Below are 251,896 nucleotides of genomic sequence, written 5' to 3'. Positions count from 1 at the left end.
CACTTCTCCTGACTCTTTCTTTCCTGCTTACGTCCAGCTGCATTTAGGGAGCTAAATGTGAAATTTATCTATAAGCAGAGATCAGTTCATTTGTAGCTGCGTCTTCTGTGTTTGACTTGCTGATAATTGTCTGGGGAGTCCCACAGGCAAGGGAGGAAACGCACACCTGTCTTCACACCGCAAACTGTTGGAGTAGGCGAGCTTGAATAATCTATACGGGAACGAACAAAACATTAATTTCCTGCTCGACCCATCAGTTCAGGCGAACAGCCATGTGTCGGTCGTTCTGCAGTAGCGATGGTTTCGCTCCATTTTTTGATATTAGTTGAAATGTCACGTGTTCCTAAGTCTGCTTGGTCATGATACCGATTGTTCACCGACGTTGGTGGTTTGTGCATAAATGGTGTCCTGCACATATATATATAAAAAAATTAAGAGACCACTTAACGACCAATTTCTATGATTTTGGTGTCTATATGGATATGTTTGCATAAAATGAACATTGTTTTTTTTTTTATTCTGTGAATTACTGACATGTCCAAGCAAAAATTTTGTATTTCTTTGCAGAAGATGAGAAATGTTTAACGATACATATATATATATATTTATATATCTATATATATATATATATATATATATATATATATATATATATATATATATATATATATATATATTTATTTATTCTTTTCTTCCACCTACTGCTTTGTGTTGGTCTTTCACAGGAAATCCGATGACACATAACGCAATGTCATAATGTGGAAAACCTTTTAGAAATACCTTTACAAAGCATTTTACAAACCACTCTTAGTCCTGCACAGAAACATGCACGAAGCTTCCCCTTTGTTTACCATGTCAACAGCTAGTATTTAGTTGTTGTTGTTTTTTTTGCTGAAAGCTTGTCATAACAGGGCAGATAACACGTGAAAGATGGCTGCGAAGAGACGAAGACACAGAGGGTCCGTTAATGGGAGGGTGTGATGTGTGGTGGGTCGCTCGGGTTGGATGTTCGGCTTGTGGAGCAGCGACAGCCTGAAGACACCGGCGTCATCTCCCTCTCGTGAGTGACGGCTGTGGGAAGAATGGAGAGAGAACGAAGGCTGGAGACGGGAGGTGGTGTGGCACATGGCCTGTTAACATTGCAATGAGCCCCTCGTTGACCTGCTAACGAAATTTAGCTGTTGCTGACACGGGAGACAATGCTTAGTCACGGCGCTCATTTCTATTCACACTGCTGTAACTTATGCTCCGGAGGTCCCGGGCTGCTGGGAGGAACACGTTTCGCTGCTGTTGAAAACGAGCTGACACGAATCCCGTTGCATAACGTGGCTCGATGCGCCTGTGGCTGCGGCCTATGGCGGAGAAAAACTGATGCTGATGTTGGGGAGACGAAAGACAACTACAGCTAGTGGATGACGGGCGGAGAGAGAAAGTATATGCAGAACGGCAGACTATGAAGCAAAGTCGCAGAAAAAAAGTGTAGCCTTGAATCTTCCCGGCCTTGTCAAATCATGTAACTACATCTGGCAGGAAAAATTCATAAAAAAGCATCAATCAGTTTAAAATTTCTGGTTCTTTCACCTCGCGAGTAAACACGCCTGAAATTTGAACTTTGATACTTTAGACACAGTCCTTTCTGGCTGACTGATCAGTGCAGCGTCGTGACATGAACACACGATTTATCGAGTGGTAAGGAGTTGGTTCAATAAGCACAGCAAGAGTTCAAATGATCAACTATCCGGTGATGCAGGATTTTACCAAGGTGTTTCCCCAGCTCCTCCATTCTATGAATAACAAATACATGAAGAGTTTTTCATCGTCGGCTGAATGTCTCAGCCAAAATTCATGGTTTCACTCTCCATTTAAAGAGTGTGCAAGTTCTTGACAAATGGAAGTTTATGAACCAGCACAATGTTGAAATTTGTATCAAACACAAGCATGAGACAAGCAGGATCATAAAAAGTTCTGAAAAAAAATCTTCCCAACTTTAAAGATGTCAAGGATTCAAAGATTGTCATATGAAAGCAAAACCAACAACAATCTTTTTTTTTGTCAGAGACCAAAACATTGTGCAAAACATAACAGATTTAAAAATTGGAGTTGGCTTATAAGATAGTTATGTTAAAGGCGGCTCTATTTCAAACTTTTCCCCAGGTTAAATTCGTAGCATGACGTTCTCTTTTCTTCAGCCTCTTAATCACCTTTCCCAAAATATTTTTCCATAAGTCCAGTCAAACCTTTACGTTTCTCTTCTCATTTTCCTGCGCACCAGACTTTACTCAAACAGCATGAAAGACTTTAAAGTCAGAAGCTGCATCACTGCATCAGCAGCTTCTGACCTTAAAGTCAGAAGCTGCAATTCAAAGAAACTAGGCAGAAAATAAAACCAAAAAAGTTTGAGGTGGCATAATTCTTACACATTTTTCACAAATTATTTGTGCTTTAGATATTCAGTTAGAACAACTCTTTCAAAATGTTAGTACAGGTGTTTTGTACGTCGTCAAAACAGATGGAAATCTGCCGTCAGAAAACCTTACTACGACCTTGATGGGATTGTAAAGGTTCCAGTTGATTTTTAATGGTAGTTGTATGAGCTTAAGACTCAAAATACACCGTTTAAGTCCGATTTTTCACACACTGATCAGATTTCTGCCTGACACACAGGGGAGGACTCGACTGTACATCAACGTGAGAGTGTGCACTGAAAACCCCGCCTGCATAAACTCAAGCCGGTCTGACAGTGAAATCTAAGCTTCTAGAACAAGATCACAGTTTCACTCTTTCATTTGTTTCTGTTCTTCTAAACTTATACCAAGGGAAAGTGCACAATCTTTTTGGAAAATAAAATATTTCAGTTCGTATTTTCTCCCAAAGTTTTACTTTGCCAATGTGATTCACTTCCTGTTTCACTCATGACACTCCCATCAAACTGCTTCGTCGGCCCGAAGAAAACTGGCATCAGGTCGATCTTGGTAAGATAGTCGGAGGAGCATCTGCAGAGAATCGGTGGTGGTCGTTGGCTTTAATGTTTCTGAATTGCTGCGTAGATCACCCGGTCCGGTTTTCCGTCGGATTGGACGCCGAGACGGATCCAGCGTGAAGGGGCCTTAGTCCCTACTTTAAAAATGTATGTCTTCCTCATAAAAGGTTATATTAAAAAAAAAAATCCACTCAACTATTAGTGGGTGTACATCTTGCTGTTGTGATTTACATTTCTGCACATGTACATGCCAGCTTTTGCAGAGGCTTTAACCTGTACACCTGCGCGCTTCTACAACTCCGGCTGCTTTGCTTCTTTGCTTCCCATCACCATGTGGCATTTTGCCACTGCGAGCGCTGAGGCAGAGAGAAATATTGACGGGCTCTGGGTGGCACATGTAGGCGAGGTCAACCAAAGACCAGCCGAGTTTTACATGCAGGCTCATTCCTGCAGGAAATGTCAGAAAGAGTCCCCCGGGAAGCAAGAACGTAGAAGAAACGTATATGTGGTATATGTATATGTTTCCTAAACTCTGTCATGACAGATTTATAGCATCGAACATGTACATAAAAAAGTAGGTTAAGTTTGAGAGCGGAAGCCAACAGTTCAAATTCATTTCTATCCAAAGCAAGAATTTGGAAAATCAATTGTTCACACTCGCGGTGGGAGAAATCGACTTTTTGGTGCTGCAGTGATAGTGATAAAAATGATAAAAGATAAATCATCATTGCTTCTTTATTAGCTAACTGTATGGCTGGGACTGCGTGGCACAGCATTCATAGCACCGCAAACACAAATGCTGTTCTTGAAAAACATTCCTATTTGAAATAATTGAAATAATAATTTAAATCATTAATCAGCATTTAGTCAAATATTAAAGAAAGCATTGTTTCTTATTGCTCTCATTAAACAGAAAGTGGAGAAGGAAAGATAACATTTCCGATGTTTTTGGGGGTTTTTACGTTAATTGGAATTTATCGAGATAATGCTACATCGCTATTTTTTATCATGATAAGAAATTTATCACGATGATGGATAAACAAAGAGATAAAATGTCTAACCCTATGTTGTACTATGGAAATGACAAAAATGAAATATTGTTCCTTCCTCTCTGTTTAGTACTTTTAGATGAAAGCATTTGTCATCTGCAGTCTTTTATCTGCGGTTTGGCCCGTTGGTAAACCTCAATGTAGGAACTCTACGTGCAGAACACGTGGAGGCCCTGCAGGCGCGTGCTTCTGCAACAGCGCAGAACTAATGTGGGCAGCATACGTAGAGGTTCTTCATTATGCATGCGCAACCTTTGTGCAAAACAGAGAGAGAGGGAAACGTTCGGTGTTTGATTGCGGTAACGTTTTGTCCTCAGCTTGACTGGGTGAGGGGACAGAGCGGAGCGAAAACAAGGGGGAAGCAAGGGAGAGGCTGGCGGTACGTGCAATCACAAACATTTAATAGATTCATGCCATTTGTTTTTGCTGCATTGCAGCAGAAGTTCCCTCATGGTGTACTCTCTGCAAAGGAGGGAGAGTTCAAAAAAAAAAAAAACACGCTAAAAAAACATGGCTGTTGAAAGAGTGAATTAAAGAGGTTTTATTCTCACACGGTGACGACTGAACTGGATTTATCGTTTTGCTCCTACTTCTGCTTGAATGTAAATATTGATGAAATGCTCTTCTTAGTTCTTTCCATTTTGTGGCGGACAAAAAAAAAAGTCTCATAACCACACAACTTTATCTTCCATAGACTCGTATCATAAGTCCACTGTTAATTTATTGAAAGCACTAATACCTCACATGTTCCAAGGGATTTCTATGTCTTCATCCAGATAAATCAGTATATTAGCCCTCTGCACTAACACAGACATCCATCCAAAAACCATTCATCTAATCTGGAGGAATTTCTGTCTGCTTCCCTGTGATCCACAAAGATTTTCCCGACACTTCGTTCTCCCTGCACGCTAAATCAGCCGTCTCCTGGTCCTGATGTTGGGTCAGTGTATCAACAAAACCTCAGGAGGATGTCAAAAGCTTTGTGCTGCCTGATATTTTAGCTGCGGTTCTTCTTCACATGTTGTTCAAGGCGGAAGCCGGTGTTCCTTTCTGGTATGGAACCGGGACAGACATTCCTTCCTGTGTGTTGGTGAAAACAAGAGCAGCATCCAAAGATACTATGTCATCACTGCCATCCCTTTGCAAGGCACTGACATTGTTGGCAGCTTTCACAGAGCTCTTCAAAGCACACTTCATCTTCAGGGTCGGCTACTATGGAGTGAAAATAGTCTCAGAGTATCTGTGCGTGTGTAAAAACATCTGTGCGTGTGTGATACTGGATTTGTGAACCTTAAAAATAAAATCAGCCTTCTTCTACGCCTACAAATGTTGAAAAATTGTGTGTGTGTGTGTGCAAAACTGCATTAATGCCCAGATCCAAATACAAGTGCACGAGTATTTTTAAGACTTATGTCACGCTTCGACAGAATACATCCCAAAACGTTTTGTTACAGCAAAGATTGCATCAAATGTTACTCAAAATGTTTGTCGTGGTCGCCTGATTTGCCTTTCTTTCACTTGTCAAGCCAGCTCCACATTGCTTAGTATTTCCCACGCATTTGATAAATGATATTGTAACAGGATATTCGATGTGATTCATTGGGCCTGCAGCCTTCAGATTTCATGCTCCGGCCGACCAGCGTTCATCCGTCATCTGTACATTTTTAACGGCCTGTGCGCCTGAGGCCGGCTCTGTTTGGCCAAGACCGCCGCGTAATACGAAGATCAATGATCGGCGAGGCGAGAGGGAGCACTGAATCACGGGGGCTCGTGTGGGATGAGAATTCGTCTGTGGGATCAATGGGCTATAAACAGTTTCGGTGACAACGGCGTCAGCTTCCCTCGGCGTCAGCTTCCCTCGGCTCCACAAGTAAAATAAATACACCCAATTAAGCACCAGGAGGAATGCTGACTCAGAGTCGCTCAGCAAAACAAATTAAAACCGAGCAACAGATAATGTTTGGAGCAGCTCTGAACAAATCAAACGCTACTGATCAAAATCAATACTGGCGTGTTGCTGAGCGCAGTGCTTCCTCATTGTGTCACCTCAGCTGCTCTAACGGTGTAACAACTCTGGATTTAGCTGTGATTTTAGTGTATGATCATCCAATGCACCTGATCACACATGACATTAATCCAAACTTTGCTTTAAGCAAAGTTCCAGTTCTTAAAAACGATGTACAGTAACAAGTTTTTTTTTCTTTTTTTTTTACATATTCCAGCTGTTATTAATTTATGGACTTTGAAATCAGGTAGAAATAGAGGTACGACAGTTTGTTCACCAAGAATCTGTCATATAAATATTTGGCATGCCTCTTATTAAAATGAGCTTTTAACAAATTCTGGACCTTCCAGAATTTGTTATTAAGCCACACAAGATCAGTTTCTGTAATGTAGTCATCATGTTTGCTTCACACGGAAAAGGTCTCTGGTTCCAAACCAGACACAGTTTTTCCAGGTTATATTTATCGCAGGGTGGGATACCTGCTATAAACTCTCTGCATCTCTAACAGTGCTGCTGAGCCAGTCACAGGATGGTGGAATGATGGAGTTCAGAGGTCACGCAGGGGAGGGGGGGATTCGGACCGAGTCGGTATGCATTTAGTCCTGCGTCCTCACCTGACTCAACTCTGACCTCCCCTTGCTGCAGTCTCAGTGACTCTGCTGGTCTCAGCTCCGTCCTGTCTCTGTTGTCACGGCGGCGCCTGGACGCTCTCCGTCACGATTCCTACCAGCTGGAGGAATCTTGATAATAAAACCTTTGAATCGTGAATAGAACTTTTCCTATTCCGTTTGGAATAGGAAAAAACTTACCAGGAAGATCAGCAGTGGTTGCAGAGGACGGAGGAAATACAGACATATTAATGACTTACTCTGATTAAATGCATTTCTCTTAGGTGTAATTCCTATTGCTAAAAATTAAATGTCCAAAAAGTGAGCGTTTCTCTCACCCGATGCATCGTCCACAGACGAGGCTGAGGATTTTTTCAGCTCCTGATAAATAACTTCTAAGTTTACGTAAAAATAATGTTTGTTTTAGCCACATAAAGAGCAGCAAACAACAAGATTTCCAAATACAGTTCAGAGTAGTTTGATGTAAAAACATTTTGCTAGATAACTACTCAGGAGGAAAAAGATCACATATCATTCACCAGACAAGAGGCGTGTGCCTGGCATCCCTCGTAGGTCAACCTTTCGCAGAGCTCGGCAAAAAAACCCCCAACAACAACAACAACAACAAAAAAGAAACAATCCTCGATCTGATCAGAAAGGGAGAAGCTACTGATGTGTCGTCTATTTTTGACTGCAGCCTTCTTCTCCAAAGCATCACACTGCGAGTGCACTAAGCCACGGGCCTACAACAGAATAAGCGTTATTTGATGGCCTGAGCCATCAAATATTTGACAACGCCGTCTCGGGAAGCCTGGCAGCAGTCACATCTACTCAGAACAAGCATTCGTTTTCCGTTCAGCACATTCCCAGTTGTAGTGCGGGGTCAGGTTTCAGAAGAAAAGGCTAATGTCGTACTATTTAAAGCATCACATTTCTGCAGCAGTCGGTCGGCGGGAGTCGCTCCAAAATAGATTAACTCCCCGGTTCGTGGCCCGTGATGTTTAGCGTCTGACTTGTGGGTTAATAGCATTTATTAATAGAGGTGACTCATTAAAACGGTGTCTGTTTTTCACCCGGATTAATAAACCAAACTGCGGTCCCCCCAAAGATAGGGGGCTGGGGGGGACAAATTCCCCAGTGAGTCTCCTCTGCAGATTATCGCCGTTTCCCATCATGCCTGCAGGGTTAGCTGAGAGGCAGCGAGCGATTAGTCATCGGTTTCTGGGAATTCATGACAGCCCCTCATTTTCGCATCAGCTCAGTGATGGTGCGAACGCACACTCTGAATGTGCTCTGTTTTAATCGGCCACGCACGAACATGCTAGAACATTTGGAACGACTCCGCACTCACCAGACGTCCATTAGAGGCCTTAAACGTCCTCTTGAATCGTTCTTTCTTTCTTCCCCCCCCCTCTCTGCAATGTTCATAGTTGAGCTGCGGAGTGTTGCATTTAGCATCAAATCTGAGCTCGGGAGACAGCTGGGACACAAAAGGCCAGCGTTCAGAGTGTGGGAGGATTAAAATGGTACCGCAAGCATGTAAGTAATGAAGTACCATAATGGAATTATGGGAGATTTTTGTTGTTAATTCAGGCCATTACTAAATGGTCCCACCTACATTCTTTCAGCTGATGGGCCCTGGCCCTGACTCAGGCACCGCACACTCATCTGGACTCCCAAAAATAACTGACGGTCTCAGCACGCTCCCAAAGAATTCACTGATGCCCACAACAACACTTGTGGACAGTGGAAGCCGTCCTGCCATGAAGGTAAAATTGGACTCTGCACCATAAAGTGAACCATTCGGCGGGAAACGCTGTTCACTTCAAAATGTTTTGTATGCCACACCCAGCTCACAAGGTCGCCAGTCAGCACTAAATACTCCTACGACGTGCGGCACGACTGCTGACGGTGGAGAAGAAATGATCAAACTTGTTAGCGTCCATTTGGATCATGGGAAACGAAGGAATTTGTCACGAGAAATGTAAGTAAATGGTGTCAAGCATCCGCTGACAGTGTGCGAGAAGTCAGCAGCTGCACTTTCATCGCGAATGTTCGCAAAACTTTGTCGATATTCCACTCATGTCAAGAAAACACAATTTCGCAATTGCGGTGCTTTCGTTAAATAAGAAACAATTAAAATCACACACAAATACGTTTGTTCACGCATTAAGACATTAAAAAATATGCTGCACCGTCATCCTCCAACTACTTCCTGTCACCTTTTCTTTTTTGTGGCTTCTGCCAGTAGCAACATCCGGTTATTGAACATGAGTTTTGCAAAATTTCCAAATGGCCAAAAAAACAAAAACAACAAAAAATAAATACGCCATCCTAAAGCGGCAGGATGATGAATGAGAGTTTTTCGGAATTGTTGGTTTTCCATCAAGAAAATTTATTTTCGAAATGTCGAAATGTGCAGTTATATGGTCAATAGAAACGCAGCTTGTGCGGCTCACAGAGTACAAACAGTAAACCCGAGTATGAGGGAGCCTCAACACGACTGGAGTTGGACAGTCTGGCAGTAAGTGGGAGTTCCACTGGTCCTCTTAGGCAGCGACTTAATGAGCTGACAAGCTATAAGAGAAGAGGAATGACTCTTCCCTTAAAGGAATCGCGACAAACTGTTTATAAATTATATTAGGAGGATTAAAGAAGTAGGAGTTTATGCAGTGATGTAAGGGTTTTAGATACACTAGCATATTAAGGCCTGAGTCATATATATAATGATATTATCACCAAATGAAAGCATCTATTAATGGCTTTGACATCGGTTGCAATGTTGAATCCTAGCCAAGCCCACAGGTGACAACAAACCTTCGCTAAGAGCTCCAGACAGCTTGTCTGCAGAGCATCCCACCTCCCACACCGGGGTCTCTTTATTTGATCTATCTACTGTCATGACTCAGCTCGGGTCCTGTTTACTCAACCAACGCTTCTGTTTGTTTCTCCCAGACAGGTCTGCTGCTCAGTCATCGCCAATTTAATTAGAGCTGTTCAGGGTTAGGGGGGAAAAAACAATAACACGGCGCTGTGTCATAACACCAGACTGTGAAATCCTCTTATTGTCCTTTCTCTCGGCCCGCTCCGCTCCGCTTTCAGCTCTGCTCAGTGCCAAAGCAGGGAGATTACGGTCCGGGTAGGCCTGTATGCGAGACGCCGCTCGCACGTATATTTGGATATTCCCAAGCGGAGCTCTCTGAGGGGGGTCGGTGTGCCGCAATGGCACAATATTCCACACGGTCAAAACATTTAGTTCTGCTCTTTCACGGTTCCACAGTCCAGCACTGAACTGCAGAGGAGTGTGTATTGTCAGTGTGAGTCGAGCGTGTGTTTCACTTTTCATTCGTATTGATCTGCAAAAGGGGAGGAAATAGCGAGGCTTGGCCTGAAAGCGAAGAGCTGGATGATGCTGTGCTGTTCTGTTCGTATTTTGCTGTGGATGGATGCTACTCTACTGCAGCTGGCTTAAAGGGATGGTTCATCACTGTTGAGATTAGCGTCTGTTCAGAGGTTTTGAAGAAGACCTGTTAAGGCAAAATTCACATTTCTGACATTTTTATACTTCCTCTGCCACTTCTAAAAATTTAACCCCCCCCCAACAAAACTTTCTTCTTTTTTTTTTGGCAATAATCGGTTAATCATTCAAATTTCAGAAACAAGCGCTTTACATCATAGAAACACAAAAATAAAAAGTTATCAACAATTGAAACATTTCATTTTACCAATTGCCGTCATAACATATCAAAGTGTTGGTTAGAGTTTCATTTATTATGGTGCAGAAGTAAACAGCTGTGTTTTTATTTAAAGGAGCTCAGGATTTCAGCTGTCTTGTAGTTTTCTGGAAATTTGTTTCAGATTTGTGGCATGTAGAAGCTGAATGCTGCTTCTCCATGTTTGGTCCTCGTTCTGGGGATGCAGGGTGGAACCAGAACCAGAAGACCTGAGAGGTCTGCAAGGTTGATACAACAACAGCAGATCTTTTGTGTATTGCGGTAATTTTTTGGTGTCTGGAAGTTGTGGTTTTTCAAAAACCTCCTGATAAGATCTAAGCATCGTCTCCCTTTTCAGAAACCGTTGGAATTTTTCCAATAACGCAAAGTGCAACGGAATTATGGTACTGCAAATTTGGTGATATCATCGTCGATACGTTTGGTCTGGTAGGGTTAAGTCACAATCAACAGGCACCCTGGTGTTACCTAGCAACCAAAGTTTCGTCCAGCCCGTTTGGTCAGATGGGTCTACCGCAGCATGCGCAATGGCTGCTGGAAAAGACAAGCGTTTTGCTCTTGACTTACCATCAAGAAGTTTTCTTTTTGGTTGTGCATGAAGGTCCACTTCTGCTTCTCAAAGACAAGACGTCTTTGATGAGATGTTCTAGGAGGGAATCTCAAGTATTCACAGTTTCCAAACCCTCGCAAACACCGGGTGTCTCCTGTGTTCATACAGGCAAATAAGATATGAACTGCTCATCATTTTGAACAGAACCAACCTGGAGTTATCGTTTTAACAGGAGAGCTTTTCCTTTTGCTTATATAAGCGAAGCTGCACTGAAAACACTGTTGACAACATAAAAGAAGCCTTTTGACAGCAGTAGACACATTAAGACCCCAGAGTGTACTTGTTGAGGATGAAGCGGTTGTTTTCCTCTCACACAGAATAAGGAAAAGAAAAAAAAATAAATCCAACCTTTATTTTTTTTATCTGATGAAAGAATGCCGGGGCATTTTCTCTGCATTGCTCATTTTTCGACATTATTTTTCTTTTTAACCTTTGAGATCCAGAAAAGATATAAAATAATATTCCATCGCCTCTTGCATGGTGTTGAAATATTGAGGCCAAGTCATCTGATGCCCATTTCTTCTTATTGGTTTCCAAAAGTAATGTCGGTAATAATAGGCTAGTGTGTTTATTTTTTACACCACGGACCCATGAAGAGGGGCCATAAAAGAAAAGGTCTATTTTGTTATTTGGACTCTTCTCTCCTGTCTGATGAAATAAATTATTTGTCTTAGCCTTTCATTGTAGCCAAAAGGAGGAAATGGAAAAATCATAACCTCACTTCTTCTCTGCTTGTTATCACTGTGATTTATGTCTGGATGAAGTTGGTATGAATACTCTTACATGAGAATATTGTGCAGAAAAATAAGAAGCAGTTAAAAAAAAAAAAGCTATTACAAAAAATATTTGACGCACATTTTTGTTCATTTTTGTCAAGATGTTTGCATTCTTGATTGATTACTTTGCTTCATTTTCTTTAGAAATGACAGGTGAGCCTCTTAATTGAAAGATTTGTGATACTCTAGATACTTTTAAAGGCAGCGGAAGAGTTGAAACGTGGAAAGATCAAAGGAAATTTGTGTATTTGAACGGCCCAGTCAAAGTCACAGGCTTAAAAAGCTGTGGTAAGATTGAGCAAAGAACAAAACAAAAATCTGACATTTTGTTCGTAGTTTGAAATGATGTGAAGAGATTCACTAAAAAAAACACATCAGGTGATCCAACTGGGGGAAAAAAAAAACCCGTTATTTTGTTACAAGTAGTCAAATTAAAGTTATCCAGATAAATATATTCAGCATAAACAAATGTAAATAAAGTAAGATTGACGAACTTAATTCAATTTCATGTCACAAATTCACTACATTTTATGTTAGAACTCCACACTGTTTTAGTCAACTTTTTGCAAGACACTGTAACCTGTGAGACGGAGCCAAGGCAACACCAGGAAGTAAAAAAAAATTAGGAAACCCCTGCCTTCATTGGAGTCTCTGAAGTCATCTCTGTTTCTAAAGGTTTTTTTATGCTACACACACACACACACACACACACACACACACACGCACACACACGCACACGCACACACACACACACACACACACACACACACACACACACACACACACACACACACACACACACACACACACACACACACACACAGAGAGAGAGAGGCAGTAGCGCCAAACAAATCTACAATGGTGTTTGAGATAAAAGGAGACAGATGATGCATGTTTTATCCTGGGGAAAGCCTAAAATTTCAGCTGGGAAAATTATGCCAGTCAAAACCCCAGCCCCCAAAAAACTACTGCCTGATTTACCACCCAGTGGATGTAATTCCTAATAGGAATTACCTTAGCTAAAAGAAACCCCCCCTTTTTTTTTTTTTTGCCAACGTGTACGAACAACACAAACAGGAGAGATCATTTTCTATAACGACACACATTTTCTATTGTCTGGCAGCAGAATGAGAGGTGGATTCATGCTGCTGCCTTAGTTCCCTCATTTGCTTTTCAGACGGATGCAACGACAAATGTTGCTCAGGTAACGCTTGTCACTTCTCGTGGAAGGAATTTCAGAATCTGTAATGACCTGCCTGGTAGGCTTCGGAGCTCGTCATGAACAGCATTGTCTTGAGCTTTGAAAACGCCGGTGTTTTCTTCAGCCCTGCGACAGGGACAGCGTAAATAACCAGCTCGGCTCACACAGTTCAGACTCTAGTCGGTGGCGGATTGGCGTTAGATTGCTGTTGTTTTGCGGTTGCTAAACGAAATTGCGCTACGCTAAAAAAAAAAAAGCATTCGCAACCCGTCCGCTTTTACCATCTTGTCATGTTCTGACCAAAAAATTCAGACAATGTAATTGGAGTTTTATGCATGACATCAGAGCAGAGCTAAATTCTGATTTAATGAAGTGATTTAAAGGGACAGTATTGTTTTTCCAGCCGTATAACATTATTTTATTGCACAATCAAGTAACTATAGCTCTGGAAACCACTGCCGTACTATCAGTTCTCTGGTTTGACTTTTTGGACTACTTGATCTGGCCTTGATTTAACCTTTGAGGTGGTGGGCTAACCCCCTCCCCCACCCCAGCTTTTTGCATAGATTAATATTATTAACATCTGTTTTTCAGGCTGCAGCAGTTGTTCAATCTATTTTTGAATTCCCCTAACACAGAGCGCAAATAAGTTCCTCGGCAACAAACTGGAAATAATGTCCCACTCATGTTGGATGCGTGTATGTCAATGGCTCATTATTCTGTAATTCTGAAATGTGACGGTTATGTAATAACGCATATGTGCCGTTCCCTCCCCCATCGTGCTTCAAGTGAACTGTTACTAAAACCAGAGCATTACCGGCTCACGTAATCAATAAGGACAGATGAAATACCAGGAAGTGGGGCGGGGAATGTTTTCCAATTAAAAGGGGGGGGGAAAAAATAATAAAAAGATCTATTTTGAAGGTGTAAAAGAGAAAGGTGATAATAATAAACCAACCAACCAACCAGTCTGTGTCGACATGCTCAACACTGGAAAACTGTTTGTAAATAATTTCTCCCAGAATTGACAGACGATGCCTGTTTAAGAGGCAGATGGAATGCGCAACGGCAGAATTGAATTATTTTTGGAGAGGCGTCCCCCTTTTTCCTCGTTTCATTCTGATTAGTGACTCCGCCGTCTGCCAGCTGAGGCACCCGTCCCGCAGAAACAAAATGCCACCCCAAGCTCCATTCGCCGACAGGAAAGCCCGACTGTTTCCATTTAGAAATGATTAGGACCTGGAAGCGGTTGGGAGTGTGAAGAGGGGGTGAGGGAGGGGTCTCCAACATCCCACTGCTCAAATGCTCAATGACAAACAACAACAAAAAACAACGCACTCAACAACATGTACCTCTTCATCCCCATGTCATTCCGATTAATTATAATGAAATCTCAAAGAAAGATTCTGGTCATTCTTTCAATATTTGTTGTTCATCGCAAAATGTACAGCAGAACAAGAATATCCCACTTTTTCAGGTACAGTGAATGCAGCAGAATTTCAAGTTCCACTTAAGAGGAAATAAAGCTAAATGGTGTCACTGAAGACAGAACAACTCAAACTATTTTTCTCTGTAGATTTAAATGACTCACCAAACAAGCGAATTTCAAGCCTTTTTATATAGCCTTTGTTTTTTTTCTTTTTCAATAAATTCTCGAATTAATGTTTTTTTTTTCTAGCAAACTAGCTGAAAATGATCAACCAGTACAATTCTGGCAAGTCATGAAGTATGAAAAGTATTCATACTTTTTCACACGGGAGCCGCAAAACTTTGATGTTATATTTAGATTTAAGAAGAAAAGTAGGTTACCATTTTAAAGCGGAAGGAAAAATAAGACGAGGTTTTTAACCAATGGCAATATAAAAAAAAAGAGAATGATTTTTGGAGGCAAATTAAAGTCCAATTCCACCATTTTGCCTGGCTTAATGACCACAGATCTTGTTATCTTTTTATTCAAACACTATACACTTTCAAAAGAAAGAATTTGATTAAGGTTTGTGTTATGTTAGACACATCGAAGTGCGTTTAATGGTGAAAATAACAGAACACACAAAGAACATCATCACTCTAATGAAAACTGCCAGAATATACCCACACATAACAGGAACAATATATACCTACAGCAAATATGCCTACAGTAACGGAAACTGTCTTAATACAATAAAATATGTTAAAAGTACAAAGAAAGTATTACAACAGGGAAGATTTAAATAGTTAAATATTGCATATAAATAAATAAATAAACAGATTTTACTTCAAGTTGCACCAAGCTGCTGCTGCTTCATTCAGCTGATAACACACGCCCAACCACCACGGCTGCTAAATGTGACAAATGCCACATTGTGACAGAAGGAAACCAGGACCAACAACAGAACCATGTTAAATAACCAGAGGCAGCAACATCACACCTTTTGAACGTTGAAACCAAAACAGAACCCTGACAACATCATTTGGTGAAACGACAGCCTCCGGGTCTCCGTATCTATTTGTATGGATGCGTGTAGTGGAGCTGTTTGGTCTTGGCCCATTTTGAAAGTCCAACCCTGATTGGCCGCGTGCACGTTCTCAAAGGCTCCAGCCTCCTGGGTAGCTCTGGTGGTCCTGCACACAAAGGGAGTGCTGGGGTTGAACTTTGTGTACATAGTGTTCCTGCTGTTTTTAAAGCAGCTGGAACACAACTAACAGGGGATCAAAATTGAAACACTTGTTCCAGTTTCATCTGGTATGGTTTGTTTTTACGCTACGCTGTGTAAAACGAACCAAACTCTTTGGAAAAACCTGTTCCCCCACTTTGCCTGTGGTGCACCAAGAACTGATGAAGGAAACAACACGAAAACCTCAGAAGAAGACACAGAGAGCAACTTCCTTCTTCATGAAATGTAAACAAAAATGGAGTGGCGTCAGATTTTAGTGCTTGTAGGATTTCACCTTTGTGTTTGGCGAAAGACCACAAACCATTTCTCACAGTAGTACCAGACTCCTATGTTTGTTTTGGTTATATTTACCCAGAATGCCCTGTCCTGTAGTCCGTTTCCTGCTTTTGTAGCAGTGTCCGGTTTGTTTGGTGTTCACATGTGCATTAAAACCGCACCACAATTGACTTCAACTGAACCGACCTACGTTTTTAAGAGCACCAGAGTTATGGTGCATTCGCACCAAAATTGTTACGTGCTTCAAAAACGTGTCCAAAGCTTCGAGTTGGATGCGTTTGCACTTTGAATGCAGACACTTGACATTTTGCTCCACACCTAGCATTTCACGCGTTTGGTTTTTGTTCAAAGTCTATGTAGAGGCGGGTAGAAGGCGTGTCAGATGCATCAGCCCTAGCCATTTTCTCCCGCTGGACGCTGTGGGCGCTTCAAATGCCTACACATAGACTTTGAACGTAAACCAGACCCGTCTGACACTTTTGGTGTGAACGTACCATTAGCTATTTTGGTTAGCATCAGTTCAATAGCGCATTTCCACCCAACCAGAGTGTGTAGGCAAATGGACTGAAGTTGGATTAAAGCGGACTAAAGAGGGTTGCTGTGAATGTTTGTTGGAACATTTTCTTATCTAGTGTGAAATCTGCATTCAATTTGAAAAGATTTTCAAACTTCACTTTGAGGATTTGAAATATTTAAAGGCAGCTTTACTTTGAGCAGATGCCGTCAGACTGGTAATGAAGAAGAGGATTTGTTTCAACTACATTTCCTACTTGTCTGCTGTTAATGGGGGGATTTTCTTATATAAAACCTTAATCTATGTTGTTTCAACAGGGTTTTGATGCACCTATTTGTAATGAAGATGTGATATTTTTCTATACCTGCCAATTTCATTTTGACAACTTTTCTCTCTGATGTGAAAATCTCCCACACCTCCCTGTGAGAAGTCATCCTGGTTTTGGCAGATATATAAATGGCATGAGTCACAGCTTAAAAATGAAACTCACTGTGCCTCAGCTGCTCCAAGTCAGGCAGACGCGTGAAGGATGGAGACCAAACTTTAACTTTCTGCTCTGCCTTCTGGGACTCTGAAAACAACATGATCACAAGTCAGGGCTGGTCAAAGTTTACATTTGAACATGTTTAGGTTTGTTTGTTTTTTTCAAACTTTTCATAAATTTACAGAGTTTTCACTGATTTTGAGCCTGTTAGTATAGAGTTAAAGACCTCTATGTCAGGGGTTAAACATAGAATCTTATAATTAGGCGATTGGATGGATGGATGGATGGATGGATGGATGGATGGATGGATGGATGGATGGTGGATGGATGGATGGATGGATGGATGGTGGATGGATGGATGGATGGATGGATGGATGGAAAATATATTACAAGCAATATCTGGAAATTTTCAGTTTTTATAAATTTTGTACACGAGTCAGAAAACTCACGTGTACATGTCTAAATCTAACCTTTGCTCTTCTCTGTGATGTCCATCGACGGTTCCTGCTCCAGGTTTCTGTTGAGAGGTACTTCCTGTTCGCCATTGCTCCTGATAACCGGACTGGAAACGGCTGGATTGAGTCCACACATCACCAGACCGTGGCCTTCAATAGCTTTATCTAAAAATGGACACAAGACAGCTGACCTCTCTGGAGTCCAATAAATAATCACAGTATGACTGAATCTAAATGTTATTCTATGGCTCAGATTGTTGACATATTATTTACTCTTCCTACATAAATCCAGATCCACTGCATTCTCCTTCCTCTCCTGTTTCTGGTATGTGATATATTACACACACCAGCCTCTGGTTTGTTTTACCACTGGAACCACGAACAGCAAATATTATCGTTTTTCTTGTAGAGTTTAAATATTGCCACATTATATATGATGGGGCAATAGCTAAAGAGTGTTCTTCATATAGATATTAAAATATATATCATCTAACCTGGTGAAAGTCTTCACATCACATTAAGCTGTTATGTCATGTCATGTTTACATAACATGTCATAAATATGCATATGTCAGTCTTATGTATTTGCTGGTCCTATGCACACTCCTTCAAATAAAGCATTACCCAGGCTTTGTTCCAGGACTGTCCAAGATTTCTCTCTACCCAACTTTCCATAATCTACGACCAGCTTCCCTGTTGCCTGTGTTGGCCTTATCGCAGTAAAATATATTGATAAGATCCAAGGGAATGCAAGGGATGGTACAATGTACAAAGATATTCAATAAAATAATAATAACAAAACTACAAAATCACTTATTTTTCAACACAGCTACCTGTTGATGTGTGCACGTAGCATTCCAGTCCAGGGGCACTCAGCACTTTGGCACAGTGGTCCTCTGAGGACTCGGGTAAATCAGGCGAGGGTGGCCTTGTGAATTCGCTTCTACTGATATCAAAGAACAAGTTGAGCTCCTGTAAGACCCTGCCGAACTGTTCCTTCATCTCAACGTCCAAACTAGTGCTTAGATCACAAGAGGGTCCATCAGAGTCAGCAGGAGCAGCAGAAGACGCTGGCTGTGGGTTCAGTTCATCATATGAGCAGTTAGAGGAATCATTGGTTGATTCGCAGTTCAGCTCTTTCTCCATGTATGGGGTGAAGTTTGGGACTTCATTAGAACTGGAATCACTGGAGACCAATTCGTTCTCTGTGTTCTTCTTCTTATCTTCAAGTGTCTTCTCTTTGATTTCACTTCCTGACACTGGTATGAGGTGTTGCTGTTCTTCCTGGGGTGTGTTCAGGAGCTCTGTGGCACCATCATCGTCATCTGGAAAGAGTTTGATCTTTTCAAACGTGTCAAACCCGCCGAGTGCATCCTTGTTGGGAGCGAAGGTCGATGGGAAATATCTGACGCCATGGAGAGCGTTTTGAGATGGGCACGGAACGACTGCGTCAGTCGTAGGAGGAACTGTGCAGAGCGTGGACACATCAGGCATGTGTTGATCGTGAGCGAAGCAACTAAGACTTTGTTCTGGATCTTCTCCGTTATAAAAACTCAACCTGTTCTCTGCCCATTCACTAACATCCTGAATGGAAGACTCTTCCCTAATCTCGTCTTCAAACTCACTTTTCTTCTGCATGTGCTCCCCAGTTTTCTGTTCATCTATGTTTATTTCCTTCTGGTTTTGTTCTTTGCCTTCAGTCGTCACATAGTTTAAGCAAATATTGGCCGCAAAAGCTTCACCGAGCTCATTTTCTTGTTCGTCGTCAATACTATTGAGATTGCTGCCGTGTTTTTGTGTTTCTTCTTTTTTCTGGTAACTGTTGCTGTCTCGTTGTTCATTTTGCCGCTTCGATTCTAAATTCCTAAATTCATTGGTTTCTGTTGGAGAATGACTTTGTCTGATCCCAGCAACCTCTTCCACTTCATCAGTTTTGCCATGTGAGTATTCCAGCTCAGGCATCTCCATGTGGTTAGGACTGAAAGCAACTTTCAGCTGACTTCCCGTCGTATCGCAGTTCTCTCCAGTTCCATCATCTTCAGCAAATGCATGACTGGACTTGCCCTCATTGTCGGTCTGGTCTTGCATCAAGTTGCTTGTGCCAATCATATTTTCATCTCTCTGAAGCTGCTCTGTCTGGTCTGGAATTGAATCCAGTGACGGTCTGACTTCAGAACAAAATGGAGAAGTTGCTTCAGTGTTGCAGACTTCAACTAACGGAGATAATTCTCCACCTGCAGCGCCGTCTGAGTTGCAGAGCAGTTTTTCAACCTCGTCAATTTCACTCCAGATTACAGGGTCAATTACACAGAATGCGTCGGCCTCATTATCTTCTTTGGCATCCTCCTGACTGATTCTAACAGCTGCTGGAATCTCTGCCTCTACCACATAGTTGTGCTCCTTGAAACTCACATTTTCAGCTGATATTGTTGTGCCTGACACAAACTCACAGCGAGAAATCAATCCCTCACAAGATTTGACAAAGGTTTTGCTCCCTTGACCTTTTGATCCTACGTCTGAGACATTTTCAGGAATCCAATGGTCAGATTTCTGACAATGATCCACTTCAACATTTGAGCAGAGTGGGAGAGCATCTTGGGAGGAGGATGTGGGACTCCTCAGAGGTGCCTCCTCTCTCTTCAAATCACCCTCTACAGCATCCGCCAGTTGGCTGAAAGCATGACAGAAATCTGTGTCAGCCGCCTGATGTGAACAGAAGGTGACTGCCTGGATGAGACTGGGCTGAGTTTGAGCCCAAGTCCCAAGATTCCCATCATTCCCGTCATTCTGTAGACAGACGCCTGGATTTTCACCCTCGAGCGACTTCTCTAGCTGTTTACAGTCGGGAAGACTGGGTGTGCTGTTGCTGGCGGGACTTAGGTCGTCTGTTTCGGTAACAAAAGACTTCTCCTCTCTCTCGACACTTACACACACCTCATTTGACTCTGAAGTCACATGAGTAGCAGGAGTAAGGTCTGATGGAAGGCCTGTGGGGTTTTCATCATGATGCTGCCCACTCTCTGCTGTTATCAGGCTGCCGGTCTCCTGGAGGTTATTCGTCGATAGGCTGCTAATCGCGTCCCGAGACGTCCGAAGCTGTGAAGAGTCGAACCCGCTGTTCCGGTGGAGGTCTTCTGTCGCAGCGCAGTCTGTTCTTGCTCGTTTTGGAGAGGGCGGGGAAGTGGGCTCTTTTTGCAGACTGATTTCTAGGGGGACTGTTTCCATTTTCTTCCAGTAAGAATACCTAAAAAAATCCAAACAGATAAGCAACATTAACATGGACCTCAAGTTAGTCTACAGTCAGCATCATTTAAATACATAAATGATATAACCTTCCGTCTCCTTTTTCCTCCCTCCCAGTTTTTTGGTAGTTTTCCTTCAACAGAGTCCTTACAGTGACACAAATCAGTCGTATTAATATGTTTTTTATTTTTAACTTTTCCTTACACAAGGCAAAAAAGAAAAAAACCTGTTACTGAAAAGAATACTATTTTCTTCCAATGAAAATGTACATCATGATATGTATCAGACCAAAATAATAAAATGCTGTTAAACAACTGAGGTGAACTGTTTACTTCAACCTTAATGTTATATGATAAATGTATTGACCAAAGGTGGTTGTAGAAAGCGTTGACAGCAACAATTGCACCACCTGTGATTTTTAATAGAATTATAGTATCTTGACTTCAAAGGTTATTTCTGATTTTAAAATAATTTCACTCATCTTTGCTCACATAGTCATGGTAAAAAAAAAAAGAAAAGTAAATAGAGAGAGTAAGAGAGGCAACATCCTGGTCAGATTTTTGGGGTATCAGGAAGATTTGGGCTGAACTTTATTGTCATACAGTTTTCAATTAGACATTTCTTTCAATATAGACACATTAATATACCTTTGTTTAAATCCTAGAATAGACAGAATACTGTTTTTCACACTACGATACCTTTTTGTTTTGATTTAGTTTTCCCCTTTGGATCAATAAAGTATATAAAAAAGCACTGCATAAGTCTAATCTATTCATAATACTTCAGAGCAAAAGAGCTTTTAAAAAAAATTAGCTATCAATTTTAGCAAACGTCACAAGGAAACTCTGGCTTCGTGCTAAACTAAATTATATTTTTAATAAATGGCTAGTTTACATTTGAAGTAGTGCTAATTTTGTGCCCTTTATTGGGCAGTGAGACAGTTCAAATTACTCACCCACTAAATGAGCAGTTTAATCTTGTCGCTAACCCCCAGTTAGCATCATGGCTAACGCGCTTTGCTGTCAGTGGCGGGAAAGTGTTGCGGCTGCTAAAGAAACAACCGCTGCATAATAAGTAGGCGCTGCTCGTCCGCCATTACTTTGACCCCGTTTCTAGCACAAGCGGCGCGTGACGGCTAAGAAAATATGCTTATGTGGGGTAGAGAAAGGGCGAGTTCACAGTTAGTTCTTGTTCGGTGCTGTTGACAGCCTGTTTCCCGCTGTGTGCGGAGCCCATCAGGCTGATAACAAACACACACACACACACGTACGCACACACACGTACACTAATACACGCGCGCGCGCTCTGAGCGTCTGTCTCCTCCTCTCTGTGCATCAGAAGCACTTCGTGTTCAGCAGCATCTTTCTGCGGATCTGCGCCCCGTACTTTCTGACTCTCCTCCTCCAAACAGTGGGACGAATAGCAAAATTGGGGGGAAAAGAAGAAGAAGAAACAGACATTAAAGCCGTGAGCTTCTTGTTTCGCGGTAGGAGCATTTCATACGTCTGAGGCGCTTGTTTTGTTCCCCCCCCCCCTCCCCTCAACCCCCTCGTCCTCGGAGGGATTTTTGAGACCGCCGGACTTCTCATCGTTGACTTCACGCTCTCATAAGGTAAGAAATCGAGCGCTTTGCGTTTCTCGCATTTTCCTCCTCAAATTATTCCGAGTGCTTCAAGTATGACACGATGCAACGCGGTGCGTCATCCTTTCTAAATTTCCTGAGTGATTGATTTATGGAGCACATAATTGGCAAATAAGCACGCATCCACGTTTTATCAGTAAAAACCGCCATATTATACTTATTATACTTAAATCTGGAGGACACTTTTCGTGCAGACGTCAAAATAAGCATGACATGTCTTGTTTGCGTTACTCTTGCAGCCCAAGCGCGCGCACAAACACACGCGCACGGGAGTATTTTTGAATCAGCATCCAAAGTGAACAGGAACAGGTAATAAGCACAGAGGTGCTTAAAAATGTGTGGATTCTCTTGGTTTATAATTGGCACTTGCGTGGGGTGGCTTGGCGTCACATGGCACTGGATGGGGTGTGATGTGTGCTTGTGGAGCTGGTTTGTCACTGATGTTGCAATTGTGTGTGTGTGTGTGTATGTGTGTGTGTGAAAGAGAAACACAGAGAGATAGAGAGGCATGGGTGGAGGGAAGGGGGTGTCTCCTCAACCCACCCTCAGTAGGAAGCTACACCAAGACAAAAAGGCCTTCAGAATATTACAGACTATCAAATTTGCTTGGAGTAAAACCTCAGACTGGTTCGTTGACATCTGATGTCGGCTCTCTCTCTGTCTCTCTCTCTCTCTATACCAGCACTCTGCCCTCCTCTCAAGGTCAGCCCCTGTTGGCAAATGATGGGAAATGGGGTGGTGTTATGTAATGGCCCACTGCCCCAGCTCTGGGGCCACTCTGCTGGCTGTAAAGCCTCTCCTCTTTTACGCTGCAGATATGTCGTCGTCAGTCTTGCACCTGTCGCCTTATTCGTCCCATCTGCTTTCCCTCCAGAAAGGGTTCAAAAGGACCTGAACCCTCCAGTGACTCAGGTTTAGAGTCAGTTAGGGGTGTGAACGGTAACCGCAAGGTGCTGAAAAGTGAACCAGTGCGCCTCGTCACCCCAGCTTTCCCCCCCTCCCCTCGGCATCCCTGTCCCTCCCGGGCCTGGCCTCATACTCAGGTCTCGTCCTGAAGCGGGCTCACTGGCATTTGCTGATGATGCACCAGGTAGTTCTGTTTGTTTCCTTCGTCTCTTTCCTGTGGCACTTGTGAGTAAGTGGCGCAGAACATCACAAACGCATAGATCGAGACAACAGACACTCTGGCCGGGGTGTGTTCTCTGTTATTCAACAGGAGCGTCATGCCTCTGCATTTCTCTCGGAACACACCCATCCCCACCTTCACTGCCTCCCGCCTCTACCTCCCAGTTACTTTTGCATCACTTTTTCTTCCACCGCACGTACCCAGTAGTGAGAGTGCATCAGAAAATGCTTGGCGGAATGTGAAGAGGGAGTTTAGTCATCGTCGCATTTGCATGCAGCGCGTAGGGAGTTCAGTCATATAACATTTACAGGCTGTTTTCATCCCAGTGCTGGTTGATTGCATCACAAGGGTGGCGGTGAACAGTAACAAGCCAGATGGGTGACTGACAGGGGTCGTAGGAAGCTTGGAAGAATAGCAATCAGCCGAGGTGCCAAATGGGAATGACAAGCAGCCCTATATGAAAGATAAACGTCATCCATTTGATGGATGTGGACGAAGATGAGGTTTTAAAGATCCCGTGAACCTTTTTCACATTTTGTCACATTATAGCCACTAAGCTCAATGAAGACAAAATAACACATCATGATCATCACTGGTTCTCAATTGGATTTAGATCTGGACTTGGACTGGGCCGTTCTAACACATGAATATACTTTAATCTAAATCATTGCATTCTTGCTCTTGCTTTACGTCATGCTTTGTGGTATTTTCCTCGCATGTCTTTTGCAACCTCTATCAAGTCTTCTTTCAGGATTGTTCTAAATTTGGCTCCATCCAGCTTCCCTTTAACTCTGCGTTAAAGGGAAGCTTTAACGCAGAGTTAAAAAAGGTGAAACACTTGGTTTGAATCCCCTTGCAAAGAAGTGAAAAAATACATACATAAGACTAATTCAAATCAAACTTCCTGAGACAAATCCCTGTCTAAAGAGTGAAAAATAAGTACTTCAGCAGCACGGAAAATCTGATGCCGGGTCTATCGGCTGCACACTGATGCAGCACAGATGCGAAACCGTCTCTGATGCTTGTTTGTTGAGCGAGTGACAAGAGTATTGCTCACATTACGATGCAGCGTGAGCGCTTTGTGAGGACATTGCGAACGTGATGCCACATGGCACCACACCAGAAATCACAAGTCTGAATATCCGACTAAAAACGCAAGAGTTCTGCAAGAGGTCCACCTTATCTCATGGCCGTTCTTGTGATCCCTTAAAAGTAGATGTAAATTTTCCTACTGACGGGTGATTTGGGGACAGGCCTCCATGTACAAGTACAAAGAGAGACACACACAGTGTCATGATGGCAATGAACTATGTCATTTGTTCACATCTCTCTTCGGACGTGTGCACACATCCCGCTGCTGCTGCTTTCTTCATCCTGGACCTATTTTGAAACAAAGTGGTGTCTTGCACCTTCCTGTCAGAGGGCATTGCATTTGCACATTCCCTGAAGCACTGACATTTGCTTCCGAGATCACAGACTGACTAAACAAAGGCAAAGAGTAGAGTTCAATCCACACTCGTATTTGTGCAGTTCCAATGGTCTGGAGATATGGATGTAGACAAATATATTGTCACCAAATCTAAATGTGAGTTCATCCATTGTATTCTGATTACTTTCAAAGATGAGGTCTAGGAGGAAAACCCGCATTTCCCTCCGTCTAGTGACATCCACCAACTCAATAAGACATCCCAACGCGTTCTCAAATCAAATACATAGAAACCCTGTTTCTGGGTTTCCATCGGGGTCTCTTCTTAGCGGGACATACCCTTAATCTCCAAAGGTAGATTCCCAGAAGGCGTCCTTGTTGAATGCCTGAACTACCTTAACGGATTTCTCTCAACAGCCTTCATTGTTTTTGGGAAATGACAAACTTCGACATAACTTTCTCAATATTGCAAAAATGTTTTTTTGCTTGTTTGAGGTGGTTTTTGGCTTTTCTTAATGTGCTTCAGGGACATGGAATCACAGTTGCCATTTACGTTCTGTTGTAGTGAGCATTTAAATCATGTGACTCACCAGCTATTTCCATTGTTGGTGTGCATTAGATTTGCATTTCTTTCCATACATCTTCTACAGCATGTAACATCGTCAGTACTGGTTGGCATGACAACAGTTACAATTGATAGCAGCACATTCTTGAAAACTTCTCTCTATTTTTCTGAGACGTGTGCTCCATAGTAGGCTACAACTTCTATTTCCTGTAATTACAGCCATGTGTAGCTTCAACAGTTGATGAAAGTACGCTTTGCATAGCCTGCTTGATTCGCTTCAAACCAGTAAATGAAAACATGGCTAATTTGCAATATTTTAAAAGTTCACTCAAAACATCCATGGCAATTGGACGGTAACAGCTAATACAGAGACTCCACCCTATCTGTAAGGTGGAGAGATAGCCAACTTACAATGGAAGCTCATTTGTTGTACCAGGATGTCATTCTTTATGCCATGATCCTTATCTTGTGACCACAGATGAGGGTCAGAAAGTAGACGGACCGGTAAATTCCAAGTTAACAGACAAAACACTTTGTGCAATCCCCTTTTGCGAATATCATAGCATCCTCTAGGAAGAGTCTCAATAGATTAGTGGTCACCAATGTTGTGGTTGGACTCGCACTGGGGTAGTTGTGATGTCTTAAGAACCTGTTTGCTATTTGAAGAATCATGTTGTGCCATGCTTTCTTCACAAGAACCTTCAGAAGAGAATCGGGGACACATCATGACAGGTCCTCCACCATATTTAACAATGGGCATGAATAACTTTTCCACATATTCTACATGAAATTCACATTAAACCTGGCTGTAGTGTTGTTGCAGAATAAAACACTTGCTAGTGTCATCTCATGGTTCCCATTAAAACCCCAATAGAGTTTGAGAAATGTTTACGTTTGTGAAGGTAGAATAGATAGAGGTTATTCCGGCCTGTGGATGGCATGTTATTGGTATTATAGAGACTTGGATACACTCTTTTCCTCCTTCAATAGAGGCCAGTGGCAAAAGGAAATGGGTTGCTGTGGGTGGGAGGTAAAACATTATGGATTTCTAGATGAATATTCCAAGACATGGGGCAGTGTGTGGAGTAGCAGTAGAGGTTATTGTTCTCCTTGGTTCCATTAAAACCCAAGTATTTTCTCATCCCATGAGGTTTCCATACCTTTTGTTTTAACCTGGTAAACCTTGGTAGAAAGGTGTGCCTTTTATGCCATCATGCAGACATTTGAGATACTATTAAAAATCTGTAAAAGTGGTCACTGAAAGAATGAATTTGCCTCTTCAACAATCCCAGAGCTCCAATTCAGGTGATTTTCACAGAGAAACCGCAGCTAATGGATCGCAGGGTCAGTTATGAATGAGAAAATTGTACAACTTCCTCTGCTTTTTGATTAGCAACTGAATGCACTTAGGATGCTCAGGGGGATTGCATTAACACAAAGTTTCTTTGGCGGCACTAAAAAGCTGCACTTTTTAGAGGTGCAGGGTTTTTTATCTGTCTTTGAATCCGGGCACGTTTGTGTGTTTTTCTTGCGTAATCTGTGCTTTAACTGCCAGATGCATTGCATTCCCACGTAAAGGTCTTCTTCAAAAAGGTCACATCTTGCCGAAGGACACAGCAGCATGCAGAGGGGGCTCAGATACCTCCATACGGACCTGGGGCCTCATGCATAAAGCCTGCGTGTGCACAAAAAATATGCAGCTCTGCACATGATATTTTCCATATTTTAAGGCAGCAATGTCTGAAAATGAACTTTGTGTCAAAATTTGCGTAAATCTACGTACACTTTTTTACTGGCATGAAAATGTGCGCCAGCCACGCAAACTTTCTCTGTGAACAATATCAAACTACAAATTCTCCTAAATACGCTGAAATCTGACTACATTCGGTAAGTGTAGCACAGCGCTTCGGCTCTGATATTGCCAGTGGAAGGATTCAAAGGGAGCGGTTGCTCAGAGATCATATTGATCTGCTGGGAAATGTTGATGATGGTTTATTAGTGTTTAGATCGCTCAGACTGATCATCCTGGAGCTCTGAGGGTAACTTAAAGATGGAGTCGTACGGTACCAGCGCCGGTCCAGCTGCAGTTATCCTTCTGCTGAGCCGTCCCCTTTGTGAATGCACCTTATGGGCAGAAACCATTTCTGATCTGTAAATGTACAACTTCTGCACATGATTCTACTATTTGGAATTGGAATAAACGTCCACAGTCCCACTCAAATGACTCTGACACGCTGTCTGTCTTTAAATCCCTGCTGGACGCGCTACTGTTCTAACAGGCATTTGCATGATCTCTTTATTTATTTATTATTTTGATTTTTTTTCTTTAAAATGTATTACTTTTGTTTTTGTGAGGTGACTTTGTGCCCTGAAAATACAGATTTTTTTATTATTATAAATACTTATACTGCTGCAAACAAGGACATTGCTATGGTTACTGCTTCACATGGTGGCAGGCTACCAGCAGCTGAGCTCAAATGTATAACAAAACAACATTTGTTACACCAGTATTATACCATTAGATCAATTACCAAATTGATTTGTCACCAAAATCACTCTGTCCCTCTAAAATTTTTCAGAAAATGTAAAAAATGTATCGAAGCATACCTTTTGCTGAATACCGTGATATATGTTGAGCAGAATATCGGGTATCATATTGTGAGGTTAAAGTGTCACTACGGCCCTAATATACATATAATTTTCAAATCGAAACACAGTACCGAACTGGTACTCTTGTCTATTATGAGCGGATTGTTCTCCCTTTAAACTCCAGATTTATATTAATTTTATGGCGGCACAAAACACAAACTTGTAAAGGCTCTTGAAATAACTTGTCACCAAAAAGCTACTGATTTTATCTCTCCAGCGGAGTTAAATTTCACGCCTCCATTTGCTGTGCTTGTGAAAAGGGAGGCTGTTTGGAATGGTGCCTGGATGACAACATCCAGGCACCAGAAGAAACTAGCAGGCAGGATGTAAAAGTCGGCCGAAGAGCATTTCCAAAGCGATGTCGTAGGAGAAGCGGAGTCAACGCTTGATCAATAAAGGATCCTGGACACCTTGAAAGCGCCTGAGCGAAATGATTAATATCTCTCAGTAACAGGTCTGCTGTTTGGCAGCCAACTTCTGAGTGGGCTGTTGTAGCATCTCTGCAAGGTAGAGTCTTATTTAGGAAAAAAACGAAATTGTCCACAATATATGAAACGACTTGCTATTCTTTACAGCACAATATAATGCCGCTATTGACTTAATCTACTCTTTCTCAGATGTGAAGGTGGTTTGCAACAATAAGTGTTAAAACAAGCCTGATAATTACTTTTCTTTTTTGAAACTGCCCTTCAAAAAATGATTAAAATTTTTTGAAGGGCAGTTTTGTTTACGGACACTTAATAATCTGTTTCATTTATGGTTTTGGTCATTTCCAATTTACGTGTATTTTTTCTGGTTATTTAAAATATCTCCTAGTCTGAAGTATTTTTCTCAAAGTTAAAGTTTGATTTTTGAAAGAGCAAACTTCCATTATTATGACATCATCGTTGTACTACTAGAAAAAGAAGGTCTCAAAATAACAATATTATCGTTTATCATAATCGTTTCTGGGACAATTTATCGTCCAACAAATGACAAGCCGATTCTGGCGGTTCATTGCTGCAGCACATCTTTACCACCATGCGGACAGATAACTGGCACCATCCATTAAGTGTTGGTCTTATCACACAGAAGGAGGTCTGGAGGAGCGTCTCAGCAGAGATGGAGAGCGGGGATGTTCCAAAACTCTCACCGTATTTTGCAAATTTATGATAATTAGGGGTTGGGTAATGATCTAATGAAGGCCATAAAGTGGCAGGATGAGCACCGGGCGGATTGGAGCTGAGGCAGCTGCGTGCAGCCGGCAGCAGAAGGAGGAATGAAGGAAGATAAACTGAGACACACTAGAGTTTTTCTGCAGCTTCACAATGGGGACGCGCTATTTCAAAAGGTTGCTATTAAATCCGTTTGAACGGGTTCCATCCGCAGAGGGAGATATGTTGGACAAATAACTAGCTTTAAACTAAACTGGGAAATGAGAACATGCCGTATTCTAAAAGTGTTCACACCCCTGACGTTTTGTTTTTGTCTTTGCAACCATAAAGTATTAATTGTGAAGTTGAAGGAAAATGCTTTTGGACCTTTTTTTTGCACCAATATGTCACTATCATTATATTACTAGAAAATAGTCTCAAAACTGCCTATGTATGGCAAGACTTGAAAGGAGGCTTTTTGTTCAGTCTGAATATTAAATGAAAATCATATTTTAAGTTATACTAAATTGTGTTGCTGTTGCACATAGAATCTGAACGAAACCATTTGCCAAAATGTGCTCAGGTGGTGTGAATGCTTTGGCACATAACAGAAACTCTGCTTCGAACCAGTTCAAATAAGGTACGACTATGAACAAATGAGGACCAGCAGCTGCTCACAGGCAGAAGCAGAAACTGAATGCTGTGATGCAGGAACGCCCAATTCACACCTTGTGACATTCAGCCATTCTGCCTCATAACGCACTTCATTTGTTTAAAGCGTATTTTTAGCGCTCTCAAGAAATCTCTGCCTCCAGCTTTCATGAATCGCTCTCCCCAAAACCTCGTATAGTAGCACAGACTGTTAGCTCTTGGTTTTACTCAACATTTGAATAATGCCTAACCTAAACCCTTTCTCTGTGTGTGTGTCTGTGTTTTTCTTAGGGCCTTCCCTTCTTCATTTTGTTTTTGCTTTCCAGGAAAAAACAAAATGGGGAAACAGAACAGCAAGCTGACCCCTGAGGTGATGGAGGACCTGGTGAAGAACACGGAGTTCAACGAGCACGAGCTGAAGCAGTGGTACAAGGGATTCCTGAAGGACTGCCCCACCGGCCGGCTAAACCTGGACGAGTTCCAGCAGCTCTACGTCAAGGTGCGGCCCCGCTCCGTCCATCACAACTCGCTTTGTCCATGTCCGTTATGCACTCGCAGCAGGAGTGCCAAATTTGCGTTGCGTTTTAAACCCAGAGGCAGGAAAGCAAAAAAAATGTTTTGAAGAAGGGAAAAGATTTGACAGGAATCTTGGTCTAGACAAGCAGTTCCTCAAGGAATGTCAAACTGGTTTGAGTGTCAGAGATAAGAGAGTTGTGGCGATGATAAGACGCAGTAGATGAATTGCGTGTTGAATCGAAAGGCTTGTAGTTGCAGGATTTCGTTTATAGCAGCAGAAGACTGCAAGCAGCTGAAGTAGGACGGCTGAGATGGCTTTTATGAAGATGAGGAGCGAAAAGGACGAAAGAGACTGAGTGATGGAGCTGGAAACTCTGACCACAACTTGTCTAAACTCAGACTCAAACATGCTGCGCCATCATCCTCCTACCACTTCCTGTTGTCTTCTTCGTCTTTTCTGCCAGTAGTAACATCCGGTTGTTGTTACATGACTCGCGCAGTACGAAAAAGGTGTTGCTGCTACTGTTTTTGGGAAATCTACAAATTTTAATATGATTGAAAAACCATGTCATGCAAGCGCAAAACATTTTTACTGAAAAATTATTTTTTATTGCTTTGTTTCCAGTTCTGAAATTGTGCAATTTTATGGTTGATAGAAACGCAGCTTAGTTTAGACCATATAATTATGCTAATTTTAATTACAAAAATAATTTTGCTTAATAGGTACATGCTAGTTTATAAAAAACACATTTTCCGAGTAAAAGTTTTTGAGCTAGGATGAGAGGGTTTTTCAGTCATATCAATTTTAGTGTATTTTGCAAAACCGGAACAGAAATGCTTTATTCACATCTTACGAGTCACGTGATCAACAACCAGATGATGCTGGTGGAAACGATGAAGAAGACGATGACAGGAAGCGGTTGGAGGATGACGGCGCGGCATGTTTTTGACATATTGCGCGAACAAACTTATTTATGTGTGATTGAAACACAGCGATGGCCAACTTGGGTTTGTTCGAAATTAGCTGAATATTGACAACGGAATATGTAACGGGAGCACAGCCTTCGTCGAAGAATGGCTTTGATAGATTAAACGTAAGCATTAGTTTGCAAATATTGCAAATATTATTGGATTTTTTTTGCAATAATTCAATACATAAGAATTGGTATTGTGACAGGCCTTGTGACAAGCAGGAAGACTGCTCCTCTGCTAGTACAGAATAAATTATAAAATGGCCGCTGATTGTATTGTTTGCAGTGATTTAGACAGCTACTGAAGTTAATTTCTTTAACAAATTATGAGTAGTTGCAGGAGTTGCTTTTTTAGAACCATTTGCTCTCACATTAAAGCTTTAAACACTTTCATAACGTGTTTTTGCACAGCTGGTTTTTGGAAGTGTTAGTTAGGGTCACATGAATCACCACAGCAACAAGTGTTATCACTCTTCATGCATGCCTGCTTTTAACCTCCCCCCCCTCTCTTTCTCTCTCCATGCTTACACTCTCCCCTTCCTGTATCTGGGCAGAAATCCAACAGAGAGTCTGAAATCAGAGGCACTTGAACGATCATGCTCCCATGCTAATATGCATCCCACTGTATCTTATTACCTCTGATGAAGCGGTGGGAAATTATTCTGCGGTTTATTCATTTATACACACAAAAGGAGAAGAATCCTATTCACAAAGAGGACATAGGAATTAGACCAAAACACTTAGGAAAGTGTAATAGATTAGACAAAAATTATCAATATTCTTATTTTTGTGACGCAAGAGTCAATATGCCTGCACCAGAAATTGATTTGATTGATAAAATAAGGCTCTTAGATTTCCCAGTTTGCAACCTCCTGGCTTCCTAAAGGGTTGCTAAACCCATGAAAGACAAGACAACTTAAACATGTAGTCTGAAAAGAGCTTTAAAACTGCAACTTTTTATAAAAAGTATGTTTTTTTTTTTTCTAAAACTGTCACCATGTCTGTCACGACGTGGTGACAGTCTGATCAGACCCAGATGAGCTCCTCCGCCTCCTCACTGAGCTGCTGTTGCCATCTGAGGAAACGCATCGCTCCTGACCAAAAACAACCAATCAGAGGCAGGAGGAGGGTCTTGGCGCTGTCAATTAAGCTTGTGTACTCACTGACGTTGGAGAAGCAACTCAGGAAAACCGTTCAAGGACGATTTTGTTTACAGGGACTTCAAAATTTATTTTGTTGTTTATTTATTTTGTATATTCAACACATCTTCTGGTTCCAGTGTTGAATGTTTATTAGAATTTAAAGTGTATAGATCTTTGAGAAGATGCCAATGTCATCATATGACTTGAAAATGTTAACAAAACCACAATATTATCAATAACGTCTGGGACAATTTATTGTCCAGCAAAAGTTAGTCTGTAAGTCCAGTAAGGAAAACACCCAGAATCAGCCTTTTTTTATGTGTTTGTTTTTTGTTTGTTTTTTTAGCATCTTGAGCTTTATGTTTGAACTTCCGAGTCCTCAAGGAAGAAAGCACTCACAGTAGTTGAAGAATGGGCATTAATCTTTCATCAGTGGGGCTGGGAAATGCATCGTTGCCGAAGGGGGGTGGGGGGTGTCTACCATTGCATAACACACACTTATGCATCCAGGTCGGCTCTGCTAAATGGCAATTTTTTTTTAACCCTAACCCTAACTTTCTACATCAGCTCACTACCAGTCATGAAGAAAACTGTCAATAAGTCAAAGTCATTATTAGAAGATGTCTCAGTCAACCTGTGTTTACTTTATAAGCATGATGAATAACACGTTTAGCGAACTGCGAATCCTTTTCAATTCTATTCAAATAGGATCAATGGAAGAAAAGTCACAAAAGAAGCAACACAGTTCAAACCTGGAGAGGGCTGGGGGTTACCGCCTGCTTTTTGATTGCAGCTCATTTTGATGTTTCTAGACAACAATATATCAGTGATCGGGCTTTTTAATATCTGAATAGCCAACAAATGGAAGAGGAAGAAGTTTGCCTGCGACCTCACATCAGTGGGACAGATTGTTCCTGTGAAGAGCGACTGTGTGTGTGGAGTTGGGAATGCAAGGGGTGGGAGTGGGGGGGGTCATATGTTTAGTGGGTGGGCGATGGAGACGGAATCACATCGGCAGAAAGTGAGAAGCAGAAAAAGGGGCAGAGGTGAGAAAAACTAAGCAAGTGAAGGAAAGTGTGGTTAAATTATTTATTAGTCATTAGAGCCACTGGAGTCAGAGAGGAGAGTGATGGCAAATGTAGAAATGAAGGCAAAGACACTTCCTGGATAAATATTTACAGCCCATCTACTGGTGACCAGAAGAAGAAAATTTCTGGACTTGATATCAAAAAAAATTTTTTTTTTCCTACTAATTTTTGACTTTTCACATTGAGAAATTTCCCAATGTTTTTACAGAAATTTCTGTGTTTTTCTTTTTTTAACAAATATCCAAATTTTTAAGCTGAGAAATGTCCAAGTTTTCGCCAGGCAGGGTGATAAACACAGTGCTACTTCCAGCCAGCGGACTACCTGCAGTAAATGTAACTGTTTTGGGGATAAAAATAAAGCGGTAAAAGCAGGTGCAGCATGTCAGCTGGAAGTAATGGCCCTCTGTCTGAGAGCTTCCTTTGATGCGGTGCAACAAAACGTCACGTTTAGGCCTCAGTAGCTCCATGTGTTCCTTCATATTCAGCACTTTAAAACAGAAATTCCATTTATTTTATGCATGCTGCCGATAAAGTTCACAAATGACAGAAAGAACTCAAGCTGAGGCCCAGAACAAAAAGAAAAACATGAGCACTTCAGAAAACCAGCAGTTAAAACACCCATTAGTTTGGTCAATTAAATGGAAATAGCATATTTAAATGCAAATTTCGTGGTTCAGAAGTCAGTACTCAGCTTTAATTTTCCACTTAGAACATTTCAATATTTCAGTATGCCCGGCATAATTACCTAAAAGGTTGGCCATTAGAAAAATAATGATATGAAAAGTGCATTCCTCTTTAAACAGATAGTGGTGGAAACTAGAATGGAGGCCGAGGTGATGGACGAAGGGAAGCTGTAGCTCTAAACCGCCATTCATCAAAGCGTCTTGGATCAATGGCCTGTGGAGGGCGAGCCCACTATGAAGCAGTTTGTCCTCGTTAGGCTTTATGGGACTTTGATGATTCTGTTTTACCACATGCTCAAAATCTGACATGAGTTTTCCATACATTGCCTTGAAGAATTTCAAAATACCTTGTTTATGTTCCTCTTTATCTTGGAAGCCACCTTGCATATTGCGCAGTGGTAGGACTCGGTGCACATTTCTCATGGAGTCTCTAACTGATGAACTGAAGTTAGTCGCAGCTTAACTGAAAACTGTGCATCGACAAAACAAACGTTTTCAATTCCAAAACCCTTTTCGCTGCGATGTTGTTGAAGGTGATGGCGCACGTTGCTGCTGACATAAACACAACAGTTGATCAATAATAACAGGGATCAGAAATATTCAGGAAAAAATATGCATCTTGGGAAAATGGAATGCCTAGTCACAGTGCTATTTAACATGCTAATGGCTGGCTTTTGCAAAGCAGCCTAAGCAGGAGAGCTATTTATTTTCCTTTGTACTGATTGGTTGTGTCTCCCAAGAGGAGAAATAAGAAAGACTGTAAACATTAGCTTGTATGTTTAGTGATTCCACTGTGCGTATGGATGCAGACTACGGTATATTTTCTGTATGGACTATTAAAAAAAGGCAATTATGAGCGTTTTTAGAACAGGTCTCAGAAGTTACGTAACAGTTGTTTGTAAATAGCTAAAAGAACTCTGGGGTCGGGCTAAACTCCAACACCAGTCAATTAAACAAACTTAACATGGATTCTAGTCAAAACAGCACATGTAACTCAAGCAGAAATTGGATAATAGTTGTGCCTCTGGCCAACAGAAAGATGTTTGTCATGTTGTTACCCCAGCTGTCAGTTTTGGGGCTGCTTATCACTTATAGTTTAACACTGGTTAGCAAAATGTCTTAAGTTGTTTTTACTTTTGTTAGAGAATCCAGTCGCCAGTTTCACTGACATCATTAACTGAATCTAACCTCCAAAATCTAAAGGTTAAAGTTTGCACAAAACGTTTGGTACGACGGTCGCTGCTCACCATTCCTGACCACACAGACTCCAAATCATTAAAATAACCTGTTGCGCTTTCTGTTTCCCCTGTGGATTCCCACATTTAGCTGTGTGGCTGGGCTCAGACATGAAAATGGCAGTTAGCCTTCTGAACTAATTCACGCACACACCTTGCGAAACTTCGCCCTGAAACGCAAGCCTCCCTTTGAGCACTGACGCCTGAGAAGCTGCAGGTGATTGAGGTATATCCACGTCGCGATTGTTGGGTTTTAAGGGTTTTACTCGAAAACGGAATGACTTTTGTTCCCCTGCGCTGCTGAAAAGGCGATGGCTGTAGCCCTAAGCCCTAAGTAAACACATGCGCTGGCCTGAATAAAGATGCATGGATAGATTCCGCTCCGATGCAGATCACCTGCCGCGCCCAGAGGCTTTTCGTTGTCTACAGGTGCGGTGTGAGCGCCCATCTCTCTGCGCGCCTGCCTCCCGAGTGTGAGACTCCCCGTGGCCCGCAGACAGACTGACAGACAGCTCACAGGAAGGTAAATGGAGCGACAGAGGGACACTGACATCATCTGGCCAACAGCCACGTTTCTGCAAGGAAACATATGGGGCCTAATCACAGGAGACAAAGGGACAGACAAAAAAGACTGAGATGCTACCTCACACTGACATGGAACATTAATTATGAAAGAGGACTCGTTTGGAGACCCTTTGTGCATCATTAGGACAGATGTGGCAGAAGGTGTAGCGGGCCCCTGGGGGATCCGTTCAGTTTTACGGGAAGTAGAACTTTTTAAGCATCCTCTTATTTGCTTACTGCGTCACTAGACGCACAGATTATAGCTAAATAACATCCATGCTGCAAGATTGATGTGAATATTTAAAGGCACTGATGCACTGGGTGTCACTAATGGAATGTGCAATGAACAGAGACGAGGCGTGCATTGTGGGAAATTGGACTCATCAGCCTCAGATGGCATCAGGTGATCTGGAGTTTATATCATTTTGAAGGTGTTTTGCTCAAACTCCAGACTTGGTAAAAGCAGACATAGGCAAGGGGTTGATGAGTTCAGCTGAAATAATTCTTGGAAATTATTGCTATTCATTTTCGAAGATTGCAGATAGCACACAAAACACATACCTGCAGATTCCTTAATATTGTTCTACTTTTTGTCTTTAATTTTTTTTTAAAATTAGAACTGTTTATCACACTGTTATTATGAACACAAATCTAAATAAAAAGGTCCAAGAGAAAGTATTTTTTCTTCATCTAATTTTTTCCTTATTAGACTTTGAGCTAATCAAGAAAGAGTTCATTTTCAAAAAAAAAAAAAACAGGAAACATGTAATGATGAGCTAGCACTAGCTGGAAAGATTGATAGCTCACTAAAAAGCTAACAACATAGAGAGATAGCAAGATAGATAGATAGATGTGAGCCAAATTAGCTCTAATACTTTCACTGAATTTTCTTTTGGAATATCAGAATAAATGGGCTTCAGGGGTTTGTGCATACCTGAGATTTTACATTTTTGTTACAAAATGTATATTTTACTTCTGAACCATTTGTGTTGGCCCATGCGACACAATCTCATTAAAATGCTCTGCAGTTTGTAGTTGTGGGGTGGTAAAATGTGAAAAGGTGGAATAGATATCGTAATAAAGGATGTTGGGCTATTATAATGCAGCAGCGTTTAAAAGGGAGCCTCTGAAAGCCTCGATTATAAACATTCTTCCTCTGATTTGCCCCTCCTTACATTTTCCCTCTTTCATTTCCGCACTCTGCCTCGTCTCTTTTTCCTCTTCTACCCAAGAAAGCTCATGGCTGGCATGCTCTAAAAATAGCTTTTGTCATCTCTGAAGCTGATGCCATTCTCCATCGTTGCCACAACTCAGGCACCCACCCACACACACACACACACACACACACACACACACACACACACACACACACACACACACACACACACACACACACACACACACACACACACACACACACACACTCAGAAGAGCAACTCTTCTGCACAAGCGTACCAATAAAGCATCAAGCCTGCCTCTGTTGCTGTTTGAACTTGCAAAAAACCAAAGGAGACAAATTGAATACATTCTGGGCTAAATAGGAATTTGCAATGTTTACAGAGTACACAAGGAGGAGAATCTGAATCAGAAGTCTGTCATTTTCCCATGATGAACATTCTCCGGCCTCTCAGACTGGATAACGGGTGTTAATTATTGAGCACCGCTGAGTTAGAGGCTGTGGATGAGATGGCCTCAAAATGGGCTGCAACAGTAAACAGGGACACTCAAATACAACCAGAGACAGACAAAGAGAGAGTTACAGCGAGAAGACAGGATTGAAACGTTGAGACAAGGAGGAAGGCAAAAGGCCAGATGGTTGGATTTATCAAAACTAATAGCGTTGAACCCTGTCGCGCTCCGCGGCCTCTTGGAAGTGCCTCCCTGTGGGCTGCAACGGCGATTCAATTATTCAGCAAGTTTCAGGCAGGCTCACTTGTGTTGTGTGAGTGCGTTCAGACGGACAAACTTTTTAGGTTTCGTTCTCAGGGGAAATGGCAATGTTAGCACATTCGGTTGTCCGTCATGACTAAGCAGAGAGAAGAGCTATTAGTTGCATGAAGCGGGCGTGGGATCCCGGGTTGCCGTTGGTGGTAATAAGAATGATTTTGAAGCGTTTAGCATCCATTCTGGTCAGCCATCCTGGACCCTATGAGAGCAGGACCTCTCAGCTTGTGTTAGTGGAGACAGTAAGAATGAATCTTGTTATAATATCTCACCATTGAGAAATGAATCAAAATATGCCACATTGTGCGGAAAAAGTATTTTCTGTTGCTACAAACTTTTGCTTTTTGGGCACAAAATGTCTCAGATGTCCTCGCAATTTTTCAGCTTCTTCCACCCGGTGTGCACATAAATAAGGCTTTTAAACTTTGAAGTTAACATTCTCTGCTTGAGTTCAACACCTCACAATCCTGCATTGCATCACAATCTAATGCTTCCGTCTTCATCTTTAATCATTTGTTTCTCAGCTCAGTATAAAGACGAGCTTTCCACGGGCTGCTCCATTGGAATGAGCCGTGATAATTGCATGTAGTACCTCCCACAGTTTTGCTAAGCCTTGAGCGCCATTTAAGTTTGAAGGTGTGGGTGATTAATCTGTTCAGATCTCACTTTTTCCTCCTCCACCTTTGCGGATTGCGTTGTCCGTTTGTGTCACAACAGAGTGAGTTGCGACCGATGTCCTTTCTCTAATGGGGGATTTCCTGCGGGTCGACATCCTTATCCATGCTTTCCAAATGCAACTCCCTGCTTTAATTCAAAGAAATGTTGTTTACTGTTCTTAGCATGTTCTTATCATCTATTCTCACCGTGATTGGTGAGAATAAATGTTTTTCTTAGGTCATTTTAGAAAGGCTTTTAAATATGAAGGATAGTAGCCTGGTTACCTATACAGTTCTGCCCAATTCTCAACTCCCTTTACTTCTTTTCTGCCATTGAAGTTGATTTCTTCATCTAATTTTTTCCTGGTGGAAATTCTAGCAATTTCCACCAGGCGAGTGTGTAAAGAAGGAGAAGTTGTGAAGGATGACAACAATTTTCTGTGGTGTTTCAGAATCATAGTCTACCTGTGGCTTTAGCAGTGGCAGCAGAGGAAGTGAGTGAAGCCGTTCTGGCCGCATCGGCTAAGCTTCCGAATATCAAATTAGCATTAAAAGCCGTCTGGTTCGGCTCAGCATGTCTGTCTTCACAGCGGAGGATGGTTTTTGACTGACAGCCATCCTCTGTCAACAACCATCCTTCCCAATAAACTTATGAAGTTTACCAGCAATTTCCGGTAAGCTTCTGGCCCATTATGTGTATCACAGCCAAACATTAGCAATTGGTTAAATTTAAAACTTCAACAGCATCCATGCCTCCAGCCAGAAATAACTTCTCAATACCCTGGAGTCCAGATCCTCTGGACGAAGCAAAGCATAACAGGGGCTGGTTTTCACTAGGCTAGAGGGACAGGATGTGATGTCATCTCCATATCTTGATGGCATGTGCTCCTGGTAAGACACAATGGGAACATACAAACATTTGCATGCAGACTTATAGATGAAACCTCTCCAATGCATGCAGAGACACAGAAAGGATTGAGCAGTCATGATTAATAAATCCATGCCAAAGAGATCCGATGAGTCATGTGAAATGAAGGCACAACGTGAGTAACGAACCATCGTGTGGACTCCCCGACAAACAGAGGCTGCGTGTTGTGTTTTGTCCTGTGGTATTTCCTCACCGTCTCCCTCCTCTCACCTGCCTACCCTCATCTCTTTCTTCCATTCCTTCTCTCTTTATTTCTTTGTCTCTTCCTTTCTTCTGCCTCTCTTTTGGCCCAGGCTATGCCGGAGGGGCTCGCGGGCCTGATATCAGCTTTTTAAATAGGCCGTTTCAAACCGTGCGAGCTGCTGCCGCATTTATCTGCCAAGCGCTCAAGAGACAAGCCGTTCCGGACACACCGCTGGTGAGGGGAGATAAGCAAGCTGCTCGTCCTCTGTTGTTCTGCCTCGCTTTGATTTGCGTCACTAAGACAGAGGGGCAGTCCTCAGGTCTACCTGCCAAAGCCGACAGCCCAGCCGTGATTCGTTTTCTGCTTGCTGTCATCTTTGGCATCTTTCTTTCTTATTGATTTACATCTCAGTCTGAAGTGAGAACAACTAGAAATAAGCTCTGATGGAGTTGATTATTTTAAATCCATTTTTAGCACTAAATATAAAGTTCTGTATCAGAATAAACAGTTCTCCACATTACCCCGTATACAAATTAGTTGTATTTACTTCTCCGTCGCTTATTCTCTCCCGCTTTCCCGCAGCTGCTCTCCTTCCCATCCCCACTCATGGAGTGAGATTTCATACTCAACGGTGCCATCTGCTGGGGATTTGTCATTTGCGCTATTCACACATGGTTATTGCCAGCAGATGGGCGTTTTGTAACCACAGATGACCGGGGTCAAAGTGGGGGCCAGGCCAAATTCCTCTTAAATCTCAAGCTGAGTGACCAGCAGCATTTCAGGAATCAGTGGTTCAGGCTCAATCCCATGTGCCGCAGTACGGCACTGATGTCCAGGCGCATATCTCCAGGCACTGCAAGCAAATAGTTGGTTATTATTTTTGGGGGGACTCTTTGTGCAGAATTTGATGTTAGAAGTGGGACTTTGTATTTGCTATGTTTGACAAGTGGAAACTTTTCTTTATCAAATAATATCTAAGAGGAAAAACTCTCTAAATCCAAACATTCCTTCATATCAGATTTCAGTGTCTTAGAAAAGGGAGCCTGGTTGCTTATGAAATTTTAATTTGCAGAGATCCATAAGAGTGTGAGGTACAGTTTCAGTCTGAGTCAGCGTGAAAGGCAATGTACGTATTTCACATTTGAACTCGCACTTCAACATTTTGCACATGTTCACACTAATGTAGGACAACAAAATGCAGAGACACAATACAGCTGCCACTGCCAAGGACTGATGCAGCCAGGCACCCCCCTGACCAGAAACAAACCCCACAATGTTTAATTATTTATAGTAAATTAATGCTTAAAGGAGCTTTTCCACCAAACTTGTTCTTTTCGCTTCAGACCTCTGATCTCTGACTATGAAAAAAGCAGCGCGACTCCAGCACCAGTTTCCTGTTGGACCTTTTTCTCTGCTGCTAGCTGTGGGCTAGTCAAACTTTGAAGCTTTCTTTCTTTCAAGAGAAACAAAAAGAAAAATGGTAAAAGCTAATTTAAGGAATTGTTTACAAAGGTTTGTACGTCAAATTTACTGTGGTTCCAGAAACGCACAAATCCAAAGTATTCCGCCAGGAAACTTTTCTGTTGTAGAACGGCTATCTACAAAAAAAAAAAGAGAACAGAAAAAGAAGAAGAAATGAATGTATTAACATATTGCTTTTCCCAGCAGGGACAACAATGCATTCTCAAGTGGGTATGTCTGAAACCTTCTTCTGTTTGGATATATCCAAAACATCGGTATTGTCTCAAGTGTGTCTTGTTGAAATGAGAGAAAAAAACACTTACACGAGCTCCTTCCTCCAGGGCGCAGCAGGAACGTCTGGATGAGTTTCCTACCTCACTCAATCTTAAGTGTGTAGAGTTACTATTTTTATGTATTCAACAATTATTCCCTGCCGGAAACCGCAATGGATTGAGTAGTAAAGGGCAAAGACCTGAATGGTGCAATTATCTCCTCTCAATACTGTGTCGTTTCTCTCGTTTTGTTTTCTTTACATGCTCTGAATGATGTGCGATGGACTTTCCTCTCACTGTGCGCGTTTTACTGTGCACTGTTTAAAAAGAGTACAACATTCCTATCAATTAGAAATTTACTCACGGACAAAAAATGGCTAAGTTCTTTGTCTCTGAGTTTGGTGCTTGGTGATAATCACATCATGACAAACACCCAGGCGAAAGTAACAAGAGGATGATTAAAAATGTATTTTCCAGGGCAAAAGGGGATTTGTGAGTGTGTGTGTGTGTCTGTGTGTGTGTACCAGTGCAGACCCCACAGGCTTGAAAGTAGCCACTGCTACAGATTTGCGCTGGCTCAATTTCTGACGTTTTTTGGCTCGTCATTGCGGGTTTATGTAAGAGCTGACGCAGACAGACACTGTAAATGTGTCCTTGCCATGGATTATACGCATTTTCCCTCTCCCGTTCTCAACCCCCCCAGCCTGCCCTCCCGCCGTGCCCCTGCATTCTGCTCAATAAAGCAGCATCTACAGAGTGCTCTTGACGAAGCAGTGTAAACACCCATATGCACAGGCAGCTCGCCCTGTCAGGAACAGCTCTGTATTTCTGCTAACAGACTGCGTTTCATCTGACAATATTGGAAAAAGGGTCCATGAAACATAAGGCGTTATTTACACCGCTCTCTGCCTTCACGGTGGGAATATGTCAGACGTGAAGTTCAACCTGCGGATGCTTGCTTCGAGGAAGAATGGTGCCACTGCTTTGTCTTGTAGGAGTTGAATATTAAACTTTGCCTCGATGTATTTTATTTGGATTTTATGTGTGAAGCATTTTTGTGAAATGGAAAGAAACACTTCTTTTGCCAATGCAGCTAAAAAAAAAGTATCCTTCACTTTGTCTTCCTCTTTTACTCTAAAATTTATGAATAAAGCCCAGGTAAAACAATTACCATATTTTCTGGATCATAAGTCATGTTGGAGTATAAAACGTTTTCACATTAGGACGGGGTAGTTTTTCAGCCGTATCAAAATTGGTGTATCATAACACTGCAATGGAAACACATGTCACATCATTTTGATTTATATACAGCAATAGGAGCACGCTAGTGTCACTGCAGTGCCTCAATAAGACGTCGGTCTCCTCTGAAGGCCAATCGTATTGCTAGGTATTCCATCACCACCAGGATTTTTAATGAGTCCTCATGTAAACAAACTCGTTCACCTGTGATTTGAATTGAATTTCGTATCTAAAGGAAACACCACAGTTATGAAATTGTATTTTTCGACATTAGCAGGATATCAAAACAAAGGTGTTGCGCGCATTAGTAATGCGTTTGCTCGAAAGGCAGCCAATCTCTGGCTTTTCTTCAAAAATCTATTTCTCATTGAAAAGCGTCAAGACGAAAGCTTGCCACTGTGATTTGGAATCATATTCAGTCTGAATGACCTTGATATATTCTACAAAGAAAGTGTAGAAACATGTCTTTAGATGTGGAAACACAGGCTCACAAGACTTGGAACAGTACTTTCAGAGGAGCATGATTCTACAAAGTATTGACTCAGTTGGTTGAATACAAATGCATGCAACAATTTTTATTTGTGAAAAAAAAAGGAGGAAAATTGGAAGAGTTTAATTTTTCTCCCAGTTCTAACACATGTGCTTTGTGCTGAACTACCACAAGCAATCTCAGGAAAACAGAACGATATCTGTGGTTGCACTGTGACAAAATGTTATGGGTATACCTATTTAGCAATAGCATATTGGTTTTCCTTTTATGTTTTTGTGGCCAGTAAACAGTTAATGGCAGACAGCCTGTTTCCTATTTGGCACCGTTCCTGCAACCATTTATCCGCTGGCCGAATGATATTGAACCATCCATTTAGTTTGGAAAGATAGAGGCCATGCCATGTGTGGTGCTTGTCTGACCGTGTGTCTGCACACACTCGTGGTGTCTGCACGCACATGGAGGCAGCAGGTGGAACGACATGGACAGGGACAGAATAGAGGCTCAATCTGTGAACCTCAATCAGGAGCGTGGAATTGACATGGCGGCAGTCCAGAAAAGACATTATAGGACACTGACTGCATGGGTGATCACATATAAGGTCGCCCTGTTTGGCTGTCTGGCAGCTTGTTGAGCTTCTGGCCTGCCAACTTTGTCATATAAAGCAACAAAAGCATTTATTTTTATGTATTAATATTTTGCTTTTTTTGTACTTCCTTGTCTTTACATCTTAATATTACATTTATATCATCAGATCATCTTCTCGTAAGAGTGGTTAAAATCATTTGTATTTTTCATCAATTTAGAAAAGTAATTTGATGTAAGACTTTTGTGTGCTTTTGGTTAAAAGTACAATATATGCTGAAGCTAATGACATGATCAGGACATCTTTTGTCTTAAAGTTCTTTACATTATATTGGAATTGTGGTGCTACTAGTGGCAGCATCCTGGAGTAGCGAGGCTACATTAGCTTTGATTTGATCTTTTATGTTTTTTAGTTGACTCGTTGCATGCCTGGTTTTGAATCCTGAGCAGCTGGAAGTTTTTTTTTCTTCTCTTACTTTTTTGTTTCAGACAGTTGTGATAATTCATAACCGTGGCAACAAGGTAATCTTTTAATCTCGACAGATGAACAGAGTTGAAAAAGCTGATGAGCACGAGACGCCCCAGGTTGACCAGTTGAACATCGGCGACCCCTCATGTCAAAGTTCTGACTCAGAAAGTTGGAGGCTTGTCCTCAGCTCTGATCTGAAAAACAAGTATGGCTGCCACTGTAATTAAAGCGAGTGTTATCAGAAAGCTATTTCCTTCTGATGGTTTAAATCTCATTGGATCAGGTACATGGTACTGTGGAGCTCAAATCAGAACATTTGCTAAAGGGATTGAATCTTCTAGATGTGGAGAAACACTTTCAGTTTGTCAGGCTGACTATAGTCAATTAGCAAATCACAGCTGTTCTGCGAATTAAAACTGGATCACAGTTTTACTTTGCAGTTTTGAAACTTTGAGATTGAACTTTTAAGGTCACCCCATTTCTCAAAACAAGACATCAAGACATTTGAATTCATTAAAATTCAAATGTCTTGATGTTGGAGATACTCCTAAAAACGTCCGTGCTTTTAAGGTTAAAAAGCTGATACTTCAATGAATGCCGGCACTGATACCAGGTCTTTATGTACTTATAGAACAAGTAAAGATTTTACTTGTCAAAGTGTTACTGGGAGTAACAAATAAGGATTTTACTTGATCCCTATTTTTTGGGGACGCCCCCAAAAAATAGGGGGTCGAGAATGCTGGCTGTGTCCCAGAAGTCTTTTCCCAATGGGGCATTCCCAAATCAACTCAGTGACTCTCAACTTCTTTTTTATCTCAACATACCAGTTCAAGGAACACTGATGCTATTCCACCCTACCATCCCATTTCCACTAGATACCAAGATCCCGAAAACCTCTGATGAAGGGGAAAGACTGAACCCCAACCTGAGCTTTGTTCCAGTTGAGAATCTTTGGCTCATTTTCTACCCTTTGTAAACCAGCTGTTCAGAGATGCCATCAAGAGAAATACCTCATCCTTAGAAAGTGCAGGAAATGCTAAGTGTACCGTTACATAACCGATCGATCTGATACTCAACATAATACAATCACCAAAGTGCCTCATATTTGTCAGTGGGTGGGATGTTGCCTATAAATATTCATAAATAAGAGAGAGAGAGAGAACCAAAGGGAGTCATAACAAGGACTTGAAATAACTCATCGCTTTCAGAGTCACAAATAACTCTTTTGGTTCTTAGATAACAGTAATCCAGTTAAATACAGTTCCCAAACTGAAACAGCATCTCTTGAGTAGGAAATATGCCCTCCTCACTTAGATCACAACCCACGCACTCATCTCTTGAAGCCTTTAAGCCATCACTAAGTCAGCTCAAGTGTTTAGCTCCACTTTCAAATGCAGATTTGGGAGGGTAGACTATGGGGATGGGCGTGAAAGAATTGGCTTTTACGCTGATATGTTTTAATCAACCCCTGAGTCATTTGTCGCCATGATGGAGTTGAGGGTTTAGGCTGTAGTGGTAATCTAATCCATGGGAAGACTTGTGTCCCCTGCCTGTACCCTCCTTTCTCCACCCACGATGGCTTTTGGATCAGTGCCGACTTGCAGGCTGACTATAAAGGCTTTAATGTTCCAGTTAACTGCAGTTTGTTTTGGGGTGTGTGAGAGTGTGTGGAGATTGGACGTTAAAGCAAATATTAGTTTCACAGAATATGTTTTGTCTACCCTCTCAATGACTCACACAAACATGCTGGATGACATTAGCCATTGCTACACCCTGCTCCCTTGCATCTGGCAGTCTTGTTCCCTCCTAGAGTGGACAGAAGCGGTCTGGCATTTAGCCTGTCCTTTGATGACCTGATCCAAACCACCACATTAAGCAGCCATGAAAGAAAATAGGGGCGAGATGAGTAGAGGACAGAGATGTTCTGGAAGCATAAACGACCCAATATCCCCGTCTGTTCATTTGCAACTACATCAGTTTAGGCGGTAAAGGGAAGTCGCGTGTCATGTAGCGTTTTTGTCTTTGTACTGTCCCTTTCCAATCCTTTCTACGTCTTTCCGTAGTTGTCCAGCCATTTGCTCCTCCTGGACGGGGATAATGAACCGATGTAGGGTCCGTACAAACGATTGCGCCTATCGGAACGAAGCCACATTGCTTTTCTTCAGGGAGTGTCTCGTGCATTCTGGTGGCTTCCCACTCAGTCCAAAGGGGTTTTCTTGCTAAGATTAGTTTGGTCTTATTAGAGCGAACTTGGATCAGAGAGCCGCGAAGCTTCCTCTAATTCTTGCTCCGTCACACTCGCTTTAGTTGGCTCCTCCGTCATTTCTTCAGTGCCCTCTCTCCTCATCACTTTGCCATCCAGCACTTCCTCCCCCACATTTTCCCTCCCCTACTGATGGTTTGGTTTGCTGCAGTGGCAGCACGTTACATGGATAATTCGCCCATCTGCAACGGGCGGCGTTTCATTGAAGATGAGCGGTTTTGAATCTGTTTGAAAGTGCCTAAGCCCCTTCAGCCTTGTCTTCCTCGCTTCTCTGGGACTCTTTCGTCTGACTGTCTTCAGTTATCTCCCACCCTCCATACTTCTCTGCTAGTGTGCCATTTCTGCCCTCACTCCTCAACCCGCCTGTTGTGGCACCACGCAATCTGTCGATGCTGTTGTTGTTACTTTGGGGAGAAGAGATGGAAGTATCGTCTTTGCCTTTTTTTTTCTGTGATGGGACTACTACAAACATAGGGAAGGACATAGTGTGGCATAGTGATTTGGAACCTATTGTTGTTTTTTTCCCCAAACAATAAAGGCGGTAATGGCTGGTAAATCTACTTCTCCAGTCATTGGCACACAAGAAACCAATTAGTGAACACAATATTTACTATTTACTTGTTGAGAAAACATTTGTACAATAGCTTCACAACAACTCACCTATTGAGTTGCTTCTGTGTTTGTTCACATATTGCCAAGATCATTTTGAAAAGTAATTCAAAATTAGGCCTGTCACAATTACAAATTCTCCTGAGCAATAAATAGTCCCAGAAGCTATTGCGATAAACGATAATATTGTTGTTTTGATGCCATAAATGTCATAATAATGCAAAAACACATCCTGAAAGATCAATAAACTTTAATTTCTAATGAACATTTAACACTGGTGTTAAATGTTCATTAGATGTTAAGATGTTTTAAATATTCCAAATAAATAAACAACAAAAAAACTGAAACAACAAATACAGTTAACTACAAAGTCTTTGTAAAGAAAATCGTCCTTCAGAAAAATTGGGTAGTTGAGACCAAAGCACCAGACTGAAGACTTTTGTCATCCAGTTTTTGGCAAAAAGAGAAAAGCAGAATAATAATAAATAATGCAAATGGGCATTAGCAATCAGGAAGTAGCAGCACAAAAAAAATAATAATTAAAAATTTTGCCTGTTGAAACATATCTCTCTTCATATTTTCTGTCTTCTCCTGATGAAGCAGCCGACCCTGATTGGTTTGCGTAAGACCCGTGAGTTCAGCCTCAGTCGGCTCAGATTGCCCAGTCACTGTTTTTCTCACTGGAGAGGTCAAGTGTTAGGTTATATCTAATGAATCGCTCAGCTTCACAGCGTTTATAGTTAACAGCAGTTGAACTGGAGCTCAGGGCTCTTTCACAAAGTCACTGTATTAACCTCTGACCCCATGTTCTGACATGCACTGATTGCACGGATAGCAGCACAAAGAGGAAGCCTAGTTTTTTTTCTTTTTGCCGGCACTGAAATACGCTGAGCAGATCTACATTACGTAACTTGAAAAATTCAACTTGACTTTACACTTATCGCCACGAGCAAACTGGAAGTCAGTACAAACCATTTAAAGAGACGGCAGCGTAGGCGGTACATGACTACAAAGATTTCACTCATCCAGAATATGTTCTCAGTCATATATAAATGCAGAACTGTTTGGGAAAAATATAAGATGCTTGTACCAAATATGTGAAAAATGTGTATATATTTTTTTTCTGTTTCGTTACCAGTTCTTCCCTTACGGCGACGCGTCCAAGTTCGCCCAGCACGCTTTCAGGACCTTCGACAAGAACGGCGACGGCACCATCGACTTCAGAGAGTTCATCTGCGCGCTGTCCATCACATCGCGAGGGAGCTTCGAGCAGAAGCTCAACTGGGCCTTCAACATGTACGACCTGGACGGAGACGGCAAAATCACACGGGTGGAGATGCTGGAGATCATCGAGGTATCGCCGCACGAAAGAACTAAACGCATCTTAAACTGAGTTCACGCACCGTCTGTTCTGGTCAGGACATTGGTGCGCTACAGGATCTGGTGATGTTTTTGCCCCAAATGGTTGAATCTGGAAGAAAACGGAAGTGACAAATTATAACTGCAAATCCAAGCAACACGAAACATGAAGTCAGTCTGGAAAACATGGTAATGTTTTCAGGCTGTCCATGCAGATATTGGAATCGGAGTTGAAACGATAAATTAGATTAACTGTGATGAATTGTCTGTTGAATCAATCGTCAACAAATTGGATTGATTAACTATTTGCTGAACGAACAAAGTCAGAGCGGTAATTACGCCAAAACTGTAAATAAAAAAAAAAAACATATCTTCTTTATTTGTATGCTATTGAAATATGTCTTTAATAAGTCTTTAATAGATCATAAAAAAGAGGAGTAAATTTTTTCCCAAGAAACTCAAACATTTTCAGATTAATCTTAGAAATGATCTCGAATAAAACAAGGACATTTCTGAGCTCCAAAGATCAAACATTTGTTCTGAAAAAACAAAAAAACTCTGAAATTGTGAGATAAATCTAAGACGTTTTCTTTAATAATGTTTTTTTTTTATTTCTCTGTTTCAAAAGTCGAAATTTTTTTCTAGAATGTTTCTGAGATTAGTCTCAAAATTTCTGAGACTTCGGGTGGAAATTTACTCCTCTTTACTCCCTAATAGGCTGCCGTACAGTAATGACTGAGTGAATTAAATAAAACAATGAACGGGCTTCAAATCAACCAGATGTGTAAAATAATTTAAACCTCCCTGTTTCTTCCGCCTCGGGCTGAACGGCTTGTGTTATTATCCACATGGGCTCACCAACCCCCTTTCCTTTCGCTTTTGTGCTTTATCTCCCCCCCACACACACACACACACCCTCGGCAGGCGATCTACAAGATGGTCGGCACGGTGATCATGATGAAAATGAACGAAGACGGCCTGACGCCCGAGCAGAGGGTGGACAAGATCTTCTCCAAGATGGACAAGAACAACGACGACCAGATCACGCTGGAGGAGTTCAAGGAGGCGGCCAAGAGCGACCCGTCCATCGTACTACTGCTGCAGTGCGACCTCCAGAAATAAGCCGGGATGCGGCGGAGAGAGCGCCCCTCCCCCCACCCCCACCAGCCGCCACGGACTGCACAGAAAGAATTTCATGTTCCATTCGGTTTGCAGCTATTTCCACTGAAAAAAGTAAAAAAAGAGAAAAAAAGAGAAAAAAATTATATGCTTGGACTACCTTTCAATGGATCTGCTTCTTGTATTTGAAACACTCGTGTGCATGAGAATGTTATTTGCTATGAAACAAAAACATCGACACAGCATACCTGCAAACACACACACACACACATCTCTACATATAAACAACTTGCACAAATAATAACTATATATATGAAGAAATATAAATATGAATATATATTAAAATTATTTATAGATCAACTGCCAAAATGTGAAGTGTGCAAAAGTATTTTCCATTCAGTTTCATTCTACCAGAGCTTGCGCATCGTGTGATGTGCTGACGTCGAACTTGCCGCTACTCTATTTATTGTTCCGAGTTTACCGATGCTAGCTGTGCGTGTTTCACCAAAACCTGTCGACCGAACCGAACTCTTGCGACGGCGTACCTTCTTCCAGAACCCCCATCCGTCTGTTCAAATATTAGCTCTAGACGAGGCGGATTAGCCCGAGTTTCCCCACCGAAACGAGCCGGTGCCGTCCACGAATACAGTCAATGTTGTTCATTTGCATGCCTTTAGGTTCTGCCTTAAAAGTCGAATTTCCATCCGGTGATTGAAGACAGAAAGCCTTATCGACGCGACGCAGTGACTCTTGAGGGGAGACAGTTTTTTTTTTGTTGTTGTTGTTGTTGTCGTTTTTCTTTTTCAAAATAACTCAGCCCGCTGCGAGTATTCTTGTACCGGTTGTAAGCTCTGTGATCCGTTTGAGACTTTTTCTTTGGATTGCTTTTAACTGTGGGAGCATGTTTCCTTGTAGATTATCTGTGCTATATGTTGCTGAGACCTAAATGTCCCCTGCCCGATGTGCACACTTATCTCGTTACAAGTTGGCCGACGCCGAGGGATCAGGACCGTGTCGGTTTGGACGAGAGCTAAACTCGCAGAACTCCCGAGGTAAACCCAATGAAGGCGACTGATTTCGGATCGATCGGGCTGGAGTTGTATTAGGAAAGCCAGTCCGATTCAACTCTCTTTACTTATTTGTCACGTTTAGTTCATTTTGGCTCTCAGGTTGCATATCGTTACGAGGAATTAGAAGTGAGCGTTGAAGTAACCCAGAGGGGAGGTGTTTGCGGTGTCCCAAGAGGTCAGCTCTTAAGGTCAAGATTTTCTGTTCGGTAGGTTTATTACAACTTGTCCTCTTCGGAGCCCTCAAAGTGTTTCTCTTTTACCAATCAGTCCGATTTTTGTATGTTTTTTACTCCCTTTGTTTCATACGTCCCACAGTGAAGCAGTTCCTCCCGACGGTGACGTTACTGACGTTCCTTGGCCCCAGTATATTCCAGGCTTTATGCATTTGTTTAGTGGGATAACAGGAGAACGATGCAGATTTGGCAATAAAGATTTTATCATGTTAGTCCATCTTCGTCCCCTCAGCAGTGTGGATTGTAACCCTGGTAAAGTGTCCAATCTGAACATCTTAGGCCTGATGATGTTTCTAACTACGACCCTCCTTCTGAGAGGATACCAAGTCAAAGGAATGGCAACTGTGTAAAAAAAAAACAAAAGCAAAAAAAAACAAAAAACAATTCTTTTGTAGCATGTATTGTGTCCCTGACGACATGGCTGCACTACTCCCTGTATTGTGATTTAATCTAATAAAATAAACTCTATGGGCAGTTTGTCTGGTCTGGTGACTCAACCAACCGTCCTTTCGACCAACATCCACGGCTGAAATGCAACAGGAATGGAAAAGTCTAGTAATGCTTAATAAATGCAACAGTTCCCACTTTGATTTATTGATTCTGTATGCATTCTCTTTGACTTTAACATTTTGTCGATCGGTATTGAACAGAAAATTGTGTTCTCATCACCTCACATACATGAACAAATTTATCCGTTCTTAAAAAGATATCTATTGCTTATTTAGAAATTTGAAAGAAAAAAAAAATCATTTTATGACGTAGTTTGTCGACAGCCTTGAATTTCGATTGAATTGCGTTTTAAATTGGGTCTAAAACACCAAATCAGCAATAAAGCTTTTTTTTTAAGTCCAAGCGTCTCTAGAATTTGAACAAATATGATTTATATATATATATATCATAAAAATATGGACCTGTTGCTAATAAAATGTAACTATTCAAGAAGCACAAGCATTATTTTACGCTCAAATAGCCAGAATAACACAAATAATACAAAGTAAATTCCAAGCCAGCATTAGCTCAATGCTACTGTAGGCCAACTCTGAACGTGAAATTGATGTTTACATATTTCAACTCTTACTGTTACCTTTCCCTAATTCTTGCAAGAGGCAGTTTGTGCTGCTATATCACTTTTTAGACTATTTTTAAATTGAAATTCTAAACCAACGCATTTGTAATCATAAGCCCACTTTTGGATTTCAGCTCTAATTTTTGTTGCAGACTAAAAAGTGTCACCTCCTGATAAAACTTTGTTTTTTTTTTCAAAAAGGACATATAAACATTTATGTTTTCTTGTGTAGAGTTTAAATTAAACTGCTTTCTGGGTGAAATCAATTCCCGAAATATAGTAATTCTCATTTTGAGGCTTTACATTTAGACATGTGTCAAACACATAAGCAGAGTCCTCTTGTTTGCGTTGAAGTGTATAGATCTCACAGGTGTAAGCGACACTTTTACATAATTATATGGAGAATGTGAGGAAAAGTAGGGAAACGGGCTTTTAGAAAAAGAAGCATTTATTTTACAGAAAAGTTTAACTCCACATGAGCGGTTCGTGTTGACTCCAGCTTACTGTTCAGAGAGATAACTCAAAAGATCAGAACCATTTCTGCTGAACTGATCAAAATAAAACGGTTAAATAGAAACTATCTGGCTTCAATTTAAAGCAAGAGAAATAAAAAAAATGTGTAAAATGGCATTATCCACAATTGTAATCACAAGCATAAAACAATCAAGAGGGGAAATAATTTTTTTGTTTGTTTGTTTTTACAAAGAATGAAAACTGAAAGACGGGGGGGCCTCGGAGACGCTACTTCGGAGGGTCTGTGTTGATTCCATATTTCTCTTTTAAGAGCTTCAGTTGTTCCTCTTTCTTCTTCGTGTCCATTTTCTGGAACGCCTGCAAAAAACAGTAACACAGAAATACAAATTTAGCAGGAACCAATGCGACGGATTCACCCTTTTCCCGCACAAAGTGAACATCATTTGGCTTCGCTTGGGCACCAGACTGTGGAAACTTGTGCCGCAGAGACGTACTCTGTTTGCATTGTAGTAGAGAACAACGAGGTAACGGTTGCAGACGTTGAAGCCAGACAGGTGGTCGCAGGCATTCTTTGCATCGAAGATGTCTTCGTACACGACGTAAGCGGTTCCTCTGGTTTCAGGTGTATTCCCTCTGTGAGGAGAGACGAACACGGTGAGCAGCAGACCGACATGCACTTTTAATTATTTACAGCAAAACGTAGCATGTGCAGAGGCTTAAACCAACAACGTTCTTTGTGTAACAAAAAAAAGCAAAAGTCTCACAAGTGAAGCACGTGGGAAAACACTCCCATCTTTACAAAAACATTAACAGAGTTCAATATGGTCCCCAAAAAAGTGTCTGAAACTGAGCTCACGTTCGGATTTGTCGTATTGGTCCGTATTTCCCAAAGATATCGTACATCTCCTCAGCTGTGATCTTGTAAGGAAGATTCCTGACATACAGGATTCTGTTCACCTCAGGAGGTAATCGGATCTGCAATGACAAGGGGAGAACTTTTTTTTTTTTTAAATAAGATTTTTACCAATCACAGAGGAAGCAACAACATCTCAGAGACTGTTTACAGCTTCCCAGGCCTGTAAACTGGTTGAAGACAAAAATACAAATGCATTACAAAACATTTACTTGTACACTTTAAAGACGAGCAAAGAAACCGTATTTAAGTAAAATTACAGCTCATAAAGATTACTACTAGATTTTTAAATTGCAGCTACTAGATTATTTTGTATTTTTAATTCAACGTTTTAAGAAGCTCTGTTTCAAACTCTTAACATATTTACAATTGATAAACGTTTGCCAAAATATTCAAAGCTTCTGAAACGTTTGTTTTATTAGTAAAAACGCATCGAATTAAACATCTTTATACGTAAACACCCATATGCGAGCAAATAGCATTCATGTCCGACAGCATTTTTCGCCTCATATCCGATTAGAAAAGTACCTCAAAGCTCTCACACACTTATAAAGTATTAGAGACTTCAAGGTCAGTGCAACAAATACAGAAATCAGCACTGTAATAGCTCTAAATACAGTAACCCAGGCTCTTCTCCGGTGCTAACACGGCTAACCGAGTTAGCCGTGTTAGCACCGGGTATTAAGCATGTAAGGACTTAGCTAACATTTACGTTTACAGTCGATTCGATTTTAACTTACGTTAGCGCGTTTCGCTGCTTGCATAGCCATGGTGGCGGGTTAAGTTGAATAAAACACGTCGATAAATAACAAGCACGCAGTGTTCTGGGTTTTCCTGTCGTCGTCAAAATGGCAACAGTCGCTGGTTTGTGACAAACTTCCGGTGACAAACTTGGAGGCAAACAACGCGGTGCTGCCCCCTGTGGTGCTGAAATGAATATACAGAATTTGTCACAGTGGGACTTTGTTGCTCCACCTTTCTCCACATGCCATGCTGTCGAAACAGTTAGGCTTGCACTCATTCTGACTGTATATAGTAAAATAAATTCAGATTTATAAGTAAGCCACCATTATAGAATATTATTGTCCCAATTTAGTAATATTAAATATGATATGTTTTTCTTATATTACTTACAAAAATGTCCACTAGGTGTCTCTATGTCTCATCAGCTTCACAAGCCATTACCTTGTCTTGAAAGGCTGTTTAGTACTCTGACCTCTGAATTAAATAAAACTGACACAAATGGTGAAGTTTTTGCCTGATAGGTAACGAAAAACAAAATTCAATGTCAGTCAATGTCGTACATGAACATGACACTTTAACGCTATATAAAAGGCCACAAACAACAAACAGTAAGAAAAACATGCAAAGGTGCACATTTTAGAGTCCGTACTGCATGAGAAGGAATTATCCGTTGCCAGTGTTAAATATTGGTGACCGTAACCGTTCACAAAAAAGCGAAACTTTTTTAGCGTTTAAGAAAATGCACAGCTCAGATAATCCCTCTGATGAGAAAACATATTGTAGAAACACAGTCCTGTCACAGCATCTCAGCATTTGAGAAAATCAGGAGATCCTTTAGCTCTGCCTCTCAACACATTTAAAGCGAAAAGAAAGATTGATAATGCTCGTCAGGCCACACCAAGGAAAGACAGTTTAGGCTATGAAGTGCTGCCGCATGTGGCAGATAAAACAGATCAGATTAAAACGGTGTAGAATGATTTGGAAAAAGGATCAATTTCCATCAGTATGAAAACAAGCAATGATTGTTCCAACCTGTGAAAGATGGCATTTTGTCACCTTGTTAAGGAAGAATAGAAAAGAAGACAATGTGTTCACTCAACTCCAAATAGGAGATTTAGGTGTCACCGAGAATTTGTCCTGGTTTTACTCCAATAAATACAACTTCCATATAGATCCATTTTCAGTCACTATGAAGGAACCTAAATTCTGGGTTCTTGGAGGCTCAATCAGTTAACGTGTGCAGTAAGGTTATTTCCTTTCTAAAGGCAATTAGATTATCTAGATGAATCTAGTCTTTTTTTTTTTTGTGCCTTGCTTATTTTCCAGAACCACACTCCAATCTGGCTGCATAGTGGCGCAGTTGTTGTTGCCTTGCAGCAAGTAGGTCATGGGTACGATTTCTGGCCCGGAGTCTTTCTACGCAGAGTTTGCATGTTCTCCCTGGGTTCTCTCCGGGTACTCCAGCTTCCTCCCACAGTCCAAAAACATGACTGTCAGGTTAACTAGTCTTTCTAAATTTTCCCGAGGTGTGAGTGTGTGTGTGCATGGTTGTTTGTCCTGTTGGTCTCTGTGTTGCCCTGTGACAGACTGGTGACCTGTCCAGGGTGACCCTGCCTCTCACCCGGTATGTTAGCTAGAGATAGTCACCAGCACCTCCTGACCCCACTAGGGACAAGGGTTTTAGAAAATGGATGGATGGATGGATGGATGGACGGACGGATGGGTGAATGGATGGATGGGTGAATGGATGGATGGGTGGAAGGATGGACAGATGGGTGGATGAAAATGGTCAAGGTTCATAACTGTTCTCACATCTGTCAGAAACAGATGTTTCTTTAATAAGCGTTTGACATCTAAACACAAACTGATAAATGAAGGTAGTTAAGCTTAACATTAGGTTATATTTTTCTAAAATTATTAAAACTCACATTTGAGTAATGGTTTTAAACTCGCCGTTCATGTATTTCTTTTCTTTCTTTTTTTTTCATTTTTACCTGAAAATTAGACAGCGTATTGTTATATTATATTTATTTTTTTGAACGCTTTTTTAAAATTTAACTTAATGGTATTTCCGGGTCACGCGAGGAGGAAGAAAAAAAAAAAAAGAGAGAGAAACGTTAGGCACGCGCTTGTGTGGGGGGTTTTAGGCTAGCGACCGTTAGCTAACGGCTGTGTGCAGTAAGGTTTGCTCACTAAACTAAATTCCTCTGGGAACAGCTAAACTTCTCACCGAGAACACAGAACATCGCAAGAGAAAAGCGTCGTGACTGAACCGACTTGTAAAGCAGCGGAAAGCCCGGAAAGTTTCGACGCTGTTAACGTGAGCGCGGGTGCTCCGTGGATCTGCTGGGCGGAGGTGAAAACGCCGAGCCCAGGCGGCTTGTTGGTGAGCTACCGTCACTCCAGGTGTTAAGAGGATTGGACAGGTTCGCCAAAATAAACAAACAAAAAAAAAAAAAAACAAACAAACCCAACAACAAAAAACGGTGAGTTTATATATTGGAGCGGATAATTTTCGATTAATTGTGGCTAAGGATTTGTGTGACAACTGGAAGACCGTTAATAATTAAGCGAACAACGTGACCTGTTATGTTAACGGCCGTTTTATGTAGTAACTTAGCTAAATTGCTACTGAAAGTAAAATGAGCTAACTGTATCACATATGGCGTTTTTTTGTGTTGTTGTTTTGTTCTTTTTTACAAGATTAATGTGTTTCGGTAGATCTCGCGTTGATAGTTTGGAAAAACACAACGTTTTTCACACAGTTGTCTGTGCGCAGAACAAAATCATATATGATGAACATGTGTCGTTGTTATGTTGGTTTGGTGTACCCTGTCAGAAAAGCATACCGGAAGTCCACAATGCTTTGCTCAAAGTAGCGCATCGAGGGGTATTAAGTTTAGACGGGTATTACAGAGTTAGCATAGTCCTTCAAATACAACTATTTCCGTGTGTCTCACTGAAAGAAAAATTAGTAATGAACAAATAAATGTTCAACAGGAGTGTTTATCATTTTTACGGATGCGTCGGGTGGTTTTCCGGTGCTGCGCATGCGCATGAACAGTGCCTGTGATATTTCAACACCCTGTTCCAGTGAGCGAGGGGTTACAATGGTCGACTAAGATGGCGATAAGACCAGACATACTAACATGAGACAACTAATTCGAGAAATGATCATTATCAGCAACTATCACAAAATATTACACTAATTTACATTCTATGAGGAGGAGACTTAAATGGGAACTAGAACTTGAATAAAACTTCCCCAAAAGGGAGAAATAAAGAGAGAGAGAATCCCCAATAATACCCTATATAAAATGAGAATATTGAAGCAAACCAAAGAAGTCTCAAAGGAGCGTTCAACACCACATCTGGAATATTATGAGCTTTAATGCTAGGGGAGCATTTGTGAGGTGCTCCAAATACTTCTTTAAATTAGAGAAGAGAAAATTTTGAGCAATCATTTATTGGCTAGTTTAAGACCAACAATGTGATTTTTGAAGATCTTTTTGAAGATATATTTTGAAGTATGTCTCAATTTTATTTTTTTATGAAACTTAATATTTGGCAGATTTAGAAAATGAAGACTGAACGGACACATTTCTAAGGTAACAAACAAAACTGATATCGACTTTAAGGGAACTTATGATTGAGAAATTAATTTAAAAGACGTTTAACATTCCATTTGCTCTTTTAAGGATAATAAATTCTCTATTAACGATGGCGTGAGTTGTGAATTCTGTTTTTTAAAAATTGCAAAGAACTGACCCCATTCTTTTAAAGTATGTTAAGAGTAGATACTGAGAGGTGAATTACTCTCAAGGATTGCTTAAATTGACCCGAAAACTTCTCAAAAATTGAGTATTGAAAATTTGGAGAAAACATTTTCTAAACCCTGACACTAAAATATTTGCAAATATCTTTCTAAACAACTGAAATTAGAATTAAAGGATATTGGTGAAGAAGAATTGTGATTTTTGCCTGGAAGAAGCATAAGTAACCATAGTTGACTAATTTTGATCAACAGTTTGTACTTAATGACCACAATTTTTATTTTATTTTATTTTTTTACTGATTTTAATAAAGCCTTTTATTCATAAGCCCTGAATTTATGTCAAAGAATATTATAATTTTTGGATTTGGAGATTATTTCTCATGGACTTCTTTTTATTTAAAAAGGGTGGGAGAGAAGTGAACAACGGTTAGTTCTCTCTGCTGTGGTCTTTCAGATAAAATTAAACTTTAAAAGTTGAGTTTGAAATTCAGGATGGCTGGTCAGCAGTTGTCAGCGCCTTTCCCCCCCGACATGAGAATGGCAGTATTTAATAAAGGGCAGTGAACTTGTCTAACCTAATAAAAGAAGCACCAATCAGGCATTTAATGGTGGACAATGACTGCTCAAGTATTGGTAACAATTTTTGATAGTAATTAAAATTTCTTCTCATGAATTAAAAACTATAAAATGGATTTAAATGTTGAAAGTTAGATATTACCGTTTTAGATTGATGTAAGCTATTTCTAATTCCCAAATAAGTGAATTGTTTTTGACAGGAAAATCTCCAATTCTTTTATGAGGAGGAGCAGGACTTTTAATGTTAGCCTAATTAGTTGTGGGTTAACTGTCTTTGTGGTATTACATTATCAAATCTAATCTGTTTTTGGCAGTCATGAGCTATTAATTTCAGATTAGCTCTTTGACCCATATGTAAAGACCCTTATTCAGTCTTGGTTTGGTCACCATGTGTTTTTTTGTTTGTTTGTTTCTTTTTTTCACAGGTAATATTCAGTACCTGCACACCGGCACTGAGAAGGTGGCAAGTCATGAGCAGCTGCCGTCCAGGAAACTGCCACAATGTCTGCAATCCCTGGACTTCCTGCAAGAGGATCAGATGTAACAGTGCTTGTAATCAGAGTTCACTTGCATCCCTTATGTGAGCTGGTGGCGTTCTGGGGAAAGTTTAGTCAGCAAAGATCAACAGATTATGAAATTCTGGCTGATGAAATTCAGTCTCATGGAGCTCTATTTAAAGACCTGGAAGGAAATCCTGGTGACCAATGCTTAGTTCACATTGATACTACTTGGTACAGAGCACGCATTGTGTCCAGAAATGGCTCCAAATATAGTGTTTTCCTCATTGACAGAGGGATGACATACACTGGCACCACAAGCAAGCTTGCATGGGGTAAAAAAGAACATTTTCTTTTGCCCCCTGAAGTTGAGTTATGTGTACTAGCAAATGTGTTACCACTTTCATCTGAGAATAGATGGTCTCCAGTGGCTCTTGAGTTTCTAAAATCTTTCACTGGAAAATTAGTCAACGCACATGTGCAAGATGTTCTGGTGCCAGACAGAATGATTCTCCTGAACATCCCTTGCATATCCAAGCAAATGTATGAGATGGGATTTGCAAAAAAGTTGGCTCCAGCAACCTTCCAGGACTTTCTCCACATGTCACTGAAATCGATCAGTGGAGCTGAAGGATTGACAGAAGTGCAGCAACTCTATTTGGGATCGGGTGAGCAACTGCAGAAACAGGAACTATTCATGTACCCAGAGTTGCCAGGAGGAACTGTGGAGACTGTCATTGTAACAGAAGTGACAAATCCTCAACAGATTTTTTGTCAGTTGAAAGTTTTCTCTCACGAATTAAAGAAACTAACTGAGAAGGTTACGCAGAGCTGTGAGAGCAAAATGTCCAGTTGCATGATAAGCCCAGACATGATTGGGTATCCATGTGCAGCAAGAGGAAGGGATGGTAGGTGGTACCGCTCTGTTATACAGCAGGTGTTCCCAACAAATAAAGTGGTGGAAGTGTTAAATGTAGATTATGGAACAAAGCAGTTTGTCCAGGTGGAAAATGTGAAACGACTTGGGACAGAGTTTACCAGGATGCCAGTTGTCACTTACGTTTGCTCCCTCCATGGTATCCTTGACAAAAAGGTAGGATGGACAACAAGTGAAATCGACTTCCTCAAGTCACTCCTGCTTCACAAGACTCTGATAGCCAAGGTTGAATACCGAAGCATCTCTGACCAAGTTTACTATGTTACACTATATGGTGATGACAACATTAACATGAACAGCTTGTTTGGTTCCAAGGAAAACTGTTTCCCAAAGTATGAGAAAACACTTGGAGATTATGCCCTGCCAAGTGGAGTTTATACTCAGCAGCATCCAGTCCAACCAGAAAGAAAGATGCTACCTTCCCAACAGAGTGTGGAAGAGATTCCTGCTGAAGACCTTGTCATAAACTCCTCACATTTGGCAGTCGTTCACCATGTATCCTCCCCATCAGAGTTTTGGATCCAAACCGATAACTACAGAAAAGATCTGGAGGAACTGTTGGACGCAATGTACCATCTGTACCAAGATTCAGCAAATACACACATGCTTATAAATCCATCTCTTGGGCTCTACTGTGCTGCACAGGCGCAAGATGGTGAATTCTACAGAGCAACTGTGACAGAAGTTGGTGAGACACGAATCAAAGTGTTCTTTGTTGATTATGGCAACACTGAAGTGGTTGATAGGAGTAAGATCAGGATCCTCCCTGCTGAGTTCAGAAAGATGCCCCAACTGGGTCTGAAATGTTCCCTGGCTGGTGTCAGACCAAAAGATGTGCGATGGAGTCAAAATGCTTTGGAATATTTCATCAAGACAGTGACAGATAAAGAACTCAATGTGCATGTGAAAGGAAGATACAATGACAACTATGTTGTCCAACTGATAAATCCAGAAGCACAGACAGAACAAGATGTTACTACACAAATGTGCACAAATGGCTTCGCTGAAAGAACTGAGCTTCCAAGAGAACCCGCTGTTAAAGATGCATTGAAGCCTTCCGTTGTATCTTCAGCACCACTTACTGATGTAGCGCTGCCACAGGTCTGTAAAGACATTGGAATATCTTTCAGACCTACATTTGGTCTTCTAAGCAATGAGAGAAAAATCAGTACCTTCAAGGAACAAATGTTTCCCATTGGAAGTGTCCTTGATGTCAATGTCTCCTGCATTGAAAGCCCAAATGACTTCTGGTGTCAACTGGTTCAAAATGCCGGCTCTTTGAGATTGCTTATGCATGATATCCAGGCCTATTATGCAAACAGTGAGTTTGAGCCTAATGTAGATGCTGCCTGTGTAGCTCGTCACCCTGAGAATGGAATGTGGTACAGAGCTCTAGTCATTCGCAAACATGAAACCCCCCAAGTTGATGTGTTGTTTGTGGACTATGGGCAGACTAAGACTGTCTCCCTCTTTGACTTGAGAAAGATAAGTCCAGAATTTCTAACGCTCCACGGTCAAGCGTTTCGATGTAGCCTGTTGAACCTCATCAGTTCTACGTCGGCGATTAACGAATGGAACTACAAAGCAAAGGAAAGGTTCCAAAACTTTGTTGAAAACGCTGCATCCAACTTTATTATTTTGAAGTGCACCATTTATGCCGTCATGCACTCCGAACAAATGGTTCTTCACAACATTGTGGATCTAGAGACTCCATTTGAGAGCATTTGCAACACTTTGGCCAGTCTCATCACAAACATTCCTCCCAAGAAAGCTTCTGGGCCGTCTTTTCGTCTGGACACATACTACTACTCAACGCACAATATCAAAACTGGCACAGAGGAGCAGGTCACTGTGGCGTTTGTGAACAGTGTCAGTGATTTCTACTGCCATCTTGACAAGAATGCTGATGTGATGAAAGACCTTACAATGAGGGTGAACACTCTCTGCCAGCAGCTTGAGAGGGTAAAGGTTCCAGCAGTCTTTGGAACCTTGTGCTTTGCAAGATACACTGATGGACAGTGGTACAGGGCTCAGATAAAGGCCACAAGACCAACACTACTGGTTCACTTTGTGGATTATGGTGAGACTCTTCAGGTGGATAAGTCTGACCTGCTCCCTGTCCCCAAAGAGGCAAATGACATTATGTCTGTGCCTGTGCAAGCAGTTGTGTGTGCTCTCTCTGATGTTCCTAATGATGTTCCGAGTGAGGTAAACGAATGGTTTGAGAAAACTGCAACAGAATGCCAATTCCGTGCGTTGATAGTGGCTAGAGAAGCTGATGGCAAATTATTGGTAGAGCTCTACCATGGGAACACCCAAATTAATGCAAAGATAAAGAAAACATTTCAGATTGAGAAGCAAGAAGAGCAAGTTGTCTGCCAGAGTTGGAAACCACATCAGGCTCCAGCAACTCATGCACCAAAGATAGAAAAGACTTTTTCAAACCGAGCCATGGACAATAAAGATTACGAACAAGCCTCTAAAAAGAGCAATTTCTCTACCCCAAAACCTCCATGTCAAACAAAGCTCGATTGTAAATCCACTGATGAGAATCTGAGATCTACATTGAAATCCACAACTCAGAAGCACAGACCAGCCCCACGAGAGCTATACAAAACTCCGTCTCAAAGACAGCCAAACAAAACATTGACTAACGATGGTTCTGAGGAAGCCAGTGGTCAGTTGAGACCCAGAAAAGTGAGTCTCCCCACTATAACTGAAAGGTTCTTTTCAGAATCATCTGGCACAGAATCCCAGGAGGAAACCCCAGCTGAAAAACTCCCAAAACTCATAGACCTCCCATTGAAATGCATCACACCCGGCACAGTAGTGGATGTCTATGTCTCGCATTGTGACAGCCCGTTAAGCTTCTTTGTGCAACATGTCAGTGAAGAGGTTGACCTATTTTCTCTGGTGGAGAAGTTGAACAATCCAGATTCAACATCAAAATCAAGCCCTATCAAAGATGTGCAACCAGGTGACCTCGTCAAAGCAGAGTTTGCAGATGATTTATCCTGGTACAGAGCGGTTGTGAAAGAAACTCTTGAACACGCAAGGGCTCTTGTTGAGTTTATAGACTTTGGAAACACAGCAGTGATGCCAATTTCTAAAATGGAACAACTTCCCAAATCTCTTCTGCTGTTGCCAGTTTATAGTACACACTGCATGCTAAAGGACGCTGTTGTTCTTGGAGAAGAGAAAGTGTTTGAACCACATGTGTTGTCTGCCTTTAAAGACGTCATCGGCAGCTGTGGAGACAAGGTGCTCAAGTGCCAGTTCATCAAACAGGTTGGATCTGTGTGGGAGGTAACTCTGGAAGATGGCGCCCTGGATATTGGGTGTAAATTGTCTACAGAGGGGAGGGATTTTAAACCAGAAAAAGTAGTGAATGAGCAGCAGGTGCAGAGTTTTGATAAAAGAAAGGAGGAAGAGGACTCTGAGAAACCATTGTCGCCCTGCAGTTTAGGCTACCCACACCAAAAATATATTCAAGAGGGGCAGCAGTTAGAGGTCTACGTTGCAACCATCAATGAAGATCAGACATTTTGGTGTCAGTCTGCCGATTCACAGGAGCTCTGTATGATAACATTAGCTGTCTCAGAAGTTGAGAGTACAGCAGATCAAAACATTAATCCAGATGCTCTTTACCTCGGAATGCCATGTGTTGCACTGTTTGTTGACGATCAACTGTGGTATCGTGCGGAAGTTGTTGATAAAAGTGACAATGAGCTTTCAGTTCTTTTTGTGGACTATGGAAACAAGTCACAGGTAAATGTCACCAATGTCAGAGTGGTACCACCTGCCTTACTGGAAGTTCCAGCCCAAGCGTTTCTCTGTGAGCTTGAAGGCTTTGACGCATCTCGCGGATTTTGGAGAGATGGAGCAGCAGATGAGTTGTCTGCACTTACAGCAGACAAGTTGCTACAGCTCACTGTCACCAGAGTAACAAGGACAAAAGGAAAACTGAAGTATGTGGTAGAGATGAAGTGTGAGGGCCAGGTGATAAACGAAGCAATGAATACCTTCTGGAGCTACTTCGGAACAGAAGACATGCCTGATTCGGGTGGGTTGGCTACTCCACAGCAGCTTGATTCAATCAACACTCTACAGGAACTTCTTCATGATGTTGCTAGTTACTCCACTTGTACAGTGTCTCAGGATGAGGAACACATTGCAGAGGAGCCCAACTTCCTTCCAATTGAAAACAAGGTCTTAAAGTTAGCCAGTAGTCTAAAGCCGATTGAGTGTTCCGAAGACTCCAATAATGAGACTGTTGTTGAGTTTGGACAGGATGAACAGCAGTCCAGTGAAGAAATAATCATGGTCCCTGCTGCCACGACGCCTCCTGAAGATATTTTTTCCTCTGATAGTGTCGTAAAGGAACCCTTCCAATTTTCAGCAGACCTTTCAGATGAAAAAGCCATTTCATGCTTGAGTGAAAACGTAGTTGTGGTCACTGGCCAAGATCCCGAGGAGGAAAATACTTCAGTGCTTCATGCTGGAAAGCCAAATGATGATGGTTCTTCTCCAAGGGATGGTGCTTCAGGGGCCAAGGATGAGCTGGAGGGTGGAACTGGAGACAAGGAGACACTTAGTACTTCCTCCTGCACCTTAGAGATGGACACTTTAAATGGTAAGATACAACTCAGCTTTTTTTCTGTGTTGTAATTGCCACACCTCAATTATCTCTTGATAATTAAAAATGTACAAATCCAACTTAGTCATTTTGCTAACCCAAATAGCACATTTTATTTTAGTTCAAAAAAAGAACATTTCATTCATTTCTTCTTTTCCCTATTTTATCTCTTCTTCAAGCTCCAGCTATTGCAGCAGAAGAAAGAAATGTTGATCCCCTACAGTTTGACTTAATGGCCTTTACATCAGAAGATACAATGGTAAATGTAGATTATATTGGGGTCACAGTTAATGAATTAGCATGAAAATTATCATTGTGTGCTTGGGGAAATTTAAGGATGGATGAAATCTAACTCTTTATTTTTCTGTAAAGGATTTTCAAGATTTTTTGAAGGAGATGGCAGATACAGAATTGGATTTCTCAAAACAGGTAATATCCGATGGATGTCGAAGCCTGCTGTGATTCGGAGTGACCTCAGGTTCACCTGCTTTAAGTTTTAATTAATTTTCTTGCCTTATTAGACTGAACTGGTGCCTTCCTCAACTACAATTCAAGAGCAGTTGTGTGGTGAGTAACTGTTTAAGTTCATCATGCAATAGAGAGGTGCTAGTTTCTTTTAAAATTGCTTATTCTACAGGGAGCCGTGAATCCCATAAAATGTCCTAAGATTTAGATTAAACCCTTACTATAAAATAAAGGTCTTAAAATGTTTTTATTTTTTTAAAAAGTTGGTCTTAGATACATTAAAGACAGGTCTTAAATTTGGTTGTGAGAGGACTGTTTATTCTTGCATATTCTATGCAGTTATTTTTGTCGTGGGGTATTTCTCTTTGTCAAGTCATAATGAAGATGAAGACGTGTTTCTGAGTCAACTAAAGGAATGTGTGATTGTTGTTACAGAACAGGAAACTAAGGCTGGAGAAGGTCCCCTACGTAAGGAGGAGACATGCGTTTCTGCAAATGTGGAGGTACGTTACAGAAGTGAGGAAGGTAACAAATTATAGTTCTGGTAAGACGCTAGTAGATAGGATTTGAATAATGGAAGTCGTAATAATTTGGGCTTCTATTACAAGTAATTTGGTGCTTAGATCTTTTATGTTTTCCTGTTTTTTTTTTTTTTAATTCTGTGTGTGTAGAGTCCATATTAAACATTCAGGCTCAAACCCACCACCATTTTATTATGGTGTCCATCAGCAACACCTTCTGAAAAGATTCTGGCTGAATATTTGGCCTTTGTCCTCAACGGAATTGGTTCATTTGAGCCACTTTTCTGACACAAGTCAACTTTTTATTATTCATAAAATCTACCATCAAGCTTCACTTGTTTTGGACAGTTTTCCTGTTAAATCACCCAGCTGTTCCTATTTCAACCACTGAGCTGTGTTACACCAGCGCCTACCCCACAGAATGATTCTGCCACCACCATGCTTGATAGTTGACACAAATGTCTTGGATTTAAAAGACTCCATTTTGAGTCCTCCAACCATACCTCTTGTCATTGATAGAACCAAACAGTTCAATCCAGAAGGCATTTTGTTCATCCATAGATCAGCTATGTTTAATTGAGCCTGGATGTGTTTTGATAGCAGGGGACATTTAGCCAGCTATTCATGGGAGTGTACGTACATATTTGGCCTTAGAAGTACAGTTTTGATATTGTGTAGAAGAAAAGTGCACCTAATTCTTAACATTTAATAACATTGACTTTATTCTGACTATAATTTTACGCTGGAAATGTTGTGGTTTGACTCAATTATTTGGAAAAACAAGATATTTCTGCTAAGTGTTTCTGAACGTCTGGCAGTAACTGTAAATTACATTGTAACAAACCCAAAAGGCCGCAATCAGAGTCAAGTCTTCATCTCAGCGTCTGAAATGTTTCAGGATGACTCCGCGAGTGAAGAGGATGCCTCCGCCCAGCACATGGACGCAGAGCCAGGTTTGCTTACATCACATCAGAACGTGAAGCTATTTGAGTCAGGCGTTGCTCATTGGTGACTGACGCAGCCAAATATCTACATATCATTCTGTCTCGGCAGCCCTGGTGCAACGATCTACCACAAACAAAGAACAGAACTGCACATTCCCCCCCAAAGAAACGGTAAACGCAAACCTCTTCCTTCACTTTCAGGTTGGGCCACACGCCTTAGTGCAATCAGGAAGTTGAAGTGGAGATTTCATCACCTAGAGTTCATTTTGTATTGACTTTAAAGATGTCAGAATATTCTCAAACCTTAATCTTGGCATGAAAAACAAGTGTTTTTGTGCACATGAAAGAATCTCTGTCATGTTTGAGTCATATTATATTTTGTCCTATTATGAATTACAAAAGTATTTAATTCTATTTAACGGAACAAATCTGCTCTCCGTGTCACTGATCCTTGCCAACATCGACAAAAACATCCAAACTAAACCTGGGAGAAAAGTGTGAAAATTGTTCAAGAAAATCCAAACCAGAGCTGTACATTTCCATACAGAATTTTAGAAATACTTCAGACTGAAAAAAAAAGAAAAGATGTTGACACGTTTCAAATGTTTGAACCCGGAAAGGTGAATATTGTTGCTGTTTCAGGGTGAGGATCATCATGTCTTGGTCTGCTCTTTGGAAGAAATCCATCCAGCAGGTAGAAAGAACTCATCAGTTGGAAAAGAACAAAAAATGTGTTTGTTACAGCATCTGCTGTGCGGCGTGGATTATAATTTTGCTACAAGTTTTTCTTTGGTTTGCAGATTCAGAGCAAACCTCTGATGAAAAGATAAGTGCATCAGATTGCCAGAAACAGGAGACAGCAGAGGAAATGACACTTTGCTTCTCTGTGAGTGTCAACATCATGCGTACGAAGAGAGTGTTAACTTTTCAGCTCAGTGCTGACTAATCAATGTTAAGTGGTGTAATTAACTTGTTTTTTTTTAAGGTTTCTGAAGGAGATGTAGATCATATTTGTGACAGAACCGAGCCAGCTGAAGAGTCAGATGAGGTGAAACATTCTGCTGTGGCGCAAAATGAACGATTTACACACAGGGCGCCTTTCAAAAACATTCATACTTCTTGAACAGCGCTGGCATTTTGCTGCATTTCAGCTGCAAACGTCAATGTTTATCAGAGGAGTTTAGTGAGAGGCCTGTAGCAAAAAAAAAAAAAAAACGTTTTTTTTTTGTTGTTTGTTTTGATAGATAAAAAGCAGAAGTCGGCTTCCTTCTCCTCATTTCAGAAAAACACGCTTGTCACCTAAAATCTATTGATGACTTTAATGTGACAAAATGTGGAAATACTCAGAATAAATGAACATTTTTGAAGGCACCATATTCGATTGATCATTCATAATTGCATTAAAGATATTCTATTGATGTTTAATTGTTCTTGCATTGTCCTTGTTTTGAAACAATAGGTCCAGGAAGCCGCAGTGGGTGAGTATCAGTTCAGGTCACCTAGGTAACATCAGATTAATCAACATTTCTTAAACGAAGCAGCTGCATTAGCAAGAGAATGTGAATAAAAATGTGAATTGTTCTAATTGATGGCATCGTTGACAATTTCTTTATGCACTAAAATTTATTAATGGAAGAAAATATGTGCTGCAGACATACAAATAAATTCTGATTTCTGTTGGGAACATCTGAGTGATTATTTCTCTCAGATACCAATCAATGCTTGCCACTTTGCAACATCCATTCCTGGATGTTGCAATATCTAGCAGTTACTTTTGTAATTTCCCGTAATTTCCCTTCCTGCTACAGCGGGGGTGAAATTACCGTAAAAACCCAATATTGGCTGGAACGCGCAACATCTGCAGTTTCAGAAACCGTTTGAATTTTTCAGATGGCGCAAATGTTGCCGAATAGGAGTACTGTAAATTTGGCTGCGTCGTCACCGACATGTTGGAAGGGTTAATGAGCGATTTTACAAATGGAAGCGATTTGATTTGAGGATAAGTTTGGAAAGCAATTTGCTTCCTTCCATTCCTTCTTTCTGCACAGAAAGTGTGTCGGGAATCACGGCGGCAGCAGCAGATGTTCCTCAGCACGTTGAGGTACCGGGCACTCCCAGCCCTGACAAGGTATCGGTCAGAATAACCCATTGCTTCGTCTGACGTGTGATTCATGAGCGGCTAACCTGACCCTGTCTTTCAGGACAACTCGCCGTCGGAAGACGAGACCATTCCCGTTAAAGGTAATGAACTTGCTGCTTTTCTTCTTTACGACTTAAAAGTGAACGTTGATCACATTTTTGAGCCCTTTCCTCATCTATTTCTCTACTTTTCCCTGTTCTGTTTTGCCAGCTGACGGGGCGTTACAAACCTACGCATATGTGGTAATGTATATCAGAGTTTCTTCCCCCTCTTAATTATGCTACGTGTTCTTTCATCTGAGTAAATCCCGATTGTGACGCCATTTCAGAAGAACATGGATGAAGAGTTGATGTGTTCGGTCAGCGAGAGCCGTTCAGCAGACGACTCTCAAGGTATCGGACACCTCTATCAAACTTCTTCAACAAACGTTTGGAACTTGCACTTTATTACGGAGTAGTCCTTCGGTTTAACAAAGAAATGATGCCGACGTGTTTTTGTTCCGTCAAGACTCGGAGCAAGATCCTGAAACGGACTGCAAGTCTGAGGAAACGGCTCCACCGCTGAACGAGGTAAAAGAAGAAAAGATGACAAACGTTCCATGCTTGGTTTTATTAACAGTCTCTTTAAGTTGAACAGAACTGTTGACGGCATTCCCGCTCTATGTGCAGCTCAACTTAACAGAGATAAATATCAATGACTCTTCTGAAACAGATTTAGCTAAATATTACAACAAGACCAGCCAAATGTTCAAACATTTGGCTGGTTTTAAAAATTAACTAGACTTCTCTGTTGGTGTTTCTATGTTCACAACTGGCCTTTTTTTGTTCTAGGAGTTTGATGACAGCGATCTCACAGAGGAATCGTTGTCTGCTGAGGACAGTTTCGGTAAGCAAAGTTCCCCAACGCTCACTCACCAAGGAAAATTCACCAGAAGATTTTAGCTTTTGACAAGGAAAAATAGTGACGAAGCAGAGTTACTCGACTAATGTATGGCGGCGTATGATAGAAAAAAATCTATCCCAGATAGGAAGCAAGAAATCAAATTTCCGCTGAAAAATTTAGAGCTTGACCTTAGAAATTTTCTAGGAAAAAAGTGGATATTTCTGGGTTTCCAAAGTTGAAAATATTTGAGTTTTTTCTAGCAAATTTTTGACTTTTCAAACTCAAAACTTTTTATGGGGGGTAGGCAGAAATGTATTTATTTATATCTCTGTAATGGCGCTGTCTTGTCCGGCATACGGCATTTCACTAGGACGATTAGTCAATACTTTATACTCTTTAGTGATTTCTCGGATGGTTATTTCTTACTTCTCCTTGTTTAAAAAATATGTTGAAGTCGTCATGATGTTACTCTACCTACCACTGGTGACAGCATTAATTATTAAACAAAGCTTTATGGAATTAAGTGGAAAATACATAAATTTGTCCTAATAACAGAGTTTCTGTTATATTTGTGTTCAGAATAGTGGTCTAACGTCAAACTATATTAATCGCCGCTTTAAATAGATCATATTTCTACACGGCAAACCGTTTACCAGTGTCTGTAGTAGAGGAGTATAAATTGAAAATGTTTTAATTTATACAATTAATGAGTAGTTAGCAAATTTTCCCTTCTGATTTGGAAAGAATGCACACCAATAAACGCTATTGTGCAGTTCAAGAACTTCACTCGACACACCGACAATTTTCTTTGACTTTGTTGGGAGAATCTCCTCATTCCGTTCACAATCACGCATGTTTTGCTTCCTTCTAGAGGCCCAGCTGTCAAAGATAACTCACCTCTGTCTGATCGTAAAGGACGGAGCTGCTGATTATCTTCCCGAGCAGCAACCAGAGGAATAACGGCCTGCCCTTTTTTGGTTTACTTTGTGGTCTCAGATCCAAGTTTGTCAGCTACTTATGTTCTGCTCTGAATCAAACGGGTACAGATCAGTTAGCTTGTCTTGATTTCTTTTTTTTTATATATATATAGATATATATAAATATTTGACTCAGCAGGTTCTCCTGTTTTTCATTGTTCTGAGTGGGAAAAAAATCGTTTACCTGTAGGAATTTGTTCGTGTTTTTTGTGATGCTAATCGGAGCACTGTTGTAGGTGAATTATTTGTAAGAATTTCAGTATTTTTTTCTTGAGTCTAATTTTGTTATGCATCTAAAATACTTCAGTAGCTGTTGGTTTGTGGAGTGGAAACAATTTCTTTATTTGTTGTGAACACATGCATGCTTTGAAATAATTTTTTTTGTGTGTGTTGACCCAATAAATATTCCAGGTCAGTATTGATGAGTGGTTTTTTTCGTCCTTAATTCCCTGAAACCAAAGAAAAAAATATAAAACACTGATTATTTGATACAAGTTTATTTAAAACATGTAGATTATAGACAGTATGCAATTCAAACTTTTATGTGCTTTTCACCCATGAGGAATCATACTGAGCTGCAGCACATAGGATCTTACTGTGGGCTTTAGTGTTAAAAAATTAGGCCTTTTTACTTGGCTAAGTCGAGATCCAAACAAATTGCTTAAAAATACTTGGTGTTTACTGAACAAATATGAAACTGCTAGCTAAAATAAAAGATTTCACCAACAGTAAAAGGAAGTCCTTTGTACGTCGAGTCCTCTTGATACAATCAGCGGTGCACTTGATTTGTCCTGCCTGCTAATGAGGTAGACTGGCTTCTCTCCAACGCGTTCTCCGCGGCCTTGTTCAGAGGAACCGGCTTCAGCTGGGAGAGATTCTGTGGCACGAGACACCCACCAGGGTGTTCACATAGAAGACTGGAGCAGAACGACGTTGGTTCCTGGGATGAGGTTTACGTCTTGTCCGTCAATCAGAGGGTCCCACTGATTGAAATCCTTCTCCAGACCTACAAAAGATGGAAAAACATCCGGATGAGTCTAAAAGTTGAGGCCTGAAAATGTCTCAAATTCATGAAAACTACTGTGCTTCCCTGAACAGGTTTCGCCCCAAATCATTTTTGGATAATGAGTTTGCACAAGCTGTTTTAGGGGTTTTTGTCACTTTAAGTCCAAATAATTCACTGCTGGCCTAACATTGAGTTGTTGCAAAATTCCCCTGCCATCTCCTGTATTTAGAGTTTTTTCTGTCTTAAATTTCATCAAAGTGGATTTAAAAAGTCTTAAATTTGACACTCTGGAGACATTGAACTGAGGCTTTTAACTGGACCAGGTGGGGGTTTTCTTACGAAGATGGCGTTGCAGAAAGGCCAGAGTTGCTTTGTTGGAAAGGTCTATGGCTAGCTCCGGGTCGATCTCCCCTTTCAGCTTCATCAGCTTCCCGATCCAGTTCCCGGTCAGGAAGGTGAAGTCTGGAAAGCTCTGATGAACCGTGCCTCTGTCGGAATATGAGATCATTAATGACCGGCTTATTAAATCACTACAACTACGGTGGGTCCTTCCCAGTACCTGATTGTGATCATTTTCCTGTCTATGACAGTACAGTCCATCTTCTTCATGCGGCTGATGTTTCCCGCCCACTGGAACTTCTCAGAGTTGATGAAGAAAATGGGCTGCTTGACCCGAGGAAAGATCTCGTCATCTAAAGGGACCATCCAGGCGTCCAGAGCTACGCCGCACCTGAATGGAGGGCAAAGTTTTAAAGCAATGTTTTAACCACAAACTTCAGAGGTTTTTATCTTTATTTTTATTGGGACTTCCTGATGAACCAACTCGGGACAAGTGCATAAGATGATAGGTGTACGCAGTTTTCAACATATTTCAAATGCAAATCAGGAAAATTGACCTTGCCCAGCAAGTCGATACTTTATAAAGCCAGCTCTCTGTAACGAGAACCTGACATTTTATTTGCTGTAAAGCAAATATACAGGTAACTTCTGCACTGGATTTTTAAAAATTTTTTAGCATCAGCGAGGAGGTTTGAATACGAATCATTTTGGTCAAACTAAAAAAAAACAACAAACCAATCCCACTAAAACACACGACTGGTTCATCATCACATACGATGAAAAAAAATGGAGACGCTGCCGCTTCTAAAGAGTACTGTACAATATTGTGTGACTTCCTGGAGTGGCCGTGTAGTAAAGAGAGAACGTACTTGAATTTAACCTCCTTGCACAGGGATTCGATAACGGTTGCGCCGCCGAAGGAATGTCCAATCACTGCTATCCTGCACAGGTCCATGGAGTTCTGGTGCCACAGAAACAAGAGGAAGTCGTTTAAAATGAGTTTTGTCCGATATGTATGAAAAATTATAGCTGCTGTCTTCATTGCAGTTCTGACACCAGAAGCTGGCTTATTTTGGAAGACAGGCCACAAAATGACCAACTTGGCTAACTTTCTTAGCAAATGCTATCATCAGGGCAGCAGCTAGCGAGGATGCCCCTTTAAATGAAGTCGCTTTAACATACAGATACACTGTGAAAAATACAGCAAGATCCAATATGTCATCTGCAAGAGTACATGTATTTTTTGGGGGGGGGCGGGAGTTTGTTGCCATAGCGACATTAGCATCACCTCCAGCGTTGTGTAGTCGAACGGCGTCTGCAGAACGTTCTGCACCGCCACGCCAGAGTTCATCTGGGTGAGTTTGTCCAGAGCCAGGATGCATTCGTCAGCTCGCTGCTTCACCTGGAAACGGGAACAAAATGGGATCACATCAAATTTCCCTTTTGTCTTTAAAATGTCTGAAATTATATGTATATATATATTTTTTTTAAGTAAGTTGGCCTTTAAGAAGTTAATCACAGGCCTGGGTGGGAATTTATTGTATTGTGTATTGTTTATCAGGATAAACATCTTAAGAACTCTGATTTATTACTGTTGCTATGAATTCCAATTCACGCTTAAAACCGACCAGACGCGCTCTTATTGTCACGGTCGATTCGTTTTATTTCCTCCACTGTTTTGTCCCATGAATTTGAAAATACAATTTTGTTCAGCTGAGTGACACTAATCGCACTCCATTGTGAGACCGGTGTCCTAAAGTGGCACATGACAAACGAGAATGTTTGTCAAGGCCAGTATTTGTCTTTGTGGGGCTATAATTTTCGTGACACACAGTCAGTCATGCAGACTTTCTTACTTCAAGTCAAAGACATAATAAATAGTTCTTAGTCATTACAACAGCACCGCAAAATATTGTGATACAACTTGAAGACCACATCGCCAGGATTATACTATTTATTTCCTTTTATGTAATCTCGTACGTTTTTTTTTTTTTCTGTTTTTCTGTTGGGCCAAGATTTGACTCGCATCTTTATAAATTCTTTGACACGATGCGGTCAAGGACACCGTTAAGCCCCTCCTAACATGCGTCTACTAACTAGTTAGGTTTTTAGTTTTTTTGCATCTATGGTGGATAAATTATGCTGATTTTTTTCCCAGTTGGTTGGATGACTTTCATACGTTTCTGTGGAGAAACGGGTCTTAAATTCCATTATCATTACTGTTGATGGTGGTCTTGAAAGGTCTTGAATTTGAGTTTGTGAAATCTGTAGAAACCCTCATTTAAATAGAGCTAAAATTCAAAGAAAATGAATACTTTGGAAAATGCACATTTATGCTGAGTGGGCCGGTTACTTAGAAAAAAAAAAAGAAAAAAGAAGAGAGATAGAGAGAAAGGATGTGGTTATTTCGCTGTAAAGCCTGCTTTGTGTGTTGAAAATAAAGAAGTGAGGAAACCCGTCAGTGTCCGGCCCTCTCTGCATGAAGCTGCAGGTTTCAACCGACCTGCTTGTTCCTCAGGGGGAACTCGCTCTCGCCGTGCTTCAGAGCTCTGTAGTACATCCACTCCCTCAGCAGGCCGTCTCGGGCCGAGGCCGCCGGCGACTTGGCCCGGCTCTCCTGCGTCGGCCCGGGTTCCGTCTTCTCGTGGAAGTAGAAGGTGGCCGAGGCCGACTCGTCTCTGCCAGGAGGGGAAAACGCAAAATGGATGTTGAGTGAGAGGAAAAAACACAAAAGAGGCAGAAAATGAAGCCGTTGAGTTTTTCTGAGGAAACGGACCTCGCTGTATGTGGTTGGCTTAGATGTGGCAATGTTGCATCTAAACCAATCAGATGGAGGTAAAGATCTTAAGTCGATGTCACTGTTAGCTTAAGCTTCCCCGGCATAAACCAAACATATAAACACAAACTAAGTTCAGCAAAAGTTGTTAAAAATCTTTGTGGTAGCTTTGTCACCTGGCCATGTTTCTGTTTCCTGCCATCATCCAATCAGAACCAGAACTCCTGGAGCGTCCAGGAGTTCTGGAGACTCCTGTAGAACCTCTGGACATGGCGCTCCAGTCAAGGATTCTTAATAACATTACGCACGACTCTCATCATCCTCTTCAACAGACTGTTCTACAGCAACAGTCAGAGGTTTCAATATGAACTCCTGCAACACAGACTGCTACAGGAGATGCTTCCTCTTAACAGCCATCAGTGTCTACAAGAACTGTTTGACAAGAACACTTGAATGATACGAGTTACATTTCATTTTCCTCTGGGACTGATTCAATGATTGCTTTTGTTGCTTGTGTTTCTTTGTATGGCAAACCGCAAATATATTTAATTCTAACAAGTCTGAGACAAAGAGGGTTTTATGAATTTGTGACATGTAGCAGAAGCAGATACATAAACTTCCTTTATGGGACATGAAAAAAAATCTCGGTTTCAAGTCCATCTACTGAAACATCCTCTTGTTTCATCCTGTTTTTGAGGTGAATTAAAGAGCAAATCTATATTGAGATCTGCACATATCTGTGCAAGGCTTGGCCCTCGTGTTCAGGCTCGTCTCAGGGTTTGCTGTCGCAATCCGAGGCGGCTGTCGGGTGACGCACCCGAGTCGCGCCACGCCGCAGGCTTGTGACAAAGCGGGTCCGCTGACGACGGGCCACGTGTCAGCTCCGCGGCTCCTGCCTTCGACCCGGCCGCAGCCGGAACCGACTCCCTCACAGAGCAGCCGAGGCCATTATGCTCTCCTCCATACGGTCCCCTTGTCTCTATACTGAAAAGAAAATGTGATGAGCTGGGCCGTACCATTGTCTGCACACCCTTTCCACTCCGACTCCACGGACAAACAGCAGAGGAGGGCCGGCCCTCTCTGCTGCGTTTGGCTGACGGTCAGACAGAATTTCTTCAAAACGACAGGATCCAGGTTTGCGTTTCTGGACTCCGTGTCATCAGGCACTCATGAGGAGTCCTGAAGGAATTATTTTAAATTTGTTGTTTTTTTTACAGGGTAGCAACGAAAAATGTCAATTAAAAATGGAAAAAACGTGTGCTATGACAAACGAATCGTCTCTTTTTAAAAGCTTCAGATCAAACCAGTGAACCTTATAAATGTACTAATTGGGTTTTACATTTACATCTTGACTGATCAACATTCATCAAAATAATATATTCATTATGGTACTACAATTCTAATATTATTCATAGCTTTTCTTACTTTAATACATAAGAAGTTAAGAAAAAACAACAAAGTACTACATTTAGGAATCGGTTTTATGTTGATTCATGTTGATTAGTTGAAGTGACTTTAGTTTTGTGTGTGTGTGTGTGTGTGTGTGTGTGTGTGTGTGTGTGTGTGTGTGTGTGTGTGTGTGTGTGTGTGTGTGTGTGTGTGTGTGTGTGTGTGTGTGTGTGTGTGTTTGTGTGTGTGTAAGGTTTGTCCTGTGTCTACGTGTCGGCCCGCGATGGTCCAACTTGGACCCCGTCTTTCGCCTTATGACCGCCGGAGTCGGGCGCCATATCCAGGTTTCCCACAGATGCTAACAGAATTAGCGCGCGTCAATCTGACATCAGCTGGTTAAACGAGACTTCCTGCTCGTTTGGCGACTGTAGTTTTCACACGCGGGTGGCGTTTGTCTGAAATTTCCCGACTGGAAATATTTCTAAGCAGCCAAATTCGCTTTTTTTCTTCTTGAGAAAGCGAAAAGTGTAGCAGCCAAGCTTGACCGGCAGTGCACGGCGATGGCAACTCATGGTCGATGCAACACTTTCCCCAGCATCTGGGTGAAACCGAGGCTTCTTCACACCTTGGTTTCACTGAGCCTATCAGCAGTCAGGTGAGTTCAGGTAGAGTTCATGTCATGCTCAGCCTGGCGAGTTACCTGTGTTCCACTGACGCCACCATGAAGCCATGAGAGGCCAGCTCTACACATATAGCTGAATACAAAGTCCTGGAACGAAACAGACAGATGTTCAGCTAACAGCGGCTCCAGCCGTAGCGGGAAGAAAACCTACACACGGGTGTGTACCTGAAGGCACCCAGGCCGTGGGAGAAGATGACCACGGGACACTTCTCACTGGATTGAAACGGAGCATCCATGAAGGCGGGGATCTTATAGGAGCCTGGAATGTTAGAACCAGACGGCATTAGAGTGGAATGAAGAATCAGAACAGAAACAAACTCTCCTTTAACGACCCGATAGTTCTGCTCGGGAACGCGTCTGAAATTACAGATCAAAGTAGGAGAAAGTTCATGGCTGAGCTAATACCCGACTGAAAAAAAAAATGAAGCTGAAGCGGCGAGTGTGAATTTGAACTCACTTCTTCTTTCAGATTTCCCTCTGATCTGGTTTCGATCAGCTGCCTCCTCGCCACAGACTATTGATCCTTAAACTGGACCTTTCGAAACCCTGACGCTTCAGATTTCAGTAGAAATTTGGTGTCGAATTTCCAATGAAATCTGAAAAACTGTGAGGATCAGTTGCTGTGAGGTCTTTTAGACTGCTTCTTCTTGTCAGACCGATTCTCGCTAAAGTGACTCTATGTACAGACCCGAGCGTTGGTTTGTGAAATTGTAAGAGATGTGGTTGATAAGAGCTACATTCTAATTTAAAAAGGGAGGTAATTACTTTTCCACATGGGAGCTAAGCAAGTTTGTATTGTTTTTTTTTTACTTGTAATAAGCAAAATTAGATTCAAATTTGGATTTAATCTGGACATTTTTGATAATAAAATTAAGTGTGACGATTGAAAAAAAAAAAAAAAAACTAATAGTAAGAGAAGGAAGCATGACACACATCTGGAGGTTGTGTGTGACTGCAGATATTCACCAAAGAGGTATTCAAAAATCTTTTCGCTCCAAGTTCGGTTGATTTTCATGAAGTCGGCCAGGCCGTAAAAATACTCCATGTTCGGCACCCAGTCGGGCTTCTCGGCTTTCTCCGTCTTCTGGCAGGGATAGTAAAGCCGGAAGAAGCTGCCCTGTTAACACACACGCACACACGACTCACTTTAAATCAGCAGGACAACGAAAACATTACATTTTTTCCTATAAAACAGGAGACAATAATTGCGTGTATGCTGAGGTATGTCAGCAGGGCCAGCCCAGTGACCTTTCGGGGCCCTGGGCGGCAATCCTCCGGGCCCCGTCCAGCTGACATCACTCAGTACAGCTCTGGTAATATTCCTTTTGTCTCATCCGTCTTCAAAAATACTCAACTTGACTACATCCGAATGATCCATTATCGCAGTTATTTTCAATAAATGAAGCTGACTTGTCAGATTAAGAGTCATGTTTTCATTAGCTGTGTGAAAAATCATTCTAATACACAGAAATAAAGGCTTCCAAACATTCATCTGTGTAACTAATCTAAATAATGTGTTCCACTTTGTAATAAAGTTTCTGAAATAAACCGACTCTACAATATTCTAATTTATTGAATAATTTATGCTTATTTTTTTTCCTTTTGTGAGGATTGAATCATGCAGAAAAGTGAAAAATAACATTTTCTTTTTGAACTTTAACCTAATAGACAGCCAAGTATTTCGCAGTCTGACCACTCTGAAATGGCTGCTTAGTTTGCATATGCCTTTGACTGGCCCTGACTCGGTTGGAGGAATACTACACAACCGTTTTTGCCTATTGAAATCCAACGCCCACTCAAACACACAGTGTGTGTGCGGACATGAAGTGGGTTTTGTTGCTTGCTGTCTGTCACCTGTGCGGTGTGGTCCATCATGAAGTCGGTGCAGCCCACGTGGTTGGGGCCCTTCGGAGGAGGGATCCCCAGATGATTACTGCAGGAGCTCCCCATGGCAAAGAGGCCTAGCGTGTACCTCCACTCTTCTGACAAAAGACCACGATACAGACGCGGTTAGACGAGACAAAGATCAAACCACCAATAAACGCTTTTAACTTCACCTCAAGTCAACGGCTTGGTGGTTAAAACTGGAGAAAATGATTGAAACTGGGTTTGGACTGGATAAAATTCAGGGTTTCCCCCAGAACCAGAACCAAAAGAGGAGAAGCAGCTTTCAGCGTCTATGCACCAAAAATTTAGAACAAACTTCCAGAAAACTGTAAAACAGCGGAAACCCTGACTTCCTTTAAATCTCAACTAAAAACAAACCTGTTTAGAATTGTATTTGAAACGTAATATGTAAGAATGTATTGTTTATTCTATGTTGCATGACTTTGTGTTTTTGTGTTTATGATGTAAAGCACTTTGAAATGCCTTGCTGCTGAAATGTGCTATACAAATAAAATTTGATTGATTGATTGATAGTGTATTATAAGCCTGGTGAGTCACCAGGCTTGAATTGGTCCCTGCCAGGCTAAGCAGTGTTTATTTATTTTATTTTATTTAAAACTTTATAGTTTTTGTTCAGGTCTTGTTACCTACAAGTGACATTTTCAAATTTCCTGTCGATTTTAGACATTTTTGTGTTCAAAAACACAGCCCTTCTCAAGCTCCCTGCCAGTTTCTTGAACATTAATACAGGCATATATACATATCTGATCCTTTGTGGATCACAGAAAATCCCAAATGAATTCAGAATTACTCAACTCAAATCAGAAACGCACAATATTTATCCCAAAGTGAAGTTAAACGTTGCCGTGACTCGTGTTCAATGAGTTGCTGCGACGTAATAGTAGGTTTTTTTTGGCAACAACGTGGATGGAAAACTGCCAGCGTCGATTCATACCCGCTGACATACAAGTCCAACTATCGACATACTTTATCTTGCCACTCAACCATTCATTTGCATTAGTCAAATCAGTTCTCTGTTTTTATAGGGCACCAAATCAGGCTCTAGCCCAGGGCTCACATCCATGTGAATCCGGCCCTGGTTACTACAGTCTCAGGCCTGTTAGGCTAACGGCTCTATCTTAAGGTTTTCCAAACTGTTTTTATCCACCTTTTTAACTCTCCATCTGACTGGTTAAAACGCCATGGGATATGTTGAAGTCGGGTATATAATTTATTGATCCACCATTATTTTGAAACCATTGGAAACCTCTGTCCTATCATTCCACATCAGAAAAATGAAGAGTTAGAGATTTATGTTTTGGAAAGTTAAATGACAATAACGCTGACGGTCACGTCAGTTTTAAACAGCATTCGCAGACTTTGCCCTTTGGCCTCGATGTTCCTCTATTGGTCCCTTCACTTCGTGAATAGCGTGATAGTAACGTCGGCGTCAGAAGCTGTTTCGCAAACACTTTTATGTCACAACATCAACGAAGCTGTGAACGCAGAGCTCGCGCTCGCCGCGTTCAAGTCGTGCTTACCTGTCTTTGCCCAGTTGTAAATTTTCTTCGCCGCTATCTGCACAAATCCTCCATTCAAAGACATCGACCTTTTGTCGTTTTGAGAAAAAAAAACCCCAACAACCCAAAAAGACTAAACCTGAGTTTAACCCACGCGCTGAGCGGCTGACACCAGAAAAGCGACAAAACAACAAGGCCTGCGGCAGCTCCGGAAACCTGCTTGTCCCACGGCTGTTGCCGCATCAGCTGTGCTTCATTATTGTGCGGTCACAGGCATTTGTTAGCGACACCTGTATGAGTCACTCGGCGGCAGCTGAACCTGTTCGGGTTTTGACGGGTCTGCTGCTGCGAGCAAAACTGGGAGTCACACGGGAGGATGGGAGGAGTAGCGGCTTTGCACCGGCTCCGCATCATTTACAAGCCGGCGAGACAAGGCGGGGCGGGGCTGTGTTTCTGCTGACCTTCTGTCTGTGCCTTTCGGGGTTGTTAGTGGACACTCACTTCAACCATGTATGTCGTATTGACGTAAAACTAATAGGACTGTGTCACCCGGCAAACGCGTAGCCTTTCATTGAGGAAAGAAAGCGGTCGTGTGCCGCTCACCGATACTTCCAGCCAGGTTACGCACCGGCTGATTGCTACGGACTCAAATAATAATAATAATAATAAAAAGTCAGGGAAGTTGTGTTATGAGACTATACATAGACTCTCATACCGCTGTTAATGTGACAATACTTTTATGAATATCTTTTTCAGTACTTTGTCAAAACGATGGGAGAGAGGGCATTTAGCCATGTGACATTGTTTAGATTAGATACTGAATTTAATTAAATTAATTTTTATTTTTATTCGGTTGTCTACGGTGCTTCTTACTTTGGCAGGAAAACCAATGATGTCCTGTCAAAGAGCTGGCTCGCCTGGTGGAATTATACTCCGTTTCTGTAGGGGGCGGAAGAGACCACACATCGCGAGCGGCGACTCAACAATGTAACACGAAATATTAGCAAGTTAGCTACGAGGGCTAAAAGATAGCGTTTTTCAGCCATAACTTCTCTTAAAATGAAGCTGGTGAGTAAATGGCACAAATATTAAATAATACCTAATGCCATAGCAGCTTGAAAAGCGGTCTAGAGAACTTTAGAAAGTAGCATTAGGAGCTAATTCATTCACTGTGGTTAGCCAAGGAGCTAACAACAAGGCTAAGGACTGTACTCACACTAAGCCTCCCATGCTGCTTGATATTGTGAATACTGGAAGTAGTTCGTTTGTTAATAGTCTTATAATTTAGATTTTATGTCCTCGCAACGAAAAAGAGAAGTGGTTTCTGTTCAAAACACTTTAAAAGCATCAGTTCGTTGCATCTTTTCTGGGGTTGTGTTGACGTTGGCCGGTTATATTTTACATAAAAGCCTCCTGGTCCCCTTTTCCTCTTTGCAGTACTGTTTGTCCGGTCACCCAACGCTGCCTTGCAATGTTCTCAAATTCAAATCCACCACCATAATGCTGGACTGTGGACTGGACACAACTTCTGTCCTCAACTTCCTGCCTCTTCCTCTGGTGCACAGGTAAAAAAAGTGATATAACTGTTTATGACTGGGATGTACTAATGTTTTTTTTTTATTTTTTTTTTAACATTTTATCTTATTTTTGTATATAATCAGTCCCAGGCTCTCCAAGCTGCCTGGCTGGGTCTCAAAGGATGGGAGCATAAACCTGGAAAAGGTAAGAGGAGTTGCAGGATTGGAGGATTGAATTAGTGTGGCATACAGTGAAAGGTTGTAAATTCAGAATAGTTTCTAAGGTAGAGATAAAAAAAAGTGCTCTTCATCCTCCCAGGAGCTGAAGGAATGCGCCGGCAGAGTGTTTGTGGACTCCCAGCCTGAGTTCTGTCTCCCTGAGGTAAATAATCCAACCGAGATGACTGTTATTAGAAGAAAACATGGGTAGGGTTCAACCTAGGCAATATGCACTGTACGCTGCTGCATCGTCTGCATTCCACACATCACTGTAAACAACTAAAAAGCAAACTCTGCTTTTCATCTTTTGATTTCTCTCCCACAGAAAGAACTGCTGGATCTCTCCACCATCGACGTCATCCTTATCTCCAACTACCACTGTATGATGGCCTTGCCCTACATCACCGAACACACCGGATTCACTGGGACAGTGTATGCCACAGAGCCCACCCTGCAGATAGGAAGGCAAGTACGGAGGGCGGTAGAGTGGATGGAACATTGTTTGCTGGTTTTACTTCATTTTTTAATGACAAAAGAGAACAATTCAAAAAAATGAAAATAATCTTTTTTGGGGTTTTTTTGTAGCTTGTTGCTTTTTATTTTAGTTTAAAAAATCTCACCGTCAAATCTGAGCTTACATGTAAAATAACTGTAACATACCGATGAAGTTATTGACGAGTAAGAACCCTTGTTTCCCTGCAGGTTGCTGATGGAGGAACTGGTGAACTTCATGGAGAGGGTTCCCAAAGCGCAGTCTGCCACCTGCTGGAAGAACAAGGAAATTCAGAGGTCTGGAAATGAAACGCAAAAAAAATGGAAAAACTTTAAAGGGAACTGGTTTTGTAGAATATGTTTTTTTTCTATGCTTCTCACGGCTTCTCCTAATTTTCCGTGGCCTGTTTTTGTCAAGTAGAATTAAATCCCCCAGCGACTCAAATAATAAGCACACACAAAGACTTGGAGGATGACTTTATTTTTTTGAGACCAGTTCAGTTTCCTTGGTTATTTATTTGCTGATTTTGAAAAATAATAACAATAAAAAAATCTTGGTCCAGTTTTTCTTTCGTCCTTCCCTCAGTGATATGAAGTCTGCTGAAACCATATGTTGGAAAAATATGACTCCTACCTCCAAACTTTGTTTTTTTTAACCATGATCTGTTATTATTTTAACTTGAAATGAAATGAAATTTTTCTTCAGCAGTGGAGTGTTGTGCAGAGCGTTCTGCTTGAAAAGCAGATTTTCCAGGTCTTCCTTTCTTGTTTTTTGTTTTTCAGCTATAAAAAAACAAACACTTTGGGGTTGTGCAACTTTTTATTAGACCATCGGTTGATGCAAGTAAACAACGCTCTTCTACAGGATGCTTCCTGGGCCGCTGAAGGATGCGGTGGACGTGTGGATGTGGAAACGGTGCTACAGCATGCAGGAGGTCAACTCGGCACTCAGCAGAGTGCAGCTCGTCGGCTATTCCCAGAAAGTGGTAGGAGCAACTCTTCACTCAGACAAACCCTCGCACGCCCACATCCTGAAGCTCATTCCAGCTTCTTTCAACAAATTGTTTAGATGATCAACGTCAGCCAGGCTTGCGTGTCAATATTTTTAGTTTTTTATACGATTATTTATTTTTTCCTGCCTGAAAGTCATTTGAAATGTCAGAGTAGTTGAGATATTCCACTGAGAAATGGGACGCCCCTTTAAAAAGCAAATGATGGAAAGACAATAAAATAATGGAAAAACAGTAAAAAAACAAACAAAAAAAAACAACTAACATCTTTACAGCATGGTGAGATTAGAGATGCGCCGATCTGATATTAATATCGGTATCGGCCCCGATATTGAAGGAGAATTCTAGATCGGGGATCAGTGAAAAGGGAAGCTCTGTTCAGCCTAATTCTATGCTTTGTGCTTAACATTGTGGTTTGTCGTTTATTTTACGTTATATTTAGAATTTCTTATTGCTCATTTCTGAAACATTTGAAAGGTTTGTTACAGTTTCATTTTTACATGTTTAACCAACTTAGTCAACCTGTTTTTTTTGTCAAGTTCTTTATTATTTATTTTACTTTGGCTCTGACAGATTAAAGTTGTTTCTACATGTTTGATCAAACTTGTGAATATTTTAGTGTATTTAATTGTGCTGTACTTGTGGAGACTTATCAAATAAATTTGTGATTCAGTACATTTATGTCTGTGTTTAAAAGACAAAAACATTTTAAGCACAGTCCTACATCAGGTCAGCCGATACTAAACTTCAGACATCGGTATTGGAAGTGAAAAAAGTCAATGGTTGCATCTCTAACTCAGATATTCTGTAACATGTTTTGGAAATTCTGACAAAATATAAAGCATTGCAGCTAAACTTTAGACAACACTAATAATCAGACTGACTGATACCAAAGCTTGCAGAAATTTAAAACACTAAGAAGTTATATATTTTTTTTCTTTATGCTAAAACACAACAATAGATAAATCGAAACAGTTCAGTCCATTTGCATCTTGTTTCTGTTGCAAGATGTTTTAACGTGGTATTTCCAGGCCACGGTAGTTTTTCTCGCATTTGTTTGCCTTCCTGACCCCGACTCCGTTGTTCAGGAGTTGTTTGGAGCCGTCCAGGTCTCCCCCTTGAGCTCCGGCTACTCGCTGGGCAGCTCCAACTGGATCATCCAGTCGCATCACGAGAAGGTGTCCTACGTGTCGGGTTCTTCCCTCCTCACCACACATCCGCAGGTAAATTCCTCCTCTACACGGAGAAATGTTTGGATCAGTGAGGAAACCTGCATTTCACTTGGTGGATTAAAAAAAAAGAAAAAGTTCCAGTTGCTCTAAATTGTGATAGAATCTGTCGTGCATCATCATAAAACACATTTCATATTTCTTGATTCAGTAATTAACTGAACATTGTGAGGGAAACGTTAATTGGATCAATTGACAGAAATGTGTCGAGTCGGAAACTTCCAATTAATTACCGTCATTTAATTATTTGCATCTCAGCATGTAATTAATTCTGTCATGATGGCTTTGCAGCTTCTGCCTAGAGTCACAAGCAGAGCCACAAAGAGTGAACCACACAGTCTCGGAGCGCTCTGGTAAAGGGGACGTGTGCTTCCTGTTTCTCTTCCCAGCCGATGGACCAGAGCTCCCTGAAGAACAGCGACGTTCTGATTCTGACAGGCCTCACGCAGATGCCCACCGCCAACCCAGACGGCATGCTGGGAGAATTCTGCAGCAACCTGGGTAGCTTAAAAATGTCCAGAAAAAACAATTAGGCTAACTTTTTTTTTCTTTTTTTTTTTGATGCAAGTCACTGACTGAAGCTTGTATATGGGTTTGGCCCTGCAGCCATGACGATCCGGGCAGGAGGCAACGTGCTGGTGCCCTGCTACTCCTCTGGAGTGATATACGACCTGCTGGAGTGCCTCTACCAATTCATCGAGAGCGCCAACCTGGGGACCACGCCCTTCTACTTCATCTCACCCGTAGCCAACAGCTCCCTGGAGTTCTCACAGATCTTTGCTGAGTGGTGAGAAGCTCTTCCTTAAGACCTCTCAATGTTTTCTTCATTACTTCTTGGTCGTTCGTATTCCACTCCTAACTTCTGTCTTTTCTGTTCTCTCTTCAGGCTTTGTCATAACAAGCAAACTAAGGTGTATCTCCCTGAGCCTCCATTCCCACACGCAGAGGTAATTTCCACCTGCTGCACCAACAATGACGCTGCAATTTGTGACAAAACAATTGGCCTCACAAGCTGGACTATTACAGCTGGAAATCAGCTTTCTAGATCAAACATTTCAAACTGAGGTGACACTTTTAAGGTCCAGGAATGTTCGTCTCCTCTGAAATTTTTCAGACACTTGAGTTTCCACTAGTGCAGAGTGTGAGCAACATTCACATCAGGCGACTGTATCTGTTAGACTGACAAGGTGTCAGCATACCCTTAAAAAGCCTGCACATATCTTTATATGTATCCAAAATTAAGGCCTTAAAATGTCTTAGACTGATCTTAAAAAGTAATTTGGCTTTTAATATAGTTACCTTAAAATAATGGCCTAAGTCATTTTTTGATATTTTAGGTGAAAAAAAAGGCTAATAAGCCCTTGCAAGGGTTTATGAGCAGCAGCTAACTAACTGCTATCTAGCTAGTTAGCTAACTAGTTATTAAGGCATTTACATTACATGTTGTAATGAAAAGACTATTTAATGCCATGTATTCTAAGTTTCATTTTATTTTATGTTTTTCATGCAACTTTTTGGTTAGGCAAAAGTTTCAGTCGTACTCAGACATCTTCATTGCGGTTTGTGGCTCAAGATAGTTGAAGCTACCGCCAACTAGCTGCTAACAAATGCTTGCCACAAGCTTATTAGCGTCTATCATGAGTAAGTGGAAATTTATCGTCAGTTACCAGGGCCACGTTCATACATGTCTGTGGTGGTATAGGCCTTAAATTCCATTTATAATAAGTCTTAAAAAGTCTTGAATTTGAGAACCCCTGGATTTATTACCTGGATTGTAAAATTCAGTCAAACTTAACAACTGAATAGAAACAAGATTTAAACAATGTTTAATATGGGCAACATTTTGATCTGTAAAGACTTTTTCTGTCACACCAGCAGCTTCAGAGAGAGGAAGTTGTTTGAATGGATGTGGTGATCTTGGTTTCTGTGTTCCAGCTGATCCAGACCAACAAGCTGAAGCACTATCCCAGCATCCACGGGGACTTCAGCAGCGAGTTCCGCCAGCCCTGCGTGGTTTTCACCGGTCACCCCTCACTGCGCTTCGGCGATGTGGTTCATTTTATGGAGCTGTGGGGCAAATCCAGCCTCAACACCGTTATCTTTACAGGTAACTGCCACACAGATGCTGAGGAAATAGGAAAAAAAACATTGAAAATTTCTCCAGCGTGCAGAAAAAGTGCGGCTGGACGCCCTCAGGCAGTTCTCATTCTGCTTACAAAGATTTAGAGATGTTATTAACCAATCCAACTTGATTTTGAAGTTGATTTTCTTTTCCTTTCAGAGCCAGATTTCTCCTACCTGGATGCCCTGGCTCCGTATCAGCCATTAGCCATGAAATGCGTTTACTGTCCGATCGACACCAGGCTCAACTTCCATCAGGTCTCAAAGCTCCTGAAGGAAGTGCAGGTATTCAGGTCACGTCATCACATCATTCATAAAATGCATGTGCTTTCTGGAATAGTAAAATGTGGGATACTGTAGCAGAAACCTTAACTTTTGATTGCCAAACCAGTGGAATAGCAGTAGCAGCAGGTCACAGGATTTTGTGATTGTTTTTGTTTTTAAATATTTGCCAGTAATTTTGCAATTATTTCTAAATATTTTAAAATATATTTTGCAAGTATATGGTGCTGAAATTTTAGTTGCAAACCTGCAGAACCCCTGGATTTATTACCATACATATATAACTTCTTCAAAAATATACATAAAGACATAAAAAATTATGGAGAAAATAAAAACAAGCAGAGAAAATCAACAAACATTTTTGTTATTTAAAAATCTTAAATAGTCTTATTTTTATTACTTGACTGTGGCAAACAACACTGGGGCAGTGGTGTTGTAGACAGAAGTTGCTCATTTCAAAATAGTGAGTATATTTTACAGATTCGTGACATACAAAGTGGAATATTTCAAGTCTTATTGTTATTTTAAGATAATGCCTTACAAAGTATGTTAGTATTTCACAATTCTTAAAAATGATGTTGGACCAGAAACAGATTCATGATGTTCTTGTGTCAATTTCCTTCCACTTCACAATCAATAGCTCCTTTGTTTTGATCTGTTACATAAAATCCCATGTAAACACGTTGACGTTTGTGTTTGCAACAAGACAAAATGTGGGAAAGTGAACTGTTCAAGCGTGTGTCTGCCCTGCAGCCCCTCCATGTGGTGTGTCCAGAACAGTACACCCAGCCTCCTCTAACGCAGTCCCACCGTTCGGACCTCATGCTGGAGCTGCAGCCCCCTCCCATGCCTTACAGGCGCTGCTCCGTGCTCAACCTGCCTTTCAGGCGGCGCTACGAGCGAGTCTACATCCTGCCTGAGGTAACTCTGACGTCAGTTAGAGGAACCTGGCATTCAATTAGAGTCCCACTCTAGCGGGTTTTAATTCCCGGAATCCTGATTCTTCCTCTTCTAGCTCGCCAACTCATTGGTGCCCTCTGAGGTTAAACCCGGCATCTCCGTGGCAACCGTGTCGGCAGTGCTGCAGTCCAAGGACAACAAGCACACGCTGCAGGTGAGGAGGACCGCAGGATGTGCTGGAAGTGTTTGGTGTCCCTGGCGTTGGCTGACATTTTTCTCCTGACCCTTAACCCTAACCCTGACAAGTCGGTGCCCAAAGCACCTCCTGTGGCCCCCAGCAAAAAGAGGAAGCGGGTGATGGAGGAGCCCCCTGTGACAATGGCGCCTAAACCCCTGCTGAGCGGAGCTGTGCCCCTGGAGGCTTTCCTGGCCACCCTGCAAAAGGTCAGAGTGAATATTCTCTGAAAGGGGCGGTATCATGTAAAAATAAACTTTTTAGAGTTTTATGTTTTATGTTTGAGAAGTCCTTTAATCAGCTGAGCAAAACACCCAGGTGGACTTAGCTTCGCCTCACAGAGCAGCCCTCCTCTGGGACTCCCCCACTCAGCTCCTTTAGACTAGCCAGTAGCAATTAGCAAACATCTGGTTGAACTGCACATCTGCTGAGCTCATTATGGGAGAAACGCTGGTATAAACATTGTTAAAGGGTTAATGGAAGAGGCATGTTATGATGATTTCCTGAAGGCGGAGTTTCAGAAAGAGTAGGTTTCTTAAAGAGACAGAGGCCCAATTTTAAGGTGTTAAATTAAGAAGTCAAATTTATTTGAAGTTATATTTGATATATATGGCATTGTTATAACATAGCTACTTGACTGTGCTATAAACTGGCCAAAGTGCCTGGAAAACACAGAACAGTGCCTCTTTAAAACTGGGCTCAGTTTTGTTTCCTGTGGGTTTGTTTTTTTTTTGGACGAGCAGCACGGGATCACAGAGGTCAAAGTGGAGGAGACGGCAGACGGACACATCCTGCACCTGCAGGCCGAGGACACCCTGATTCAGCTGGAGGAGGACGGGACGCACATCGTCTGCGACAACAACGAGCCGCTGCGGGCCACGCTCAGAGACCTGGTGCTGCGCTTCCTGCAGAAACTTTGAGCGTGTCCATCTGGTCTGGTCTCCCTCCGCTGCAGCACAAACACAGCACCCGGGAGGAGAGTCGTTGTATTTAACTGTAGTTTTTCTTTTTTGTTGCATGTTTTTTTATTAAATGTGTCCAGATTCATTATTTTGTATTAAATAATTTCCCAAACATCTTGTGCGGTGTCTCTTGAGTCAATACAGTGTTTTGGAGGCGCTGAAATTTTCACATTTTGATTTTACAATTTTTATTTATTTATTTTTTTTGCATCAATCAAGAAAAATTGATGCAATTTCGGCATTGGAAAAATGCCGAAATTTTTGGGTCATATTTTTTATAACAAAAAAATATAATTTTTTGGAACTAAAAAATTATATTTCATTGGTAATTCAGATTTATATAAAAAGTCCGAATTTATTTTGTTGAGCTTGGGGCTGCAGATAACTATAGAGCTTTGGAACGTGACGTCACTGCGCTAGCCGTATTGATATGAGCGCCATCTTGAGAGGAGATAAACACAAGCGACAAAAACCGACTGTCTGTTTGAAAAGCTGGCCTGAATCAGCGTTCATAAATCGAATAAGCCATGTATCCAACTTGTAAACAACTTCACTGATAACAATGAATACGCCAGAATAAAGTTTGTTTTTGGTCTGTGGCCTCAAAAGATGGCCACAGACCAATAACTGAAGAATTCCGAATTTCACTGATGTGAAATTCGGTTCCCCTGTGAAAATCTGTTCCCCCTGCGCCGGGAGCGCGCATTACAGCCGGAGAGGCGAAAGAGGCGGATCTGATCATTTTCACGTCGCTTCTGATCGATTTCTCGGTAAAAACAACTAATATAACCATGTCAATGTTGTAACATTCAGTTTAATTGGCAGCTGTTGTTTAAAAAAATGTAAAATAAATAAATAAACGAGGTCTTCTGACGCTGTTTTTTTTTTGTTATTGTAAACACCAAGAGAATCGCTCTTTTTCCAACTTTTCTCACGTAAGTCTGGCAGAAATAAAAGTCAGTCACCAAACACAGTTTTCCAACACGTAGTGTGTATGTAAAGGTTTTTGAGAATTTGGAAACAGTTGTTCTTTATTCCCCAAGATTATGGGGTAAGGAGAGGAAAGAATGGATGATTCAGCAGCCTGAAATAATCTGTTCCCCCTCTATAATATGGGAACAACTTAATTTAACAGCAAGATTTTTTCTCTCTGCTTATAAATCTTATAATCAACAATAACTCCTGTGATTTTGGTAGCATTTGCTCCTTGTTTGCCAGAGATATGGGGGGAACCATATATTTTAGCCACCTGAAATAATTTATGTCCCCTCCAAAACATGGGAACAAATTAATTTACCAGAAAAATGTTCTCTTAATTTCTCAAAGGTAAGTGGACTTGGGATTTAAACTATCTTTCCATAGCGCTCTAATATTATAGTCTTGTAAGGATATATATCAAACACAGTTATCAAATGTAATTTATTAACCATTATACAACATACATAAATTAGCACACCACAGCAAACTCAGGAACCTAATATAATTTCCTGTTATAACCTGAGCTAGTGGGAGAATATAAATATTGAATAAGAGAGGTCCTAGGATTGAACCTTGGGGTACCCCACATCTCATCAAAGAGGTCAGTGTGACCTATGGCCTTTGATGAGAAGTTTCCAATTGAAACAAAGAAATCCCTGCTCTTTATGTAAGATTCAAACCGGTCGAGCACCGAACCAGAGAGTCCGACCCAACTCTCCAGTAGATTCAGTAATATGTCGTGGTTGACAGTGTCAAAAAGAAAGAATCAAAGCAGTTGTATTTATTAATTAGTAGACAATTTCCTGAAATAAATGTTTTCAGATTCCATGTTAATGTATTAAGTTTGGGCTAAGCACAGATTTTTTTTAGAGAAACATACAAATAATAGTAATCATGATAACAATTCTCATAAACACTCAAAATAATAACATTAATATTATCCTCACAACCTAAGGTTCCTGAGTCTGCTGTGGTGTGCTAATTTATGTATGTTGTATAATGCCATATCTCTGGCAAATAAAGAGCAAATGTTTTCAAACTTACCTGATTTGTTGTTGATAATGAGAGGAATAAACACAATTAAAGACTTGTTGATATATCAATTTGACCCCATGTTTTTTGAGGGGGAACTGATTATTTCAGGCAGCTAAAACAGCTAAAATATTCAGTTCCCCCCTCATAATTTTGGCAACTAAAAAGCAAATGTCACCAAATGCACAGGAGTCATTGTTGATGATGAGAGGAATAAGCACAGTTAAGGATTTGCAGGTAAAATAATTTGTCCCCATATTATGGAGGGGGAACGGATTATTTTAGCCATCTGAAATATATGGTTCCCCCCTCATAACTCTGGCAAACAAGGAGCAAATGCTACCAAAATCACAGGAGTTATTGTTGATTATAAGATTTCTAAGCAGAGAAAAAAATCTTGCTGTTAAATTAAGTTGTTCCCATATTATAGAGGGGGAACAGATTATTTCAGGCTGCTGAATCATCCATTCTTTCCTCTCCTTACACCATAACCTTGGGGAATAAAGAACAACTGTTTCCAAATTCTCAAAAACCTTTACGTACACACTACGTGTTGGGAAAACTGTGTTTGGTGACTGACTTTTATTTCTGCCAGGCTTACGTGAGAAAAGTTGGAAAAAGAGCGATTCTCTTGGTGTTTAAAATAACAAAAAACAGCGTCAGAAGACCTCGTTTATTTATTTACTTTAAATTTTTTAAACTACAGCTGCCAATTAAACTGAATGTTACAACATTGACATGGTTATATTAGTTGTTTTTGCCGATAAATCGATCAGAAGCGACGTGAAAATGATCAGATCCGCCTCTTTCGCCTCTCGGGCTTGTAATGCGCGCTCCCGGCGCAGGGGGAACAGATTTTCACAGGGGAACCGAATTTCGCACAAGACCTCTTGTGTATACTTAGACTTGCATGGCTTTATCTGTAATTTGAGATGTCTTGAAAGGAATTTTAATTGGTCAAAATGTAATTGAAGATATCTTGAATTATTAATCTTACTAGTTAGAATGTAAATGCAGATTTCTTGAATTACCATTCCAGACAGTCAAAATACATTTTCAGATATCTAGAACGTAATTGCGGACAGTCAGGCGAGACCCAATATGTGTTAAAACGGCTTGCCATACATGGGGTCATCGCACTTCCTCTCGCGCCCGCGGGAGAGGAAGTGCAGCTCAGTGGTGTCCACACGAGGCATTTCCCACTCGGACTTGGCCAAGGTAACAGCTAATGACGAACATCAGTCTGAAGCCCCAACAAATAAGCTGGAGAAAAGGTTTTAAGATGAACGCCTCGTTACACATCGACAGATACGAAGGTGAGTTTTACTTTCTTTAAACTTCGTGGCTAACTTTTGCTCGTATGCAGTATTCTCGGACATTTTTCTTGTAAAAAAATGTGCTGTTTAAATATCAAAACATTTTTCGTCCATTCTAACGGACAATGTTTTTACCTCGTTTTCATGTTTATTACGCGTTTATTGCGTTTATTGTCGTGAGAGTCCGAGACCAAGTAACCAGGCTTCGGAAGCTTTTCGCTGCCGAAGCCTGACGAAGCACAACAACTCGGGTTCAGAGTTGCTGCTTTAAGAAAAAAAGGTCTCTGTGTTATTTCGTTTTTTATTAGTTTCGCATACTTGTCGTGAAGCAGGTATTTCCGCTGTCTCGCTCTGCTCTCGTTCCCAACACAGGACGGCTCCTTTACCGTCTTCTTTAGGCTGAATATGCTGATCCAGAGTGAAGTGAAGACTGCAAACTTTTCTGTGCGGCGTTAGCTTTAACTGGTAGAGACAAATATTTACAAGCCACCGTCTTTTTAATAGAGCTTTGGAACCAACGGCACTGCGTAAGAGTTTGCGTTTCACGCAGTCTCTGGGCGAGATTTTGAGTTTGACGCAGTCGCTGGGCACCATCTTGAGTTTGACGCAGTCTCTGGGCGCCATCTTGAGTTTGACGCAGTCGCTGGGCGCCATTTTGAGTTTGACGCAGTCGCTGGGCGCCATTTTGAGTTTGACGCAGTCGCTGGGCGCCATTTTGAGTTTGACGCAGTCGCTGGGCGCCATCTTGAGTTTGACGCAGTCGCTGGGCGCCATCTTGAGTTTGACGCAGTCGCTGGGCGCCATTTTGAGTTTGACGCAGTCGCTGGGCGCCATTTTGAGTTTGACGCAGTCGCTGGGCGCCATCTTGAGTTTGACGTGGTTGCTGTGCACCATCTTGAGTTTGACACAGTCTCTGGGCGCCATCTTGAGTTTGACGCAGTCGCTGGGCGCCATCTTGAGTTTGACGCAGTCGCTGGGCGCCATCTTGAGTTTGACGCAGTCGCTGGGCGCCATCTTGAGTTTCACGCAGTCGCTGGCGCTATCTTGAGTTTCACGCAGTCGCTGGGCACCATCTTGAGTTTGACGCAGTCTCTGGGCGCCATTTTGAGTTTGACGCAGTCACTGGGCGCCATTTTGAGTTTGACGCAGTCGCTGGGCGCCATTTTGAGTTTGACGCAGTCGCTGGGCGCCATTTTGAGTTTGACGCAGTCGCTGGGCGCCATCTTGAGTTTGACGCGGTCGCTGGGCGCCATTTTGAGTTTGACGCAGTCGCTGTGCACCATCTTGAGTTTGACGCAGTCTCTGGGCGCCATCTTGAGTTTGACGCAGTCGCTGGGCGCCATCTTGAGTTTCACGCAGTCGCTGGGCGCCATCTTGAGTTTCACGCAGTCGCTGGGCGCTATCTTGAGAGGCCACAGACCAAAACAGATTCACTCGGGACGTCCCAGTCTGAACCAAGCACTCCAAAAGTAGTAATTCATGCTATTACACGAGGCACACTATCCTCTATTAAAATTTTAAGTCATATTCAATATTTTAAAGGATTTCAAGATAAAACAAACGGTTTTCTTCAATGGCTTCCAAATCGTGTGCCCCATTAACTCAAAATCAGTTTGAAATTGTTCCACCAGACTGTATAGATGAAGCACACTCATCTTTATTACATTTTAACGCTATTTATTTTTAAACAAATTTTATATTTAAAATATTTTTAAAAGTTCATAAAATGTGTTACCTCAGATGATCATCACACTTGTTACATGTAATGTTCAATTACAGACAATTTTAAGACAGGATCTATTTCATTACATGTTCACTTCTTAACTCAAGTATGTTAAATACAACAAAGTATGATCTATTTCATAACATTTACTTGTCACCTTTATTGTTTACTCTGAACCGATTAATTACACTTTAAATGTTTAAAAATGGGCTCTTTCATCTAATTGGATTGTTTACTTTAAATTACGTCAATGTACATTACATTACAGAAAAACAGTGAAAGGACAGTGCATTTTCCATCTTTTTACTGTTTCGGTCGTGTGATCGGAAATTACATCCTGTCATGCAGCAAGTTCCGACCATCGTGAAATAATTTTAAGTAACTTAGATTCAAAATATCTGTCAGACAGTCGTTTTTGTTGCTTATGTTTATGTCCCCTGAAGATGGCGCTGATATCCTTATGTCTAAAGCAGTGACGTCCCATTCCAAAGCTCTATTCAGTCCCGCTGTGAAATCCACAAAAACTTAAAAGTCCATTATATTAGGAAGATAACAAAGTGCAAAGTATTGTTTTATTTGCGTCTGAAATATGACTTTGTGTTTTCTAGCTGTCATGGTAACTCAAGACGGAAACAAGAAAGCCGCATGTGATGTCAGAGCGGCAGTTGCAAAGAGCCCATCGTGAGTAACAGAGGTGCGTTGCATAAATCAGAAGAAATCCGACTGGCAATGGCTAATTCAGCAGCGCTTCGCTTTCACAACGTCCAACGTTTTCGTCATTTAGAAAAGAAGCTAAAAAGGTAAGCTCCATTGACAGGATGTTAGCAAAGCAAGCTGTACAGAGGTAGATTAGTATTTGTGATGGAAAAAAGAAGTCGCTCACTGCGTTGAATTGTGTGGAGGTGCTGACTAACGTGTTGCCCATATGGGACAACACTGTGTCCAAAAGTCTGAAATAAGGTGATGTGACATTCATGAAGAATCCGATTCTTCTGAATTTCTCTTTCCTAAGACGTCAGGACTGGAGATTGGGAGCCGTTCTTTGTTCTTGTGATGTTCTGCGTACATTACAGCAGCCATCATTATTTTGTTTATTTATATACAGTGATATTGTTTTTAACTAGCAAAATGTGCTTTTCAATAAGAGTTTCTGAATGTTTGTGGTTCTGTTAACTTTTTTTTATTTTGTCTGCCTTTGAAACTCACCCTAAAATATGGCGCATGAGCGCCTGATTCAACTGTGATGCCCAAAACTCCCACTTACATTTTTAAAATCATTTTATTTTTGTGTGAGCATCTGAAGGCCTGACTGTGACTGTTCAGTTTTTGGTGAACAGGTTCTAACTCTCCACTAGAGGCCGCTGTCAGCTCGTTCTGTAGAGCCAAAAACCCTGAAAGGCTTCATAAATTTCAACCATGCAGCTGCATTCAATGTATTAAAATATAAATCCAACGGCTTGAATAGCAATCATTTGGGTATAATAGCTATACCCAAAGGTCTGTGTAAGGAGAATTAATACTTTAGTTTAGTCGACTTTCAGCCTTTAGGCTTCCTATTGGCTATAGGCATATCATGTGACCAGAAACAAAGCACACTGGTTTCTTCTTCACACAAGCTTGTAGTTTGATTTGGCTCAGTCATCTTTATTTTCCATTTCGAAACATCAGTGATTAGCAAACAACAATTTCTATTCCCACTACTTGTTTTTTTGAGTGATAAAATTTTAAAGTTTCTTAAACTGTTAGTCAGAATGGGGTGGATCCGATTTATATGGTTTCCTCACCCAAACTGTGGTATCGCTTCTCGGCCTTTTGGCTAAGATCAAGTGTAGTATCTGTTCTTATCAGTTTAATATCTGATACGTCCCCTACCCGGGGACCATATATTAAATTGATTTTTGGAACAGGGAGATGGAATAGGGGCTTGCTCCGTCCACTCCACGCATCGACCTGGTATTGCAGTACCTCCAGGAACGGTGCACCCCCCCTTTAATGTTAATGAAAATTATAAACTGTTCAATTTATAGGTTTATCACTTTCTCCTTATGAAGTTTTGTATTTATGAATGACCGATTTACTTCCTGCCAACCCAATACCACAACAGAGGTCAATTATCTTTCACAATTTTAAGATAGTTTCAGGTGAGATACTTGGTTACTTCTTGCTTGCTGCTCTTTGGTCAGTGTTCATAGTTGAGCGTTGTTTATCATTGGGGCATTGCCATGTTTAATGGTGCAGACAGTGGTGATTTCTGACATCCCCAGGGCATTATCTTTTTACATAAGCAGAACAAAAAGTTTGTTCCGCTTTTAATATCGGTTATATTTATTTCAGCTATCAGTATTTAATATCTAGGTGTTTTATAGGAATGGGAATCGTTTAGATCAATTTGAAGGTGGTCTTGACTACATCAGTGCCATCCATTCAACTATCGATTTTCTGTACACACTCTCGTCCCTAGTGGGAATGGGAGGGGTGCTGGTGCCCATCTCCAGCGAACGTTGTAGGCGAGAGGCAGGGTACACCCTGGACAGGTCGCCAGTCTGTTGCAGTTACCATTTCACCTTGTTTGTCACCTTGTCAGCGAGGCCGCCTTCGCCAGGTGGACAAAGTGAGAATGAATGTCGTGCGCTTCTTCGCACGAGGCACTGATTAGTGCAAACAGGCTTTTACCCAGTTCATGCTCGGAAAAAAACAAGAAATGTATTGTCCTCATTCAAATTCTTGTTCAATTCTATGGAGAGGTCACTGATAAGCTTGGAGGTTTGTTTTACTTCCTATGGAAAAATGAAGAAAGACATTCTTTTATACCAGAATTTGAAACTTTGGATATACAATCAATAAAAACATAACTACAGACTATTTAAAGACAATCTCTCACAGAAAAACCAAAGGAGATAGAATACCCCAAACAAGGCAAAATATAAGAAAACCTTTTGTAGTATATTTAGATTGAGACTGAATGTCAAGGCCATTTATGAAGGCTGTGCAGTTGTGCACCTAATCTCCCTACTCTCAGCATCCAGCAGGAGGCACAAACTTCCCACTGTCTGCATTCCATAAAAACAACAAATAGCTTGTCCAGGATAATGTACAGAGTTTCATAAATCATACCTTGAATTGTCCTACAATTACTGCTGTGGTACGATAAATGTCAGAATAAATGTTCATCGTTAGTATCTGAAATTACCTGCTGTATCTCTTCAGACAGATGCAGTCCTTTCCTCCGGCCCAGTGTAACCAGTCTGTCTAAGAATCTCTTTTCTTCAGTTGAAGGATTGTCTTGAAACTTTTTCTGCCAAAACATAGACCACACAAAACATCTCATTGTCTTATTAGTGGATTTGAGGCCATTCTAAAAAATATATTTTCTATCCAAGGATTAATTAGAAAGGCGGGCAGTATCCCAATTTCATGATCCATGAGATGTTTTGTTGTATTTTCCAGTAACAACGTGTACCTGCAAGGTCATCATACGCTTGAACACGTCTTCCCTCATGCTAATCTCCACATCAAATTCAGATAGTCTCTTGTCTGCCTCTGTGCTCGCTGCTCGAACCTCCTTGTCGGGACAGATAGACTGAGGGAAGTCAAGAACGTGGCGGGATGCTAGGAAACACAAAGGAACCACTGCGAACATTTGCATACAATATAAAATATAAGCAAGAGAAAATCCACGACACACAACGGATCAGTTCTGTGATCACAAACTTTTTGTGATCAGGGCCAAAATTGTCAAGATAAAAGCAAATATGTTTCTTGGGGCCTTTTTATGTTTTATCTGCTCAGTGTGAGAGATCTTTTTGAAACTAACAAAACTGGCATTTGTTGAAGAGGGTTTCGTAAACCGTTGTAGCTCCAAAGCATAGAAAAGATTTTCAACAATTGTCGCTTTAAAAGACAGGCAAACTGTTTCCTTATGTTTTGAGTTCGTTTTGGGCTAGAATACTTTTTTTAGTTCAGAAGAATGGAAGGTAGGTCACTTTTTCTTCCCAGGAAGAAAAGGCAAGAGTGACCCATTTCTTATTGTGCTTTTCAATAAGAGTTACTGCACATTTGTGGTTCTGTTAACTTTTTGTGGTGGATGAGCACCTGCTTCAACTGTGATGCCCAAAAATCCTACTTATTTTCATACATTTTCAATGTTATAATCATTTTATTTGTATATGAGCATCTGAAGGCCTGACTGTGTCCCTAAACAATTAATTAAAAATGGCAAGAATATTCTCTTGTATCATTTTAAGTATAAACTTACTTAAGAAAACTCAATGTTCAGTTTTTGGTGAACAGGTTCTAACTCTCCACTAGAGGCCGCTGTCAGCTCGTTCTGTAGAGCCAAAAACCCTGAAAGGCTTCATTAATTTCAACCAAGCAACTGCATTCAATGTATTAAAATGTAAATCCAATGGCTTTAATGGCAATCATTTTGGGTATAATAGCTATACCCAAAGGTCTGTGTAAGGAGAATTAATACTTTAGTTTAGTCGACTTTCAGCCTTTAGGCTTCCTATTGGCTATAGGCCTATCATGTGACCAGAAACAAAGCACACTGGTTTCTTCTTCACACAAACTCGTAGTTTCATTTGGCTCATTCATCTTTATTTTCTACTGCAAAACATCAGTGATTAACAAACAACAATTTCTATTTCCACTACTTGTTTTTTTGAGTGATAAAATTTTAAAGTTTCTTAAACTGTTAGTCAGAATGGGGTGGATCCGATTTATATGGTTTCCTCACCCAAACTGTGGTATCGCTTCTCGGCCTTTTGGCTAAGATCAAGTGTAGTATCTGTTCTTATCAGTTTAATATCTGATACGTCCCTACCCGGGGACCATATATTAAATTGATTTTTGGAACAGGGAGATGGAATAGGGGCTTGCTCCGTCCACTCCACGCATCAACCTGGTATTGCAGTACCTCCAGGAACGGTGCACCCCCCCTTTAATGTTAATGAAAATATTAACCTGTTCAATTTATAGGTTTATCACTTTCTCCTTATGAAGTTTTGTATTTATGAATGACCGATTTACTTCCTGCCAACCCAATACCACAACAGAGGTCAGTTATCTTTTACAATTTTAAGATAGTTTCAGGTGAGATACTTGGTTACTTCTTGCTTGCTGCTCTTTGGTCAGTGTTCATAGTTGAGCGTTGTTTATCATTGGGGCATTGCCATGTTTAATGGTGCAGACAGTGGTGATTTCTGACATCCCCAGGGCATTATCTTTTTACATAAGCAGAACAAAAAGTTTGTTCCGCTTTTAATATCGGTTATATTTATTTCAGCTATCAGTATTTATATCTAGGTGTTTTATAGGAATGGGAATCGTTTAGATCAATTTGAAGGTGGTCTTGACTACATCAGTGCCATCCATTCAACTATCGATTTTCTGTACACACTCTCGTCCCTAGTGGGAATGGGAGGGGTGCTGGTGCCCATCTCCAGCGAACGTGTAGGCGAGAGGCAGGGTACACCCTGGACAGGTCGCCAGTCTGTTGCAGTTACCATTTCACCTTGTTTCATAAATCAAGGCTACCTTATAACCTCTCCATGGACTGCCACATTATTATGGTGGAGGACTTTGAGTGCCCCAGTGATCCTAGGGGCTCTTCTGTCTGGAGCTTCATGCGCCTTAGTAGGGTCACCCAACACAGACAAATCCTAGGTGAGGAACCAGACAAAGCGTGTCTCAAAGACCCCTTGTGATAAGTGAGACTGTTGGATTCAGTATTTCCTTGCCCAGACATGGGTCACTGGGGCCCCATCCTGGAGGCCCATAGTGAGAGGCGCCAGGCAGGAGTAGACACACTTGTTGCCCCAAACTTGGTGCCTGTACATTGGGGATTACCAGCTAAATGAGAGGGTAACATTCCTCTGTCTATGAGTGGGGGGTGGTTTTAACTAGGGTTTAGATTGATCTGAGCCATCCTTGGGTGGGAGTGTATAGTAGAAATGGCTGACACCCCAGGATTCCGAGGTTCACTTCTGAGAATGTGTTCAAATTGTAGCTCTATACTCTATCCTCTAAAATTGTTACAGTAATTATATTTATTTCTGTACTCTAAAAAAAGGAGGTGAGCTCTAGAGTGACATGCATTGACCGGTGCCTAACCTTTGACTCCCTGCACTAAACTGTCTGTCATTTAGAAAAGAAGCTAAAAGAAAGGTAAGCTCTGTTGACGGGATGTTAGCAAAGCAAGCTGTACAGAGGTAGATTAGCATTTGTAATGGAAAAAAGAAGTCGCTCACTGCGTTGAATTGTGTGGAGGTGCTGACTAACGTGTTGCCCATATGGGACAACACTGTGTCCAAAAGTCTGAAATAAGGTGATGTGACATTCATGAACAATCCGATTCTTCTGAATTTCTCTTTACTAAGACGTCAGGACTGGAGATTGGGATCCGTTCTTTGTTCTTGTGATGTTCTGCGTACATTACAGCAGCTATCATTATTTTGTTTATTTATATACATTGATATTTATTTTACTAGCAAATAAATAAAACACAAGAACCCATTTCTTGTTGAAATGTGCTTTTCCATAAGAGTTTCTGAATGTTTGTGGTTCTGTTAACTTTTTTTCTTTTAATTTTGTCTGCCTTTGAAACTCACCCTAAAATATGTCGCGCATGAGCGCCTGATTCAACTGTAATGCCCAAAAATCCTACTTATTTTCATAAATTTTAAATTTTATAATAACTTTATTTGTATATGAGCATCTGAAGGCCTGACTGCCCCTAAAAAATAATTAAAAATGGCAAGAATATTCGCTTGTATCATTTTATGTATAAACTTACTTAAGAAAACTCAATGTTCAGTTTTTGGTGAACAGGCTCTAACTCTCCACTAGAGGCCGCTGTCAGCTCGTTCTGTAGAGCCAAAAACCCTGAAAGGCTTCATTAATTTCAACCAAGCAACTGCATTCAATGTATTAAAATGTAAATCCAACGGCTTGAATAGCAATCATTTGGGTATAACAGCTATACCACAAGGTCTGTGTAAGGAGAATTAATACTTTAGTTTAGTCGACTTTCAGCCTACAGGCTCCCTATCCTATCATGTGACCAGAAACAAAGCACACTGGTTTCTTCTTCACACAAACTCGTAGTTTCATTTGGCTCATTCATCTTTATTTTCTACTGCAAAACATCAGTGATTAACAAACAACAATTTCTATTCCCACTACTTGTTTTTTTGAGTGATAAAATTTTAAAGTTTCTTAAACTGTTAGTCAGAATGGGGTGGATCCGATTTATATGGTTTCCTCACCCAAACTGTGGTATCGCTTCTCGGCCTTTTGGCTAAGATCAAGTGTAGTATCTGTTCTTATCAGTTTAATATCTGATACGTCCCCTACCCGGGGACCATATATTAAATTGATTTTTGGAACAGGGAGATGGAATAGGGGCTTGCTCCGTCCACTCCACGCATCGACCTGGTATTGCAGTATCTCCAGGAACGGTGCACCCCCCTTTAATGTTAATGAAAATATTAAACTGTTCAATTTATAGGTTTATCACTTTCTCCTTATGAAGTTTTGTATTTATGAATGACCGATTTACTTCCTGCCAACCCAATACCACAACAGAGGTCAATTATCTTTTACAATTTTAAGATAGTTTTAGGTGAGATACTTGGTTACTTTCTTGCTTGCTGCTCTTTGGTCAGTGTTCATAGTTGAGCGTTGTTTACCGTCGGGGCATTGCCATGTTTAATGGTGCAGACAGTAGTGATTTCTGACATTCCCAGGGCATTATCTTTTTAGATAAGCAGAATGAAAAGTTTGTTCCGCTTGTAATATTTGTTATATTTATTTCAGCTATCAGTATTTAATATCTAGGTGTTATAGGAATGGGAATTGTTCAGATCAATTTGAAGGTGGTCTTGACTACATCAGTGCCATCCATTCAACTATCGATTTTCTGTACACACTCTCGTCCCTAGTGGGAATGGGAGGGGTGCTGGTGCCCATCTCCAGCGAACGTTGTAGGCGAGAGGCAGGGTACACCCTGGACAGGTCGCCAGTCTGTTGCAGTTACCATTTCACCTTGTTTCATAAATCAAGGCTACCTTATAACCTCTCCATGGACTGCCACATTATTATGGTGGAGGACTTTGAGTGCCCCAGTGATCCTAGGGGCTCTTCTGTCTGGAGCTTCATGCGCCTTGGTAGGGTCACCCAACGCAGACAAATCCTAGGTGAGGAACCAGACAAAGCGTGTCTCAAAGACCCCTTGTGATAAGTGAGACTGTTAGATTCAGTATTTCCTTGCCCAGACATGGGTCACTGGGGCCCCAACCTGGAGGCCCATAGTGAGAGGCGCCAGGCAGGAGTAGGCATACTTGTTGCCCCAAACTTGGTGCCTGTACATTGGGGATTACCCAGCCAAATGAGAGGGTAACATTCCTCTGTCTATGAGTGGGGGGGCGGTTTTAACTAGGGTTTAGGTTGATCTGAGCCATCCTTGGGTGGGAGTGTATAGTAGAAATGGCTGACACACCCCAGGATTCCGAGGTTCACTTCTGAGAATGTGTTCAAAATTGTAGAATACTCTATCCTCTAAAATTGTTACAGTAATTATATTTATTTCTGTACTCTAAAAAAAGGAGGTGAGCTCTAGAGTGACATGCATTGACCGGTGCCTAACCTTTGACTCCCTACACTAAACTGTCTGTCATTTAGAAAAGAAGCTAAAAGAAAGCTAAGCTCCTTTGATGGAATGTTAGCAAAGCAAGCTGTCCAGAGACAGATTAGCATTTGTGATGGAAAAAAGAAGTCGCTCACACCGTTCAATTGTGCGGAGGTGCTGTAACGTGTTGCCCATATGGGACAACACTGTGTCCAAAGTCTGCAGTGAGGTGATGTGACATTCATGAACAATCCGATTCTTCTGAATTTCTCTTTACTAAGACGTCAGGACTGGAGATTGAGAGCCGTTCTTTGTTCTTGTGATGTTCTGCGTACATTACAGCAGCTATCATTATTTTGTTTATTTATATACATTGATATTTATTTTACTAGCAAATAAATAAAACACAAGAACCCATTTCTTGTTGAAATGTGCTTTTCCATAAGAGTTTCTGAATGTTTGTGGTTCTGTTAACTTTTTTCTTTTAATTTTGTCTGCCTTTGAAACTCACCCTAAAATATGTCGCATGAGCGCCTGATTCAACTGTAATGCCCAAAAATCCTACTTATTTTCATAAATTTTAAATTTTATAATAACTTTATTTGTATATGAGCATCTGAAGGCCTGACTGCCCCTAAAAAATAATTAAAAATGGCAAGAATATTCTCTTGTATCATTTTATGTATAAACTTACTTAAGAAAACTCAATGTTCAGTTTTTGGTGAGCAGGTTCTAACTCTCCACTAGAGGCCGCTGTCAGCTCGTTCTGTAGAGCCAAAAACCCTGAAAGGCTTCATTAATTTCAACCATGCAGCTGCATTCAGTGTATTAAAATGTAAATCCAATGGCTTGAATAGCAATCATTTAGGGTATAACAGCTATACCCAAAGGTCTGTATAAGGAGAATTAATACTTTAGTTTAGTCGACTTTCAGCCTACAGGCTCCCTATCCTATCATGTGACCAGAAACAAAGCACACTGGTTTCTTCTTCACACAAACTCGTAGTTTCATTTGGCTCATTCATCTTTATTTTCTACTGCAAAACATCAGTGATTAACAAACAACAATTTCTATTTCTACTACTTGTTTTCTGAGTGATAAAATTTTAAAGTTTCTTAACAAACTGTTAGTCAGAATGGGGTGGATCCGATTTATATGGTTTCCTCACCCAAACTGTGGTATCGCTTCTCGGCCTTTTGGCTAAGATCAAGTGTAGTATCTGTTCTTATCAGTTTAATATCTGATACGTCCCCTACCCGGGGACCATATATTAAATTGATTTTTGGAACAGGGAGATGGAATAGGGGCTTGCTCCGTCCACTCCACGCATCGACCTGGTATTGCAGTACCTCCAGGAACAGTGCATCCCCCATTTAATGTTAATGAAAATATTAAACTACTAGAAATGGATTTGAAGGTTAAACTTCACTTATTATTGTCTTTATGAAGTTTTGGAATGAAAAACCTCAGTCTAATCAAGTTTTGGATTTAAAAATTGCTACTTTTTTGCTGCCTGTCAACCCAAAACCCCAACCAAGGTCAATTATCTCTTACAACTTGAAGACAGATTTAGGTGAGATATAAAATAGCCAACTTCACATTCCCTATGCAATGTATCCTAAATGAAAACACAAACCAGAAATGAAATACATGTATTAACGTCACAGTAAAAAAAAATGTTGAAAAATTGTCCAAATTCTTTTTTTGAGTTGCGTCAATCGCATGACAGTGATGCAAAATCGCTTCTCGGCCTTCTGGCTGAGACAGCGATCACCTCCTTTGGGTGGTAATAGCGGTAGTCTTTGTGACTTGGCTGTTACCACTGATTTTGAGGTAAATAGAATCTGTCCCAGGTTGAGTTCCACTACTCTAGTGTAAAATACCTCATCCTTTTAGGTCGTTTTTTATTCGTGTTTTTACGGTTTTACTTATTTATTGACTATTTATTTATTTATTTATTAGATTTTAGTAAAGGTTTTAGCGTTTCCTCTCTCACGGTGGTGCCTCCACCATGGCGGCTAGCCATGCCGGCATGCGGAGGCACCACAGCGTCCGCTTTTTATTTAATGACCGAGGAAAGGACACTGGACTGACGAGACTAGATTTTTCCCGAAAACTGATACAACAAACGCTAAAGTTTCGGCCAGATGACCTGAACTGTACCCTGACCCTGCCTTTTCAACAAGGGATACGACATAAGTTTTGTTTCCGCCGCGCTTTTAAAGGATTTTTGGACCCGGTTTGAGAACGGAAAAACCCAGTTTTTGGCATTTGACGTCGAGAAACTGACTGACAACTCCTTGAAAACGGTGATTGTCAGGATGTTCAATGAGACTGTCAGTGCCGAAGACATCTGTATGTGGCTAGGTAGATTTTGCACTGTAAAAGGCCAGGCTATGAAGGTGCGGGATGCGGACGGCATCTGGAATTGCGCTTGGCGGGTCCCCACTAAGCAGTGGGATGACCCCCAGGGCTTCCAGGGCCTGAAACATCTCCCATCCATGATAGTCCTGGGGGAGAACAGAGGCTACATTCATTACCAGGGCCAACCGAAGTTGTGTCGAAAGTGCGGCGAACACGGTCATCTGGCCGAAACTTGCGATAAAGTCTTCTGCGGTAAGTGTAGAGAGGTGGGACACACGTTTGATGAATGTACGAACGGGCGGAAATGTAACTTGTGCGGAGAACAGGACCAAAGTCGTTTGCAAATAAACTAAAAAAAGGTAAAGTTACGGAAATAGAAAATGTAACGGAACAAGTCGGCGTTGCTGGGCCGGAAAATTCAAATTTCCCGCCAAGCCTTCTGATTTGAGGAGGAGAGGAGAAATTGGCGGGAAACGGGGACAGCCAGGCCTCCTTTTTAGAACTTGCTCACCAATCAACCCCGAAGGACCCAAATAAGGTACCGGCTTTAGAAAAAAGACCAAACCCGAGAGTCCGGAGGGGGACCGGAGCTCCGGCCTGCCCCGTACACCCATACGGGGCGGAGGACGAGCTCCGTCCACAGGACAGTCTCTGAGCTAGGCGCTAATTAAGGACACGCCCGTTCGTACTGATAACCGTTTTATTCCTTTAAAATGTCTTACCTGTTTTTAACCATAATACTCATGGCTCTCACCTTCTCAACCATTAATGTTAGAAGTGTGAAGTCGCAAGTTAAAGCGCAGAGTGTTTTATCCTTTTTAAGCTCCGTTCAGTCGGATGTGTTTTTATTACAAGAATGTGCACTCTCGTTTTTAAAGAACTACACCCGGTGGCAGGATTATGGCCACGACCGTCAATATGGAGCGGCTCAAACGAAAACAAAAATGACGGCGTGGCCATTTTAATTAACAACCCACACATCTTGGTGAAGGGCAGCACTGTGGTGAAAGAGGGACGAGCACTTTTAGCAAATCTGACTTTTAACGGACAGGATTTTAACCTCTTAAATATTTATGGTTTTAGTGATAAACATGCCGGGTATGACTTTTTAGAGGAACTGCAGCCCCACATGCTAGGAAGAAAGCCTTTAATAGTTGGGGGGGATTTTAATTGCATTTTAACGAGAAAAGATAGGAAAGGAGACAAGCAGGATTTTAAGTTTGACAAAACATCGCTTTTATTACAAAGAATAGTTAGGGATTTTAAATTGATGGACTGTTTTAGAACTATGCATCCTGGAGAGGAGGGCTTCACCTGGGTCAGTGATGACAGCTCTAAAGCCTCTCGCATCGATTATTTCTTCATCTGGGATTGCGCCCTAACCGATGCTAGATTGTCACCGGTTTTCTTTTCCGATCACCTCCTTCTGTCCTGCACGCTTTCACTCCCTTCAGGTGCGAAGACAGGGAGAGGTCTGTGGAAACTCAACCGCTCCCTGCTGGAGGACCAGGTTCTGGTCGGCCAGTACCGGGAGCGGTACCGCGAGTGGCAGACCCTCCAAGACCTGTACGATACACGAGCACAGTGGTGGGAGATGGTGAAGGGTAGGACCCAGACTTTCTTCCGACTGGCAGGGAAAAACAAAAAGAAGAAAGAACAGAGATGCATGATGGGGCTCCAGAAGAGATTACAAAGGTATTATTTTTTAAATCAACATGGTTTGGATTTTAATAAAGAAATAAGAGAAGTAAAAAAAGAAATGAGCATTTTAGCAGAAATAAAAGTAAGGGAGTCATTTTAAGAAGTAGAGAAAGAGAAATAGAAGAAGGAAAAAAATGTACCAGATACTTTTTTAAGAAAATAATAAATAATCAAAGTTTTATTCCTGAACTGAAATCAAACAATGGCAACATAGTAACAGAGATAGAGGAAAAGAAGAAAGTAATTGAAACATTTTATGGTGAATATATGCAGAAAAAACAGTAAACGAAGACAACATAAGAGAAACTTTGGATTTTATTGAAAAAAGTATCACAGAAAGTAGTTTTTTAGAGCAGGATTTTACCCTTTTAGAGCTTTTAGAATCATTGAAAGGTTTTAAAAGGAAAATCTCCAGGCCCTGATGGACTCCCTTTAGAATTTTATCAGACTTTTTGGGACATTTTAGCACCAGATTTAATTGTTGTTTTTACGGATTTTAGCAAACTAGACACACTCCCCCGTAGTTTTAGAACAGGAATAGTGACGCTTTTACATAAAGATAATAACAAAACGGACTTACAAAAACTGGAGGCCCATCACACTTTTAAAAGTAGATTGTAAGCTTTTTAGCAAGATTTTAGCAGCTAGGATGCGCCGAGTGTTGGGGGATCTAATCCACCCGGATCAAGCCTGCGCCGTGCCAGAGAGGAAGATCATGGACAGCCTGGTACTGATCTGAGACACCATCTGTTTTGCGAGAGACAGAAACATTCGGCTGATAGTCCTAAATTTAGATTTTGAGAAAGCTTTTGATCGGGTCTCGCACCAGTACCTTTTCCAGGTACTGCGAAAAAAGGGATTTCCAGGGAGGTTTGTAGCGTAGGTGGGACTGCTGTATCGAGATATCTCCAGCAGATTCCTAGCTAACGGGTTTCTGACAAAAGCAGTGAAAATGAACTGCGGTGTCCGTCAGGGGTGTCCGTTATCTGCCCTCCTCTACGTGGCCTGCATCGAACCGCTGGCGCAGGTCTTGAGAAGGGACCCACAGATTTTAGGAGTCAAGATACCGGGGAGTGGAGGGCAGGAGGCCAAATGTCTTTTATATATGGATGATTGTAACATTTTATGTACAGATCTTTTATCAGTGGAGAGGCTTTTACAGTTAACAGAGTGGTTCGGGAAAGCGTCGGGTTCAAAACTAAACAAAGAAAAAACGAAAGCGCAATTTTACGGCCCATGGAAAAATAGTGACAAGACAAAAATACAACTGCAGATACAAGACGAACAAAAAATACTAGGAGTATAATTTGACAAAAATGGAGGGGGAGAGACAAACTGGACGGATATAATAAAAAGAGTAAAACAAAGACTGGGGTTTTGGGAAATGAGAAGCTTAACAATAGAAGGAAAGATTTTAATAGTCAAAGATGTGATTTTACCTCTGTTTTTACTAACCAGTTCTGTTTTTATCCCTCCTAGGAGAGTGTTTTTAGCGCTGCAAAGAGCCATTTTTTAATTTTATCTGGAACTCCAAGTGGGAAAGATTGAAAAGAGACATAATGTTTAAACCGAAAGAAAAGGGAGGGAAAGGAGTTCCAGATCTGTTTTTATTTCTAGGCAGCTTTTATACCAGCACCCATTTTAAACAAGCCCTAAACATCTCCACAAATGAAAAGTCAAATGCTATGACAAGGTTTTGGATGGGATCATATTTAAGAAAATTAAAACTTTTAAAAAGTGATTTTAGAACCCCTGTGGCTTTTAACCTCCCACCGTCTTATGCTTTTATACAGAGTTTTTTAGAACATTTTAAGCTGGAAGGAGAGGAGAGCAGGATTTTAACATCGAACACCTCCTTTGGGTGGTAATAGCGGTAGTCTTTGTGACTTGGCTGTTACCACTGATTTAGAGGTAAATAGAATCTGTCCCAGGTTAAGTTGTTTTTCACTACTCTAGTATAAAATACCTCATCCTTTTAGGTCGTTTTTTATTTGTGTTTTTACGGTTTTACTTATTTATTGACCATTTATTTATTTATTTATTAGATTTTAGTAAAGGTTTTAGCGTTTCATCTCTCACGGTGGTGCCTCCACCATGGCGGCTAGCCATGCCGGCATGCGGAGGCACCACAGCGTCCGCTTTTTATTTAACGACCGAGGAAAGGACACCGGACTGACGAGATTGGATTTTTCCAGAAAATTGATTCAGCAAACGCTAAAGTTTCGGCCAGATGACCTGAATTGTATCCTTACCCTGCCTTTCAACAAGGGATACGACCTCAGTTTTGCTTCCGCCGCACTTTTAAAAGATTTTTGGACCCGTTTTGAGAATGCGAAAACCAGTTTTCGGCATTTGACGTCGAGAAACTGACTGACAACTCCCTGAAAACGGTGATTGTCAGGATGTTCAATGAGACTGTCAGTGCCGAAGACATCTGTATGTGGCTGGGTAGATTTTGCACTGTGAAAGGCCAGGCTATGAAGGTGCGGGATGCGGACGGCATCTGGAATTGCGCTTGGAGGGTCCCCATTAAGCAGTGGGATGACCCCCAGGGCTTCCAGGGCCTGAAACATCTCCCATCCATGATAGTCCTGGGGGAGAACAGAGGCTACATTCATTACCAGGGCCAACCGAAGTTGTGTCGAAAGTGCGGCAAACACGGTCATCTGGCCGAAACTTGCGATAAAGTCTTCTGCGGTAAGTGTAGAGAGGTGGGACACACTTTTGAGGAATGTACGAACGGGCGGAAATGTAACTTGTGCGGAGAACAGGACCATTTGTTCAGATACTGTCCAAAGTCGTTTGCAAATAAACTAAAAAAAGGTAAAGTAACGGAAACAGGAAATGTAACGGAACAAGTCGGCGTTGCTGGGCCAGAAAATTCAAATTTCCCGCCAAGCCCTCTGATTGGAGGAGGAGAGGAGAAATTGGCGGGAAGTGGGGAGGGGAAGGAAGCCCCCACCCCCCAACTCGAAACATCCAGCGAGGGGTGGGGGAGATGCAGACCGAAGGCGGAGCTAGCTCGGACTCTGAGGAGTCCCAGAGGGACAGCAGCGATGATGCCCCCCTCCCCGACGCCCAGCTGGCCAAGAGGCCGGCATTGGAGTCCCCGCCTGACGTCACCAACACGGCGGAGAAGAGGGGGAGAATGGAGGAACTCTTCAGTTCACTTGGGGAGGAATCCATGTTCTCCCCCTCTGACTCATTCAGCCAGGCCTCCTTTTTAGAACTTGCTCACCAATCAACCCCGAAGGACCCAAATGAGGCTTTAGAAAAACAACCAAAACCAAGAGTCCGAACGGGGATCGGAGCTCCGGCCTGCCCCATTCACCCATGCGGGGCGGAGGACTAGCTCCGTTCACAGGACAGTGTCTGAACCCGGCGTTAAAGACCTGCCTGTTTGTACCGTTTTAACTGTTTTATTCCTTTATAATGTCTTACCTGTTTTTAACCATAATACTCATTGTATTGACTATTTGTCCCGAACTTAATTCCAAAAATCAAAAAAATTCAAATCTCAAAAAATGACCAAAGAAAAATAAAATACATTCAAACAGCCAATACTGTGCATCGTGGGTTTTGGTTTACACAGTCCAAACAAAAGGTCAAACAGTCAAAATGCAATTCTTTGTTTGCTTTTTTCGGCCTTTAACCAAGAACAAGTTACAGGCTTTGGACAACCTGCCCTAACTCCTGCATCTTTTCTGATTGATAAACTTGACTGATGACGAACAAACAGACAGACTGACCGACCGGTAAAAAACCATATGACCACCCACGTGACCAAGACTCATCTAAACGATACATATTTATACTGTGAAACACACCCACTTCCCAAACTGAAATCAATTAACTAATTAAGTGAATTACTAACCAAAAGCTTATTTAGAAAACAAAATAAATATTCTAATTATAAATCAACTAAAAAACAAACAAAATAAATTGAATAATCTACATTCTAAACTTTAAAAATGATGGAGAAATAGCTCCTACACTCCAGCCCCTAATTGTGCATTAAATCACAATTACATCTCTAACTAAAGGAGCTATTCTAACAACCTCAATAATGTCCTATATTAATGCAAAGACATAAATTATTCTTTGTCCTTCATCTTCATCATGACAAACCTGCAAGAGAAGAAAGAAAGAATAGAATAGAGTAGGAAGAATAAGAATGTCTTTAGTCTGCAGATGCCTCCAGGAGCAGACAGAGCTTTGTCACTGGCCTCTCCAACACACTGCTTTTGGTCTGCATTTGCACTGAACGAACCAGTCCTCCTCCATCAGCTTTGACTGCCAGGACTCTCCCCATCTGCCAACATCCTCTGGGTGCAGTAGCATCTGCGATCAGGACAATGTCTCCTGGAGAGATGTTTCTTTTCCGTCTCATCCATTTTTAACTTTCATGCAGTAAGGGCAGATACTCAGAGATCCATCTTTTCCAAAAGAGTTCAGCCATATACTGGACTTGCTTCCATCTGCGTTTGAGATACAGGTCTTGTTTCTGAAACAGTCCAGGTGGCAGAACAGGTTTGCTCTATAACATCAGGATGTGATTTGGTGTGAGGGCTTCTAAATCATTTGGATCATCAGAGACCAAAGTGATGGGTCTGTCATTCAAAATGGCTTCAGCCTCACAGAAAACAGTTTGCAGAGTTTCATCATCCAAAACCTGCTGTTTTAGAACTGAGGTGAGTTCACTCCTGACTGAACGAATCAAACGTTCCCAGATGCCACCATGATGTGAAGCTGCAGGTATATTGAAATGCCAATTTATGCCATCTTGAACCAGTCTTTTGAATTTTACTGATTTAATGCAGCCAGACCTTCTTTTAGCGCTCTATTGGCTCCCTCAAAATTTGTGCCATTATCTGATCTGATGGAAGAGACTGGACCACGCCTGCAGATGAATCTTCTAATTGCATTAATGCAAGAATCAGTGTCAAGGGTATGAGCCACTTCCAAATGGACGGCACGACTAGTTGGACAAGTAAATAAAACTTCATAGCGTTTGAGAAGACTTCTGCCTCTCTTAACATCAATGGGGCCAAAATAATCAACTCCAACATCTGAAAATGGAAGTTTGCCTGGTTTTACCCTTTCCTGGGGCAAGTCGGCCATTTTTTGTTCTAGAAGCTTTCCTCTAATTCTTCTGCAGGTGACGCAGTCAGACAGGATCTTTCTGGCAGCAGAGTTTGCACTGATTATCCAGTATTTCCGATGCAGCCTGGACAACATGCAGCTCCTTCCTGCATGACCAAGCAGATGGTGAATGTAACGCAGAATTAATGTTGCCACATGCATGTTTTTACACAGGATGACCGGATGCTTAATTTCAAATGGCATAGCAGCTCTTTTAAGACGTCCGCCCACTCTGAGGACTCCATCATCGATCACTGGATCCAGTCTGTACAGCTGGCTGTCTTTAGAGACGGTCTTGTTGGCTCTGAGTGCGCTGATCTCTGGCTCAAACCTGTGATGTTCAAAGAGAATAATGAAATGCTCTGCTGCAGTCAAATCTTCAGATGTTAAACATGGTATTTTTCACATAGTTTTAAACTGCTGCATCCTTTGCAACACCTTTTGCTCTTTAATGTTTGCATCTTCTGCAGACTCATGCATCATGGCAGAAAACTCTTTTCTTTTCCGAGACAGTTGAAGGAGTTCTTTAAGCTTTAAAACCCAGGCTACAGATATTTTTAGCTTCATCCAGGATGAGAAGTAGGAGATGAAAAAACTGGTAGGGTTTTAGCCTCCTCAACAACAGCATTAACAGTCACATCCTTTTTTATTTCAGAATCAGCAACAGGAAGTGAGTCATACATTACCCCCAACTTAGGCCATTTGTTTTCAGACTCGTACAGAAACTCGGGACCATCAATCCACTTGCTGTGCTCCAAGAAGTCCTCTGCTCTCATCCCTCTTGATGCTTCATCCGCTGGATTGTCTTTGGAACTCACATATCTCCATTGGTTAGCTAATGTAGCTTCTCTGATGATTGACACTCTGTTTGCAACAGAGGTATGAAACCTCTTTGCATCATTACAAATGTATTTTAGGACAGTGGTGCTGTCAGTCCAAAAAACAGATGCCTCCAGAATTACATCTTCAGATAGATGTAATTCTCTATGAAGCAGTTGGTCCATTCGAACAGCAAGGACAGCTGCAGTGAGCTCCAGTCGAGGGATGGTTGTCTGCTTGAGGGGAGCGACTCTGGCCTTTCCTATGAGGAATGCCAGATGCACATGATGCCCACTTTGAAATCTTACATACGACACTGTACCATACCCCACTTGGCTGGCATCAGAGAAATGGTGGAGTTGTGCTGTAACAGGGCAAAAATGTTTAGGTTTAATGCAGCGACTCACTTCAAACTTTGAGATCATCTTCAGGTCATCCAGCCAGTCAGTCCATTGTTTGGAAAAATGATGGTGAACTGCATCATCCCAGCCCAGGTTTCTCCTGCAGAGCTCTTGTAAAAGCAATTTAGCAGTGATAATGAAGGGAGCAAGAAACCCCAAGGGATCGTACAGTGAACTCACCACTGACAGTATTCCTCTTCTTGTGTGGGATCGCTCTGGAAGGGAAGCTTTAAATTTAAAGAAGTCACTTTGAGTGCACCACTGCAATCCAAGTGCCCGTTCTATTGGAAGCTCCAAATCCATTTCTAACATTTCCTTTGCTTTGGTGTGGTCTGAAACCATTTGCAGAACTGCAGGACTATTACTGAGCCACTTTGAGAGCTTAAATCCTCCTTTATTGCAAAGAGATGTCAAATCTTGAATAAACTTTATTGCTTCCTCTTCTGTAGCCAAAGATTTTAAGCAATCATCCACATAAAAAATTATGCTTGATTGTACTGACCACTTCAGCTGGAAACTGCTGGGCATTGTCTTCTGCTGTTCTTCTTAATGCATAATTTGCACAGCTTGGGGAGGACACTGCTCCAAACAGATGTACCGTCATCCGATATTCTTGTGGAACTTGCGACGTGTCGCCATTGGGCCACCAGAGGAAGCGAAGACAGTCTCTGTGTTTCTCTGGAACATGAACCTGGTGGAACATGGCTTGAATATCTGCCATAACTGCTATTGGCTCTTGTCTGAAACGCAGAAGAACTCCCACAACTGAGTTAGTCAGACCAGGTCTTTGTAGCAGCTGGCAGTTCAGTGAGGTTCCCTTGAATGTTGCAGTACAGTCAAAAAGTACTCTTAATTTGCCCTTTCGGGGATGATGAACACCATGGTGGGGTATGTACCACACCTTTCCCTCATTGCCCATTAATTGATCATCAGGTACAATTTCAGCATATCCATTACATAGCATGTCATTCATAAATGCAATGTAATCTTTCTTGAAAGTGCTCTTCATGTTAAACTTTCTTTTCAGGCTCAGAAGACATTGTTCTGCAATACAACAATTAATAGGCAAGATGAAACTCTCAGATTTAAAAGGCAAATCAACACAATAGTGTCCATTTTTTAATTGTGCTGAATTATTCATGATATTCATGAATTTGACATCTTCTCTAGACATTTCAATCTGTTCTTGGGATGTTTTTTCATTGAAATCATGATTATATTGTTCAATCAACATTGTTTCCAAATGTTTAACAGATATCCTGTTTACAGTGAAAGCATGATAGCCTGTTTTGTTCCTTTCACTCCGGAGTGGACCATTGATGACCCATCCAACTCGGGTCCAAACTGCATATGGGCCTTCCTCCTGATTGCTGATCAGCTTCCACGGCTCCATTACTTTAGGTGCGTCTGTGCCAATGAGCAAATCTACATCAGCATCTACATCAGCATCTATGACCTGCAAGGCCATACCTGTCTAGCAGGTATGGCCACTTGTCAATGTCCTCCTGTTGTGGAACGTTTTGCTTTGAAACAGGCATTAGTTTCTGTTTCATGACATCTGGAAGGTTAATGAAATCATCTTTATCAAGTTCACTTTATCTTTATGTTTGTACTCACAATGTCTTGATGTCCCATTGTTTGCAGCTGGATGCTTGTTCTTTTACCTTTCAGTTGCAGCTTCCGGGCCAAACTTTCAGTGCAGAATGTTCCTGTGCTTCCTGGGTCCAAAAATGCATACGTCTGCACAGTGATGTTGATTTTTGGACTCCTGACTTGAACTGCAACGATAGAAGGGTTTGAGTTATCTTCATCACAGACCCTGATATGACCACAGGTCTGAGTCATTGTAGAGGTGGTACTTGGAGGATTCTGTAGATGTCTGGAGAAAACCTCGGTACTCTCCTTGTCAATGTGCAGGACACTCGGATGCTGCTGGTGACAAACAGAACAGACCAAGCGACCTCTGCATTCTCTGCTTATGTGACCCACTTTTAAGCAGCCAAAACACATTCCCTTTTCCTTAATGAAGTTCACTTTATCTTTATGCAACTTGTCTTTAAACTTAAAGCATTTGTCAACTGTATGATTACTTAGGAGACAATACAAACAGCTACCCTTTAAGGACTTGTTCTTATTTTCAGATGGATCTTCATTTTTCACTGCAAGAACATTTGTAGCAAAACTATTTCCCCTTTTCTTCTGTTTGGTAAAGCTACTATGGGTGTTTTTGGAGTTGAGCTGTTGAAGATCTATAATGTTATCAAACAGTGGATCAGATACAACTTTAACTTGTTTTTCAATAAAAACAACCAGATCAATGAACAATGGCCTCTGACCCCTGTGTTCCTGCAGGTCACAGGCTACATTTCTCCAGCTCTCTCTCATTTTATAGGGAAGCTTTAGGATTATGTTCCTCATATTTGATGGTAAGTCCAGTTCTTTCAAATAAGTAACATATTCTGTTAAATTTGAGCATCCCTTAAGAAACAGAGAAAATGCTTGCAGTGATTTAATGTCCTCATTTTTAATAGCTGGCCAGTTGTTAATTTTGTCCATATCAGCCTGTGCAATTTTATATTCGTTTCCAAAATGTTCAGAAAGAAGACTTTTAGCTCTAAGATAGCCCAGATCTGATGGTAAATGCTGGCAACTATGCACAAGGTCTCTAGGCTGCCCCCTAGTGTATTGTTCTAAAAAGTGCAAACAGTCACTCAAATTAGACGTTTTGGCCTCAACGCTGTTTTCAAACGCTCTTATAAATAATTTATATTGAAGAGGATCGCCATCGAAAACAGGGATGTTTCTTGGTGGCAAGACAGAGTTTTGGTTTTGCTGAACCAACATGGCAGTGATGTCATTTTGCCGCTGCATGATGTCAATAATACTGACTTGTTGATCTAGTTGCTGAACATCACAGACACTTTGTGGCTTATCAACACTTTGGATTGGTGGTTTTGTTTCAGCCTAACAACTGGTTGCTCAGCGATGGCAGAAGACATTTTAAGATCGTTCATTATTCTCTCTGGAACGAATGCTTTGGCACAAGGATCAAGCGCCGAATTGGAATTGCGTTTTTCAATATATGTTTTCATGCCATCAGAACATTTTGAGCCACACTGAATTTATTTCCAACACACGAAGTTTCGCGTTAGCAGCCGCTAACTCAGTCTTAAGTTCTAGTTGCTCTTTTCTTGTTTTAGCTTTTCCTCCAGCGCTTCCAGCTGATGTTTCTTTTTGAGTCCAGCAGCGCCGTGCTCTCGGCCTCCGCCTTAATGCGAGCCGAAGATGTAGAGGAGACACGGGACACCTGAGAGCCGGACTTGGACTTTACAAAGCGCACATTGGAAGTGCTGTCTTCAGGATTAATTGCGTTATCAACATCATTCTTGTCTTGATCATCTGCACTTGATTGCACAAAGGGCGCATCCCGTTCACACAACCAGCCCCTGACAAGCTCAGTAAACTCGTGATAAGAACTCGTTTCATTCTGAAAATGTTTGTTTTGTTTCTTGAGTTCATCAGAGGGGAGTGGCAAGTTAAGTTTTTATGAGACGCCTCTGCTTCCTGAGAACACTGAATAAATGTAGCAAGAAGAGAATTCACTGAGTCAGCTTTGTCATTTGACTCCATCAAAACATTTAAATCGTCCATTATTCGTCTTGCTTGTTTCAATTTAGCATTTCTTTTATCTTGGCACGTTTTTATTTAAGACATAAAGCCTTTCTCAGTCAGTTTAATACTTCGTTTGGATGAAATCTCCAAATCACTCTTAATTGTGCTTTCAACACATCAGACATTTTAGGAAAACACTAAACTCCTTGTCGTTTTGTCTGTAACTTTCCTTTCTTTTTAAAGCCACTGGCTGTGCGTAAAGGTGCAGCGCATTAACTCAGTCTTTCATTCATCATGTTGACGAACTTGTACGGTAACGATGATCGCTATCATCAAACTCCTGTCGTTTGGCCGTTTTCCTTTACAGCATTAGCAATCATTGTACATACCGCTGTCACTGAAGAAAGACATGAGCGTTTAGAGCTTGGAGGTGAAGCACCTTCATGGCTTGTGGGCGTGGCCGCTTCCTCCTGCTTTCGGCGTCCAGAGAACAAAGGAAGTAGTTCCTCCAAACTTTATGGAGTCATCCACCCATCCGCAGACTTGAGAGCGTTGATTAAACTCCAGGATCCGGTTTCTTACTTGAGGTCGTATCAAAGCCAAGGTCAGGTTTTTTACTTGAAATGTATTGACTATTTGTCCCGAACTTAATTCCAAAAATTGAAAAAATTCAAATCTCAAAAAATGACCAAAGAAAAATAAAATAAATTCAAACAGCCAATACTGTGCATCGTGGGTTTTGGTTTACACAGTCCAAACAAAAGGTCAAACAGTCAAAATGCAATTCTTTGTTTGCTTTATTCGGCCTTTAACCAAGAACAAGTTACAGGCTGTGGACAACCTGCCCTAACTCCTGCATCTTTTCTGATTGATAAACTTGACTGATGACGAACAAACAGACAGACTGACCGACCGGTAAAAAACCATATGACCACCCACGTGACCAAGACTCATCTAAACGCTACATATTTATACTGTGAAACACACCCACTTCCCAAACTGAAATCAATTAACTAATTAAGTGAATTACTAACCAAAAACTTATTTAGAAAACAAAATAAACATTCTAATTATAAATTAACTAAAAAACAAACAAAATAAATTGAATAATCTACGTTCTAAACTTTAACTAAAAATAATGGAGAAATAGCTTCTACACTCATGGCTCTCACCTTCTCAACTATAATTGTTAGAAGTGTGAAGTCGCGAGTTAGAGCACAGAGTGTTTTATCCTTTTTAATCTCCGTACAGTCAGATGTGTTTTTATTACAGGAATGTGCACTCCCGTTTTTAAAACATTACACCCGGTGGCAGGATTTATGGCCACGACCGTCCATCTGGAGCGGCTCTAATAAAAATAAAAATGACGGTGTGGCCATTTTAATTAACAACCCGCACATCTTGGTGAAGGGCAGCACTGTGGTGAGAGCAGTGGCGGAGCCAGAGGGGTGGCCGGGGTGGCACTTGCCACCCCCAACAGAGCCCTTGCCAACCCTACTGCCACCCCACTGGAAATGGTAATTTTAAAATACTTATGAGATCGGCAAAGATTTGCCAGGAAATTTCCGACTGTCCCTGAAGGCAGCCCGACGCTGTTCATTGAGATGCATCCCTGCTCCAACACACCTGAATCAAATGAATGGCTCATTACCAGACCTGTTCAGAGCTGCTCTCGGTCTGCTGGAGTAAGGCTGCATCTAAATGTTGCAGGACGGTAGCTCTCGAGGATTGGACTTGAGCACTCCTAGAGTTACACCGTCGAGGAGTTTTGCAGGTATTTACATTTTACCGCTCAGCAGTAACCACTTTTTCCTTCCTAATGAGAGGCGGCACTTGTCATACATTTTTAAAAAGAAAAAAAAATGGTTGTGCACCGCTGTGTAGTGCCTCGTTTATTATATTAGCCATGCTAGTGCTGATAGATCGTGTTTCAGACATGTTGAAGAACATTTTCAACATGGGCCTTCCTCCTAACATATGTTTTAGTGCACATGCTGCCCTGTAATGTTTTATATCTCCCAGCTCTTGCTTGAAATGTGTGGTAAGAATATGTGAAAAAAAGTTTTATACTGACTGAAATGTAAGTAGGCTATGTCATATGAAAGCTTTGAATTATAACCTAACTAGTTATATTAATTTTGAATGAAAGGAAACAAATATTTTTTCCTTTCGTTCCATGTAACGGTACATTTGTATATGGACCCCTCTGATAAAGCCTTGCTCACCTTTTGGCCACCCCTTGAAAAAAAGTCTAGCTCCGCCACTGGGTGAGATGGACGAGCACTTTTAGCAAATCTGACTTTTAACGGACAGGATTTTAACCTCTTAAATATTTATGGTTTTAGTGATAAACATGACAGGTATGACTTTTTAGAGGAACTGCAGCCCCACATGCTAGGAAGAAAGCCTTTAATAGTTGGGGGGGATTTTAATTGTATTTTAACGAGAAAAGATAGGAAAAGAGACAAGCAGGATTTTAAGTTTGACAAAACATCGCTTTTATTACAAAGAATAGTTAGGGATTTTAAATTGACGGACTCTTTTAGAACCATGCATCCTGGAGAGGAGGGCTTCACGACCAGGAGAGGTCTGTGGAAACTCAACCGTTCCCTGCTGGAAGACCAGGTTCTGGTCGGCCAGACTTTCTTTCGACTGGCTGGGAAAAACAAAAAGAAGAAAGAACAGAGATGCATCATGGGGCTGCAGAAGAGATTACAAAGGTATTTTAAACCAACAAGGTTCGAATTTTAATAAAGAAATAAGAGAAGTAAAATAAGAAATAAGCATTTTAGCAGAAATAAAGAGTAAGGGAGTCATTTTAAGAAGCGGAGAAAGAGAAATAGAAGGAGAAAAATGCACCAGATACTTTTTAAAGAGAATTATAAACAATCCAAGTTTCATTCCTGAATCAAAATCAGACAATGGAAACATCGCATCAGATATAGAAGAAAAGAAAAAAGTGATTGAAAAATTTTATGGTGAATATACGCAGAAAAAACAGTAAACGAAGACAACATAAAAGAAACTTTGGATTTTATTGAAAAAAAGTATCACAGAAAGTAGTTTTTTAGAGCAGGATTTTACCCTTTTAGAGCTTTTAGAATCATTGAAAGGTTTTAAAAGAGGAAAATCTCCAGGCTCTGATGGACTCCCTTTAGAATTTTATCTGACTTTTTGGGACATTTTAGCACCAGATTTAATTGTTGTTTTTACGGATTTTAGCAAACTAGACACACTCCCCGGTAGTTTTAGAACAGGAATAGTGACACTTTTACATAAAGATAAAGACAAAACGGACTTAAAAAACTGGAGGCCCATCACACTTTTAAACGTAGATTGCAAGCTTTTTAGCAAGGTTTTAGCAGCTAGAATGTGCAGAGTGTTGGGGGATTTAATCCACCCGGATCAAGCCTGCGCCGTGCCGGGGAGGAAGATCACGGACACCATCTGTTTTGCGAGAGACAGAAACATTCGGCTGATAGTCCTAAATTTAGATTTTGAGAAAGCTTTTGATCGGGTCTCGCACCAGTACCTCTTCCAGTAAAAAAATGGGTTTTCCAGGGAGGTTTGTAGCGTGGGTGGGACTGCTGTATCAAGATATCTCCAGCAGATTTCTGGTTAACGGGTTTTTGACAAAAGCAGTGGAAGTGAACTGCGGTGTCCGTCAGGGGTGTCCGTTATCTGCCCTCCTTTACGTGGCCTGCATCGAACCGCTGGCGCAGGTCTTGAGAAGGGACCCACAGATTTTAGGAGTCAAGATACCGGGGAGTGGAGGGCAGGAAGCCAAATGTCTTTTATATATGGATGATTTTAACATTTTATGCGCAGATCTTTTATCAGTGGAGAGGGTTTTACAGCTAACAGAGTGGTTCGGGAAATCATCAGGTTCAAAACTAAACAAAGAAAAAACAATCGTAATTTTATGGCCCATGGAAGAACAGTGAAAAGACAGGATTGCAGTTTGAAGCAGTACAGGAAGAGTTAAAAATACTAGGTGTGAAATTTGATAAGAATGGAGGAGGAGAGATAAACTGGATAGAGAAAGTCAGGAAAGTAAATCAAAGATTAGGATTTTGGGGACTAAGAGCGCTGACGCTCGAAGGCAAGATTTTAATCATCAAAGCTGTGATTTTACCCGTTTTTACTAACCAGTTCTGTTTTTATCCCTCCTAGGAGAATGTTTTTAGAACTGCAACGAGCCATTTTTTATTTTATCTGGAACTCCAGGTGGGAAAGACTGAGAAGGGAAATCATGAAGAGACCAAAGGAGAAAGGAGGGAAAGGAGTTCCAGATCTATATTTGTTTTAAGGCAGTTTTTACACCAGCACTCACCTCAAATAAGCACTAAACATTTCCACAAATCAAAAGTCAAATTCAATGAGTAGATTCTGGATGGGCACCTATTTAAGAAAGTTGAACGTGATTAAAACTGATTTTAAAATCCCTGTGGCTTTTAATCTCCCACCGGCTTATGCTTTTATACAGAAATTTTTAGAACATTTTAAGCTGGAAGGAGAGGACAACAGGATTTTAACTAATCATCGATTTATTATCTCCGTTGTTCAGGACCAGGAACCAGTGACTCCAGTGCGCGGGCTCCTGTGTGGGGACGCCACCACAGTATGGCGCAACGTGAGTCACCCTGTCGTCTCAAACAGACTTCAGGACATGTCATGGATGGCGGCTCATGGGATCCTCCCAGTCAGAGCCGTCATGCACTCCCGCGGCATGTCTGCAACGTCCATCTGCACCCGACCCGGTTGTGGCGCGCCGGAGTCGGTGAGGCACCTGCTGTGGGAGTGCAGCGCTGCTGATGACCTGTGGGCAACGGCCGGCTCCTCGCAATTCTCACACTTGCCAGCAGGGGAGGTCCTCAATGCACAGCTCGTGCTGTACGGGGTGAGCCACCAGAAAATAACAAGAAAAGACTTTGCAGAGATGTGGCTCACCCTTGCCACCATCAAAGACGCCATTTGGACCTTCAGAAACCTGCTGGTGAGCAGGCGCAGGCAGATACACCCGGTGGCTGTGATCCGAATGGCAGCAGCGAAAAGAAAAACATCAGGAGCTGCAGGTGGCGAGCCAAGGACACAGCCACCAAGAAGAATCGCCTGCGCCTCTGTGGATGGAGGAGCCGGAGCTTCACAGACGGAGGTCCCGGCAGCGGCGGCCTGGCTCTCCGGGTGAGGCAGGAGGGAAGGAGCATCAGGGGGGGACCCCCGCTGAGCGCCATCACTGTTTGGGAGGACAGGATGACTCCGGACTTGATAGGGAGTCACCCCGGTCCTGCACAACTTTTAACTGTGATGGTTTTATCCTGCTTTTAGCTTAATTTAACTGAAGAAACTGTATTTTAAAGAAAAATGAAAAATTCTCTATATAACTGCATAAATGCCATGTTTTTAAAAATGTCCTAAGTAACAATAAACTTTTTTCGAAAAAAAAAAAAATCTGTTATCAGTTTAATATCTGATACGTCCCCTACCCGGGGACCATAAATTGATTTTTGGAACAGGGAGATGGAATAGTCCCAAGAAGCTCACTGAAAACCTGTGATGCCTAGAATGAGATGTTATTCCTGTGACCTGCTTTTTGAATAACTTGGCTGCCTTATTCAATTGGACCACTGCCTTCTTTTTTTTATAGTTTACATGTACGTAGCTTGGCATGGCTGCACCGTCCCCGTGTTCCTGTTCCTTGTGATGCTCTGCTTTTCCCTGAAGTTTCTAATTTCCAAAGTTCCGGAGGATCCAGTGGAGCATCATACCTGATGTGTCTCAGCCATTGGATCCTCCAAAAGAAGACCCGTCTATGTCTCAGAAGTTCCATTTATTTCTCGAGGTTGCTCAGAAAGCTCAGAACCTTGCTGACATCCTTGAGAAAGTAAAAAAATCTGTCCATGTGGGTCCAGCCAGAGTCATCTATGAAGGTCTACGTTACACTGTGGGCGGCCTTTTTATGCTCATGCCTGTTACCGTATCAGATGCTGGGCTTCATCCTAGCATCTGCCGGTTTCAAGATCTTCATTGTGGACTTCCTCTTTAACATTTACCTCAAACTACGACAGCCTCTACATCATTTGGACCAGTTTACCCACCAACCCGCAGCTGTCGAAGGAGCACAACAACCACACACACCCCACTCTGAGCAGTCGGCGCCACAGCAAGAGCCCAAACGAGTACTTTTAGTATTCCTTCTCTTGGTGCCACCAGAGAAGGTGGCAGCCGATTCTCTTTCAGAAAAGAGACCTTTCTCATGAAATTTTCAACCTTCCGGAGCGCGAGCGACCTCTGCAGGAATGCTGCTGTCTGATCAACAGAGAGAGAAGGGCACCGAAAGAGTACATCACTATCTCCCAGAAAATTGTGTTTTTGGAATTCTATGAATAAAGCAATGAAACGGACAGACTTTACTGACTTAGAGATTTAAGATCGTGTCAGTGCTACCCGGGTCAGGGATGGGGATCTCAGAAGCAACACCAGCCACCACAAAGCTGCTGATCTTCAGTGCTTTGATCCACAGAGATCAGGTGTTTGATCCCATCTCGTCACAGCTCAGACCGGTGGCTGAGCAGGTTTGCCTACAGACTGCGAGTCGGTGACTCTGGAGACGAACATGAACTCGGGAGGAGCAGCGCGAGGAGACCTGGACTCAGGGACACTGGGGGATGGAGACTCAGAGGAGGCACTTGGAGAAAAAAACTAATGATGCAACGTGTGCAACCCCCCAAACAATTCCTAGAAAATAAACAGAAGTGAGTCATTTTTAATAATCTACACCACTTCCTGTTTCCTCACCGGGTCCATTCCATTTCTACTATTGAAGACGGGAAAGACGAGATCCTGGCGTTAGAGTGAGACAGACGATCGTCTGGAGGAGCGCTAGGAGACTAAAGATGCATCTGATATAGCTACTTGTTTACACAAGTAAAAAAAACAAAACAAAAAAACAGCTGCTCTCAAAAAAAGGAAAGAAAAAAAAAACTACCAAAAATTCTGCAGCTTTTCAAAACAGAAAAAATACAAGAGACATACTGTTGAGGCATCTGTTTATTTTCACACATGCTAAAATGTAAAAAAAATAAAATTTGGTCATTTTTTTACATTTTTGAAAATTAAATTGAAAATAATTTATTTTTAATTTGATAAAAGTTTAAAGTAATTGATTATTTTGGGATAAAATTGCAGAAGTGTTATTAATGAATGACAGTCGACTCGTCGTCTGCGTCTGAAAATATTTAATTGTTGCAGGGTTGATGTGTTCCTACAATACATTAAATGAATGACATTTAATTGTAGTAGAAATGGGGTTAAATTGCAGAAGTACAAAAATTAATCATGACTGAATTATTTTGGGGAATAAATGGACATCAACTGGAGACAAAATTAAGGAATTACAAAACAACAATTCTCTGGAGCCTCCAAGTGTGGCCAGTGGGGCCATTTGGGGCCCTTAGAATGAATCTGGGCAGATTTATCTGACTGGACTATTGATAGCAATACTACTAAAAAAAAATTGAAGTGAAATTTTTATCAGAAAAATTACACGAATATAGAATAATGTTAAAACAGAGGACTATAAACACTATTCATCTTTTCATAACCACCTTTTTTTGTTTTGATTTCAATAAAAAATTTTGTGACTACTTTCAACTTTACAGTCGCAAAACTTCCAAGACGTAGCTCAGTAATACTCTCGAGATATGACCTCGTCCCAGTTTATTCATGATTTAATACTCGCGCACAAGCCAAAAATAACGACATAAAAACAGCCTTTTCCAGTCATGCATGTCAAATGTTCAAAGCGACCATCAGATACGCCAGAAACAAACAAGTCGACTCGTCGTCTGCGTCTGAAAATATTTAATTGTTGCAGGGTTGACGTGTTCCTAAAATACATTTAATAGGCTTTACATGTACAATATCTTACAGTGTACTACACGTTCATTTCATAATACAACTGTTGGAGGGCGCTCCAAAACAAAACATAAAAACACTCTTCCTTCGGCGACAAAAAGAAAAAAAAAAAAAAAAAGACAGGTTGGAAAAGACGGATGTAACAAATTCAACCTGCCACAGTTTGTCCAGCAGGGCAGGAAATAATTAAGAGAAGAAGAAGAAGAGGCAAAGTGTGTTGGTGCGTTTCAGCGGATTTCAGCAGAAAAAACTCAGTCGGTAGACTTTGTATGTAAATCACAGCAATAATAGGCAAAGAGGCTGGAGTTTTTTTTTTTTTTATCATAATGCATATTAATCCCTGTTCCCTCTTTATGCAGTGGAGCAACAGGCAGTGCGTCTGGAAGGTTTCAAGTGTGTCGACATCATCATTTGGAACTGAAGTCCGTCTGAATTTTGGGAGAACCACGTCTGGAGGAGAGGTAGTCCAGATCTCTGAAGGTAACACGGAAGAAAACCGTGGCGACGTCGATACAGAACTCTGTTACCCAATGGGATTATCCATTTTGAGTTGGCAAAATTAGGTAAAAAAAAAAAAAAAACAACAACTTGAGGAACTTCAAAGTCGATATCATTTGTATTTTTGGACTGGTGTAAAAGGCTCCGATTCAAATGCATAAAAAAATTACTTTAAAGCATTTGTTTACGATGGCGTATTAAGGACATTGTAGATAGACAAAAAAAGGAGTACATTTTGAGATTAATTTCAGAAATTCTGATTTTTTTTTTGTTTTTTTTGTAGAGCACTGACTTCTACAAATTCAGACATTTGTCGGGGGCTTTTTTTTTTTAAGACGACTTGTGAGGTTAATCTCAGTTTCTGAGGTTTTTCAGAAAATCAGGGATGGTTCTCAGAAATTTTGTAGAAATACTGAAAGTTTCTGAGATTCCCCCCACTCTTTCCCCTACAAAATTTCCGAGATCAGTCTCAGAATGAGCTTTTCTCTCAGACGTTTACCACTTCTTGTTTTTATCTACAAATGGCCCTGACACGCCGTCGGTTTCATTAGCAGCAAACCGGCTGCATGACGTATCCAATCTGCCTCGTCAGCCGACTCATCTCCAAGTGTGGCCGGGGAGGTGTGGACCTGATGAATGTGTTTTCCGTCTTCTCATTTCTTTGACGTTTCCTCTCTCCTTTATTCCCCCCCCCCTCCCCCCCACCACCACCACCTTTGTCCTACTTGGATTCCTTCTCGGCGTCCAGCAGAGCGGAGCGGATGCCGAGCTTCTTCAGCTCGTCCACCAGGTCGCCGTTCTGGTGCATCTGGAGCAGGATGTCGCAGCCTCCCACGAACTCGCCGTTGAAGTAGACCTGAGGGATGGTGGGCCAGTTGGAGAACACTTTGACTCCTGTTGTTATGGGTCAAAGTCCAGACAGAAACAGGGAGATCAGTCACCAAAGGAACAATAGAGAACGAGAAACATAATCCAGCTTTTTTCCAGCAACAGGACTTTTTGCTCTCCGATCATATTTTTATCCACTACCCAGTCAAAACAAGTATTTCAATGACATTAGCTCTGAGAGGAAGAAGTAATAATCATAATAATAATAATAAGAAGAGACTGGACACCTGAGAACACAGGTACACTGTCTCAACCCCACTCCCCCCCTACAAAATTTCAGAGAAAAGTTAAAATCTTACTTTACTGCTGTTAGATTTTAACAGCAGTAAAGTCTCTGATCTCATCTGGTTTGTTTGCAGCCACACCCCGTGGTGCTGCTGCAGGGCGCTGATAAAAGCCCAAACTGTTTGGAAATACAAAGAGCTGATCTGAGGGAGACACGGCAGTCTGGTTGAAACGGACCAAACTCAGCAAAGAGAGACGCTTACAGACCGGCTGACCGATTAAGAAGCTGCGCCTTTGGCTAAACCTCTATTTAAAGACGCCGACTTGTTGCTCGGACTCTTACTTACTGACCTTCTCTGAGCTCCTGGTCTTCCAGGACGTTGTAGGAAGCGTACTGGTCCACGCCGTGCATCCGGAGGATCTGGACCACGGCGTTGCTGAAGCCACACATGGGCTGCGCCGGGGTCCCCTTCATAAACACCACCACCTTGTCCTTCTTCACCATCTCGCCAAGGTCCTTCTGGAGGTCTGCCGCCGCGCACAAGAACCGGGCCGAGGCCGCCCGCACGAGTCCGTCGGCTGGCCTGAGTAAGCACACGGCCGCGCCGGACCGTATACACCTGGCTGTGGAGCTAATTAAACTGTTCATGGTGTTTTGTTTTGTCTGCGAGTTTTTTTCTGGTCTCGATAAGCAAACTAGTCGCACACGGACACGCTGAGTTCTATTTGAGTGAAACTCGCAGGACAACATAGACGTCAAGCTTTATGGGCGGGACCTACACGCGGATTGGACGGCTGTAGGCCACTCAAGTTTAAGCTGAGCTGCTATTGGCCAAAAAGAACGCCAGTCAGAGCGTAAAATAACGTCAACAACGTGGATTGCGTAAGAAATCGTTTAAAATGAACTTAAAAAAAAAAGTCACTCAACAACCGTATTTGCTTTCTTGAACTATATAATGTATTTGCTTAAAAAAACAAAACGAAATTAAACATTTTTAAAAGTGACTCATGGAGCTTTCAAGAGCTTCCGGGGTTAACCGGGCAAGAACGGAAGTACTCAAAGGCAACTAAAGATGGCGGCGCAGACACATAAAAATAACAAACCGGGAAAGTCTGGGGGGAAAGAAGCTCAGCCGCTGATACTCCCCAAGACTCCGGCGGAGGAGCAGCGTCTAAAGCTGGAGCGGCTCATGCGGAACCCCGACAAAGTCGCTCCCATCCCGGAGCGGCCGAAGGAGTGGGCCCCGCGGGCGCCGCCGGAGTTCGTCCGGGACGTGATGGGCTCCAGCGCGGGCGCAGGCAGCGGGGAGTTTCACGTATACCGCCACCTGCGCCGCAGGGAATACCAGCGGCAGGACTTTCTGGACAAAATGGCAGAGAAGCAGGGCAAGGACGTGGACTACATCAAGAAACTGGAGCAGAACCGACTGGAGGCCGAGGAGCGGACGGCGAAGCGAAGGAGGAAGCGAGAGAAGCTGAAGCAGAAGAAGCTGCTGGCAAAGAAGGCGAATACCGAGGGCAAGGAGAAAAAAGACGGAGATGAGGACTCTGATAGTAGTGGAGAGGAAGAACGAAAGGAGGAGAGTGAGGAAGAAGAGCAAAAAGAGGACGACGCTGAGACCCCGAGCTTCATCATGGGGAGGAAGTGAACAACCGGGAGGGGGTGTTAGCCTGGTCTCTAACCCTGACCGAGTCAGGAGATGGAGAGACGTATTAACTGGATCCGTTTTACTGTTAAACACAGAACTCCCTGAGTGGATTTTAGCCAATCACTTGATTCGGTTTGGACACGTGATCACACTCTAAAAAAAAAGTTAACCTCTTGGGGTTTTGACTAAATTGTTTGCTCATGTTTTGTTTTAATAAAAAAAAACAAACAACTTTCATCCTATGTTTCCTTTCAACGTTGCTCTCGAGAAGGGGATGGAGGATTATCCCGCGTGCTGCACACTCTTTCCCCATTCCAAATGTGCTTTTTCTTGAGGTTATGACGTCACGCCCGCGTGTCTTTGCCGCCTTGTCGACCGGCCCCTGGTGACCTCCATCACCCGCGGGAACAGCAAGGCTGCACAAAGCGTCTCGAGGAATGAAAAGGCGTGGCTTCCGCAGGCTTGGGAGTCCCACGTGCGATGTTCCTTGGACAGACTTCCTGCTTCCCACGGAGGAGGCGGCCCTGCTCAGTGGCCGCCTCCTTTCTTGAGGCAGGCAGAGTAAAAACCAAGGCAGCTTGATATTGTTTGGGCCAGGGGAAGCTTTTCCTGTCAGACACTGTCTGCTGTCACAGTAACAGTTTAGTACCACAGCATTACTCTCACTTTAATCCATATCCAGCATTTTTAAAGGCAGATGTTTAGTAGAGGTGGTATGGATGAGATTTGAGATTACTTAGATTTTTTTTTATATGCTTGCAATGTTCAGCCATGTTCGATAAACGAGAATATAATTTTGATTATATTCCGATTTACTGAAAGTGTCAGATCAATCATACTTTTCGCCTATGACGATCTTTAAGCAAGTGGAAAGAATTATTTTTCCTTTTCTAGATTAAAGGAATTATTTTTTTTATGCATAACTACCCAAAATCTTTGTTGTAAATATGACTGTATCCACATTGACACTTTGGAGTTTGCCATGTGCACATAAAACATAAAGTTTGGTTTGATGTATTTTAAAACTTTTTTTTTTTTCAAAATAAAAAAGCCAATTTTCTCTCCTGACAATAAAAATCGACTGCGACCTGTTGGACACGTTTCGCAGCGTAAATCCGATTCCTCTGTTTGGACCTCGGGCGTTTGTTGAAGAACTTTAGGGAGGAAACGGAATTACTTAGAGCCCAAGTCAGCACAAAGCCAGAACACCAAACATGGGTTTCTATGTGATTCATATGGTGACTTATGTGTTTTCCTCATCAGCTATGAAGTAAGCATGCCAACTGGGAAGAGAAGGTATTTTCACACACAGCTAATAGAAACTTGGCATCAATCACAAAAAAAAAACAACAAATCTTTGATTTGTAAAGATCACATTAGGGTGGTGGTTTCACGACCTGACTATAAAATGATTGTTTAGTAAATTGTTTGATTATTATTATTATTCAGTTTCCTACTAGACATCTTCCAGAAATGTTGCTGTTTGGCAACATGCATCCACACTAAATACCCAAGAAATTTTACTTGCTGGCAAATTTAATTTTGTTTTTAAGGCGCTTTAAAAAGAATGCCTCCGCCCGCTGATTCTGCAGGTCGTTTCGAACATGCTCAAACAGCGTGTGGTAACTAAAAGGTCATGAGTCAGAGATCAAATTCTTGTGCAAGTCTTAATTCCTGGTATGTGATGAAGCTCAGTACCAGTATCAGTAAAACCAGCTGATTGTTTTGTGTGTTTTTTTTTTTTTTTGTCCCACGGAAAGATCCAGTGAAATCTGGCAAAAGGCGCTGCAAATACGACTCTGTGGACCGCTGCCCGCCAATGGCAGGGAGGCTATGTTGTCCTCGGGGGGAGTTCAGCTCGGTGGGAGGTTTGGGCGTGCTGGAGCAAGCTGTGCTGTCTCACTTTGCCTCCACCTCCGTCCTTCTTTGTATGAGGAAATCTCAAGAGAAGATTGTGGATATGTTCAGCTCTTGGCACCTCTTTTGTCTCCACAATGGGTCTTGAGCAAAAGGAGTGACTGAGAATGCAGGACTTACTGGATTCACAGAGCAAAGCAGCAACGGCGATCAATGATCACAATGGGCAGCCTCAAGGTATGATGTGTTTTAGTGATCCATAAGGCCAGCTAAATACCCTGTAATCAAAAGAAAAAAGATACAAAAAAGGTCACTTGTTGCTATTTTTTTTTTGCTAGATTTCATCCGCTTTATAGGCTTTGTGCCATCTGGTTGCTCTATCACCTGAAATGTTTTTATTGGTTAGAGGTGTCGTCGTCTCAAAGGTGTTTTAGGAAACGTTTTATTACCGTCTTTGCGCTACGTCCCGCTTCTCCTCTCTCAGACAGGAGGAAAGGTACGCAGAAGAGAACCTTCACCAGATGGATGAACGTGTTCCTGCAACAAGTAAGGCGTGAACCACAAGACTTTCACTTCAAAGCACTTTTTGCAATAAAAGCGATCGTCCACAGAAGCTTTCGTTTCTGTTTATTTCCAGAGAAATCCTCCCCTCTCAGTCTCCGACCTGTTCACAGACATTCAGGATGGCAGAATGCTCATGGCGCTCCTGGAGGAGCTGTCTGGCTGCAAACTAGTGAGAACTCCCACATTTTTTTCATCTTGAAACCATAAAAGAAATTGTTTTTTTGGGGGGGGGGGGGGGAATAGAGCAACACAAATTGGGGATGTATTAAAGTCCAATATTTTTGCTTTTGACTGAGTTCCCAAGATTCCTGTTGACTTTGACTGGGTCATTCAATTAAAATTGTTCCACTTTTGCTCCAGTTGTTTGTTTTAGATGAATTCAATCTTTTCTTTCAGTCTCAACGTCTGTCACCAGCTCTGTTTCCGTTACAAAATATGCGCAAAACTTTGCACATCAATTGGGAAATCTATGTGTTTCCATTCCACATTTTTTCTGTATCCTGTGGCAAACTCAAAGGTCCACACTTCCCCAGACGGTCTGGACCGTGAAGGAAACTGCACTGTGAAATTGAACGACAGCAATAAAATGTCCCAAACACTTCTCCTGCTCTGATTAACGATTTTCAATAGTAGGGCAAACCGAACGTCTTTGTTCACTTCCTGTGTTGTCATGCAATTCTAAAACAGCACAGAAAATCAAAGTCATCATTCATAACTTCTGTTTGCCGATTGGTCCATTTGAAATTGTTCATTGAAATCGAGCTCAATGGGAGAAATCTCGTCTGGAGCATTGGAGGGAGATGAGAATCAAGTTAAAAGACAGTGGCCAGCCCAGCAGAAACAAATTTCTTCTTGCCTCTCTTCCTTAAGTTGTGGAATGAAGACATTTCATGTCAATGGTTTCTTCCACTTGAGCTGTGCGTCTCTCCACATTTACCAAGGGACTCTTGGCTGCCTCTCTATGTGCCATCCTTACCTGTCCTGTCAGTTTAGTTCGACGAGAATGTCTTCTAACAACGCTTTGAAAATAAGAAAATGTTCAATTGATTCTCTTATTTTCAATAATGGACTGATCAGACCATTATCCAGTCTGATTGAGTCTGAGTCTGGTGAGATGTTCTAAGCTTGGGGTGTTGTATTGTAACATAAAAGAACATCCCATCTGCTGTGATCCTTGGTCTTCATGATGCCGATTGCTCTCTAATAAAATTGTGCAGATTATTTCCCTCTTACATTTCAGTTTTCAGGGATGTCAAAGTAAGAAAGGGGGGGCAGGTTGGTAAAATCTTAATAAAATACAACAACGTTTACAAATCTAAAGAGATAAATTGTGTAAGAATTCAAGAGGTCGGGTTACTTTTGTACTTGCCTCTTCACACTGTCACTTTCATGTTAGCTTTACAGGTTCAGGTCTTCATCTCATCGCATTTTCAGACTGAACAACATCTCCAAAGCCCTAGCTTTCCTGGACGACAGACATGTGGGGATTCGCTCATCAGTTCAATACAGCCAGGCTCATTGTAACCCACTCACTTACAGCAGTGTTGCCCCCCCAGGTGAAGCTTCTTGGCATCGACGCCTCCAGCGTCGCTGATGGCGTCCCTTCTGTTGTTCTCAACCTCGTCTGGAACATCATCCTCCATTTCCAGGTGAGCAACTGGGTACCTTCATTATCTGTCTAATCTTTTTTTTTTTATTGTACACTATAGTTTGTCTCTTGGCCTCTTTTGGGAAACCAAACAGGTGAAGGAGGCGACAGGAGGCCTGCAGAGACATTTGTCTTCCAGCCTGTCTTCCTTATCCCTGAGCGCCTACCCTTCCACATGTGACCTCTCACCTCAAACCCGTGACAATGATGGCTATTCCTGCAACACTCTGCCTAGGAAAGGGAAGAAGGCTGAAAGGGAGCCAAAGTACCACAGCAAAGCCATCAAGACTCTCCTGCACTGGGTCCAAAGATGCACGTCAAAGTAAGCCCGCATCCACTCGATGAGTGGAAAAAAAAAATCACAATTTTCCACGAATGTCCGAAGATAGCCATGAATTTTGCAGGTACGGTGTGGATGTGGACGACTTCGGGGCCAGCTGGAGAAGTGGAATGGCTTTCCTGGCTTTGATTAAGTCCATAAAACCGGAGCTGGTCGACCTGAGGCAGAGCTTGTCCAAGGAGCCAAGGGAAAATCTCCGCCAGGCCTTCATGCTGGCCCATCAGTGTTTGGACGTACCCCCCCTGCTGGAGCCTGAGGGTAAAAACCAGAACAAAGACATCATAAGCCACAATGGTTACCACAGTAACATGAAGAATAGTTTATTTCCCTCTTTACAGACGTGGCGTGCGCCTCGCCGGACGAGCAGTCCATCGTAACATACGTGTCGATGTTTCTGCGGGATCATTCGGTCACAGATGAGGTCGGCGCAGTTTGACACTTGAACATCAACCTTTTTTTTTGAGAGAGAAGCTGCTTCTCCGCACACATTTATTTAATATACAGCCTAACATAACACCATAAGACTGTCACCAATCACCTTTATCCACATTTGTAGTAAAAGAAATGAGAAGGTAATTTCTGGATTGGGTGTGTTTTGAGAAAAGTCGTTTTTTTTGTCATTATTCCACATTATTCATTTCTCATGAACTGAAGCATATTCTTAAAAACCATAGAAAAAAAACTTTACACAAAAAAGAAATGAGAAATTAGCCGTCTCACCAAAAACACATTCATTATTGTACGGTGTCCCCCTGTGCCACAAAAAGTATTTACACCCTTCATGTCACTCTACAACACCTCTGAGTTATTGGTAGAAATAATTCAGATGTTAGGGTAAGGGTTAGGGTTATGTGTTGAAATATGTTGTTTTCAACTTGTGTCGCTAACAGGAATTATCCTCATAACTGGACGTAGTGATTAGTGAGTTAGCGTGGTCCAGAAAAGCTGAATCTGATTTCATCTGGCTTCTGACTTCCAGATGGATCTGGAACGTTATCATCATGGTTTTGTTATCATCATGGTTTTGTTATCATCACCACATAATTTAGATTTATAAACTGAACCGGTTTTTAACCAAAGCCCAAAAGGGTCTGTTTTTAACCATATCTTTCAGAGACGCTTTAACGAGTTGCACATAACAACCCCTCTGTCAAAAATGATGAAAAAAGAGAGAGTGAGACTTTTTATTTTTATTTATTTAGGTTTTTTTACGTTTCTAAAATGTGGCCTGGAATCTTCCAAAGATTTTTCAAACCTATTCTCTGTTCTTTTCAGAAGTTGAATTCATTGCTAAGTCGAGCATTCGGTCGTCTTATCGAAGCTACAGAGCAATAATAAAAATAAAAATCCATCATTGCCTTCATCACATGACTCAAACTGTGTTTTTACGTCACACAATCATAAGCATTTATAAACAGGCTAAAATGTGACTTTGCTTTATATTACAGGATCACATGGCACAGTTTGACGTTCACGAGATTCCCGGCTTTGTGTCTTTTGAACCAGTCGGCCTTGGACAGACCCTGGCTGACGACCCGGAAGCCCGAGCTCTGCTCAGAACCTTTGAGAAAAGCGACGAGCAGCGACTGTGGAGACAATGGTCCAGAAAATCTTCGGAGGCCTCCAGAGCCCACAACGCCAACAAGAGCGGGAGCCCCGAAACATCCTTTCCCTTCACTCAAAGAGCATTAGAGCCACCAAGTCCGCTGGAAGCAGGCATAGCCAACCAGGATATCCGATCGTGGATGGATAAGAGTTCGGATCGAGGCCACGGTAAGAGAAGCCTCGTTTCCCAGAGCTCCGAAGAAGGAATCTACAGCTTGTCGGCATTAGATTCAGACGAAGAGGACGCTTACAGCTACATCCTGGATCTGAGTAAAGATGTTTTCCGACCAAGTAATCCATCAAAAAGACAAGTACCAAAAGTAGAAGAGGAAACGGCCGAGGAGATGGAGGAAGAGTCGAAACATCTGGCACTGCGAGGGATGTTTGACGGAGGCGGACATAAACAAGAAGGTCATCTCAGGGCAAACAGGAAGTTGGATTTGGACGAGCTCAAAAGCAGCCGTAGAGAGACGACAAACAAGAGGGCCGTGTTGGACTCGGAGCCAGAGGCCCGCACAGGAACAAACAGAGACACTTACACTGAGGAAGAAAGCAACAAAAGGATGGGGAGTGATGGTAAAAAGAAAGATGGGCTTGACAAAGTTCAAGATGGTGGCGTAAAAGCAACTATTTTCGAAGTAGCAAGTTGGAAACATGATGAGGAAGGAGGAGCAGAGCTCTCTGGAAAATTGGGTCTTGTGAGCGAGGGAACAGTGGAGGAAGATTTAGTGGAGGATCTGAGGGAGCAGAGTGAGTCGGAGGAAGCTCGTGTCGAGAAGAAAGACACAGGAAGTCAGAAACCTGTGAAATTACAAAGTTTGAATAATAAAACAGCGGAAAAAACTTCCTCAGAAGATGCTGGTTTCAATATCCTGAACACAAACGGGGCTACCATCAGCAGCATGGACTGTGGAGCTGAAGTGAAAATGAAGGAAGCTGGTCATTCAATGACATCTTCTGATTACGGGTTCGTTCAAACAGAAGACAGGAGGAAACGGGGACCAACAATCAGCAGGATCGAGGGTCCGAAAGCAGATCAGAGAACTACCCGCGAAAGCCGTCCTGATGACGTCCATGAGGGCGAAAACGTCCGGACTGTGACCTGCAGGGCGTCTCCTCAGTCGTTACGGTACTGACTCATCATTGCACACACACTCAACCTCTTGATAAGTCCCAGTCTCCCCTGTGCCTGATCAAAAGTCTGAATTCAGACCCTATTGTAGTAATTTCTCTTGCAGTTACTACAGTACAAGTAAACTGGTGTTGAATTTCACAGAGCTCTAAGCAAAGAGGACAGAGACAACAAAACATGCTCAGGAGAAAGTTTGAGTCACGGTGCTTCCAAACGGTTGTGTCTGCAGACGGTACAACGGCAGTGTAGACCAGATCACAGAAAATCTGCCCGTGATTTAGAAATAACTTGGAATTCTCATAACAATGTGCAACAAACAAGTTGCTGAAAAATGCTTAATGGTGACAGAAACAAGCAATTTGTGGAAGGTCTCTCATCCAGCTGCCACACTGGGTGAAATCAGATCCGGTCAGCGCAGTCCACACCTCCAGTGAGCCAATTGTTTCTCAATAGCCAAGAGTTTAGACCCTCTATATGAAGCGAAGCGTAGAAGGAGGCGCTTGGCGAAGGTGGGATAAGAAGTCTTTTTATATATGAAATACATTTTTGGCTAGCACTAGTGGCTTTTTCCATTTTTCTCACAGTATGTAGACAGAAAGGAGGCATAGAGAAGTGGGGACGGCATGTGGCTAAGGTACTTAGGTCGGGAATTGAACACAAGGGTGGACTGTGGCCTCGCCGCTCTACCCACTATGCTACGCAATGACCCTGAACCAAAAAGCCTTAAGAGAAGAATATAGCACAAAATTAAATCATAGATGTGATTACAGGATTTCCTTTTGACCATTTAGCTCCATAAATAAAAAAAAGAGAAATACAGTGAGACAGTGTGGCTCAGGCAGATGGTAATGGAACCGTCTGTGGGACGGAAATGGAAGTATGAAGGGACACACCGGGTCAAAATGTGGGGACGAGACGGCAAGGGGGGAAACTGTCCTCTCGACTGTCCACTCGTCCAAACCAGGCAATCAGTTCTGTTTTGTGTTATTTCTCTGAATGCAGTATTTGAAATGAAACATAAAAAGCCCTAATAGATCTCTCCTGTGTTCGTATGAATTCCAGGAACAATGGAGGACTCAGCCTTCAGTCCATAGCAGCCTGCTGTAACTCAACCCCATTAGAGCTGGAAGTCCTGCTGATCCTGTGGATCTCGCTCTACTGCTACCTCATCCTGCCTCAGCTGTACCTCTGAGTCAACTTGGCTGTACATCCTCGCATCAAAAACACATTTAATTAGACCGGTTTCCTCTAATGGGGCAAACGGAGACTCTACGGCTGGCCTGGCTTTTCTTGCGGGTCATTAAACTTCCCTCAGGGTCACATCGGAGGATTAGAGATTTGAGGACTTCTGCCAGCAGGTTTAACCCGGTCGTAATTGTGGTAATCATTTCTAATAATCTGCTTGATTCTATTGATTTCTAGGCTCCTCAAAGTGATTGTTGCTGCTCAAATGACCAGAACTCTGTTCATGTTGGGGGCCGATTGGAAATTTCCCTGGGAGAAATGAATCCTTTCAGGCGTAGTTGACTCGACCCACCAGATGGTGGCATCGCTGCATCGCAGGAGCTGTGCATGGACGCCGGAGCTTTTGCTTCTCTGCTGAGAACCCAACATGACCTGCTGTCATGTTGGGCACGATGGTCCGGCATGTTCTGTTAATGAGTTAAGCTTATTCGTCTGGGGTTTTAATTGCATTTCTTGTTGAATGGAAATGCCGTAAATGCGAAATTGTATTGTTTTGACAAAATAATACTGACAAAGTTTTGTGCAGATTTGTAATAGAAACACAGCCAGGAATCACTATTCCCCTTATGCAGACGTAGACTTCGGACCGGTAAACCGCTTTTCACACATCTGTACCAGGAGAGACAATTCAAGTCTGGAAAGATTTTTTTTTCCCCCCACTTAAACCAGAGAAGCAGCATTCAAACTCGTTTACAGTTTCTGTCTGAATGCCACTGCATGTATGCAGGGAAACTTCACCAAAATAAAAGTATGCGCCGGTTGCATAAGAGCTCAAAATCCATGTTGACCAGCATGCGAGAGAGGAACAGCTATGCTCTGTCCTGAGAGTCCACCTGATGCTCATTATTTGTTGGTGAAATTCTAAGAAACTGAAAACAGGCTCCCACTGTTTGCTCGGAGCTCAGCCCAAAGGTCAAACGCTCGGCTCCAGAGATCAATATGCTTTCAGCTCAACGGGCGCCCCCGCACCGAGCCCTCGCCACTCCGCCAAAGCAGGAGTGCTGCGTCTCCTCTGCCCAATCGGGCCGGGATGGCAGGGCCGGGCCCAAGCCTCCATGGGGCCCTTAGCCAAATTTGGCTTTGGGTCCCTCTATTTCTGGGAACAATGTGGATTGTTGGAATCAACAGTTAGACAATTCGATCATTCAGACACATAGAAATGGTCTAATTGTAACACAGACCATAGATCTAAACTTGTAGCTTCCATTTATAGATAATGACAATGTTATTACGTTTGATTTAATGCATTCAGCAGGGAAAAAATTATACATTTAGGATTTAATGAGGAAGTTTACTTTGTAAAAGTTTAAAGAATCATCTAGATAGTTTGATTGTTGTGTTACCATGGCTATGACACGGTGTAATCTTTGTGTTTGAGTTGAGTTTGTTCACAAATACATCACCGCAAACAACCAATAATCAGTGATTGATTTTAAACTTGGTGAATAAATCTGGTCTCCCTCTCACAGATTCACTTGATCACCTGGTAATGATTTAAACGTGTCAGTGATGCTGAGGTTCTCAGTAGGTCGGGTTTTGGGGGGGTTTAGGGGTCTTTCTGACTGAGGCCCCATATCATCTTGGGCGACTGAAAAGAGAGACTGAACTTTGACGTCATGGCTTTAAAACGGAGGCGGCTCCATGTACACACCGAAACACGGCACCGGCATCCTGAAGTGCATCTCGAGAACCCAGCTTCCTCAATAATTGTTTCTGGTCTCTCACGATAAAAATTATAAATCAATAAATAAGAAATAGTAAATGCACCTAAAATCACCTTGCTATGTATTCAGCAAATCAGAATACATAGATGACACGAATGCATACGCACAAAATGCTTATTTATTTTATATAATAGCTTACAGATTATAACATTTTCAGCATAGAAAAGACTGCTCACTTGACAGTTGTCCAGCAGACAATTATTGACATTTACCATAAGTAAATGTCAATGGCTGGTAGAAGAGACCTGGACCTGGACCACAAGAAGTTTTCCTGGACGTTAAATTGTTCCAGAAGTTATTTTGACAGACGATATTATTGTTATTTCGAGACGATTGTAGCTAATCTAATGGTAATGGCAGAAATAACGCACATAAAAGATCGGTAAGCTTTAAATTTCAATGAGCATTTAGCACTGGAACTGGAAGACATTTTAAAACATCTAAAACAAATGAAACAAAAAACAAAATCAAATTTGAAGATTTTGTAAAGAAAATTGACCTGCAAAAAAAAAAAAGAAAAAAAAAAGGTCTAGTTCAGACCTAAGCACCAGATTTTAGTCTTTTATCAAACAGTTTTTGGTAGAAAGAAAAAAGAAAGAAATGCAAAATCGTGCCAAAGGAAATGATTGAGTTTGTTTTATTAACTGTAGACCAGAAAAATCGGGGGGGAAAGAGAGAGAAAAGTTGATCACTCTGTCTGTAATAAATCTACATGAGTTTCACTTCCATCATGATTTGAATGCAGATTACATAATGTTTAGTCAGAACCACAATACATCTTTATTGGATCTGTGTCAAAGAACATAGAGCGACCGAGCGTCTGCTTTCTCATTAGCTCTTGTTTTTATATCCTTCTATAACAGTTGGCGCTCATAAATCTATGCAGCAGGAGGTTTTTTTTTATTTAAATTTTTTTTATAGGTATGCAACTTCTGTCTTTGCCATTTTACTGTCATATTTCATTCATAACATGCTCTTCCCGTTAATTGACCGTAAATCAGGTCGGCAGCCGTTTGAACGGCGGCGCCTCAACGCCGCAGCCTCCGCCATGATGCTCCTGGACGACCCGCCCGCGGTGATGATGCTGTTCGACGCCAACCGCTCAGCCACCGCTGGGCGACTGGCCCCCAGGGGCCACTTTTGGCTTGGCAGCACTGTGGATTAAGTAGCATTAAGTAGAAACTTGTCGTGACAAATGGTATTTTTTTTAAACTTTTTTTAAATTTGGAAGCCGTTTTCAAGTGATGAAAATATGATGACGTAATAATGCAAGTACGCCCTCTCACAGATGAATTCAGAGCGGGAGAATCTGTGCTTTAAAGCACCAATTTCTGCTTTAAAGACAGAACACGGTTTTCCAACAGAATCCCCTTTGTTTTCTCATAGAAGACAAGAAGCAGTTGCTTTAGTTTCATATGCGAAGCGTCTAGTGAGCGTAATATTTCCATTGCCGCTGCTAAAGCTATTTTACCTGCTGTAACAAGAAACATGAGTCCATTCATCTCAGCGCTTGAAGTGGGTGCCCAAAATTTCTCTGCTCTCTTCAGTCTTCGGCATCCAGTTTTGCCTTTTTTGCCCCCTGATGAATGAAGCCGAGGACGTTCTAAACGAGCGCTAATGACTCTTCCCTATACACGGGCCTGTTAAAGCCATCAGTACCTCTCGCAGGACCTCTGCCGGCGGATCCGTTAAGGCGCTGATTGTTGTTTTCACAGGAGGGCAGTTTCCTTTGAGAAACTCCTACAGCTTGGATTTGCGAAACGCTGGTGTTTCCTTGAATGCTGCCAACTCCTCCAGCGCACGGGAGAGGAAGCTGGAGCTCTACAAGGTTCAGAAGAGTTGGGAGTGAGATATCACTTGAAGGACAATGGGTGGAAGAGTCCAGATCTGGAGAGGCGGGGAGGTGGACGGACTCCCCTCCCGACCCTCCGGACTTCTCCGTCCCCCAGAGGATCGCCTTCGACAGACCCTTCGTCTTCGTCGTCTGCGATTGCCTGGCCCGACTTGTGCTGCTCGTTGGCCGGATTGCCCATACTGCAGAAAACTTCACCTATTTCTGGTAATCGGCCGATACTCACAGGTGAAGCCGATATTATCGACCTCAGCAAAGGTGTAAATAATCAACCACTGTCCTCTTCTGCTCTGCCCTGAGGGAGCTTTGACTGGCAGAACCAGGTCATGTCTGCAATTGACAATAGTCACCACACTGTTGCCAAATAAGCAACCGTCTTGCTGTATTTTTGCAACGTTTCAGGCAAAAGAAAAAAAATTGCCATCGGCCGACAAAGAACGGTAATCAGTGATCGGTTCTCTCCTGGAATAAAGTGTGCTCTCTCTTCTGTCTCTTCTGCTCGTTGTGCCGTATTTACCTACAAAACGAGGAAGCTTTGGGTTGAACTTTTTCTTCCTCCCCCCCCCGGCGGTGTTGCACTTCATGAGAGGAGAAAGCTACATTTCCAGAGAGTTCAGAGAAGCGAGTGCATATTGATTTTCAAACATCATGAGATGATTCACGGTTTATTCCCCCATTTTTTGCCAAAAATGATGAAAAGACTTTCAAATGACTGCAATTTATCCCTGTGACTGAATCACTGCTGTCTGGCAGAAAACATAAAACATTTTTTTCTTCCATTACAAAAGCATTTTCTCTGTTGTCTCCCCCCTTCCCCCACCCTCCACCACCACTCTGAAACCCATTTCCTCCCTTAACATCTCTTTATCTTCTTAGGCAATTATTGGGAAATTGCTTTGCCAGAGTATGTAGGCTCATTCGCCGACACAAAACAGGGGTGGAGTGGGGGGGGGGGGGGGGGATAAAAAAGAGCTACGCTGAAGTAGCGTGACGTTTTGTGGTGGCTTCCTGCAGCTTCCTGCCTCAGTATGGCAACGCCGCGTTGAATGTTTGCCTCCGTGGAAACATGATGAAAAGAGGACGACTTGCTGAAAAGGACGGCAGATCCACTCGTGACTAACACAAACGTCAGCCTATTAAACCGCGAGGCTTTCTCCGGATCACGGCAAAACTCTGGATCCAGAGAATCTGTTCCTGATCCAAATGGGGAAATTTCAAGTTCAGAACTTGAGTCTTTTTATTCTCACGCCCTCTCAAGTGGCGCCTGTAAAGTGTTTGTTTAAGCACATTAAAATACTGGCATGGGTTTGAGATTAAGTCCTTAAGTGCAAACAAAGTATCACTATGTGAAAAAACTGAATATCATTCAATCAATCAATCTTTCAATCAATCTATCTATCAATCAATCGATTCATCTACTCATTAATTTACAAACTTCCTTTTCACTTGCATGGATGAAAAGAGAGCGGGAAGAAGAAAAATATATGTAAAACTTGTCTCTTTTTCAATTAAAACAAAAATTTTTTATGACCTTTTGATCATTTAAATGAACAACATGAGTTAAAATCAAATCATATTGTCGAATGAAATGATCCATTGAATTAGCAACCCATGTCGAAAGCAACACATTATTAGGGTCATTGTAGTTTGAAAATGAAAGAAAGGGGAATGAATTTTCTCAAAAAAAAAAAAAAACTCCTAAAAATGTTCATATTAATCTCAGAAAATTTTGTGGAACAAAAACGTGAAAATTCTTGACTTTCAAATGTTTGACTTGTGGAAATCTTTTTGAGTTTTTTTGAAGTCAGTGTTCTACTTTTCAAACTCGGCAAAGCCCTCGTTCTTTCTGAAACATTTCAGAAACGCGCTCCTCCTCCTTTTGTTCGACCTCCAAATGGGCCTTCTGCGCTGTCGTAATTAAACACAACTAACCCCCCCCACAAAAAGTTTAATATATAACTCGTTACATTTTTTGAATTCATATACATTTCATACACTTTTTGTCCCTATCTGATCTTTTATGCCGTTTCTTAAATGCACATTAAGCTGAAATAATGTCAGGTCTTTTCCTTGGCTTTCAGTTGTTTTCTTCAACAGTGTTGTTGTTTTGCTGTTGTTGCATATTCTTCCAGCTTAAAACATAATGTCGTCTTCCTAAGGAATAATGGATCACTTCTGGCAAAACATGACTTTGGCCTTTGTTGTCGGAAGTTGTTAAAACCTCAAAATGGAGAGAAAGAAAACATTGAGGCCCCTAAAAATATCTGTGTATTTCAGTGAGGACACATTGTGAGTCTCTTATCTTTTATGTGCTGAGTGGGGTCTGTTGCATCAGTGGAGTGGACTGTTCAGATATCAAAGGACAGAGACCAAGGGAGGATGATTCCTGGTTAATCTTTGACCAAACTGTCAGCTGATTCTCTGAGCTTCTCTATAAAAACGGGGAATATGCTACAAGCCTTCTGCTGCAAAGAGGATAGTGAAGGTAAGTCACTTTATGGAGATCAGCAGTACAACCGGTTTAATCTTAAAAGCAAATTTCAGTAAAAGAAATGGCTTTGGGTGCTCGTTTTAGCTGTAGGACGGTGGAGTCAATTACTCTGCTGATTGTTTTAATGTTGCTTCTCGGAAACAGTTTTGCTCTTCTGTGTGTAACATAGCTGACTTGTTTTCTTCTCGCTAGGCTCCGAGATGCGTAGTATCTTTGCTATTTGCGCTCTGACAGCCCTGCTGCTGGTTGCGGCCCGAGCCGACCACCACCACCACCATGGATCCACGAAATGCCACGCCATTTCCCCACACAACGCCGACTTCGCCTTTGCCATTTACAGAAACATAAATGGTAGAACCGCTCCCGGAAAAAACATCTTCATGTCGCCCCTGGGCCTCTCCTCCGCTCTGTCCATGCTGTCCACAGGAGCCCGTGGCAAGACCCAGGCCCAGCTGTTCTCCGGCCTGGGCTACGCCGACTTAGACCAAGCACAGGTCGATGAGGCCTACAGCCATCTTTTCCAAATGCTTGGCCAAAGCCAGCAGGAGCAGAAGCTGGACATTGGCAACTCTGTGGCGGTGCGCACCGGTTTCAATCCTCTGCAGACGTACCTGACGCAAATTCAGAATCACTACGCTGGCGAGGTCTTCAGCGTTGACTTCGCCAACCCCTCTGAAGCTGTGGGTCAGATCAACAGACACATCGCCACAAAAACCCAAGACAAGATCAAGGACATTGTGAAGAATTTGGACCCTTCAACGGCTATGGTGCTGCTCAACTATGTCTACTTCAGAGGTAAGCCTACAAAACAGTCCTCAATCGATTGATATATTTTAAGAGAAGAACCACTGGAGAAAATCCATCCATCCATTATCTCCACCTGCTAACCATTGAAGGGTTGCAGGCGGGCTGGTGAATATCTCCAGCAGTCACTGGGCAAAAGGCAAGGTACACATACAGGTATCAACCATAAATAGCCATACCTGACAGCAACCTAAGCAACCAAATACACAGGCTCGCAATCATTCTATAATGTTTGTATTGCTCTCATTTTCCTTTGTTGCGTCACACAGGACAGTGGGAGAGGCCCTTCGACAAAAACCTAACAGAGAAGGCGGAGTTCCATGTGGATGAAAACAGCAAAGTTGAGGTGGACATGATGAAGAAGATGGGACGTTTCGATTACTATCAGGACCAAGACAACCACAGCACCATCGTCTTACTGCCCTACAAGGGCAACACATCCATGTTGATTGTTCTGCCTGATAAAAACAAAATGGATGTGGTTGAGGGCTTCATCAACAAGGACTACTTGAGGCACTGGCACGACAGTCTCTACAAGAAGTAAGAGGGAGATCAGCTCCGCTTGTTTTTCTTAGAAAGGTGAACCATGGTGTTAAGGAACATCACGGCACAGTGGATGATGTGTCCGCAGGCAAGTGTTGCATAATTCAAGATCTTTTGTTCTACAGCAACCTGAACCTCTTCATGCCAAAATTCTCCATCTCCGTTGAAACACCGATGGATGAGCCTCTAAAGGAAATGGGAATAACGGAGGCCTACAGCGACATGGCTGATTTCTCTGGCATATCCGAAGACATCAAGCTTAAAGTCTCAAAGGTAGATTGTCGTCCGCATCTGACCAGCTTTTAAATCGCAGCAAAGTATTGACTGTTTCCTGTCCCCGTCCCTGCAGATCTCTCACCAAGCCGTGCTGAGTGTGGATGAAACGGGCACGGAAGCAGCCGCCGCCACCACCATCGAAATCATGCCGATGAGCCTCCCCGTCGACGTGAGGCTCAACCGACCCTTCCTGGTCTTCATCCTGGAGCACTCGACGAGGAGCATCATCTTCGCTGGCAAGATCAACAACCCAACGGCTGCGTAGAGACTCTTGTGGCACGTAGGGCCGCCACACGCGTAACGAGTTTCAGCGGCTTCGGCGCATTTATCCGAGTTTCAAAACGCAGATTATGACTTCACGATATTAAGTGGATCGAATAAATGGCAATTGAAGGGGTGTGAATGAGGCATTAGACCTATCTGCAAGGAACAGGAATGTGCTCCCATTAATCCATCTGTCACCATGAAACATTTGGTATCATTTGTCATCTGCCTCGGCTGATAAATGTCTTTCACCCGTCTTGGTCGATCATTCTCTCATTGACTGTTTGAAGAGACGAACTAATGACTAAAACATCTGTCAATGCAGCATCAGCACCATCCGCTAACACATTAAACGACTTGTTATCGCTGTGCTGCTGTTTCAACTGGGCTCAATGTGAACTGAAATAAAAACCTAGTCACAGACAACTGAAATTTTGCGTTTTTCTTGCTGCTTTATTGCTTTCCATCAAGCGCTGTGTAGTCCTGGGAATTGGGAGGAAAGTGGATTTTTCCTGGGGACCAAAATGGAGCGCAGACAAAGTTTCACTGTGGCCAATGTACCATCTTATTTGTGAGAGTGTGGACAAAGATTTATTGACCTCCCCTTTATCCACCACTCCGTCAACCAGAGAGGAGATGCTGTCTGATAAACAAACGTGGCTAAGCAAAAAGACAAGAACAAATGGGTGTACACCGTTTGTCCATGTGTCCATTGCCTTGTATTTATTTTTGCATGGTCAAGCATGTGTGCACACAAACTGCCTGCTGATGGGAGATCATCTGTTAAAATCTGTCTGACAGGCACACCACATTCCTCACTCATTGGCATTAACATTATGAATTAACATTCAAAATAGTCAAATTGAAAAAGATAAATAAATAAATGTATAAATTAAACTACTGCACTGGAAAAATTATTATTTTAAGGCTTTTCACATAATATTAATAGAGATAGAAGTATAGGTGGTGGATATTGTTCAATTGATGCAAAAAGTGTAAAGCTGTTTAAAATTCTAGGTTTTTGCGATGTCAAAAAACCCCAGAGTTATAATTATCTTGTACCTTTAATCCGGAAAGTAAATTTGTATAAAGCAAAAAAAAAAAAAAAAAAAAGCAAAACGAAGCTGCAAAAAGCCAGCTGGGAGTGTGAACAATGTCACACACTTTGTCGAAACCCCTTCTTTTCAGAGGTTTTGTGTCATCGACCCGATTCGGAGCAATAAGACAGGAAGTGGACAGAGAGAGACGGACAAGGTTGTTAACGTCGGCTGCTTGCCCTCGTCCCTGCTCAACGCATCACCTCAAATGTTGAAGCCGTTTTGATTTAACTTCTTTGATTGGATTTTCTCAACATCCAGTATCTTGACTGTTGATTATTTGGTCACTCATCCCTCCAGAGGTTCTCCGAATACATAAGAGTTTGAGGAAATACATTGTCCTGAGAGCTCTTCAGGATACCAAACAGATTTCTGTGATTTTGAACCAGAGTCGCTTGTTTACAGCAGAGGCGCGACGTTTCCGATCGCCAAATATTGTTCCAGTTGTTTTCAGCGCGAACTGTGACGCCACCTGTGGACATCTGTGCTAAAAAAAAATGTCTCCTTTTGACGGAAGAACGACTATAAAAATATACAACATGCACATGGATTATTACACTTTGCAAAATATGTCACAATGGACAAAACCTAAACTTTAATCACATCCACCAAGACATTTCAACAACATTTGAATTCTTTTCTTCAGTTCTCTTGAAAAACTGGGTTTGGCTCATTCCTGAGAGAAGTTCAGTATTTTTCCATCTTAAATCTTTCCACTAGTCAAAGAAATCAGCAATCCCTTCACTTTGCCCATTGAGTAAGAGATTTCGAGCGGAGTCAGCAGAGGCAGTGTGCGTAACCTGATGGCCATCAGCCTCACATGACTCTTTGCCCTTTGACCTGTCAATAGAAGGGATACTGCTGGCCCTTTACACAACCGCTACACTCCTGTGTTAGGATGCACACACACCTTTCTGGAAACAGAACTTAAATAATAATAATAAAAAAATCAGTGTGTGTTTTTTTTGGGTTTCTTTGTGTGTGTTTTTTAGATTTTAAAGGGAAAATTTGGAATTCAGTAAGAATCAAGTATCAGTCTCATCCATGAGAATGCTTTTCAGAAATTGAACCTGCTAAAGCTAGTGTAGCAAAACGTCAAACTGCTGGGTCCTATTTTCTACCTCACGCTACTGTGGAGACAGCAAAAGATGGAAAGTGATGGATTATTTTTTCTTCATTTTATATTTAAATCCACTTTGTCCGTTGAGCTACTGCGAGATGGAACCGCATTGTGCAAATAGAGCCGCTCTTTCTGAGCGGCTGCTTGTCTTTGTTGCTTTTTGACTTGGAAATCAAAACTCACGTCATCCAGATACATTCACATATTTTAAACATTCTTTTTCTGTTCAGGTCCTTGAAACTGGGACTTGAACACAACAGTTTTGGGAGGTGTTGCGCATGCCTGCTCCGGTAAAACGTTAATGGTAAAAAAATTTTGCTATGGCTTATGGTTTTCTGTCAAGGTGGTTCAGAGCGAAGTCATGGGACAGGATTTCCACACGCTCAGCCAGATTGACTTCAATGTATTTCTGAATAATTTCAAACCTCAGTGCACAGCATTTTTATCTCATCGCTGTTATTACAGATATGAATCACAGTATTAATGGAGACGACAGATAGCCCTCTCAAACGCTTCAAACGGTTTTCCGATACCTATCACGATTCCCGAAACAGGAAGGAGTTGTTCGGACTGCTTTTTTCATTAAAACTGACCAGGTGTCTCACAAAGACAGAATTCTTTCTCCACCATTTTGTCTCACACATGACAGCAGGCAGAGGATTCGTTACCACAGCAACAGAACACAGCAGGCCAGAGCAGTTGATTAGGACTACAAAAACGCATCACTGTAGTTTTTACTATGGCAGAGCTCTGAAGACTGAGCTGGCCTTTAGAACTACTTGTGTTTGGGCATTTTATAACTGATTTTAACCAACCACACTGTTACGCATTCAATTAGTATGTCAATTTTAAATTAAGCTTAATAAAAATTTCAAAATAAAAGCCTTGACAATTTTTTACACAGCTCTTTTAATTGCTCTCTTTGGCATTATGTGACGTTTTTAACAAAACCACTGATACACTTTGGATTAATTTGGGAATTTAAAATGAAGCTTAATGGAAATTTCAAAATAAAAGGCTGAGAATTTTTACATCAGGTAATTGCTCTTTTGAGCATTATATAACTGATTTAACCCAATCACTGTTACTCATTGGATTAGTTTGGCCATTTAATATGAAGCTTACTGAAAATTTCAAAATAAAAGCCTCCATACTGATCTAAGGTGAGAGCATCGCCATAGGCAGTGCAATGATATTAGCTTGCATTATCTTTTTCTCTCAGGTTAGGGCACTGTCTTGCGCAGCAAGGCAGAGCATTAGCATTAGCCTTTTACCTTAAATAAGCTTTTAGCTATTTTTTTTCTACTTGTTAGCAATTTTTAGTACACTGAATGGAATAATGCCCCACATGCTACTGATAGTATTCACGCTAACATTAGCATTTTGGCTAATTTTGGTTTATACCCTCATTTTAACATACTGAAGTCCATGTTAGTGAACATTCTTGTGATTCCCCACATGATACTGTGTACTTTTTTAGCCAAGCTTGGCACTGATGCTAATTTTTAGAATCAGAACACTGGGTCCAAACCCAGCACACTTTGGCAGGACCTTGTTAAATTTCTTCAGGAATTTTCTAGTTAAAAACATTCTGCCCTCCGACTTCTTCCTGTTGTTTTTTTTCTTTGTGATTTGCATCGGTGGCAACATCCTGTTGTTGACCCCGTGACTCATGTGATGCGCATAAAGTGTTTCCGTAGCAGTTTTGTGGAATAAACTAACTTGTAGTAAAATTTAATACTGCCAAAAAACACCCCATCCTCGTGCCAAAACTTTTTATTGACATGTTTTTTGTAATTCCAATTTGAGGAATCTTATGATCAATGGAAACACAGTTCCTGTTGCTTTGTGTTAGATGCTCATTGTTTGCCACCATTTTATTGATTTTGCTTTGATCATCTGTAAAATAACTTCTTCAATACAAAGTGACGGTCCAAATTCACTTTCTGAACAGTCTGTCCAACTCCTCAAACTCGACATTCGTTGCTCCGAATAAATGTGTTATTTCCGAGCCCTGCGACTCTCCTGCTGGTGTTACTGAGCGTCTCGCTCAGATCTCTCTGCTCTGGTAGTTATCGACGCACGTGGCAGATCAAATATGTGGAAGGCGTGCAAATGAAGACAAGGTGTGACACATGGTGAAGTGGGCATCTATTATGCATTTCCTGTTGTGTTTGGGACGCATGCATGAGCCTTTAGCACCAGTTATTTCCCTCCGTTGCTCTCGTGGGAAGTGACGGTGGGTGGGTGAGACTGACTTGACAGGACAAAGATAAGAAAAGGATAAACTCGTGAGGCAGCCACGTTTTTTTGTCACCGTTTGTTCAGACAGTTGGAGCATGCGCCGCTGTGATCTAAAGAACGAAGAAATACATTCTGTTTGATCCCACGCCACATGCTATCATCATGAAGACTGTCGTTTTCCACGTGTTAACTATCGATGTTTTTTTTATTTTTTATGCATAATAAAACGGAATCATACTTTTCATTACAAAGGAGATTGAAGAACTCAGATGCAAAGCTCCTCACAATATCTGAACCTTACTATGTCGTCAAAATTAGCACCAGCACAGCAGTTGGGATCTTGAACCTCGTGAATATCACTGCATCTTAAATTTGTCGTTAGTATGTTTAAAGACAGTTGAAAGGGAGGCAACAACAGACCTCAGAAACATGCAAGTTTCTGCAGTGACGGGACGAGCCAGGTTCCTCCCATCAGTCATTGTGGTGTTCAGCTCACGTGTTACAGTCAGAACAGGCGGGGACAGCCACGACTGAAGGAGTTCAGTTCTGTTTGTTCAAAGCAGCAGTCGAAGTTCCAGATTAGAGTCCAAACTTTAGGAATGCGGCTCTCTCCTCCTCCAAAAGGCTCCACTTAGTAATATTGTATGCTATATTACTGTTTTATTTTTGTGTTTGTCTGATACACTCCATCTTGGCAGCTGGATTTATATGCGATAAGCCATTGACCTTTTACAATGGCTTGTAGTCGTGTAGATAAAAATAATGAATGTTTTTTTTTTTAACATTCTATTTTATTTAACATTATTACAATGGACATACAAATTATTTAAGATATGTAGCAACCAACCAAACTGTACTCTTTCTTGTGGTTAATATTAAATCTGAAACCTTCCAGAAGAATGTACTCTGATATGAAGATTTTCCACAAATGTATTGAAGGAGGGTTATCTCCCACCCAAATAAAATGTACAGTGTCCTTGTGTGGTTTTACAGATTAAAGAACCAGGTAATATTTTTAAAATATACATATAAAAACAAATGCAGGTTTTGTCACAGAATAATTGTATTGAATGTCAGATTCAACAGAAAGTGACATGGTGTGTATATCAGACGTGATTTGATTCAACACCTTGTAATTGGGCCTCTGTCTCTTTAAGAAGCTCCTGCTCTTTCCGATACTCCGCCTCCAGTAAGTCGTCACAATAACATTCCTCTATCAAGTGTTTACATTTGTCAGCGTGCCGGGCTTTTTTTTTTTACATAATACTCGTCTTTTAATATTTTCCTCAAATTACTTACAACAGTCTCTTTTTGCCACTCTTTAAGAATGTCATTACATTTCCTAATAGAGGCTGATCAAGATTGTAAGTTGTCCTTTTTACACTGATCATGTTACAGTACTGGCTCTAAACAACTTTTATTTAGCTGGACTGAAGGAGGCAAAAAAATGATTGTTTGGATTGTTGAGGTCGCAGATCTCTAGACAAAGCAGTGCCCTAGTGTGAAATTAAACATTTTCTCCACTTAAAACTGAAAAAAAAAAAAAAAAGTCAGTAGCCTTTCCCCCGAGACATAGTTGGTCAACAATATGTGCAAGGAACACATATTGCAATAGTTGTCACCTAAACATCAGAGCAGACTTGCATTTCCGGCCCTCTGTGTGTCTGAGTCATGGTATTTATTCAGTCGTGACCGAGCGGTCTCTCATAATCTACATCTGCATGTGCTTAATCAAGAGTGGCTCAATAAAACAAAGTGATGCTGATGGAGTGTTTCTTTCAACATCGGTTTGTGTTCAGACTGAGCTCCATGCGTAACCACACAGAAATACAGAGATTGTCACGGCGGTGACGCAGAACAATACAGCACATTGTTACATGTTACGCAATGATTGCAGGAGTTCATGCTATTGTTATGAGTATATGGTTTAGTGTAGCCTTCTCTAGGCGTGACGTATCATTTTAAATAAAGCCCCTTGTGAATATAGTCATGCTCCTTACGGTATGACTATCACATCATAACCAGCCGCTTCAATGGGTTTTAATGGGATCTTGTGTGATTGAGAAACACACAAAATCCCATAAGCAGATTATGAAACAATATCTGAAGCATCCAGAATCTACCAACACACGACCAGCGACTATGGAAAGCTGCAAAGATTTATAGCTCAGGTGGGAAAATTTGTGAAGTAGCAGATCAGAGTTCACAGGAAGACAACTTGATTTCTTCTAATTCACTGGACAATATTCTAAAAGAGTTGAGACTGGGTCTACCTTCCAACAGGACAACAGCCCTAATCCTAGACATACACCCTGAGCTACAGCGGATCGCGCTAACCCTATCTCCAACTACGTTTCGGGGCGAGAGGCGGGGTCACCCTGGACAGGTCGCCAGTCTGTTGCAGGACAGGTGTGAATCCCTTTCAGAAAACTACGAGAGCAAATCTTAGATACTCAACGTTTCTGAATTAACTGTATAAATCTGAACAGATCATAAAGTGTAAAAGTTTGGGTAGCACTATCAATTATTCAATCGAAGGGCAAAAGAGGAAAGCGAAGGATGAGCTTCACTGGGATCGCTACTGAGGATTTGCCATGTCAGGCTTGAAAATTCTAACCTGAGCCTGTTGTCTAACAGCTTGACATGGAGGCTTCAACGATTTCCTCTAAGCTGTTTCACGGAGCAGAGCTTTGGCTGAATTTACTGATGCATCAATAAACTCTCCCGCTAAATTTCCTCTACTCAACCCCCGCCAACTAAATAGCTGCTCTTTACACTTCTGCCAACCCCACAAACCGCTCTGCTGAGATTCAGTTATTATGCCATCGCACAGCAGATGAAACGGTGATGATTTAATCAGTTGTTAGCAGGAACGATCAGGCGGCTGAATAATAGAGGAACCGTGTTTTGCTTGTTCGGACAACGGTTCTTGAGGGGAAAAAAAGCAGTCGTTTCCAGAGCGGGATGGCACTGTCACATATTTCTATTTGTACCTAAAAAAAATTCTATTATTAAAAATAATAGATTAACTCTAAATCTTGGCTGACATTTGGAGTTTTTTTTGCTCTTTATCTGTTACTTGGTATTTCACAATCGTCTTCAGGGGACAAAGAGCGCTTAAATGAGATTTGCTGGAGCAACACAGTGTGAATGAGTTATAGTCAAGGAGACACCTCGCAGCATTTTGAACACCTAAGAGCCAAGGTGAGAATAAACGGCTCTTAATTTCTCCTCTCAGACCTTTCTGGTTAGTTGTCAATTCCTTATCGTGTTTCTAAGCCGAGACCGAGTCCGGGGCAGTGAAAACTCTCCCAGATTTTTCTATTTTGCTTTTTTCCTCACATGTTTTGGATTATCATTAAATAATCGAATTAATTAAAATAAGAAGGCTGTCCAAACAAACCTGCTCCCATGGGGAAAAGTAATTGGCCTCGTTGTTAGATCAGAAGTTCCTGATTAGCAACATTTTGAAGGACTCAATCTTTGAGAGCCGCACCCAGGTTTCAAGTGAAAAATCACTTAAAGAGAATTCACCTGACAACATAAAGTGGGCTAAGAATAATATTGACAGATTGATCTAAAATATCAACACCGAGTCGATATGCTGACGTGGCATGAACGTTAGCGTCGTGCTTTCTTTAGCTTCAGATGCCCTCTTGAAATTTATTATGTTTTTGTATTGTAGTTATTAAATTATACCAAATATATTTTCTGTAAAATGATACTTTTTTACACATTTCTCATTTTGAAAAAAATTGCACAGAGCTTTTTGTTTTCGATTCCTTCTGCTTGTCACGTCAATGTGTTATCAAAGTATTTTGTAGTCAAATATTCTCTTAGGTTATGACCAAAAAAAATTCACAAAGAAAAAGCACAAAAAATGTAATAGAAGTTTGATGATATAACAAACTAAAATGATTAAAAAGTATCAGTATCGGTATTGCCAATATGGTCCCTTTATATATGTGGTATCGGATCGATGCCAAAATTTGTAGTATCGCACACCTCTTCTAAAAAAAACAACAAATGATGCCCTCCTCAAAGGCATTTATTTACATGTGAAAAAATGACAAGGCATTTTAGTTTCCCTCGAATTGGGCAAGATGGCATGCAACATCATAACTTAACATCAGTTGTGTGACTTCAGGTCATTAAGAATCATCATGCAATTAACATCCACCAAATAAATGTGGCGATTTCAAAGCCAGTCCTGATAATCTTCTTAAATGCCTTTCTAAATTAGCCAAAGCATCAAGAGACGACAGTGTTTCCTGTGAAACCTTGTTGTTTTTTTTGTTTTGTTTTGTTTGGGTGAGTTTTTTTCGTTTCTTTTCATGCTACATGATGAAATGCTGCAGAAGGCAGTGTGCCGGTGCGTTCTTCTCTGAAGAAAAACAACAGAGCGGTAGGTTGAATAGAGGGTGAGCCGTTCTAATCAATAATTACGTGTCATTTTCAGACCAGAGATGAAAACAAATAGGATCAGCCTGTGGAGAGCTGGAGGAGAGATGTTTGTGCTTTTGGCATCCATAAGGAAGCAGCAAATGCAAAAGTGCATGTATGTATGTACTCCTATAAACTCTTTCTCCATTTTGTCACGCTGCAACCAGAAACGCCATTGTGCTTTTTATTGTGAACACCAAAACAGAATAGGAGAATACTACAAAGGCTTTTTAATTATTTTACAAATATTTCCTGAAAAGTGTGGATTTTAATCCTGCTTTCTTAATTTTTTTTTTTTTGACTTTTCAGAAGCACCTTAAACTAGGCTCACCACTGCACATTACCTAGGGTATTTACACTGACCTGAACCAGAGTTCATACCAGATTTTCCATGTTACAGCCGCAAACATGAACATATTTTATTGGAATTTAATGTAAAAGACCAACACAAACACAAAGCAGTTGTGAAGTGGAAAGAAAATTATGGTTTCCTTTTAACAACGGCTTTCTTCTTGCCATTCTTCCATGAAGACCCTGTTTATGCAGAGCACAAATACAGTGCAGGCAGAAAAATGGGTCTGAATACCTTTTTTTTTTTTTTGCACACAGCAAATGTTAGAAGTGTTTTTAATCATGTATAATTTTCTTCCCGCTTCCCAACTGCACAACACTCTGTTGGTCTTTCACGTTAAATTCAAATGAAATATATTCTTGTTTGTGGTGGTGAAGTGGCAAAATATGGGGTGTGAATACTTTTGCAAGCCACTGTTTCTGCAAGTTTTCCACATCTAGATTCAAAATGTTTGGCTAGATTGGAAGCAGGGGGTCTGCGAACATCAACTTGCAAATTTGCCTAGTGGATTTATGTCTGGGCTTTGACTGAGCCAATCTAACACGTGGCAATTCTTATTGCTCTGAGTGTGTTATTTTTTCAGGAAATTGCCTATTTTTATTCTTAACCATTAGTTGATTGCTTAATAAGTTGACAATTCGTTCAGTAATTAGTTCATCACCATGAATCTGATTAATCGCTTGTGCTGTAATATTGTGTGTGTAATTTCACAAACAAGCGTGCATTGTTCTGTGTATCCCTGGGAAACAGGAAGTCTATTATAACACAGCAAATCTGACATTCCCATTTCTTCAGATCAATAATGTCCAATGATGACGACCCTAAGTGCTTTCTGAAAAAAAAAGTAATTTGTTTTTGTTTTTTGCTGTTGCAATTTGCCCCTCAATGAATAAGTGTACTCAAAGTAAAATATTTCTTTTCCCATAAATGTTTCTGAGAGAGTCGAGACATTTTTACCCATTTTGACCAGGAGTAACTGTGTATCCTCTGCTCGAACGGAGGCAGCGAGAGCCAGGCCTCTCGTCTGCATGCACACACACTCACACCAACAGGGGGCACTGTTGTGCCACGGCAGCGGCAGGCGGACGCCTCGCCGTCCTCGCCATTGTTCGCTTAACGCTTGCTCTCGTCCGAGTTCGTAATTCAGACCCAAATTAAAGCGGAGCCGCTCCTCCGCTCGCTCAGCGCTCTGCTTTACACATCAAAGTCGAACGAGCTGAATGCTCAGGAAGGTCATGGCAAGGCCCGCTCTGCTATCATCCGTCCTCATCTGTGTGTGCTATCTGTGCGCCGCTGTCTGCCAGGGAAAAACATTCAAAGAGAGGAGATAGAGGGGGGGAGCGACTCCCTGCTCCCTACAAAAAATAAATAAAAATAAAAATAGGGTTCCATTTTGTTTCCCCCGTGGGAACGATAGGAGAAAAGGGAAAACGGCGGGGCAATGTATTACAAAGAGTCGCAGCTTCTTATCATGAGAGAGATGAAATCCTGCGTCATAGGTCTCAATCTCAATAAGAAGCAGCGCAGGAACACAGAGCAAGACGCTAGCAGACATTATGCCAGAAGGACGATGTTCTGATGACCCACGCGGCAAAACCGACGAAGCGGCATCCACTTAACACGAAACGGACGGGCGTCACCTTGTTAAGCAACTATCAAAGCAAGCCGACGGGAGTCAGGCTAACAGAACCTGGGAGGCTGTTAGCCAAACACAAACACGCGCGCGCGTAGAGGGGCACGCGCAAACTTCATCGCCTAGGTCGTTGACGTCGGAGGCCTCGCCAAAAAAAAAAGAAAAGCCGACTGCGTTGATGTCTTATTACTATTAGTATCAGTGACAGTGTACAGCACATCACTCACTGAGCCGAAACTCGGCGTTTATGCACGCGAAGAAGCGGCGGCGGCTGCTGCCTCGTCGAAGCGTTTCCCACGTGCGGCGCGACGCCAAGACCCTAGAAATCTTGAGTCAGCCGCCGCCGCCGCTGACAAAATGGGATTAGACGTCACACGACTCGGGAGCAGAAAGAGCCGCCGCGCTTGAAGATTGACTGACTGACTGACTGACTGACTGAACGTCTCGCTTTGTAATGTATCAATTCAGGTCAGTGGGAAGAGAGCAGCAGCTGCATTTCGTTATTATTCCTCCGTCACAGCGCATCAGTCCCGCAGAGTCTTCAAACAAGTGTTTACTGTAATTTCTTCTTGTTTTTTTTTTTTTACACCATCAGCTCAGAGGTGTGCAGCACTCTGAGGCTCATCCATCACATTTAATGCGTGATGAAATTGCTGCTGGCTTGACGCACAGGTGCGCGCGCGCCCACGCACGCACGCACACACACACACACACACACACACACACACGCGGCCTATATTTATATCTGTATTCCTCCTACAGCCTGTCTGATTGAGGCAATCAGTAACAACACGCGGAATCAGCTCGAGAAGCTCTGCAGGTGTCGACAAAACAAACTTTTCCTCCCTGGAGGGTTTTTTGTGTTTTTTTTGTCGTGTGCGTCTTCAAGTGAGCCGTGAAGGACCGGAAGTGCTGCAGTCGGGTAAAGCGCTGCCAAGACGGAAGCCTTCCGAGGCCCGATCCGTCTCCGGTTGACGCCGTGATTACTTTATTACTTGGACGGCTTGTCTCCCGCTATTGACCCGCTGCTTAATGGCACTTTTTATCATCAGTTAAGCTGCACTTTATTGCTCTTATTGTCAAGGCTTCCAATTAGTTGTCAGACGTCTTATCGTTCAAGCTAAAACATTAGCCGTCGGTCTGGAGAACTTTAGCCGCCCTGGGAGCCGTTAGCTTCTTCACTAGCCTTCAAAAGAACAAACTGTGATAGATGCGGTGATGAAACGTTTACTTGTCACTATGTATTCGTTTTTTCCACAAATCGTAGTAATATACAGTTTCCTGTAGTGACAGGTTGCTACAGTGATAAAATGTAATAAAGCATTGCTAGTAGCGGCTAGCCTAATAGGGTACAGTTTAGCAGTTAGGTTATTCCAAGGGGTCCCCAAGGTCGCCCCTCAAGGGCCGATGTCATTCTGACTAGACAGAATGCTAATTCAAGATATCAGTAATGTGATTCTGACTAGACAGAATGTTAATTGAAGATATCTTAAATAGAAAAGTTGAATAATTCAAGATATCTCTAATTCATTTAGAGATCGCTTAAAAGGAATTTTGACTTATCAAAATTATAATTCAAGATATCTCTAATTTAGTTTTGTCCAGTCATCATTTGCTTTTAAGATATCTATAATTTAATTTCCACTAGTCAAAACTACATTTCTCCTATCCAAAAATACATTTAAGATATCTTGAATTATGGACTAATTAGAGATATCTTTAATTAGAATTATGACTAGTCAAAACTACAATTGAGAAATCTTGAATTTACGTTTTGGCTAGTCATAATTTAATTGTAGCTATCTGACATGTGTATTGCAGATACACATGTCAGATGGCTAATGTTTTAGCTTGAATGATAACTTCAATTCAAGTTGAATGGGGACTTGAATTGAAGTCCCCATAGAAAACAATTGTGAATTTGATGTCATTTTGACTAGTGAGAATGTAGAGATATCTCAAATAGGTATTTTGTCTAGTCAAAATATAATTAGAGATATCTTAAATTGCTAAAACGTCGAGTCATAAACAATTTGCGATATCTGGAATGTAAGGGCAGTAAAACCGAATTTATGTTAAAAAAAGGTTGCCATAGCTCGTTAGGACATTGACATTCTGTGAAAAGCTTATTACCACCAGGAAGAGAGCTAAAGCATGCAGGATGCCGGCCCTCGAGGACCCACCTTGGGGACCCCTTGGTTATTCTAACCCTACATGTCAGCAACTTTGAGAATTTAAATGTAGGTAAATAGATAGAGCCCATAATAAACTCTTACTCCAAATCGCATGAAAATAATCAATAACAGTAATAAAAAAATAAATAAGAAGACATAAAAATGAATATAGTAGGTATTTGTAGCGAAAACCACGTGAGCTTGCTATAGTTGTACCATCGCTTTTATTCAAATATTCTGAACAAACTGTGTTTGACTTGATTTATATGTATATATATATTCTAAGCTAATTCTGGCAATTTAACCCCATTTTCTTTTGAAGTCATATTCTTATTTTGTATGTCCTGGCTGCATTCTTACTGTTTCCATTGAAAGGAAATATCCTGAAATAAAAACAGAGGTTTATCTTTTACTCCTGTATCATTTGTGCTCACCTAAGTTACAAAGAAAAAAAATGGCTACATTTTCTCCACTCTAGCTTGTTAGCTTTGTATCCTGCAAAAATAATTAGCTGCCAAACTGTCCGGATAGCTGTTAGCGGATTCTGTTTCCAGTCTGAAATCTAAGCTCAAAGTTGCGAGGGGGGTAGAACTGTCATAATGCTCCATGATTACAAAATCATGACTTAGCAAGGTGGAAGTTCCTCACCAGCCCTTAACTCCAGTATGATGGAGGAATCAGTGTTTTGTGTTTCTTCCCCTTACTTTTGACAGTTCATATCTTGTTAAACTTTCAAAAATTATAGCTCCTGGTGTGCTTTATGGTGTGATAGTGGTGCTCCATGAACAGTAGCTGGAGGTTGTTGATGCAGCAGTCTGAGGTTTGATTCCTGATGTTGGGAGTGTGCTGGATGTCCTTCTATCACTGGTATCCAAAAAAACCCAAAAAGAAATAAACATATATATAAAACAATTAATTCAGACAATTTTGACGAGATACTTTGACATGTTTCAGTGCTAAGTGCAGTTAGCACATTTAGGTTTTTCCAACAACTTTAGTTCGGGTTGAGGCATTTCCGGACTTCTGAACTAACCAGAACCCAACATTTCTACATTGCAAACTATGTAACCAGCAGGCTATAATTTCTTCTACCCATTAATAAGTAAATATTAAGTGAGATATGCAGCTGCCCTGCATTATGTAGAACAATCAATACGCCATATGGATTTGAATATTGATAAAAAGATGCTTGGAGTGTGACAACGCAGTTAATTAGCCCTTAGTTTGTACCAGAGACGATTGCAATATACCAAACGCTGCTTGTTTACATACTAGATTATTACTGTTATTCCATAAATAGAGTTTTCATATGAGTTAATTTCAAAAGTCCAATGTTAGTTTTCTTTTCCTGTTCAAAATCAGTTGTAGCGGATGTTGGGAATTGAATTCCTGTCGAAAAGTCCAGTTTTGTCCAATTTCCAAGCTGTTGATTTCAAATGAAGTAGAAATTATTGGTGGTTCTTAGGATTTCAACAACCACCTCCATTTATTCCATAAATACAATAACAAAGAAGGATCACTGAAGTATAAAGAATGAGCAAACGCAAAACCGAACCACCTGGACCTTGTACGATCATCTTCCAATTGAAACCAGAGCATCCAGTTGTGAATTAGAAACTGGGTGCAGAAATACTGAGATCAAATATAGCAAACTTTTACTGAGCTGGCAGAAAAAGAAGCGTTATGTTAAAGGGATTTTGTGAGTAAGTCGAAAAAGGAAAAAGCTAATGTTTGCCTTCCTCTTCAGCCTCGGTGAATACTGCCTCCTTCCTATGCCGAGTCTTGCTCATAAATTCAAATTCAGGCTTCGTTGCACCCTTTCAGAAACCCTGCAAGGTGAGCTTAGGCCTCATTTAAATGTCTTCTTTTTCCAACCTTTAGACACTCCGGTGGCTGTGAGATTGCGTCTGCCGTTTATATAGTCATGAAAGACTTGGATCCGGTCTCTCTTCACTCTGAGCTGCAGGTTCTCTTGCTTTCTGCAGTGTGTATGTAAGCAGGCGTGGCTCCGACCCCACAGCCCATTCAAGTGCAGTGAACATATAATAGCTCAGAAGTGCCTTGGTACAACGGAGAACATTCGAACACGACTGTGTTGTCAGCAGCACACGGCCCAAGGGCAAACCATCATGTATTCCCCTTTACCTCTGTTTCCACAAGAACCCGCTCTTATTCTTTTCCCGTATTGAACCTGAAAACACAACAGGAAAAGGCTCCGATTGATAAGAGGGGCAGCCTTGTGTTCGCTTTTTCCTGAGAGGCGGTGACATGATGAATAGACAAAAACGATCGTGTTCCTGGGGCTTAGAGTGGACTATAATCAAGATGAATGTTTGCTTTTGATTGCTCGCCGCTGTTGAAAAACTCACAGACAGAGCAGGGTTTTTGACAGCAGTGGAAATGCTGGGAGAGATGGAACGGCAAAGAGAGGCGGGTGGGTGGAGGGGGAAGAGAGTCAATTGATCATCTATTATGTCCAGTGCTTAATGAAAATGCTGCAGTTGGATAAAGCTCTTCCAAAGGGAAACCTTCAGAGGCCTTTTCTGTCTTTGGCTTGATGTCATGATCAGTTTAATAGCCAGGCTTCCTGTCTTCCACTATTGATCCACTGCTAACTGCCATTTTTATAACAAACATCAGCTAAACTGCTCTTCATTGCTTGTGTTTTCATGGTTTCACGATTGATTATTCTTTATAGTAAATTATTTGCAAGTATAAAGTGTTTGCTTATAACGCGCTACTTAAAGAGTTGGTTATTGAGTTTGCAAGCTCAAAGAAATAGCTTATCGAGCTAGCTAAGTTCTTGTGCTAAACAGCTTATAGAACCTGAAACAGCAAGCTAATGTTTGAACTAGCTAGCTAACAGAGATAATTAGTTTATCGAGCTGGCTAAGTTATCGAAAATACCATGTGGGAATACACTTGGTGAACATTGAAGCAGAGGAAACAAATGATATAATTCACAGGGTCGCCAGAATTGAACAAGTTTGAAAAATGCTTTCAGCTGTCATGACGTTCAGATAGAGTCCATATCTGCTGTGCTATAGGTGTACTCCGGTCTTGATTTAAACGGTTCTGTAACGATCGCAGTGTTCTGAGCCACATGCAGAGCCACGGTAAAAGTTGAAAGGTTTATTTACAACAACAGTAAGGAATGTACACTTGGGAAGAGCTTCAAGACTAGAAGTATCTGGAGTCCAAACTCAGTTGTTTTTCTCATTTTGCTCTTTTTGGTGAGCAGATTGGCAAAGAGGAAGAGGATGGTTTGGATCCTGGAGAAGTTGGAAAATTTGTTGTGGGTCTGTTTTTATCCTGAAATAAAAACAGAAGTTTATCTTTTACTCCTGTATCATTTGTGCTCACCTAGGACTGAACCATAGGAGGTGAAATCCAGTGAGGACATACTTTTTGACATACAGTAGGACAAAGAGATTAAGGAACCCTTAACCTTAACCTGTGAAGAACAGAGGAAAGTGACAAGGAAACACTGGAGGAATCAAACTTCAATAAAAGAACGTATTGTGCATTGACTCCATCATCGTCATTTAACCATTAACTGCTGATTGGTTCCTTCAGGACCTTAGAAAGTCTCATTTGATTGTGCTCAAGTGCAAAGGTATCAATAGGTACACCACATACTCCATCAGATGTCCTCAGAGGACATCTGATCTAAGACCTCACACTTACACACCACACTTCCAGAAATCCAGAATGCTAACAGGTTCTGACTCGTGGCAATTTCAGTATAAGGGGTATTTCTCTTGGCACTCTTTAGTGGACTCTGGTGTCAGCTAAACATCATGTACTGCTACTGACCATGCCTATCTCTTTATGACCAGAGATTGTACCTCTGAGTTCTGCTTCCAGCAGGATAACGTACAATATCATTAAACTCACATTATATAAATTAGCCCTGTGAATATGGACCTTCAATGGGCTTCATGGTCGCCAGACCTCACCCCTCCAGATTCACATCACTGATCTACAGCTGGCAAAATCTACAACAACTGTATGATATGACTATGTGGGTATGATATAAAGTCTCTAAGGAGTATTTCCTAAAACTTATTGAACATTGGTCCAAACTAGTCCTATAAAAGCAAACCTAGTAAAGTAGCTTCTTTACTGCTTTTCATTCTCAAACCTAGTTGATTCAAAGGTTTACTTCTCTGCTTCAACTAGTTGTTGACGAGTTATTAGCTTGAACTTTAGGAGGACATTTAAAGGTCAGGAATCCCATTTTCTGAAACGGTATCTTGCTGCACATAGTCAGGTAGGCGGAACACCAGTGTTTGTTTGCTGGCTCTTATGGTCCCAGTTGTCCCAGCCAGAGCATCTGTGTCAGTTTTGTAGATGACTTGTCTGTCATAATGGCCGTAACATGCTCCCTGGTACAAGTCCAAAGTCACTGATCCAAATAGAATAGAGCCATTTCTATTGATGGCAAAAATCGTTTACAATAAATATTTACAGTAAAACGCTGAGCAGTCCCCTGGGTGAGAGGATTAACATTTCTAAGCACTCTGTTTAAGACCAAGTTTTAAAAAGCCATCAGTTCCATTTATTTTGATGCCATTATTAGGTTATTCCAACAATAACTTGCAAATAACTTTTATTTTGAAGTGCTTCAACAATACAAGATGAAGTTGGAACACTTTAATCAACTTCATAAGGGTGCTGTAGATGAGAAATTGGTTTGTTATCCTGACAAACGTATCAACTTTGGAAAATAGATGTTATGGTTCATAAACCTACAGTGGCTCAGATTCAGAATATTTGAACAGATTGGTAATCGGTAATTTATTTATATCCCTGGCAGATTTAGATTTTGTTATTCGACTGAGACATTTGTTTGACTGGAAATGCGAGAGGTGTTTTGGATGAGGGAATATGATTATAATATGGTGTAAAGCTCAAAAAAGTACATTTTACATCACTGCCCCTTTAAAAGGAAAGTTTCCACCTTTTCAAGCATATACCTTTAATTAGCCTCCATAGGTCCATGAAGACAGTTCTTGTTCTCACATCTCAGGTAGAAAGTGGTTTATGAAATGGTAGACATGAATTTATATAGATTTTGTGCCATGTATGTTCCAGTCTCTTGCCGATAGCAGGAAGAGTAAAGCCTTCTGCAATTTACTGTCCTCCTGCGCCTCAGATATATATATGTAGCCTGATTGGGTACACTATATGAATACATACATCTACCACTACCTGCAGAATGCACGTGTAAATCAGTCATCCTGTGGCTTCGCCGGGTCTCTAATGCTGTCTCGGGGGGACAGCAAAGTGGAGCGGGCACCACCGCGTAAGCGTCCTTGTTAAAGAGCTCTCTGCGGTTTATGTGTCCGCTGGCACTGTGAACCATGGCCCAGGGATTTACAGCACCTCATTACCGAGCCATCATAAAACCCTCATGTTTGCAAATGTTAATGCTCGTGATTTATATTTAAATGTCATCTTATATGTCGCAGTTAAAAGGCGAGTTAATGACGCGGCGGGGGCAGGTGACGGAAAGACTGAACGAGCGACAGGATGAGCTGTTGTCGGCGGAATGAAAATGCATTTGCCGGCCCGACTTTTGCTCCTCCATCGTTTTGTTCTCCACTTGATGCGCAGCAATTTGTCATGACGGCCGGCTTGTCCCTTGCGGTGTCTCTGCCATCAATTAATTCTGAGCAGCGTTTCTTTGGCCACAGAAAAGGAGTGACACTTTCGTTCTCTTTCAATTTTTTTGCTGCTTCTGCTTATTTCTTGTTTTTCTGATTAAAAATCTGAAGTGGAGAAGCAAGTGTGTGTGTGTGTAGACGTTTGACAACTTTAACATTTGGTTATGTTGCGGCCTTTCCGAACCCATCACTAAATACTTTGTTAGACTAACTTTTCAAGGGAATAAAGGCTACGTGTCTTCCTAACTAGTGGACACGGTTAAAGCTGCTGTATGTAACTTTCACAAAAATTACTTTTTTATCAAATCTGTTACCATGTCTGTGAAACTTAATCAACCTCCTCCGCTTCTTCCTGGTGCGGTCTGCAAAAATGCACAGGTCAAAAACAGCCAATCAGATCCAGGAGGAGGGTCTTAGCGCTGTCAATCACCCACCGGCGCCCTGCTCAATGTGCTAAGAGTGATAAAGAGCTTATGGTGCGTTTAAACCAAACATGTTTTGAGAGTCAGGCGCATCTCGTTTACACTCAACGTTTATTGACGTCGAGGGCCCGTTGCTGCATGTTTCATGCGTCGAACTCGGCGGGATTTGAACTGTTTGACGCGTCTAATGTGCCTCTCGACCCACCTCCACACTTTGATGTAACCAGACATGCGAAACGCCAGGGGAAGAGCAAAACGTCAAGTGTCTGCATGCAAAGTGCACACGCGTCGAACTCGGAACATTGGACGTGTTTGGTGTGAAAGCACCATCACAGTTACAGAAAAACTGTTTGTATGCTGTCATGGGTGGCTAAGCTAACTTGTTTTAGCATCGGTGGGAGGCCATGCTGTGGTGAACCAGCTGTAGCTTAGCAAAGAGTAAGTGGGACAGCTGACCCTATCGATCAGGGGTTCAGCTGATTGACAGGTTGATCCTGCCAGTATTATATGCTTGTCTCAAAGATTAAGTCTTGCAAGACTAAGTACACACGGCCAGTACAGTGAAACTGCGAGTGGCTCTTTAAGTCCTTAAAGACTTTTAATATTGACTGTATGTTTAGGGTTTCTAGCCAACTGGACATTGAACCCCTTCCACAACTTTAAGTCTTTTCCAGCAGGTTAAACTGTATTTAGCTCCATCCATCTTTCTATAAAGATGGATCTCACCACAAAAATATTTGTTTATAACTCAAGGAAAACATGGAAGCCTTGATTGTTTTTTCAGCAGGGTCTCTGAGAAGAAGAAACAGGAATAAGTCTCAAGGTGTTGAATAAGTGTTTGTGGAGAGTTTGAATACTGGTTCAGAGGATAAGGTGGCCTTGGAGAGACTTTTGGATAGTAAAGGAGCATAGCGGGCAGGTGTGGAGGACTCTGTAGAGGGGGGGAGTTGTTAATGAGGAGTGGTCAGGGAATTTCAGGATATGCTTGGTTTGGTACCCAGGATTTCCTTTCCAGCAGAGATGGAAGGGTAATTTGAAAAGTCAAGGAAACTCAGAGGGGAGGTAGCATAAAATGCGAAGCCAGAAACATAAAATGCAGAGCACAAAAACAACTGGCTTGACGCTTCCAACGTGGGTCGACACTCAGGCGAAGATAAACCCTCTGGCTCCACCTGCTGGTCGCCTGGTGAGATTATTTGAGCTCGGTTTTCCAGCTGCCGCCTGCTCAGCCGCTGCTGCCGCTTTAGGGTGGATCTGCATAGAAAAAAACAAAAACAAACAAAAAAAATCAATCCACACTAAGTTTGAGTTTTGGCCTCTACTTGAGATTTTTTCAATTTTGGTCTCCTTGTTAAATCCTTACGGTTGTTGTCCCGGTTAATTTGGCAGGTTCTGAGAAGCAAATATTAAATTCAGGATGACCAGGCTTTCTCTGTTGTGGCACCCAGACTCGCTGCCGCTAGTTTGAAGGAGCTGAGGGAGTGGGGGGAGGGGGGGAGACGCTCTGTGAGGCAGTAGTTTGACTTATATATATATAAATACATTATATAACATTAACCTATTTAAGACCAACTTACTTTTTTCAGATAAATGTAAGACTTTTTAAGCATGTGTGTGCACCTTAATGGCAAATAGACGTTATTTTATAATTAGAGGCATCAGAAGTCATTCGGAGATTTTATAAATTGTGACATTTTTAGTTTGTAAAATGCATGAAAAATTAGTCACTGTTTTTGCCATTACTTCACGTAAAACTAACTACATCATGTTAGTCTATCATCAAGATCCCGATAAAATGCGTTGCTGAAAAAAAATGCAGGAAGCCCTTGAAGAAAGTTCAAGGACCAGTGGATACATTAGCAGGGGTCTTCATCTTCCTTTGGATGAAATGTCTTTGTGTACATAGATATTATCAGTCAGAAACAGGGGGGAAAAATAAAAATAAAACAACAGAGTCCCTCCCTCTGCGCCTCTCCTCAGGAGGTGACACACTTCCACATCAAAGCGGAGATGTAGCTTATTAGTGCGTCTGACTGAGACCGGTAGCGCAGTTCAAACGCTGCTGCTCTCTTTCAATTACACTTCTGGAGATAGAATCTTATTTATATCCAGGAGAAACGTGGTTCATCAAACCAAACAAAGCGCAGCCCGCTCTCTCGCCCTCCTCTTCCTCGCTGGTTAGGGAGGGAGCCTGAACTTCATTGCTTCAGGATTTAAGTGCAGCATGTCTCTGCTCAGGCCGCATGAGTCACTACACACAGGTAAACCACCGCAATGATCGCGTTTCTGACAGCCGCCGAGAAGAAGCCGAGGTTGACGAAAGCTTCAAACCTGATGGACTTTGATAAGAGCGGGAAACAAGTTGATTTCCTGGAGGACGAAAGGTTACACGTTCCAGATACATTTTTTTGCGAAGAGATGTCGTTTTGCCGCTTGAGCAAAAACACGCGACCTTCTGGGCCGCCTTTCTGTCGCTTCCTCCAGGTCTGGCTCAACCAGCAGGATTTGCTCTGCGTGTGCATTAACACGTAACAACCGCAAACTTGAATGTATTTTGTTGGGGTTTTATGTGACGGGCCTTCCACTGGCAATTTCGTTTTTATAAATCGAGTGCCGGATCCGTCTGTAGACAGACGATATCACTTTGTCCCGCCAAAAATAGTCGTCGTTAGTGGCTTGAATGCGACATTTTCTGCGGCTGACAGGCATAAAAAATTTACTTGTTTCCCCAGATATCTGGATACTTGTGGACCAGGCCTTACTCTGAGGCAAAAAGCGAAGTGGCTGAACAAATCCACATCCTACCCACATAAACATGCTAGTTGGATCCTTTGAGCCTTTCTTCCGTCTTCATCTACATTTGAAAGCGCCGTGTTGCTTTTTAGCAGCTAAATTCTTCTACGCTGAGCCTGCAAGGAAATAAGCCACCTTCAAAAACGCTTCCAGTTCTCCATCAAAAGAATCCGCAGCGCCGCGTGCTAATTGTCTGGACTGCTTCATAAACACGGCCACGCCCCCTCCATCATTATTCACCTCCATCATGTTACATAAGAGCCTTTATCCGGGGCGGCTTTAGGTTTGGCTTTCAACGACGGTTGGCACTTGGATGAACCGCCTCAGCCTGTCACTCAGACTTTATTTTGAAGTCGTTTTTCCGTCTCGAACTCAGAGTCTCTCACAGTGACTGAGCTCCCTGACTGCACATCCGGTTTAAATGGGAGTCGAGACAATAACACCTATAGTACGTTCACTCTGGGGGAAATATCTATGTACTTTTTTTTGTTGTTGTTGTTTTCCCTTCAAGAGGAATCTGTTGAAACCGTTTCAAATACGTCACTTTCTCCCTGCCCCCATAACTCTGCATTATTGAATCTGTGTGACGTGTTCCCGCCGTGTCAGTGGGTAGAATGGAGGTGCAGAAAAAAACAAAAAAACCTTTGTCAGGTTTTTTTTTTTCCCCACTCTGTTCCACTATTGCTCTTTGCGTGGCTCTTTTTTTTGGGGGGGATTGTTTTGGAAGAGCGAATTTCTCTTTTGTGAAGTGGTAAAATCATGAATTAAAGATGAACTCGGGAGTTTCGCTATCACAGTGCGGTTCTGGCACCGAATGATAAAAAGCTGCATCGCTTCACATCTGAGCACATCGCATCCTGGTGCATTTTCACCAAGAGCCCCGGCTCACACTTTGAGCAGCGTTTTGCCGTGCGAGCGTCCCGGACTCTTTAAAATCCCGGTCACAGGATAAAGAGAGTCGATCTGTGCCGACGACAGAGCAAAACTTCCACAGTGTTCTGGCCGTTGTCATGGCAACTGCGGCCGGTTGCACCCCTCCAATCTGCTTTCAAATAAGGTTAAAGAGCCAACAATAAATGTCCCAATTGAAACCCACAAAAATACCAAAAAAAAAAAAAAAAAGAGAGAACATTCCTTTTTCTTTCTTCTGTTTTTTTTAACCTTTGGATTTTTCTGCAAACCAACAGCACGGCCACAGACTCGTGAAGCACCATCAGAGGATGTGTGCAGGAGAAATAATTCACGGCTAATTGAGCCGGCGGGATGCCGGGTGGTGCCATCGTCGGTGGGAGGAGAGAGATGGGCACCGGGGGCTGCAGAGGAGAACAATCTGAGGCTTAACAAGCTCTCGCCAAGCTCCTCTACTCTGTAATTAAAAGCAAGTTGGTGGGTGCGGGTGCAGCACCCCCAACCTCACCCTCTCTGATCCACTCAGGCACATGTCCCATTCGCAGGACAGAATTGGATTTCTGGAGTTCTGCTCATTTTTCACGCCGCTTCATCATGTTCGGCCTTCTAGGAAAATGAAAACTTCCAGAAACCCGACGAAAAAGCTCCGTTTGTGCCGATTTGGGGACATTGTAGTTGGTGATAATACGGAAGAACTTGTCAAATCCTGTGGTCTTCTTCACTGTCTTCTTCAGTAGCAGCATCACATGACTTGTGCGACGAGGGACAAAAGGTGCTTCCGTTGCAGTTTTGCCAAATACATCGGTTCTGATGCGCCCACCTCAACATTTCAGGGAATTTATTTCTACTTGCACTATTCAGCCGTTAACGCATGCGTACCTTTTTGAGAGGTTGCTTGAAGTAGATCTCCAAACTGCCAAAACATCCTGCTTTTTACAATAGTGTTTCCCCTGAAAGATGAATCTCAAGGAAGGAGTCGTGGGCTACACAGTTCCGCCCTCTCTCCCCTACTTGACTAGACCCACAGTCACGAAAACTTTTCTTCCCTCCCCGGTTGGCTCGCCGTCGACACCAGTATGAATGTACACTTAGGTTCTGGTAGCATTGTGTAGCCATCAGCCAGAGTTGCCTGCCCACAGATACAAATTAGCTTCATGAAATAATCATAGCCAACTGTCAGGCCCTGAGGGAAATCACACTGTGGGCAGTCAAAATAACTCACTGCCTGCTGAAAATATGTCAAAACAAAACGTCGGAGACTGACAGAGTCAAAATGCACTAGACTCGCCTCCATTTCTTTACGTTTCATGTAGATATATTTTTTAGCCGACCGACAGTCCCTCTGAGCAGCAGGAATTTATTTAGGTCCGAGGCTGGTTGGGTTGTTTCACAACCGAGGGGAGAGAGGAAGAGAGAGGAAGAGAGAGAGACAGAGAGAGGAAGAGAGAGGAAAAGAAGGGCAAGAGTCTGAGATTTTTTTGTTTTTCTTTTTCGTTTTTGCAATGGTTTCTGGACACAGACTGACAGGAAACCCCCCGACGGATTCCTAACCGAGGCCAATAAACACAATAGATGCATAAATACACACGTATTGACAAGAAACACTCCGGGAGGCGATCATAAGAGTTAAAAAGGAAAAAAGCATACTTTTAGAACACAGGAAACCTTTGTTTTTAAAGATGGTAATAAATACAGTCTCTTTGTAAGTGAGTGGTTTTCCCAGACTCTTGTTCTATTCCCTCGTTCTGACATTCTTTCTAATTTCACTAATGTATAATGTCAACCATGAGCTTAAAAAAAAGAGAAAAAGAGTCGGCGCAGCGTTTCGCCAAAGAATTCACTCCCCTTGAAGTTTTCCAAAAAGAGCAGTGGTTATAATCTGTAGGCGTTTGTTTGACTTAAGTTTCACTTGTGTCTCCGTTTTTTGTTTATTTCTTTACGATTTATTTACTTAGATATTATCGTTTTAGATTAGCTGCAGTTCATATCAATTCTGCTTAGGATTTGTTTCCTTAGTTTAGCGTTTCTTCTGTTTACCTTTTATGTCGGGTTCAAGTTTTTTCCTCTATATTCCCTTTGCTTCACCTTTTCCTCAGCCTCGCATTGTGAGGGCCTTCCCGGCTGTTTATCATTTTCTCATTTGCCTCTTCCTGCTTCCTTCCCCACCTACATTCATTCACCTGTAATTAGCTCTTCTGGCGAGTTTGTCATTTCCAGCTCCTCTTTCTCTGTCCCTCCCTGCTGGATCCTTCCATTACCCATCTGTTGTTTTTGCCCCGATGGAGCAAGTTTTTCTATTGCATTATCTCGCAAAATTATTGGATTCCCTCGCAATAAATTTACAAATACACCCTGGTATGTTCTCTATACGGTCTCTGGGATGTGATGACAAATATCAATTTAAATTGACAAATGAACACCTTTATTTGTCATTTGTCTCCAAAGTGGAGAGACTATGGCACAACTGCAAGTCTACCAAGACGTTCTGTGAAGTAAAAATTGTGTTATTATTTCTTTTAAGAATATTATTTATTTCTTTATTCATTTAACACTAGTATTGTTTAGTCTGTTAAACCATGTAGGTCAAGGAGTCTTTAAAGAATCAGTTAGATAGGTTTCCTTTTGACCTCTCCTTGGAAAAGTTTCAGTAGGTTGTCAGTAACTAAAATCAGGCGCCAGTGTTTCTTAACAGATAACAATAAACAGGTTAGGTAATTGTAGTGAGATGGAATAAACCCTAAGGCTTAACAAATTCCTCCATTAAAATGTCACAAGCTAAGGCTACGTGCTGAGTGAACGTACAAAGTCTTATAATGTTCTTGTTATGCAAAATTGTTCTATTAGTAAACCTGATTTTTGGAAATACACCTATTTTTGAATAAAGATGTTTATCATCTGAACAATTAACTTACCCTAAGAATGGATGTTGCATTCTCTCTGTACCCTGTTAAGAGTGACTGTGCATTAACCTGTTCGACTGGAATTGGCTCTGGGCCAGTGAGTGACCACATTGTACAGAGAGTCCTATATATTGTGAGAGCTTGCAGCTCCAAATCAGAACTCATTGTAGGTACAGCTGTTGTGCTGTGGTTACTGTGTGTTCTCCGTTTGCAAACGACTGAAATAAAGATTTTGCTCTTTGCCATTTGCCAGAGTCTCAAGCCTGATCTGTTACTACAGATTAGATATTGTTTTTTTTCCACAGTACGCGGACATCCCACGAGCCAGACAGGCTAAGCTGCTCATGGTAACTCTGGAGGAGCTGCAAAAATCAACAGCCTAGGTGGACATAAAGATGTCAGAAACTTTTCATAAGAAGGAAAAAAGAATACATCCAAACTATTTTGACTCAAATTTGAGATATTTTCACGGGGTAATATCGTCATCTGTCAAGAGGGAAACTATTAATTAGGAGCTCCACAAAAAGTACTTTTACAAGACAGTGTCTACCTTATCAAGTTCCCCAAGTCCTTAAATCTCTAAGCCTATCCCTGTGGTCATTTATTCTAACTGCTAAACCCCTTTTCTTCCCTACCTCCATCTGTTACCAATATCCAAGAGCTGAAGGAGAAACTGATTACTTTTGTGGCCCCCACTTACCCTACTGCTCTCATGGCAATGCCTGAACTAGACTGACTGTAATACATGTCAGTTACCAGGTAAGTAAGGCTGCGGTTAAATGGTGAGGAAAATGCATCGGGAGGATGACATCTGAAATCTGCTCTTCTTGCTGTGTCTTTGCCGCTGGGTATCTCTCTGTAATGGCCTCATGCGGGGAGCCGTTTTACATCATGAGCTACCCGTCTGATCCAATGCAGGTAGAAGAAGCAACCTCACGCTGTTCAGAAAAGAACACAGGTATCAGTCGGATGAAATGACTAATACCGGTGTCTCGCGCAAACGCTTTTACATTGATTTAGCTTTCACACCGTGGGCTGTAATCGAGTTCAAATCGTATTTTGCAGGGAGATGGTGTCATTGACCCAGTTACAGTGTGTTGCACTGACGTCTTTTAACAGTTCTCTGTGAGCAGCTTTGATGTTTGGAAACCTTTGAAAAAAATACGTCTTTTCATCTGTCCTATTTCACCGAAAGGTGACTGTTTTCACACTGACCCAGTTTTGATGTTCCAATTACCAGAATTGCGTGGAGCTTCCAATTCTTCCCTTTTACTGTTGGCAACATTTAGTTATCAAGAATTACATGTTGACCACTGACAGGCTTAGTAAATAACCCCATATTCTCTTCGGCTTGGCACCTGTTGGTGAGGAGGACATATTAGAGAATAGAATGTTGTGTCCTCAAAGTTTATGTCAGAAGAAGGAAAACTGGGTACGTATAAGAATTTAAGTGAGTTCAACAAGACAAAACTGTGATAGCTAGATGATTGGGTCAGAGCATTTCCAAAGGCTGCAGCCATTGGAGGTGAGGGGAGGTGTTCCCAATCTGTCGTGGTCAGTACCTGCTAGAAAGGTCCAAGACAGGAACAGTGATGGAGCTGAGCCAAAGCACAATGGCGTTAAGTGAGAAGTGAAGGATGGTGCAATGAGGAGTGCACTGAGCACTAAGGAGTGGAATCCTTTGGATGATGCAGTGTTTAAGAAGAAATCTTTGGTAAATCAAATTTCATTGCAGAGACTGAAATACCAAAGACATTTATCGGACCATTGTTACATCATTGGTGTTGTGAGGAACACTGACCCCAAGCTGTGTGATTTAGTTCGGTTATTCATTGGGGTTGCATTTTGTTGAATAGAATAGAATTCAACTTTATTGTCATTGCACTGTCACATGTACAAAGCAACGAAATGTAGTTTGCATCTATCCAGAAGTGCTATACAGGATATAAATATTTATAAACAGTTGTACAAAGATATAAACAGAGAATAATATTGATGTGCTATAAATAAAATGTTTTTACAATATGAAGAATGGATAGTATATATATATATATATATATATATATATATATATATATATATATATATATATATATATATATATATATATATGATGATGAATGGACGGGGTTTTGAAAGGATTAGAAAGAAATTTGAAGTTTTGCTTGCTATACCAGCATAGATGCTATGTTCAAAGGCAGACCGTACATCCAGGCTCTCTGTCAGTGGAACCAGGAGTCAAAGTGATGAGTGAGCAGGCGAGAAATGCTGATGTTTCCAGGCCTGAATATTATCTCTGAAGGAACGAACAGTGAAGGAAGGAATCAATGCCAATACCCTGTTGTGCTTACAAGGATTTGTTTCCACTGCATGGCTCCTGCATTTGCCCTGGGCTGTGATTTTTTTCATGTTTTTTTTTAAAGGGAATCTCTGACATGTAGATTCTGACTTGGCTACAGCGAGCAGAGCTTTCGCACTGAGAGAAAGCATATATATCTACCCTTTAGTTTGTCTCTAATGTCTTTTTGGACCAGTTTTCCTCTTTCCTACAGTTTGAGTGTCCTCAGAGGATTGACTGATATGTGAACCTTCAACAAGTTGGCTGGGGTTTAAAACTCCATGGTTTTTATCTGTCAACACTCACATTGCTGTATTTCAGATTTTTTTTTTTTTTTTTTTCCACAGTGGGGACTTTCATGGACAGTTCTTTTCCCCGGTGTGTGCAACAGAAAAGGCAGGTTGATTAAACCCATTCAAACCTTCCGATTTTTCCAAGTTTTCGTAAAGAACTGCACTGTTGAGCCTTCAAGTGTGTGTGCTGAGGAGCCAGGGGGGGTGGGGGGGCATTGAGAGTAACGGCATTAATCAGAAGACTCTATGGTGAGCCGCTGGGATGTTTGACAGCTTTTTAGATTCACCGAAAAGCCTCTTTTAGTCAGTTTGCTGCTGTAATCAAAAAGAATGTAACTTTACGTCTGTAAGCGTATTTCAAAGGTATCCTGCTTATACCGGCCTGTGAAACATGCATCCTCTCTTTCAACTTTCCGTTCCTGTTCATTAAAGAGAAAATATCAGTTCGTCTACTTCCTTTAGTCTCCATTTCAGTTCCATTTGGGTTTTCGTCTCCTGCAAACAAAAGACATTGAGGGTAGCAGGCAGCATCGGTTCATTGGACCGTCAGAGGGAGATGAAAGACACATCTTAACATCAGAGGATTAAAAAAAAAAGTAAGTAAGAGCAGGTTTCACATTCAAGTGTAGAACACCGCGTCTAAATATGCATAACTGTAATATTTAAACATTTTCACGAGCTTGAATGTATTTAATGAAGATTTGATTTGATAGACGAAAGTAAGAGTCTTTTATTGATACTGTGACATGACTTCTGAAGGCAACTTCTGTATTTTATTTAAGGGGACTAAAGTTGCATGCAAACGAAAACCAATGTTTGGACTTTTACTTTAGTTTTGTCTGCATTTGTTCAGCGGTTATCCGCTATTTTTTTCTCTTGTTTTGGTTTGTCAAAAGAAAAATCAAAGTGAAATACATTGGAGTTTGACAACAGATAAAAACAGAAATATCTGAAGGTGCTAATACAGTCTACACTGTTCACATAGATGAATATTTAAGAATTATCAGTTTATTTCAGGTATTCACGGGTGTCCATTGTATTTCTTAACCAAACTACTTCCTGCAATAATTGATCTTTTACCTTTTGCATGGAAAAGACGATTGACTAAAAAGTGCTTTGACTGATTGATTTTCAGGCATAAAAACAGCTTTTGTCATTTAGTTAACTGGCATATTAGTAAGTGCCTATACTACATGACCAAGCGTGCAGCTGGGTTTCCATTATAAATGCGCAGAAAACTTTGTCAGTGTTCTGATAATGTTGAAAAAAACATAATCTTGCAATTGACGTGTCACCATAAAATAACAAATGCAGTTAAAAATCACGCATGAACTCGTTTGTTCTTGCAATGAGTCATTAAAAAAACATCATCCCCCTACCGTGTCCAGTCGACTTCTTTGTGGCATCCGGTTTGCTCAGTGAGGGAAAGAATGAACCAGGAGCAGCATGACAGCAGGCAGGTAGCTAAACAGAGCTTGCAGCAATTTTGCACCATCGCATCACAATTTCTCGGAATCTTTCACAACGTCCTTTGTGTTAAGTCAGCTAAATTGCTGCTGACATCAGACAACCTACTGTATTCCCTAGTTTCAGTGTTTAGTGCAATAAATGTCATTTTGAATGCTTTAACATGTCAGCATTAAAACGACAATTTAATGCCAATGTATTGAAATAAATCTTTTAATCAAATTTGGATCAGTTGTGTATTTATGTAATATTTCCTGGGTTGTTTTTCAGCACACATTCTACTGTACTTGAATGTATTTGTAAAAAAAAAAAGCTTCCATGTGAACTTGCTGTTATTTTCTTATTTAAATGAAGTATATTTGACAAACAATTTCAGTTGACGGGAAGGTAAATGTTATATTTGAAGTACACATAAAGATACTTCATTGTCACTTTAAATATCCATTTATTAGCTTAACAATTTGTCTTGATTTCACGTTAGCTCCGTGAAATCAAAACAAATATGTAAAAAAAAATAAATTTTTTTGAAGAAACTAATGGTAAAATTGCAACATATTTAAGCCAACATGGTCAACTAATTGAATTTACACTGAGCTTTTATTTATTCATTTATTTTACATTTGAAGGCAACCGGTTGCTTTGGGTTTTATTGAGTGAATGATCCATTCAGATGTCAAGGTCTCAAAATAAATTTGTAGATCATCCACGTTTTTTTCTTCCACTGCACTATTATGCTGCACTGAACTCAGAACAGAAAAGAAACCGCAGTTTGTCACCTGCCCATAGACGAGCAAAGCTCACTGTGATATGTGACTGACCAGATCTAAAGCCTTCGACCTCAGAGCCTCCAGCAGATCCGTTTCCGGGTCGTCACGACGAGTTGGTGCCACGGTGCGGCTCCCTCTGTCTGCGTCTTTCCCTCCTTGCAGTGACTCTTTCCCGGTGATGTATTGGGATTCTGTGAGAGAAAAAGGTGACTTTCTCCTTTCCGTGATCCAAAAGCAAAGGTCTTGGACCCTCTCCGCCTCAGGTGTTCCCCCTTCAAAGAAACTCAATTTTCACTTAAAAAGGCAGACTGATCCACTACCTCCTGCCACTACTGTCTCTCCCCCTTCCCCCGTCTCCTGTCATGTGTCCACCAAGTTGTTCCCCCGGCCCCGGACAAAGGACGATTACACGAATCCGTCACCCAGGAAATCCCGACACTTTATTTCCTCTCAGACAAAGAGCCGGTGACGGGTGATGAGTTTGTAGCTGCTGGGGGATTTGACAGACTCCAGGGGAATAATAAAGCAATTTCAGTCTGCCAGACAAGTCAGAGGCAGGAGAGACAGAAAGAGGGAGAGAGAGGGGGGCATGGGGGAGGCGGAGGAGGAAAACCCACACATGTGGAAGATATAAATCACTACTATGATAGCCGCAGTTTTTTTGGCGGAAAAATGAGACAGTTAAATTGCACGGAGACATGACCGGTCCCGATCACGGCGCAGAGCAGTCGCAGAAATATGACTGAAATACAAGTTTATTATGGGTTTTATGACACAATCTCTATTTTCAGGTCAAACAACTGTCACGTAGTGAAAAGACGTAAAAATAAAATGACAAGATCTCTAAATGTTGGCCACTAAAAACATAAAGATTTAAATACAGACAGTATAAATTCAGATGGTAGGCTACAGCAGTGCCACAATAAAGAACTTTACAGTTTAGGGAGTTCTAGTTTCACAATTAGGTGTGTATATGTGTGTGCACGTGTGTGTGTGCGCGTGTTGCTGACAGTCCATATAAAACCCAATGTCTGTTTGTATTTTGGACAAAACGTCACCAAAGCAACAGTTTTGTAATAGTTTTGGGTTTTTCATTATAGCTTAGTTTTATTTTGCTGCCATTTAAAATAAATAAATAAATTCAGTTAGTTTTAGAGTATGCTTGCTAGTTTCCATTAGTTAAATATCGTTTAGTTTTATCGTTTTATTAGTTGTAGTAAGAGTTTTAGTGTTCTTCAGACTCTGGTTCATTTTTAGGTGCAGAATTCAAAAAGCTCAAAAATTAAAGCTATAATTTCAGTTTGCTTTAGTGAGTTGAATAAACCCATGATATAGTTCCATTCAGTTATGGTTGTCCTCTTCACTCACTGTCGTTTATTGATTTCAGTTAGCAAAAATGATTCCAGCGGCGCATGAGAGGTCGCGACCGACTGGCTGGCGCGTCACGATCTTTGGGATTCAAAACGTCGCGTTTAATACAGACCGACAAACATCTCAGCTCTTTGTCTGTGAGCAAAGCAGAAACAAACGTGCGATTTGGGCGCGTCTCATCATGGAAGTATGTGTTGCTGTCACTGGGCACGTTCGAAACATGAATCATTTAACCAATCAGCAGCCAATTCACGTGGATTTTTATTATTTATTTATTTATGTTTTGTGTATTTTCAGAATTTTTTTCGGGGCTGTTTTCGTTCGGAAAAAAAAAAGGTCACTGTTACAATTATGTACTTTATTCTTACGGAGGGGAAAATGCGTGATTTGATTGCTGATTGCTAAGAACAAGTGCCCTTAAAAAAGAAGGAGAAAGAAAGACATCAGCAAGTGACTAGGAGTCGGATGCTGTTCTATTAAACATGAAACGTCTCAGTACGGGTAAAGCAGATTTAAATGTGCAGGACAAAGCTGGACGTCTAATTCCTATTTTAAAAGAGGATCTGCGTTCATGACAGAGTCTTCCCACTCTGGAAAACGCAATTCAGCTAATCATTTCAAGCCCACGATTATTATTAATGATTCATTTGTAGTAGAGACGCAACAATCAGATCTTAATATCTGTATCAATCCCGATATTGAAAACAAAATTCTAGACATTGTGTCAGTGATGATCCATAAAGGCAGATCTGTTCGGTCTAATTCTATGTTTTGTGCTTTGAGTGATAAACTTTATTATTTATTTTACATTATGTATCTCATTGCTATTTGCACTTTCTGCACTTCCTGAAAAATGTATTGCAGTTTTTAAATTTTTGTTTTGCATATTTGACCAATGTAGTTAACCTACTGTTTTTTTCAGCTTCAGTTTCTTTATTATTTATTTCACGTTGGCTGTTCTACACCTTATTCCACCGACAAAGCAAATTGAAGGTGAGTTAGTTTTACACGTTTCACCAAGCCAGTGAAGCTGTTGGTGTGTTTCAGCGTGTTGTTCTGGTGCAGAGTTCACAGACAAATGTCTCATTCAGTACATTTACATCTGCGTTCTGCAAAAGAAACATTCTTCGGTCAGTTCAGCTGCTGTTCTGTATCGGATCAGCATCAGACATCGGGTATCGGGAGTGAACCCGATGTCTGAAAGACTGCAGGCAGTCTCGAAGCAGGTCGAGTTCCCGAAGCAGCGACGTTCACCAACGCGCCGCACGAACTCAGACGCAGCTCTGCCAGGACCTGCTGCTGCTTGCCGTCCAACGGCTTTGAGTTGTCGCAGCAAGAGGGAAACGTTTCCTGGAGTCTTCTCATCTCTTACCTTAGTTCAGTGTCATGAAATGTGGTGGTGAAGATGGTGAGGCAGGCGCTGGAGACCCAGGTAAGGTGAATAATGAAATTTAATGAAGAATATCAGTTCAAAAAAAACACAGTCAATAAAGTTGTCCGCGGCTAGGCAGCACGGCTGAGCGGAAGCCAGGGCTCACACCGGTAGCATCTAGTCATGCAGGCGGCAAACAAAGACAAAAGAACGACGATTGACAAAAATGACAAGGACCCGACGAGGAACAGAGGACACAGGAGGGACTAAATACACAGAGGGTAATCAAGGGAACGAGACACACCTGGGAACAATCAAGGGGAAGACAGGACAACGAGGAGAACTCAAGACACAGAAAACTCAGAATAAAACACAGAACCTGACATTCAGCACGTCCGCAGCTCTGAAAAGTACAAGTAGGTGCAAGTACTCCATCGCCAGAGTTATTGACTGTCTGACAGCCAGCCCAGGGTTTTGGTGCGTGAAAAGGCAGTGTGTGAGTGTGTGCTGGGCTTCGAGTTGAACTCTGACACCTGTCAACTTTAGAAATGCTGAGAGGACTCAGCGGGTGTAGACGGGAAGTAGAGGAGTAAGAGTGATAACAATCCTCACTTTTAAACTGAACGCATCATGTTTTCATGTGTTTTCATGTGACGTTGCAAATGGCCTCTTTGTTACAGAGCTAATCTTGTTCCCTGTGAATGGTGACATTATGATGGCATAAAATATAACAATAATTACACACAATAAATGATTTGTAGGAATCTTTTCATTCATTGCCTTAACATTTTTCTAATATCTGCATGCTGCCGTAACTCAGGTTCATTTGTGTTGCACATATCAGCAACACAACACTTTAAAGCGCTTTACACCATAAAAACATCTTTTTGTCATCAAAATAACTAAGCATTGAATATGCTCATCAATGTTCCGTTTATTGTTTGTCAAAAGTAACTGTGAACCGGTGGGTTTTTAGCCTTGATGTACAGGAACTGGGCTGTTTTGCAGTTTTCTGGAAGTTTATTTCAGGTTTGCAGTGCATAGAAGCTGAATCCTGCTCCTCAACGTTCATCTGCTAAGGCGAGTGGACTTTCATCAGTGCAGACAGAGTGTCTGCATACGGCAGCATGCGATCAGATGAGGTATTAATGACATTTCAGAGTTGTGCTTCTAATACGGTGGGAATTTTTAACACTGTGAAAATGGAAGCACGGGAAAATGATGCAAAAGTAAAAACTCAAACTAGGAGTAAAAGACTGTAGGTTTGAAAACACAGCATTGGATGAAACTACTGTACCATCACTAAAACTGGGATAGTCCAGTATCCTAGTTTTGCACACATTGCAAAAGCAGCAGCAGACTACTTATAAGAATGAAAAGACTAATTAAAAACAATATATACATATGGTTTGCTTAGGTGTCCTATTTTTTTGAACAATATTGTTCAAACATTCAAAAGTGTCACATGGTGTTGCAGAAAAATGGCGCTTTTTCTGCATTTTTCTGCAACACCATCTAACATTTTATTATCACTATATATATATATATATATATATATATATATATATATATATATATATATATATATAGTTTAGTAACTGCTTGTCAAAGAGTTACTAAACCGGTTACTAAACTGAACGCATAAAGTTATATATATATTATATATATATATATATATATATATATATATATATATATATATATATATATATATATAAAAAGACCAGTACCCAGAAAGTACAGGCAGATGCCCATACCTGAAGCACTTGAAACTGCCAAACAGAGGCTCCAAGCCTTGGCCAGCCGCCTAAAGAGATACACAAGGGAGAATGAATCCAGAAGGATTAACCGGCTCTTCTCCACTCAACCAGCTAAAGTGTACTCTCAATGGCAGGGTAACAATAACAACAGAGCAGACCCACCAAGGCTGGAGACGGAACAATACTGGAAAGGCATATGGGAAAGGGAGGCGTCCCACAACAGCAATGCACAGTGGCTGATCTCTACGAGAGAACCACAGCAACCTCCCTGAGCAAGCCCCGGTAACCATCACTGTGACAGATGTTCAAGAAAGAGTCTCAGGTATGAAAAACTGGACAGCAACAGGGCCTGACATGATCCATGCCTACTGGCTAAAGAAACTCACTGCTCTCCATGAGCGACTGGCAGGCCAAATGAACCAGCTGCTGCAAAGTGGGACTCACCCTGAATGGTTAACTGAAGGGCGGACAATCCTAATCCAGAAGGATCCATCAAAGGGTCCAGTCCCACCCAACTACCGACCAATAACCTGCCTCTCCACAACCTGGAAGCTCATGTCAGGCATCATAGCGGCCAAGATAAGCAAACACATGGATAAACACATGAGCATGGCACAGAAACGTATCGGTGTAAACAGCAGAGGAGCCAAACACCAACTCCTCGTAGACCGCACAGTTGCCCAAGACTGCAAAACCCGACACACCAACCTGTGCATGGCTTGGATTGATTACAAGAAAGCCAATGTCTCAATGCCGCATACTTGGATCATTGAATGCCTAGAGATGTATAACATCAACAGGATTCCGAGAGCCTTCATTGCAAACTCGATGAGGCTGTGGAAAACCACCCTTGAAGCCAACTGCAAACCACTTGCACAAGTGTCCATCAAATGTGGCATATACCAAGGAGATGCTCTGTCCCCGCTACTGTTCTGCATAGGCCTGAACCCCCTCAGCCAAATTATCAACAAGACTGGTTACGGATACCGACTCAAAAATGGGGCCACCATCAGTCACCTTCTATACATGGATGACATCAAGCTGTATGCCAAGAGTGAGCGAGACATCGACTCACTGATCCACACCACCAGGATCTACAGCACTGACATTGGGATGTCATTCGGACTAGAGAAGTGTGGTCGGCTGATCACAAAGAGGGGGAAAGTGATCCGCACAGAAAGAGTCTCACTCCCACAAGGAACAATAGCAGACATAGAGGGACAGTTACAAGTACCTAGGTATACCACAAGCAAATGGCAACTTCGATGAGGCCACAAGGAAAGGAGCCACAGCTAAAATACCTCCAACGAATAAGGCAAGTCCTGAGAAGCCAGCTCAATGGCAAGAACAAAATCCGTGCGATAAACAGCTATGCCCTGCCAGTAATCAGATACCCTGCTGGAATAATTAGCTGGCCAAAGGAGGAGATAAAAGCCACAGATATTAAGACTAGAAAGCTACTAACCAACCATGGAGGGTTCCATCCCAAATCCAGCACCCTGAGACTGTACACGAGCCGCAAGGACGGAGGCAGAGGACTAGTGAGTGTGAGAACCACTGTCCAGGACGAAACAACTAAGATCCATAAATACATCAGGGACAAAGCCTCAACAGACAATGTGCTCAGTGAATGTCTCAGACAACAGGGAACGGAGGTTGAGGTGCCAGAGATACCATCATGGGAGGACAAGCCCCAACATGGGATGTACCACCAGCAAATAACCCAAGTGGCTGATATCAGTAAATCCTACCAATGGCTGGAAAAAGCTGGACTCAAGGACAGCACAGAGGCCCTCATCCTGGCCGCCCAGGAACAGGCCCTAAACACCAGAGCAATAGAGGCCCAGATCTACCACACCAGACAAGACCAAGGTGTAGGTTGTGCAAGGAGGCCCCTGAGACAGTCCAGCACATCACAGCAGGGTGCAAGATACTGGCAGGGAAAGTGTACATGGAACGACATAACCAAGTGGCAGGCATAGTGTACAGAAACATCTGTGCAGAATATGGACTGGAAACCCCGAGATCAAAGTGGGAAACACCCCCAAAGGTGGTGGAGAAGACCAGAGCTAAGATCCTGTGGGACTTCCAGATCCAGACAGACAGAATGGTAATGGCGAACCAACCAGACATTGTCGTAGTGGATAAACAACAGAGGAAAGCCGTTGTGGTAGATGTAGCAATACCAAGTGATTGCAACATCAGGAAAAAGGAGCACGAGAAACTGGAGAAATACCAGGGCCTCAGGGAGGAACTGGAGAGGGCCTGGAAGGTGAAGACCACAGTGGTGCCTGTGGTCATCGGGGCCCTCGGGGCAGTAACCCCCAAACTGGAGCAGTGGCTACAACAGATCTCAGGAACAACATCAGACATCTCAGTCCAGAAATGTGCAGTCCTTGGCACAGCCAAGATACTGCGCAGAACCCTCAAGCTCCCAGGCCTCTGGTAGAGGACCCGAGCTCAGAGGATAAGAACCACCCGCGGTGGGTGAGAAGGGAATTTTATTATATATATATATATATATATATATATATATATATATATATATATATATATATATATATATATATATATATATATATATATATATATTTACTTTGGCCTGATCCTAATAGTAAAATTTAGATTGGTAAACATAAAGTTTTTTCTTGATAAACAAACAAACAAACAAAAAGTTACTATCTCCTCTACAGAGTAATGTTTTAACTGCAATTAGTATTAAAATTATTATCGCTAATTGTAATATCATTCAGATACCTGAATGATAATGAATAATAGTAAAAGAAATGCATCTTTGGTTTCGTATTTTTCAAAAATGGCACTGAGAATCCAGTGGTTTCTTTAATATCAGCACTGATAAGTAAAACTGTATCGTCAGCCTATGTATTATAAAAAAACCCCATCAACAACAACAACAACAACAACAACAACAAAAAAACAATCCCACTGAAAAAGAGCTTAATACAGTAATATTAATACTTAAAGTGTCTGCTCCAAAACCTTAAACATCAGTGACGTTTAACGCGCACGTATTCACCGTTTCAGCACGGGGAAATAAATTCTTGTTTGACCAAAAGAGCAAAAAAACACAAAAGTACCTTAATATGACAAGTTATAGCTCGCAGCAGAATGGCTGCGGCGCATACAGCTGCTGCACGTTGTTTACTCCGATTAAAGAGGAAGTGAAATGAATACCTGCGGTTCAGGCAGTCGCATAAAAATGAAAACTGAATCGACGTTTCCGACTCGACGTGTGAAAGCGTTGGGGTTGTTATCATACATTTGTAAAACCAAACGAAGCAGCGTATCTCATTACGGTGCAGCTGCCGCCCGACTGCAGGCGCCACGCAAATGGAAATGACCTCCCGTCAGAAAACGGGCACCACACGACTCTCTGGATTCATATTGTAAAATCCACTGATGGGGGTTTTCTGTTTGTTTGTTTTTTATTTGCCTTTTTGTGTGTTTTTTTTTTTGTCCCCGTGGCGACACGTCTCCTGTCAATATTTCACGGTGACAGCAACGACCACTATCACTCGCTTCTAAGCTTATCATGGTGTTTTTTTTGTATTTATTTACTTTTTTCCCCCTCTGACATCCCATCCATCACGGCCTGTTGGGTTATAAAGTTCCAGCAGAAGAAAAATGTGTTATTTCTTCTTCTTCTTTTTATTTTCATCTGCTCAGCAAACAACATCACAGCACTTTTCGGTTCAAGCTGTTCAAATTGCAGCTGCGTCAAAGCAACAGCAGGGTTGTTGTGAGTTAAAAAAAAAACAAAAACAAAACAAAAGGTGCTCTTTATTATGATAATGGGAGCCTTTCAAAAACGCCACCCTGAGGACCTTTTGCTATTCAGGTGCGTTGCCTTCTTTTGAGATGCTGCTTTAATGGCGGAGCCGCCTGCATAATAAACCACAGGCTGACATTTAAAACACAAAAATCGCAAATTATGCAACTGCGGAGGTCCATTGGGTAAGTGGTGGAAGTGGTGTTAAGGGGTGGGAGATGGGGGGTAGGGGCACAGCGTTGCTGACAGGTGATCTTAAAGGGACAGTTCAGAATTTTCACCAGTGAGATTCGGGAACGACGTTATTAGCAACGAGCACACGACATACAGGATGTCTTGATTTTATTTGTGTATTTTACAGCCACACGGTGCCATTTTGTAGCACAATCAATTCACTGTTAACTTCAGCAGTTATAAAGATGCTATCCATATCAAATATGACTTAAAATAAATTCTACTTTGCAATTTAATGCCATGCAATTGGGCCTCTGTCTATTTAAGAGGCTCCTGCTCTTTTTAAAACTCCGCCCACAGGAAGGCGTCACACCATGGCTTCTCTATTAACCCTTTAACAATGTTATTACTAGATTTACACTGATTAGTAGCTCAGGTAATAAGCAGATGCGCAGTTCCACCAGATGTTTGCTAATTGCTGCTGGCTAGTCTGGAGGAGCTGAATAGTGTAGGCGAAAGCCTCCCTTGGAAACTGCATCTCAGCGGAAGAGACTTCTAAAACATGCATGGAAAAAACTCCATGTTATGTTTCTGATGAGGGAATAACATTATAACATGATGTTAAAAAAAGTTGATTTTACACCAAACCTTGAAATTCTGATTTGACAGACGCGGAGAGTGAAGTTGAAGGACAGTCCAACACGGGCCAAAACGAAAGCCAACGTCCGCCATGTTAAAACCGTTGCCACGTTTGCGTTTGATTGACAGGGAAGCTGCTAAGAGCAAAACGGGCAAAAAGGATTCGGAGCAACCGCCTGAATGAAAAGGCAGCGTTTGAGTCAGTAAAATTGGCTTGCACTGGAAGCGCAGTTTATTTCTGAGATGAGCAGTGCGACGCCTTCTGCCTCCATTCTCTGGGCAAATAATAACCATCTTCTCTGCTAATGACAGCCGAACACAAACATGATTATGGTCAGAAGGCTCACAATGCAGGGTTCACATGAAGCACTGTGGCATGTATGAGAATAGATATCACTCCTAGCCAGAGGGTGGAGCTACAGAAAAGCTTGTCAGTTCAGATTGACTCTTTGGGACCACAAGGACACGAAAAACTGTGCAGAATATTTTTTTTCTTTTAGATGTGTTTTTTTTCTCCCTTCTCCTCGTCTTCTGGGTTTACAGTGTAGCAACAGCAGCTTTTGGTTGTTCAACCAACCCAAAGCCAGCGTGACCAAGAAGTTCTTGTACACAGATTTGGCGATGCAGTCGTTCATTTTGGTAACCAGCCCCAAACCATGAGCTGTAGCGATAAAGGAACCGGTACGCCAATTAAGACATTTTCAGTTTTTTTTTTTTTGGCTAACTCAGACTTGTGGCCATGTCCGGGTGAAGCGCTGACACTTTGAGTTTCACAGCAGCACCTATAATTGGGCAAGGCTGAATTTGTAGCTCCAACATGCTAAACATGCACCCAGAGCGAACTGCTCTTTACTGAGTCAGCAAAAAACCAGCAGGGAGAAGTTCCTTCCCTCACGCTTTGGCTGCTTTACGTCTCACCGTCTGATTCTGAAAAAGATTCTCGTATTTTTAGGCCCAAGAAGTTTTAGTCTGGCCTGCAACTTTTCAGTGCTTTTTATTTTTGGGGCTTTTTCTAGTGCTGGGCAAAAAAAATAAAAAATTTTATTGATTAATCTAATGTTTTGATAAAATTAATATATATTTTTTTAATAACCCAATGCAGTCTTTAGGTTGCCATACTTAAGACTCCCATCTTTTTTTACAGGCGTGTATTTATTTGGTCTTTGAAAGGCCAGAACCGAGCATTGAAATAAAGCAAGTTTTTGAAAAATATTTTCTATTTGTAATTTTTTCATAAAAAAAGGGGGGCTGAGGAGGGTTAAAGAAAAAAAACTCAGATGTTATTTTTAAGCCATCTGTACCCAACATACAACTACAATGTAATGCTTTTCTCTGTTTTTATTATTATATTTTTGTAATTTAAAGCATTTTTTTTTCTTTTGCCTTGTTACTGATATATATAAGACCTGAGGATGAAAGTGGAATCATGAAGTGTTAAAACATCAATGTGTAGGGACGGATTCAGCGCACAAAATGAGTAATTGAGTCCGAGCCCGGTGGTGAAGTGTCTTGATATCCTGGTTACTTTGACGCCACATCTCCAAGTTGAACTACTTACCTGAGAAACATAAAAAGACTTGTGGGATGAAATCTTGCCGTTCGTTTTGTGATCGCTCCTACGTCCATAAAGTAATTTGACATGCCCCAAGACAATATGTAAAAGAAAAATGGATGCGGCGATTTGCTACCAATTTTTGACGCTACAACAACAATTTAAATTAAATTAAAGAAAGTAGTGAGGAAGATGGAAGTAGGTCAGTTATGCTAGCTTGACTTTGACAAGTGTAACGCGCCGAGGTGCTGTGGAATTTGGTTCAGGTGAAAATGAATAGACAAATGAATGAAGTCGTCGACTCTGACAGGGTAGAACAGGTGTTTAAATGAGCTTAATCAACCACTGCTACTCAGACGATCACTTATTAATAACCGCAAAATAAACATCAAGCCTTAAAACATGACAGTGAATGTCCTGTTGTTTTGTGTGGGTGATGTTTGTGTGTGTTTTTGGATGTTCTCGCTCATCCTTGTTTTAGGAGAACCCAACTATTCCTTGTCAAACGCAGCTATTTCCTCTTCTTTCTTTTTTTTTTTCTTTTAATTTGCCCTCATTGACTTTATTTGGCAGAGCTCATCAGAGAGGCAGGAAATTAAAGCAGATAGTGGGAATCCTCAGTACAACCACCCAAAGAGGCGCAGTCCTGAGAGTGAAACGCAAGACACGCCTGGTTTCTGAGGAACGCGGCCCACAGGCTGGAGGACGCTCAGGTGTAGAAGTGGTTCGATGAAAGGTGGCGCGGATAAATAAATCTCAGATCTCCCCCGTTGCACTTCAGATTCCACTCGGCCACTGGAAACTCATTATGCCAGTACTAAGTGATGGATCATTTCCAAATGATCTCCATGTACACCCCGACAATTAAGCCACCAGCAAGGCAATTATAGATCAGCAATATTGCGATGGGACACTGATATATTGCACGGCTTTAACCTTTGGGCGCACGGACAGATTCCACTTATTAAGCCACAGCTTTATTGGACCAATAAAAATGGTTGTGCCGCCGTATCAGTTCCCATAACCGCAGGCTGGACATTCTTCTTCTTGCGGGAAGAAATGTTGGCAAAAACTGTAAGCTGTCTGGGAGAGCGGCAGAGAGAAGACGGCGGGGGTTTTTTTTGTTGCTTTTTTTTCTTTTTGGTTTGAGCATCACAAATCACTAACAGTAAAATAAATAAAAAAATAAATAACACTTGGAAGTATTATTCAAAAAAATGAAACTTGTGCATATAATTTTTTTTATTAAAGGAGCACTATTATGTATTTTCTAAGAATATAGTCCCTCTATTTAACACAATGAAGTAAGGAGGGTACTTTCAATTGTTATAAAAAATGCTGTGTATTTCAAGTATGAGGTAAGAGAAATTTGACTTTGTAATTTAATGACTTGAAATTGGGCCACTGTCTCTTTAAGAACTCTTTCTGAGCAGTTTTTGAGTAGTGCCTCGATAGCATCCTCTGGTTACACTGGAAACTGGGGCTACAATCACTCGTCCACACAGAGTCACATCAGCCCTAAAGGGGACACAATTATGTAAAAGCAACTTTTTTGAGTTTTCTTTGAGTCGTTATTCCCTCATCAAAACGTGGCTGGAGTGTTATTGTTTTGATTCTTTCATGCATGAGTGAGAAACCCTTTAATCTCCCATGCCAACCGTTCCAGACGAAAAAACCCTTGGGTTGGATGAACCCTGCCTTCCAGTTTAAGCCAGCTCCTGAATTGTACACTCCTTCAGACTAGCCAGCAGTAATTAGCAAATACATGGTGGAACTGTATTTGCTAATACAGTTGCACTGTATTAGCATGTATTATGCTACTTCTATTATGCTAGAAGTAGCATTATACATGCTACTTCTCAGCGAAACGCTGGTAAAAAAAAAAAACGTTAAAGGAATAACAGGAGCGATGTGATGACTTCCTGAAGGCGGAGTTTCAGAAAAAGCCAGAGATTTTAAAGAGACAGAGGCGCTGAACTCTGAAGTCGAAGTTCTTTTCAGTCATATTTGATATAGACAGCATTTTTTTTAACAACTTAAGTTAACATAGTTACTTTATTGTGCTGTAAAATGATGCTAAGTCTGGAACACACATAATCCTGCTCCTTCAAAGCTGTTACTGAAGTCATTCCAGTTTCCAACTGCCGTTAATGAGCCATTAATGATTCAGAGGGAAACTGTCTAAAAGCTGCAGCACAGTAGCAGCTAAGGGTGGAGATGGAGACCCCTACCCAACCTTACATGACCTGGCTAGAGTTTCGAGTTCTCCGCTACTTGAGGACGAACACAAACGTTCCACAGTCCAGCTCATACTTTCGCGTTCGAAAGATTCTTCATGATTTATAAATGAAACAAGCGCATCTCATCCGGCCATAGCATCAATCAAAAAGAATACCACTGAAATTTGGATAAATTATTTAGCCGAGCCGAGACAGACTCCTCACCACGTTTCCTTCATTTCTTTCACAAATGCCCCACCCCCAAAAAAATTGACACAACTGTCAATTCTTCCAGAAACCATCGAACCAAAATCCGCAGCTAATCTTCCACGACAATAACTCACATGCAAACTCGCAAAAAAAAAAACAACAAAAAAGCCATCAGCCGAAATTCCAGGTGACAAGCTGACGGCAGAGAGATCAGTTGGTGTCAATCCGTGCGCACGGCAAGAACGGCGGGGGAGTTGTTGAATGTACAATCCCAGGTGATGATTGGATTTTGGGTGAATGTGTGGTTTCAAAAGACATGAACATGTGATCCAGTGTATCATGGCATTGTGGCTTTGCAGTTTGTTGCCTTAATCTTGATTTAATTTGTTTGCTCTCAGGGACGGTGACTCACGACTCAGACTTGTACTGCTGGCGCTTTTCTGGACCTTCATCGCTGCATATTTATTTTCCCACAATGCACCACAGTCGTTCAGTGGCTTTCAGTGAAATGAACTGAAAGCCAAGAATCACCTCCTCGACACGAAAGCCGTCGGTTTTTAGTCGCTTCTTGTCGTTCTGTCCTTCCAGGACGTCGTTACTCCTTGTTCTGGTGTCTCCCTATAATCGCCCTCCTGATTATTATTATTATTTATTTATTTATTTCTAAATAAAAATCAGCTTCAATGTGAGACTGCCTTCAGGTGACTCCACCACAAGGTTTTTTTCTTTTCAGATTTTTTAAAAATGATTTATTTACAGCAATTTAGAACACTTTTCTTCATGAGTGAAGTCTTCTAAAAACTACAGTCATTAAACATCAATGAGTCAAATTAGGACTAAGAATGAAACTGGATGTGATTTCAAATCTGCACGAGATGTGTCTCACCAGAAAACTTTCAGTTCAGTGATTTGTTTAATAGTCATTAGGGACTAAATGGTTGACTTTCAGCTGCTATAGTCTCTTATCTTTTATCTTCTAAGACAATCAAAGCTGTTCTACATATAGGACCCCGAGGCCCTCGTGAGAATTGGTTCATTTCCATAGATGTTAAAACCTGTCCTGCGCGGAGCTGCGGTTCTCAGCAGTGTTGCCTTTCAGCAACAATAGTTTGGCTTCCAGACCTGTATTAGCTCTTCTGCTCGCTCCTATTTTCCCATCATACTCTGGTTTTCCTACAGTTCAAAAATATCCATGCCAAAAATAATCAGCCTCTCTTAATTGTGCACAGTTGTCTGTCCTCTGTGTTGTTGTCGCAATGGGCATCGCAAATTTTGTCGCGAGTGAGCAGGTGCCCGTCCCTGATTGGCTGATTGGAAGACGACTGGCGCGTCCAATCGGTGGCCCGTCGGAGGAGACGTTTATGAAAGCTGCAGACGCCGACGTCCTGTCGCCCATCCTCAGCTCCCGTCACCCGGCCGCACCGTCCGTTCTAAACGCCTTGTAAAAGTTCTTGGAGTCCGTCGGAGTCTCACGGGTTTCATGTTTTTCTGAATAAGGGAGGTAAGTTTTTGTCGTTCGGTTGATTTACTTTCAAACAAGTAAGTTTTGGTTAATGTGTAGATAGTCCCCTTTAATAATATCTAAATAACATTGACTCTTGAGATCCAAAGAAAGCCGAAACCTGGAAAACCACCTCAAACATTGTTTTGTTCTAGACATTTAATGGAGGACAAGATGAATATCTAGGAGATGAAAGTACAGAAGAAGCTTCATAGTTCAATTTAACGTTGCTTCTCTTTCATTCCCTGGAGTCGCTGCTGCTCTTGTGTCGGATGCATTGTCGTAAATTGCGGGACAATGACTGCTGCAGCAAAAATCTGCGGTGTTGTCGTTCTGTAAGCCACAAATTTGTTTTTCCTGTCAAATGTTGGCACCTACATTACCCACAATGCACCCCGACGGCTGATAGATCAGCCGGGGATTTCTCTTTCTCTCTTGCTCTCTGTGTGTGTGTGTGTGTGTGTGTGTGTGTGTGTGTGTGTGTGTGTGTGTGTGTGCTTGCAGAGGTTATTGGCTTGCTTCGCCTGCTTCTTATAAATACCACACTTTCTTTATTTTTATTTTTTACATTTTCAAACAACTGACAGCGACTCGAGGGACTTTGCCTCCGGCGGTGTATCGGCCTTTTCAGTCGCTCTCTTCCTTTTTCCGCACAGAGCGTGGCGTGGCCGTATCCCTATGCGCTGTCAAATGACAGCAGAAAGCCAAATGCATAATCTAAAGGAAACCTGCAGTGCGAGGAAGGAAAAAAAAAGAAAAGAAAAAGAAACACTGGCAAGCAGATTTGAGTTCATTTGACTTCACTTTTTTTATCACCTACTTGAGCGTTTTGCGGTAGCGGTGAATTTGTCAGGGAGCCTGTTGGGATTTGTCCGACCTCCAAAGACGCACATCTAAGCTCCAATTGCATCCAGATACTTGCATGAATAATTGAGCAGTATTAGTTTAAGTGCATGAATGCTCACAAGCACATGCAGTTAAAAAAAAAAAAAGTTAACGGCTTAGAATGAAAGGTATATTATGAAAAGCTTTGGTATTGGATTCTGACTTAAATCCACAATTTTGTGTACCTGAAACTGTAAATCTTAAAAATGAATAACGGGAAGCATTTTTAAAAGCTGGCTTTACTGCAGAGCTCCTTCCTTTCCTAAGATCATTCAGTCAAAACCAGATGTATGCACACTATGTAGAACATTACTTTATTTTACACAATCTTTCATAAAACCAGACAGAATTTTTCCTGCTTTCACTGTTTTCTGTTTTCAAAACTCCAAATTTGGTTTTAACGGAAAAACCTCATCGAGTCGTTTGGATTCCGTAAAAACCAAATTCTTAAATTTAAGCCATTTAAGCTCAATGGCACAATTGAGCTTAAAACAGGGACGTTTTTACGTTCAAGGTCCCTTGGATTATGTTACAGCTCAGACAAACAGCCTCTGAGAGGAAATTTTCGGAAAATCCAAAGGAAAACTAACAATTTGGGACCTTCGCAAATCTTTTTAATAAAATTTGAAAATATCTAAGAGATGTTTTTTTGTGCAAGTTTAAAAGTTAGTTTAAACATTTCTGGAGAAATACTGTTTACTGTATAAACACTTAATATTTCTATCGTCGTGTCTCAGAGGATCCAGGAACAAAATGGACGACCAGTTTCTTACCGCTGCTTTCTGACGTTGCACAAAGACACGATCCTGTTCCGGTGTTCAGTGCTCTTCACTAAATTAAACGCATGTCGGTCTTTGAGAGGACGGACTTGCATTATGCCGTTATCGATACATGACTTCAAAATGGTCTCAGAACAACGATATTATCGTTCATCGCAATATTTTAATTATTTTAACAGACCTATTTTTGACTGGCAGTCATTTAGCTTGATTGTCAAGAGGTGGTCAGAAAAAAAAAAGCTAAATTAAAACGCAGCACACACCGACAGATCCCAGAGACGGTTTTCTGAAAACGTCTCTCGTTTTTCAAGGTAAACCCAGTTTGTCGTTTGTCTTCGTATTTAGTGGCCTGGCTGAGTTGGACATTATTGTAATCGGGTAAATCAAGATGTCCAGCTGTCAGAGCAAAAAGAAGTGTGGCAGCCAGAGATAATGAGAGTCTCCTTTAGCGTTTCTGGCTCTGCAGCGGAGGCCGCACTATTGATTACGGTGCTGTGGGAGAGCATTGATTTTTGTCTCAGAGTGAGTGAGCGAGGGGACCGATACCACTCAGCGCAGGGTGGGGCGCTTCAAATTCAACAGCAATGGCACAATTGAGCTTTAATAGGGTCACGCTTGAGTGAGTGAGTGAGTAAAGCACTTTCTTTTCCTCGTCGAGTCGTGGTGAGCCGTTTTGTAGCCGTGACTGTACTTTTTCGGAGTTGTCTTTCGACATGAAAAATGTTTGTGGCCGCTCTTCTTTCGCTTCTTCCTGGAAGCGTTCTGGGTTCCGCAATCAATCAGAAAGCTCCACTTATCCAAAAGCATCACAATTTTTCCATTTAAAAAAAATAAATAAAAAATTATAACGAAGCAGTTGTTGGAACCAAACCTTGCACAAACGTCGCTGAGAAACATTGTAATGAAAAAGTTGCCAAGCACTCACCTGGAGTCAAGACCTTTTTTTTTTTTTTTCCCATACACTTCTCTGCGTTTGCAACTGGCCCAAGGACATCTCGAGAGGTTTGACACACACGAGCAGCACGACAGCAACAATACACAGAGCTTCGAGAGAGTAACATTGTTTTGCCCCAGAGTAGTTTCAGCCGCTACCGGCTCTAGGTATCAACCGGGATCTCTGGGATGAATGTGCGAGTGAGGATGGATGGATGGATGGATGGATGGATGGATGGATGGATGGATGGATGGATGGATGGATGGATGGATGGATGGATGGATGGGCTGATGGAAGGATCGAAGGAGCACTGTGAGAAATATATTCTGATGACCCTGGAGCAGATAAGCACAGCCCGCAGGCTATCAAATGATGACTTTCTGAGCCCCGAGCCAACAGCCTGCATGCTAAAGCGAGGCGGCGAGCCGGAGAGAGCGAGCCGGATCGCCGAAGAAAATGAAATGGAGGATTTGGGAGGCAAAGCGGCCAACTGGATTAGAAAGCGTAATAACACCAGCAAAGGTTAACGTTTACAGATGCGGAGGGGCTAATGAAGGCCAGCGCTGCTTAATAGACAGGACGGGCCAATGTCACTGGTTAATAGTCAAACTAAATGCCTTGCGATTAGCGTCTAAGATCTCCTGTGATAGAGCGTGGCCGTTAGATTTATGGAGGAACAAGTCATCATTTAGCTCACTGGACATGCAAATAAGCCAAAACACTTTGGGAAACATACAACTCTGTTGTAAAGTTCAACAGTAATGATTAATAATTATGTGCTGCACCACCGTTGATGTTGCTGAGGAGCCTGGAAAGTACACTCAGTGGAGAAATGGCAAATCAAACCAAAACGGTGCAATTTGTACACATGGCAGAAAGGCAGCAGGTATATATGGTGCTTCACTGGGATCAACATTTTCACGGTTTGGCTAGCAACCCAAATCTTACACTGTTAGGGTTTTATGTTTAGGACCAATACAAGGTAGGGAATGATTGAGAAGTGTAAGCAAAATGACCAAACAATAGCGAACATTCAGTTTCACCGTCTCATTCCAAAACCTGTTTAAGTTAATTCAATTCAGACAAATAAAACACAAAGAAAGAAACCTTCATTTTAAAGAAACCTAAAGCGCCAGTCATCCATCCGCAAGGCGTTGTAGTCCAGATCCGTCTGGGCGGCTCAGTCTCTGGTCCAATCTATATACTTCAATTTATATTACTTCATTCCTGGAAATTAGCACAGTAGCTTAATTGCTCATGGAAAATATATGCAAAAAGAACAGCCAAGAACGTAAAGTAATATCATCATTCCCAACTCTGACTCTGTGGCCCTTACGACTCGGGGATCATATTTATAATATCATCAAAGCGGCCGGCGTTTGAAGTTTCTTTCCTTTTTTTCCTTTCTTTTTTATCATTATTAATTCCGAGGCAGAATTTCTGCGCTGAAAGCCGTCTTTATTGTTATGAATGTGTGTAATTACTTGGGCTCAACGACAGGGCCTGCTCATTTCTCAGCCTGTATATTAACAAGGCTATTGTTGAACTTAATCAATGCGGCTCCCGGGGTAAAACGACGGGGGCTCCGGGGCCAGATGAATAGGCCTGACATTCTCAATTTAGAATCCATCAGAAAGTCATGAGTGTTAAGCAGGGTGGGAATCATTTTCATGGAAGAAAAAAAAAAAAAAGGAAAAGTTCTCCTCTCATCCGCATGGGTTCATTAGGTGTTTCCAGATCATTAAGCAAACGATGAGCGATTTTGTATCGGTTCAACAATATAGGAAATATCTGCTCTCATTTTTAAGGAGCTTTTTTTTCTCTCTCGCTTTATCCTTTTGTGCTTTTGTTCACGTGACAGATCGTTTTTTTTTTTTTTTTTCCTCTTTACGTCTCCCAGCGTGATTAGTGGCCCCTCATTCGCTAATCAGCCGAGGCCCAACGATGACGGAAACTGGTGTCCGCTCGCTCCTCAGTCACCAGGCGCCTCGGCTATCGGAGACAAAGCGTCGGCTCATTTTCAAAATGAAAAGAAAGAATAATTAGCTTGATGGGTCTTCTTTTGCGGGGAAATCATAATTGCCTTGCCCTCCTTACTTCATTAAGTAGCAACATTCGTTATTGTTAAACTCCCCCCATTCCTTACGAGTCACTAAAAAGCATTCCTCTCCTTTTTAAAGCAGCGTTTTTTTAAACGTTTTTGAACAATGTGTCAGAGTTTTGAATTTATGCTAACGGCACGTTAACAGTAATTATATCCATTTGGGCATTTTTCAAATTTTCTGACGTGTTTCCCGTTGCGAACCGGACAAAAAAACTTTTGTCACTACATTCCGTAACTTCGTGAAGAAAAAAAAATCATCGCAATCACGTTGTTTCCGTCAAGTAAGAAAGGGAATCAAGATCACATGTGAACAAGTTTGTTCATGTGCCAAGTAATCCAGAGTCATGATCACTGTTGCCTGGCAGCAAGAAACATGGCTGTCACACGACTCCTTAAAGGGACAGTATTGTGTAAAATTAATGTTTTTGAGCTTAAATCTTTTCACGCCTCAAAATTTACCCTTCTGTGGTTCCCCACTCAGCTCCTTCAGACTAGCCAGGAGCAACTAGCAAACACCTGGTGCAACTTCGCACCTGCAATGGTTCTGGATGCTCTAATCAAGATCAAGAATGAACTCGATCCCACGCTTACATTCAGACGTTCCTGCCATGGAGGTATCTGTGGCTCATGTGCCATGAATATAAACGGAGGCAACACACTGGCGTGCCTTAACAAAATTGATACAAACAATTTTGTATCAATTTATAAAAGTTATAAAATACTCGTTATGAAATACTCGTTTCCTTCTGTATACCAGCTGTTAAAGTAATTTACAATAAAGTGTACGTTTCTATTATTATTCTTTAAAAATCAGCAGCGTTTTGTACTGTAGCTTGGCATTTTGAAACGACAAAAAAATTAACCTGCTGGATATTTTTTTTTTTTTTTTTTTACACAGGAAAAGATACTTTTCAAGCGGTAAAACAAGCTTATATTGTGGGTTTGCAACAGATAAACAATTCTTAAGTACAAAACCTAATCGTTTCCTTCAAATTCATTACAGGAGCTGCCCCTCAGTGGAAAAGCTAGAAAGAAATGTTGCTAAAAGGTGTTGTTCTGACTTCCTGATGGCGGAGTTTCAGAAAGAGCAGGAGTTTCTTAAAGAGACAATTTCAAGGCATTATATTGCAAAGTTGCATTTATTTTAAATCATATTTCACATATGGAGCTTTTTTTTTTTTTACAACAACTGAGGTTAGCACAGTTTCTAGATTGTGTTATAAAATGGCACCATGTGCCTGGAAAATACATAACCCCGCCCCTTTAAAACACATTGCATAATAAGAACTTAAGAGGGAGTGAGATTTATGAAATTCATAATCCTCATTTGAGTCACTTTACTTCTTCACTTCTGTTTCTGCGCTCCCGTTGGAGGGTAACGCTGGAGCTGTATGTTGCTGTCATCCAAAAAGGGGGAGTAGATGTTTTAAAGCTGTTCTCAAAGAGAGAATAATGAAATGACAGCCACTGGTTGCCTCAGTGACAGCGCTGACAGACCTGTTCCCTGTGTGTGCTCATCACACGTTCCCCTGCCTACCTGCCCTAACAGCCTCCAGCCAACGCCGTCTCACTCATATGTCAACGTTTGGCTGAAACTTTGCAAATATATGGCAAGTCTGCGATAGTTAATGGTTGAAAATGGGTTGAAAAAACAACTTCACACCATCATTGACCTTGTGATGGTGATACAACATGGCTTTGTGGTAACCAGACCTGATTACAAGTAGAGTTGTGTCTCTAATAGGAGCTTTGAATATTTTTCTGAACATTTCCCCGTCGGTTAGCTGAGAGCTTTCTGGGAAAGAAACACAAAAGGCAGAAAAGCATTCGATGTTTTATGAAAGGCAAATTGATGCAGAGAGATTAAGGCCACGTGTCAAAGACACGAATGGGTTCAGTTCCAGTTGTACATCCTGTTCACACAGGCAGCTTCAGGTTTTGGAGCATCACTCTTAGGTGTTTTCTGAGCAAAGTAATGACACAATAAGAGAAACACGGCAGCAGAACCGAGTCGGGGAATTATTCCCCTCAAATTTCTATTTATTCGTTTCCTTCGAATGAGGCAATTTAACGCGTGCCTTCATCCATCTTTGTGATGTCACCGAAGCCGCAGATAAACATCCACCGCCGGAAGAACGCGCCGCACTGCTGAGGCGTCCAGTAGGAGGAAGGTCACACATGCTCGGTCTGGCAATCCCTCTTTCAATTTGCGGCCGTATATATTGGCCACTTTAGAGACGGGCTTGTTTCTTTCTTTTTTTACTTATTTATTTATTGCTTCTTTTTTTTTTTTGTATTCGCACACATGTGAGTTAAAATGCAAATTTTCTTGTGGGTGCTCAACCTGCACTGATCCACTGAAGGGCTTTGATGGCTCCAGACGGGCCAATCGTGCTGCCAAGAATCAAAGGAGCGCAGATGCGCGCGCGAGGATTAGCTCGCTGCAGCGAACGGACGTCGGCTGAAAGCGCGGGTGAGCCGGAGCGTCTGCTGGCAGCACGAGACAGCATCACAAGGTCAACTGAAAAAAAACACAGGGTGCTTTGCAGAGGCGTGTCTGTAGAGGTCGGGGATTGAGGTGGGGTTTGGAGGGAGGCAGGGGCACCAACTGTAAAAAGGTGGCACTAAAACTGCAGTTTCATACAAATGCACTGCAGGGTTGGACAAAACCCTGCAATTATGTAAAGTCAAGGGTTTTGATATGTACGTCATGTTGTTTCCTAATCTAAGACAAACCCGGAGCGTCGCCTTGATTGCTTCAACCATGTTTGAGAAATCATTTAATCTGCTGCTCGACTGCTGCCTTCAGCAGAGCAGCTCCTCCTTCAACCTGTAGTTCCCAACAAAGGTTCCACTTCATACAGCGGCTCTTCCCAGCCACTCCCCTACTCAGCTCCTTCAGACTAGCCGGCAGCAATTAGCAAACACCTTCAGTAAGCTGTTCAACTGCTGAGCTCATTGTGTGGGCTGCTGCTCAGTGTAACAGTGGTAAAAACTTTAAGGCTTCAACGGAGAAGTGATGTTTTGACAACTTCCTGAAGGCGGAGTTTCGGAAAGAGCAGGAGTCATTTTTGTCTTTTTAAAGAGACAGAAGCCCAATTTCACTGCGGTAAATCACAAAGAAATTTTTCTTTGAAGTCATATTAGATATGTGCAGCATTTTTAGTACAAATGCCACGACGGGCCTGGAAAACATACAATGCTTTCCCTTCAACCAAACAAGACACATGGATTTGTTGCTAAACAGATTTGTTTGTGACAGTGGCTCACGCCAGTGGCTTTCAACGTGGAGGCCACCAGGTGGCGATGCAGGATTTTGGAGAGAAGATGAGAAAAAATGCAAAAATAAAAAAATATTGACTGGCATTAGGGTTTTTTAAAATCACAAAACGTTCCTGTTTATCAGTCATTATGAAATGCGAGTTTAACGTAATTTACTGAAAGGTTATTTGCCACGCCTCTCTTCCTGATTGGCTGCCAGTCAAATTTATCAAGCTGCTTTGCCTCAAGCTAGCATAGCTAGCAATTGGAAAACAAAGTCTTTTGTGCAATTATTTTTTCTTATTAAACATCGTGTACATCAACTTGCCAATGGGACTAGGGTTGGAAATGACACTTAAGACTCCTGGTTATAGTCTTATGTGTAAATGTTAAGCAATAAGTAATGTCATACTTTTAAAAAACAAATGTGAAACAATCAGCAACCAGAAAATATATACATATGAGCAACCTGAACACTGTGGTGGGAATGGCCAGATCATTATTATTATTATTATTTTCCATCTCTACCTGAGCAGGAAAAAACAAAAAAAAAACAAGGATTACATTAATCCAATCACAAAAAGCTGCTAATTATTTCCTATAGTTGCCAAAATCACAGTGGGAACGTCTTCATGACGAGCAGCCTCGCACAGATGACGGGGGCTGATGGCGCCGTTGAAGACATTTTGAAGCCACGAAGCTTTGTCACGCTGCAGTCATCCTCCTGCTGGAGCTCGACGTGGTTTCCCACTGAGCCCTCAGCACCTTAAGTAAACTCCTGTTTACGAGCATTTCTGGATTTAAAAGTCCCCCAACGCCTCTCTAATCCCCCCCTCTTCCTCATTTCACTCCACTCACCGCTGCAGGACAAGCGGAACAGACTTCGCTTTTTTTTTCTGTTTGTAATATTTTGTCCAAACTCTTCACATTTAATGGGCTGATAAACCCTAGATTTGCTCTTTGGGACGGTTGGATCAATAGCTAAGTGATATTTGACTCCTTAGGTAACCCAGTTTTTCTCAGACTGAGCTATTGAATCACTTCCTGTGCCGCCCAAGATGACACAAAGAATGCAGGACTAATTACTTCCTTCCCAATTCTTCCTGGGCCGTCAGGAATGAACTGTAAAGTTTCCATGACTCCTTGAATGTAGATTAGCGCTTGCGCTCTCCACGAGTTAAACTCGCCAGCATGAGGGTGATACAAACCAAACGAACCAATGTAGTTCGATGACTTCATCAGGTTGGGTCAAAGAGAGGGGGGGCAGGGGGAATCACCTGTAATGACTCTTATCAAAATGTAGTCATAATTGTGCCTCTATAACACATAACCCACCCCAGACTCTGCTTGGGTTTTCTCAAAATGAGGCTGAAACACTTTAGTGTTGTGGAAAATAAATAGTCTGAAGGTGTTTCACATCTTATCGCTTTGCCATTAAAATGTATAAATGCGTTCCCCCGCTTCTTTAAACATAACCCATGACGCTTTGTGCACATTTTGTCCACGACTTCCGGAACAGAATTTCAATACGAAGCCAAATTACTTTCCTTCGTCGACGTAATCAACTGCAGTGCTGAAGACGAACATTGCAGATAGAAATGTAATTGAGTTCAACATTGAAATATTTTGTGCCCAATTGCTGAGTGCACATTCATTTGCTACAACAGGTTCCGAATCTGGTCAGGGTTTTATCAAACGTTTTATTACCGACCCGATCTACTTTCTGCTTCTGAAACCCCACAGTGTAAATAAAGTCAGCAACCCCATTTGTCTTAATGATGGGAAATAATTATCACTGATTACTGGAAAGATCCCTAACAGTCGTGACTTTGGACCAGGAGGAAGCCGGAGTACCCAGAGAGAACCAGAAGATGCATCGGAAAACAAAGTCAACTCTCAAAGGCCCCGGGTTGGGAATCGATCCCAGGACCTTCCTCCCAGCACAGAAATGATCAGAAACATCCTCTGTTTTTCCTTTTCAAGCCTAAAACTCCCCAGAAAGATAATCACTGCTTCAGATTGCTTCCCTTCATTCCAGCGAATCCAAACGCATCGTTTTTCCTCCCGAGAGCGAGAAGCTCGTCCGTCACGACATGAGGCCCAATCGGCCGTTTCTAAGAGCAGCTTCCTGAACCCGTCACCATGGCCGCAGCGCGCGGCTGTTAATACAGCTGGAAGGGATTTGTGGAAGTGCTCTGGTGCAGTTCCAGCCTCATTCTTCCTGCTCCTCCTGCGGCGCTCGGCCGGTCGGGGGAGACATTAGCGGGAGGAAATATATAGCGCAAACTCTCATCAGTCTTCGGAGAGTCGTGAGCGTTAGCATCTCTTCGGAAGAACACATCAATCCACCGCCTCGGCCGGCGAGCTGGAAAAGATTGTCGAACCGGGCGTCTGCGAAGTTCTTTGATCGCCGGAACCCAAATGGATCCAGTTGAGGGCAGAAAAAAAAAACAAACAAACTCTGTGATCCAAAATTAACATATTGAGTCAGGGGAAAAACAAAAGAACAGACGGGCTGGGAGATCGCGAATAGGCCATAGGTCCCTGGAGTCCTGTCCGCAACAAATCGCCTTCAGCTTTTCTGTCGAAACTGGCTTTTTTGTGTCTTTCTTGTCGTTCTTCAGAACATTACATTCTTTTTCTTTTTCCACAGCTGCCACAAAGAAAATCTGAGTCAGAGTTTGGGCGTTTTCTCCCCATTCTACAAATCAAAATGCAGAAAGGCAGGTGGCAACGTGGCACATAGCCACACTAAATCAGACGACGATTATCTGACGGGCGCCATCTTGTTAGGCCCGCCGCCGCCGCCATACTGTGTGCCACCCCAGCAACAACAAAGTGTGTTTCTCTCTTTGGAGACGGGGTGCAGAGAGGCGATTGCAATTTTTGCTTCCTCCCCGGTTGCCGAAATGGATGTACGGCATGTTTGGGTCCATAAAATTTTTACTGCACACAGACAGGAGGGAAGAGGGAGGAAGGTGGGCGGGGGGTGGGGGGCACGTCAGCGCAGGCAACCTGACCGCCGCGCACATTCCTCAAAGCCAACTTTACTGCTCTGCTGGGGAAGCTGCGGCGGGCCGGCGTTCACCGTAGGTGGAAGTGATGACAAACAGCATGAGAATTCATTAGAGGGGCGCAGGAAGAAGAGGGAGGCGCGGCAGCGGCTGCCGTCCTTCGGGCTTGGTGACGGGGGTAAAAAAAAGAAAGAAAAAGAAACAACAGAAAACACGGCGAAGCGATTCAGTCGGCTTCGTTCGGCGTTTTGCTTGTGGACTGCCAGGTGGAATCAGGCAGCAAACTAATGGACACATCGGTAACGCTTAGCCCGAGGTAGTCAAGAGATACAACGCATCATTAGGAGATAATCAGGTCATAATGATGACGATAGTGTTTATTGGCAAAAAGATCAGGGCTTGTACCGACTTATAATGCTCTATTAAACGCAGCTTGATTGGGTGTAACAGTGGTAATTATTTATACTATGATAGTGACAGGGCATGCTGATGAACTTTGATGTCGGCAAGCCTCCATTCATCGTCCTTCGGTTAATATTATCGAGAAAGAAAGCATTATTGTTCCTCTTTTGAAAAGGAAGTATTATGTAACCATTCAGCTGTTCAAAATGGCCTGGTGGACTTAGCTCCGCCTATGAAGATGAAGCTCCTCCTCTGAGCTAAAGCGTCTAAGCGTACGAGGTTCCCCTTCTCTGAGCAGTCATCTCCTTCAAACTAGCCAGCAGCAATTAGCAAACACTTGGCGGAACTGCTGCGTCTCAGAGCAGCGCTGGCAAAAACTTTGTTAAAGCATTTAATAGAGGAGCCATGTTGTGATGACTTCAGAAAGAGCAGAAATTTCTTAAAGCGACAGAGGCCCAATTTCAATTTGTTAAATTACAAAATCATTTTATAGCACAATCAAGTAACTGTGTGCCTAGAAAATAAATGCTACTGCCCCTTTAAAGATACACAAAAGTATTTTCGTCGAGCATATCATTATTATTTTTTTGCCACAGTTAAATATTTTTTTATCACCAAACAAATTTGAATATCAAATGAAGACAAGCATATGTAAATGCAAAATTCTAAATGAACTTTTTATTAATTAAAGCAAAAAAAGCAACCAACAACAACTTGCCCTCCGAATCCTAATGATTGATTTTTTTTTCTCTCTTAGCAACAACAATTGCCATCAATCAGTACTGATCAAGTCAAGGTCAAAGAGATTTACACAATGACAACAACAAAAAAAAAAAACGAACAGTGTCTGAAGCAGAAGTAAATGTTACATTTTGTTAAATTCAATCACCAAAATCATAAAGCAAAATAATATAGGCTACATGAAAGTTCCGAATCAAAAAATAAACTCTAAACTTTTGTGTTTTTTAAAAAAAATTTTTTAGCCTTGATGTAAAGGAACTCTGTGTTTCGGCAGCTTTGCAGTTTTCTGGAAGATAACAGAGAAATGTGCAATGTAACACGCAGCTGGTCAGTTAAAGGGAGCATAAAAAAAACCTAAAAAAAAAACAAGTTGGAAACCCAAGTCCTGGCTGTCTCTACGCCTTCATTACGGACGTGTGTTTGCTCCCCACGCCATTAGAATGCGATATATAGATAAGCGGCGTACTGTGGCACACTGTGGGAGCGGGTCAAGGGGAAAGCATTAGCCATGGATGTAATGCTCCTGCTTGGGTCCATCCATCACGCTCCTCTAAACACATTCATTGGTGAACGTGCGGGGCCGGCGGCGTGAGCTGCACCCAGCAGGCCCAGGCGGGAGGGGAGGTGATACAGAAATAGAAGAAAAATATGCTTCTCGCCTCTGACTGCTGGCTAAGTCACATTATCTCCCCGATGTCGTTTCAATGTCACACTTCATGCTTTTTGCCCCTTTCCCGCCTTCGAAAAGCGGCGCTCCATCTCTCAGACGCGCTCAGCGGAGGCTGAGCCGCCGCGTCCGCGCATGTTGCCGTGGCAACACGCGGCGTAAAAACCCAAAACCTCGTGAATAACAGGTGACACGTTCGGCGGTGTGCGTGAAAGTAGATGCAGAGCGGTCGGACGAGCGAGGCTTTATTATTTCCAAGCCTCCCTGGCTTCATCGCGGGAGCTGACTGGCTTTTCGGTTTATTTGTTTCATGAGTTCAGACAGGCGGAAGAGGGTTTCTGAGTCTGCATCGAAAGTGTCATGGCTTTTTTTTTGGGATGTTTGTGCTTTCGGTTTTCTGTGTTGGTCGTTTGTTATGTCCTGACCTCTTTGTTGGTTCTGTTATTCCCATCACCCGCACTTCCATCGCAAATGTGTCGATATTCCGCCTACGTTGGATAAACGCGCTTTTTTATTCCTTTAGATAAGAAACTCAATTAAAAATCAACACGTGATTACGTTCGCTCGTGCGAGAAGTCGTTAAAAGTCAAGACGCACCACAATCCTCCTGCCACTTCCTGTCGTCTTCTTCCTCTTTTCCGCCTTTGGTGACATTCGGCTGTTGATCACGTGACTCTTGTGATGCGAACAAAACACTTTGATGTGTCTGAAAAAAATACCTTTATCTAAGTTATTATTGAGCGACCTTTTGCTCCTGCCTGCTCCCTTCCCCAGCTGCACCCGTTTACCTGCAATTAGTTCTTCTGTCCCCAATCTCTACTGACTCCGTCCAATCACCTCTCACTTTGGTCCACGGCTCCCTTCCACGCTCTCTTCACTGTTTTTAACATTTTTGTTATTATTTACTGGATCGATTACGAAGCCGGTTCAAACATCTTGACTTGCGACAGACTGTTGAGGCCAAGTTAAGGCAATAAGACCAATAAAATCACAAGAATAAAGTATTGTTATTTCTCTTCAGAGAGCGACTTCTGCTCACTAAAGAACCCAACATTCTGATTCAGAGGAAGAAGAAAACAGACATTGTTCAGAATTCGTTTTAGATCACACCCGGTTGTTCATTCAATTAGCGGGCGGCTAACCCCCCCGGCAGCCATTGTTGTCACTGATTTTGTTCCTGCTCCTTGTGAGTGGCTGATAGTCTCCATCTCCTCTGTCTTCCTCGGCATTGTGCGACCCTGATAACGCGGCTCTGTTGTTTCTGAAAGGTTTCCGCTGAACAGATTGAATGAGGAACACCGCCAGCGCTGAAATGACTCGTTACAATAAAGTAAAAACCCTGCAGAGAGTCACCTCTTATAAGAGGCCTCGCCTTCGGATAATGAATCTACGGTGAGCGCAGCAGCGCTTTCCCACGTCAAGTTCCTCTGGACGTCTCATGATGAAATCACAAATTCGAGCAAATTAAGGAAGGAAGGGAGCAAAGAGAGAGAGAAAGAGGAAAGAAGATAGAGAGGCAATGACGTTGGGAAGAAGGAAGAAACCAGAGAACGGAGAAAATGAGGAAGAGAGGAGAGGAAGCATGAAGGAAGTAAAAGAGGAAACAAGGAGAGGAAAGGTGAAAAAATCTCAAGAAGGAATAAAGAAATGAGAAGAATAAAGAAGGAAAATAGAGGAAGGAAAGAAACAAGGAAAGGAAATATACAGTAAGGAAGGAATGAGAGGCCACAAAGGAGAAAGGACAGAAAAACGAGGAAGGAAGTAAGGAACAACGTCTGCATGGACAGACAGACAGACAGTCAGATTATAGACAGATTAAACTTGTAGAACAGAAAAGGAGCAAACTTTTCCCAGTCGCGCATTTTGTTTTCTAGACAGAAAAAACGCCTCCATGTTGTTCCTCACCTCACCATGTCGTCCTGCAGCCAGACTAAAAGAAGCTCTGGCTGCAGGACGCCATGATCATGGTCATCCCACCATCAGCTGCATCACTTCTCTGTTGCTCCTGTCCCATTTATTTATTTTTCCCACAAACCTTCTTCGAAATAAAAGGCCGAAGGGAAAAAAAAAAAAGGTGAAAACCCTGAAGCTGACGGGACGTGCAGTCTGGAAACAATCCCACCGAACACCACCGCTGCTCCAAAAAGCTTCCGCTTTCTCGTTTTCCTCCAGCGAGAAACGCTCTCCGTCGTCGGTGGAGCCCGGGCCTTTGTTTGAGAACGGGGGAAAATCCCTGCGGCCATTTGAGTTTCAGGACGCCATTAAATGCATGGGCAGCCAAGAGAGCCGCGCTAACTCCAAACATTTACACTCAGCACAAACACATGAAACGACAAGCTCACTTGAGTCCTCCGCCGCCACACAGCTGTGCGATTTGATAAAGCACTCGGCAGGACCCGTGGCTGACCTTTCAATCCGTGCTTAACGCCGCCGCTCCGCGCGGTGACCAGGCAACGGAACGTCTTCTGAGGAGGACCGGGTCTGCTCTCTGAGGCTTAGCGGTGTGCACGGTGTCAGTGATGTCGTTGCTTTTTGGTAACCGTGCAGAGATATAGAAGATGTTTCACTTAAAAAAAAGAAGAAAAAAGTTATATTTAGCTTGCTATTTAGCATAGTTGCTTCTCTCCTTCAGAGTTTTTGTTAGATGTTTAAATCAGAAACGGCCAGAACAGGCCAACATCCAGTTTTGAGCGCCACCGACTGGTGACCGCTGAGTTGTAAATCGAGAAATCCGATTTTAAATACGTCACATTCAGGTTTGCAATAACTAATGTGTTTTTTATTTTTTTAAAAAAATATATATATTTTTTTGCACATTTGTTGAAACGATTGCCAGATCGTGACAGAATATGAGACTGATAATCTGTAACAGCCAATCAGAGCCAAGAGGTGGGTCTTAGCGCTGTCGATCATCCCGCTGTGTGGCGCTGCTCTCGCCCTCTCTACCTCATCCCTTTCTTTCTGCTATGTGGCAGCTGGCTAGCCTGTTGTGAATGCTAAGGCTACAAAGCATAGCCTCTGATGATGGCAGATAAACGGTTTTCCTCCAAGGTGTTTCTCCGCCATTAGCACATTTAACAGTGAATACATGAGAGGGTTTGGCAGCATTAAGACCTGCCTCCTGGCTCTGATTGGTTGTGTTTGGTTGCGAGCTGTACCTATTTGTAGACGGTAATAGTAGCTCAGTGAAGAGGTGGAAGATATTGATCTTTTCTTGGGTTACCTGTCTGATATCATCACAGTATTTTGACAAATACACAACAAACATACAAACTGTAGCTTGACAGCCAGAGAAATTGCATAAGAACCAGTTTAAATCTCCTTCTCTTTAATTTGTTCAGACACGGCGAACATTTGCTCCGGATTTCTGAAAGTGAGAGAGAGCCAAACTTGAACTAGGCACCAGGACTCACCTGGAGTGTTGCTCCGATTCTCACATGCATGTTTGCAAAATCCTTTCATCTCCCGCGGCAACCATTTGGGGACGCCTAAATGCTAAGAAGCGCCGTAAGCAGCATAAGGGACGAGCTTGGTTGTGACGACAAAGGCAGGAGCTTCTTAAAGAGACAGAGGCTACTTTTAAAGCATCAGATTGCAACATTCAAACATCCTTTCAACTTACTGAAAAAATTAGAGCAAAAAAGAAGCCAAATGTGTCGCAAGAAGACAATAAAAATGTACGACAGCAGAGAACTGTGGCCATTCTTTTCACATTCCGTCAGTTCAGAGTAAACACAATACAGCAAGTAAGCCAAAACATTCTTTATGTTCTCACCACCTGGCAGAGAAGATATTAATCATCAAAGTGGGAGAATATTACTTCTGTTTCCTGCTTTTGATCATCATTTTTTTTTTCCTGCTCACAAAATGACTTTGGTGTGACAACCCAGTGTGACAAGTGGCCCTCTCTAAAGGTGATGCTTAATAATGATAGGTCAGATACCCACAGTCACTCTACGCCGTCCTTCAGCCCGGGCTAATACAATGTGTGACAATGTGTGGGCCGGTGATCAGGTCGTGATATGCTGTCTGCAGTGTGGGATGTGCTATTGTGACACAGAGTTATTGAGCCGATGTGACTGACAAAATGTGCTCTTGACCTTATGATGACTAGCTGCTCGATGGCTCTGGCAGGAGTGCTATTTGTTCTGCTTGGTGACTCAGCCCGGCTGTATTGTACGGGCCGACGAATGCAAATGATCGCGATCCTTGAGCGTAAACGCTTTAGAGGGGCTCTGTAATCTATTGTCTGGCTCCGCAGTGCCATTTTATAGCACAGTTGTGTAATTGCGTTAGCTTTAGTTATAAAAATGCTGCACATATCAAATATTACATTGTAAAAAAAATTGGACTTGTCATTCAACTCCTTTAAAATTGGGCCTCTGTCTCTTTAAGAAACTCCTGCTCTTTCTGAAACTCCGCCTTCAGGAAGTCATCACAACATATTAACCCTTTAACAAAGCTTTTAACGTCAGTTTTTTTGCACTGAGAAGCAGCTCCCACAATGAGTCCTGTCGGCTGTTTGCTAATTGCTGCCGGTTAGTCTGAAGGAGTTGAGTGGAGATCTTCTGTAAGGTCGTAATAGAAACCGCAGCTCGTAGGAGTTTTCTCCTAGAAGGCAGAGCTAGGTCCACTCAGACGTTCTGCAGAGCTAAATGGTTTCCATGATGATCAAAGGATTTCTCAGACATGCATGAAAGAATCAAGGCAACACTTTTTGATGACAAATAACAGAGCTACAACAAAAAGTGAATTTTACATAACACTGCCCCTTTTAAACTGGCTGAAAATTCATCCATATGTAAATATATATTGATATGTAAAACACCATGTTGTGGCAGGATATTTTTAAAATGACTGTACAGGATATAGGACGGTCCAGTTCTAGAACAATTTATAACCTGTGTGAGAAGTCTTATTCCCTTAAATTTACCTTGTTGATTGACTGAAGACAAAGTCATATTTATTATGAAATTGTCATATTAATGTGCCTCTGGGCAAGGCAACAAGTCGCCTACCGATTGGTGTGTAAACCTGCAAATGTGCCTGTAATGTAAAGCACTGTGACTGGCCAGTATGACTACGTAAGGTCGGCCCATTTACACTTCATTCTCTTTATCCATTTGAGCAGATATTTGCCTTATTTTATGATTAAACGCTTTAAAGGAAATCAACACAATCAGTGATCGGAGGCTGAAAAGGCTCCATAGGTGAGAACTCTCATTACCAGAATTACAGTCACACTTTGTTTCTTTTCTTTTTGTTTTTTTTTTTCCCCCTACATAAAATTGCTCTTTGTGGAACTGAAATGAATGAAAGCTCCCTGTAACAATGACGAGTGTGACCTTGTTAAAAGCCACGCTCTAGGTGGTTGTCTTATGAGACACAAATCCCTTGCCTGTGACGGCGTGAGCTCGGTGTGAATGAGCGAACGACCCGGCTCTTAAATCTCAACCCAGAACGGTTATTCTTTCTTTCATACTGTTAAGGAGCGGCGGCTGGAGGAGAGTGGCAGAAACCCTCTGCCACTTGGCTGAGAACTCTAAGCTGAGATTCAAGTCGCTGTGGAAGCGGAGAGGAACTGAGGAGAGAAAAGATTCTATTTTCCTCCTACGTCTCGCTCAGCTACGTAAATACCTTTCTTTCGAGATGAAATTCCAGTGAATCCTATCAGGAAAAAAAAAAAGTCTTTACACTGTTACTTTTTCAAAAAGGTTCTTTTTAGACAACCCTAGCATGGATAGAAACGTCTAAACACAATGCTGCAATTGGCTTCACACAAGTAATGTAAAACAAGATAAAGCAGAACAGGAGAAAAAAGATGAAAAGATTTCAGAAGAACACTTTTTCTGTTCAGAGGGAAAAAGGCAGGTTCTTCAGCCCCACCTGGAGTCCAATCCTGGCTTCATCCTGCGTAAAGGAAGTGGAATAAATTTCCACAATTATGAATGTCTGCCAGTCCAATCTTAGGCTTGTTGGAGCGACTGACTGATACAATTAATAGGAAGCTACCAACTTCAGTGGTTGGATCACGGTCTGTCTCAGCGGCAGTAATTGGAAACCATTGGAATCTTAAAACCTTCTTCTGGTTCTTCTGGAAATGTTCCGAAGCTCTCCTTTGGAACGCTTGGATATCAGGGTATCTAGCGAAGATTGTCCGAAGTTGGAGTCCGTTATAACGTCATTGAAATTCGCAGGATACTATGGATGCTGGGAGATGCAATTCATCCAGGAAGTAAAAAAAAAAAAAAAAAAAAAAAAAGCAAAACTTTCTAAAAAAAATATATCAAAACTTACCTTCAACTTTCTGGTTTAAAATGGACAGCCTGAGGATTCTTTTTTTATTTTCTGTTTTCCAGCCTCAACAGGGTTCTGGTTTAAGGACAGAGTGACACAATCAATTTGCAGAGCAAGTGACACAATCAGTGCCTACATAAATCATATCGGCTCAGCCAGGCCCCCCCAGGCACCTGCTGAGGCGGCGGTTTTGTGGCTGTCCTCCAGAATGCAAGCTGCCAATCAGCAGAGAGTGACGGGCGACAGACGGTGGGAAGAGCAGGTGCTCCTACAATGACACGCCGGTGACTCAGGCTGTGGGATTTAGTTTCAAAATGGCAGCCGTAATGACTTGCGGACGAACTCTTTCAAGCGCCTCAGTCGGGCGGGTGGATTAGCGCTGTTCGTGGCCGGGGAGATAGTCGTGTGCCGTTGGCTCGGCGGAACCTGTTTCACAACGTTGTAGTGAAACACAAACATACTTTTGGAAATTATAGGGCCCGGCGACATGTGCTGGCGGAGATTTTGTAAAGAGCTTCGTCTGTTTTTATTTTCATTCTAAAGCTGGAAGAAAAAAAAAAAGTCAAAAAGTTCTACCATTAATTGGAGTAGATTTATTCAGTGAAGAAAAAGAGAATATTCCCAATCCCACCTTATTTATTTATGTATTTTAGGCATACTGTATAGAGCTCCATTGTATTTGTGTTTAGAAGTGTGTTTAAAAGGCCTGCCTGAGTTCCTGTTGCCCTCTAGTGACCTTGATTGGCCTTACTCTACCAATCAGGTAAGAACTTTCTAAACGTGGTCAAGCCATTGGCAATAAGTCGCCTAGACCATGCCAAGGTTTGTGGCGCAATAATGTAAAAAGGTAGTATGTTAATGATGGAAGATTAAAAAACAAAACCAAATAGAAATAAAAAAAAACAGTGCATAATCATTAAATGATACAGAAATAGACAGTACTTATGGGAAATAAAATATTTTTAGCTGCAGCTGATCAGCTTCCGTGTCAGTAGGTACAGTGGATGTCATCGTTCCCATATTTATTCATGAAGGTTACATAATATACTAATTCTCCTTTTGTATTGTGACAGCATAATATGAGACAGATCATTTAGGAGGAGGGTCTTAGCGCTGCCAATCATACATGTGTCTGCTCTGCTTGATGCACTAATGGTGGAGAAACAACTTACCATTAAGGAAAACCGTTTATCCACTGACATCGATGGCTTGGCTGATTAGCCTTAGCATTCGCATTGGGCTCTGTGGTGTGAGCAGCGCATACCCAAGAAACAACGCAGTTGCTATTTCTTTATTTTGAACAAATCAGTAGTAATAATAAAAAAGAAGAAAACCATGCCTTGCAAGACAGGAATCTGTCATTTTAGCTATCGTACTTTTTCGTACTTTCACGTGATTGGCAACGCCAAGACACTCCCCCTGGCTCTGATTGGCTGTTTCTGGGCGAGCGGCGTACTACTGCAGATGTCACTGGGAGAGGGTAGAGAGTACAATGAGCTAAAAAAAAAAAATCCCCACAAATCTATCAATATATATACATTTTGTATATGTTTATATTTAGGTGTTTATTATGAAACACATTCACTTATATCACTGTGACTTATATCTGCTCAACATCATAACGATAATAACTTTATTTGCAGACGGCTTTCATACACAGCATTGAACAGTTACAAGGAAATGAGCAGGAAATTTCTGCAAAGCTCTAACACGGACATTTGACACGCTCTCTTGTCTTAACCCCGTTTTTGAGGACTTATATAAATATTCACATCAAAAGCAAAGTTCAAATTAATTCCACAGCACCCTTCCTATATTGAGACTGTGATGGTTCTTGTCTGCCTTAAGCCTCTTCCACCCTAATCATTTACAGGTAAGCTCAGCAATTTAAATGACTCCGGAGGTTTGGTGACGGAGCCTCCACACCCCCCACTGCACAGAACCTGTCTGCTGTGTGGACCCAACGTCTGACATGCAGCTCCTCCCCAGCTGCTGGAGCGATTTTATGGCTCACTGTCAGGAAACTCTTAAAAGCTAAATAAAAACAAAACAAAAAAACCCCACAGTTTTGAAAAGCAACAGCTGCGTTTCCCCCCGAAATGCAGCACACGGTGTTGTTGAAACGTGGGTTTGCCGACGTGTTGACAAACTGCCACCAGGGGGCGCTAGGCGGGCCTCAGAAAGCCGAAAGACAATAAAATCAAAAATCGAAAAAATTTAGTATTTATTTTGAGCACAAAATGCTACGCTTTCCAATGCTAAATGAATGCAATAACTATTGTATATTGAATAAAATTTTCTTATTGTTTCTGGACATTATCTGTAGGTTAGCTTCCCCACAACGAAGCTAACGCTGTTTGGACAATCTGGATATGAAACAGTTTGGGAGAACCTGGTTTAATGGACATGTATGGAGGGCAATTTTAGGAAAATATTGAATTATTTATGGTTTTTAGAAGTAAAAAACTCTTCTTTTTTAAGCATAAAAAGTTGGGGGTTATTTTTTCCAGGTGAGCCGTGTGTTAGGCGTCACTGTTTCAAATACGTTGCATTTCTTAAAACACACACACACACATATGCCTGATCTAGTGTGAACCAATTTAATCCGTTAAACACCACAAATTGTCTCGATTTCTCAAAGTCAACATTTGCTTGCAGATTCCCATATTTCCGCCATCAGCCTGTTTTCCAATCAGTTTACATAGCATTAGCATTATTCATGACTGTCCTCTTCAACCGGCTGGGGTGGGGAGGATTCAGCTCAAGGTTCGCCGCTCGGATAATGACATAATAAAAATTTAAAATTTCCTTATCTCGCGCGCAGCGTCCACGGACTGAAATATGATCCTGAATGAAATGGAAGGAAAAAATGGAGAGTGGATTTTTAAGTCTCCAACAAAATAAATGACTTTTTTCCCCCCCAGCAGGCCTTGAGGTTTCCTTACGTGGGGTTGTAGGTAGTTAGATGTGAACACAAATAAAACGTTTGCACACAGAGGAAGATACTGTGACTTTCTTATGGCAAGCAGTGACACATTCTGACATGTTTTATACTCTGAAAAGTCTGTTTCAAAATGGACGGACGAAACGATGCAGAGACTTCGCAGTTTCAGTTTGTTCTCAAGAACAACGACCTCTCATTCCAAGTTTTTGTCGGAGGAAAGAATAATTTGACTTCTTGGTCTTAGTTCGAGTCTGTAGAGAATCATTAAAGTGACACAAAAAAATCGAAATATTTCACTCTGTGTGGTGATTGTATATAATTTGAGTTCAAAACGGCTGGCGAAAGCTATTGAACCTTTCCACAATATTCAACATTTGTTTCAATATAAATCTATACTAGTGTAAGCATTTTAGTAATCATACTGGCTATGTCTAATTATGCCAAATTTAACTCATCTGGATTCTGTGTCAAATGATTAATCTTTACTCAGAATATGCTTGATGGCCAAAATCTTGTGACTTATGGATTAATTTCCGTTCGTTCCGCCATCATTTGAAGTTTTCAGCACTGAAACATCTGATGCTTTTTACGTGTTAGCAGAGGTGATCGTAGCTCTGGAATCAAAGTGACGCACTAAAAACCACATATCAGACGTTTCACATATCAATCAGTGTCAGTTGCTCCATTAAAAGCTGCAGCCGTGGCGGTATTTAAGTAGAAGAACGGAAAGCTGCTAATAAATAACAAATCTGCTTCGGTGGTAGAAGCCATCTAGGCCGTCCCATCTACAGGGATGACAGTCCTCTGCCACTCCGAGGCACTAACCTGCCAATCATTCCGCTGTACCCTTGCTCTCTTTCACACACACACACACACACACACCCACACCCACAAGCACACACACACACACACACACCTTTTCCGCCTGCTAATCCACCCTGACAGTCAGGTTGGAAACACGCTCACTGTCAGAGCAGCGGCGGTGGCGTGTACAGAACCCAGCGGGGAGGAAAAGAAAGGTTGAAACGACGGGCTGACGGAATCTTTCTCCTCTGCAGACCCCCGCTCTCCCCCCCACGGTGATTGCAATGTTTTACAAACGAGTTGAGGACCAGAGAGAAGCAGCAGGGGGCGGGGGAGAAGGGGAAGGCATTGCCGGCGCTTTATGTTGCTTTAGCCCAGGGGTGGGCACTCCAGGTCCTCGAGGGCCGGTCTCCTGCAACTTTTAGATGTATCTCTACTTCAACACACCTGAGTCAAATAATGAGGTCATTAGCAGGACTCTGGAGAACTTGATTGCATTTAGGAGGTGATTCAGCTATTGGATTCAGGTGTGTTGGATCAGGGAGACAACCAAGAGTTGCAGGACACCGGCCCTCGAGGACCAGGAGTACCCACCCCTGCTTTAGCCGATGTGCTGTTGCCGCCGGACCACACGCGCTCACGGTTCCCAAGAAAAATGCAACGAATTATTCACGTCCCGACGTTTCCAGTGCCGCTTTCTCCGTGTTGTAGACAAGGCCTGCCTTTCCGTCAGAGCTGGTATCACAAAGAGCACTGAGATTATTATATTCCGGTTTAATCCAATTTATTTCTGTACTGAATGAAAAATGAAACAACTGTGAAGAAGTTCTTGGCCTCACGTCCCCTTGATTATTGGACAGAGAAGTTTATTTTGGAGGAATGAGGTAGCTGCTTATTCCATCCAGTTGAGTTTCCCTTGACTGTAGAATTGCGCAGATCAGCTCTGCGGAAACAACAAAAAACTAATTCGGCTTTCTGATTAAAAAAGTTTTTGGCTTTGTCGAATTTTGTACATTTTGCAAAATCACACTTTATGACAACAAAGAGAACGGCAGGAAGTTTAATGTCTTATTTAACTGCAAGAACTGAAAAACAAATATTTGTGAGTTGAACAGTCATCCAACAATCATCCAAGTGTGACTTAACGGAGACACCCCAATCGCAAATTTGTGATTTTTTATTTTTTTTGCAATAGTAGCGGAACATCGACAAAGTTTTGTGCACATTTTGTAACGGAGATGCAGCTGAGACTTCTTGATGTCGTCTTCTGACACGCTAAAAACGGCAGCAAGTAAATTTGATTTTGTCGCAGGCCTCCCACATCTGATCTGGATGTGGGAGGGGTTTGCCATTCGGACCGAGGAGGCCGTGCAGAAACCGAGACTTTAAAGCTGCCCCGATAAAGAAGCCCTTTAAATAAGCTTCTTCACCAGCTGTCCCCAGGACAGGAAGGGGACGGCTGAAACGCGCCGCCGCTGCAAATTCAGGAGTTGGATTCATGCACATTCCTGCGATCAGTTCTGAGCGACGTCTTATTTCAGAGGGCAGTTTTTAAAAGTTACATCTTGTTCTTTCCATTAATCGAGTCGTTTATACATTCAGCTTTTGTCAGAAAGAGCAGCTATTTACCCGGCCTGCATAATGACATATTAGGCATTGCATAAAAACATGATTATAAATTGTAAAAATTACAATTTTAAATGAGGCCATTAAACTAATTACACTGCAATACTAAAATGTGTCTGAAACTTTTCTTAGTTAGTTGTTAGTCATCACCTAATGGCAGGAGCTTGTCTCTAAATTGTGTGCGGCGTCAGCTGCCAGCACCGTAATGTCCTCTCTCAATAGCTAATACACCAAACTCCGTCTTTTTCCCAGACAGAGTTACTGGCTCAGATTTTCCTGCTGCTAACTGCATTTCCTGTCTTTCAGTTTTGAAAACTGGCTCAGAGTTCATCCATTTCAGCCGTTTCTCTACCACAGAAGTTACTATTGCTTCAGTTTCGCATCTTTGCTACCTTTTAAAGCGTTTCTTACCCTCAGGTTCCCCTCAATCAGTTTTCCCGGGTAAATTCTGAAGCATTATTGATTTAGCTGCTTTGTCAGCTTTCGGTTAGTTTGAATGTTTGACGTCTAAAATTTCAACAGAAGTTAGCAGTTAGCGTTAGCTTCTGCTAAAAACCATGTCGGCTTTAGCGACAGCAGAACAGACATTTATCATTGGAGGAACTAACTGTGCTTGTAAAGGACTCGGTGAAGAGCTGTGCAGGGACAGGCCACCTACAATTTCCCATAGTCATCAAAATCCTTTGGCTGCAGCAGTTTAATCGTTTTCTTTGTTTCAATTAAACTGAATCATCGAAGACATTTGTATTTAAAAGGCGCTTTTGTTGCAAAGGGGAGTTACAGAAGTTACCTTTCAGTGGACATAATTCAAGTCACTATCATTAAGGCAGAACTTTTATCAGAGACCAAGAATTTTATGGCGATGTCTAAAAATTAAGAAGCTTGTTTTTTTGTGTTGTTTTTTTTTTATGACAACTTTTTTGCCGGTTCTAATTCCAACAAGGGACTTAAATTATTCGGGATTGTCAGCTTTGTAAAACACATGATCTGCTCAACCCACTGACATCTTCCACTGTATAAGAGCTCTTTTAATTCTCCTCTAGTCAAAATAATTTCTTTTGACATTTCCAGAACATTCACGGCTGGAAGCAAATCTGCACTTTCCGCGCGTGCAAGCCACCGTTAGCATTAGCTGCTAGCTGCAACAGGAGTTGGTAGAAATGAGGAAGTCTGACTTAGCTGCCAAACTGTCCACACCCTATACCCCGAAAGCCGTAGTTTTATTGCTGGTTGCAGTAAATAGTTACCATAATAAAGAAAATCCTGAAGTCATGCCAGTAAAAAGACTCTCTGTCGCCAAAACCTACAGTATGCAGAACCTCTTCAGTTTGTGAGCCCCCTCTGGTACTTAGCTGCACATCAAAGCAGCATCTTTAACTAACTCAACCAACCGGCTTGCAGCAGATCCGTGGTAGGCCAGTCGTCTCGGATGCCGACGTGTTTGCGCTTGAGAGCGCGGACCAGAAGTTGATCAATAAATCTCGGATGTTTCCTGGCTCTCGTTATTGTCAAAATAATTTTGGAAACTCGGGAAGAATCAAAACGAGAATAGATACATAGTTCTGCAAACTTAGCCGCCGGCAGCCATCTTGGTAGGTATCTGTAACCAACTGTCATGACAGTTGCTCCGGAGATGCTTTTTATTCGGTGCACGTAAACTTTTTGTCTTGACTGCAATTAATAGCTTTGAAAATCTCACAGCTGATTTCACTTTGTTTTGAAAGAAAAACAAATTTCACGTTTATCAATAAATGAATTATACTCTCAACTCGGGGGGCAGAAAAAAGAAAAGCTGAAAAACTGTTTTGACAAAACTGCTGCATTACTCCATTACTTACTGCTCCAAGTAATGTCGGACTTGTATGTAACAAGCCACACGACGTTCAATCTGACACTGTAACAAATTCTTCTCACATCATTTCTCTGACAGGCTCCATTTTTTCTCTCCCTCCTGTCACTGACAGAAGGCAAATGAACCAGACTTGAAGCCATCCGTCAGAAAAAAACCAAAAAAAAACCAAAACCACTAAACACCTGTTAGCAGGAATCCGACATCCTTTAAATATAAATGTGTTTGATTGATGCGACTGTAATCCAAGGATTAATATGATTACAGTTATTAAACCTGCAGGATAATGAGTTATGGAAATCCCATCTCATGAAAGCTTCAGGAGTCTGCCCGTCAAACATCATTTATAATCAGCTGCTTAGCACACAGATCAGATAGATCGGCTCCACACGCGCTGCCTTCCCAGATGGCTAATATTTGGCGTGCAGCGACAGACTGACAGGAGGTAAATTAGAGCACTGACATATTGACATTAATATTGGCAAAAATAATTGCAGAAAAAACCTATGGCTAAAAGGGGATGATTATAATAATCATCACATGTGACACGCAGTAAGTTAACCAGGCCGACCTTTGTTGTCCCCGCGTGTCATTTTGCTGCTGCAGAAAATACAATTAAAAACATACATGTGCTTAAACGTGTCGTGTCGGGCAGTGTGGCACTTAGAGTTGAGAGACGAAAAAGGGAGACGTTTTCAAAACGAAAGGCAGAGTAGAACGCAAACCAACCCCCTTGAGGTCTGCCTCTAAACCTGCAGAAAGAGAAAAAAAACAAAACCAAGAGACCGCAGTGACAAACATGTGCGTACGCGACGGTTACCATTTGAAAATGTTTGGGGAAAGATTTTCCTATTAGAGCTGCTAACTCTAAAACATTGACATGTACTTCCTGAAAATGATTCATTTATTGTGCCTGAAAGAGAGACAAGGACCTGCATGGAAGCTCAAAATTTTGCAAATGTTTCAAATTGCAGTTTTGATGTCAAACGTCACCATTGCAATTTGAAGCAGAGTCACCAACTGGATTCAACGCCAAAACAGATGCAGACATTTCCCACATAAAGAACAGAACATTCAGGAAATTACCTTACCGTATCGTATTTTCAGGTATGATGTTTATTTTGCAATCTTTGTCAGTAAGCGATCGTCTGGTTGATCAGCTCATTTCAACACCTGCTCCACTGATGATCTGTCAGCGTTGGTGCGGTTCGGCCATCTTTTCTTTTTCAGCTGAACTGAAACACTGGAATCCTGCAGCACACGTACGTGTCGGGGTTGTCAAAGTCAAGCTAGCATAGCTGACCCAGTTCCCTCTCCTTCGCTATCTATTCTTCATTAAAACTTTGTCCTGACCTGTGAAACGTAAAACCCTTGGACCTTATCTAGCTTCTGCAGCGTTGGCAATGCGCTGCAATCCTTTTTTGTCTTTGATTCGTCACTCGTACGTTTTTGATTTAGCGCTTTATGTCGACAACTTGACAGCAAAAGTCAATATTGGTCATCGTGGGTATCTTGCACACGCGTCGCCAAGTTGCAGCGCACCTGAAAGCATGACCGGCGAGTCGGTTATGAAAGTGCTCGACCCTACATTCACTGCCTCTATAAAATGATCTGCCCATCAGAGTTCATCTCTGCTATTCAAAAAACTAGCATACAAGCTCAAATCAGATAAGTGCGGTAAAGAGCAGATGAGGTGTGACTCTTTTGAGCATTTCTTAGATTTCGTTACTTCTGCTTCTTCGCCTCACTAAAAGTATTTCTTGCCCCCCTCCCCCCGTTTCCACCGCGACACGGACAAAAATAGATGTGCTCCTGATGACAAAATAATCATTTTCAAACTCCGCAAAGTAGACAAGAGTGTCACTGCGCGGTGCCAGACTGCATGCAAATACAACTTCATTAGTTTCTCAGAGATCAGGAGATGGAGGCGAGGGTACAGTGTTATATCAGCGCTGAAGGCTCGTGACAGCCCTATTTCCTTTGAGATTCTCTTCTTTCTCTGTCTTCCATTATATTAAACCAAATCAATTATCCCAAAGGCAGCAGACTGCTATATTAGGAAGCTGGGTGGGCATCTTTAATCGGGGTGGGCTGCCTGCGCGAATCTAAGCGCGTTGCGGGCGATTACAATGACGAGGACATTAAAATCCTGTAATTGAGACACACAACATTGTGATTACGCACTGATTGAGCGTAATTAGCAGTGGCTTTCACTTTGTTTGCGTGATTCCATTAATTAAAGAATTTTTTTTTCTTTTTTCCCCCCCTTCCCTCCACTCCTCTTCCCACTTTGTCAGAGTGGATTCGAATTATGCAAAATCTCTGTTTCATGAGTGATTAGCCGGGTAAGGCCCGCTAAGATAATTAATCGTCCAACAGTGTGCTGCGGGCGCCCGGCGGCCTCCATCCTCGCGCCGGCCTCGCTGGCTGCGAGAAGAACGGCGGAGCTGCAGCGTTTCCTGCAGGACAACTAAAAACTGGATGCCTTCTAGAACATTCACTCACTTAATAAAACAGTGACTTGCAAAAGTTTTGAAACACCCGGAACCATTCGTGTTTTATGATGTTACCACCCCCCCAAACTGCAATTCACTTTATTGGGAGTTAATTGCTGGGCGTTTATCGTACATCCTGAAAGATTTCTTTGATTTAAGTTTGTGTTGACGAATGAAAAATCAGCAAATATTAAACGCATTTACTGTGCAGATGAGTGTAAGTTATACTTCTTTCAGTAAGTGACATTTTTAAGAACATTATTTGTGTTGTTGGTGCTATTAGTAATACATAGTTGTTGTTTTCAAATATTTTTTAATTCTTATCACAATAGCGCCACAAAATATTGCGCTACAATTCTAAGCCAGTGGTTGTCTGTCTTGTTGGGATTTTATATTGTAGGCAAATGCTTCGTGGTGGATCATTGCAAAGTGGACTGATTTTTGAAAAAAAAAATTTTTTATCACAAAACTCCCAGTAAAACTTATTTTGAGCTTGAAACATTTAAGCTCAAGAAGCTTCAATACCTTTGCTGGTATTTTATGGTATTCAAACAGCTCAGGCGCTCAGGTGATCAATAACCTACAAATGGTTGCAGCAGTGCCACAATACAAAGTACATTCACTTAAATTCTTCTACAAAGTTGCTAGTGGACTTTTTTTTTTTTCTTTTTTCTTCTCCACATTCCCACGGCCATTCGTAAAAGCGCTGCCTGCCTGTGGTGAATATTAAGTCCCTTCTCCTCTAACGTCTCCGTGGGTCTGAGGCCTTGTCCTTGCAGAGAGCAGCGCTCTCCGTCCCCGACAAGGGCTCCACTCTCCTCACCTGATGCCAAATGAGGGCTCGGCCGTGTCGGGCCATTTATCATCCCAGATCAGCGAGCGACCCCCTGGGGAGGGAGGCAGGAAGGACCTTGGTTCTTATCCGCGCGCGTTCCGCGTCTCGTCGCAAGATGAAAGCACACGACGATCTCTCAAACGCAGATGGAGGAGAATCCAATGGGCGGCTTAGCTACGGCTTCTCGTTTCCGTTTTTTTTTTGTCCCCCAGGCAGCGCTTACGGCCGAAGCTCATAATCAGTGGTGGAGATTTGCGTGCGGCGCAAACGGTCGCGAGTCAGTCGCTCGACAAACAGAGCCGCTTTTGCATGATTTTCAATAACCCTGCGGTATATTTAACGAGTAGAATCACGGCGTAAGCCCAAGCAGCTCCAGCAGCCTTATTTCGCTCCGGAGTTTGATGAATGTGTGCACAAAACCATCTCAGGAAAGCCACGGCTCCTCTACTCGGGCCTGAACAAAGAGAACACTGGGAAGGTAAATTGGTTGTTTCCCTCAAATTTCTCCTCTCCCTCCCACTCCCAAAAATAAGGGGGTGCACTTCTTATTTATTTATTTATTTGCTAACAAGAGAGTCTGTGTTCACTTTCATCCACCTTGTCTGCAGCACAGCCTCACTCCCTCGGTAATAGCTTGTTTAGATGCACATTCTGACATGCACCCTCGCCCCGGCTGGTGGAGGCAGGAGCAGAAGAGTCATTCCCATTCACCGCAGCAGGGTCACACTCTCCGCCCTACTTTCACAGTTTCCTAAGTGTCCCCTGGAGAATACGCTGCTGCAGGTAAACGAGAAATACCGCTCAAGAAATGCATCAACAATACACGGATATGTTTCTCCGGGGACCGCAAAGGGGTCATCGACTGCAGAGAGAAATATGTCAACAGGTTTTGGTCGGACTGCCATGAAATTTGGGATATATACTTAAGAGAGCCCTGGGGATGGATCACTGTGATTTCCGTGATCCTTTGACCTCTCTCTGCCCCCCCCCCTTTCTTTTGCCTGGTAATTCTTCATGTTTGAGTGAAATACTTCAAGGTTCGAAGGGTAGTCATGCTTCTGAGCGTCTCCGGGGAATCGTTTCACAGACGATCGTGTTCTCTTTCTCTTTTTTCCACTTGGTCAAATCTGGTCGATAAGCCAATTGTGTTCTGCAATGGTCGGTTCCCAAAACACGGAGCGAAGAACGTAGGGTTTTTAACAATTTCACAACGCAACCTTTCAACAACACAAAAAACCTTCAGCTCTCCTTAGAGGTACACTGTTGATTCGGCTGCTAGGTGGAGAAGTTGCTTTGCAACTGGAAGGTTGTAGGTATGATTCCGGTGTCTTCTTGTCGCCTGCTGACGTGCCCCTGGGCAAGGCACGGAACCCAGAGTTATTGACCCATCAACATCTTGGTGCATAAATTTGTGAATGGGTGTTTGTGACCCTTAAAGCACTTCAAGTGATTAAAATGACTGAAAAAAGTCACGGGATTTAACTTGTGCCAATTTGCACTGCTAGAAATTGCGACTGCATGTTCAGAACCATATAATTTGAAACGACGAATGTTATTCGCACATCCCTCTTCACAGAATTTGCTTCGGCGCTGTTGGTGTCTGTCAGTCTCGATCTTGCATTTGATAGATTTAAAGCCAAGAATTTAACTACCATCCAGTTCCTCTGAGAGAGGTCATAGGTACTAAGTCAAAGGTTAAAACCTTGCCTCAAGCTGAAATGGTGTCTTGGCGTCTTCTTCTACGGGAGCGGTAGGAGAAAATTTGAGATTTATGGTGGACTGGGGTTCAGCTGCAGCGACTTGAGAGGACATCCTCAGTTTAACGGCTCACGGCCCGCACGACCAATGACACACCTCTAAATCAATATCTATATCTTAGCAGACATTAATCTCACAATCGCGTCACCACTGTAAATATCGGAGCTCTATGTGAGATGGCAGTACTCCGCAAGCTGAGTCAGGACAAAAAAAACAGTCTGAATTTAATAAACAGAGCCGGGTGACAGTTCCCAACATCAAGGCAGCAACAGATCACAAAAAGGACAATACTGTTTATTTGCTTCATTGAGATCAAATCCCTCATGGAACCATTTTTTTTAAATGGACGCCTGTAATAGTCATTTGGACTGAAATCAGTTTGTTACAAGTGTGAAATTGTCAAGAAATCCAAATGAGACAAAGGTAGGATGTGTTCAGGAGCATTAAAAAAGAAAAAAACAACAACTTTTTTTTCATGGATTGGTGTTGAAATGTCAAAGGCTTTATTTATAATGTTCATTTATGTGGAGAAAAGTGAGACTTGCATAACTGACATAAAATAGGTTTTCACAAGGACCAGAAATTACAAATAAAATGACAATAATATCAGGAATAATAACTATTAAAGGAGTGAGTAGAACTATAAACTTATGCCAACATCCGTTCAATTTAAAACCCATCCCCACTCCAACAACATCACAATTATGATTTCTTTCTATTGATGTGTGTTGTGGCAATGCACCTTCATTCTCTAATTCTCTAATACTTCATACTCTAATTCTTAATTAATGCAATTCAGTCAATGATGTAGAAACAATGATGTTCCTACAGGTGAAATATTACTAATAATAGCTCCAATAACATTAGCAACAAGTTTAAGAATTTGGGTTTGCAATTTCAGATTTTGGCAGAAGTGGTTTTTCATCACTGTGGTGAATTTGCCTACTGGACTCTCCAACAATCTATTTTCATTTCCTGCTTAGTGTGGCAACGTGTTAGCTTGTTAGCTTCACTTGCTCCTCCTCGCAGGAAAAATTTCCATTGAAATCTCCATGTTTTTTGTTTTGTTTTTTTCAGCATAGTGGTATGTGTGTTGCAAATGGAACAAATCGCTTTTCGCCAACTCTTGGCTGTGTTCTCGGCTGCTTTGTGCCCATTTTTATTATTTTAAAATCCAACCACTTTCATGCATTTCTCAATTTCCTACACAGAAATGAATCATTTATCTATCTGAGACTAAAGCCTGAACACCATAGTGTGAATTTGTCAAAATGCATATTATTTGTCACTTCAGTGCCTCCTTTGATAAAAGATGTAGCTTAAGTTCTTTCTTTTTTTTAATGGGTTCAATTGACAGAATAAAAGCAGGACATAAAAAAAGGAGATAAAACATTAAAATTGGCGGCTGTGAATGAGTGAAGGACGTATTGTTTGCTCTTTCATGTCAAAGTTGATGTGCTGCGACCTCCAAACTCATCTAACACGAGCGTTTGTCACGTAATATATTTTCCAACAAATTATTGATCTTTTTTCACGAGCTCGACTTTCATTTTTCAAACTGTTTTGGTCTTTTCTGTCCGACCAGAAAAGACCCAGAATATCTCTTTTTTTTTTTTTTTTGATTGTTGTTGGTGTCCTAATTAGTTTTTTGTATTAGCAAAGCAAACTTTACTGAAAATTCAGGCAAACAACAACATCCACTCAAGTCAGCTCACAAAGGCTCACAAAATCTGTTCTTCTGACTTTTTGATGCGAGCACTTGCACCGGAGTCGAGGAGATGTCATTTCTAGTCGAGACTTAACAAGGCGCTCTTTATTTTTAGCAGCCAGGCTTTGTCGTCTTCATTTTGAATTACAATAACTGAAGCCAAGTGATTTACTCGCTCTCCTTTTCTAGCGCTCTCTTTTGTGTCGGAGAAAGATCTGTGCCATCGTGGAGACAACTCCGCTCAGATGAAACCTTCACAAGGAAGACTTGGACTGCGGTGAAGGATGTGAAGTATAAAAAAAAATAACGATAACCCCCCACCCCAAAAAAAACCCAGAAAAACATCTGGATGATTTAGGTATAAATGAATTCAAAATAACTCAAGATAACCAACTTAAACCAATCAAATTTTCCATCACGCAATTTAAACGATGACGACCAAAATCCCAAAAACGACTAATGGAGTGTTGAGCAGAAAACTGTCCCTCCTCCCCAACTTGTTGCTGCCTTAGTAGGGATTTATCTCTGTGTAGAGGAGTCATAAGATCCCAGTCTCATGCAATATTAAATATTATTGTTAGAGTAGAGTCTGTCATGGTAATAAGGGAACCAGTTACCATTTGAAACACATTTGTACAAATTGATAGTAAAAAAAAACCAAGACAATGGCAACTAATAAGCAAATGACAGGTACTTTAAATTGGGAAGATTTCATTTAAACATTGATCCTCAGACTTCCAGCTCCTGACTGCTGAAGTGAGCCGGATCGCCACGGTCAGGTTGAAAACGCTCTCAAGGCTTCAAAAACAAACGTGTTGCAGGTTATGAGTCTAAATACGACAGAGTATTGGTGTCATTGTAAAGAGGGGAAAAAACAGGGTGAATTTCCACCCAAAAAACATAAAGTTTTGTAGGAAACAAGACATTTTCTAAGTCTGAAAAGTCTAAATTTTGCTCGAGAAGAAACTCAAGTCTGGACATTTTGTTTTAGAAATTTCCTAGAAAATGTTTTTGTGTTCAATTTCAAATTGGCCTCACTCTCCTACATGGCAAAACACAGCCGCAGCCTGAACGGGATTCAACCTTCGTGGCGTGAGAGAGTATCTGACCAATCCAAAGTTGGCCCTCGATTCCTTCCCGGTCGTGTCCACGACTCGGGCGTGCCGTGACACGAGGGTCCGCCTGTCACGGCCGGCGGTGGCTCATCAATAAGGTCGACGAGCGGCAGAACAGCTGCTGGCTGAGGTCTCCGTCCTGGGGAGAGCAGATAATCACAGTCTCTGTGGGGAACAGCAGGGGAACAGTCTGTCTTCTAGCACTCTTTCTGCATATCCGCACCACACACACACGCACACACACACCCCCACACACACACCCCCACACACACACACACACACACACACAGAGAGAGCAAACAAGGAGGCAGACACTCCTCCACAGGCGCAGCCATAAACATGTCAGGGAAACGGGAAGCAACGCAGGAAGCATGCATGTTATTGCCCTTCCCCGCTGCGTCACTTTCATTTGCTGGCTGCTGTTTGCCCAGATCCTGAAGAGGCAGCCGAAGACGGGGAATGCAAACACATTAAGGGTTTGCGGCTTCATTGGCTCTGCAGCGCTGGGCTGATTGTTCTGCTTTCAGGGACTGGTTAAGAGCATGAGGCAAACAGTTCATGCAGCTTAGGAACGCTGATTGGCATTAAGGGAGAGGAAGTCTTGAAATTGAGCTTGTATAAAAAATCAACTCATTGTCAACTAGGTCAATGTATTCGCCTCATTTGGAAAGTCAAACAAACAAGACAAAGTTTTTTGAAGGGATTAAAAGAAAATAAATTACACTATCTCGCTAGAGTACATTTACACTTTTCCACATTTCATCGCGTTATGATCATGAAGTTGTACATTGGTTTTGACTAGTTTCTTTTATGAAGGGAACTTTTCCTTAGAGAAACTTTAAATATTTGTCATTTTGGGTGTTTTGTTGACTTATTTTAAATATTTAAAATGTTGTCCAGCTACGGTTCTACATATTTGTTAGAAATTGAAGTTTATTCATCTTTGAGATGCCATACTTGTGTTATTACGCTGCTATAATTTTCTTACCCGAGGATGTCTCGAAGCAACAGTGTTATTGTTTATTGTATAAAGTTGTCACACAGTTTATTGTCCATCATAAGCCTTTTATTGTGACAGGCTTATGCCGCCTCACACGGCAGCTCTCCCCCACGACCTCCCCACTCAACTCCTTCAGACTAGCCAGCAGCAATTAGCACTCCTGCTGAGCTCATTACAGGAGTCACTTCTCAGTGCATCGCTGGTAAAAACATTGTAAAGGGTTAATATAAGACCCATGCTGTAATGGCTTCCTGAAGGCACAGTTTCAGAAAGAGCAGGAGTTTCTTAAAGTGACAAAGGCCCAATTTCAAGCTGTTAGATTTTTAATAGAAATCGAATTTTTATAACAACAGAAGTGAACAGGGTTATATGACTGCGCTATGAAATGGACTGGAACATGCATAGTGCTGTCCCTTTAAATATTTCAATGTCTGAGGTTGAATTCACATGGTTGCACAGAAGGGCTTAGCTTGTGGGTGTATCATTGTGAGTTTACTAAATTGGAGGGGCGGCAGAGTGTAAAATAATGAAAAACACGTCCTCGCTGCGATCCAATCAGCAGTAAAACACTCCCAACGGTCCAAGTAAAGGCCACTCTCATACAAAACACAGTCTTTAGGACAGAGTTGATTGCTGAATATGCTCAGTAATAACACAAACACTTACACTCAGCAGTGTGTTTGGCGTCTTTTCACGAGTCTCTTCGACTTCATCACTCAGCAGAACGCAATACGGCACAATCCACCGACAGGCTTCATTTAGAAATTCCAAGGATGCTCTCGCGGTTCGTAGGGAAATGAAAGATTCATTGAACGTACAGGAAGAGCCATTCTTCAAGCTTTACAAATCATCAGACCAACATGAACTTAACATAGACCAGCAGTTTTCATATTTCAAGCCCGACTCAGAGTAGAAATGATCCAAACACACATGTATGACGAATGCTCGGTCAAACTTAGATATTGAATGCTTTTACCTGCTCCGTGTGATCAATAGTTAATTACTTTGGCTTTTTCTGGTTTTGGGATTAATGGCCAGAAGAAAAGGACAACCAGGGAGCCTGTAAAGACGGGGGAAAAAAAAAAAGAGTAATTGTTGGCCAGGCGTCATTACTCCCCAGGTAATGGTAACAATAAATAGTCTTGAACCATTTGTTAAAACATTAGTGCCAGAAAATAGGGAGAGATGTTTGTTATATTTGCTAGTGGTCTAATTAGCCTGGAGAAAAGTTGGCGAGGAGATTGATAACCAGCAGGCGAAACGTAATGTTAGAGACCAAAACTGCATTCAGGAACTTTAGATTGATAAACAGGGCAATACTAGAAGGAACATAACGGGATACATCAGTAGCGTGTATAGACACGTTGGCACCGGCTTTGATGCGTCCTGCTGGAGGGGGAAAAGATCTACTAGACAGCGACAACTACCATCGGTTTTAGCCGTGAAACTGTCAATGTAACATGCTAAATCTGAATAATTATCTGTGATAAATATAAATAAGAAAAAGGGATGCAGTGCTTTGATACGAATTGTCAACACTGCAACAACTAGATCAACTGGATAACAAGGTCAGAAAAAAGGTTTAATTTAAAAAGAAGTAGTGAGAGAGAGGAAGGTAGGTCACTTATGCTAGCTTGACTTTGACAACCTTACCAGGTAGATGTGCTGTGGGATTCCTCGTGTTTCAGTTCAGTAATAAAAAACAAAAACAAACAAAAAAACCTAACAAAAGGTGACCAATTCTGTAATAGTGTAAAGGTAGTTTTACTGATGGGTCCAAACAATATTATCATAGTAACATATTTACAATATGAATTGAGGGGATATGCGTCAAACACCAAATTGAATTTCAGTCCATCCCTTTGTATTTGGTCTCGTTCTGGTATTCTTTCTGCATTAGAGTTTTAATTAGTGTTCAGCCTCCTCTGTCCTCAGTAATTACCTCCAGCTGTCCCTTGTTTTCTGATCAACAACCTGCGTATGAATCTCAGTCCCAGTGCTGGATTCTCTACTTATGTGAAAACGTGCTTCCTATTTTCCGGGTCCCCCTGTGGTTTTCCTCGAGTTCTTTGGAAGTCGGCAACTTTTTGATTGCGCTTCCTTGACACCTCTCCAAATCACTGCAGGTTGAATCCGACTTCACTTTAAGTTTCCCAGGCTTTATAGAACCATTTCAAAGAGTCAAACGTTCCTCGCACCGTTTTCTTTCTGATATTTTCTGCTGTCATGTCTGAAATTGCTTGCTCCGTGGGTCTGAATTTGAGGATGTGAAGCAGATTTTATGGGAAATCGGGTCCCATTTGGCCTAGGGGGGCATGCTTCTGACTGTGTGTGTTGGGACCAAAGTTGTGAATTCACAGTGTTCGTTGGTATATTGAAAGGTACGTTGCTTTTGCCGTGATGTGACCGTCGTGTTTGTGTTTTGCTGAAGATTTAAGTGCCTGTCAATTCAAATTCAATGCCGTGAATGTTCCCAGATGGGCACGGCTAGTGTTAGCTTTAGCACAGTTAGCCGCGGACAGCTATTTTGTCATCGTATTCCCACAGCACTGCGTTAAGTTTGGACGTTGTCCGTCATTCTATCAACAATCTTTTTTTTTTTTTAGCTGGTACTCAAAATGCGTCGAAAAAAAGGATTTAAAATGGTGGCGTCTTTAATGCTGATGCTAATGGAAAGAAGCTGGATGAAAGACGAAACGTTCTGACTAAACTAGAAAAGGAATACAGACGTTTTCAATCTTGCCCAATCTGGCCTCATTGCAGACATTAACCACATGGTTGTTAAATGTTGGTTGAGACAGAATAGCAAGTTGTGGAGATAAATTGAGAAAGATGTCCTTTTCAAGTTTGCAAATGTATTGAGTTTCATGAGTTCCTTTGGAAAACTGCTCTCTGTCGCGCTTTTTAAATACTTCATCCAGACATTTGATAAAATGTCTAAACACCCTCTGATCTTTTGTTGGCCCCAGCTGTACCGAGTTGAGCGACATCAATGTTTAACGTCCTATTTACGTAAATGTAATGAGAATTAAAGCTGCAAGCAGCCTCGAACGGCCCTCGCAGCCAAGCGCCGCTCCGGCCTATTGCCACCGCGGGGTACTAGCAACCGTCGCCTCACGTCAGCCACCGCGCTCCTTGACGATGCAAAAAATGTGTTGCAGATTCATTGGTTTAGCGAGGAAATATAGCTGGCGGATTAATGTAGGACGCGCAGTGGAGTCAAAATATATTTCAATGCTGTTGTTCTTTTTAGAGGTCAACAAAGGTCATACATATCCAATTTGGCGTCAGTCGGATGATCCACGTGTCATTTACAGCCGATCGTATGCACATGGCGAAGTACTACAGTTCGTCATTTTTCATCATTTTCAGCTGTGTTTCTAAAGCACTCTATTTCATTGTTGGAGTAATACTTACTCAGAGTGGCGAATTACTGAAATGGTTTGGAAGAAGTAAGAAAACGCTACATTTACTGCATGATTTAATTCCACAAAAATTATCTGAGACATTTCTATCCTTTTAGAAATTTCATTGCAACGCTCTCACAAAGTTTTCGCGCCCATCCGCCCGTGGATCTGTTTGTCATTGGTGGAGGAACACTGACACCTACTGGCGAAATACTGATATTGTTCTTCATCCTGTTTATCTGCTGTTTCATTTGTGGAGCAATACTGACCCCAAGTGGCAAATTACTGAAATGGTTTATAAACGCCAAAAATGGGATCAAAATCTGAACTTCAATCTAAAATGGCCGACTTCCTCTGGGGTTTAGACCATGGCTCCAAGAGACTTTTTTGTAAGTCCTGACATGGTACACATGTGTACAAAGTTTCGTAATTGTAGGTTAAAGCATGGCTTGGGGCTTATCATTTAAAATTTTCTAGGGGGCGCTATAGAGAAATTAGGCCACACCCTACAAATATTGTGATGGATTCCTGTCGGGGAGTGGATGAAGATCCATCCTTGTGAGTTTGGAGAAGCTGCGCCCAAAAATGTGGAATTGAGAGCCAAACGTATGGCGATGGCGTTACAGGTCACTTCGCCACGCCGCCACGCCCAGCTCCTCCATCGAAGCTGGTCGGGGTTGGAATCCTCAACACACCAACATGTCTTCTGTGTCTGGCACAGTTTCATGTTGATGAGGTCAAAGGTGTCAGATAGCGACCATTCAAAGTAAAACATGACACTTCCTTTTCTCAGGGGGCGTGGCCTAAGTGATGTCATCATTCGACCATAGGGTATTGTAGGACACCCGATGATGATCAATCACAGAAACTTTGGTGCCTCTGTGAGTTTCTGTGTAGGAGATATAGCAGTTTATTTTTTTACGGCGAGTAGGTGAACTTTGACCCCTGCTAACCCCCCTTCAGCATTCTCAAAAACTCACCGTTTTGATAACTTTAGATGGGACATGCCTTATGAGCAGACTGACCGAGTTTGAAGCCGATCAATCGAAATCCCTAGGAGGAGTTCGATCAAATACAGAGGCTTTAAACGGCAAAAATGGAGTCAAAATCTGAACTTCAATCTAAAATGGCCGACTTCCTGTGGGGTTTAGACCATGGCTCCAAGAGACTTTTTTGTAAGTCCTGACATGGTACACACGTGTACAAAGTTTCGTAATTGTAGGTTAAAGCATGGCTTGGGGCTGATCATTTAAAATTTTCTAGGGGGCGCTATAGATAAATTAGGCCACACCCTACAAATATTGTGATGTATTCCTGTCGGGGAGTGGATGATAATCCATCCTTGTGAGTTTGGAGCAGCTGTGGCCAAAAATGAATTGAGAGCCAAACGTATGGCGATGGCGTTACAGGTCACTTCGCCACGCCGCCACGCCCAGCTGCTCAATCGAAGCTGGTCGGGGGTTGGAATCGTCAACACACCAACATGTCTTCTGTGTCTGGGCACAGTTTCATGTTGATGAGGTCAAAGGGGTCAGATAGCGACCGTCCACAGTAAAACATTACACTTCCTGTTGTCATGGGGCGTGGCCTACGTGATGTCATCCTTCGACCATAGGGTATTGTGTAGACCCGATGATGATCAATCACAGAAACTTTGGTGCCTCTGTGAGTTTCTGTGTAGGAGATATAGCAGTTTATTTTTTTATGGCGAGTAGGTGAACTTTGACCCCTGCTAACCCCCCTTCAGCATACTCAAAAACTCACCGTTTTGATAACTTTAGATGGGACATGCCTTATGAACAGACTGACAGAGTTTGAAGCCGATCAATCGAAATCCCTAGGAGGAGTTCGATGAAATACGGAGGCTGTAAACGGCAAAAATGGCCTCAAAATTGGACCTTCAATCCAAAATGGCTGACTTCCTGTGATACTTGCACTATGACATTAATTGTAAATTTTGAGCATCTTGGGGAGCTCTACAAGTGTACCAAATTTCATGTCTCTAGGATAAATTAAGTGAATAGCAAAGGGTCCTTTGAAAATTTGTAGGTGGCGCTATTGAGCCATTTTTTATGGGATTTTTGCAAAGACCTTAAAATACAAAATTTTGAAACTCCCTTTACGCGTCCGCCAAGTTTGGTGAGTTTTTGAAAATGATAAAGCCCCCAAAAAGGCCCCTCTTTAGGGGGGCAGAATAATAATTAAAGCTGCAAGCAGCCTCGAACGGCCCTCGCAGCCAAGCGCCGCTCCGGCCTATTGCCACCGCAGGGTACGAGCAACCGCCGCCTCACGCCAGCCACCACAGAAGCTCTCACGCAGTTTTCAGCGCCTCCGCCCGCACCGCGGAAGCAGTTGCTCAGTTTCCATCAACGCTGCGCACGTGCTAAGACAGAAGTTGTTGCGCAGTTTCCGCGCCCGTCCTCCAGGCGGTACGCATCTATGCGTTCGGCGGCTATCCTTCAAGATGCAAAAAAATGTGGTATAGATTCATTGGTTTAGCGAGGAAATACAGCTGGCGGATCAATGTAGGGGCGCAGTGGAGTCAAAATACATTTCAATGCTGTTTTGCTCTTTAGAGGTCAACAAAGGTCATACGTTTTCAATTTGGCGCCAGTCCGATGATCCACGTGTCATTTAGAGCCGATCATATGCACGTGGCGAAGTAATGCATTTCGTCATTTCTACACCCCAATGCGGTTCGGTCAGCAGCCAGCATTCATAGAGTTCATCATGTTATCGTTTTTACTCAGTATTCACATGATGAAACCCATATAAATTATAGAATAACAGTAAAACATACAGCAGAAAAAACATGTGACTGCCTCTTAAAAGTGGGCGGGGCTACAGTGAGGTCATCAAGTGACCATGGAAATGTGTTCAGGGCTGTTCTCTAGAAAGACAGAGGAAGTGTGATGATGCAGCTGTGATCTTGCATTTGGAAGTCATTTAATGTTGATCTTTCATGGTAAATAGTGAAAGTTTTACACTAAGCCACACCCACATGCTTGATGTTAACTACAACTGAGATCTAAATGCAGTGCAACTTTAACGTTATCGTGAAATGAGTCAGGAAAATGGTGAAGGTTAAGATGTATCAGTTTAATAAACCGCACTGTTCAGTAATAAACCAAGGGCAATGCACATTAACAGAGCACAGTTAACTTTCAGCACTTTAGAACAATAGCACAGACTGAATCCCATCCATTAATTAGGTATTAATCACAGGAAGTGCTGCAACTAAATATTACAACCCCAATGGATCGGTAAAAAGATACTTAGCATTTTCTCAGAGCTCTTTCAAACGACATTTTAAACATCTTCTATACATAATAACAAACAACTCTGAATTTATGAAACTGGATGTATCACACACACTATTCAGTTTATTGAATTAGTCAAGCGCTTTGTTAGCATTAAAAACGTTGCAGGCCTCAGGCATTGGGTTAGCATCCTCCTCAGAATAACTGTTCCAAACATGACGGCTTCCAGAACCAGCAGGAAGGAATAAATTACTCACCGCACCGCGAGTTACGACTGTTTAAACGAACAGCAATGGGCTCTTTGCACCTGCCGCGCTGACGTCACAACTGTATACCCGAATGCTGCTCTTTTTTCCACTTTCAGAAACTATGACTGCTATAAAAGACAAAGTCGTACTTAAGACACAAATAAAACAATACTATGTACTTTGTTTAAGTTTTCATGGATTTCCAAGCGATCCTCAATTAAGACAGCTTGTAAATATTCGTTGCTACAAGTTAAAGCTACCACTTGAAGCTAACGCCGTACACACCGCTCTAAACACTGTCTTAATGAGCCATTCACAACAAGCATGCAAAAGTAATAAAACGAAATAACACAGAAATCTTAAGCAACACGGCCATATTTTTCTAAAAGTAATAACTCTGAATCTGAACAGTCAGCTGAACTAGAACTCCGATACCAGAGTAAGCTCTGTGCTCGTTTTTCTTCGTCATACTTCAAGCAAAAAGTCTGAACTGTAATCTGCTCCCCCCCCCTCCCCGCTGCTTTATTGTCGTTAACAATAAACACACGTAATATGCTTGAAAATAAGGCACAGTGTCCGTTAGAATGGCTGAGAAATCTTTAGATAATTAAATAGCAGATTTTTACTAGAAAGCTAGCAGGCTTGTGCTAGCAGTTTAAAGAAAAAAAAACTCACCTTCATATCTGTGAATGTATAACGAGGCGAACATCTTAAAACCTTTCTTTGCCTTACTTGTTGGGGTTTCGGATCGATGTACATTATTAATTGTTATCTTGGAAAAACATTTCAGCCGTGTTTCCCGAACGTGTAAGCTGAGGTGCAAAGAGCCCATTAAACTTCTCCAACTCCGGTCCAACAGAGCCTTCTTGCTCCAAAGCGTGGTTCGGATTTGCAACTCCAAAATCCAAGCAAAATGTTGAGCGTAGTCCAGTTCTGTGGCTCCAAAAAGCAAGCAAAATGTTCAGGAAAACTTTGCAGCTCCAGCTGTCGCCGGCTGACTGTTATTACGTAGCGTCGATCTGTTTTCTCATTGATGGAGTACCACTGCCTCCTGCTGTCGCAATACTGGTATTGCACTAGCAGTACCAGTATTTCTCCACAAGGTGCCAGTAGTACTCCATCAACACTGACCCCAGTGTGTTCTTACTTCGCTGTGTCATAAGTTTTGCTGAATGACTTTGTTTGTATTATTTCTAGCAAAAATGAATGAATGTTTGTACTGTAACCCACAAAATAAACTTATATATATAAAAAGTTATAATAATGTATATTTAAATAATTAATAAATACATAACCTATGGGCTGCTGTTTTCTAGGGGGCGCTATAGAGAAATTAGGCCACGCCCTACAAATATTGTGATGGATTCCAGTCGGGGAGTGGATAAATATTCATCCTTGTGAGTTTGCAGCAGCTGAGCCCGAAAATGTGGTATTGAGAGCCAAACGTATGGCGATGGCGTTACAGGTAACTTCGCCACGCCGCCATGCCCACCTGCTCTATCGTAGCTGGTCGGGGTTGGAATCCTCAATACACCAACATGTGTTCTGTGTCTTGGCACAGTTTCATGTTGATGAGGTCAAAGGGGTCAGATAGCGAACGTTCACAGTAAAACATTACACTTCCTGTTCTCAGGGGGCGTGGCCTTAGTGATGTCATCATTCGACCATAGGGTAATGTAGGAGACCCGATGATGATAAATCACAGAAACTTTGGTGCCTCTGTGAGTTTCTGTGTAGGAGATATAGCAGTTTATGTTTTTATGGCGAGTAGGTGAACTTTGACCCCGGCTAACCCCCCTTCAGCATACTCAAAAACAAACCGTTTAGATAACTTTAGATGAGACATGCCTTATGAACAGACTGACCGAGTTTGAAGCCGATCAATCGAAATCCCTAGGAGGAGATAGATCAAATACGAAGGCTGTAAACGGCAAAAATGGGGTCAAAAACCGAACTTGAATCCAAAATGGCCGACTTCCTGTGGGGTTTAGACCATGGCTCCAAGAGACTTTTTTGTACGTCCTGACAAGGTACACATGTGTACAAAGTTTCGTAATTGTAGGTTAAAGCATGGCTTGGGGCTGATCATTTAAAGTTTTCTAGGGGGCGCTATAGAGAAATTCGGCTACGCCCACCAAATATTGTGATGGATTCCTTTTGGGGAGTGGATGAGGGTCCATCCTTATGAGTTTGCAGCAGCTGGGCCCGAAAATGTGGAATTGAGAGCCAAACGTATGGCGATGGCGTTACAGGTGACTTCGCCACGCCACCACGCCCACCTGCTCCATCGAAGCTGGTCTGGGTTAGAATCCTCAATACACCAACATGTTCTCTGTGTCTGGGCACAGTTTCATGTTGATGAGGTCAAAGGGGTCAGATAGCGACAGTTCACAGTAAAACATTACACTTCCTGTTCTCAGGGGGCGTGGCCTAAGTGATGTCATCATTCGACCATAGGGTATTGTAGAAGACCCGATGATGATCAATCACAGAAACTTTGATGCTTCTGTGAGTTTCTGTGTAAGAGATATAGCAGTTTATTTTTTTATGGCGAGTAGGTGAACTTTGACCCCTGCTAACCCCCCTTCAGCATACTCAAAAACTCACCGTTTAGATAACTTTAGATGGGACATGCCTTATGAACAGACTGACCGAGTTTGAAGTCAATCAATCAAAATCCCTAGGAGGAGATAGATCAAATACAAAGGCTGTAAACGGCAAAAATCGGCAAAAATGGGGTCAAAATGGGAACTTCAATCAAAAATGGCTGACTTCCTGTGATACTTGCACTATGACATTAATTATAAATTTTGAGCATCTTGGGGAGTTCTACAAGTGTACCAAATTTCATGTGTCTACGATAAAGTAAGTGAATAGGAGAGGGTAAAAAAGGGTGTTTTTCCAATTTCCAGGTGGCGCCGTAGAGACATTTCTGTTGCAATTTTTGCTACGACTTTAAAATACGTAAATTTTAAACAGGCTTAAGGCCTCCGCCAAGTTTGGTGAGTTTTTGAATATGATAAAGCCCCCAAAAAGCCAATTCATTTGGGTGGAAGAATAATAATAATAATTAAAGCTGCAAGCAGCCTCGAACGGCCCTCGCAGCCAAGCGCCGCTCCGGCCTATTGCCACCGGGGGTACTAGCAACCGTCGCCTCACGCCAGCCACCACAGAAGCTCTCACGCAGTTTTCAGCTCCTCCGCCCGCACCACGGAAGCTGTTGCTCAGTTTCCATCAACGCTGACCACGTGCTAACACAGAAGTTGTTGCGCAGTTTCCGCGCCCGTCCACCAGGCGGTACGCACTGATGCGTTCGGAGGCGCTCCTTGACGATTCAAAAAATGTGGTGCAGATTCATTGGTTTAGCGAGGAAATATAGCTGGCGGATTAATGTAGGACGCGCAGTGGAGTCAAAATATATTTCAATGCTGTTCTTCTCTTTAGAGGTCAACAAAGGTCATACGTATCCAATTTGGCGTCAGTCGGATGATCCACTCTATTTCATTGTTGGAGTAATACTTACTCAGAGTGGCGAATTACTGAAATGGTTTGTAAGAAGTAAGAAAACGCTACATTTACTGCATGATTTAATTCAACAAAAAATTATCTGAGACATTTCTATCCTTTTAGAAATGTCATGGCAACGCTCTCACAAAGTTTTCACGCCCATCCCGCCCGTGGATCTGTTTGTCATTGGTGGAGGAACACTGACACCTACTGGCGAAATAGTGATATTGTTCTTCATCTTGTTTATCTGCTGTTTCATTTGTGGAGCAATACTGACCCCAAGTGGCGAATTACTGAAATGGTTTATAAACGCCAAAAATGGGGTCAAAAACCGAACTTCAATCAAAAATGGCCGACTTCCTCTGGGGTTTAGACCATGGCTCCAAGAGACTTTTTTTGTAAGTCCTGACATGGTACACACGTGTACAAAGTTTCGTAATTGTAGGTTAAAGCATGGCTTGGGGCTTATCATTTAAAATTTTCTAGGGGGCGCTATAGATAAATTAGGCCACACCCTACAAATATTGTGATGGATTCCTGTCGGGGAGTGGATGAGGGTCCATCCTTGTGAGTTTGGAGCAGCTGCGCCCAAAAATGTGGAATTGAGAGCCAAACGTATGGCGATGGCGTTACAGGTCACTTCGCCACGCCGCCACGCCCAGCTGCTCCATCGAAGCTGGTCGGGGTTGGAATCCTCAACACACCAACATGTCTTCTGTGTCTGGGCACAGTTTCATGTTGATAAGGTCAAAGGGGTCAGATAGCGACCATTGACAGTAAAACATGACACTTCCTGTTCTCAGGGGGCGTGGCCTAAGTGATGTCATCATTCGACCATAGGGTATTGTAATAGACCCGATGATGATCAACAACAGTAATTTTGGTGCCTGTGTGAGTTTCTGTGTAGGAGATATAACAGTTATTTTTTACGGCGAGTAGGTGAACTTTGACCCCTGCTCACCCCCCTTCAGCATACTCAAAAACTCACCGTTTAGATAACTTTAGATGAGACATGCCTTATGAACAGACTGACCGAGTTTGAAGCCGATCAATCGAAATCCCTAGGAGGAGTTAGATCAAATATGAAGGCTGTAAACGGCAAAAATGGGGTCAAAACCGAACTTGAATCCAAAATGGCCGACTTCCTGTGGGGTTTAGACCATGGCTCCAAGAGACTTTTTTGTACGTCCTGACAAGGTACACATGTGTACAAAGTTTCGTATTTGTAGGTTAAAGCATGGCTTGGGGCTGATCATTTAAAGTTTTCTAGGGGGCGCTATAGAGAAATTAGGCTACGCCCACCAAATATTGTGATGGATTCCTGTTGGGGAGTGGATGAGGGTCCATCCTTATGAGTTTGCAGCAGCTGGGCCCGAAAATGTGGAATTGAGAGCCAAACGTATGGCGATGGCGTTACAGGTGACTTCGCCACGCCACCACGCCCACCTGCTCCATCGAAGCTGGTCGGGGTTGGAATCCTCAATACACCAACATGTTTTCTGTGTCTGGGCACAGTTTCATGTTGATGAGGTCAAAGGGGTCAGATAGCGACAGTTCACAGTAAAACATTACACTTCCTGTTCTCAGGGGGCGTGGCCTAAGTGATGTCATCATTCGACCATAGGGTATTGTAGGAGACCCGATGATGCTCAATCACAGAAACTTTGATGCTTCTCTGAGTTTCTGTGTAGGAGATATAGCAGTTTATTTATTTATGGCGAGTAGGTGAACTTTGACCCCTGCTAACCCCCCTTCAGCATACTCAAAAACTCACCGTTTAGATAACTTTAGATGGGACATGCCTTATGAACAGACTGACCAAGTTTGAAGTCGATCAATCAAAATCCGTAGGAGGAGATAGATCAAATACAAAGGCTGTAAAAGGCAAAAATCGGCAAAAATCGGGTCAAAATGGGAACTTCAATCAGAAATGGCTGACTTCCTGTGATACTTGCACTATGACATTAATTATAAATTTTGAGCGTCTTGGGGAGCTCTACAAGTGTACCAAATTTCATGTCTCTACGATGAAGTAAGTGAATAGCAGAGGGTAAAAAAGGGTGTTTTTCCAATTTCTAGGTGGCGCCGTAGAGACATTTCTGTTGCAATTTTTGCTACGACTTTAAAATACGTAAATTTTAAACAGGCTTAAGGCCTCCGCCAAGTTTGGTGAGTTTTTGAATATGATAAAGCCCCCAAAAAGCCACTTCATTTGGGTGGAAGAATAATAATAATAATAATAATAATAATAAACAATAGGAAAACAATAGGCCTTCGCAGCGCTTAGCTGCTCGGGCCTAATAATAAACAATAGGAAAACAATAGGCCTTCGCAGCGCTTAGCTGCTCGGGCCTAATAATAATAAGAAACAGTAGGAAAACAATAGGCCTTCGCAGCGCTTAGCTGCTCGGGCCTAAAAATCAGCAGCATCTTCACTGGGAGCCTTTGACAAAAGGGCTCTGTTTACACTGGAGAAATGAGAGCAACAGCTTCGTGACGTCAAAACCAAAGCTGGAGACTTTTTTCTTTTACCAAGTCAGAAAACTAGAAGCGGATCCTCATCCGGCTGAGTCATTGTTTGCATTGCCAAATTAAAACGGACACGGCACACAGACAGCACTTTGTGAACGGCTCCCGTGATGTTGAGCTGTTTATTTCTACAGTTTTCCATCACTGTTGTGTCACCACCTTAGTCCTTGAGATCACCGTTAAAAAGCATTTCACTTACCTGAACATTAGACAGTAATTGCCGTGTGCATTATGCGCAAAATACGAGTTTAACTTCAAGTTATCAGCAGGCAGTATTGTTTGAAAACGTGAATAAGCAAGATAATAAAGAAATGAGACTGCATCGAACATGATGCCGCCCCATCAGCCTGTTCTTCCCTTCTCTCTTTCCTCAAGGACAAAGGCGGCTCTTAATAAGACCCATTTAGCACGAAGCAGCAAATGAAGTCACGCCAGAATGCAAAGATAATGAGATAATGGGATAATAGGATCGCTTGGAAGTAGATAAACATGCAGTAAATATCACAGGCTGTCACGAGCGTCTCCGCGTGGAGCATATTCAATTGGCCCTCGTCGGCATTCCCATCGTCCTCTGGAATTTAAACAAGGGTGAGAGATGCGTTTGAGTGCTGCGGACGCTTTTTTTTTTTTTTTTTATCGCGGATCATAAAGCACACAGCAGAAAATGGAATCAGTGTTTCAGATGAAAAGATCCGAGATCGTATCAGTCACTCTGATAGCTGTTCCTACCAGGAAGCTCATTTCTCACTTCCTCTGTTTGGATCCCTAAGAGAACAACCTCGGCGTCTTCATTAATCAGCTCGGATAGAGATTGTTTCGCCATGGCAACCAGGTTGGTTGATGAGGCGGGGGATAAACATCTATGTGTGCGCTGGTGAAACAAACTGTTAGAGTGAAACAGTACTTATTTAGGTGCATCAAAAGTAGAGATTATGTACGGTTTACAGCACAGAACGCTTTTTTAACATTTGACCCCATTTCGAATTTGCTCCACTCAAGTATTTACGTTCTAACTAATTATAAAATCTTTTTTGTCTCTTGTTCTGTTAAGCTAGATTACTGATTACTGCTTGAGGATTAAAAAGCTCAGCTTGATAAAATGTTTGTGCTGTTAAACGTAAAGCTTAAGCTTAAACTTTGATTTAAAATAAATGATTTAAAACGTTTGTTAAACTTATCATTGTGTTGTCAGTATAAAATAAGACAGATAATCCGTGAAAAAAAAAAAGAGCTCCTCTGCTTCCACCCAACACTAACAGTAGAAACAACCAATCAGAGGGAGGGGGCGGGTCCTAGCGCTGTCAATCACTCTCATGCTCAATTCCTCCTGTTTTCTCTATAATATTGTTGCCTTCCTGAAATAATTGTGTCATTTTTTTGACAAAAATGTTTCTTTTTTTTGTTTTGATATTTGTTTTTGGAAGGAAATATTTTAGGTAATTATGAAACAGCAATAAACGTTGCAGTTTGTTCAAGGTCATCATCAAAATCATTATGAATCAAAGGCAGCTCTAAACAGGAGGGCATTCAGCCTTGAGTTAAAGGTACTCGGTGTTTCACCAGGTTTACAGTTTTCTGGAAGTTTGTCCGCCTGTCTTTCTCAAAAACAGACAGGGGGACATTGTCCTTAGTCCAACAAGCAAAGCATCTGAACTGACTTAATGAAACGTCCTCTGTTCAAAAATTTAAAAAATCCATCAAAAATAAAATGTAATCATGTCCAATCTTCCTTTTTCTTTCCTTCCTTTTCCTTTCCGTTCCTTTTTTTCCCCCGTTTGCATGGTGAACTGGCTCGTCTCTGTGGATTTGTTGATTTGTGCGGCTCTACAGCAGCACCATGGCAGGTGCCGATTTATGCATCCGTGTTTGAAAACCGGAGCAATTACTGCACAGCAGTGAGGACAGTTTGATAAGATTGCCTTCTCTGCCGCTACGCATGTTGACTACTGAAATGTAAAGTAACAGCTGAACATAAAGAAAAAGGGGGTGAAGACTCCCCCTCCCCCCAAAACAATAGCGGTCCGGTTGTAGCAGCCCATCTCGATGAGCTTTCTTTCCCACAGAGCAGTCGGCTCCCATCGAGTGGATGGAGTTTTAGGGGCCGTGGCTGGGCTTGTCAGCTGCAGCTGATTGCCTGACATATTTCCTCAGTGTCTCCTGGCTCATCTGCAGTTGTCAGTTTCCCAGACGCGCCTGTTGAAGCCGTGCCTCTGGCCATTCAGTTAATTCCCCAAATGGCATGTCCTTTTTTTTTTTCCCCCTCCGTACCTGGACTGTGGCCAGTCCTGTCAGACTGGATGTCTCCATCGTCCAGAGTGGCTCTGTCTACCTACCTTTGGCATTGGCATGTTACATTGGCTCCTTGTTGCCATCAGTCTGATGCAATAGGGATTTCAATGGAAAAGCATATTGGATTCTATACAATCCTATCGTAAATAATTATTTTATGTATTATTATTGTTTTTGTTTTCCTCTTCCTGTTTCTTGGGCTTCTTTTCTGTGTTATTCTTTTCTCATCCCATGTAAATCAAGCAAACTCCAGTTAGGACAGAGACATTTTTAACTCTATTACAGGTCTAGACTTTTTTTGCGTTTTGCAGATAATTTATAGACTTTTTTTTATCATTATTATTTCTTGATATTGTTTTAATTTCTGTACACGCTGTGACAATGTGTTCAGTTCACCATTGGTGCCCACCCACACATACATGCACACACTCACACCCACGCACACACACACAAAAAAAGCAACAAAAAAAAAAAGCTAAAATATGCTCTCTATTTCTCTCTATCTCCATCTGCCTCTCCTTGTATCCAACCCTTTTGCCCTCTTTCATCCCACTCTGTTTTGCCACTCCAAACTACACCACCCTCTCTTTCACTCCCCCGCTGAACTTCTGCAGCCGTCCCAGAGGTGCCGTGGTTGACCAGTCTGCTGTTCGTATCAGAATCTATCAGACATAATGAGGGGGAGGGGAATAGGTTGTGGCCCGAGGCTGAGTGACTCTGTGGCAAACTACCAATGATGCATAACAAATAAATACGTCATGGTGGCCAAAGGTACATCTGTCACAATTGACATAAACCAGGCGTTACAGCAGCTGGGACCGAGGAGGTTTTTCCATACTCCCCAAATTTAGTATTCTCTCCGCGAAATGCTGGCCTGATGCAAATCAATAGAGTAATTTTCGCTCAGACTCGTCCTAATTAACAATCTGCCATGTGTGCACAGGGGAACTGTGGCATTTGAATAGAAGGGATGTCCAGCTGCTGCCAAGAGGAGAGGGATTTAAGAAGTTTAAGGCGGCAAACCGAGAAGAGCTCTGTATTAGTAATGGCTTTCTGCGGTCCGCATCATTAAAGATAACTGTATGTGGCAGCATGCTGATATCTGTGTTTAAGTGAAATGTGGCCTTTTGTTGGGGAGAGTAAAATGTCATTAATGTTGTATAAAAGCTTTGTTCTGTTCTGGGCTACAGCAGAGAATATTTCAGCAGCCACTGGATGCATTTCCATTAATCAAACAGTTGGGCGAATCGGAATTACGAACATAAATTCACATAGTGGAAATATCCCAAATGTAAAAAAAATATCTACATATATATGTTTTCCAAAGTTAAAAGCTAGGATGTTTTTTCTCAGCTGTATCAAAATTATTTCACAAAACTGTTATAGAAACACTTCTTTGGCATCATGAGTCATATGAGTGCTGTTACTGCTGGCAGAGACGACAAAGAAAACGGGAAGTAGTTGGAGGATCATAACGTGACATGTTCTTTTCAGTACTTATTGCAAAAACGAACGTTTGATATGATTTTTAATTGCATTTCTTTAATGCAAACACAGCTATTGTGAATTTGTGTTTGTTTTTTTTTACGTTAGTGGAATATCAACACATTTTTACACCAACTTTATGTATGACTCCTGGATAGTCAAAATATGCAGCCCTGGAATAATAAAAATGTGATTTTTATTTTTATTGGGGGAGATTTATGTATTGTTTGTCATAAGTTGAACTTGTGTGCGTATGTCTGACTGGCATATGATGAGATGTGCATTGTGCTTTCAAATAAATAAACAGCAACATTTGTAATGGAAACGCAGATGTGCTATCTTAGCAGCAGAAACTGGAGCCAAAGCCGGCCTTTTTAATGAAAGGTCTAAGTAATCTTGGGATAAAAAACAAAAATGGCTAAAGCTTTTAAAGTTGATGTCAGATTTTTACGTGTTCATTGGCAAGTGAGTATAGGAGTAACCCAAACCCCCTACAAGGGACCTTTATGAAAGCTGCAATGGAGACCATGTGGATATTAACATTTTCCTCCTCCTCATGTATATTTTAGCACTTTTAATATTTGGTTCTGTATAAACGGTGCTCTGTCTGAAATCTACCGGGAGCCCCTAGAGGTGAAATATACTGCACATTACGACTTTGGTCTCTAGCCCAGAAACATTGTTTGGCTCTGCAGGGCCGTTGCGCACGCCAGTAACTAGATTGCATCGTATTTTTAAGGTATGTGTGTATCTTTAATTTTAATGACACCTGAAAGAAGGACGAAACTCAGAAGAAAAAAAATGTTTTCCTCAATAACATTTCCTCAACCCATAAAAACATTTCAGCCTCGTCATCATCCTGGTGTGTGATTGTGCAGTTTCTGTGTACGTTCTCTGATCGACCTGATCTGCGGTGTCAAGTGCCTGTGACATCACCTGATCTTCAGCTGAGCTCTTCGATCCACTCCTTCAACAAACCTCAATGTGACCCATTGTCTTTGAAACGTCACTCATGGCGCGATCGTCCAGTGCTGCTTCTCTGTCTCCAGACATGTTCTGCCCTCCTACTCTTCAGCCCTTGGTTCTCCCACTTCCTGGATCATAAGACTCCCCAGCTCTGTCCAACACGCCTCTGGAGTCCAGCCCTTGTACCGCACCACCAAGATCCCTTGCTAACTAGATCCATCCCTCCATTTCGTCGTTCGAACCCAAGCCAGTAAGCTTGACACACATCCACTCATCAAAATGATTTGTTTACCAAAGACATTTGTTAATGTTGGTATTTTATTGTGCTATACTTTCTTTTTATGCAAGTACATTCGATTAAAATTGCCCTTTTTCAGCCATAGACATTTAAAACAGCTGTTTGCTAATATCGTTGCACACGTTTGGAAAATGTTCCCCGTTATGTCTATATCCCAATAACCATAAAAATGTTTTTTTTGTTTGCTTTTTTTCCTCTGAGAGGTAAGGAACTGTCTGCCTTTTTATGTGTCAAAACCATGGGAAAGGAGGAACTAGACATTGCTTCATGTGTTTAAAGACACAGATATATGGATGATTGATTGAAATACTGCGCAAAAAAAATTAATTCTTCATACTGCTTTTTTTTATTGTAAGTGTGACGAGTTCGTTTTAATCTGCAAGTGGATAAAATAAACCCTTCAACCTGCTAACAGACGGCGGACTGGCCAAAATAACTCCATCGACGCACTTTTAATTCTTGTGGAAAAGCCTTTCCGGAAGGACTTTGTACTCTGTCAACAATCAACTATCACACGTCGCAGCGTAAGCGCCGGTTCAAATATCTGCTGTCCACTCTCGCGTTTTCTCATGAAAATACAATCCTCAAGCCTTTTTCAGCTTCGCGAGAAAGAAAACCTCGACAATCAAAGACAGTCTGAAGTGTTGAAGCATCAGAATTATTACAGGAGGAGTTTATTGACATGCAATCAGTGTAATTATCCCGAAGAAAGCCAAAATGAGCCGTAATTAAATCCAGCATAACTTTTCCAGATGATCACCTTCACTTCCTCCCCAATTTCTGCCTTCGCAGACTCACATTACCAGAAAGCAAGTGCCTGCGTTGATGAGGAATAAGTACTCTGCAAACACAGAGGTGATGTTATCCATGTGCCAAATGTATGCGGCACACTTAGCGTGCATTAAGCAAGCTTTTTGCTCGAAATACTCCAGTGAGGGGAATCCAGGTAAAATCCATTATCTCTCGCTGATTTGCTTTATGAAATCTGTGCCAATTTCGGAAGAGGGGAAAACTAATGAAGAGGAGAAGGACGGAGGATTAGAAAGCTTTTAGGCAACTGTGCACGAATGGACTTTGATGAGGTGACAGTAATACGTCCTCGATTCTTTTCGCCGTTCAAGCACAGGCCTTCCGAGCAAATGGATGTGTGCTCAATTGAGCGTTTTACGCGAGGTTTTGAGATGATGTGTGAAATGGAACTTTCTGCCGCCCTCGTAAAAGTCGCGAGCCCGGGCGATAAGTCATATTTATGTTGGTTTTGAATTGCATATTTCTTTTGCGGCGTGAAATGGAGTGACCAGAGCAACACCTGGCGCACACGCAGAGGGTCCTGAGGGAAGTCGTGCTGCTAAAGCCCACAGTCTGTTCAAAAGGAATTAGATGGAAAGGGAAAGGGCCTGCATGTGTGCAACGGTGAACTGTTCACAGCTTTACACTTTTTGTCACGTCACTACTACGAGCTTCAATGTGTTTCATCTGGTTTGTATGTGGTAGACCAACACAAAGTACCATATCAGAGTATTAGGGCCTTACTAAGAAAAAAAAAGTACAAATAGTCATAAGATTAACAGAATAAAGTCATACTATTCAGACTTGAAAGATTGTTCTTAATCTGTTATTTTATGTGAAATTCCTGCGATTGGTGTAAAATTCTACTCTACCCATTCAGCTTTCAAGTGTTTCAGGAGCCTCTGATCATTCTTTAAAAATGTCCCCAAAGCTAATACTAATATTAGCATTGGGACGTCTGCTGCTTAGCATTCAGATGCTACTTTAGGCTTGAATATCTTCGCTGATCGGCTCACTCCTGGAAGCACAACTTGAACATAGTGATGGCCTTTTTCCGCGTCCCATCAAATAATGTTTGAAGCAAAACTTGACCTTCAGTGGAGCAAGAGAAGCGACTCTGTCTTCCATTGTTGATTCCGGATGCCGGCGTGCGTCAGATTTACAGGTGGACCCAAAACTCGCAGGTAGACAGGTTCTGGTGAGAACCATTGTATGTCAAAAACAAATAACTGTATTTCTGCATAGTCTTATCTTGCAAAACCATCTGATCAGTATCCCAAATGTTCTTGCATGGGGTTTTATACTTTGCGAAAAATATCTGCAAATTGAGTTTACTAGTTTGTCTGTCACATCCCACAGTGCAAAGCAAACCTGGCTACAGAAAGGCTTCTGGATCCAGCTAGTAGTGAACAGCAGTGTCAGTTTGAGGTCGGATTGTGTTCGCTCCTCAAACAAACTGTTCTACGGCTCATTTAGAGCTGTATCAGGACGACTACCTCCACACGGTTTTGGTACGGTTGTAATGGTCGTGTTCACACAAGCGAACTGCTAAAAAAATGGTTTGACGGGGAAACAAATCAGAGGTCTGGTTTTGGTGCAGGATGACCAAGATCTGGACTTGACGATGCACTCACCCCAGCCCTGTTTTCTCTCCTTTGATTGAACCGTAGTTTGTTTGCCAAGAGAGTCTGGTTGGTTTGGAGAGGCGTTAATGCATCATTGAACTCCGGTCCACCTAAAAACTTGGATCTTGGGTTGAAGGGAACTCATTTGCTGTCTGAATGTGAATGACAAGTGAACTGGCGACCACTTGAAAGGCAGGAAATGAACCATAGCACAAGGCCTTCTGGGTAAACGCAACCAAAACAATCACGAGAGACTAGCATTGGTGGGAGGCATTTCTGTCTTTTACCAAAGAGAAGGAGAAAACCCACAATTGCTTAATTTGATGCTACTCCAATTTTATTTTACATTTTGCAAAGAAGGAAGTTGAGCTCAGTGTCTCCAGAGGTTTTTGTCATTTCCTTCAGTAGTTCCAGGCGCAGCGCCACCGCAGACGAGTGGAGGTTTTCCAAACCCCTTCCTCCGCTGTTGATTTGGTTGATTTCAAATAATGCGCTGTGAAAGTGAACTGGAGCAACTCAAAATATAGCAAGTGTTGCAATTTTAGCGTGTCCTCTTGCTGATTTATATTATTCAGCAGCACTTTATTTCTTTCTGTTGACATTCAAAACGACGTTCAGGCAATCAAAATGTTCCACCAGCCAGGAGAAAAAACGGAAAAGCATTTCAGCTTCACTCTTAATCCAACTTTACTGTACGCTGTCTTCTTAAGCTCAGCATTTGTTTTCCTTCCTCAGTGTGTGTGTGTGTGTGTGTGTGTGTGTGTGTGTGTGTGTGTGTGTGTGTGTGTGTGTGTTCTGGAAGTGTCAGGTTAAAGGGTTGATTGGCAGTGAAACACAACAAGGAGAAGCGATGAGGTCTGGCTTTGCCCACTTTCAGCGCTCGCCTGTTGGAGATCGTCTTTTCCTCTCTGCCAGGGGAAACGAGGAACAACAAACAGACTCGCCGAGCTCAGGCGTCCAGGCCGGCGGATAAACAAGATAAACAACCTCTCCTGGGGTTGAGTGAGAAGTGCAAAGAAGGCAGGAAAGTGCCGTGTTTGTTTTCTCATCAATGTCATACATAGTGCATGAGTTCTCCAGGACCTGGGGACGGAAGACGTTCCTTTTCTTGCAGACTGCTAAAGCGCAGACAGAGATGATCAGACATGCCCCAAGAAGAAAAAAAAGGTGAATTATTCACTTTGTGAGGACAGTTTCTCGACAATTGTTGGACGCCTTCAGCATATATGCATAATAAAATGTTTTTTTTTAGGAGAACTCAACAAAGTAGCCGCTGTCTACAATAAATAAATCAAAGAACAAGTTAATTGACCCAACAAAGATGATATGAATATTAGTCTTTGTGAAATTTCACACAAAAAATAACTTAATGACCAGAGTCATTACACCTTTTTATGACGAGCATCTTTAGCAAAATGATTTCAAACGTGATTCAGAGAGATTCCTGAGGAACCCACAGTTCACTTATATAGTGAGGTTTCTTGTCTACACTGGCCTTAATAAACTTTAATAATCTATTAGGATCTCTCTATTATGTTACAAAGCTGCTTAGCGTCTCAAAAACCTGAATAATACCTGAGCTATGACCCAGACGAGTTTAAAAGGAGGCTTCCTAGTGGCCGTGGCCATTTATTGCATTGTTTATTATATCATAAAAAAAAAAATCCCATAGGAATTGAAATTTACCGTTGTCATGATGAATTTCAGTTATTGATAAATAAAAAACAAAACTGACAGAATGATGGGAAATGTTACTTTTGCTACTTTTTCCTCTCTGTTCCACCAGAGCATCGATAAGCATCAGAAAATCTGGAAATATGATTGCATGCAGTCACTGTGAGTGGTTTAATGACCCAACTTGTTTCAGTAAGCAGCGTCCTGACTGAGACCGAAAGAATGACAAGGCACAAAGTCAAATTTATTGTGTATAATTTGACACATGCAGAATTTCTGTAAGAACTGAAGGTGACATAGTTACTTGGTTACTTGGCTTTAAAACGCGTAGTTCCGCCCCTTTAAATGTACAGAAGCGCAAACCTGGAATGGATGCAGTTGAAGTTTCAGCTCTCGGAGAACGAAATCCGATCAATCGGCAGATTAAGGCGAGAGAACCCCCCCCCCCAGCCCCCCAACCAGCTCGTTTAAGGAGAAACGAACCTCGACGCGTCGGGATTATATGGCTGCATCTCTCCTCGGGGGCTCGATTCGCTCCAATAAACAGCCATAAACCCCGGCTACTGCCGAGCTCTCAGAGAAAATTAAAAAAAAAAAAAGGAAAAGAAAAAAGAAAAAGAAGCTAAATTGCCTTCATAAATATTAATCTGTGGGAGGCAGAGGTTGTGCCCTTCACAATGATTCAGGCTCTCAGGAGCACATTTGTCAAGAGTAAACAGTATCCTCCTGTTTACCTAATGCTCAACATTTGCCAGGTGAGTGGGTATAATTGATGCCCTCATATTCCATTCTCCAGGATGTAATTAAACACGGTCTGCTATAGAAAACATTCATCTCTCCCCCACTCTGCCTTCTCCTGCCACACACACACACACACACACACGCACACACACACACGTACACACACGCACACACGAGCTGAACGTAGCGGCGCGCACGCTTCTGCTCCGTTGCCCCTCTCATCCATTCCTGGATTTCGCTCGGAGTTGAAGGTGGAGAGCGAGTTAATTTCACAGCATTTTGGCACGTTATCAACAATCCTGCACCTGTAGGGCCACCGGAGATGACCTCTGCTGTGTTTCTTTTGGGGGCTGGGGGGGGTAATACACGGTCAACCGTTGGAAAATAAGATTTTTGTATTTTATTTTCCCTTTTTATGCCTTTTGATGTCCACTCTACCGTCACTGAAACGAGTCGTCATTTCGTCTGTCATTCCCGCGAAACGCGTCACAGTCATGAGATATTAAGTCGTGGACAGAAGGTTTTTCTTTTTTTTTTTTTCTCCCATGTCACTGATTGAGCTTTGCAGGTTTTGGAGTATGAATATTCTGTAAAATGATTTCACATCATCTCAATTTGACAGATTTAATTCAAATCCACAAAAAAACTTGGTAAACTCTTCTACCAAAAAGTCTGAATCCTGAAATGAGCTCAAGCAAAATAGAGTGTGTGCTTTTATTGAACCGAGGTGTTGCACCATTTTTATTGACGTATTTATGTCTTTTTCAGTTGAATTGTTCAGGATATGTTTGTTCGTGTGTAACGCCATTCAAAATGCTTTTACAACACAAAACCATCAGCGACCCATTAAGAAACAAGTTGTAAACGTCCATCTCCCTTTCGTTCAATAGTTTTTCAATTCTGAATCAAAAACTGAACACAAACATTACATTTTGTCAAACGCCGACAGCAAAAGACTCAGGCAAATAAGCACCAGATGTATTTATGAATTTTAGTTCTTATTAATGAAAGGTGACTTTAACCTGGAGGTTTTTAGCCTTGATTTGAAGGAACTCGGTGACTGCAGTTTTCTGGAGGAGCATGAAACTTTAGTGCTTACTGGGCGAGACGTTTAGAAGTGGGAGAAGGTCCAAAGTTACTTCTATTGTTCTCGGTTTTACGTCACCATTACCTCTCGGTTTTAAATAGGTGCGCTCACTTTTGAGAGCTATGTTAAGTAGCCTGATTTCAGCTGCCCTCTTTTGAAACGCTTTTCTGCCAAGTCTAAAAAAAAAGAAAAAAAGTGTTTGTTTTTTTTGCCCGACCAAGAAATGTGTCTTTCATTTCTACCCCTCCCATAAAGTAGCTGGCGCGTACGCATTTATAAGGCAGTCGTAATGAATAAATGTAAAGCAGCGACCGTTAATAGGGCTGCCATAAATGCTGCAATGTCATGAGTGCTGGATAAAATTCCTGCATCTGCATTTCGCGTTGTACTCCCAGCACACAGCCATTCCCGGCGGAACGTTCCGGAGCTGCAAAGACAACCTTGCCCCCGCCCAGCACCCAGCTCCTACTGCCAAACAGCTGAGTGCAAACATAGTGCATCTCAGCACGCCATAAGCTTTATGTCCTCTCTTAATATAATGGGTTAATCTCAGCGTAGGTTCGGGTTTGTCTTGGAGACGTTCTCTCTCTTTTTTCTTTATTGCTCTGTTTTTAGTCCCCTTGTCGGATCGAAACGACGCCGAGCTCTCGGCCTCTTTGCCCGGAATCGGCTCTGGGGACCTGCTGGTGTACCTGTGGATATCCCCGGCAGATCCTATCAAAACGATCGTGCAGTCAGAAAGAAGAATAGCTGTCGGAATACCAAACACCGGAGGAACGAGACCGGGTCGACGAAGCCTCTGGAACACGGAAGTAGGAAGGAGTTGTGGAAAGATGTGAGGAATAATCCGAGAGGAACAAGAGCATTGGCAGATTTTCCACCGGAGGGTGAAGGGCTGTGACCTTTTGGATGCCGTCTGCAGGAGTTCGACTTAAATAATAAAAATTAAAGCAAGCCTGCCGAGAATGCATGAGGAAAATTGACTCAATCCTACAAGAGTCCCTGAAATTCACGTTTCCGCATCTATAACGGATTTTAAAGATACGTTTTCCGATTAAAGTAAAGGAGTTGTTGGATATTTCAAATTATCACTCAACCTATATTGATTTTTAATTAAATACACACAAAGTCTGTTTACCCAAATCCTGAAATCAAATGGTAACGTCATCTAAAAATAACATATTTACGAAGAGGAGGCGGCAGAAATGTCAATCTACAAGTTTTAATGCTTAGAATATCAAACTTCCTAGGTTTTAATTTGTCTCAATTAAAGTCAAGATCCTGCACTTTCAAACCCAGACGGAGAAACTGAAACCAGCGAAGCATCTGTCAGCCGGAGAAGAGAACCTGAATGTGAAGTGCTTCTCTTCCTGCCAACACAGCTGGCACCAATAAGGCCCGTTTGTTCCTCAGGAGCTCCCAAATCTGAACACGTACAACCGTGCGAGTAAGAATCCGATATCATCTGAAGAGAGGTAAGCCGGCCCAGCAGAAAAACCAGGGCTGAGTAAATAAATATTTGAAACACATATTTGAACGTGTCGGTCAATTAGGGTTTCACCCAGACTTTGTTTGGACCGCCTCAGCCTGCCGAGGAGCTTCACGCAGGCTCTGGTGTAGTCAAAAAACACTGAGCAATTTTAGGTGATTTACGGTATAATTCTCGTCTAATAGCTGGCTTAAACGCTAATCGTGCATTCTAATTCCCGGTTTAGCGTGCCTGTGGATTAGAAGACCATGTAATGTACAGTTAATCCCACATACACTGCGCCGAAAATCCGCCTAAAGACGTTTTCTCATCATCAAGAAAGTTTGCCTCTAATTACGTCTCCGGAGAGAGGCTCAGCTCCCTCTCGAGGAGAGTCGGTCCAGATCCCGGGTCGGCGCGCTCACAGAATACAGAGCGGGCGCGTTTTGATCAAATTCAATACAGTTCTGTTTCGATTCTGCTCCATGAACTCGCTCCATTGCGTTTTTATGCAGCTGGTAATATGATTTGAGTCAATTGGAGGAAATAACACTGATGTTAAAATGTGCACACAACTTGGAATTGTTCATTCTTTATCACATTGCAACCACAAACGACATCTGAAATTTCATGGGATTTTTACGGATAGAAAAAGGCTGCGCATTAGTGAAGTATCCAAAAATCTGAGGTGTCTTTCTAGTCCAATAGTGCTTTTTTTTTTCCGCATTCAGAAGTCAGGAAATTAATGAAGTGAGTTTAGTGAGTACACTAGACGAGACAAAGAAACAAAATTAGCACCAAAATGAAAACAGAACAACTAGTTCTGTTTGTCTCAACCCACCAAGGAGAAGCAGCAAACCTTTGACCACAATATCTTCACCGACATAAAAAAAATTGAACTTTTTGGCCTTTACGCAAAAGTACGACGGCATATTAGTACCATTGCAGTTAAAAAATGTTTAAATTTCCACCAACAATCAAAAGAATCTAGAGATTAATCTCAGAAATTTTGAAAATTCTAATTTTATGAATTATTTCCATAATTTCAAGTTGCACAACTTCAAGGTCACATTCTGTCGGAAGAAAGACTGACGAAGTTTAAAATATGTGAGCACTTTTGTCAGGCGCTACATACATTTCCTCTCATATCTCGAATACAAAGCTCTGACTCTTACACTGCTGATTCAGTCAAGGACAGACTCCCGACGGCGCAAGTGCCTTCACAAGTAAAAACTGAATTTGAATGGGACAAGTATATCTTGTCTTTCATCAGAAAAACGTGTTGAAGACAAAAAGGGGATTGATACCACACACACGCTCACACACAAATCTAAAAGTGTTCAAAGAGACTCTGAAAACCGAGCCTGGATTTAGCCTCATTCTCCCCCAAAATCTGCCGATCCTCCTCAGAGAACCCCGATTGTTCTGGCTTTATTTTTCCTTCCAGATCATCTGCCTGTGGTCTCGTTTCTGACCGTCCCTCTTTGATCAGATCTACACGCGCAGCCGTCCGTTTTCCTGCCTGTGTTATCTACTGTGAAGTGAGAAGCTGAGAAAGTCCCCTATGAAGCGGCACTTTGGCTCTTGTCGAGTTAAAAAGCCGTCACTGGACTCCCTCAGCTTTGGGACGCGGTTGCTCTTGCATGCACCAACGACGTAATCAGTTGCACAACCCAAATGCGTCACAAATTCTGACAGAGTGACATCAAGGACAGCAGTTTGTTTGGCGAATTAGGCCAGCGGTTCAGGAATGAGAGTATCTCAAACTCACATGGGTGAGATATTCTCCTGCCATGTCACAATTTGCAGGTGCCCAGAAACTCCAGTAGCCTCTACGCACCGTGCACTTCTTGGCTTGCCACGCATTTCCTCTAAGGTGTTGAAATATT

General features: G+C 41.8%; 11 protein-coding genes and 5 non-coding genes across 19 annotated transcripts; 12 read left to right on the top strand and 4 right to left on the bottom strand.

Moving 5' to 3' along the window:
- Nucleotides 1-15,005: 15,005 nt before the first annotated feature.
- On the bottom strand, nt 15,006-21,870 carry LOC129369081 (uncharacterized). The gene is made up of 5 exons (XM_055044399.1): nt 21,541-21,870; nt 18,176-20,586; nt 17,359-17,508; nt 16,895-16,975; nt 15,006-15,561 (listed from the first exon to the last, which is right to left on the bottom strand). The coding sequence occupies exons 2-5, from the start codon at nt 20,565-20,567 to the stop codon at nt 15,443-15,445; spliced, it is 2,742 nt and encodes a 913-aa protein (XP_054900374.1). The 5' UTR covers nt 20,568-20,586; nt 21,541-21,870; the 3' UTR covers nt 15,006-15,442.
- A 63-nt stretch (nt 21,871-21,933) lies between these two features.
- vsnl1a (visinin-like 1a) lies at nt 21,934-51,328 on the top strand. Of its 2 annotated transcripts, none has more exons than XM_055044400.1 (4): nt 21,934-22,197; nt 30,104-30,276; nt 48,212-48,427; nt 49,357-51,328. In XM_055044400.1, the coding sequence occupies exons 2-4, from the start codon at nt 30,115-30,117 to the stop codon at nt 49,552-49,554; spliced, it is 576 nt and encodes a 191-aa protein (XP_054900375.1). In that variant the 5' UTR covers nt 21,934-22,197; nt 30,104-30,114; the 3' UTR covers nt 49,555-51,328. The 2 variants fall into 2 exon arrangements, with proteins under 2 accessions (XP_054900375.1, XP_054900376.1); XM_055044401.1 differs by having other exon boundaries at nt 30,069-30,276.
- A 1,022-nt stretch (nt 51,329-52,350) lies between these two features.
- On the bottom strand, nt 52,351-54,172 carry sf3b6 (splicing factor 3b, subunit 6). Its single transcript, XM_055044431.1, has 4 exons — nt 54,048-54,172; nt 53,251-53,369; nt 52,889-53,027; nt 52,351-52,751 (listed from the first exon to the last, which is right to left on the bottom strand). The coding sequence occupies exons 1-4, from the start codon at nt 54,075-54,077 to the stop codon at nt 52,662-52,664; spliced, it is 378 nt and encodes a 125-aa protein (XP_054900406.1). The 5' UTR covers nt 54,078-54,172; the 3' UTR covers nt 52,351-52,661.
- A 1,998-nt stretch (nt 54,173-56,170) lies between these two features.
- Nucleotides 56,171-70,813, top strand: tdrd6 (tudor domain containing 6). 3 transcript variants are annotated; one of them, XM_055044340.1, is made up of 19 exons: nt 56,171-56,437; nt 58,828-64,469; nt 64,652-64,731; nt 64,845-64,901; nt 64,994-65,039; nt 65,373-65,440; nt 66,357-66,411; nt 66,512-66,573; nt 67,045-67,096; nt 67,203-67,288; nt 67,388-67,450; nt 67,862-67,880; nt 68,451-68,530; nt 68,604-68,643; nt 68,753-68,784; nt 68,871-68,934; nt 69,050-69,111; nt 69,373-69,427; nt 70,296-70,813. In XM_055044340.1, the coding sequence occupies exons 2-19, from the start codon at nt 58,904-58,906 to the stop codon at nt 70,382-70,384; spliced, it is 6,576 nt and encodes a 2,191-aa protein (XP_054900315.1). In that variant the 5' UTR covers nt 56,171-56,437; nt 58,828-58,903; the 3' UTR covers nt 70,385-70,813. The 3 variants fall into 3 exon arrangements, with proteins under 3 accessions (XP_054900315.1, XP_054900316.1, XP_054900314.1); XM_055044341.1 differs by having other exon boundaries at nt 56,171-56,537; nt 68,874-68,934; XM_055044339.1 differs by having other exon boundaries at nt 56,171-56,537.
- A 69-nt stretch (nt 70,814-70,882) lies between these two features.
- pla2g7 (phospholipase A2, group VII (platelet-activating factor acetylhydrolase, plasma)) lies at nt 70,883-80,386 on the bottom strand. The gene is made up of 11 exons (XM_055044338.1): nt 80,022-80,386; nt 78,448-78,575; nt 77,560-77,710; nt 76,759-76,852; nt 76,612-76,680; nt 74,250-74,424; nt 73,035-73,148; nt 72,616-72,707; nt 71,967-72,137; nt 71,747-71,895; nt 70,883-71,407 (listed from the first exon to the last, which is right to left on the bottom strand). The coding sequence occupies exons 1-11, from the start codon at nt 80,083-80,085 to the stop codon at nt 71,307-71,309; spliced, it is 1,308 nt and encodes a 435-aa protein (XP_054900313.1). The 5' UTR covers nt 80,086-80,386; the 3' UTR covers nt 70,883-71,306.
- Nucleotides 80,387-81,059: 673 nt separating this feature from the next.
- On the top strand, nt 81,060-89,149 carry ints9 (integrator complex subunit 9). The gene is made up of 17 exons (XM_055044685.1): nt 81,060-81,068; nt 81,438-81,565; nt 81,662-81,722; nt 81,837-81,899; nt 82,062-82,201; nt 82,439-82,525; nt 83,094-83,214; nt 84,327-84,461; nt 84,857-84,968; nt 85,074-85,254; nt 85,354-85,414; nt 86,403-86,574; nt 86,749-86,873; nt 87,624-87,791; nt 87,886-87,984; nt 88,077-88,214; nt 88,749-89,149. Exons 1-17 carry the CDS (start codon nt 81,060-81,062, stop codon nt 88,923-88,925), a joined length of 1,977 nt encoding a protein of 658 aa, XP_054900660.1. The 3' UTR covers nt 88,926-89,149.
- Nucleotides 89,150-95,812: 6,663 nt separating this feature from the next.
- On the top strand, nt 95,813-96,003 carry LOC129369295 (U2 spliceosomal RNA). The gene has a single exon (XR_008606934.1). It is a non-coding gene; the product is annotated as a U2 spliceosomal RNA (small nuclear RNA).
- Nucleotides 96,004-98,766: 2,763 nt separating this feature from the next.
- On the top strand, nt 98,767-98,956 carry LOC129369299 (U2 spliceosomal RNA). Its single transcript, XR_008606938.1, has one exon. It is a non-coding gene; the product is annotated as a U2 spliceosomal RNA (small nuclear RNA).
- Nucleotides 98,957-101,296: 2,340 nt separating this feature from the next.
- Nucleotides 101,297-101,487, top strand: LOC129369297 (U2 spliceosomal RNA). Its single transcript, XR_008606936.1, has one exon. It is a non-coding gene; the product is annotated as a U2 spliceosomal RNA (small nuclear RNA).
- A 2,339-nt stretch (nt 101,488-103,826) lies between these two features.
- On the top strand, nt 103,827-104,017 carry LOC129369298 (U2 spliceosomal RNA). The gene has a single exon (XR_008606937.1). It is a non-coding gene; the product is annotated as a U2 spliceosomal RNA (small nuclear RNA).
- Nucleotides 104,018-104,967: 950 nt separating this feature from the next.
- Nucleotides 104,968-121,941, top strand: LOC129369282 (uncharacterized). Its single transcript, XM_055044696.1, has 3 exons — nt 104,968-105,262; nt 105,460-105,548; nt 121,253-121,941. The coding sequence occupies exons 1-3, from the start codon at nt 104,968-104,970 to the stop codon at nt 121,871-121,873; spliced, it is 1,005 nt and encodes a 334-aa protein (XP_054900671.1). The 3' UTR covers nt 121,874-121,941.
- A 3,869-nt stretch (nt 121,942-125,810) lies between these two features.
- On the bottom strand, nt 125,811-127,079 carry glrx5 (glutaredoxin 5 homolog (S. cerevisiae)). The gene is made up of 2 exons (XM_055044681.1): nt 126,565-127,079; nt 125,811-125,994 (listed from the first exon to the last, which is right to left on the bottom strand). Exons 1-2 carry the CDS (start codon nt 126,962-126,964, stop codon nt 125,822-125,824), a joined length of 573 nt encoding a protein of 190 aa, XP_054900656.1. The 5' UTR covers nt 126,965-127,079; the 3' UTR covers nt 125,811-125,821.
- Nucleotides 127,080-127,265: 186 nt separating this feature from the next.
- On the top strand, nt 127,266-128,099 carry prkrip1 (PRKR interacting protein 1). The gene has a single exon (XM_055044468.1). The coding sequence runs from the start codon at nt 127,287-127,289 to the stop codon at nt 127,860-127,862; it is 576 nt and encodes a 191-aa protein (XP_054900443.1). The 5' UTR covers nt 127,266-127,286; the 3' UTR covers nt 127,863-128,099.
- Nucleotides 128,100-128,202: 103 nt separating this feature from the next.
- Nucleotides 128,203-137,727, top strand: clmnb (calmin b). The gene is made up of 10 exons (XM_055044467.1): nt 128,203-129,956; nt 130,204-130,265; nt 130,357-130,452; nt 131,680-131,763; nt 131,840-131,932; nt 132,027-132,253; nt 132,336-132,529; nt 132,610-132,692; nt 133,720-135,005; nt 136,071-137,727. The coding sequence occupies exons 1-10, from the start codon at nt 129,887-129,889 to the stop codon at nt 136,198-136,200; spliced, it is 2,325 nt and encodes a 774-aa protein (XP_054900442.1). The 5' UTR covers nt 128,203-129,886; the 3' UTR covers nt 136,201-137,727.
- Nucleotides 128,220-128,499, top strand: LOC129369296 (small Cajal body-specific RNA 13). The gene has a single exon (XR_008606935.1). It is a non-coding gene; the product is annotated as a small Cajal body-specific RNA 13 (non-coding RNA).
- A 4,486-nt stretch (nt 137,728-142,213) lies between the features above and the next one.
- Nucleotides 142,214-144,633, top strand: LOC129369248 (alpha-1-antitrypsin homolog). Its single transcript, XM_055044663.1, has 5 exons — nt 142,214-142,314; nt 142,513-143,115; nt 143,394-143,664; nt 143,793-143,940; nt 144,017-144,633. Exons 1-5 carry the CDS (start codon nt 142,278-142,280, stop codon nt 144,206-144,208), a joined length of 1,251 nt encoding a protein of 416 aa, XP_054900638.1. The 5' UTR covers nt 142,214-142,277; the 3' UTR covers nt 144,209-144,633.
- Nucleotides 144,634-251,896: the final 107,263 nt, after the last annotated feature.

The sequence above is a fragment of the Poeciliopsis prolifica genome, unplaced genomic scaffold (assembly GCF_027474105.1).
Source record: "Poeciliopsis prolifica strain line A6 unplaced genomic scaffold, Auburn_PproV2 SCAFFOLD020, whole genome shotgun sequence".
NCBI lineage: Eukaryota > Metazoa > Chordata > Actinopteri > Cyprinodontiformes > Poeciliidae > Poeciliopsis > Poeciliopsis prolifica.
This window is presented reverse-complemented; position numbering and strand designations above follow the sequence as displayed.

Excerpts from the sequence above, each read along its gene's own strand:
- clmnb (XM_055044467.1), top strand. The coding sequence starts at position 129,887 with ATGCAGGACTTACTGGATTCACAGAGCAAAGCAGCAACGGCGATCAAT. Across the intron at positions 132,254-132,335 it reads GTCCAAAGATGCACGTCAAA|GTACGGTGTGGATGTGGACG; the intron begins GTAAGCCCGCAT and ends TGAATTTTGCAG. Across the intron at positions 132,530-132,609 it reads CCCCCTGCTGGAGCCTGAGG|ACGTGGCGTGCGCCTCGCCG; the intron begins GTAAAAACCAGA and ends CCCTCTTTACAG.
- ints9 (XM_055044685.1), top strand. Across the intron at positions 81,566-81,661 it reads CCTCTTCCTCTGGTGCACAG|TCCCAGGCTCTCCAAGCTGC; the intron begins GTAAAAAAAGTG and ends GTATATAATCAG. Across the intron at positions 85,255-85,353 it reads TCACAGATCTTTGCTGAGTG|GCTTTGTCATAACAAGCAAA; the intron begins GTGAGAAGCTCT and ends TTCTCTCTTCAG.
- sf3b6 (XM_055044431.1), bottom strand. The coding sequence starts at position 54,077 with ATGGCTATGCAAGCAGCGAAACGCGCTAAC. Across the intron at positions 53,370-54,047 it reads AAGCAGCGAAACGCGCTAAC|ATCCGATTACCTCCTGAGGT; the intron begins GTAAGTTAAAAT and ends TTGTCATTGCAG. Across the intron at positions 52,752-52,888 it reads TCTACTACAATGCAAACAGA|GCGTTCCAGAAAATGGACAC; the intron begins GTACGTCTCTGC and ends TGTTTTTTGCAG.
- LOC129369282 (XM_055044696.1), top strand. The coding sequence starts at position 104,968 with ATGTTCAATGAGACTGTCAGTGCCGAAGACATCTGTATGTGGCTAGGT. Across the intron at positions 105,263-105,459 it reads TTGCGATAAAGTCTTCTGCG|GAGGAGAGGAGAAATTGGCG; the intron begins GTAAGTGTAGAG and ends TTCTGATTTGAG. Across the intron at positions 105,549-121,252 it reads CCCCGAAGGACCCAAATAAG|GACCAGGAACCAGTGACTCC; the intron begins GTACCGGCTTTA and ends TCCGTTGTTCAG.
- tdrd6 (XM_055044340.1), top strand. The coding sequence starts at position 58,904 with ATGTCTGCAATCCCTGGACTTCCTGCAAGAGGATCAGATGTAACAGTG. Across the intron at positions 64,732-64,844 it reads TTACATCAGAAGATACAATG|GATTTTCAAGATTTTTTGAA; the intron begins GTAAATGTAGAT and ends TTTTCTGTAAAG. Across the intron at positions 68,644-68,752 it reads CGAGACCATTCCCGTTAAAG|CTGACGGGGCGTTACAAACC; the intron begins GTAATGAACTTG and ends CTGTTTTGCCAG.
- glrx5 (XM_055044681.1), bottom strand. The coding sequence starts at position 126,964 with ATGTTGTCCTGCGAGTTTCACTCAAATAGAACTCAGCGTGTCCGTGTG. Across the intron at positions 125,995-126,564 it reads AGACCAGGAGCTCAGAGAAG|GAGTCAAAGTGTTCTCCAAC; the intron begins GTCAGTAAGTAA and ends CCATAACAACAG.
- LOC129369248 (XM_055044663.1), top strand. The coding sequence starts at position 142,278 with ATGCTACAAGCCTTCTGCTGCAAAGAGGATAGTGAAG. Across the intron at positions 142,315-142,512 it reads CTGCAAAGAGGATAGTGAAG|GCTCCGAGATGCGTAGTATC; the intron begins GTAAGTCACTTT and ends TCTTCTCGCTAG. Across the intron at positions 143,116-143,393 it reads CAACTATGTCTACTTCAGAG|GACAGTGGGAGAGGCCCTTC; the intron begins GTAAGCCTACAA and ends TGCGTCACACAG.
- pla2g7 (XM_055044338.1), bottom strand. The coding sequence starts at position 80,085 with ATGTCTTTGAATGGAGGATTTGTGCAGATAGCGGCGAAGAAAATTTAC. Across the intron at positions 73,149-74,249 it reads TCCCCCTGAGGAACAAGCAG|GTGAAGCAGCGAGCTGACGA; the intron begins GTCGGTTGAAAC and ends TCCCGTTTCCAG. Across the intron at positions 71,896-71,966 it reads AGGAAAATGATCACAATCAG|AGGCACGGTTCATCAGAGCT; the intron begins GTACTGGGAAGG and ends ATATTCCGACAG.
- vsnl1a (XM_055044400.1), top strand. The coding sequence starts at position 30,115 with ATGGGGAAACAGAACAGCAAGCTGACCCCTGAGGTGATGGAGGACCTG. Across the intron at positions 30,277-48,211 it reads TCCAGCAGCTCTACGTCAAG|TTCTTCCCTTACGGCGACGC; the intron begins GTGCGGCCCCGC and ends TTTCGTTACCAG. Across the intron at positions 48,428-49,356 it reads AGATGCTGGAGATCATCGAG|GCGATCTACAAGATGGTCGG; the intron begins GTATCGCCGCAC and ends CACCCTCGGCAG.
- prkrip1 (XM_055044468.1), top strand. The coding sequence starts at position 127,287 with ATGGCGGCGCAGACACATAAAAATAACAAACCGGGAAAGTCTGGGGGG.
- LOC129369081 (XM_055044399.1), bottom strand. The coding sequence starts at position 20,567 with ATGGAAACAGTCCCCCTAGAAATCAGTCTGCAAAAAGAGCCCACTTCC. Across the intron at positions 17,509-18,175 it reads CTACGTGCACACATCAACAG|ATAAAGCTATTGAAGGCCAC; the intron begins GTAGCTGTGTTG and ends GTCCATTTTTAG. Across the intron at positions 16,976-17,358 it reads CATCACAGAGAAGAGCAAAG|AGTCCCAGAAGGCAGAGCAG; the intron begins GTTAGATTTAGA and ends TGTTGTTTTCAG.